The sequence below is a fragment of the Drosophila persimilis genome, unplaced genomic scaffold (genome assembly GCF_003286085.1).
Source record: "Drosophila persimilis strain 14011-0111.01,24,50 unplaced genomic scaffold, DperRS2 tig00000000-arrow-pilon, whole genome shotgun sequence".
Lineage (NCBI taxonomy): Eukaryota > Metazoa > Arthropoda > Insecta > Diptera > Drosophilidae > Drosophila > Drosophila persimilis.
The window spans coordinates 25,552,819-25,796,077 of NW_020825288.1; the positions used below are offsets into that span (position 1 = coordinate 25,552,819).

General features: G+C 46.9%; 15 protein-coding genes across 22 annotated transcripts; 6 read left to right on the plus strand and 9 right to left on the minus strand.

The window, feature by feature from the left end:
- Positions 1-7,082: 7,082 nt before the first annotated feature.
- On the minus strand, positions 7,083-8,523 carry LOC6592076. Its single transcript, XM_002017489.2, has 2 exons — positions 8,402-8,523; positions 7,083-8,343 (listed from the first exon to the last, which is right to left on the minus strand). The coding sequence occupies exons 1-2, from the start codon at positions 8,521-8,523 to the stop codon at positions 7,083-7,085; spliced, it is 1,383 nt and encodes a 460-aa protein (XP_002017525.2).
- A 31,537-nt stretch (positions 8,524-40,060) lies between these two features.
- On the plus strand, positions 40,061-137,488 carry LOC6592084 (maternal protein pumilio). 2 transcript variants are annotated; one of them, XM_026984559.1, is made up of 7 exons: positions 40,061-41,053; positions 105,782-105,823; positions 126,981-127,418; positions 127,750-127,966; positions 133,865-135,112; positions 135,204-135,372; positions 135,448-137,488. In XM_026984559.1, the coding sequence occupies exons 1-7, from the start codon at positions 40,910-40,912 to the stop codon at positions 135,959-135,961; spliced, it is 2,772 nt and encodes a 923-aa protein (XP_026840360.1). In that variant the 5' UTR covers positions 40,061-40,909; the 3' UTR covers positions 135,962-137,488. The 2 variants fall into 2 exon arrangements, with proteins under 2 accessions (XP_026840360.1, XP_026840361.1); XM_026984560.1 differs by lacking the exon at positions 105,782-105,823 and having other exon boundaries at positions 135,448-137,487.
- Positions 120,915-122,225, minus strand: LOC6592078. Its single transcript, XM_026995395.1, has one exon. It carries the CDS (start codon positions 122,223-122,225, stop codon positions 120,915-120,917), a length of 1,311 nt encoding a protein of 436 aa, XP_026851196.1.
- A 2,728-nt stretch (positions 137,489-140,216) lies between the features above and the next one.
- LOC113565637 lies at positions 140,217-146,096 on the minus strand. 2 transcript variants are annotated; one of them, XR_003408699.1, is made up of 5 exons: positions 145,944-146,096; positions 145,816-145,885; positions 145,550-145,749; positions 142,625-142,641; positions 140,217-140,231 (listed from the first exon to the last, which is right to left on the minus strand). XR_003408699.1 is itself a non-coding variant. In XM_026988185.1 (3 exons), the coding sequence occupies exon 3, from the start codon at positions 145,509-145,511 to the stop codon at positions 143,328-143,330; it is 2,184 nt and encodes a 727-aa protein (XP_026843986.1). In that variant the 5' UTR covers positions 145,512-145,749; positions 145,816-145,885; positions 145,944-146,096; the 3' UTR covers positions 142,664-143,327. The 2 variants fall into 2 exon arrangements, 1 of the variants encoding a protein (XP_026843986.1); XM_026988185.1 differs by lacking the exons at positions 140,217-140,231; positions 142,625-142,641 and having other exon boundaries at positions 142,664-145,749.
- A 2,468-nt stretch (positions 146,097-148,564) lies between these two features.
- Positions 148,565-150,567, minus strand: LOC113565638. Its single transcript, XM_026988190.1, has 3 exons — positions 150,376-150,567; positions 150,248-150,317; positions 148,565-150,181 (listed from the first exon to the last, which is right to left on the minus strand). The coding sequence occupies exon 3, from the start codon at positions 149,906-149,908 to the stop codon at positions 148,763-148,765; it is 1,146 nt and encodes a 381-aa protein (XP_026843991.1). The 5' UTR covers positions 149,909-150,181; positions 150,248-150,317; positions 150,376-150,567; the 3' UTR covers positions 148,565-148,762.
- Positions 150,568-156,966: 6,399 nt separating this feature from the next.
- LOC113565639 lies at positions 156,967-158,902 on the minus strand. The gene is made up of 3 exons (XM_026988196.1): positions 158,699-158,902; positions 158,571-158,640; positions 156,967-158,504 (listed from the first exon to the last, which is right to left on the minus strand). The coding sequence occupies exon 3, from the start codon at positions 158,229-158,231 to the stop codon at positions 157,125-157,127; it is 1,107 nt and encodes a 368-aa protein (XP_026843997.1). The 5' UTR covers positions 158,232-158,504; positions 158,571-158,640; positions 158,699-158,902; the 3' UTR covers positions 156,967-157,124.
- A 2,296-nt stretch (positions 158,903-161,198) lies between these two features.
- On the minus strand, positions 161,199-163,161 carry LOC113566294. The gene is made up of 3 exons (XM_026991279.1): positions 162,986-163,161; positions 162,858-162,927; positions 161,199-162,791 (listed from the first exon to the last, which is right to left on the minus strand). The coding sequence occupies exon 3, from the start codon at positions 162,516-162,518 to the stop codon at positions 161,373-161,375; it is 1,146 nt and encodes a 381-aa protein (XP_026847080.1). The 5' UTR covers positions 162,519-162,791; positions 162,858-162,927; positions 162,986-163,161; the 3' UTR covers positions 161,199-161,372.
- Positions 163,162-171,554: 8,393 nt separating this feature from the next.
- On the plus strand, positions 171,555-176,851 carry LOC6592086 (elongation of very long chain fatty acids protein AAEL008004). Its single transcript, XM_026995366.1, has 8 exons — positions 171,555-171,716; positions 174,786-174,905; positions 174,978-175,168; positions 175,228-175,308; positions 175,374-175,536; positions 175,601-175,737; positions 175,790-176,074; positions 176,678-176,851. The coding sequence occupies exons 2-8, from the start codon at positions 174,845-174,847 to the stop codon at positions 176,849-176,851; spliced, it is 1,092 nt and encodes a 363-aa protein (XP_026851167.1). The 5' UTR covers positions 171,555-171,716; positions 174,786-174,844.
- Positions 176,852-181,743: 4,892 nt separating this feature from the next.
- Positions 181,744-206,128, plus strand: LOC6592087 (elongation of very long chain fatty acids protein AAEL008004). 5 transcript variants are annotated; one of them, XM_002017495.2, is made up of 11 exons: positions 181,744-181,988; positions 198,129-198,373; positions 199,646-199,728; positions 200,029-200,136; positions 200,434-200,514; positions 201,586-201,669; positions 202,871-202,927; positions 203,038-203,143; positions 203,211-203,347; positions 203,430-203,585; positions 204,523-206,128. In XM_002017495.2, exons 2-11 carry the CDS (start codon positions 198,316-198,318, stop codon positions 204,865-204,867), a joined length of 1,215 nt encoding a protein of 404 aa, XP_002017531.1. In that variant the 5' UTR covers positions 181,744-181,988; positions 198,129-198,315; the 3' UTR covers positions 204,868-206,128. The 5 variants fall into 5 exon arrangements, with proteins under 5 accessions (XP_002017531.1, XP_026850729.1, XP_026850730.1 ...); XM_026994928.1 differs by lacking the exon at positions 200,434-200,514 and having other exon boundaries at positions 181,745-181,988; XM_026994929.1 differs by lacking the exon at positions 201,586-201,669 and having other exon boundaries at positions 181,745-181,988; positions 204,523-204,867.
- A 178-nt stretch (positions 206,129-206,306) lies between these two features.
- Positions 206,307-210,638, minus strand: LOC6592088 (putative mediator of RNA polymerase II transcription subunit 26). Of its 2 annotated transcripts, XM_026994924.1 has the most exons (7): positions 210,578-210,638; positions 208,055-210,506; positions 207,838-207,991; positions 207,630-207,754; positions 207,469-207,571; positions 207,110-207,405; positions 206,307-207,037 (listed from the first exon to the last, which is right to left on the minus strand). In XM_026994924.1, the coding sequence occupies exons 2-7, from the start codon at positions 210,352-210,354 to the stop codon at positions 206,932-206,934; spliced, it is 3,084 nt and encodes a 1,027-aa protein (XP_026850725.1). In that variant the 5' UTR covers positions 210,355-210,506; positions 210,578-210,638; the 3' UTR covers positions 206,307-206,931. The 2 variants fall into 2 exon arrangements, with proteins under 2 accessions (XP_026850725.1, XP_026850726.1); XM_026994925.1 differs by lacking the exon at positions 210,578-210,638 and having other exon boundaries at positions 208,055-210,549.
- Positions 210,639-210,974: 336 nt separating this feature from the next.
- Positions 210,975-211,779, plus strand: LOC6592089 (putative lipoyltransferase 2, mitochondrial). The gene has a single exon (XM_002017497.2). It carries the CDS (start codon positions 211,005-211,007, stop codon positions 211,701-211,703), a length of 699 nt encoding a protein of 232 aa, XP_002017533.1. The 5' UTR covers positions 210,975-211,004; the 3' UTR covers positions 211,704-211,779.
- On the minus strand, positions 211,729-213,493 carry LOC6592090 (tRNA (guanine(10)-N2)-methyltransferase homolog). Its single transcript, XM_002017498.2, has 4 exons — positions 213,309-213,493; positions 212,464-213,259; positions 212,197-212,395; positions 211,729-212,137 (listed from the first exon to the last, which is right to left on the minus strand). The coding sequence occupies exons 1-4, from the start codon at positions 213,426-213,428 to the stop codon at positions 211,792-211,794; spliced, it is 1,461 nt and encodes a 486-aa protein (XP_002017534.1). The 5' UTR covers positions 213,429-213,493; the 3' UTR covers positions 211,729-211,791.
- Positions 213,494-214,169: 676 nt separating this feature from the next.
- Positions 214,170-218,350, plus strand: LOC6592091 (eukaryotic translation initiation factor 3 subunit A). Its single transcript, XM_026984646.1, has 4 exons — positions 214,170-214,341; positions 214,467-215,551; positions 215,620-217,975; positions 218,036-218,350. The coding sequence occupies exons 1-4, from the start codon at positions 214,293-214,295 to the stop codon at positions 218,083-218,085; spliced, it is 3,540 nt and encodes a 1,179-aa protein (XP_026840447.1). The 5' UTR covers positions 214,170-214,292; the 3' UTR covers positions 218,086-218,350.
- Positions 218,351-219,383: 1,033 nt separating this feature from the next.
- On the plus strand, positions 219,384-227,304 carry LOC6591591. The gene is made up of 8 exons (XM_026994438.1): positions 219,384-219,739; positions 222,387-222,502; positions 222,571-222,685; positions 222,761-223,657; positions 223,725-224,060; positions 224,142-225,733; positions 225,806-225,951; positions 226,028-227,304. The coding sequence occupies exons 2-8, from the start codon at positions 222,405-222,407 to the stop codon at positions 226,222-226,224; spliced, it is 3,381 nt and encodes a 1,126-aa protein (XP_026850239.1). The 5' UTR covers positions 219,384-219,739; positions 222,387-222,404; the 3' UTR covers positions 226,225-227,304.
- LOC6591590 lies at positions 220,577-222,089 on the minus strand. The gene is made up of 2 exons (XM_002017500.2): positions 221,863-222,089; positions 220,577-221,804 (listed from the first exon to the last, which is right to left on the minus strand). Exon 2 carries the CDS (start codon positions 221,792-221,794, stop codon positions 220,577-220,579), a length of 1,218 nt encoding a protein of 405 aa, XP_002017536.2. The 5' UTR covers positions 221,795-221,804; positions 221,863-222,089.
- Positions 227,305-243,259: the final 15,955 nt, after the last annotated feature.

The window sequence follows — 243,259 nt, forward strand, 5'->3', positions numbered from 1 at the left end:
GGCTGCTGGGAAAATATATTTCCTTTCCCGTTGCAATTATTAACAATCTTCAGCTCGTTCTCCATTTTAATAAGTGTTTTCAAATATTTGTTTAGCGTTGCTCAAATATTTTTCAGTTTTAGTTGTTCGCAGCTTCGCTGCTCTGCACTTGACACAGTTCTTGTGAAATTGTTTTTGTGGTGTTCTCTGAATTTAACCACCAACAAAATCCCCACCCCACCAGACACACACACACACACACACACACACGCACCCGCATACTAGTGTGGGTAGTGAGTGTGTGATGATGGAAAACTTTTTCCGCCCGTGCATATTTTTCAATTTTCGCTTTTCCCCGCTCTCAATGACAAAAGTTTTCCTTTTCCTTTCCCTTTTCTCGCTTTTCGCTTGTGGTGTGTCCATGTCCGAGAGAGCCAAGGACAAGTGGTGTGCTGCCCGAGTCCGAGAAAAATACATATAATAATAAAAATACAGTTTTTTCCCCATATTCTGAATGATATATGGACAGAGGGCACTTGAACGCAGGCAGCAGGCCTCTTCGGAGGGTCCTCCTCGGCATTGTTGGGGCGTGTATTCCACCTTTCAGGAGGCGGAGGAGGGGGGAGGGAGGAAGGTCAGTGTGTGGCAAGATACGAGTAGGAAGTAAAATGTATTCTCAGTTTTATTTTCCTTCGACTCGTATTTGTTTTCAGTTGATTTTACACTATTTTTCTTGTATGAAAACTTTAACGCCGCCGCACCCCCCCTGCCCCCCTGCCGCCGTCCCTCTGTTGTTGCCTCGTATTTTGCGTAAACAATACTTCAAGGTTCTTCGAATGGGTGGGTTGAGTGGGTTTTGCTGGGCTCGGCCTTGGTCGGGAATAATGCCAGGGGTCAAGCCCTGTCAACGTTTATGATATGTGTTGCAAATGGAGTGACAATTTCCTGCGAAAACTGTATCGAATGCTGGACACAAAGGCAGACCTTTGGCTTAAGTTAATGGAATCTATCTGGATCTGGAGAGGAGGAGGAGCTCAAGGATAATTTTCAACGTTTAGCGGGTGTTCTCTCTGAATGGATCGATTTCTGCTGGTGATATTAGCCATTCATTTTGTGTGTGTGTGTCGTCTGTTGGGCTTTTGCCTGACTGCATTTCAATTTTCGAGATTGCAACTCTGTTGCCCCTGTGTGCGTGCCACATTTAAAGTGCCTTGCCCTTTGGCATGTGCCACATCGGACACACACATGGCGCACACGCACACAATATTCTTCATCATAACTGTCCAAAATCCCGACAAAAACCCATTTGAAACAGACCCAACCGCACAAACAGAAAAGTTGTAATCACAGCTGTCCCGCTGACCAAAAGCGACACCCAGAGTCCCCCCAGATATGATGGACTCCCCCTCTCTGTACTCTCTGGACTCCCCCTCCCCCTTCTCCTCCTCCCCTGATGATAATCATATTCTGAAAACTGTTGTTGTGCACTGCATCGTCATCATCGTCGTCATAATCAAAGAATGTGGCACACACACACAGCACGCGCATATTGTGCATTTTGCTTATATTTATTTATTTTTCCGGCCTAGCAGGCCTTGCATCCGTTGCATCTGTTGTTGTTGCTGTTGTTTTGTTGCAGTTGCAAATCTGCGTTTGCTGTGCGGTTTCTGTTGATGGTGATACTGCGGCACTCATTCGTTTTAATTGTTATCAAGAAAATGCCTCTAAATATGTATCTCATCTAGCAGATAGGCCCCAAGGAAAAACAGAAGCCAAAAGTAGGTTAAATTCGGAGAATTTCCATTGAAATCGGAAAGAAAGAAGAAAATAGGACTACAATTAAGAAAGCCAGTATTGGGACAGTCAAAAGTCATAGATATACATATGTATGTATAATAATTCAAGGGAAAATACCAGCTATCATTCATTTTTGGTATGATTAGAACATTAAACAAAGGCAGAAAATTCCATTGACGAAAGCCTATTCTAAGTGGAAAATTTCATACTTAATCCTTTGCTGGAAAACAGACAGAACAATGAACATTATATCTATATAGTATGTAAGAAGGAGTGGGCAAGATGGCTGTTGAAGGAGCAGTGGTTAGCAGCAGAGTAACAGCAGACAAGAGCAGATCCACATCAGAGCAACGGAAGTATCAGAAGGTCCACAGCAGATCAACAGTAGAGTAACAGCAGATCAACAGCGGAGTAACAGCAATAACAGCAGATCATCAGCATAGCAAGAGCAGATCAACTGCAGACTAACAGCAATAACAGCAGACTAACAGCAGAGTAACAGCATAGTAAGAGCAGATCAACTGCAGACAAACAGCAATAACAGCAGACTAACAGCAGAGTAACAGCAGACCAACAGCGGAGCAACAACAGAAGCAGCAACGGCAGATGGAGAGCGGAGTAACAGCAGGTCCAGAGCAGATCAACAGTAGAGTAACTGCAGACTAACAGCATACAGATAGCAATAACAGCAGACTAACAGTAGAGTAACAGCAGACCAACAGCGAAGCAACAACAGAAGCAGCAACGGCAGAAGGAGAGCGGAGAGCACAGCAGAAAAAAGAGGAACAGCAATAGAAGTCGTAGCGAGAGAATCGCAGCAGCCAGCCGTAAGCAGAAGCAGCAGCAGCAGCAGAAAAAAACCCTTTTTGTTCTCACACATACCAGACTATCGCGATTAACAATGTCAATAGACTATTGCTAAATAATATCCTACGTACATATATATAATTCTGTTTATTACAAGACCACAATGGATAAACTTATACATCCCCGGTTCGTTTCGGGATGTAGGATCTAAGAAGGGATTTTGATTAAATTTCATTAACGGATATGGGGCAACGGAATTGATCCAAATTGATTATTACAAAATGGAGGCCTTCGCTTTGACTTGTATTTGTGTCGAAAGTGGAACTAATTTGCAAAACAACATTTCAATTATATTTTCGATAATTAATTGAATGCAATGCAATGTTCTGCCTGCTAAATTCGTCCTTCTGTTGTCACATTTCCCGAGGAATTTTTGTAGGCTAATGGAGAGTGACTGAATAATATATACTACATACATATCTAATATCTATACATAACAACCATTGTAAGTGTGTAATTTTCACTTAATTATCACAAAATATACGCAAGGATTGGGTTATGTTCTTGTTTTTTTTCCTGTGTGGACAATGCACTTGAGAGAGCATGAAACAATCCTCAATGGACTCAACCCCAACCCCCAGCCCCCAGCCCCTTGAGCCCCTTTGGGTGTGATTAGGTTTGTTTCCATTTCGGAGGCTTGGCCCAATTTTCCATGGCATTTAATTAGCATTTTGTAACACATTTGTCGTAATGCCCGCGAGTATTTTATTTGCGGGCTCTTCTGTCCAACGACGACGACAACGACGACAACGATGTTGTTGTTGTTGTTGGACTTTTCATTTTAATTAAATTGCTTGATTGTCCAGCGGTTTGTCCGATGATTACATGATTGTTTCTGGGGTCAAGGGAGGAGGGTAGAGAGGGGCTGTAATGCAAATGAAGTCCGTTTGATGATGATGAGCCATGGGGAAGAAGGCACGGCGTCCCCTCACACACCCAGAATGATGGGAATGATGTCATACGAATGCACTCAAATGAATATATCGGATAGATGGATAGCTGTTGGGAATTTACAAGATTTTTCACGTATTTTTAAAGGATATGTATTCCTAATGTATTCCTTTTACTCTAATGTTCGCCCTGCTCTCTGTCATTGGATATGGGCGACTTATGGGCGTGGCATGACAAGTAATTGTATTGTAGACCATATCCCCGGCTCGCTTTAGTGGGTGTTGACTGCCACAGGCGTCCTTTTCGCCTCGAATGCGTTTAACGCCACCAGCACTTAACCCATTTAAGCCCGCTCTTGTGGCGGCTCTTCTCACCCTTGAAGTGGAGAAATGGGCCAGAGTTCTCCTGGGAATTGATGAACATGCGAGTGAAGGTGGAGGAGGAGCAGTAGGGGGAGTACTCTTGTGTATTAATGTTGTGTGCATAGGGTGGGTGGGTGGGAGGGTGGCTTGGCGATGGTGTATACCTAACAAATGACTGTCCCATTGAATCGTAGATGATGACTGGGCTGAAATTCGTCTGCTATGCTGTCTGCCATTGTGCAACCATATTTAATTGCCCCCAAATTAATTAAATTAATGAATTGTTTGGCAGTGGCAGTGGCAGTGGCAGAGCATCCTCCTCCGAGAGCTTCTATTTCTAGTCTCATTTGTCTAAAAATTAGCCAAGCCAAAAGAGTTTTTCGTTTCGTCCTTTCTTTGGGATTGGGCTTGGGGGTGGCTCCATGACAAATGATTTTCCGGTGGCTCTAACGATGTACGAGAATGTTTTTGTTTCTCAGCCGAGAATTGGAAAATTTATTTCTCGTTCAATGAAATTATTACGAGGCACATATCAGGGAGAACGGAGCCTAAAGCGTTTATTAGACTTATAAACTGGATGGAAAATATATTTTTTTTGGGGGAGAAGAGAGAAGAGCCCCCTCTCAATGGTTCTGGAAGCGTTTAATGTCACTTTCATTAAAACAAAAACGGAAATGGGTAAGGGAAATTGGCTCTTAGTCTCCCTTTTTCTCATACGACTACTCCTACTCGTATGTATTCTGTGTGCGCTCTTGTGGGCAGAGAAATTTGTCATGTGGGGTTCAGAGGCGACGGGGATCATCGGATATTATAGAGTATTGTTCGCTGTTGGCCATTATATCGGGAAAATCAATTACGTTGGCGCTGGCACACAAAAAGTATAAATGTTTGCAGGAAAATCATCGTTAAGAGTGGATCTGGAGAGCTGGCAATTTGTTTCGGGGGAAACCCAGTGCTGGAGTCATATTTTCGATTGGTTTTGCCAACATGGATCCATGGATCCCTCCTGGATGGATAGCCCGTGTACTTCAAATACAGATAAAATCTGTTTCCCTGTGACCAGGCCCTGCACCAGGACTCCTTCGTGACCTTTGGCAACAATTAATTCATGGCCATAGAGCGAAGCCATTGATCATTGCGCAGGCTCAGGCTCGAACGACTTTAATCGTAAATACATTTATTTATTATGACATCATCCTGTTCCGCCTCTCCCCAGCCATAAATCATCTAAAAATGGGCCAAGGCCTGGCTCCCACGCATCTCTGGGGGTCTCTCCCTCTCTCCACCCTCTCTGGGCATCTCTCCCTCTCTCCTCCCTCTCTGGGCATCTCTCCACCCTCTCTGGGCATCTCTGCACTTGTTGCCTCTGCCTCTGCCTTTGTCCAATGCCGCAATAATGCCATCTGGTGGGCATAATAAACATGGCTGCTCTTCCTCTTCCGCTCTCCTTTTCCGGCTTCCTCTTCCCCCGCCCCCAGAGCAACAGCAGCCCCTGGACCAAAACCAGAAACAGAGTCAGACATCGCTGTCGTCGTCTAAACAATAAATGTCATATGGCTGACACATCAACACTTTATGTGTTTCGCTTGCCACACGCCTCACGCCCCACGCCCCACCCCCTGCGCATTCCGCATCCCCCTTCAAGCGTTCCGCTTTGCCCAAGAAAATGAAAATCTTTACACGCTTTTAATTTCGCTGGCCCCCAAAGTATGCAACGAATGTTTTCACACAACCCCAGGACCTGCACTCCCCTCTCCCCTCTCCGCGGATGTCCTTCATGTTTATAACCCAAAATGAAATAAAAAAAAGAAGGGTAGTCTTTCGGACTAAAGGATATCCGCTAGTCTGGGAATTTCCTAGGGTTTTGGTTGCTTTATTATTTATTAGATCTTTACGGATCAGAGTTCAAAGTCCGATCGCGGCCCCGCTGCCTACTCGGCTTCGTCTGAGTCGGTCCCAAGAAACCAACAACAATGCACTCCTTCAGTTTCCACAGCAAACTGATTGATATACCCATATGCTCTAGGAATACTGGGTGTAAGGATCCTGCGCCTAACTCATCCTTCCCCAAACCCCCCTCTCTCTCTCTCTCTCTGTCTCTTCCAGTGAGAGCTGGAGACGTCCTGTCACTCTCTTGCATATATTTCGGAAAATATATACGTATTCCTTTTGGTTCAAATGTCGCGAAGGAAGAGATGCCCCTGCCTCTCCATCTCCATCTCTCTTTCCCTTTCCCCAGGCCTTTGTAGTTTATGGCTTCAATTTGCCCAAATGAGTCGTTAATTTTGACTTTTCATGTGGCACCCCTGCGCCCAGTCCCAGTCCCCCCCCTCCAGCATTGCTGGGGCTTTCGCTCCCGGAACTTTGTCCGGGCGGACATTTGGCCAGAGCTAGTTCCCTTTTCGGGCCACTTTTATTGTAATTTTGTGGCCTTTAATTGAATTTTATTAGCATTTGTACTTATTATTTGCTCGCAGTCCAGTCCCCCCCACTCCCCCCTTGGCTCGATCTACACATTTAATTGTGCACTTTATTTGCTTGGTCCACAACGACCGAAGGGTGGGTGGCGCTGGGGAGGACTACGAATCGGTTTCTGGTTTCTGGTTACTGTTTATGGGCTTCGTCTCCCATTCATCCTCTGCTTCTAGTTTCGACCCTTAATTGGGTTTCTATGCTGGTTTGTGTGCTCATCTAATGAGAGTTTGCTTTGGCCGCGAGAAGCGCCAGAAAAGGAGAAGCCTGCCAAGGACCCCCGTCCTCTATCGATGGGAATTCATACATTACTTATTTATAATTAACACTTGGAGTCAGTTTAATGGGAGTAATCGAATACCCCGGCACATTCCTCGAATAGCGATGGTTTTTTTACTGCACGAATTTCCCCTAAGCGAAAGGACACATTCCTTTCGTTGCAATTTGCCTATATTTTTGTCTAATTGAAATCTCTCTTTCTCGTTTTAGGTAAGGGCTCAAACCTTTTCGATGTACTTTTAAATAATTCACATATTTGGGTAAGACTTGCATGAGTTTCCGATCTAATTTCAGTCTTGCGGCCTTGAATTTTTCGATATTTGAATAGTGAAAATGTCCTGAAATTTCTTCTAAAAATAATTAACATTTTATTAAACGTATGCTTGAATTAACAGTAACTCGAAAACCATAATTCCTAAGAGCTAAAAAGGATCGTCAAGGACGATACCTTTTCGTTCTGATTCTCTCGCGATTTCTGCGCTTCTTGCGCGTCACCAGCTTCACGTAGCGGACTTTGTTGGCCCGTCCGCCCGGACTTCTGGGCCGCAATCGGATGCCCTTCGAGGGCTGGGAGCTGGCTGGGGCGGTGGGTCTGGCTGTCCAGCTGTTGGCCATCCCAGCGGAGGTGCTGGCCGTCGTGGGGGAAGGCTGCCAGGGCGAGGGCTGAGAGGCCATTTCATGGGAGGAGTACGGATCGTAGAAGTTGCCATAGCCAGACGATGGATGATTGTTCGCATCGTCCAGGAAGTCGTCGACTGTGGGCACGGCCGAGATGCTGTTGTCCTGGCCACTGAATGCCACAGCACTGTCGTAGCCCTGGGCATCGTCCAGGTCCGTCTCGGGCGGATAGTAGCTGGAGCTCTCCATGTAGGAAGTGGGATTCGAATGCCTGCCCCTGGACCTGCCCCTGCCGCTGCCCTCGTGCGACACCATCATCACCTCCTCGTAGTCGTCCTGCGGCTCGTCGCTGTAGTCCTCGAAGTGCTCGGCTGGATCGTCCTCCTCCTGATTGCCCTGGTAGTAGTACGGTCGGGGTTTCAGCGGAGCAACAGGATAGTAGTCCTTTGGTCGTGTGCCGAATCTTGTGGCCGATTTCTTGCGCTTGCGCCGTCCCCCGAACTTGCTGAGGTATTCCCGCTGGAGGGCCTCGAGGAAGTTGAGGTTCAGCAGGGAGTTCTTCTCGAAGCGATCCTCCTCCAGGGAGCTGTCTGTCTCCTCCCCCGCCTCCTGCTGCAGGGCGGACATCACGTTCGGGGTGAAGATTTGTTGCAGCAACTGTTGCTTCTTGGCGATCGGCCGCGCTGTCGTTGTGGCGCTCAGGGGTGCCTCCTGCTTCTGCAGCTCCTCGTTGAAGCTATCGAACAAAGCGGGCCCATAGTTGGGCGCCAGGCTGGTGTGGACGGGGGCGGGGGCGGGCGCTGGTGGCATGTTTGTGGGCGCCACCGCTGTGGCCATCAACTGCATCAGACTCGGCGACATCGGGCCTGTGCCACCGGCCGCCGTGGTGTATCCCAAGAGCTGGACATGCGGCTTTCCCACCAGCTTCGGGTGGGTCAGCGTTGGGGCAGGGGCAGGGGCAGGCGCTGGGGCAGGCGCTGGACCTGTGTGCTGTGGATACTTCTTGGGGTACTTGTAGACGTTGTGGAAGTGCGTGTGCTGGCGCACCACCTCCGGCATGTGGAGGCGGATGTGGACCCTGCAAAATGGCCAGAGTTGAGTGGCTGAAAGGACGACTCCCTTGACGGAATCCTTACCGCTCCCCGCTGCTTCCGCCTGGCACTGCCTGGCAGCTCCTGAAGCTCAACCCCAGGAGGCTCCATGTGAGGATGCTGGCCCAGGCAAGGCTGGACGAATACTTCAGGACATCCAGGTCCATGTCGCCATAATTTTTGTCCGGTTTGCGGTATCTGCTGGTGGTGGGTGCTGCCGCTGCTGCTGTCGACCGCCTTGTGACGAATCTTTCTGGCCACACGCGTACTTTTATTGGCTTTCAGCCGGAATTTCAGCCGGAGCGGATTCGATTTCAGCCTCCAGCCCCGACAGCCAGCGATGCTCACTGAACAGTAGAGATTCGAGTAGAGGGATGGGTGGAGGGAGGGTTGGGTGGCTGGTGGGGTGCGGTGTGTGGTGCGCCTCAACCTCACGTTTCCAATTGCAAAAAATTTCCATTTGCAGCTTCCAATTTGTACTGCCATCTCTCTCGCTCTCGCTGTCGCTGTGTCTCTGTCCATCTTCCTCTTTCACTTTGATATGGGATATGTTTGAAAGTCCAGCGACAGATGCACAGCAGACCCCTCCGCCCGCCCCCCCTTCTTTGGGGGGGAAAGAAAAGCCTCGCATACGCATGCGTAACGTTTTCAATTTCAATTTTCATTTCCATTTTGTTGTTTTTGTTCACGCACTTTGCTCGCTTATATCCCTATATCTCTGTCTCTCTCTCTCTTTCCTGCGCTGTCTTTCAATGTCTCGTCGAACGAGTGAAGCCAGAAAAGTGCTTCAAGAGACCGCTGGGATGCAAACCCAAATGAAGACCTTGAAAAGCTAATAAAAATCGGAAGAAATATCGTATAGTTGGTGTTCGGGCGAAGCCCGAGTGTAAATTTTATACCATTGTTTTATTGCCTATCAATTCACTTTCTTTTCTATTTTGGTCATTATACTAAACTAACGTAACGTAAGCGTAGCTTTATCTATGCTCGCTCAGCAACATGCTCTCATTTAATCATCTATTCTTATCTATGCTCGCTCTTGTTATCTTTTCTTTCCTATGCCGTCGCTAAGCCGTCAGCAGCTGCGCCTGCTCAAACAGTTACCGCTTGATATAGTTGGAGAACAGACCCCTTTTGTCCCCAATCTATTACTTTGGCTCGAGATCGGCTCGCTTGCCTCATCCAAGTGTTTCACTCTAATACTATTGTAAAAGGCTCTGGCATCTTTGGCCACCCTCAACACACAAATACCTATAATAAAATTTATAACGTTTTCGGAAATTAATAATTTGTGAAATTATTGAACAATCATAGTCAGCGAAAAAGCTCGTTGTCTCAACATTTGGTGACCCCGACGTGATCGTCAGTAACAATTTGGAAATAAACAATTATAAACAGTGAAAATTATCCGCTAAACATAACTGTTCGAACGCGAAGCGGTTAGTTCCCATTTCGTCGCGCGCTTGCTTACAAGCACTAATACAGCTACGTGCATTAGCGGCTTCGGGTTCGCTGCACTTGCGCTTGCATACCAAAAAAAAATCAAACGGTTGGTTCTTCGATTCTTCTTTGTGCTTTGCTCGCTGCTGCCTGTCGAAAATGGATGAGTCTAATGACGTGCCGGAAAACAGGGTGTCTTTTTACAAACTAAAGGCACTCTCAATATACAAAAAAGCCGTTTCACTTCGAGAGACGATATTGAATGATGAAAACAACCCAATCAGTGAAGATGCGCTAAGTGTTCATTTAAAATTCTTGGAAAAAATGTCCGACTCATTTAATGTTACTCATTCTAATTTAGAAGAGCTTGATGTAAGCGAAATTGGCAGCGACTTAAGCAACAACTTTGACGATTTGGCGATGGAAATCGAAGTTCGTATTCGCTCAGCACTCCGCAGGACTACCCAGAACATGCCGCATCACTCAACGATACGACCCGAGCTCAACGTTACTGCCTCCGGAAATGTACGGTCACGATATCATATTCCTGACATTAAACTTCCCACTTTCCGTGGAGGTTATACTGAGTGGGCAGACTTTTACTCGATGTTTAGCACAGTAATAGATCAGGAGCCCTTTCTATCAAAGATTGAGAAGTTCCAGCACCTGCGCTCATGTTTGGATGGACCTGCCCTGGAGGCTGTTCGCTCTTTGGAAGTATCGGAGAGCAATTATGATATTGCATTGGACATTTTAAACAATCGTTTCAATAATAAACGTTTAATCTTTCAGGCACACGTCGCTGAGATTCTGAGGCATGAGAAGGTTGAAGATGGGTCAACTACAAAGCTACGTACTTTATCGGACAAGCTTCATTCTCACATGAGAGCGCTTAGATCGATGGGTACCATGGAGGAAATAGCTGGATGCATCATCGTTAACTCCACATACAAGTATCTCGACTCTGATACCAGGACCAAATGGGAGGAGCTGTCGCCCCCTAACGTCATACCAACATGGGACCATTTTTCGGCTTTTTTGGAGAGGAGATGTCAAGCCATGGAGACCATGGATCAAGCTATGTCGATTCAAATCCATAGCAGTCAGGTTGGAAAACATAAACGAATCACTCATTCAAAACACAGTCTTGTTGCTACAAATACAATCGTATTGGAATGCGTGTTCTGTGATAATAAAGGGCATAACATTTACAGCTGCACTCGCTTTGGAAACCTTTCGCCATCTTTGCGGGTTAGAGAGGCAAGGAAGCTTAGAGTTTGCTTCAACTGTTTGAAGAAGGGACATCGGAATACCTCCTGCAGTTCAGGCTCTTGTCGCACATGCGGTGAAAAGCATCATACCCTTTTACATATCAACAATCCGCTGCCTACGTCAGTTAACACGGAACCTGCAAACGCTACTACGTCTCCTATTCAGACAGACTTATGCCCAGGCCCCAATCTTTCAAGTTCTCTTGTTGCCGCTTCATCACCATGCTCGCCTCCTGCTCAGAATCTTAGCTCAGACGTAGTGCTTCTAGCCACGACAGTCATTATGATAAAGAGTCGAGTTGGTGATCTTCTTCCTTGCCGGGCTCTTCTGGATTCAGGCTCTCAGATTAATTTAATAACCTCTCGCTTTGCTCAGAGGCTTCAGCTGAAACGAGCCAAAGGGTCGGTATCAGTATCGGGTATCGGCGCTGATTCTGCATTTCACACGGAAGGTTCAGTTAATTTGGTCATTCAATCCAGGACTTCCGATTACTTCACGAGTCTCACAGCTCTCGTTGCTCCACGTATTACAGGAAACCAGCCTGCTTCTTCATTTGATGTATCCAAATGGGAAATGCCATCCAATATCAGCCTTGCTGACCCACACTTTAACAAATCTCAGCGCATCGATGTACTTATTGGAGCCAGCTTATTTTACGACATTTTATGCGTTGGACAGATCAAATTGGAGAGGGGACTTCCTATAATACAAAAAACCCGTCTCGGCTGGGTTGTCACAGGTGGAGGTCAGTACTCCCGCAGCTCAGTGCTCCTAGCTGCCTCTAGTTCGACGGAATTGAGTCAAACGCCTACCGTTGGTTTGGATGAGCTAGTGCGAAGGTTCTGGGAAGTGGAAAACTGCCACGGTCCCGCTACAGAAGCAACAAAGGAGGAAATTGCTTGCGAGGAACATTTCAAAAAACATTGCGGTCGGCTTCCAAGTGGCGAATATTGCGTTCAATTGCCTTTAAAGCTGAGTGACAGTCTTCTTGGAGATTCTTATCAACAAGCCTATCGCAGATTTCTCAATCTAGAGCGCAAGTTGGTTCGCAAACCGCTTCTCAAGGCCCAATACGCCGCATTTATAAAGGAATACGTCGATTTGAATCACATGTCCCCTGTCAAAAGTGACGCACTTAAACAATGCAAATTTTTTCTTCCTCATCACTGCGTCTTAAGAGAAGACAAAACCACCACAAAACTCCGAGTAGTTTTCGACGGATCCGCTTGTACATCTACAGGATATTCCCTCAACGATATATTGATGTCAGGCCCAACAATTCAGCCAAAGTTAGTTACGACTCTTCTTCGATTTCGTACCTTTCGTATAGCATTGACTGGTGACATTTGTAAAATGTATAGATGCGTCCGTGTCTCGCCCCAAGATAGTTTTCTGCAGTGCATACTGTGGCGTGACTCACCCCTCGAGGAGCTAAGGACATTCAAGCTGGATACCGTGACCTATGGAACGAAACCAGCAGCATTTCTGGCCGTCCGTTCTATGCACCAACTAGCGGCAGACGAGAGTTCGTCATATCCAATTGGCTCTGAAGTTGTGCTGCGGGACTTTTACGTGGATGATTTGCTAACGGGGGGAGATACTACAAATGAGGTGCTGGAAATAATTCGCCAGGTGTCAGGACTATTAGCCAAAGGAAATTTCAAGATCAGAAAATGGTGTTCCAACGATACATATGTACTCGATCAAACACCCCATGAAGATAGGGAAACATTTGTTAAATTTACTGATGGCAGCGATGTAACCAAGACGCTAGGTTTAGCATGGAATCCCACTTCGGATGAGCTATTATTTTCATTCTGTCCCAATCAAGTCCCTTCGAAACCAACTAAGCGAGTTGTATTGTCAACTATTGCACGATTTTATGATCCACTCGGACTTATAGGGCCAGTTATTACTAAAGCAAAAATATTTCTACAGCAGCTGTGGAAAGAAAAGCTTCATTGGGATGAAAGTCTGCCAGTCTCCTTACGCACAACTTGGATCAACTTTATTCAGCAGTTTGACTCTATGCAACAAATTTCTTTCCCGCGCCTATCTTTCCTTCGAAGCAGCAACCTTGAAATGCATGGATTTTGTGATGCCAGCATGAGTGCTTATGGAGCTTGCATCTACGCTGTTTCGCAAGGCGACAATGGAGTCAAGGCAAATCTTCTATCTTCCAGATCTCGTGTAGCGCCACTGAAGACTATCACAATACCCAAGTTGGAATTATGTGGTGCAGCGCTACTCGCTCAGCTTATGCATGAAGTGTCTTTGATGAACTTCAAGTGCTCTTATTATTGCTGGTGTGACTCCACAGTCGTTTTGGCTTGGATCAAAAATCAACCATCCAACTTCAATGTATTTGTCGCTAATAGACTTTCTGTTATTCAGGAACTCACATCTGGAATGTCTTGGCTGCACGTGCCAACTGATCTAAACCCTGCCGATATGCTTTCTCGAGGATCATTACCAGCTGAGCTCATCAATTCTCAACTTTGGAAGTATGGACCTACATACTTGACAGCCAGTAAGGATCAATGGCCAAGTACACCTGCTCTTCCAGAGCCGGTTTTGGAGGCACGAAAAACCATACTAATTACAAACTGCGCGTCAAGATATTTGGTGGAAGAATCAAAGTTTGTAAATTCCTTCCCCAAAATGCAACGAATTTTTGCGTATGTATGCAAATTCATTCATCGACGAAAGTCTGGAATAACTGTGGAGGACTTGCGTTTGGGAACCGAACTGCTTATTCGTCTTACTCAACAATCTCGTCTATCCACTGAAATAAGAGCCCTGGAAACGCGAAAGGACATCAAGGCTTCAAGCTCGATCGCCTCTCTTTCGCCATTTTTAGATGATTGCGGTTTGCTTCGAGTTGGAGGGCGTCTTAAAAACTCTACCTTGGACTTTGAAGCACGGCATCCCATAATATTGCCCAAGAATCATTCCATCACTTCTGCTCTGATACGGCACTTACACGAAAAGCACCTTCACGCTGGACCCCAGTCGCTATTAGCCATCATTCGTCAAACGTACTGGCCAATCGGTGGCCGAAAGACCGTAGCACACGTAATCCAAAAGTGTGTCAGATGCTTTAGAGTGAAGCCTCGAACTCTCGAGCAAATAATGGCAGATCTTCCGGTGGACAGAGTCAGCGAATCTCGTGCATTTTTAGTTACCGGCGTGGACTATTGCGGTCCGTTCCTGTATAAATCAGAAGTTCGAAACCGGCCCCCACTAAAGTGCTACATGAGCATTTTTATATGCTTCTCCACCAAGGCGGTTCACATCGAGCTTGTGAAGGATCTTACAACAGCTGCGTTCCTCTCTGCTCTTCGCCGTTTCATTTGCACCCGTGGAAGACCGATTCGTATTTGGTCAGATAATGCCACAAATTTTGTTGGAGCGCGGAACGAACTGGCGGAACTTAAGTCGCTATTCCTAAGCGACAGTCATCAAGAAGCCGTGCATCAAGCTTGTCTCAACGATTGCATCGATTGGCGTTTCATTCCTCCTAGATCGCCACATTTTGGAGGATTGTGGGAGGCGTCAGTCAAGCTTGCTAAGCATCATCTTCGACGTGCCCTCGGATCCTCGCTTCTTGGATTTGATGAGCTGCGCACTCTCGCGTGCAATATCTGTGCAATCATTAATTCAAGGCCATTGTTTCCTCTTTCAGAGAACCCTGCAGATCTCGATGTACTCACGCCCAGCCATTTTCTAGTTGGCGCCCCTATCACAACCTTCTTGGAGCCTGACTTGGTTCATTTAAACGTCGATCGCTTGGACCGTTGGCAGAAGGTCACACAGCTTCAGCAAATCTTTTGGTCTCGCTGGCGCCAATCGTATTTAACCAGTCTTCAAGAAAGAACGAAGTGGCGCACCCGGAATCCTGAGCTTCACGTCAATGATGTCGTTCTTGTTAAGGACGAGAACTTCCCTCCTCTGAAGTGGCCTCTAGCGAGAATCCTCGAGCTCATCCCAGGAGCTGACGGCGTATCTCGAGTCGCCTTGATCAGGATGGCTACAGGTGTTAGCCGAAGAGCACTTGCAAAACTATGTCTATTGCCTCTACGAGATGAGGTGAAAGGCATGGATCCTTCCACGGGGGGAGTATGTTCGGGCGAAGCCCGAGTGTAAATTTTATACCATTGTTTTATTGCCTATCAATTCACTTTCTTTTCTATTTTGGTCATTATACTAAACTAACGTAACGTAAGCGTAGCTTTATCTATGCTCGCTCAGCAACATGCTCTCATTTAATCATCTATTCTTATCTATGCTCGCTCTTGTTATCTTTTCTTTCCTATGCCGTCGCTAAGCCGTCAGCAGCTGCGCCTGCTCAAACAGTTACCGCTTGATATAGTTGGAGAACAGACCCCTTTTGTCCCCAATCTATTACTTTGGCTCGAGATCGGCTCGCTTGCCTCATCCAAGTGTTTCACTCTAATACTATTGTAAAAGGCTCTGGCATCTTTGGCCACCCTCAACACACAAATACCTATAATAAAATTTATAACGTTTTCGGAAATTAATAATTTGTGAAATTATTGAACAATCATAGTCAGCGAAAAAGCTCGTTGTCTCAACAGTTGGGTTGCAAACGATAGTTTAAAGAGAAGGATCTTGAGAATTGGAAGATGGAATACATCTGTCCTGAGATGAGTATTGAGCCCCACTCCACAGATTTGTTGGGCACCCAAAATATCGAATCAAGGGGCCATCTGCCTGGCAGACATGTCCTCACATCTAAAGGGATCCTTTTTTTCCAGATATCAGCAGAAAATTGAGTGCTAAACGATGAGTGAAGTCCTGTTTCAGAGACATTTCCCTAGTAGCCCCAAACCTCCTGTGGAAATAGGTGCAAATGTTTAAAAATCTGTTAAAAAGCCACCAAAGATTGTTGTTAGGACACGTATAGCGTGAAGGAGAGGGGGCCATAGATATCACAACCTTATAGAGCATTCGAATGGCGCAAAACAGAGAACCAATATCTATTCCCGAAAAATATATCGATGTGTTTGCATCACAAATTTAAGCTATAAGAATTCTTTTTGGGCTTCTTGTGGAAGGGAAATCCATAATATCGAATATCCCGCAGTTTAACCTATTTTTAGTAGTCCTTGAATGACAATTTTTAAGCTCTATTTTTTATTCACTCTCCATTTCTCCTCTTTATGGTCTTGTTTTTGTGTGCTCTGCTTGGGGGTGGGAAAGGGAAAGTCAGAGACTTACTTAACCTTGGTTAAGTGCCAAAAATACTTGGTAAGCTAAACGCAGCTAAACAGAAAATGCAGTCAAGTAGCTTCCAAGCCACTGACTGCAGATGATGGTCTCGTTTTTGCCTGTTTGGCTGCTGGTCCCACCCACGACTGCCTTTTGGCAACGACGACGCCGGCGAGAAGTCAATGAGAGAGTGCTTTCCTTCAAGGATAAGCGCAAAGTTTTCCCCGAACTTTGCCACCAGAACGGTCCTAAGCTGCTTAGTGGAATTTAGCATTTAAGATCGAAGTGAAAGGTTCCGCTGTGTTGTGCTCTGAGCCCTGGGCTGTGCCGTCTGGCCGGGGTCTGGGCCAAGTTTGTTGCTCCTGAAGTGTTGGCATTAGTTAACAAAAGTGCTCGCCACAGAAAAGATGAAAGAAGAAAAGCAAAATGAGAAGACAAAAAAAAACAACACAAGCAAACACAAATAGTAACGTTCAATGCCTCTTTGCACTTACATCATCTATAATAGTCGGTGGCATTCCAGTAATCATCTCTCGGCGTCGGAGTCGGAGTCCCTCAATGATGATGATAATGCGTGAAAAGACATCAGCAAAGAAAAAAAAACCCCAACAGCCCATTTCACACCCCAACCCACAGCTTGGGATATGTCGAAAAATACTTTAAAATAGAAATAAAGAATATTTGAGGAGGAATGTATGAGAATATGGAACATGGGAGTACCCTAGACTGAGAGGCGAAATGGAATAGTAAAGAGAAAGTTTAAATTAAATAGAAAATATAAATAAATAGAATTTGCTCAAAATATCAAACATTTTACAATTTAAATATTATATTGAATTTGTAGGAAATTTATTTAATGTAATTTATCTTTTTTCTCTGGGTGAAGAACAAGGTTATGTGCTGTAAAAGTTTCCCATAAGCGAACGGCTTGAACAGAGGGAATGTCACAAGCCTGCTAGACAAGTCTGATATGCCCAACCAGTGAAAAGAGTAGCAATGATGCGAGTACAAGTAGAAAAGGTCAGGGAAAAAGAAGCGAAAAAGCAGGCAGGCAAGCGGGGGTGAGAAGAAACCGAACGGAACGGAACGGAACAGCGTAAAGATTAACAAGTCATGATTATTAGTTTGGGGAGGGGGAAGCAATCAGGGGGAGTGGGGTGGGGTGGGGTGTTGGATAGCATTAGGGGGAGTGCGCGTTGCCTGGCAGAATGGTGCAAAGTTCTTTTGATGTTGCAAAGTCTTGGCATTCACTGAAAATGCTTGGGGGGAAATGGATTTGCCGCTGCTTCTCCTTCTCCTGTATTTTGCAAGTGTTTTGTATGGGTGTGTGTGTGTGTGTGTGTATGTACGCGTGACACTTGGCTGACCTTTTTTAAGTGGTTTTTGGTCTTGGCCAAAGTTTTCCGGCCGTCGTTGCCGGCTCTGGTGTTGGTGTTGCTTCTCTCCTTATCGTGCATATGTATGTGGTGTTGCCAGCAACATCACGCGGTGCATCTGTGTTGACCCCGCTGCAGATCGTCTCGCGCTCATGCAATATGTTGTGTTGCCGTGGAAGTCGATCGGAGAAACTTGTTTCCATTGCCAAGGCTCGTCTGCAACATGTTGCCAGCCTGACCTTGGCCTTCACAGAGACTGAGACTGAGACTAAGCTTGGCAACATGCTTCGGGCCCCCAAGTTTGTTGTGCGAATATGGTAATGAGAGACTCTTCTTCACCCCCACCACTCTACCCCCTGCCATACGCTGGTCATTTGGTTTGTGTCTCGACTTAAAGCCTGGGTCTGAAAACCTAGAGATGGACATGTCGCGTGAGTGTTTTATGTGGTTCCCCATGGAAATCATAAACATCGTATAAAGAGTGAGGGATACAAAGGGGTACAAGAAGGGGTTATAAATAATATTCAATCTTCCGACGCCAATTCATTGAGATCAACGATACTATCGATTTCTCCTTCTATGATTCGCTGAACTATTAAATGGAGTGGACTTTATATAAATGAAATTGATATTTTGTCCACATTTCATGCAAAACTTTCCTTATAAAATGTTAAAATATCCCCTTAACCCATTACCTGCGCGATTACTTGAGATATATCATGGATATATACTTATCCACCGATTGTTTAGCATACAAAAAACGATGTTTTGCCCTATAGAAACCAAATTTCACCTTTTTGAGATCTAGTTTACGGCCAGATGTGGCTACAATATCGCTGTTAATTGCATAAAGGACACCTGGATCAACAGATTGGTTTTCATCTATTTTAAGGGATGAAAAACTTGAGAGATCAAACGTCGAAAAACACTATTTCGAAATTCTTCACAGTTACCACCATATCTCAGACCTGGTCAGCGCTTCAATGCCTCAAATTTGATCGTTTTTGTGGGCATTAATATACCCATTTGTCCTTAAAGAGTTATGTCTTTTTTATACCGTTTCATAGGGGTTTAAAAATGAATTCCTTGTGTGTTTTGGTGTCGTGCAGAGCCGCGTGCCTCCCATCTCTAATGCCAGCCATTGTTGTGCTTCCTCCTTTCTTTCTCTCTCTCTCTCTTTCTATCCGCTCTTTCTCGGCTGTTACGCATTTTGCGCTTAAGTTTAATTGTTGTTTACTCGAGCATTGGCTTTACTATTATTTTAAATACCATCATCAGCGTCAGCTTCAGCGCCGTCATCAAAGTTTGTCTCAGTTTGCAGCACTTGGGTCATTGTCCACCTGCGATCGTCCGTCCACCTTTTCGTACTGTCTTTGGGCAGTCTCTTTCTCTTTCTGTTTCTGTTTCCCTTTTCCCTTTCCCTTTTGTGTTTTGTGTTTGCGTTTACCTTTTCATTCACATTTAATTGCAATTTGTAGGCCCCGGACTTATGATTGGCGGCGCGGCGTTGACTATTCCTAGAAATCATTATATGATGATGTCACGTTTTGGGTGTTAGTTCTTCCCCCTCCCTCTCCTCCTTCCCCTTCCCCTTCCCCATCCCCTTTCTCTACTTTTGGCCTGTTGCTGTGGCTTTGTGTCATATCCGGCGGTAGATTGCGGCTTTCGGCTTTGTTTGTTTAGCAAGTTCCCTCCATTCCATCCCATTCCATTCCATTCCATTCCATTCCAGTCCGTTCGATTCGAGTATTTCTGTCCATTACCCCCGTCGATGGGCCAATTACTTATGCAACTCTGCGAAAGAACGAGCGAAGAACAGTTATTGCATCCCAATTAAAGTGCCAGTGCAGCTGCAACTGTGCAGTGCTCCTCGAACTGCAGTCAAGGCAAGTAATTTGCCATCCATCTCATTTAGTTGGAGTTCCGCAAACAATTTGCATAGCGGCGTTCCTCCAAGGCCCAGTCAACTGGAAAAACTCGATACAGCTGTGGCACTTGTGGCACAAAAAAACGAAGGAAGGAAAACCGCGAGTCACAAGAACCAGAGAAATAGGCAAAAGAAAAGTGGAAATGGTGCAAAAAAATAGAACAAAAACCATTTGAATAATTACAATCGAAGGCAATAAATTGAAGCGAATCGCTGGGATTTCCACGATGATGCACTCCTTGCGGAGTTGATTCGATATGTGAGCCATCGAATCATTCATTATCCCTCTCTTTTCGTTGGGCATCCACTGGATAGTACTTATTCCCGAGCCCCGTTGCCGCTTCGATTTCTCAAAAGTTTTGCCATGTAAACTGTCCTAGAACATCGATCCGAACACACACTCAAGTGGCCAGAAGAGACCCCCCTACTGGCTGAGTGGAGGAGCCCTCCTCCTCCTCTCCTCCGTCCAGCATCTGTGGCTCCCTGCGTGGCTTCCTGGTTGGGTTTTGTGCTCTGCTTTTTTTGTTTTCTGTTGTTTTTTTGGGTTCCCAGTGCGGTCCACTGAGATTTGCAATGGGACATGGAACATGCAAAGACATTATCTCCATGTCTGTCCGCACTTTTTCTCCTTCCCCCCCCCCCCCCCCCCCCCTCTCTGGGTGCCCTCGTGCTGGCGGGCCAAGGCATTTTTGTCCAAGCTGTAAATGTCAGTAACAAGATTTGCCTCTCCCTGGCCCTCCTGGCTGCTCTTTTTCCTCCTTGGAAGATCTGGTTTTTCCTAAGCTGCACTCCTCGTACGTGTGGCATGAGTTTTCCATTGCTCCACCGCTCCATCGTTGGGGCAAACATCTTTTCTTGGCTTCTTTTTGGGTCAATGGCCAATGCTGGACTGTGTTCTGTTTTGCTGTACGGCTCGCCACTTTCTAAGCAAACTTTCCACGCTCTAAAAAACAGTCGAGAGAATGCAACAAGTCGAACATTAAGCCGTACGATAATTAGCATTATAATTTGCTTTTTCCTACTTTTTTTCGTACCAGGTTCATCGAACGGATTCACTTGGTTTTCCTCCGGCTTCCTCCTCCTCTCTTTTTCTTTTTTCTTTTTTCTTTGAACCTTTTTAATGATTGCCCAAGCGCTGATTCGATTCGATTCGATCCGGCCGATCCGGGATGGTTCGTGCCGCTAATGTCTATTTGATTAATTAAATTAATCATCAATGCTATGTATGAAAATCAATAAAGAAAGAAATCAACGCATAAATGAAACTATAAATAAAGTTGATGAGGGCCCCCCACCCCCCTCACCGCTCCTTGGGGGGGCCACTTGGGGTCTCTGCCAAACTGTTGACACCAACGATTTGTGTTTTTTTCCCTCTACAATATTTTGATGGGTTTCTCGACAGGATTACGTCAGCATGAGGGGGGTAAATCATCAATGAAACGATGGCATTAAGGGGGAGAACCTAATGCGATTGGAGATATGTTTTTAATGATGGAGTAATCAGAGGAAAAGAGTGATTTCATCACAGAACTCTATATACTCTGGAATACTCTATATATGTATTTCCAGCACCCAACTGCAATGGCAACTCCTTTCTTCTTTCTTCTTGTTCGTTTTTCGTTTTCAACATTAATTAGAAATGTTTACTAATCTAAACTAAAACTATCACAGAGCCACACAGCCACAGAGCCGGATATGTAACCTGAAAAGAGAACAATTTGAAAGAAAAACTAAGGTCAACACCAAAGCGCACAACCGAAACCCCAAACTCCGGACTGCAGTGACTGCAAAACTGTCTGCACAAACAATCACCGACACACACACACATACACAGTGGATAACAATTTGTAAAAACAACACTCGAGTTGAACTTTAAGTAAACACGAAACGAAAACTACATAAATGAGTTTGCTAAAAACTCGGCACGAAAAAGTTGTCGTCTCTCTCCCTCATTCACTTCCAAAAAAGGAGATGGAAGCCAGGCCGAAACGAGTAGTCGACGCTGTAGGTACCCTTTAAAGGATTATCGTAAATGAAAGCAGAGATTTTTACCAATGAAGATGGATAAATATGGAATCTAAACGAACTTTCTTTGAGCCTTAATTCTTTTCTAAATTCTTTCCTTTTATCTACTGTATCGCTCTTTGGCTCAGATCGAACCACCTTCTAGTCGATACTGGGTATCAAAAGTAGAGTGAAAGGGGAATAGCAGTAGAGAGAGATGGACCGAAAAAAGTTCGTCTCGGTGGGAATGACACAGCAACGAGAACGCTCATGTGTCTGTCTGTCTCTCTCTGTCTCTGTGTGTGTCTGTGTGTGTCGGGTGTTTGGGTGTTCCTTTTCCACCGTGTCCACATGTTCTCACACTCAAGTGCTGTTGGACACACGGGTGAGAGGAGCACCGCAGAGCAGGGCAGAGCATGGAAGAGGGGGACGGGTTGGACCGCGAGGAGAGTTGTCGCTGGATTGTGCTTTTATGCTGTGACACTTTTGTAGACTCACTCTCAGACCCTAGACCATAGACCCCAGTAACCAGTGCCCGGTGCCCCGCTCCCCTCTGCCTCACCTAACCACACTCATGATATCAAAAAACTTTGCCGACATGTAGAAGAAGAACAGGGCGAAAAAGATGGAGAAAAAGAGCCCTGATGATAGCAGCACTGATGTGTGAAGTGGGGAGTGGGGAAAGGGGGGTTGGGGGGAAGTGCGACAGAATGATGCGAAGAGTTGACAACTCTGGTTTGTTTACCCTGCCGCCCTGCCGCCTCAGGGAGATTCCAATTAATGTCTAAGCATTTTCACGCCATCCATTTGATTGATGCGCCCAGCAATAATTATAAATATTTAAATATAATACTAAATTTTTCCTTTTTTTTTCTTTCCTATAACCTTTATCTTTATCCGTCACCCTGGTTGTCTGTCTCTTTCTAAACATCATTAGGCGGTTGAAATACCCAGGGTTTCGCTCCATTCCGCTCCTCTCCGATCCGCTCATTATGGTATCGTTGGGAAGTCATCTAATGTGACTTTTGTGTCTTTCGCTGGCTTCTTGCTCGCCATGTCGGGGCGAAACCAACTGGAAAATCTGCAATGACGACGACGACGACGACGACGGCGATGGCGACAATTTGATTTGAGGGCAACGACGACAGCTTTTCACGGCTTTAATGGGTTAACATTAAGCGACTTGTCGGAGCAAATTTACATGCAAATTGTTAACTCATTTTGCACGTGTCTAGCCCCTCCCCCCTCGCGGTCTATTAGGGCAACACCGGGGGAATGCGACTTGGAATTCGGCGATAAGCCGGAGATGGAATTCTGTGGCAAGAGTTTGACTCCAGAAGAAGCAAATGGAAATTCCTTTCGTAATTACACGAGATCCTAACGATGTATCCCAGTGTATTCGAATGGGATATAAAAAATCGTAATTGGGAATGATCTGAAGTCCCAAATATGGAAGGAATGCGGTATCGAAGATCTTTATAGAGAAATGATTACTTTTCATTCGAGTTTAAAAACTACAAGACGTCTGGCAGTGGAACATAAATCATTTCCGAGTTCCCAAAATCCCGAATAAGTATATTTCCCTTCAATCTTCGTTCAGATTTAATGCATCGGGCATTCGCCTAAGCCGATTGGCGATTCTGATGCGGGAAGGAGAAATATCCGGCTCAAATCGATAGACCAATGCTCTCGATAATGATTCAGGGACTTTTAATCTCCCATTCACCCCATACATTTCATACAATTTCAATCAAGTCCCCGCCCATCCCCAATGCACTGCGAGGCGGGGCTTTATATTTATTTTTGCTAAATCATATCTGAATCAATTACAAAGCTATTACGAGCTGTGCCCCAACCCGCGAGCACGCACCCCTCATGGACTCGGTGGACCCCACTCTGGGCCCACTCCGACCCCAACCCGGGGCCTCGGTGCGTCTCATTCCACCTCAATCCCAGCAGGACTGTGCTGGCCATTAAGCTTGTCATCAAACGTTACAAATTAATTACATTCGCAGCGAGAGAGAGAGAGAGAGAGAGAGAGAGAGAGAGAGCTTCCAGCCAAAGGGACGCGCTGCCGTTGCCCGGTTCCAATCCCATTCGCAATCCCATTCCCGCTGACATTCGCATCATCCCACTCGTTGTTGTTCCTATTCCTCGTTCCGTACGCTCCATTAAAACTAAAAAATGCAATTACATATAACGCCTGCGGGGTCGTGCAATGAGGAGGCAACAGAAACAGCAGCCACCAGCCACCAGTACAGGACCAAGGAGCGGAGCAGCCGGAGGATGATGCTGATGAGTTGATGAAACAACGTTAGCCCGTGTCCTGGCCCTGGTCCTGGCCCTGGTCCTGGTCTGATGCTCTTAATTTCTAGCCTGTTATTGGCATTGGGACGACGCGCGTCCCTGCCGGCAATGAGATGTCTCTGCACATTTTTAATTGCATTTGTCAGTTGTTAGTTGGTTAGTTAGTTGCAAGTACAAAATATTAATGCACTTTGCGGCCAGGAAATGGAAAATTTCATCAACTTTATCAACTAAAAGCTTTCGCAATTCACGTACTGTACTGTACCACAAAATATGTTGCCAGTTTTTTGGCCTCTTGTATTTCAAGGGGGTTTTTAGGGACTGTAGTTTTTTTATCCTTTCAGGTTTTCAAGGTTTTTTTCAGAGTTAATGAAACGATTTAAACATTGGTCGCTTCCACCAGCACAATGTTTCATGCATCTTGCATCAGGTGTCATCTATCATCTACCTGTCATCCCCTATGATACTTTTTCCTTGCTATCGCGCTATCGTAAATATAATCGTCTCAGAACCTATCGATATTGGCTTTGAAGCTCCGCGACTCGCACCAGAAAGAAGTCACGTTAAATTTGTATAATTCCTGGAACAATTTGTTACTTTTTCTTCGCAATTTAGGGCATATTGCAATCGATATTTCAGCTATCGATATACATAGGCCCACAGCAATGCATTACGGATCAAGAGAATGGATTGTACTGTTCTTATGCTCCATTTCTGATAATCAGTGATCCCTGATCAAGTTGTGCTGGCGACTCTGGCCCCAAAGTGGGTTCAACTTTTAATTGGATTCAAAACAATTTTCCCTAATTTCCAACCCGTTCTGCCACCACAAACATTGCTCAACTTTCGGATGGAATACGAATTTAACCTTTTCATTATATTTCATTCCCCGCTCTGATTCAGTGTTGCTTGAATTTTCTCGCAACCTTCTCTGACGGATGGAAATCGTACAAAATGCACATTTTTCAGCGGTTGGCCAGCAGCAGCGTCAGTGGCAGCCGGCCTTCGTTGGGGGCTGGGGGCTTGGGGGCTGGGGTCGGGGCTGGCTTAAAATTGAATGAAAATAACTGGCACTATCTGCTGGGGCGTTAGTCCGAACCGTTGCAGCTGCAAAGTTGCTGCTGCTGTTGCCACTGTTGCCGTTGCATCTGTGGGGACGAGGGAAGCCTCCTGCTCGGTTCAGTTCGTTCTCCAGATAAGATGCGAGTGACATCCTGGAAGGCGATGAACGCTCGGTTGCCGACAGAATGACGACACTTTTGCCTGTGTGGCTGTGCCTCCTGTTGCTCCTGCCCGACCGCCTCCTCCCATCCCCCTGTGTGCGTGTGTCTGTGTTTTTAGGAGTTTATTATCATTACTCTGCCATATGGCGAAAATATCCCCCGAATGGGGGGGTGGAGGGACATTGGCTGACGTCAGCTAGAGACGCCCCCATCGTCATCATCATCGCCATCCCTCCTCCTCGTAGACGTCGCCATGATTGTTGCTCTGTTTACTCTGAATGTCCTCGCAGCTATATTACGCTCTCCGCCCACCCGACCTCACCTCCCTCCCTCCCGCCCTGCCAGTGTTGTGGTCTGTGTCTGGCTCTCGTCATCATCATCATCATCATCATGAGCGCTATCTGCATAACTCGATGGTGGAGAAGGGTTTGGAATGGGTGGGGCGGGGCGGGGGGAACGGTTTTCGGGGTTAACTGCCAGCTTGCGTTTTCCATGTTTTTAATAGTTTTAAGTGTGTGCGAAAGAGAGAGAAAGAAAGAGACAGGGTAGGGTTGTCATGTTGCGCACATTTTCTAAAACGTTTTTGTGTAAATGTAGCGCAAATTTCTCCATCTCCATCTCGCTTTCCCCCAAGCCCAAGCCCATGCCCATGCCCATACCCTTTCCCCTATCCCTATTCCTGCCCATCCCCCTCCCCCCGTGCAAGTCCCGAGCGCGTGTGTTTTCATAATGCGCCATAAAGTATGCAATGTTATTTTGCGCTTGATGAATTTTTCCACGTTGCGCAGTTTTGCAATAACCCAACCGCTAACACACCCAGCCCCCGTGCCGCCGTGCCCCCTTGCTCCCACCCAGTCCCCATTCCCCCCTCCCACCTGGTGGGGGGGTAATAGTGTAAAGTGGCTTTCATGCAAAAGTGAATTAATGTGTATATAACGGACGCCCAGGAGTACTATGCTAGACCTTCCACAACATCACAAAACGGAAATGGAAAATGGCAAGAAGCTCTGAATAGAAAAGTTGATCAAGAGCGCAGGAAAATGCTTCAAACTTTTCAGTTAACTTGAAAGCAAGGAATGTCCTTAAGAGGTGTGTGAGAGCATCGAAATGTGTGCTCTGGATCGGTTTTAAACGAGAGGCAATAAGAGTGCTGTGAAGGAAGGGAAGGAAGGGAATACCTGTAATTTAGTTATTATCCTTTGGTATTCGATTCCTCTTCAGAGGCCTTTCCTCTTTGTTGTCTCCAGAATTGGTCCCAGATGGAATGGACAAGACTGGATTATACTGTCATAGGAAGCTATAATGGGAACCATTGATGTTCCCATATGCCATTGGTTTCTCCAATAAAACTGCCCTGTGGTTCTGAAAATTAGTCCAGGCCTAGCCACCGACTAGCCCATGAGCTCCCATCTCAATGTAATTTCCCTATTCCCTATAACTAGGGCATGTCTCTGCATCCACTTCGTCCTAGTCCTTACGGACTGGTCCATGACTTTGCCAACTGGCGCAGACTGTTCCTAGTCCATAAATAAAAGCTATACAATTTTTGAATAAGTTCTTTTATCGGCAATCGGTTGTTCGGACTAGTCCGAGGCTGTTTTCGAGCAAGTGGGCAAAAGAGTGTTTAAGCAGAGCCTCCCAGATTAGCCCACGACTAGTTCAGGTGGGTCATGGCCCAACCCAGAGTGCCCCGAGGGCTTGTACTAGCCATAGACTAGTCTGCTTTGCACTAGGCAATGGTAAGTTAGGCAAATTAAGGTAAGTAAGTAGCTCCAGCCAGAACCACAGGGTGCGTATAGTGTATATAAATATAGTATAGTCGCGCGTCATGCGGCAGCGCCCCTCGGTCGGTTGGTCGGGAGGAGGGCTGCGTTTTACCCGGGATCCGCGCGTAACGGCCTTCTGCTGATGTCACTCTTGAAAAATGCACTCATTGCATGTCAACGTCCAAGAATATCGATGTATATCGTAAGTATCGTATGCTATCAAGTATCGATAATGAGACAAATACCTAATAACTATCTTATCTGCTATCGAATAATCTTTCCTATCGCCTACGGAGGCAAAGGTTGAATAATTTCCTCCTTCGAGTGCTGTGGGGCAATTATTCGGATTCTGACTGGCACGTTCCAATTAATCAATCACCTCAACCAGAAACTATCAGTCTGGCGCTGTTCTCTTTGCTCTAATTCACTTCAGTGCCACTTAAGCCTTTCACACTTACCCACTCGCCTTTGCCCCCGTAGCTCCGCCTCCTCACCCTTGCTTATCATCGCATTCCCCGGGACAGAGCTCCGGCTAGAGCTAGAGCATCATCTAGCACTCAACTCAATTCCGGAAAGCAGCAAAAGCTGCTCTAATTAATTTCAACTCCTGATACTCCTAACCCCTTTGTGGGGTTCGGATGGCGGGTTCGAGCTCTTCCCCTCTGAGAGATGAAATAATAGAAAAATTCATCGCGTTTCGACCTCTCTCTCTCTCCTGTTTCTGTGCTCCTGTGTGTTCATTCCAGTGGTTTTTGTTGTGGAAGCTTTTAGCATACATATTAGATAGAGTTTACACGTAAACGTACTTCATTATTATCCAGACGAGTGTGTCGCATGCACAAACATGCCCGAAAAAAAAACCACCAGAGAACGGTTCTGCTTCCTATCTCTCTCCTGCTGCTCCTCCTTTGTTGGCTCCCAAAGAGCGGTCTAGCGGGAAGGCGAGAAAGGGTGGTTGAGTGGGGGGTTGTGCGGAGAAAAAATAAATACATTAAAATGCCAGCGGGTAAAATGAAGATACAAACAAACGCATTAATACGTGACGCTGAAACATTATTAGAAAATGTGTCTCGATGCTGGTTACTTCTCCTTCCGTCCGCTCTGCTCCCTGCAGGACCCAAAGGGCGCGCGGAGGGGTGGCGCGGTGGGCGAGTGGCAAAGGAGTGTACGTGCGTCTATGCTGTCGAGTCTTTGGCAATATATTTTAGAATTTGTCTCTCCCCCTTCACACCCCTTTCACCCCTCTACCATTTTTGCAGCAGCTGAATGTGCGGTTCGAGTCGAAAGCAGAGATGGGCGCGGGTCTAGGGTGATCGTGCTAGAGATGTGCCCCGGCCAACTATCGGTGGAAGGTGCATCTCCTCGAGAGCGGTCCTTTGGTTGAGTTCTGGCAGCATCAGCTGTTGCTGGTGATGGGAGATGGAGATGTTTATACGATGTATTTACGAAGAAGATACGAGTATCGCTTGATTTTGCTCTCTTCTCTCGTGAGTCACGCACCCATCTCTCAGCTTCGATGACTGTACTCCGCTCTCGACGAGTGTCTCTCCCTGTCTTTGTCGCCTTGCCGCTTACTGGCTGTCATGTCTGCTGCGCGTACTTTTAATATGAATTTAGTCCTTTAAGCCCGGGCTGTGTCCTTGTCTACCGCCTCCCCTCCCCCTCCTCCTGTCTGCGATAGTAGCTGCTGCGTTGCACTTGCGTTTTCGATGTGTTTTTCTTTTCTTTTCGCCAATTTTACTTTTGGGCTTGCCGCACGTTTGTTCAATATGTCAATATTACATGCAGAGCCGAGAATGCTGCTGTCACCCCAACCCCAACCCCAGTCCCTCCTCCGCCCCTGCACCGCAGCCTGTCTGAGTGGCATTACTCTGTGGTGTGGTGTCTTGGCTATGGGCTAGTCCTTGCCAAAGGATACCCATCGCCATCGCCATCCCCATCCCGGGTCCTGCTCCTCTTCTAAGTGACTTAATCAAATAACTTTGCATTCACTTCTTTTGCCCGTTGTGCCTCCTCCTCCTCCGCCTCCTTCGTGTCTCTCGACACGAGCTTCTTCAGTGCATCCTCCTTCTCCTCCTCCTGCTCCTCCTCTTTTTTGTCGCCTTTTTACGGTGTGTTTTGTGCGCCATTAAACATGACTTTATTTTTGGCTTCGACATCTTCCTCTTCATCTCTCTCTCGGCTCTCGTTCTCTGCTTCATTTTCTCCTTTTTGTGCTTCTTATTTTGGCAAATTGTCGCTATTGTACGGGTATATGGCGGGATAGTTGTGGCTGCTTCCAGAGCCAGTGACACGTAGCTTCAGAGACGACATGGCATTAACTAGACTTCCAGCGAAGTTCGACAGAGACAGAGAAAGAGAGAGGGAGAGAGCGAGAGAAGTAGTAAGTTGTTTTGGATAATTGCTCGAAGTGAAAGAAGAAAATGGAGTTCTAGCTAGGAAAAAGGGACGTCTAAGGGACCTAACCCTAACCTATCCGATGGTACCCTTAACCCTTAATCTCCAGCGATACCTTATCTCCTTAGCGATACTCTAGCGATCGATATTTGTACCGCTCCTTAATAGATATACACAAGAGAAAGTGCAGCGCCAGCTGGGCAGCACGATGACTTAGGAGCCTCGATAAATGTCCATCCTAAGCAATCCAATTACTTATTCCTCCCCCCATCACCCCAACCCCCTACTGGCTCTGCCCTACAGTGTGTGACATCATAAAAAACTCTTTCGATTCGACTTGTTGACTCTACTTTCTGCTGTTTCGGCACACCCACAGCCCCCTTGGATCCCCATTTAACCGTTTGAGTGTGACCTAGTGGAGGGGTGGGGGTGTGGGGCAGAGCATATTTTCCAAATTTCATTGCCTACTTTTTGGGCATCTAATCAGGTTCGGGAGAGAGAGAGAGACGGAGGGAGCGTATACCCATCTCAGCTTACCAATTCTATTAAAATTCTTTCTCAAAAAAGGGACACACACAGAGAGAGAGAGGGAGAGACAGAGACAACTGCATATTAGAAAAGTATTAAATTACAGAAGAATCTCTCGTATCCCCATCGCCTTGCTCTCTCTCTCTTCCTCTCTACCATGCAGTACACGCCTCTGTTTGCACAATGTCCTTGTCCAGGCCAAAAGAAAATTATATGTCCTACCCCACTCTCCACCCCCAGCCCACCTCCGGCATCCGTAGTCCGTTTTCCGTAGTCCGGCAAAGTGTGAAGTCATCGCTTTATAATCAAGTTTTCCTTTCAAGTTTTTCCTCTCTGCCCCTCTCCGCTCCTCTCCGTTTCGGTTTGTGTGCTCCTTTTTTGTTTCCTCCATATGTTCGTTCGAATTGTCGCCTGGCCAGTGCGGGGATGCAGGATACACACACACCACTACATCCCTCTTCCCTGTGTGTGCTTAGTCCTTTGCCGTTTACTTACTTCTGGTCGGACGACTGTCTCCTGCCGGCTGCCATGAAAATTAAATTGACCGTAGCTGCTTAAAGCCATTAAAGTCGAAGGCCAAGCCGCTTCTTTGAGACAGAATACGGGATGCTCTTTTTTTAGGTGCCGATTAATCATCGAATTATGAAGGAGTGGATGGGATGGAGAGTCAAACGAAACAGATACTCAAAGGAAACAAGGATCGAGTCTCGAAGATCTTCCCTATTCCTCGGATAAATCGAATGATCTTCCCTCCCGAAAAGTGCACGTCCATCGAAAGCCATCAGTTAGGCAAAATAAATACATCGGAAGGCTTAAAAAGGGCTGACAAGTTTGTTCCCAGGACTCGCTTGGCTCGCTCGAGTCAGCACTAAAGCGAGAAGACAGGACAAATTTAGTTTGTCTGCTCCTCCTTGGGGTGCCAGCCTGGATTGCCGGGCTGATGGAGTGGTGTGGGGGTTCGAGGAACTGTTTGGTTGCGGTCTATTTGAGGCGACTCCGATGACATCAGCAGAGACAAAGGCCAAGGCGGAGGCAGAGCGAGAGAGAGAATGAAATGCTGCTGCATATTTGAGTGGCGCTGCTTCTGCTCTGAAATTTCCATTGATTTCCCCGAGATATCCTCCGTCTACTCCCCAAACAGATTCCAAATGAGTTGGCTCTCCCATCTGTTCGAATAGAGGGCCTGGATGGATGCCTTTAAGTATCCTTCAATATTTGTGGATGAGGCTCATTTTTGGGCCGTGTCACTGGCGTGTCACTTTCACTTTACTTTTCCTGTGTTTACCTACTTTCATCCTCGCCCCCTCTCTCTCTCTCTCTTTCTGTGACTCCCGGCTTTCATAATTTTCCGCTGCATACTTTTCGCGGTTGGGTAGCTTCTCGCCGCTGATTAAATCTGCCACAGAGCCGCAGAGCCACAGAGAATTTCCTTTTAATTTTCCTGCTTTTTTGCACTTGGCTCGTGTTTACTTTTAATTTGGTTAAATGAGGCATAAGTGAACACCGTGCGCCGAACACCGAGCACAGAGCAGCAACGGCAACGAAAAAAACTCGGAAACACATATTTTTAAGTGCGTTATAATTTTTAATCAAGTTGAGAGCGACCATGAAAGTGGATAATGAAAGAGAGATGGAATTCCAGGAGAATTTCGGACTCCCGGTTTGCACTTGGGGATAATCCTGGCGCATTTTTGTGGGCCTTGCATTGCATCTCTTTTTCAAAATAATCTTTGATCTTATCTGCTCAATTTTAAAACTAATTTTTTGTATCATTTTATTTACTTCCAGGTATGTGGAAGCTACAAAATCAAAGCTGTAAAGATATATGGCTCCCCAATAAGTCGATAAGTTTCAAAAGTCATTACTCTGTAAGTACTGTATTGGAATCTCATTGGAATCTCTGACCTTATCAGGGTGATTAGATAATGAAGAAAAAGGGAGTCTAATCGGGGCAGTCTTTCGTCCGGCAAAGCCGCTTGTATGGAATTTGGGAGATACATGGGATACTACGGCCTATTTTGGTCTGTGGCGTATTTTCAAACTATAAAATATCTTAGATGTACGGTATTTACGTATAGGTGTGTATCTAATGCCCCCATCGTTCTCACAAGGGAGCAAAAAAGTTGTGAAAAACGAACGGGAACGCTGTAAGGCGCGTCAAGGTCCGCGGCTCTACATTTATACTCGATAATCAGTCAGAGGGCCAGAGGGCGCACATTGCACAAGGAAGAGTGTGTGCGATAGAGAGGAGAGGCAGATTTGGACATCTGGAAGATATGGCTTTCGGTTTTCTCGTATTTCCGAGTTCTTTTGGAATTCAATCCCCTGATACGAAACACCGGCAAATGACAATTGGTGTCGGAAATGGGGTTGAGAATGGTACAACTTTGAGATCTCGAAATTAGGAATTCAAGGAACGAATCGGGCGACCAACTGATGCTTGGGCAGGTCATTTGATTTGGGGTCCAAATGATGCTTGATGTTTGTGTTTGTGAGTGAAATATTCACGACTGTATGATCACGACTGCCCCCACAATAACGTGACTGTACTCGGGCCTAATCAATGTTCTACTTTCACCAGTCAACCAGGTGGGCGTGACTCCAACCGTACAATGAGTCAGTCGTCTTAGCTTATCTTCTCGTATGCTCGATTCTGGCTGAAAGCAGCAAAGAACTCTGATTGTAACCGTCCCAAAAATAGCACAAGTGACACAAATCGCATGCGTGACTGTACTTTGTCGATGAATCTCTTGCCTTATACGAGCCCCAACAGCTTTTCCCGTTGCCATTTGTTCAATCAGTCAACAACAGCAGCTGCTGCATAGGAAGAAAGCTTTGGGCTGAATCTAGTTTTCTTTAATTGGGTCTGACAATGCCCGGCGATAAGTGCGTGACTGACTGTACACCGATCGATGCACAGATGGGGAATGGGGAAACTATTGGAATGTTCCATTGAAGCCAAACGGAACCCCAAGGAATGCTGCAACTCCTTAAAGCCGCTGCCAAGAGAAACTCGAAAGATGAATACAATCTCAAGGTGCGACAGCATTATCTTTTATTGTAATGTTCACCGAAGGTTTCGTTTCTTATTTATTATTTATTTTTTATCATTCTGCCACTTTTGTGATTCTCGGTGCATTCGATTAAATTCGCTTTATTTAAATACTTTTGCCGGCAGCTTTTTGCTTTGTTTTTATTTACTTAATTTCTTTTTTGTCTTTTTGATAATGATTTTTTTACTGCTTTTGTGCCAGTTTAAAGCTTAATTGAAGCAAAAAGGTGTTTCATTGTCATATGCTTTTGCTTTTGCTGTATTTTGTGTCTTCTGTACCCTGGCTGGAGGGGGTATCATTGCTTTCGCCTGAAGTATGTCGATTCTATAAAAAATGCTAAACTTAGAGATCAGTCTCTGACAGCAGACTTCTTGGCCGATCTATGTGGATTGGAAATATTAAGCTGTAAATATTTTGGGGTTTTTAAAATGGAGTTTAATGCTTAAGAGATCGTCGTCATTCTTCGTAGAAAAGTTCGTTGCTCTCTGTACCATGATGAAATTAATTGTGAGGCGATGTCGTCCGCTGTAGTGAGGACCATCCTCTTTATCGACTCTCTCAATCGGCTCTCAGAGAGACGAACTTTTCTGCACTCTTCGCTTGTTATTGCTTCAACTGACAGGAAAGAAAATAGATTTCGTTAGTAAATAATAATTCTGTGTAAGAGTCTATTCGTAAGCAATGAAAAAGTAGTGCCCTTTCGATGACGTTTGGCAAATGACTGACAAACGGATGGTCCTCGAAAGAGAGCAGGTGTGGGGAAGACACTACCTTATAAGCAATTTCACCAGCTTGTGGTCGTCGTTCTTTAGGTATAGGATCTGATCATCGTTATTCGTCTTTTTGGGTACAAGCTAAACACCAAACCACTTATAAGTATTTCTCAAGACGACAATAAGTTATAATAAATCAGAGTATTAGGCAAATAAGTAGACATTTTTTAGAGTATTAGAGGTTCTTTCATTCTCTTTGTACTCGTCTCTCGGTTCCACTTCGCTTTGACATTCATTTTATTCATTTGCATTGTCTGACACTCGTCGCTATTTTGGCTGGCTTCCAGTTCGAGCAAAATATCCATGAAATGTTGCTGCTGTTTGGCCCCCCCAGTTTTGTGTGTCCTACGTGTTTGGGGCCATCAAAATTGCATTTGCTGCCTGCCTGCCATTGAAAATTTCTGTTAGATGGGAAGGTTCTCCTCTGCCTCCAATGCAAAAGGCCGCTGAAAAAAATATGTGTGCATTTTAATTAATTTAAACTAATTTCCTTTTCGTTGGCAGGATACATTTCACATCGTGCTGTTATATTTTATATAGAAAGTAGGTTTTTGTACGAGCCTGATCAATTGAATCGAATTTAATTATCGATAAATAAATACGCGAATTTAAATGGAGCTTCTCCGTTGCCTCTTCCTCTCTTTCTCTGCTGCTCGTTGTCTCCACTTATTTATTTATTTTCCTTGCGCAATAATTCAATTAAAAGTGTTCTTTTATTTTGATTTGTTTTCTGTTTGTGGGTGTACACCCTACAAAAACAACAACAACAACATGGCTCCGATCCTGGGGCCCAAAAAAATTGACAACAAAATGCATAATTGAAAAATCATAAAAAAGATTGAAAACGAAACGAGTGGGAGAACAGAACAGAAACAGAAACAGGCACAAAAAAACGTCAGTTCGTGGAGCAAAAATGTCAAACATTGTACCAAACGTCAATTAAACATTCGAGACGAGACAGGGAGAGAGAGGGAGCGGGAAAGGCAGTGAGAGGGAGAGAGAACAAATAGATGGGTTACCAATGGATGGAGAGAGATAGATGTCGGTGGTAGGAGAGCGGGCGAGTGGCTGTGGGGTTGAAAGCCGGTCAACAATCAAAATCAAATTGATTTTTAATTAATTTTCGCCACATTTTTCCCCCCGCTCGCCCACAGTCCTCGCTCGGAGTCCGTCTCCCTCTTTGGGGCAAAAAAATGTGAGAAGTGATTGAAGTAAATGAATGAGAATTGCTCTGAATTGAATGACCATCCGACTGAGGTGGGTGGCGGTGGCGGTGACGGTGGCTGGGTTCAGTGGCGAGGTCTTGTCTTGTCAACTATTATAAATTCAATTTAGATATGCCATCCACCGATGAATGGAGTGGAGGGGCCGGGCCAGGCGGCACAGATGAGCAGTGGTTCCGATTCTCTGATGAATGAAAGAAATGGAGATGGACGAGATATGTATGTCCTCGTAGTGGCGAAGGAGGAGGAGAGTATGTGCTGAGCAGAGCTATGGTAACCGAGGACTACGCCATGTTCTCATTAAGTCTCTTCTGAGTGAAGCAGAATGCAGGCAAAACAAGGATAAACGAGCGATTGTTCAGATATTGAAAAGTAATTAAGGTTCATTCCTGTATCAGGCAAACAATTTATATTCCAACCAAAATCGATTTAATAAAATCCCAACTGCATCTCGATCTAAATTGTGGGCAAATATTCCGCGCCTCTTTTTGTTTTTTACGTTTCCAACTGAACAGAAAAACGTTGTGTGCAAAACACTGCACTTTTTTCATATACATATACTACGTTTCGAGGACGTTATTCAATTACCTGACAACCCTGCCGGCCGGAGTCACGACACCCACTCAACGCAACCGACTGACACACTTGAAACCCCTCTGCGTCCCACCCACCGTTCCCCGTTCAGCGTCCTCCAGGTCTCTGTGTGCGCCGTCGTATCTGGTTGGGCACTTAACTTTAGTGTGAATTGCAAATGAAATGAAATGAAATGCATTGTCAGAGGAATGTGCATGGGCACACACACACACACGCACGGCTGAGCGCGTTAAGTTATCGTTATCGATAGACCCTTGACAGACTAAACGAATTTATTTGGCAAAACAAAAGCCGCAGCGAACAGCGAATGCGATAGCGACAGCCACAGCTCAGGGGTAAATTTATAGGCCCACATAATTAAAATTAAATGCGACAAGTAAACGAGAGAAGTGAGCAGTAAATAAAGGCTGTGCCGAAGGTGTTAATACCCTTTCCGATTCATGGGAAACGTAGGTGATTTAAGGAAAGAAAAGGGAATGAAAAGGAAATAATCGTACTCCGATACTTTGATCCAAACATGATGCAATGGATCGATAGGCACAATAGTTTTGGAATTGTGCGATAGATCGATGTTGCTTTCGCCAATCGATACGTACAATATCGCTGGGGACAAGGCTTTTGAAGTGTAGAAAATAAAGTACCTTGAAAAGATGTGGAAAATCTGCTAAAAAAGTGCCGTGTTAGTCAATAATTATGATCAGGAAATTCTTTGAGCAGCAGCTCCAATATCCAATATCCAATATTAAAATGTGACTTTGTTCCCCTGACTTTTTTATAGTTAGTGTTTATTATTATACAAATTACAATATTTAATCAATGAATGAACAAACCATTTGGGTCCGCGAATGTGGTTCATAATCAATCGAATGGAACCAGGCGGCGGCTGTGCCACTTGTTTAGAGGAGAGTCGTGCAGAGTGGGCTGGGAAGAGAGGCGTCTGGAAACAGTTACAGATAGGAGTCTGGCTGTAGCTGGACTGCTAATTAGCTAAGAAAGATTAACGGTAACGGAGAAGCTGTCAAAGAGACTGACAGATACGTTTACGAATTTTTATAAAGATTTGCATGATTCAGGCAGAAAGAGAGGCAAGACTGTCAATCATTTTTCAAAGACAAAGTCGCAAAGCAAAGGAAAGCAAAGCAAAGCAAAGCAGAGACTAAAATAATAGCACCCTCTCGCTAAAGAGCAAGAGACAAACTGTGCAAAAAAACCTTTGTAAATTTATGCAGTGCTTTTAATTAATTACTGTCGGATAGAACACACAATCCTCTGAGCGCGACCGCAGTCGGGTCGGCTAATTGCTGTAACAAGAGAGATAGGAGATCCCAGATCCAAGGAATGGCTTATCGCGATGCGGATTATCCTTCCATCTCCCCACTCTTCGCTTTCCTCTGCTTCCCACTGTGCTGCAGAGGAAAAAGAAACAAAGGAGAGCCCAAGCCAAGAGCTCTGCTTGGCCCGAATGCAGTTAGGCAGGTCGCGGTTCGCGTGGAGGCTGGCTTGAAAATATTTTTAGGCCAAGGCGTCCCGTCCTCCATTTGGCGAGAACCCAATAATGATGATCATTATTGTATTGTGCTGATGCCATACGAATGTATTTCGTGCGGTGAACGAACTCGAATCAAAGCTGTTTGACTGGAATACACAAATACTGCGAGAGCAGAGCAGGGCACAAGAGAGCACAAGCAGCTGTGTGCGGGAGCGGGAGCGAGAGCGCGACAAACTTCCTCCTCCCATCTCAAGCCTGACTGGCAGCTTTTTTGAATGTCATTGCCTAGGCCAGAGAGGGAGAGAGCGACGGAGAGATCAACACAGCAACGCTCTATTCTCTCGCAGTTTGCATAATTCTCTTGTGCTGCCGCTGCTGCTGCTGCTGCTGCTGCTGTGCTAATTTCTCATGGGTTCCGTACGTTGAACTTGTGGGCTACAAAAACAAAGACCCGCATCACGCATCACGTGAGAGCGGGGCAGGGGGGAAACAGATCGGTGGCCGCAACAAGAAACTACCGCTTAATTACCGATGCGCCCATACCATGTTGCTGCAACACGGCTACGGTTTGCAACAAGTTGCTGTTGCCCGTCTCCCCGTGTGGACGGGCCATCTCTGCATTCTCCTCTCGAATGATGTCGAATGCCGTTAGATTCTTCCTGCTGCTGCAGAAAATGTTGTTTTCTCGTCTTGTTCCCATTTGGGAGAGCGCTGATAATGATGACCATAATAATGATGATGATGGATATTCCATTTATTGCCAGCGATTTTCCAGTTTTCATAAATGGAGACGAGCTTGCCTTTGCCTCGATTGAACGTCGTGCATGAAATCCGCTTATGTATGTAGCCTCTCCTACCCTGTAGTACAACGTGGAGTACGAGGATATATGTATTGTGTTCGTGTAGGAAAATGTAATCTGCAGAGGTGACGAGAGGTTACCTCTCGTGCGTTACGTAGGCCCTTCAAAAATGTCCAAAGTATGCACAAGATTAAGTGCAATCCCTACAGGAGCTCAGTTCATCCTTTCAAGGAAGGGACACAAGTACGAGTACTGCTCAGCGTTCAGTCGCAACACTCGCTGAAAGCGTTCTTGCTTCTTTTTCACACTCAAAAAGCTGTGGCTCTCGCTTTGATGTGTTGCCAGGTACTGCGAACGAACCTTACTTAATTCGTAATTTAGTGCGCTTCGAGTTCGTTGCTGATCTGCTTCGTGCTTTATGCCCCCTGCCCCCTGCCCCCTGCTCCTGCCTCTCGTCCGTCGTCTCTCTCTCTGCGGTTCTCGGCTTAATTTGTTTAGTCACACTTTGTTGGAGAAGTCAACAAACTCCGCATGGGCTTGCTCAACTCCAGGCTCTTTTCGTTGGTTTATGATCATTAAAATGCTTACAAGGCGTCTGAAACTTGTCATCCAGTTGTGTATAATTAATGAAGCTCGTTTTGGTTAGAATCGGTTTATTTTTTACTCCCATGTTTGCTTTGTTGCTGGTGAAATTCAGGTAATGGCCGAGCGCCTCCCTTGGCAGGGGGCTCACATTTTTGACGTGTCTTTGGAGTTTTGACTTTCTTTTGAACGCCAAACTTGTATGCAAAATATTAGATAATAATCGTTTGAATATTTTAGTTTATTTAAACATCTTTATAACTGGATATTTCTCTAGAATATTTGATTTTGCAAAGAACCATTCTTTTGTCATAAAGTGGTTGTGGTATAAACTTTTTATTTGGATTATTAATATATATTATATAGAAGTCCCTTGACCCTGGAAAGGAATAAATTTCCACAATACTTTCTGAAATATTTCAAAATTGTTCTTATACAATTTTCTCCACAGTAGCCATAGGGCTAGAACAGGCCAAAAAGGTCAAAGTTTGGTTAAAGTCGTTAAAGGTGTTTACATGGCTAAAGAAAACCTGAAGAAGCTTCTTTGATGGAATATGGACAAGGTATTCTTATCCATCGACACTTAAAGAGAACCTCTTTCAGACTTTCTTTAAAAACCAAGGATAAAAGATGGCTTTTGATTTTACCAGGAGAAAGATCTTAGGAATAATTCGTTGGCTTAATCTCCTTACTTGAAATATGTATCGTTGTAAATTTGTTGTTCAAATTGGATCAAATGCTTAGAAACTGCAAAAAGGAATGATGAAACCACACGAAAATAGGTCCAGTCGATGCAAATATTATGAACCAAATTTTATTTTTTGGCTTAAAAGTATAACCAGAAAAGGTGTTTGAGAAATATATTTTTAAAATCTTTAAAAATACTATGAATTAAGTTTTGTTAAAGATTAAATATTGGAGCTGTGGGCGAATGCAACCCCGAATGATTCATAGGTCTAGCAGGAAAGTCGAAACTTCTCCAGCCCCCATCTCCCATCGCAGTGGCAACCTGTTAACTTTTGTTTTTAACCAAATTGTGCGCTTCTTTTCCCGCGACTGAGCCAAAACCAAACAATGCACAAAATTTATCTATGCAAAGCATACACCCGAGCCCTCCCCTCCCCACCCCACCCCACCGCACCGCACCGCAGGCGCTTGGGCCTCGGCAACTTTCGGCTGGCGATGATATTCTACAAAAGATAACTGCGCTTTTCTTTCTTTCGAACAACTGGCAATGCTGTTGCTTGCTGCGGCGTATAAGAGTTCGCCGCAGGGCAGAGTCTCCAATACAAAAAGCAACAGTTCGCTCTCTCTCACTGCGAGCGTTCTCCCTGCCGAAGTGTCTGTCTCTCGCTCTCACTTATGGTTTGGGGTGTGCCGCGGTGGAAAAACGTCAACAACAAGTGTTTTTCGCAAAGTGAAAAAGTCTCCAAGCGCTCTCCCGCTCTCCGGCTCTCTTGCCGTGCCGCGCTCTTCTACTGAACGAATGCATTCGCTAGGGGAATTGCTTCGGCGGCGCTGTGGTGGTGTTGGTGGTGCTCTGCTTCGTTTATGGGGCTCGTTCGTTTCGTTTCGTTTCGTTTCGCTTCGTTTCTTTCCTCTTCGTTTGTGTTTTCGTTCGTTCCTCTTCGCTCGGCTCGTTCGTCAACTTCAGAATCAGTTCGCTAGTTCGCCAGTTCGCGACGAACTTTTGAACATAACGGTTGTCCGGTTTCCGTATCACATACTTCGCCGTAACGCCGTAACGTCGTGGTCTCGTCGTTTGTGTCCGCGTTCTCGTGGCCTGCCCAAGTGCTTTCCCAAGTGCAATCGTACAAATAGCCCCCAACATTGTACAATTGTAAGGAAATTCTAAATTTTCTGATCAGTGCCTGTTAAAAAGTAAAGAAAATACAAAATAAAAGTGTCAAATCTCACTCCAGTTGAGGGAAATGAATGCAAAGTGAAGAAGAATACATCGTAAAACGTGAAAAAGAAAAGAGAAGAGAAGAAAAAGAGATTTTTATTGTGGATGGATTGTGCGTGTCATTTAATTGATTTCAAGGATTGCCAAATGGCAAAAGTAAATTGAAACTGTCGTCGCCGGCGTTGTCTGAGGATTAAAAGTGCAGATTATAACACCCGAAACCCGACTCCCGCCACCCGAGACCCGAAGCCCGATAAGAGTTCCTTCCATTCAGTTGCTGGGCTCCTCTTGGGTCCACCTCCTCCTCTCGTCACTCATCGCTTTTGCGGCCGGAGCGGCACGTCTGTCTGACGGCGCAGAGGTGGCTTAAATTTAATTGAAATACGCTGACCAAAAAATTAACAACCAACAACAAATTGAACAAACCGAACACTGAGTCAACAGTTTGTCAATCACTTGCATCAATCCCGACCTTCGCACACTCTGAAATGTTTTGTGCACCAAAGAAAGTACTCCAATAAGAAGCAACAAAAACAAAAGCAAAGCAAAAACAGGCAACAAATCTGTTTCGCATTTATCGTTTGTGTTTGTCCCCGGTATTATCAGCCGGAAAGTGCAACAACACACAACAGCTATCACAAGCCCAAGCGATAGCCACAAAATGGTGGTTCTAGAGACTGCCAGCGCCCTGCTGGGCGGCCCATATGCCCAGGGCGCGCCCGCCTTGAAAATGGTACAAAAACGCTACATTGGATTACATCAGTGGCTGGGACCAATCCGGAGCAAAGAGCTAAAGGAGCATATTGTAAGTCTAAAGAGATTCTGAATTGGTGAAATCCAGTACAGAAAATATATCCGAAATTGTCTTGAAGAATTGGCCCCCTAATTAATCGCCCCTGTAATTGTTTCCGTTGATTGTTTTCTTTGTTTTGCTTACAATTATAGCATCTTCCGTTGCCAGGATTGACTGACACTTTGATTATTATTTTAGTTGAATTTTTGCATCGATTTTCTTGGGTATCCCCCCGGTTTGGGGCGCGAATCTTTGTTCTTTTTGCGGTTGCGGTTGTGGCCGAGAGGTTCGCTTTGAGCTCTAATTAATGTGTGCCTCTGCTTTGGTCGGTAAATTTATGGCCCAGGCTTAAGCAGCATATGAATTATGCTTTGGGCCAGAGCCGAGCGAGTGGATGCGGCGGTCTGGGTGAGAGCGATGGGGTTAGAGATAGACAGAGACCAGTGTGGAGCGAGAGTGCATTTTCCAATTGAGTGATTTATGCGCTTCGAAAAAGCCCTGTAAAGTGGTTAAAACAGAGCAGACAGGGATTATGGTTGAGCTAGAATATCATCATCATCATCATCAATACGTAATCACAGTACACCCCCGCTATAAGCCATAAGCTACAATCGTTTCCATTTCAATTTACACCGCCAGCTGGGAGGTGGAAAGTACCCCGAAAAGTAAGCTAAATAATAAATGTTTATTATTTGTTAAACATGTAAAGCAATCTGCTAACCTCAATCCCAACCCCCAACCCCCATGCACCACCCACAGATTACGTATTCGACGTGTGCCGTGCACTCGGGTTTCCATTTCTCTCTAGACTGACTGACTGACTGTCGCATATCAAAGTGCATAACCAAGTACTTGAATGGAAGGTAGATCCTCCCCATCCGCCAGGGTACTTGCCTCTCGACTTGCTTCTGGATGGGACTCAGCTAGGGAGATGTCATTGTCAAATGCCTCTGTGTGTGACACTCTGATGGTAATTAGATGGTAATTCTGGGCCAGAGGGCGGGTGAAAGGCTTTCGTTATGCAAGTGGATGGATACAGATTCGATGGATCTTGTTTGGCCAGTAATTGGGGAAATTTCCCTCAAAATAATACCTACTAAAAAGAGTCGGGGATGTATTCTACTAGGAGTATTTATAGAATACCCATAAACGGTTCTCTCTCTCTCTCTTTTCAACCCATATGTTGTGCTCTTCAACTTTTCAAATAGATTAACTTCAGGCGAAACTTCTCGACAACTGCAATCTGCTGCTCATGTCTAGCGTTGACCTGCTTAAAAGGCCCACAGAGCCACAGAGCCACAGAGCCGCAGAGCCGCAGTGGCAGCCAGCCACAACCACAGGCTGCCTCTGGCAACAGCTGTCGTGAGGCGCACCGCTCAGTGGGTTAGCCTCCACAAGTGGCCATGTCTAACCCATCTTCCATCCCAACTATCTATCCATCTATCCGTCTTGTCCGACTCCAACTCCAACTCCGACTCCGACTTGGAAACTTCACACAAGTTAAACACTGAAAAGTGCTCGAGGCCGACAAGCGGCAGCAGAGGCTTTTCTCAAAAGGAAAAACTTATTTTCTTGTTGTTGCCTTTTCCAAATGTCATTACAACAGTTGCTCTCTCTCTCTCTCTCTGGGCCTCTCCCTCTCTGCCTCTGTTTCTTGGATTGGCCTGGCCCTTAACTAAGTTTTCAAATGCGCTTTTTTCTTCCTCCCAACTTTATTGTGCCTCTCTCTCTCGACCCCTTTTCGCTCCCTCGTCTTGTCGGTTCTGCTCAAGTGCGTTTTGGGGGGGAGTTGCAGGAAGCGAAAAGGAGCCACCGCGAGGGAGTCGCGGGTTCGACGTCCCATCATCAATTAAATCACGCAACTTTCTATGAAATTAACTCACGAAAATCAAACATGAATGATCACGAGCCCTCCGCACTGCTTGCCCATGCTTTCCCCTGCTTTCCACTGCTTGCCACTCCACTCACTGCTTGGGTGCTTCCCCTTCAAATCCAATCATTTCCTACTCCACGATCTCTGCAGTGTCTTTGCAATATTAAACCTTTATTTTTCGCTCTTCTTTTCCCCCGGTTCTGATTTATCTTTGAATACCCTTTCGCGGTACTGTACCCTTTCTCCAGGCCAATCATTGCAGGGCATACAAAATTCGTATCTTTCGCCCTTTCCGGGAATGGGCCCGTTCTCATTTCTGCTCATTTTTCTTGCTTACCTTGCAAATAGCAATTTCCAAACATAATTTCAATTATGTGGCAGTGCAACAGCAGTGTGTGAGTGTGAGTGTGTGCCACACGTGTCTCGGTCCTGTCCCTGCCCACTGCTGCTCCTCCTCCCCCCCCCTCCGTGCTCCCCCTTAGGCTCCCCCTATTCCCCATCGGCTTTGTTGTGTGTGAACTTTTGTTGGTGTTTATTTCATTTATTTCTTTTCGCTTAAAGTGCAATCTCTTCTTCCTCTTCTTCTCTTTCGCCTTCGGTTGCACCTGCAGTTCTCCCTCTCTCTCTTTCTCCCTCTCTCTAAAAGTTAATACAGAAGAAAAAAAACCCACAGGTAGCTCTAATTTATTTTTGATATTTATTTTTATGCACGCTGCGTGTAAAATTGCAACAAAAAGTACGAGAAAATAAAAAGCGTTGGAAAATGTATCTGTGGCAATCCCACCTCCCCCTTCCTTTTGCGGCTGCGGGTCTGTGCAGATTTTATGCATTTTTAATAACGAAGCAGCAGAAGAATTTTCCGCTGGCTGCGGTGGAAATTGCAGCAAATTAGGTGCCGTGGCTACGCGCTCAGAGGAAAGCTGAGCAGACCCTGATTTTCCCCCTTCCCCTGGCACTGCCACTGCCCCTCCCCCTGCCACTGCCCCTCCCCCTGCCCCTGCCCCACTACTGACCGAAGATGTGTTGCGATGTGTGGATGGAAAACTGCGGCATTAACGACTCTATGTTCGGCTTTGTGGAGGAGAAAAGCGGTGAAAATGCAGGGAGCAGAGAGAAAAAGATTGTGGATAAGTTTTTGGCTTGTCTTGGATTTGACTCAGTTTTTTCTTGTTTTCGGAACGTGTTTGGTTTTCTTTTTTTGGGCTGCAGGTGAAAACTGGAGCAAATCGGAGGTGTATTGTGCGGATTCGTTTGGGATTCCAAAAATCATAGAGCATCGGGCATGGCAGCCCCTTGTTATCCGTAGAGAATGTCTCTCGCTCTGGCCCCAAACTATCTCCAACTAATCCAATCAAGTGCAGCCATCAACCCATAGCCAGTGCCACCTGTGACCATCGAGACGTGCCCCGTGCCCCGTAATGAACTTAACTCAATCGCAGAAGGTCCAGCCAGCCATTCGAGAACTGACCCGAACTGCAATCGATGGCAGGCACTCATTATATAGTTTTTTTTTGCCACCAACAGTGGGAATTTTTTAATTAATTTTCTGTCAACGTTCGCAGAAAAACAGTTGGAGGAAAGGCCAGAGCCAGAGCCAGAGAAAGGAAATCAAACTCTCGTCTCATTTTATAATTGTGTCCAAGGTCCAGTCCAGTCCAGTCCGGTCACGTGTTTCAATTTCGAGAGGAGGAGGCGAAGGAATGGGTGGGGAATGGGGGGAACGGGGAGGGATTAAATGGTGTGAAGAGGAGCAAACAATAAAGTTATTAACAACATGTGTTGTCTGCCTGCCTGTCCACCAATTTATACTCCCTTGGAGCCATTCGAGAGCCGGCAACCACCACCTCCTCCACCGACCTTCTCCAACGTTGGACAACATCTTGTGTTTATGGCTTGAAGTTCCCAGAGAGAGAGAGAGAGAGATGCGATGCTTAAAGCTGGACTCCAGGACTGTCCTTCCAGCATAACTTGATTATCTTTTGGAGCACGACAGGCAGCACTCGCTGTGGATCATGTGGGTGCTCGGCGGAGCGGAAGCGAAGAAAGTCAACGGAAGTCGACATGAGCCCAAGATTACATCTCTGTTCGTTCCGGCATTGATATCTAGTGACATCGAAACAGAAGTCGAACTTGAAGTTTTGCCAACCTGGAGACCCCCTTCCCTCCTTCTCAGAGAATTTGAATTTGAAGTGACAGCATCATGAAAGATGGAAAGGAAGATACAGAGACAGAGAGAGAGAGAGAGAGAGAGAGAGGGGGTAGTGTGTGTGTGTCTGTGAAGAGCTTGTAGAACGTGAGCCAAAGAGCAATCTTCAGTGAAAAGTTTTTCTTTGGCTCAAACTGCAAATTGGGTTAATTAAAAACCGCTCGAGGTCATACGTAAGTCATCGCATAAAAAGAGGAAAAGAGAAACCAAAAAACCCAGAGCAAGAGCAAGAACGAGAGCGAGAGGGACAGCGAGAGCGAGACCAAAAGCGAGAACGAGAGGGAGAACGAGAACAAGAACGAGAACGAGAAAAAAATGAGCTAAAAAGATGTGACAAACTTTTTCAATTAAACTTAATTTTCATTCTTTTTCCACCCGCAACCCCCCCCCCGCTCACCCCTCAGCCATCACCCATCTGGACATCCTGGGCTTCCATCTGGGCTTTAAACCTTGACAAAAAAAAAAGCGTCACAAATTGAATTTTGATCGATATATAATGCATGGGAGAGGTGGAGGGGGACGCAGGGAAGGCAGAGGAAAAGCTCCTCTAGGCATGGAAAGCAAAATGACAGCAAATTAGCAGAGGCATAAAAAAAGGTCTCGCACCCAACCAGAAAGAGTGCTCCCCCAGTGGGCAGAGGGGGGAGGGGGGAGGGTGGGAAAAACCCGATGAAAAGATGAAAAGTTTTCTCTTTTTCGTGCGATGGAAGGAGTGCAAAAAATATACACATTAATGGGGTGGCAAAAGGGGGGCGTGGGGGGATGTGTATTGATAGCTTCAAGGCTCTCTCGAGGGGGTAGGGGGGGAAATTCTAGGGGAAATCTAATGAGGTTTCGATTAAAAGATGCCCGAGAACTAGTCCGAATCAATCTGGTACTCCCATAGATTATGTGTATCTTTAAGCCTCAGAAATGTGTATCTATGTATCTGTGTATCTGTAGAGATACAGGATCCCGGGGTTATTACATTCGACCATCAACCGAAATATAAAATTCTCTCTGGTGTCTCTTCTTTTTGTATCTTTCCCGCCCATGAAATGGGATTACGGGTACTCGGATGTCCGATGTCCGATGGGAACCGAGACAGGCTGCACATTCGGTTTGTATCTTTCTCTGCAGGTACAGGTGCCTCTCTCTCTGGCCGTCTTTGGCCCACAAAACGCAGCCGGCAGCTCCTCTTCCTCTTGCTATTCCCGATTAAATCGCAGTGCACTGCACTTCTTCCTTCTCTTCAGTGGGTTCCCCCCGCCCCTTTCATTATATTGGGCGCCATATTTTGTTGGGGAGACATGTTCAACATTTAGCAGAGATACAAAATCCAACAAAATAGAATTCATTTGAGGAAAATAGAAAATTCACGCGCCAGTTTATTGAACCACAGATGCACGGGTGCGGGGTGCGGGGTGCGGGGCGTGAGGGAAAATTCCATTCGCAAGCGGAAAATATTTGAATGAAAAGTAAGCAAAAGCAAAAGTAGCCTTCGCCTGCGTCTCCCCCCGAAGTGTGTTCTTCTCATCCCAAAAGAGTTTTCCCATTTCCCTGCTCGTTCAGAGAGTGTCATCCACGCTCCGCCGTAGCTGTATCTGTAGCTGTATCTGTAGCTGTATCTGTGTCTGTGTGTGGGAATGTTGCAAATGCAACACAAGTATTGGTGCGTCTGTGTGCTGCCTCTTTCATCAAATGCTGGGCATCATTTTCCCTGTGTCCCTGTCGCTGTCCGTGGCTCTATTTGCCAGCCGCTGTTTGTTGCATTCTGGTTGCCGTGCCGCTGCCTCCCCCTCCCCCGCCTCTCACATATAAATCGATAATTTTCCGCTCAAATGTGCGGAAAATTTCGTAGTCGTAGTCGTAGTCTGGGTCCTCCCCCCTCCTGGCTGGCATTATCCGGCCCACTGCCACACAGCCACACAGCATGGTGGATTTATTTATTTAAAGTCGTTAAAGTGCATTAAATAGTCGTCAAAATATTGGGCTAATATTTGGATTTGTTTGCGGCTTTGTCCAAAAATAATTCCCCGTACTCAATCGATTCGGATTCACTTGGCCAACGATGCACGGAAAATTGGCGCAAATATCAAAAGAAAATACGTTTTCAATGGGCCAAAAAGTGCTTAACAATTTGCCGATTCGATGCTTAATATTTGACTAGGGACAGGGAATATTCCACACCGATTTCCTCGAATTAATCAATCGAAATGTGTAAACTTTCCTGAACTTTAATTTCCCCTCTTCAAACACTCTTTAAATCCCCAATTTGTGTGTATTTATTCCGGTTGCTTTGTTTGGTTATTCACAGAAATTATTTCATCGTTTTATAGGCATTCTTGGCCATTTAAATAATTCAAATATTTCATCAGTCATCTGTTGGCAGAATTTCTTTTTGTGCTCGTAATTTTATTTGCTCGATTTTCGGGGCTCACACTCGAATGTCAATGTCAATGACCCCACCACGACACACTCGGAGACCTGAAGAGTAGTTTGCTGTGTGTCCATGTGTGTGTGTGTGTGTTGGCCCAGCTTAAAAACGTGTCCAAAAGTCAGCTGCTTTTGAAGTTGAATGCCTGCCGGAGCCAGTGGCTAGAAGAGCGTGTTGGACTTGATTCTTGGGCTCTTTTTCGGTGTATTGCTTATGGCCAAGAGCTACGAGTCAGTAAGTCAATTGTCAACACTTGAAGTACATTTCTCCCGCCTCTCTCCCGCCGCTCTCCCTCCATCTTTTGTGGGTTTCTTTCTCTCTTTTTTGTGACATTAAATTCTGTAACTGGTTTGGGAATTCTGGAAGATCTTACTTTGTTTTATATGGGATTATTTTGCCTTTAAAAAGTTGACTAAACCCCGAGTTGCTGTTTGATTTCATTGTAATGGCCATGGCTGGTAGGAATTTTCTGATTTATACGACAATTAAATCCAACAATTGTTTTGAGCACTTTAAAAATATAAACAATATTTGTTTTAATTTATGTAAATATTCTCGGGGATTAGAATCCCCCCCGCCCCTCGAAACACTCGACCCAGTTGTGGACACCATTCATTGGGGACTGTCGCAAACACAATTATCCCTCCATGGAGCAAGGGGGAGGGGCAGGGGGACGGGGAGGGGCAATGGAATGATGAACTGCTGGTTTGTTGTTAATAAATTGCAAATATTTCCTTTGCCCTTTCCATTACTTTAATTAGTGAAATGTTTAATGCACTGCGGAACCCTCCCCCCCCTCCTGGCCGTCCTCCCCCTCCCTGCGGAGCGGAATGGAACCCTTTTTAGAGAGGGAATCCGAATAGAAGAAGCAAAGGATTACAACAGAAAAAAAGGGGGAATGGAAGTGGAAGTGGAAACATTTCCGGCTTCCGCAAAACTGTTTCCTGGCCAACGATAAAATACTTCTCTTCTTTTTTTCCAAAGCTAATGTGTGTGTGTGTGTGTGTCTCCAGGGGAGGGGGGTGAGGGTGGTACCCCTCGAAAATGGAGCCTTTAATTTGCGCTTTGCCTTTTGTAAAAATGTATTTTTTTTCGCTCTTTTTTTTCGATTCTCTTTCACTTTTTTGTGTTTGGATTCTTTTCTTTTTTATAAATGTATTTTTTTTATTTTTTGTGGAAAATTGTCTGCACTTAAATTGAAATTAACGAGGCGTACATTTTGTTTTTGGTATATGATCAGAGGGGAGTACCGCCTCCAGCCAAAAAAAAGGGAAGGAGGGAAGGAAGGGAAAGGAAAAGCAAGGATACACTTTCTTTCTTTTTTTGTATTTTTTTGGTATTTTTTGGCTGCTTCTTTCGGTTTGATTCTTGGGCTTTAATTGGGCGCTAAGTGTGGATATTTAATGCGTTTCATGTGGCTGCAAAGGGAAAAGCGAAAGCAGGGGAAAGCAAGGAACCCAAAAAGGAACCCAAAAAGGAACCCAAAGAGAACCCAAGACCAAGAGCTGCTGTCAGTAAGAATTATTGTGCCTGTAATGCAATGCGCGCCAAGGAGGCGTCTGGGAGGGGGGCGTGGCATGTCACACCCACACACACACACAGACACACAAAGAGAGAGCGAGCGAGCGAGCGAGCGACGCTTCAGTGGAAATAAAAAGCCGCAAGGATTTATCACTCTGCCAGCATCGGTCTCTCAACCTCCACCTCCTCCGTCTCTGAGTTGTGGTCCAAGGGGGAGGGGGGAGGGAGCCTCCTCCAAGAGCCAAGACCCCAGACCCCAGACACATTTCATGCTAACAAGCTGGTGCCTGGTTCCCTGCCTTGGCTTGGCTGCTGCCCTCCGACTGAGACAGAGGCAGAGACAGTCCTTCGCCCCCAGGACTCCCTTCTGCTGACTCTTGCGGTTGGCTTGCATGAGCATTGCATGCAAGTTACTTACCTTTTGGCTTCAAGAGTAGCGACGAGGGGGCGGGCAGAGAGTGGGTGCTGTCTGGGGGGGTGGAGAGATGGCAGCTTAAAATGCTCTTCTGCCATCTGTCGTAGCATATGTAAAAGGTATTATGGCTAAAAGCAAAAATATTGCATTCGACAGTGCAATTTGTTAGCTGCGAGAGACTATATTTGAATGATGTCGATGCGGAGCGGCTCTGGGGGTGGGTGGCACAGGCGATACACGATACGGCTAGCAGGACGGCAGGAGGGGTGGCGGAAGGGAGGGGAGGGGAGGCTCGGGGCCAGAGGAGAACAAAACGTTGGCTATATTGAGTTAAGTGCGTTTTGGATTTGATTTTGGTTTTGGTTTCCACTGGGTTTATTGGTCGATCATTTCTGGCCTTCTGGCCCCCTCTCTGGGTGTGTGTCTGTGTGTGTGTGTGTGTGTGTGTGTGTGTGTGTGTGTACCTGTCTCTATATTTGTGCTGTCTGCTGTCTAGGCTGGGCATTGATTGGTAGTTAACCCAGTCAAGAAGTCAAGAAATAGCTACAGACGGCATCATTTGTATCCGTATCTGAGGGATACTATGCGGCGGCAGGCAGGCATCAATTATTTGCGAGCAGGCATCCCTATGTGTGCGGGATAGGCGACCAGTAATTGGTAGAGTTTTGGGCAGTGTGTACATAACCCAGAAACACGAATGTATCTCACAGATACTCACAGACTGTCGCATATACATCTACTTGTAGCGATTGTGGCGTTATTTCCCAAACAAAGTATCTTGTAGATACATTATATTAGTAGCAAAAGTATCTGACAGATGCGGATACTAAATATTAAATATATCGGCAGATGGGATCTTCATGTTTTGTCGAGATACATTCTTAAAGATACTAGATTCTTTTTTAAACAGTATCTGGCAGATACTAATATTATCTCATAGATGTAGTCGCTATTTACATTTTTTAAAGTATCTTAAAGATACAATCTTATTTAAACAGTATCTGGCAGATGTAAATATTATTTCATAGATGGAGACGCTATTTATATTTTGTAAAGTATCTTAAAGATACTATCTTTTTTAAGCTAATGTAGTCGCTATTTATATTTTGTAAAGTATCTTAAAGATAGAATCTTTTTCAACAGTATCTCATAGATGCAGTCGCTATTCCTCTGTATCTTTTACTACCTTCAGATAGTATTATTTTCGAATGTATCTGACGGATGCATCTGTCCCGTCCCATGAAACGTGTCCCGAACATTGAAAATCTCTGTACCGACTTCTGGGAAGTATCTGACAGATACATTTGCTAGCGATGCCTACAAACTGACAAAAAGTCAACTCCAGCCTAGGCCCGGACGTGCCACAGTGCCGCCGCGTGGCGCATTTGAAAAGAGACACACGAAACTGTCAAAGTATCTGAGAGATACCTTTCCATTCCCCTCTCTCTCTCCCCCTCGCTCTCTTCTGCGGAGTAAATGTGTCACGTAAGAACAATTACGGCGACTCACAGACAAACTGTGCCACACGTCGGTGAGGGGCGGCGAGGCGAGGGGAGGGGAGGGAGAGCCTCGGAGAAATTGTCATAATTCTCATAAATGGCGGCGGGTATGTCAGGTCTCAGGTCTCCTCAGACAAAAGTTACCCACTGTTTGAGCATTCGTAATGAAAATCAGAATTTCATTGCATTTAGCCACTGAAAAGCCAAGAGAAACTTTCACCCAGCAAGTATCTGCGCATCCGTGTAGCCATCCATCCATGGCGTATCCATCCGTGGCAGTGGCGGGCGGTTGTGAATTTTTATTGTTGAGTAGAAACGGAGCCACAGCCAGAGCCACAGCCAGAGCCAGAGCCACAGCCAGAGCCAGAGCCACAGCCACAGCCAGAGCCACAGCCAGAGCCAGAGCCAAACATGGAAGAGAAAAGTATTCGAGTTCTACTCGGATATGCAGTCGCGATTTTCCAGTTGCATTTCCAGTTGCAATCTCATTCCCATTCCCCCATTCGCATTCGCATTCCCAACGTTTTCCATCCTCATCATGATCGTGATGATCATGAGATCATTAAGCATTTAACCCACTTTTCCCGCCGTTTCAGTCGCTTCTGTTGTTGCTGTTGTTGCCCATTTTGTGCCCATTCTGTAGATTCTAAGCTCCGTTTCCTCATTGTACAAAAGTATGCCTCGTCGCTGGAGTGGGGTGCTGGGAGGGCGGTGGGAGGGTCTGTCAAATGGGGGAAAACAAACAATTAACATTTTATGTTCGGGCGAGCAAATTTTTGTGCGATTCGAGGGGAAACAATTTGCTGGAAAATGCATTTCCCTCGGAAATGGCAAACCCCATCCCCAAGGGGGGCAGGGGGGAGGGGCGGGAATGGAGAGTGGATCCTGCTGCTGCTGCTCATCCAAGCAATTCATAACTTTGCACTTGCAAATTATTTAAGCAAATTATGCGCCTTGATGCCTTGATGCCTGCCGCTGCCGCTGGAGATGGTGCCAGTGCCAGTGCCACTTCATCAGCCGCTTAGTAGCCGGAAGGCTACTCTTTTGTAAGGGGGGTCACCACCCCACCCACCCCCCAGCGGCCTGCTTTCGCATTCATAATCGTTTAGAGGCAAGAGAGAGAGAGAGACAGAGAGAGGGCGAACTTTTGCCCGAAATGAGGATTAGAGCAGGAAGGATGTTGGAAATTTGTTTGGGCACCAAAAAATTCAAAGAAAACGAAAAAAAAGTAGGAAAATGTAATCCAAAAGTGGAGTTCATCTAAGTTTCACTCGAACACTTTTCAAGACGGCCAAAGTTGAATGTGCCACGGGGGCTGGAGGTTCCGAGGAGCCCTCCTAATAAGCAGGATAGAAACTACTACACAGAGAGGGTGGATACCAAGGGGGACGGGTGGGGGTAACGTATGCAAGCCCTCGTGTGAATGGAGTCCTTAGGTCCTCCTCCACTGAGCTCTCAACAGGAGCAGGAGCAGAAGCATATTGCTCATTTGACAGCCAGAACCGAACCCTTTTCCGATACGGGTGTCTGTAGCGGAGACGACTCCGCTGACAAGCGTGTAATCTCGCCGCAAGTGGCACAGCCGTGGAGGCAGTCGTCACCGCCACAAGAAAAAAGTAAATTAAATGAGGAAGGCAGGCAGTTTGTAACCCTTTCCGCAGAGACGACAAGGACACACGTGGACCAGACACGTGTCGGGAAAATGTTATCGGAAGGCCTGCAGGCCGGGGCGGGGCGTGCCTCGGCGCGGCCTTCTGTTGATGTCCCATAAAAATTCACTCGCTCGAAGATTGCAATCCCAACAGTTTTTACTTATTCCGGAAACCGCACTCCGCCTCCTTCCCTCCTGGAGAAAATATATAACAGGGATAAGCCTAGATCAAGGACGAGATACTACCATTCAGGGATCCCCCTTTGAGGGGGCTTCAGGGGCCAATAAGGGAATTCCGTATTAAAAGATTGTTGAAGTTCAAGAGAAACTTGTTCTTTCGATGATCGCATAAATATTCCATTTGTGGGGGGGCAACGGATAAATATGATTTCCGTGTCACGTGCAAGAATTTTTGTTTGTTTTTCCTTCACTCGCACTTCCACTCTGCCCCCAACAAACGCCCCGCCCCCGCCTCGATTGCCATCTCCATCAATGACAAATAACCAAAGCAAACTCTGCTCCTCCTTCGATATTCCCGCCCTGCCCCCGTGCCCCGTTCTCGCACAGCTGTGCAACATTCTGTGGTCATGTTGACAGAGGAGCAAAGAAGAAGAAGGGGAAAGGAGACGGAGAAAGCAACGAGAGATGCTTTGGGGAAAACATGTGTGTGAAATCACTTCAAACTTACAAGAAAGCCACCCTTCCAGCCACCCAGCCACCCTTCCTGCCTGCCTGCCTGCATTCCCCTAGTATCCGAGTATCCGAGTTTCTGAGTATCTGATGGATACAGATAGGAAACATATGATGCTCACTTTGGCCACCGCACAATTTATATAATGATGTCGCACTTTTGCTTTACCCCCACTCTCCCCTCTCCCCCTCTCTGTCTCTCGCAACTCGAGGGAATATCAATTTTGTTATTTTTGGCAATAACTATTTATTAGATACATAGATACATTGTATCCGCTGCCGCTGCCGCTGCGTTCCTTTGCTTTCTTTCGGTTTCAGTTTCGGTTTGACTTCACTTCTCTCTCTCTCTCTCTCTCCCTCTCTCTCTCCCTCTCTCCCTCTCCCCCTCTCTCTGTTCTCTCTCTCTACTCTAAAATGCAATTTTATAGCTGTCAGGGGAATTTAACGCCAAGCGCGAAAATGCCAAAACCTTATACCATCCACCCATCCCCCTCGTCCCCCATCCCATGCCATCCCCTTGGCCATAGCCGTTCCCCCACGTGTCATGTTGTGCCTGCCTCCGCCCCGCTCTGCCCGACTCTGCCCCGCTTGCCCCATGCCCATCTCCTGGCTTTTGTTTGCGCTGCGCTAGTTTTTGACTAACGATAAAGTGTCAAGATATTCCTTTTTTTCACTCCATTGTTTTTTTTGGGCAGAAGGGTGTCGGCAGGGGGGCGATGGGTGGTGGGAGGTGCCCGGGCATGCCGCGACACTTGCAACAAACAAAATTTTTTTGCTCTTTCGCTGTTATGCATTGCGTGCAAAGCGTAAACAAAGGGAATACCAAGAGAGAAACAGAGATAGACAGCGAGAAAGAGGGAGAGAGAGAGAGAGAGCTCTGAGCCAATATAGAAAGAACTTCCGCTGCTCGAACCCCAGACCCCAAAAACTCGAAAACTCGAATACCCGATTCCCATTTGCCCATTTTCCCATTTTCCCCATCCCATCTGCAAGTATGAACTCTCCGCACTGCGTGTGCAGATAATAAAACTAAATAAATTGATGGTCTTTGTGCAGAAACTGACAAGTTGCAGGCAGCACCGAAAAATGTTCAATGGCCACACACACATATCCGTACATATACTGTGTACAGTGATGTACATAAGTATAAATGGATATAGGGAAAATATTCAAACGTAGCACCCAGCATCTCCTTCCACGTGCCTGCCTTCTGCATCCTTCATCAAGCGAGTGGCCAGCAACAATACACACAATAGATAGCCTCCGCCCCAGATAGATACACAGATATTTAGTTAGTTGGGTGCATGCAACCAAGGATAGATACGGATAGATATAGACGGATGGATGGATGGATTGCCGGATAGACGGAGAACCGGGCTTAGTCATTTATCATCTCAAACAAATAGAAAGCGCATTGCAGGCGACACACAACCCACGACCCACTAAAGGGGGAATCACAGATAAGAAAGGTCAGCCAGGCCGAGATTGCGGCTAAACAAATGACAAATGGGTGGCATATATCTCTTCGAACAACATCTAGAGGATCAAAACTGGGACTAAAACTAACCAACATACTCCCTGTGGAGGGAACTTCTTTTTATTACCGATACTCAAAGATTAAGCCAAGAAAGAGCCGAGTCGATACAGCCATGCACCTCTCGATGAGCGCCTAGATCTCAGAGAGCTCAGAGAGTCTCTGAAGCACACTCTTCGTCGTGCAATGTGCGCCGTCTGGCGCACATCTAGAGGATCAAAACTGGGACTAAAACTAACCAACATACTCCCTGTGAAGGGAACTCCTTTTTATTACCGATACTTAAAGATTAAGCCAAGGAAGACAAGATCTCAGAGAGCTCAGAGAGTCTCTGAAGCACACTCTTCGTCGTGCAATGTGCGCCGTCTGGCGGAGGAGAGCGAGATGGCGCAGCAAGGGCCGCGGCTCCCCCTCGTTTTTTTTAATGGGATACGGGTAGTGCCTTGTGCCATTTGCAAAGACCCAATAATTACCTCTATTCCCATCTGCCACACCCGAGAGGAATGACTGCCATTTAAAGGCTGTGTTGGCTGCCAAAATCAAGTGCTGCCAACATTTAATGCAAAGTTCTAATCAACAGAGTTATGGGTGGATAAGGCCAGCAGCCAGGGCACTGTTAACCCACTTTCCATTTGCTCCACTCAAGGCCCTCCACCTCGGTGCGGCCTACGCCATTTCATGGGCATAAATCAACCACAAAAACGTAATTAAAACATAAACAAAAAGCAGAACCAGAGACTTCCAGGGATCCCAGAGAGCAAAACAAACCAAAGGCAAAAACCGCACAGATGTGCCGCCACGCCGCGCCCCACAAAACAAACAAAAACAAACAACAGCCACAGAAAAATACATATTTTCCGCTAACGAAATATCTTTCTAGCCGAGGGCCAAGTAAATACCAAAAACAAAGCAAAAACAAAAAATATATAAATCCAAATTAAGGGAAAAACGCAAATGGGGGAATGGGGTGGGGAGCTCTAAAGAGATGCACTTTTCAAACAACAAAATGTTTAATTGAAATGAATTAAAATTGTCTATTAAAAAGGCAAGGAGACAGGTGAAAGAGAGGGGGAGAGAGGGAGAGAGAGTCGGTAGAGATTCAACTTTTGGTTAAAATGTAAAAGGCAAAGGGCTTAAGTAAATGAAATATAAATATGATCAGGATCAGGCAATGGGATCCCCCAAGGGGGTGGGGGGGAAGGCGAGCGCAGGCAACGGGAAAATTAAATTTAATTTACAAAAAAATAAAATCCCGCAAGGCAAAACCAGAGAAGGGGGGGAACCCCAGCCAGAGCCCGCACCAAAACTGATGGCAGAAATCAAAGGATATCCGGATAGGGAAAACTCCACATGGGAAATGGAGATGGGTTGGGTCGGGTACGGGGGGAGGGGTACGGGGAGGGGGCCAGGATGGGGCTATCAAAAATTTAAAAGCTTTTCGTGTATTTCTCGCCAGGCGGCGGGCACGGCTCCGCGGATGCGGATGCGGATACACGGATATGTAAATGATATTTTTCGAGTGTGCGCCAACGTCAAACGCAGCCATGCCACATGCCCCGTGCCCCGTGCCCCTTGCCACACCCCACTCTGCCTCCTTCCTGCAGCTCCACCACCAACATTGCGGTCAGAAAGGCCACAGGGCAAGCGGCATTGGTTTCTGTTCTGTTTTATAAGCCGCTTTGCCGGCCAATTCGCTGACTGCTCCCCCGCCCCCCAGCTTCTCCCCTGCCACGCCCCTTTATAGGCATTTTAAATTTTCCATTGCCTGGATTTTCAGCATTTTACAAGCCATGAATTTTTTAATAACCCTGTGCCCCCCCCCCCATCACCCCCCCTCCTGCTGCGCACCAGCCAAACGCCAGCGACAATTTTCGCGTCAATATTTATGAGAAGAAACCAAATTGGAGTTGACAACCGCCTGCTCTGCTCCTCCGGTCAGCAGAGGGCCAGAGGCGGCTCCGTGGAGGTCCCTCCTTGGTCTGCTGACCCGCCGACCCGTCGCGGGGCTCTTGTTTCGCCTGATTTATGGCAGGTTCTTCAACGAATGAAGTCCAGCTCTTGGAAGGAAAGGATTCGGATAAGGATACAAGGACTGCAGAGTGCAGTACGCTTCTGTTTCGCTTTAAATGCAAATATTTAAGCCCGTCTTTGAGATGCTGAAGGAGGACTGAAGGAGAGACCTCTATGAATATTCCGCGAGTATTTCTGTGAGAGAGTCACTTGAGACTTGTTTAGATGTAGCTCCTATTTGGGTGGTAATTTATTGCCGTTTTAAACATTTAAGAATCCGTTGAAACATACGGGAAAGCAATCTGTTTTCCATCAAAGCCAGATGGAAATTTAAAGATCGAAATGGGTTTCCGTGTGGTCTCGCTTCCTAAGCCGGAAAGAGATTTACATTTAGCCACGGAAATATCCCACCGAATGGCGTTGTAAATCTTTTGCCCGTAACTGTATTTATTTGTCAACATATCTGAAATTGCTTTTTCCAAAAACCATTTCTCACTCTCTCTCTCTCTCTCTCTCTCTCTCTCTCTTCTCGTTGCAGGTAGGTGACAATGTACGTAACTTGTTGAAGGGGGGAAAATGGCAATGGAAATGCCTTGGAGCTCCCTCACAGACGGCTCGCCCTGCAGACAGTGTTGTATAATTTGTGCTAAACAAAATCTGTGCGCCACGTGCGTCACTGGGGATCAGTAGTGGGAGGGAGGGGGGGGCATGCAATGCCAATTAGTTTTTATTTACTAAACTCTGCGGCTAAGCATTTTGTTTGGGCAATTAGTGGGGCACCACGGCGCAGCAGATGGACAGAGAACAGACCCCCTCGGATGCTCGTGTGTTCCGGACTCTCTGCGGCGGGAATTTTGGCCAAGAAATCATTCAGCAGATATACTATATATTTGCACATACTCTTATGCTTATAATCCTTATATATTCAAGATATATTGAGGTATTTATGAGGTGGCGGAGGGTTAGTCATCAACAGACATCATCATCGCCATCGTTTCGACAGGGAATACCCTGTGTTTAGAGGGGGATACTTGGCAGAGGATATATAGAGCACAATAGCAACACAGTATCTTGGGTTTGTATCCATTTTTCATAGAGATATATTCAGTTTATTTATAGTCTTCGGACTATTTTTATTCCAAATACTCAAACCTATTAAAACGTTTAATTTATTTGATTAGAAATATTCAGATTATTCAGAGGGCAGCGACTAAATTTAAACTTGGATAAGCACAGCTGATTTCGAATCGAATTCAAATGCAGAAACCCCGAGTCGTTGCTCGGAGAATTCGTAAACGAGAGTTCAGTAAACGCATTGGTAGGCCTCAAAGACGATACTCGTTTTCGTATTCGTTTCGAAATTTGCATAACAAATGTCGCAGTTCAACGAAATGTGGACTGAAGGCAAATCTGATGGATGGATGGACAGAGTATTTTATAGAAATTTGCCTACTCGTGAAGTGAAGGATTGTTGTCGTCCGAAGCACAAAGCAAATGGGAATCAAATCCAATACAACGCATTAATGAAACAAGTTGATAATTTATCGGCTAACTTTGGAAACAAGTCGAACGGCTTTGGCTGGCCAAAGAATTTGTGGCATGACTGAAGAAATCCACATATTTCTTCGTCAAATCATCTCCCGAATGACGTGTACTGCTCTTCGGAGATTAATAAGACTAGCAGGAACACCTTTCCCGTGATTAGTACACATCTATCTTTCCTGCTTGTACGCCTCACGCGTCATGCGGCAGCGCCCCTCCATCGGCTTCGGCTTCGTCTTTGGTTCGCCTGGGCCACTCGATTGCAAGTTAATCCATAAAAACTGATGAGCTTGGAGTGCCAAAAGCTAGACACAAACACGACGTCAATCGAGTCACTAATTAACTATAGTCCGAGGCGGCAGAGCCACATTTCTGGCCCGGGCTGGAAGGCAATAAAAGAAATCTTAATCTACAGCAAGTTCTACCAGAAAGGAAAATGTCAAGATCATAAACAAGCCGAAAACTTAGCGGAGAAGAAACGTGTTCAGCGAATAGATGGGCAATGGGGGATAAGAATCGCCACAACAATGTAGTCGAAACCGAAGTAAAATTGATTGAAAGTACGAACAGTGTGTACACACTTTATTGCATTAAAATGTCTACAAAGATTGAGTGAAACATTGTAATTGGATTACACGACATTAATTGCATTAGTGTTGCACACGAGTAGGGAGTACGGACTGTGGAGAGTTTTGGTTAATTCAATTACATTGCACTTTCCGATTGCACAGAGACACCAACGGAGTGGGGAGGGGGGGAAACCGCACATATTCCTCCGACTGGTGTGGCAACCCTCGCTGAAAGTTTGCCTCACAAATTGCACAATATTTGTATTTTTTTTTTGTATTTTTTTTTTAATTAGAATCAATTTTTTGTTTCGGTGGTTTCGGGCTTCATGTTTTTTCCTAGTTTCTTTTGTTAATTTGTTGCGAATTTCATTGCGTTTTTGTTGTATTTTTTGTTGGGTATAGATTTCGACTGTTTTTTCAAGAGTTGTTTTTGCTGGTCAGCCAGAAAGAGTTAAATAAAGAAGCATAGGCAGAGAGAGGGAGAGAGAGAGGGCTAATAACAAACGGTAATCAAACGGAAGCGGTCGCTCGCCGTCGAGTGTTTATTCCGCGCGTGGGTTGGCCAATTTCCGGCTGGTTGGGCCGCCACCAAGCGCTTATGTAAATGTGCTTAGAACGCCCCACTCAATGCAAAACTCCATCACAATAATCGGACCTCATTCAATTAGGAACTGTTGTTGCGGCGTCAAAATAAAAGATAATCGACTCTAATGATGATTTCGATAGTTATCAAATCGATGCAGAATCTGAATGGAGATAATCTGTCGGTGATTCAGCAGCCAGGCTTGTCTCAGTTGAAAGTTGAAGGAAATACAATGTTGAAATATGTGCAGGATGAACAGCTCCTTGGGGTTTGATATAGGGTCGAATGGGTTGTAGCTGTATCATTCCAAAGTACAGTCACCAAGACATTGCAAAAGGAACAAATGGCATTTCAATCTTCGTTCGACGTTTCAAGATAAGGGCACTGCCATTTCAATTCTCTCTTAGGCTCGTCTGTTCTTCAGAATCCTACAGCCAATAAACGGTCTATGGCGAGGCGTAGTCGGTCCCTGGCTAGGAGAAAATATGACTCGTCTTGCCCAAGACTATCAATCTTGTAGACATTCCCTTTTCAACCATTTGCTTGGGCGAAGCGTACGACCGAAAGATCCTACGTTGCTGGATTCTGGGACCGACTCAGCTGCCCCGACCAGGAGGCAGCGGGCCGCTGTCAGAGATGGTAGGTGAAAAGCCCTACCATAGAACAGCTCTTTGGTTCCGTTCCTCATGCGATGTCTTGGTATTGTATAGACAATGTTTTCCGCATAATCTTTCCTTAGCTTGGGATCCCCTTCTTTCATGAATCTCGTGTGATCTTCTCGTACGAGTGCCATCTAAGATGCTCCAATTCGATCAAAGTCCCACCTGCTGGCTTCTCCTCATTAACGTTTGTCCAAAGTTTAATTTACCTGTGGAGGCATGAGAGATGAGAGATGAGACATACGTGGTGTCATTCATTTAGAAAGCTTCCCACTCGGGTGGAATTCGCAGAGCAAAAAGAACGATAGACGATGGGGGGGGAAGAGCCGAACCGGTTGAGAATGGCACGAACGAGCCGCCCGACGACGCGACGCGCGACTCTTCCGAATGGGTGTCAATGCTGAAGAAGCGACGGCGACGGCGGCGACGGCGGCGACGGCGGCGACGACGGCGACGGCGACGACCGTCAAACGAAATGAAACCGGTTCTCCAGAACCGTCGTGCCTGTGCCTGTCTCTGTCTGTCTCTGTGTGTTTGTGCGTGGTGTTCGATGGTACCGTTAAGTAAAGCGGTCAACATAACGGTGAAGCAAAGAACAGAACCCAAGAACCAAAGAAGAATCAACTTCCATTCTTTGGCTTTGGCTTTGGCTTGGGTTCGGGTTCGGGTTCTTTCGCTTTTTTGCCATTTGCCGTTTGCTTTTTGCATTTACGGATTCTTGGGTTCTTGGCTCTGGATCCGTATCTGTATCATTTGATCTCTTTCCCTGTCCGTCTGTCGCTTTTCATCTCTATCTCTCTCTCTCTCTCTGTGTGTGTGTGTGTGCTCAGCTTTCTTTTCATTCAAGCCAGAACTGCATGAAGCCAAATCTTGTTTGTTTTTTGGCCAATTATTTTCGCTTGGCCTTTACAGCACTGCACATTGCTGTTCGGTTCCGGCCTGACCTGATTCTTGGACTCTCTCATCACGGCTTACCCCTGCCCCCTGCCCCCTCCCCATTCCGTCCGTGCCCCATCCGACTCCTTGTTCATGCCTTTGTGCTTTTTGCGGTTGTTGCAGCAAATCTGTTGGACTTTTGTTCTGCCTCTCCTTGCACTCTTACCTGTTTCGTTGTTGCTGTTGTTGCTGTTATTTTGGCTTAACGCTTTTTGACCTTAATGCCCGAAGAAAGGCTTCACCCTTGGTGGCTTTTCGGGCGGGAAGTTGGCTTTAAGGGGCGCCTGTTCTGCCCAGGCTTGTCCTGTCCCGTCCTGTCCTGTCCTGACCCGACCTGAAGTTAGTGCAAATTGAAACTGTCAGTCAAAGCTGGCAAAGAACGCACCCAACCTCCGTCTCCGGCTCCGATTCCGTCTTCGTCCCTGTCAGCTCTCACTTCACTCTGACCCCGGCAGCAGCACTCGGGTTGACAATGTCAGTCCAGATTATATATCCAAGGCGGCCCGAGCCAATGAATACTGGTGCACCTAATCCGAAGTTGGCCAACAGCAAATCCTACATGGAGGAATGCTAAAGTGAAGTATCTTTGGCTTACACGAAATGGATCTTAAAAGTTGTATCTTTAGCACCTTTCATTCTTGAGTCTGTATTTATCTCCTCATGATCTCCCGCCATTAATCTAAGAGTGATGCCGCAGATACATCTTCTAGATCTACAGATCTGACAGGCCCCAAAGCCATATGTATCAACACTTTATGTCGTCGTCTAAAGTGTGAAAAATCTCAAAGAAAAATACTAGAAGGAAGACCAAAATAAATGATGCACTGTCTTGCTAGCCGAATATTCTATTTTCCTGATGTGTATTTTCGTTTTGGAATTTTTCACCAGGTACAAAAACAAAGGCGGTCACCACGTGGGCGTGGCCAGCAGCCAGCAGCATAATTATGCTTGTTGTCTGTCTGATTTGACACTTTTTCCATCCCTCTCTAGAGAGAGGGAGAGGTAGAGAGGCGGCTGGTGATGAAGATCCGAAATAAGAAATGGACGGAGACAGGCAATACTTAGTCATAGTTTTTGTTGCTTGTGGTGTGTAGCGCTTAGACATTGTGGCTAAGGAAAAAGTGGGTTACGATTGTGCTTTGTGCCGCTTTCCGGGCTGTGGGGCCTGTGGGGGGTCGTGTGCGTCATGTGAGGTTTTCTTTACCGATTTTGGCATTGAAAGAGCCACGTTTGCTGTGAAAACGAGCAGAGAAGAAAGAGAAAAGTATTCCTGGTGCTTGCCAGATTTTTAAGTAAACTCTTAAGGGGTTAAAAGGGATTAAGGATTAAGGATTAAGGGATTCAAAACTTGATGAAGTGTGGCGCAGTTTAATTTTTATTAACTTATTTATTTCACGTCTTTTCTCTTCTCTTGTCGATCGTCCCGACTTATCGCAGTATAATATCGGGATCGGTTAGGGTTAGTATCGGTAAAGGCTAGAATGGGGTTGGTTAGGGTTAATATCGGTAAGGGCTGGAATGGGGTTGGTTAGGGATAATATCGGTAAGGGCTAGAATGGGGTTGGTTAGGGTTAATATCGGTAAGGGCTAGAATGGGGTTGGTTAGGATTAATATCGGTTAGGGCTAGAATGGGGTTGGTTAGGGTTAATTTGTGTTGCCTTACAGAAGAGAGCTTCTTTTTTCCACAAATTAATTTTGTTTATGTTTTGATCTCAGAAACTCGATCGAGTCACGCTTCTTGTGTGTCTTCCACTGAACTTGACCCCAAAAATGTGATTTAATTATTCGATAACCGATCCATTCGGCCATTAGCTCGAATGTATCTCAGACGGCACTTAAAACCTGCAGATAGTTTCGTTCGTTCGGAATCTTTGGTCTCAGATACTTCCGAATTCCGACTGTATACAGGTGAATGCATAAATTTGCGTAATTTAGTTGGTTTTTTTTGGTTCGCTGGAAGCCCAATCGCTTTTTGGATTGCATTCGACTTCGGCGTGGATTCGCCTTCAATTTTCCACTTACTAGTTGGAAGTTCTTCTTTACTATCTGGTATTCCTCCCCCCCCCCCCCCCCCCTATCAACCCCCTCCCTTTGAAGGAGGGAACTAGTCGGGGAAAAAAAGGTCGCAGCTTAAAAGTTTAATAAAGTTTCGTTCCTTCCCAAAACAGAACCCAAAAAAAAGTGCAGTAACGGTAAATTGTGTCGTATACGAAACAATGGCGCAATGAAAAACGAACGGTAAAGAAACTAGAAAGAGAGAGAGAGAGGGGCAGAGATGGTGAGAGAGAGAGAGAGGGGTGTACAGGTAAAAGGTAGCTAGCTTCATGGCATGACACTCAAAAGTATTTTGTATGTCAATTGCTATTCAAGCTACTCACGAGAACGATGGGCAAGGGGGGAGGGGGAGTGGAAGAGGGACGGAGGGAAGGAGGAGGAAGGAGGAGAAGTGCCGGCAAAGTGCCGCAAAAGTTTATGAGCAGACTTTTTAGAGCCAAGAAGTTGGCTACCGACTCGGGAGTGGAGATGGGCGAGGGGTGAACAGAGGGAGAGGGGAGATGGTGCTGGGTGTCGTCGTTGAGGGTCACCCTTCAGTTTGTTAATTAAATTCACGGCAAGTGTGAAAGAGAGCCAGAGAGCGGCAAGGGAGATGGAGATACACGCTCGCCCTCAGAGAAGAAGTTCCAAAAAAAAAGAAACAACAAAATACAACGGTTGATAAATTTAAATTAGCGCCCAATGTGTAGACCAAAACAAAGACAAAGACAATGACACGAAGAAAGAGAAGAAGAGGCAAAGAAAAGAAGTAGTCAATGAAGAAGACACTCTTAAAATTATTGAGAGTAACGAATTTCATATACCCTACCACCTACAACCACAATCAGTTGGGAATTCATGGGATGATCATGGGTTACCTATCGTGAGAAGCATTGGGCACAAACTCATCATTGATCATTGATGGATTTCATACGATAGTGCTGGTAAACGCCCATGATTATAGGTTTAGAAGCATATATTCATCCATCTGATTTTCAAAAATGGAGCATGAAAATAGAACAATCCATTTGCTTGATGCTTTTGTATATCGATAGCTGACTTATCGACTGGAATACGCAAAGAAAAATAAACAAAATCATGAATAAATCTCATAACTTTGATTATATGAAGAATAAAGCCAATTTGAAGCTATTGTTTTTTGTAAAAAGTCGCGAAGCTTCGAAGAGAATTTCGACACGAAGGCGCGATAGTAAGAAAACACGATAGATGACACCTGAAACATGATAAATGATGCATTTGTTGCGAAATTAATGTAGGAGTGATACATGGCACAGTAGCAATACGTTTTAGGGAGCATAGAAAAGGAGAAAACCCTCCTTAAAGTGCATCGTATCCATCCTCGGGAAGGGTATGGCAAAAGGGTGTCAGTGATGTAATCTCAGGCGCAGAGCAGATCGCAGCGGAGCAGAGCAGAGCAGATCGCAGCGGCGCAGAGCAGAGCAAAGCAAAGCAGAGCAGAGCAGAGCAAAGCAAAGCAGAGCAGAGCAGAGCAAAACAAAGCAGAGCAGAGCAGAGCAGAGCAAAACAAAGCAGAGCAGAGCAGAGCAGACGTGTGCCAGAGAGCAGAAGCTTGGACGATGGTTCGATGCCACCCTAGAAGAGAGCGAGCGAGAGAGGGATAGCGCCATGCTGATTACCACACAGCAAAGACAAAGGGAGCAAAAACAAAGGCAAACACAAAAGCAAAACAAGAAATTATGCTGCTCTCAACCGCAAAAGTGGCTCCGAATCGAGTTCTCTTTTCTGTGTCTTTTCTTTCCCTACATCTGTTGCTGCTTATTCATATGATATCATTATCATTATCATGCCCCTGCCCCCCTTCCTCTACGTTTTTGTACAGTGACGGCTTAGAGTGCCTTTCTTTTGGTCATTGACTTGGCCAAAAGTTCACTGAACCTTCCGCCAAATTGGAAGGAAGGAAGGAAGGAAGGGACGGAGTGACGACCCCGACTTTCGTGCAATTTTGAAGGGAACTTTTCTTTCGAATGCCTCCAACTAGTGATATTACAATATGGGTCAAGTCAAGTCAAGTCGAGTCGAGTCAAATCAACCTTTCTAAAGTCAGTTTCGGGGGGAAATGCTGGTTTGCTGTCTGTGGCATTTGATGGAGCATTTGTAAATGTCTGTGACACAAGGGAGCTCCCTTCACAGGTGCTGTAGGAATCCTTAAGAATAATATTCAATATTCAAAATATCACTCAACGTCCATTCCCAGCACAAAACATGCTGACAAAAGGCTGAAAAAAGGCCATCTAATTTCACTAAAAGCCACCTTCTCCTATCAAACGACAGCTTTAAGCCCAGCTTTAAGTATTAAAATGGCTGTTAGCAAACTATAGAGGACTTCCCCCCTGCTCCCAGCACCGCTCCTGCCTCCGCTCCTGCCCCGCTCCCACCCCCGCACCTGCCCCCTCTGTCCTTCGGTCCTGTCTGGACGTGTGTCTGTTGTCTGGTGTTTTAGGTAAAAAGGCGTTGATGATGATAATGGACAGCAGCACAGAGAGTACACAGTGGAGAGTGGGGGAAAGAGATGGAGAGTGGAGAATGGAGAACAATGGGAAAGGGAAGAGGTGAGCGGTGAGAGGGGAGAGGGGAGTGGTGGACCACAAGGAGCACAAGAGCGAACGCATTTTGATGGATGACATTGATTGATGATGATTAATAATGTGCATTTTTATTGCTTTTCATCAAGCCACCATCGGGGGGGGAGCCCCTCCTCCCCCACCCGCTGACTGTTTAAATACATTAGCGTGGGGCCACTTGTCCAGGGCGGATAACACCTGAAGTTAGCATATAACCATCTTCAATCTCGTTCCCTCTCTCTCTCATTCACCCACTCCTCCATCCATTCATCCTTCCATTCATCCTGCTCCGTCTCAGGTCTATTCTCGCACTTTGTTACGTTAATTATTTCGCTTGGATGCGGCGCAAACTCATCAAGGCACAAACCCCAGGCCGGGGTCCACGTCCAGGTCCACTTCAGCCGCCCTGCCCTCCGCATCCTGCCACATGCTGCCACGCATATTCGCTCAATTAAAAAGCATAAAATTACATTTTCGCTTAAATAAACTTTGGTCCCAGACTACCCCCCTCCACCCTTATCTGTCTGGCAGCAGAGTCTCCCCTTCCCGCATTCGCTTTAATCCGACCTGGCCACGCAGTTCATCATATTTTGGGCCCTCGTTTGGGTACCCCTTTTGGGGCTTGCTGGGTGGCAACTCTTCTCCTCTCTGGGTGCATCTTTAGCAGGGAAAACCCAGCTTGAAACTGGGGCTACACCCTTGAAAGGGTGTCGGGGATATGCTTCTACGAATATTCTTCACCCTGGCTTCGAAAGGTGGTGCATAAACGGCGGCTGATCTTGCAGAAAACGGTGTCTGGTGGCAACCCTTTTTAAGCCCCGTCATTAGCCGCAATAAGCTTTCGTACGAACATCATCTGTGCCCTTCCCTCTTTGATGGCTCTAATGAAATGTTTTGCGGTTTTTGTTGCTCGACAGTTTTCCCTCTTAGCGTTTTGTTCTGTTGTTTTGGGGTGGCTTGGGCAAGGCTTGGGCAAACCGCAAAAACATTTCAACAGAATACCCCCTCGCGCTCCCCCACCGCCCCTCCGCTCACCTGCGCTAGGGACGCATCAAATATTACCCAACTTGACCCCGTTCAAGCTGCTAATTTAATATTTATAAAATTGTACAAAACGAAGGAAAAGTGGAAGCACTCGTTTCGGTATTCCGTGTTGCCACACGGCGGATACTTAATTGCATTCTGTGTGTTTTACAAGTTGTTAATTTTGTCCGGGGCTCTGCCAATAAATTAATATGCAAACACACACCCAAATAAAAATGAAAATAAAAAGGAAACGAAACCGGGCTAAGGGTGTTCGGGGGTGCGGGGGGAACGTGCCCTTTTCATGGCTGGTCTCAGCTGAAAATTTCAAATCCTTGGCTCAGTTTAATGAAGCATCGCTCGGTCGGTCGGTACGAGTAGTCCTGCTTAAGTATGCCAATAAGTGGCAGGGCCTGCAGGAGGGGGCAAGGGAGAGGCTTTAAAGGACACAACCAATTTGTTGCCGCCTCTCTTGGGTCGAGGTAGGGTTGCCATAGTCACATATGAATTTTTAAGTGCAAACATAATAAGCAGCTTAATGAACACACACACACACACACACAGGCCGCACACAGACACATACACGTGCCACTCGCACTTGGTGGTCTCCCCCCCCACACCCATCTTCCACTTCAGGAAGGACAACCCTTTTTCGTATGCATGCCGGGGTTCCATGAATTTAACACGTGTGCGAGTGCGTGATATGGCAGCGGAGAGAGAGACAGGGAGAGCGTGCTCTCTCTTTTCTCTCGCCAAACTTTATCATCGTTAACACTTTAAGGGCGGCCCTTCTATCCCCCCGCAGCACCGCCCTGGCCACCAGCCATCTCTGTCGTTGTCAGTCAGCGTTGAAAATACCACAAAGAACTGTCAAAGTCGTCGTCAACCCACCCTCCTGCACAGCTTCCCCTACCCCTAGCCTACCCCTCCCCCCTCGAGCATCATCATCAGCAGGAGGATTGTCATCATATCATTTCATTCCCTTGTCGTGGGTGGATTTTTTTCCCTTCTGGTGTTTCTGGCGCTTCTGCTGTTGTTTGTTGTCCCTTTGGTTTCTTTGTCCTTTCGTCCTTGCGTCTCTCGGCCTGTTTCCATTTGTTGTTTCTGTTATTTTATGCTCGCACAATTTGCATTTTAATTATTTAAGAGAATTTTGATTAAAAAATATATACATATATATACACAAAATGTGTACAGTGTACACTGCACTACACGGCTGACTATTTGAGGAGCCATAACTTGTGCATTTTGAAATATTACCACACATTCTGTGCACTTGATTGTTTATTGAAATCGAGCCCAGAGAAAGCCCACCTCAATGGAAAGGAAACTCTTCTCTGGTGGAAAAGGACATTCATGATTCGTTCTGCACTATTTGCAAGGCTCGGCTGTGCCCGCCTATCATCCATCCTAGTGTCGGAGAGACAGAGGCATCATCTCTCATCCAGAGCAGCAACGGTTGAAGGATTAAGCCGATGCTAAGAGCTGCCACTGCCTCTGCCTCTACCTCTGCCACTGCCTCTGCGTCTGCCTGCCCCATCCACCTCCTCCTTCGTTATGATGTTTTATGCATGTGACGTGGCCGCGTTAATTTTGACACTTTCATCAAATGCTCTTTCATCAGCAGAAAATGTACATTCATTTGAATTTCCTAGACTTTTTTCTGGCTTTCATTTAAAAGGGGGGTTCGCTGCTTATTAGAGGCGGAGGCGAATGGGAATCGAAGGCTTCTTTCTGGTGGCTGCTTGGACATGGACATTTCACACCCGGGTCCCAATTTATGAGGCCCCGAAAGCGCCCCCCCTCTCTGGGGAGACTACCTGTCAAGTGGCCCGCTCTGGCTGCCAGTGCAACAATTTAGACACAGATACATCCCCACCTAGCCCCGCTCCCCGCTCTCCCCGCTCCCCCACTCCTCCTGCAGAGAAAAACAAGCGAGGAAGGAGAATACAGAAGCAATAAACATTTTTACAGCCATAAATTCTTTGAGGCAGGCACTTTCCCCTCCCCTCTCCACTCTCCCCTCCCCTCTGCTCGTCTATGGTTTTCCTCACTTACTAAATTCTTCATAAATTTCTTATTTTTATTACATTTTTGAACTTACGAAATTTTCGAAATGCTCTTCCCTCCACCGACGTTGTTATTGCCTCCTGCCTCTTGCCGCCTGCCCCTTGTTGCATCTGAAATAAATTTTTAATATCTAATTTTTTTTATTGTTTTTCTTTTTTCTTTGCAGGTGAGTTTCAACCATCAACGGGTATCGGAAAGGGTGCCCCCCTTTTGGGGATGCATTGCGGGGTCCATTGGACCTTAATTCGAGGATTTGTAACGGGAAACTCCTTGTGTTTGTGGCAGAGAAAGCACTTCTTCATTGATGAGTCATTTCTTTACTTTATTTATAGATCCATTGACAGCTAATTTAAAGAAAATTCCATTTTCCACTTAAATTTCTGCCTTGGGCTTCTGTTCTTCTCGACTGTTGGTCTCTGCTGTGGCATACCATCTACATTTCATAGCTTTCAAGTGTTTTTTCGTAGCCAATTTACTCAAAGTACTGCCTTCAAAACGAAAAAAACCTCTCGAAAAGCGAAACACACCTTGGTCTATATTTGGGATACCTCATTGCAGCATTAACGAGCTGTATATACTATGTACATATGTACGTGCCAGAGCTGGTTCATAATTATATTCATTATTGTATTTACTGCCAACCGAACGGGGGCCAATCTTTCAGTTTTCATATTTATAGCAGCCTTGGCCAAAGGGGGGAGGTACTAAGTATTTTATTATAGTTTGCCACACACCTCTATCTCTACCGAAGGATGACAAATCGGCATAAAATGTAATGCCTTTGCACTGCCTAAAATTCGATCTTTTAGGGTACTCCACGTCTCGGTCTTCGCGCTTTTTGGCTTTTCCTTCTTCGATTTTTATTTGATTTTGTTGGGATTTGTCTTAGTTTTTGAATTCATGGCGTATAATTAATGTCTACTTAAGTGAAAGGACAGTCCCCCCTTTTAGACCCCCTCCATCCCGCCCATCCCTCTGCTTCCCCCGTTATCCATTTTCTGCTTTAATTACTCACTAAGCAGAGGCGGACAGAATATGAGAGGGTGGCAGGGGGGCGGAGGGGCAGAATCGGGCAAGCAGTGCGCAGTCAACAGTGCCTGCTAAAAATATCCCATCACCGCACACACCTGCACGTCGGACCCTCGCCCCCTCGCCCCCCCGCTCCCCCCGCTCGGTGGGTCTCGGCGCTGAGGTAAAAATTTATTTTTAATTTGGAAACAAAATTTCACAGCTTTTTTTCACTCTATAAGTATTCATACGTGTGTGTGTATTCATTTTCCTTTTCTTGTGTTTAGTTTTTGATGATGGAAAAATATTCGTTGTTTGGCCAGAAGCGCGGCATGGCAGGCGATTTGCACATTGTTTTTAAATTACGAGACGAGACGTATTATATGTATATTTATTTGTGCACCTATTCCACTCTCTAGCGAGAGAGAGAGAGAGAAACTGGAGAATTTTTAGATTTTTTATGGGTATGGACGTCGGGGGAAATTCTTTCGAAATGGATCTTTTGGATTATGTATGACAGGGTACCGGCATGACAGGCTAATTTGGGGCTGTTTTGTACACACTCCGAGTATTTAATGTGATTTCTCACACACAGATTGACCTTTTGACCCTCGCTCTCCTCCACTCCTCATATTCATCATTTTGTGGGGTTCCGTTGATAAATTGAATTAGCCCAACAAAACAGATACATCCAACGTTTTGAATTTGAAATTGGTTGTCGCCCATGCACCCACTTAAGGGTTAAATGGGGATGGAGGAGGGACAGGAGGGTGAGGGTGCGAGATCATCATTACGACTCCCATTGATTCACACTGCGATGGGAACGCCGCTTCCCCCGCTGCTGCACTCGAAGTTAATCAGCTTTTGTCTGGCTGCACTGCACAGCGACAGGTACAGTTGTGCCCAATGATATTTCAATTAAAATGTTTCTTTGAGTGTGATGGATCCTCCACCCGCATGCAACGACGGTGACATCATTTCCGTTTAGCTGCAGCTGCAGAGTCCAGTGGCAGTGGCAGTGGCATGGCCGGTGGCAGCATAAAAAATTCAATTAGTGTGGCCAGGCATATGCAAAATAGAATGCAACCCTGGGGGCGAAGGGGCACAGACAGACAAACAGACAGGCAGGCCCTCGCTTTCAGTGGCTGGCATTCGTTTATTATTTTTTGTCTTCTGCTTTTTACCGCCTTAAATGGATTTTGATTGAGTTTAATTAAATTTTATTAGGTTTTGTCACCCTCCCCTACATGGGGATGAACGGATGGACGGGCGGGCGATGGATGATGTGCGTCCGGCCCAGACTTTTGTTGTTGTTGTACCATAAACAGGGGATTCTTCGGGAGGAATCACAGCATTTGCCTCTGGCTTATTGTGCGGGGAAGGGAAGGGGAGGGGGGGGGGGGGGGGGGGGGGGAGGACTCTGGGGTACGAGTACGTACGGTATAAAGTTTCACTCATTCAATTCAGATTCGTTTGTCCACTCACTCGCCTCCCCTCCTCCTCCTCCTCCTCCACTCTCGCACACTGCATTCACGTCCATTTACGATGTGTTTATTGAGTCTTTGATGGCCTTTGAATTTCAGATCCCCTCTCCCCACCCCCGCCCTCTGCCCTGTCTACTCGTACAGCCAGTCCCTCCCCCTCCCTCCCTTCTCCTCTCTGTACAGCCAATGGAGCTGTCGCTGGTTTTTTTCTTCTCGTTTTTCACTGCCTCCGATATGGAATTGAATTGATGCATTGAGCTGTCTTTTTATAGCTCCTAAAACGCTTTCTTTCGCCTGCAACCTGCTACTTGCAACGTGCAACGCAAAGCAAAAAGCTGATTGAGACCAGCTTCGCTGGCAACGGTATTGATTGGTCTCTGGCCAGGCCTTAAACAACTGTCTCTCTAATGGCTAGATGGCCATTCGGTCCAGAATACAATGTGCGATCCCAAAGGTATTGTCTGAGGGAAATATACTTAAATCTAGTCATACTTTCATCTTTCTTTTATCGCTCTCCCCAACCCCAAACGATACCCAAACGATAACCAAACTCAATTCAAAATCGGTTGACTCCTCGAAAAGCATTCAGTTTTTTTTATGAGTGATTTTCGAGACACTATTCAAGAGCCGTCGACGACTAAGTCTGGTAAACACTTTGATACTCGTATTATAAGCACTGAAAAGAGATGCAGATAGTCATAGAAAAGGGACAGATATAGATGGGGGCGGGAGGGGCTATGGGCGGGGTTTACGAGCCGCAATTTTATACAAATTTAAGCTCTTAAAGATGACATTTTGATCTGTTTTGATTTCCCCAGAGAAGGAGAGACACCAGGAGTGGTGGGAGGGTCTGTGTCCTGCGTCCTTGCTGCAAGTCCTGTAACGTGATTTCTTGTTCGTCTTTTTTTTCCCTCTGCTTTCGCACTGCTTTCACCCTGCTTTCGCCATGCTTTCACCCTTGTGGACTTATTTTGGTTAACGTGTTTTTTATACCTCCCCACCACCCCCCGCCCCCCACACACACACACACACTCATGTATTGGTGGAGTTTATTGCTTGTCTGTCTGGGTGGTTGGAAAGGACATGTGAGGACGGCTCGCATATCCTTAATACATAAAATATGTTTGATGGTTTCGCCATGCTCATATGTCAAAGGTTAGCGCACGTGCTCGGGGTCTCATCGCTCTGGCTGTTGTTGTTGTTTTTGGGTTGCAAAATCGAAATTTAATATTATATATATATGCGATATCTGGGCGCAGAGAGCGAGGGTTGTCGAACGAGTATCTGCAGATGCATAGCCTGCAAATATTGATCTGCTTCGAGGCAGAACACTTCTGGGTCCCACCTCGTGGCTGCCCCAAAAAAAGAATATTGTTGCATGTTGAATTATTTATGGCGGACACAGACCCACTGCCTTGGGGCGCTCTCGATTCCCTGAATTTAGATGGCCCTCCGGCTCTATCTCTTCCACCTCCATTACCGACACTTTTCAATTAGCCGCTGCTTGAGAAAGAAAACATAATGACAATTGATTGTCATTGTCAGCCGATAGATAGATGGGTATCGGCCTGCTACAGAGATAGGCAACAAATCAATTAGAGACTCGAATAGACTCTTCGTTTCTTTATCACCCGCAATTGTCGTGTTCACCTTTTTGTGGGACAGTTCGATAATTGGAGAGCCCCCCCCAGGCCCCAGCCCCCAATAGAAAGTAGGAAATCTTCAAGTGAAAATCTTTCAACAGCAAAAGTTAATTTCTGTCTATTGTAAAATGTGTGACACGACGAGAGGAGGGGGTGGCGGGGGAGAGGGGCCCAGAGAGAGTGGAACACATTCGAGTGTTATTTCTGTGTGTAGCCGCAAATTAGAAACATTGTTATCTGCCCCACCTCCTCCTCCGCCTCCACCTCCAACTCCTCCTCCACCTCCAACTCCTCTTCAGATTCTGCTCCGATGCGCTATTGTGCGAGTAGTTTTCTTTATCTTTGCCGCAATGTCACCGCCAATCGGTGGGTAAACAACGATGTTTACCCAAACCCCAAACCCAGCCCCAAAAGGCAATTACCAGCTTTTATTTCTGCCCCAAAGAAGCCCTAGATGGCAGGCCATGAATCAGAAACATAAATATACGATAGATGGTCCTACCATGTATATGGAATGATCTGCCAAGAACCGATTGGTTGCCTCAAGGTCGGATTAGATCGGTTCCCCCAAGGTCCAGGCGTCTTGGCAGATATGGAGAGATCTAGCTGCTGGCCAAACAATGCGACACTCTCGGGGTCGGGTCTTATCTGCCCGCAGAAACAGAAGCAGAAGCTATTCGCTCTATTTGCCTAGATAAATCTGTCTGGCTTAGAGCCGTCTATCCCGGCCACGGGTCTAGGGCCAGGGCCAGGGGGACGGGGATGCTCTGTTTGCACAGATTTACCGTCCTTGCCGTTTTCCTGTGGTTGTTGCCACAGACACAAACTGCTGCAACTTCCCCCCCTCTACTCGGGCGATCCGCAGCCCCAAACCCCAGAACCCTCGTCACATTAATGTCTCTATAGCTGTCATGTTGGGCCCTGCCTGGCAGGTGCTCCAATGCGGCGGGGGCTGGGGGGCGCTTATCAGTGGAAACATTCTCTAGCGGTGGCTGTTTAACGGCTTGCCACGTAGGTCGGTACAGAGGGTTCCTCCCCCCCCTCCCCCCCTTCTCTCCCTTTTATTATTCGCTATTTTTCCTCCTGCTGGGTAGTTGCAAGGCAGGTGTTAATGTGCGTAACTTGCCACACTTTCAACACGTCGAGAAGCTTTAAAGAAAAAAAAGTAAACGCCCGCAAAAGTTTCAATCTGTTTGGGGCTCTTTTTGGGTGTGTAACCGCGTCCCACGGGGCGTATGTGTAATTTTTGCCCTGCACAACTTTTTTGGCATTAAATTGCCAGCGATTTTCTTTGTTCCCCCGCTCCCCGCTCCCTGCTCCCTGCTCTGCCCTGCTGCTGGCACTGCACTTTCCCTGGCACAACAACAATTAATCATGTAGTCGGCGCCCGGGTATCTCTGGTGCTCCCCGGTCCTCCTGCTCCCGCCCCTCCCCGGCTGTGTCAAACATGTGTCGTCGTCGTCGTCTTCTTCGGCTGTGGGGCGGCTCCTCTGACGCCTGACTAATCGCTAAACAATTGTTTAACATTAAAATGGCCACATAATCACATTAATTTTCGTTGCAGCATTTTCGTTGCGCCTTGCCGTTGGGCCTTCCCTTCCTTTGCCCCCCCCCCCCCTCGCTCTTCCCCCGCCATTGTTGTTAGTTTTTGTGGCAAGTGCTGCCAAAAATTTGCCCCACAAGACAGGCACACGGACACGGTTGTTTGAAGCGTTTGATGGGTGTGCCTGCTGCTGCCCTGCTGGCTGGTACGCCGAGTATTTACTTGCCTCGATTAACGGGTATGTGTGAGGCGTGAACTTGAATGGAGAGAAGAGCTTGCATTTCGGATACATTTTGGCTTAAGAAAGCCTTGTTTATCCTTGTTGAGTTGCCCATAGTTGGATTCGAACCATAGCACTGCGTATTTCCCGCCGAGAACTAGTTCTAGGCTAATCAACCTCCTCAGGAACTAGTTCGTCGGAGGAAAAGAGAGGAGGAGTAACGTTTATTCCCGGTACTTAGTCAGTGTATACTCGTATGTTGGCATCGCTGTTCACAAAAAAGACGAATGGCCCATACAAAAATTTCATACGAATTTTGGGAGATTTTTATATATTTAATTTTACTTGTTTCCATTTCTCTGACACTTATTATTTACATCGTTCTCTGTTATTTCGATTCTCCCACCAACATCAGCCGTTTTCTCACGCACACATTGCACGACGAAGAGTTTGCGAGAGAGAGAGAGAGACAGAGAATGAGTAGGCGCGTGGCTGGCCCCAGATTTTCGTCTTTTCTGGGGATGGATGGGGCGGTTCGAAATATACTTTTAACAGTGTGATGTCACAGAAGTCTGTATACAAAATTTGATTGCTCTTAAAGTTTAATTATTGTTTTACTTGCTCGTTCTCTTCACCGTAAAGTCAAATAGAGAGTGAGCGAGAAAAAAAAACAGAAATTTTCGGCTCTGACACATGAAAGACGACGATGCCATGACGATTCTAAGTGGCCGAACGATTGATGCAGGACTCTAATGGGTCTCCTAATTATTCCATTCTTAGCATTCGATTCATTCCCGACTAATGTGCCCACATTTTGATTCAGCGAACTAGTTCCAGTTGTTTTGTTTGCACTGTACCCACGGATTGCCATACCCTCTCGCCTCTCTCTCGCCTCTCTCTATCTCTGTGTATCTAACCCGCTCTGCGCAAACATTAATTCCTGTTTACCAACGTGCAATTATTGTTGCTTATTTGTTTACTACTTTCATATGCATAATTACTGATATAATTTCAATTTAATTGCAATTAAATTTGTTGCGTAATTTGCGTTGTTCAACAACAGCCACGAAATCTGTACAAACTTTTGAACACCGAATACTGAATATTGCGTTGGAATCGGTGTTGGGGGTTGGGGGCTGGGGGGTTGGGGGTTGGGGCTTGGGGTTGGCGGCACAAATCAACAACATTTTGGAATCATTACCTTTGGATCTTCTGCTAATGTTTTGTGAATAGTTGCTAAATAATTGTTTTTGTTTTGAGGAGGAAGGCTCTTCAAAGATAAATTAGACAGAATTTATTTATGGGGCCAAAAGCAAGAGCAAGACCAAGAGCAAATGGATTGATTCGAGGGGGAGGGGGAGGAGCAGACCGACGGGGCACTTAATAAATTGTCCATCATTAAAAGTTTTAGGCACTTTAATTGTTTCCACCCGAAATGCTAATGGAGTTGCCCTTATAGACACGATGTGTGTTTCGGAGAGAGGGTACATCTCTGGTAGATCTCTGGTAGATCTCTTTGCTTAATTAACATGATTTATGCCACAAATAAAAGTCAGTTTTGTTTTACACGAAGCATTTTGCCAGCAACTTTCATACGAAAATTGAGCATAATTAACGCGAAATACAGGGGGGGCAAGAGGCAGATGGACAGACCATTGGCCATGCAAATACACGGCTTTCTAACGTCTCCGTAGAAGCATTATAAATAATTGAATCATTTATTGCAGTCGTGTGCAATTTTGTATCTAATTATAATTAAGCCGAGTCACCGCCCCACCGCCCCATCGCTCTCCGCATCTCCTGGTCCCCTATCCATCTCTCTCGCAGAGGCATATCTCGTATATACATCGTGTATCCTAGGCGATGCAATCATAATTGTCATAAATTATAAGAGGCAAGTGGCAACTGTTTGGGTTTGTTGTCTTCTGTGGCCCAAGCCCGCAAATGGCAAATGGGAAATGGCAAAAATTCTGCGCATTCCTTTGCCTAATTTTCAGCTTATTCTGCAGCTGCCTGTACTCATTTCCACCTTTCTTTCTCTCTCTCTCGTGAATTGTTTATTTGTTGCACTGAATGGATTTGCAATTTGCCCCTTCCCGAGTTCAACTTTGGGGCATCATCATCGTCTCTTGCGGCACCCTATTAATGGCCAGCATAATGATAATCTCAAAGTTAATAACATTTTTTATTTATTTTCCCGCACGCCCCCGCCTTCTCAGTTTCCCCATCGGTCTCATTCAATTTCATCTGTCATGTTTATTTATTCTTACCAGATTTTGTGTGTTTTTTGTTTCTGCGCAATTTCTCAATTTTTTCATTAGTTTTTGATGTTCTTCCACTGCTCTTCTGACCCTATTAATATGCCCCGAATGTGGCGGCGGCGGCGGTGTACATTCCACTGTGTAATTTATTATTGTCTTGCCATTTGTTCAGTTAATCAAGCTTATTAAAGAAGGCGAACATTAACAGCCTTGGAGCACAGCTTCAGCGGACAAACTGGCCAATGGCCACGGGGCTGGGGGCTACCTGAGTTGCCTCTGGGATTGTGGAGGAGCAGAGCAGCTGCCAGATATACTTAGATTCAGATACATGGATGTGTATAGAGGGTATCTGTACCTGCCTCTCTTCTGCCTTCCCTCCGATTGCTTTGCAATTTGTTTCGGTTCTTTTTCGTGGCAGCAAATTGCTGGGGCCTTGTCGCATGCCATGCCATGCCTCCTCCTCCTCCGCCCTCTCTCCCCCTCTGTATCTGTATCTGCCTCTGATGTTGTGTACGTGTCCCTGCCGCTGTTGCAGCTTCATGTTCGACTGCAATTAATGTGGACACTTAATTAATCATAAAAATTGGCGAAAAGTGTTTACGACTCATTTAAATTGACAAATGTTGTGTGGGCTGTTGTGGCCATGTTCGTCTCCTTCTTGTTGCATCACCATCATCATCTTCATCACGAACAAGAAGAAATACCGATCTGACCTGATTAACATATTCTTCTACGGAGGGCCGGGCCCTCGCCCTTTCCCTTTCCGCCCCCACCGATTCTTGTAAAACTTATTCATAAGAAGTGCTAATAATTTTGTGATTATGATAACAAAACTCATTTATTTTCCATCTCGACATCGTCAGACATCGTCGGGTCGTCTCATCATCATCATCCAACAGCCAGCAGCCCAGCAGCCCATCATCCTCATAAGTTTACAAGAAAAGCGCCGACCGACCATCTGGCGTCTTGTCTTTTGCATACTAATTCGATGATTTTCGACAAACGACTGACTGATGCCTGCCTGCCTTCCAGATAGATGCTTATCACTGGATTAGATGCTCTACGCTTTGGTCCTTTGGTGGCCTTTGGAACATCCATGTTATTGGTATTCCCATCAGCCCCTGTGACAAGGGTTGTGCCGTGGTGGTATTCAAATGTTTGTCACTCGAACGAATCCTGAGATATTTGATGCCAATTAAAAAATATTACGAGCACTGAGACTCGCAGAGTTGTCAGGGTAGCTTCTGTTTCTTTGCTTTAGGATAATTAAGCATGGGATAAGCTGTGGAAACTTGCCAAAAGCCAGGGGAGACATTCGTTTCGAATGAACCGAAGAGATACGATACGGATTTTTTGGAAATTTTTCGAGTTTATTTCATCATTTATTTAACATATTTCGTCTCACGTGTCCTGAACTCCTCCCACACGGCTCTACAGATTTGTATACAATTTTTGTTGTATGTTCATTAGATAATGGGTAGAGAAAAGGGCAGACAACCCCAACAAGCACATCCAGAACTTACATCCACTTCGTTTCTTCGTCTCGCATTCGAAAACGGGCAAAGTTTTGAATATTCCGCTCATCCGAAAGTGATGATTGGTGCCATGGACAAGGAATTTCCCTATTATTATGGGCTCAAATTCAAACATGAGTCAAATGGTATGTGTTGAGCATCAGGAAAAGTGCAATCAATAGAAATCATCGGCATGGATCCATTTGCAAAGGAAATGATTCACAATATAGCGGAAAATGGTTTGCCGGGGCAGCTATTATTATTAAATAAATATGGGTAGGATATGGTATATGGGTTCAAAAATAACGGGAAAAACATAAAATAGATTTTCGTGGGGTTTTGTTGTCCATTCGCCCGGGAATGTGGGCTGTAATCCTCCCCGAGTGTCTGTGGAACTGTCGTATTATCGTATGACCTACTATTAGCTCTATATTTATGTATATTTATACACACAATCCGAATGATGATTAAAGATATACGAGCTGTGAGCGTCCCCCTTAGTCAGCCCGTCATAACTGGCCCTCTTATTCAATCTGAATGGATTATTATTTCCGCTTGATCTTTAATCTCATATCTCATTGAGGCGACCGACCACTCGTTGGCTCTTTTGTGAGTTGAGTGTGCCACTCCCACAATACCAGTGGAGGGGGAAGGCAGAGCGGCAGAGTGCCAGCCGCCCTCTAATTATGCGATACATCACAAATAAACAAATTTCAACTGGAACCACCAGTCCCCCTCCTCTCCCTCCTCCTCCACTCGGCTGGCCTCTAATGCCGGGCACGTACTGAGGCCCATGCCTGCCCATCCGCCGCCCTGACAACCCATGGAGGAATACGCACTAATTTTATGGCTTAATATACTCTCTCAATGGGGGGGCAGGGATGGCAGGGACGTAGATGGGGATGGGGAGATTGTGTAACTATGGGTGGGGGGGGGTTGGGGTGGTGTGGGGGGTATCGGGGGGTGTAGGACGGATTCTGGTGCTCCAGTGCGAAATTGGCACTCAACGTCATTGTCGTTGACGTCGTCGCCATCTCCCCAATCTCCCCCATCCCCTTCATCCCACTCCTCGGGAGCTGTCACTCATTTGCTCTTTCCCCAGTCTCCTCTCCCCGCTCCCCGCTCTCTACCCTGTCCGTTCGTCCATTTACCATTCATTGCGTACGAGAGGAAAAAAAAGGAAATGTAAAGAAGAAAAATATTTGTCACGGCAGCTTGGAATTCTTAATTTTATTACACTTTTTTTTTTTTTTTTTGGCGTGCGTAACGCGCCAAGAGACAGGGTCTTGGCAGGACTCGGCGTCGGGGGGCACAGAGGGGGGGACGACGCCAGTGAAAGGCGTGTCTAAGATGAGAGGATGGCCTCTTTTTTCCTCCGGCCTCGGCCGCCCCTCGCCGGATTCCTGCATGCAAATTTGGTCTTGTCGGAAATGACATTTTCATGCGTAAATTGAAATGTGAGCGACGTGTTTTGGGGATTTGCCGCCTATGTGTCTTTCCCCCCACCCCCCCCCCTCTCTCCGCCCACTGTTGATGGAAAGCCAGCCCCAGCCCCCACCGGCGGCGGAGAGGAAAACCAAATTGTCATTGCTTTTAATTATGTTTTTTTTTGCTCCCATTTGGTAGGGCACTTAGGCCCATCTCCCTGGGCTTTGTTCGGGTTTCTTCTTCATAAGCAGATCTTAACTTTCCATTTCACTTGCAACAAAACTAAATTTCTCCTCTCTCTTTCGTTTTCGTTTCAGGTAAGTTTTCGAGACCCGCATTTCCATCGAATCTAAGATGAACGACAGCCAGTCGAGGGCAAATAATCTGTCAGCTGAGTTATAGACCATGTACTCTAGGGTCTCGCTTTTTCAATTATAACTAAACACAAAACTCGTCAACAGCCAGGCTGGAAATTGTGTCGGGCCCAGGGTCGAGGGAACAAGAACCACGCCGCCTGATAAGGGCAACAATTCCCATAACATTTCCTGTGTTGCCCGATAAAAACAATGAACAAAATTCACTGACGATAAGGCCACAGAAAGGGGCAGGGCGAGTCCCGTCCCTCATCCGGTGGCATGGAACCAGAAGCAGAAGCAGAACCACAGCCCAGAGCTGGCATATTCGAATTTTTCGAACCAAAAGATTCTTCGCCCACATATAAAATATGCAGGCCAGAGTGTGGGCAGCGGAGGGAGGGAAGGGGGCTGAAAACAAGGAGCCGGAGCCGGCGAAGGGTGAGGGGGAGGGGGTGTGTAAACTTTTGTAGACTTTAGTTTTTCCCGGGGAAAATTGAATTTCCTGCTATTGACTTTGGGGGAAAGCCCCGAAAGCGGCCAGCAAAACTTTCATATGGGCATAGCATAGGAAACAGAAGGCACAAAAAATGTCAAAGCAGCAAAAGAAAACAAAAAGATGGAATGCCGAAACGAACCGAAAGCCGAGAGCCGAGAACCCGATAACCGATAACCGAGAACAAGCCGCGAAGCGATGTCTGGAACCGAATCTGATTTTTATTTGGAAAGTTCTCTCTCTCTCTCTCACTCTCACACTCTCTCTCTCTCCTTCGTGTCTTGTCTTTTTTGTAAGCGACGCCGGCAACATTCAATAAAAATTCAATTTGCAATTGAATTTGTTTTCACTCGATATCCTTCCCACACCAGCCATCCAGCCATCCATCTATCCATCTCCATCTCCGTCCTGACAGACATTGCAACTTTGTAAACACTGCAAAAATTGCCAATAATATTATACATACACACAGTCCTCCTCCTCCATATACAGTCCGTATATGTACTCGGCTCCACGTGTCCATGTGTGCACAGAGTTAGCTATAGACAGAGCCATTCAGTGACGAATTAACCGCAGTCCGTTCTGGGAGTACTCGTACTCCTACTCCTACTCCTACGAATGCACGAATGCACGAAATGTATGTAAATTCATGGATGCTTAATTTCTGTGCAGGGGAAATATGTAGTTTGTAATTTCAAGTTTAAATAGAACGAGTAATCGACACAATTTCCAATTCCCATTTGTCGGGGGACGGCATTCAATCCTCTTCTTCGCGCAGGAAGGCGCGCTGTGTTGTGATATCGTCACAGCGTCTGCTCTCTTTCGAGGACCATCCGTTTGTCAGTGGCGGAATGTGAAACGTTTGCTATCTCTTTCTGGCGCTTGTCTCTCTCTGAACCTAGCGAGAGAGTTTGAAAAGAGGATGGTCCTCAGCAGAGCGGACGATGTCGTAATGCACACTTCTATTGGTCTCTCTGCTTAGCAATTTCTTTCTGATCTTGCTTCTATTTCTGTCTCACGAAGACTCCTTCTTCTCCTTCAGAAGAGTAACGGATTACTCCACTGCGTAGTTTCCGTTGCGGCATATTGATCCTCCTTCCTGCTTCTGTACTTCTTCTTAGCAGATTCGATTGATTTTCCATCTCGCAGAGATCCCGATTTGTTCGAGTTTGCTGCTGAAAAATGCACAACCGAAAAAGTGTTCTATCAGCATAATATTTATTTGATAAGGTTGCCGCTGGGAAATCGCGAATGCCAGCCAATGCCAGCGAATGCCAGTGCGGAATTGGATTTTAACACGATACGAATCGGCGAGAAATATTTGCTGTTTGCTTAAATTATGTATTGTTATTGCCGCATTTGAGTGTGTTGCCCATAAAAATCCACATGAAATCCGGGGCGGGGCGGTGGGGCGGGGGAGGAGTTGCGCTTATCGCTGCCAGCCGCCTGCTCTGCTCTTTTCTGCTCTGCTCTGTGGTTTTTTTTTCACAGTTTCCGTTCAGCGCGGGGTTTATCGATTAAATTCATATCATTGACACGTCATAAGCCGCAAAAAAAAGAGGAATAAATACACAATGGAGAGCAGAGTAGAGGGAGGAGGGGGTCGGAAAGGGGGCGATGAAAGCGAGACTAAAAATATTTCAATAAAAAATGGCACGCTGGAGTATGGGAGGCGGGGGGGGGGGGGACTCTGAAGATATTTACGACCCTTTTAGAACCTGCGCCAGAGACTAAGTGAATTAGCCAAAAGCTACGGAGAACCGAAGGTGGTAGGGGGGTAGGGGGGAGGTGGGAGCCATGGAAGGAAAAGTACATTAATAAAATAGAATTTGTGGTTGTAGCAAAACAAGAGAAGGTCCTGCCCGCAAACCCTTTTCATTATCCATATGCAAATGGGGATATGCCATAAAAAAAGGCAAGGACACCGAACAGCCAAAAAGTGAGCAAAAGTCGCGCGAATTAAAGCCGAAAATGATGATAATGGAAGCAGCAGCAGGAGCAGAAGGAGCACCACTCGCAGAGTCGTCTTCCTCTGCCGTCACTTCCTATTCCTCTCTGGCAACAGTCACGTTAAACGGAAATGGCAATGTCTAGACTGTAGACTACGGACTACGGACTATGGACTACGGACTTTTGGACTCCCGAGCTAGTCGCGGGCTGGGCGGAGGCGGGCAAACAACCGCAAAACATTTGCCACGGCACAAAAGGTTTCAGTTTCGGGTTTTTTCGCCTCCCTTCCGCACACAAATTTCTGTGGGGAAAACATAAAGTGCAAAAGAATGAAAACCCCTGCTCGGATCCGAAAGAGCCTTCCCTGCGGAAGAGTTTTCTGTGCTGTCCAGAGCCCGGCTCCGACCTGAGGCCCATCGTATTACAAGCCCGGAACGTGCCTGGGCCTAATAGAAGGTCCGCTCTGTCCGGCGGAATGTTTGCAGATGCTGCCTGCTGTCGTTGCAGTTTTTCGTTTGCCACAAAGATGGGAGGGAAATGGTTTCAGAGCTGCCAAGGGAATCTGTTATCTGGTATCTTTTGGGGCTACCTTGATAGCTGATATCTGCAGGGACTGTGCGAGTATCTGTTGATATCTGTATCTGCATCTGTGAAGGGAATACTCCGTGCGCCTCCTACCGGTTGAAATAAATAAATTGATTTCCGGATCGGTTTTGATTTTCCCCATATTCTAGATTTTCTCTAGAAATTGTCAACCGATAAATGCTTCATTTTGCATTTTGATTTCATTTCCGTTTGCCTTCGTTTGGCAATTTCCGTTTCATCAAGAAAGAATGAAAGGAGAGACAAAGGAGGGCGGGTGACGACGGGGGAGGAGGTTATGCTAAACATTTCTCAAGGCAGGTGGAAGGAATCGGAATCCTTCCACCATTATTTCTGTATATTTCGCATATGTGTGTTTCGTGCATTTTATAAGCTGCACATTTCTCTTCGTTTCTCCGGGTTTTCTCCGCCGGCAACATTTGTTACGACGTTGCGTTGCTCCTTCCCGGCCCTGTCTGCTCGTTATATTTTCTCATTTCTTTGCCACGTTTACCTGCTGGCAATTGCAGTTGTCAGTCTCGTGATGTGCTGTTCTTTCTGGGGCGTGGGGGATCCCTCTCTATGTATAAGGAACGTGTACATGGGTATGCATATGACAGATTACAGCTAACAGAGCCCCCGACTGTAAGCTCGGAGCGCAGCGCCGCTGCCACTGTGGACATCCCCGTGCCTCGGCCACTCGGGGGGCACTCTCGCGCTCTCGCTTTTCCCTCCGGATTGGCTCCTGCTGCTCCATCATCGTCTCGGCCACGTTGCTTGTCGTTGTCCGTTGTCCCTGTCCGCTGTCCGTTGTCAGGGTTGTCTACTCAACGACTCATAATTTCACTTGAGCATCATAAATGCCAACAGTCGGCAGTTTTCATCCTTCATCGTCCATCCTCCAGCCATTCCGTCCTTGTTGGATCCCAACAAACATTTGCCTAAACACCAGAGCCAAAACAAACGGCGGTCTGCAGCCGGCAGCTGTATTTCCATCTGTGTATCCCTAAGATACGGCAAACATTGAGGCGATCCAATTGCAATTGCATTGGCTCTACCCTGTTTTCTTTTATTTTCCTTAGGATTGGGGATTGGACCCGAACCTGGGTCCAAGTTTCCTAATGCAGGATATCGTTTGGACCGACTGAAACGATTACGATGGCAAACAGGGAGCTTGATCTGCATCTCTGAAGTGTTTACAGGGTATCCAAACAGTCAGTCCCATGTCTGGGCTGCTCCTGGCTGTTTGGCGGCAATCTCAGCCATTGCCCTCGGGGCGAGAGCCGTAGGGAGGCGGCGTCGGCCGGGTCCGGTGGTGTGGAGCTAGAACTCTTGGTTACCTGGTTCCCCGGCACCCTGTTGCCGGCGTATGTGTGTATGTGGGTGGTTGGGTGGGTTCTGGCGCTGAAAAAATAGATACACATACACACACACACACACGCACATGCAGGACAAATGTGAACCATTTTGTTGGTCGTACTTCATGCTCCATCTCTCCCTCCCACTTCTTGTGTCTTCCCGTTACTTGTCTGGGCTTTCGTCCGTTCTTTCCTTTCTCCTGCTTCTGCTTCTGCTCCTGCAGCCTTCTGCCCGCTGTTATTACTTACTCGCGCATCGTTAAAGTGACTTCCGGCCATGTTTCCCCCCTCCCCTCTCTCTCTACCGTATGTGCGCCTCTACATATGTATGCGTGTGTGTGCTGTGTGTGTGTGTGTGTGTGGGTTATGGTAATGGCACTTGCTGTTTTTTCTTGCCCTCTTCTGGGGCATAGCATACATTACGGGGCTTGCTTTACTGTCTGCCGCTGCTGGATGGCTGGATGGCTGCCTGCCTGGCTGACTGCTCGCTAAATTATGCAGAGCCTTTGCCTTTTGGCCCGGACTCTTGCAAAAGGTGACGAAATATTACAATTTAACCTTCCCTACCTTCCAGTTTTTCTCCTTTTTTTCCGTTCTTTTTGGGTTGTGTGTGTGTGCTCGGCAAATTTCCGCTAACAAAATGATAGACAAAGTTGGAAAGTGAAATATGAGATTTCATGTTCATGATTTAAATGTTTAAATTCTCTTCTGAACGGAACGGGGAAGCAGGGGGGGGGGGGGGGGGGGGGCACGCGCACAATATGAAATAATAAATAACACAAATTAATTGCCGGCCAGGAATTAATAGTCAATAGGACATACATATCGTGTGTATGTTTTATTTTTGTATAAATATTTGCTTTGAGGCGACTCGAATTTTTCGCGATTTATGTCCGGTTGCAAGTGGAACTCTCTGTCAAGAGAGCAAAGAGAGTGCCGTGCCCGAAGTGAGATAAAAATGGCTGGCCAAACAGCACAGAAGCCGGCCAGAAGGCCTCGAATGCTGTGCGGTTTATTTATGTCATCTGTATGTGTGTGAGTGTGTGGGAGAGTCCTTCCCCTGTCCCCTGGCCAGCAATTTGCACCGCAACCTGCAACTCATTCCAGCACTTGGTTTGAGGTGCAGCCCGTTTATTGGCGTGAATTATGTGCTGCGATAGTTGCCGCCCATCGGGGGCATTGTGGTATAGGGAAGGATCACAAAGAGGGGGGAGATATGAGCAGATACTCGTATGCAAGTAGATTGAACAGTAGCTTATCGTTATCTATCAATGCGCTTATCTTTCAAATAAAATCTTCTCTAAATATGAGCACGTCCATGGGCATTTTCGGGGAAATTTGAGCCGATTGAACCCATTTCCATATACTTTTGTACCGTTTTTATTATCTAAATCGATTGAAATTTGACTTTTTTAACCAATTGGCATACAATTTCATCAATTTTGATCTGAAAACCTATTAAAATAAGCAAAAGTCCGCTTTTTCGGTATTTTTTGGTATTTTTATAGTTTTGCACATTTTCTCCTTTAAGAAAGGTGATTATTGGCAAAAAGATTTCCTCAAAGTCGCTCCTAAAAGCCTACCTAGTGGTTTGTTGAGGAAATTTGAAGTGATTTGTGGCAGAATGTGAGATGATAGGGTAAACGGTACTTAATTCACTTTAAAAAACACCAATAGAGATAATTTATTCAGTAAAAATACTCATAAGAAACCTACATTAATCCTCTTAAATAGTTTAAAATAAATTAATCGCCTTAGAATATTCTGTTTCGCTGATTTTTTCACTTAACAAGATTAAGCCAAAGTCGGATTCTATTCCGCGTTCAGTTGTTTGAAAACTAAAACTCGATGAATCCCATATTTCGTACTAAACATAAAGCTAACAAAATGCTATTGAATCGCAAGAAAAAATTGTACGCAAATTATTTGTTTACTGTCCATATGTCAGGATCCTAAAAGAATTCAAGTCTGCTTCCATTTCGACTCTTGAAACAGCGAAAACGCCGCGTAATAGTGGCGTGGGCCAGCTCTCTGGCTCTCTTGCTCTCCCAGCATTGCAAAAGCATCACTCTCAGAGAATTATTGTCTGCGACGCAATTAACATGTGTCTCTTGCTCTTTCTAACGCTCATAATTGCGCTCCCTTTTGATCCTCTCTCTGAGCGAGTCGTCGCTCTTTACGCACTCTCTCTCGCTCTGGCACATGTACAGCAATGGGTAAGGCAGTAGACGAGAACCAGCGGTAAATCGACAACCGAAAAGGCAACTGGCGATGACACGCTGCCAGCAATCCCACAGTGGAGAATATCATTAAGATCCGTTGGATCTAAAGACTCGTGTAAATTCTGTTTAACAGACAGCCGATCCTCGGAGAAGGGCCCTGGACAAAGAGCGAACCAGAACTGGCTCGAAAAAACCCATCGCACACTTCAGGGATCCACTTCAAACGGGATGCAAAAAAAAAAGGGAAATGTTGGCAACAATTAATACTGCGAGAAGAGGCAGGGCAGAGGCAGGGCAGAGCCAGGGCAGAGGCAGGGCAGAGCCAGGGCAGAGGCAGGGCAGGCGGCAGGGCAGGCGGCAGACCAGTGCATAGACAAACGCCAAGGCGTAGCAGCGCAAAAGTTTGCCAAACACCCAGAGAGAGAGGGAGAGTCAGAGAGAAGAGAGGGAGAGAGTCAGAGAGTGGGTGGTAGAGTCGCGGTAACAACTGCAAGTGACTTCCTTGCTGCTGCTGAGGCTCCGGCTGCTGCGGCGCACAAAAAGTTGAAAAAAAATTCGTGTGACAAATAAGCAAAAGTTGCGAAACGGCGGCAGGAAGCAAAGGACACGGGGAGGAGAGCGGCGGGCGTGGCTGGCGGACACTTTGCACTGCAATTTGCACTTCATTGCCAGCAGCGGCAGCGCATCAGCGGCACGGGCAGGGGCCAGCGGCAGCCGCGGGAGCGTTGAAGCGTTTTGGTCTCCTTCACAAAGCACTTTGTAAATTTTTTAAGTGCCAGGAAAAAAAGAAGCGAACGAAAGGCAGGAGCCGGGCTGCCTCTCTTTTTTTTTTTTGAGCTCTCTTTCGAGAGCGAAAAGTGTCGTGTCGTGTCGTCTGCGGAAATTGCTTTGTTGTAAACTGTACCGGGTGGGGGCAGGGGCGGGGGGCAGGACCATGAAAAACGCTAGAAAAGGCGGCCATAAAGTGGGGAGGCGAGGTGGGCTGCAGTGGAAATGGAATGGCAGCGAGGAGATGTACGACAAAACTGTCAAAGGGAAGTAGATGGAACTCCGAGGCAGCCGCTCCCACTCCCGCTCCCGCTCTTCCTTTTCTCATCTTTTTCGCCATTTTAATTAGGTATCCCGTGCCGCCATCTACTGGCTGGCAGAGGACTGTCTCTCGGGGCGGCAGGGCTTTGCTTTCATCGCTGAATTTACCAATTAAAATGTAATCGTTTTTTGTTAGTAGCATTTTTGCATTTGCATTATAAAACTTTCATGTTCTGCAGCCTCTCGTGCCATGGCTGTATCTGTGTGTGTGTGGTGTGTGCGTGTGTGTGTGCGTGCATAAACCGCATAATTTAATTTCAACAAACAACAAAACCGCAACATGTCCACTTGCAGCATCAGCAGCATCAGCAGCAGCGGCAGCAACATAACACTGCGCCCCGATTTTCTGTCCCAATGACAGAACCAGAAAATATTCCGTATCCCCAGAAAAAAAAAAACACGCCATACTTTTTGTTGTTGTAGTTTTTTCGCTAAAAAAAAACCTCTCGCAAACCGCAGGAAAACATGTCACCGAAGGGCACAAGCGGAAAAATTCGTTGTCCAATCCCCCTCACCCTCAACGTTACCCTCCCCCCCCCCCCCCCGCCTGGAATGCGCCATGAATTTATTGTTGTGCTCGTCGTGGCATTTATGACCAAATCGCATCCACCAAATTGATATTCTAAACGCGTAAAAATTTATATAAATTTGTGTACATATGTACAATGTATCTGGTATATAGTACATGCATGTATCTTTTATGTGGTGGTCGACTGATGCTGAAAGTGGGTTCTGTTTAGCAACTGCGGCCCGGGCTGGGGCAGGGCCAGGGGCAGGGGGCAAGATATGTTTGGCGCGCATTAAAAATAAATGTTGCATACTTTGCGGTGCTCGCCGCAAACTCTCGTGTATCGCATAAAATCAAAAATGTTGGCGTTTCTCTCGCGTTTTTATGGCCCCCAAAAATGTGTAAGAGTGTGTGTGTGCGGGAGGGAAGGGGCTAAATGGATTGTCTGGCACCAAGATTGCAATTGCCAAACGGATATTACCTACACGCTCGTCCAGGAGGGGAGGACCTTTGAAGATTTTCCACATTCGAAGTCGATGGCAATTGACAAAGATACCCCCTACCCCACTACCCCTCTTCCCCCACTATAACAGCAGTTAAATGCGTGTGGATGTATCTTCATTGCCATCTCGAACGTAACCAGAAAGGGGGAAGGCATTAAGATACGAAAGCCATTGGGAAATACCTATAAAAGTAACTTTAAACAATAAAATATTCGCAAGATATTCCCCTTGAATCAATGCAGATGTAAATACATTTCCAATCCCATTTTTTGTAGCAGGATTTATTCAGATTCTTATTATTCGGAAGGCACTTTGTAGATGCCCAAGCAAATCTGTTCTCGCATATCAACCGAAGGCTGAATGCGTTTTAATTGGACAGAAATGGGCTCAACTATGCAACAGCCAGCAGTGGCAGTGGCAGAGACAGCGGCAGCCGGCAGCCGACTGACAGACACAGACCCACAACTGACCAAAAAGTTTTCAATAAATCCGCAACAAAAACGGTTTATAAATAGGGCCAGCAGAGAAGGCAGCTGCTGGTCTCTGCCTCCTGCCTCCTGCCGTCTATATTTGCAGAATTATGACATTCTTGTTCGTAGAAATTGCATTTTTATTTCGCCATGCTCAGCTCTGCTCTGCTCTGCTCTAGTAAAAGTGTTGACAGACTTTCAATTATCCTAGCCATGGGTGTCTCGGCCGCCGCCGCCGCCCCCGACGATGAATCATCAGAATCGGAATCGGCATCGGCATTGGCATCACCGTCACACTCAATTAGATTCGAATTCTTTGGGATGGGTTGGGTCGCTTCTAAGCTCACAAATGTCGGGCCCCAGAAACACTTTTAATTCCACAACAATAAACACTCAAAATCACATTAGGAACGAAACTTTTCCCAGGCTTTTGGGGGCTGTTTGTGGGGGTGTTGCAGCTTTGGGCAGGGTATTTAATGCCTCGTCCTGTGGCCCTCGTCCTCCAGACATGTGAGACGAGAGAGAGCGCCCAAAAGTCGTCTCTGGAATGCAACATCAATCAAATTTTGCTTTCAAGTCGCGTACGCGGCAATTTGTTTGTATAGAAAATGTTGAGACTTTTCCACCCCCATCCCCCATCCCCCAGCCTGGTGCTGGGCTACCCACTGCTTATTTTCCCATTTGTTGTATAACTTTTAATGTATTTTGGGCACGTCTAACCGCACTCGCAGGAGGGGCGGCAGGCGGGAAGGAGGAGGCCCTGCCATGGATATGCCTATTGGTATCGGCAGAGGCGTCGACATCCTCATCGTGTCATCATCGGCTTCATCACACAGCTTCGATATCAACACCCTTTTGGCCGGGTCCTGGCTGAGTCCGGGGTCCGGTGGTTGTGTTTCGGCTGCTTGCTCCCATTACTTGTAATAATATTTTAGCAATTTTATTTGTTGTCATGTCACATATGCCAGTGTCATGTCAGGGTGGGTCCTCGTCTTCTCCTGGGGCACGTCTTCCTGCTGGAGCCAGGCCCCCTTTAAAGCCGAAACAAATTTGCATTTTTATGCCAGGACAGGGCCTCTCCTTCGCCCCCGTCCCTCGGCTGGCAGCTGTCGAAGAGAAATTGATTTGATGCAAATTAATGACAGCTCCTTGTCAATTTCATCAAGCCGGGTTCGGGCCGGGTCGAAACGAATTTCCCATGCTCTTCGAAGCGAATGGCAAAAGAAAAAAGGATTAATATTCCACTAGGCGTATGTTTCCAAGGAGTATTAATGGACCTACAAGGAATATTCCTTCCCTCCAAGAAAAACATTGTAGTGTCTCGTATATCCTTCATAATTTCGCCTCGGCAGTGCCCCAGACCCTGCCCCACCTGCCAGCCAGCCTCTCCTTCGTCTTCCTGCGTCTTTTTTCTATTCTTTCTCCTTTTCTTTATAGATTTATGCAAATTTCGTAATGGATTTTTAAGTAGGCCTTCAAATTGGGCAGAAGAAAGGCAATTTATTTAAATGATTTCGACAGGGCGACCTGTCAGTCCGCCAGCCAGTCGTGTCCTCGTGGCTGTTGTTCTTTTTGGCGCTTTTATTGCTAGAAAATTAATCAAAATTTAATTTGTCTTCTCATTCTAGGTAAGTCCTCTCTCTCTCTCTCTCTACCTCTCTCCGTGTCCGTCTCCATCGATCTTTAACAACAAACCGACGTGCTTTGAGGCGGGAAAAAGGACATGCAGCCGCAGACGAGACGGCATAATTATTTTCCAATTCAATCAGAGGGCCTTAAGCTCTTTTCCCCCTCTTTCCCCCTCTTCCCCCCCTCTATGCGTAAGCCTAAGCCCAAGCGTAAGCCACATTGAGCGGGATTAGGCGCTAACTGCCAAAATGTGATTACATTGAAGGGCCACAGAATGTCCGCCACTCTGGCCCCGGCTCTTGCGACTGTCCCCCATCTGGGGGCCATAAATTAATCAAAAGATGGAGAAAAGAAGAGACGGCCCGCTGGCTGTTCCGGCCTGCACTTTCACCGGGAAATCACAACCGTCTGATGGACAGCTTCTATTAATTATGACCTAATGGAACGCATGCCGAAGGATCCCGTGGAAAACGAAAAAGGGAACCGCCAGGAAAAGCCGCAGAATCCCATCAAGGAAGCGCGTAAAATTCTCTCGCTTTCTGGGGCCCAGCTATTTAAGCCACAAATGGCATTTAATTCACTTTCAACGCTTTTGGAAGCCAGGGCGCCAGGGCGCCACCTGACGAGCAGGACCAGCAGGACCAACATCCTGGGTGTCCTGTGGCGGGGGCGCGGGCGCTCCTTCGTCCTCTGCGTAATTCCTATTATTTACTTTATTAATTTAAGTGTTTTGGCCCCAAGGCCCCGGCCCTCCCCTCCCTGGTGACTCGTCCCTGGATCGCTCTTCCCTGTTATGAGGGCCGTAAATAATTTTTCTGGGACACTGCTCCGCATCATTTTATTCTATTAAAGCCAAATATTTACACAGAAACAACTCCTGTTCGCAGGCAAATGACCAACAGGCAAAAAGCAGAGCCAACAGAGCAGGAACTGGACGCAGTGGAGGCCGTGGAGGAGGTGGAGGCGGTGGAGGAGGTGGAGGTGGTTGAGTGCTTTTGCGTGGGGAGTGGGGCCAATGACGGTTTTAGGCCCAGTCGATTCGGGTGTTCTAGACGGGTGCGTATGCCCCCCCCACCCCCCACATGGACACTCGGCGAGGGCGGGACTCGATGTCTGTGTGCTCTCTGCCGGACCGGACCGGACCCTCCCCGGGGTTTATTAGAAGTAATGACATGCAGCTTGTTAGTAAAAGAGAAAGCCAAGTGGGGAGTGGGGGGAGTGGGGGAGTGCAAGCAGAATGTTGGACATAGTTATTAACAGGAATATTGTTACCTGAGGGCGCCACATGCCAAACGTTCCACCAAACGTTGCAGGTGGAAATGGCTCTGCTCCAGCCGGGAGCGGGGGACGGGGGGATGTCCTGTAAATGAATGTTAACTGCCGGACATAAACCAACCTGGGGAAATGTTCATAAGCCCGCCTACATACCCAGACACCTGCCGCCTGCCGCCCGCCGCCCGCCCCACTAGCTGGAGGGGAGGGAGGAGCTGGTGTCTGCTTTCGGGGAGTTTAGGCTGGAGTTGGCATCAATAAAACATTCTTTCCCTTTATCCCTATATCTAGGTATGCCATTTCATAGAATAATTAAGGATATAAATAGTTATATTTCTTCCATTCATAATTACCAACAAAAATACCAGCATGACAAACGTGCCAGACCAATTTTCTACGAGTCCCAGTATCTCTGAGATGGAAACGAGGCATTGTACTTTGAGATTGATCGGCATTTAGATTGATCAATCGACCGTCGGTCTGCGCGCTGCTTAAGTGGAGGTATACTCGGTAGTATTCCAGTGTGGCCAAACGTTTTGGGACAGTAGGAATCAGTAGGGAACAGTGTGGAACAGTACGGAACAGTACGGAACAGTAGGGAACGGTAGGGAACAGTAGGGAACGGTAGGGAACAGTAGGGAATTAGGGAACAGCATGGAACAGAAGGGAACAGTCGGGTACAGCAGGGTACAGTAGGGAACAGTTGGGAGCAGTTGGGAACAGTGTGGAACAGTACGGAACAGTAGGGAACGGTATGGTACGGTAGGGAACGGTATGGAACGGTAGGGAACGGTAGGGAACAGTAGGGAACAGTACGGAACAGTACGGAACAGTTGGGAACAGTAGGGAACAGTACGGAACGGTAGGGTACGGTAGGGAACAGTAGGGAACAGTACGGAACAGTACGGAACAGTTGGGAACAGTAGGGAACAGTAGGGAACGGTAGGGAACAGCATGGAACAGTAGGGTACAGTCGGGTACAGCAGAGTACAGTAGGGAACAGTACGGAACAGTTGGGAGCAGTTGGGAACAGCAGGGTAACGTAGGGAACAGTAGGGATCTTCCAAGATCTATATTTCAAACTCCCTTTCGATCCTCTGGGTTTTTCCACTGAACAATTTTAAAATATTCATTAAAATTGTCATATTCTGCCCATTCCATTCCATTCCATTCCATTCCCCATCCCCCATCCATCCTGTTCTTTTTAATTGCCCTGCGTAGTTCTATTTACATTTGTCTCCTTCCCCACCTGGGAACTGCTCTCTCTCTCCATCCCTCTCTCTCTCTCTCCCTCCCCGTCTCTCTCTCTCTCTCTGTTCATTTGATTATTTGTCTCTTTTGTTGTTTACGGCGCTGTTGCGCTGCTCTTCCGGTGGCGCAATGAACCAAAAAACTGAAAAAAGGTAAGTGAAGAAATTGCTGCGGGTCCTTAGCAAATACATGTCCTGGCGCAGCCTCCACACCCTCCCACCCACATTCTTTTTTGGGGAAAGCCCACATTAAACGCTTTTGACACAGAGAGAGTGAGAGAGACAGCTGGATGGACGGAGGCAAACAACGAAAAAAGCATTTTGTTTGTCAAATGTTTGTCATTTGTAAATGTCAAACGGCGGTCGAGCATATTTTGCATACATGAACGACAGACAGAGACCAAAATAGCTCCCTCTCTCTCTCCCTCTGATAGTCTATCACCATCCCCCTCTCCTTCTCTGTCTCCGGTCCATCCATGCAAAGTCAGTTGTGAAATGTTCTTTCAAGTCTTTGGCCCGCATTACTTTGTTGAGGGCTGCCGCCGGAACAAAACAAAGAAGGAGGATTCTCCGCACGGAGGGGACTACGGGATTGCCTGGGAATGCCGTCAGCCTCTCAGTCAGTCATCCAGTCATAGTCCTCCCCTGCCCTACCCTCCCCTTCCCCTAGGACTCGAATTATGAGACATATTTTGTCCTTCCGACTGACAGTCAGCCAGTCGGCGGTATGTTCGGTCTTCGGTCTTCGGTCTCTTGTCTGCGGATCTCGGGCCATATAGAAATCTGACATTTAAATATTTACTTGCGTCAACTTGTGACATTTTACTCATTACACCGGGCGACTCCTGCCCAACCCCCCTGCCCCACCCCACCCCTCCTATGGGGTTGTTTCGGGTTTCTCCATGTCTCTGGGTCTGTCTCTGGCTCTGGCTCTGTCTCTGGTCTTGCAAGTGAAACGAAACTTTTGTCATGCGCTTCGCAGGCATTTTCATATTTATAAGCTTTGGCATAATTTTGACAGTTTTCCTTCGTTGGGAGGACACCCATCCCCATACCCATCCCCATACCCATCTCCTTCTCCATCCGGTCTGAATGTTTAGATTTATTTCCTCACTCAACTACGTAGAAGATGTTCAAGTTGATTGGAGTTTCCGCAACGATGGGACGGTGATGGGGATGGGGATGGGGGGTGGTCCGTTCGTTCATTTATCAATGCTTCCGGTGGATCATTGTTCTCTCTCGTCTGCCTCTTCGCTCATCGCCCTGACTGACTGCTGTCTGTCTTTTATGTCTCCCGTCTTCAGTCTCTGCCTCAGCCTCCGCCTCCGCCTCATTCTTATCCTGTTCTGCCTGCTCTTTCTCCGCCTCCGCCTCATCCTTATCCTCTCCTGCCTGCTCTTTCTCGGCTGTGCTGTCACTGGCCTTGGGGCCAGGTATAAATGCTGTTGTAAATGTATTTTTAAATGTAATAAGATTATTACGCAATTAGTACAACTTTTCGGATGCCTCCGGGGGTGGGGGCGGTGGCGGGGGGAGGGAGTAAAAGCTGGAACTGAAACTGCCCGAGGGTAGGCTTTTAACTGCCGGGATTTAATAGCTAATTTATTTCTGGCTGCTTCTGTAATTATGTGTGTGTTTTGTGGGTGGAATTCGAGTATCCTTTCTGAAGGGAGCGGATAAGAGTGGAGAGCGGAGGGAGTGCCGTGGAGGCACCTCGAGTCCATTCAACGATTAAGTGGAAATGTTTCCACGGCGATAAGTGGTGATCAGGAATTAAATTTACAATTATAGAACGAATAGAATGGAATATATTTGGATAAGTTTGAATGATCCAAATCTAGGGAATGTTCCGCTCTCTTATTTCCCCTCGATAGCCTGTGCCTGAGTTCAACTTTAACCCTTTTGAGGCAGTGCTGGACTCTAATTGAAGTGAACACGAGGCCAAGCCAACAAAAGTCTTAATTAATTAAAAATCGAGAGACAGAGAGAGCGGAAGAGAGCCGAATCCCAGACGAAAATATCCCCAAAACGCATGCACACAATTCTCTGTGTATGTGTGTGGGGGTGTGTGTGTGTGGGTGTGTATGTGTGTCAGTGTTTAGGGTCAAAAATATTATTTTGCAGGACGAGGACTAGACCCAGAAAGGAATTCGATGGGCGAGCAGCGTTTTCATTAGGCGCCCAGGCACGAACTTGACTTGACCTCTCTCTCCCTCTCTCTCTGTCTCTCTCCCCCTTTATCCCTATCTCTCTATGGGGCTCCTTCACTCTATATTTTCATCTTTTGTTACCATTTTTGCCTACGTGCCTCGCACAGAGTGGTGCTTGGTGCTTAAGGGCTCAACAAACACAAAAAGTCAAGACATTTACACTGCACTTCAGAGACGAAGGAGCCGCCTCTCCGCTCTCTGTCTCTCCGTCTCTCTATCTCCCTCTCTGGCGAGGCAAATGAACCTTAAAACAAATCATTATTAAAGGCCCCATATCCTCTGTAGCCCCTGTAGCCCCTCTAGCCCCTGCAGCCCCTGCAGCCCCTGTATCCTCTGTAGCCCCTGCAGCCCCTGCAGCCCCTGCAGCCCCTGTAGCCCCTGTAGCCCCTGCAGCAGCCCCTGTAGCCCCTGCAGCAGCCCCTGGTGCCCCTGTAGCCCCTGTAGCCCCTGCATGCCTGCTCCTGCTAACTGCTTCATATTTCTAATTATGTAAAAAACTTTACCATGTTGCACTCCCTAAGAAAAGGGACCCTCACTCCCTCCTTCGGCACCCCTGCTCCCCCCGCTTGGCCCCAGGAAAATTGTAGTTAAACATAACGATTCCAGGAGAGGCCCTTGCACTCTCTCTCCCCCCCTCCCCCCCTCTCTTGTCGGTGGAAAGTGAAATGCACAGGATGCCAGGACTCGGGCAGGAGGCGGCGCCGTGTCTGCGGCTCTGTTGATTTTCCAACGGCAATTTTGTGCATTTTACAGTGCGTCTGCACTTGGAGGCGCCTCCGTCTGTGTGTGTGTGTGTGTGTGTGGCTCTAACTTGTTGCAGGCGAGAGGCAGTGCAGGCAACAAAGCGTCGAAAGAAAAAAAAGGAACGGAAAACAAAGGCCAAAACTTTGCCAATGTGCGAATAGCTTCGAAGGCAGAAGAGCACTGCAGGCACTCTGCCGGCATACCTCCGCTGCTGCCGCCGCCGCAGCCTCTGGGACCTACTTCTATCCCCCCAGTGCCACGAGTACTAGCACAGTTCTCGACTCTTAGGCAGCTCTCGTTGGGCTTTCAAATTGTTTTTGATTGAAATTTAAACAAAAATGTGTTGGCTGCACTTGAGGACAACAGCAGCAGAGGAGCGGCAGAGCAGCGGCAGAGCAGCAGCGCCTTAAACATTAGAAGAGGAAAAGGAGGCAGCACTGATCGAGCAAGTTCTGATGAAAACCGATTTACGGGCATCGAAACACCAGCTTTATCTCTTTCCCTCCTTAAGCGGAGGCCATTCACAGGCGAACCTGTTCGTCGATTTTGTTGCGTTCGACGACGAACGACGTGTTCGAAGCGGCAGAACTGGTTCGATCATCGTTCGGTGATGCCTGTGTTCGATCGAACATCAGTTGGGATGCTTCTGCTTGCATTTTTCAAAGCTTACTCTCTGCTCAGTGCTTTAGTAGTAGGGGAATAGATCCACGCCCCCAGCTTTCTAGGGGTACCCTCTGTGGCTCCTTTTTACAGGGTATTCATTCCGTGTAGGTACCTACTTCGGCCACCACCAGGTGGGTGGGTGGAGGACCCCGTAGAAGCCAACGCACCTTTTCTTGTGTAAGGTTTACATTGCGTGCAACAATGGTGTGCGTGTGTGTGTGTGTGTGTGTGCATGTAAATGCCAAGGAAAAAGCTTATAAAGTGCCAGGAAAAGTTTTGGCCCTGCCGTGAAGGCAAAAGAAATGAAAATAAAGAAAAGGCGAGCAACGCATCCCTTCAGCACTTCCCCCCCTGGGCCCATCCCCCCACCCCTCCCCATCCCCCTTGTGGCGGTTGAACATGAAAGCGAAATTCCTTTTATTACTCTTTATTGTTGTTGTTGTTGTTGTTGCTAAGCATCTGCTGTTCTGTTTCAATGAAATTGTTTATCAAGTTGAAAACTCTGGGAAATTATGTAAAATATGTTTTTGCGGTTCGTCTTTTGTTCGAAACGAAAATTGTTCTGCATATCAAACGGAAAAGCAACAACAAAAAACACCCCAACAACAAATTTTAATTTTCTACTTGAGTTATTAAACATTTAGCAGGCCCCACGTTTGCTCCACCTCCATCCCTCCCCCTCCTGTGACCTCTCGCGGCACGACAATGCATTTACTGTCCGTAATCCCCAGAAACTATTACCAAATCCCTGCACAGGAATCACTTGGCTGGTCGTGGGCTTCCGGTTTCCACCCAGATCCGGTCTACCCGCTGAAAAGCTCATCATCATCTGAAACGGAATCGGAATCAGCGTCATTGTGGTAGGGCAGAGCCCTGTCCTCCGACAACTCTGGCCATGCTCCCGATGGGCGGTGGACGCCGGATTTGGCCTGACCCCATGGTCTGCTTCTGTTATGATTAGATCGGGCTTTGGACCCACAACCAGGGGCAGCACAGTGGCCACAGTGGGAGCAGTAGGGACATTTTTGGGGATATGTTCCCTTTCCTCGCCCGCTATGGATCCCAGACAAACACTTGATTCAATTTGGATTTTTCCACAGCGATATGCTGCTCATTCCATCCAATTTCCCCGCCCATTGTTAAATACTTTCGCTGCCAAATGAACAAGTTTTGCCATTGAAATCAAATGAGTCATGAGAGTTTTCAGCCACGCGGAGAGCCAAGCCATTTTCTTGGTCTGCTCGGTCTTTTTTCCATCGGTCGACGTCCAGTTGAAACAATAAATAAATGTGAAATCGACCCTGACAGAGGCGGCATGAGGCAGGAGGAGGCAGGACCCGCGCCACAGAGCTACTGAATTTCTGGTTTCAGCCGGACAGCCCTCAGAACTCGGATCCCTCCTGCGGCGGGCGGACCATTCATAACAGAGGCCAGCAGAGTCGAAGGTCGCCATGAGAATCCTCATCATCATCATCCCCAGCCCCAGCCCCGGCCCCGTACTCTGCGGTGACTCCCTGCCTCTCTGCCTCTCGCTCTTCCTTTCTCTGTCTCTCTGTCTGTCTCTCTCGCTGCCCTGCCGGACATTGGCAGCCGTTTTGCATTGTTTTTGGTCATTCGTTTGGCGTCACTCGCATTTGCCTTTGTTACTTCTCTCCACCCTGTCTGTCTCTCCCTCCCTCCCTTCCTCTCTCCCTCTCTCCCTCCCTCCCTCCCTCTCTCTCTCTCTCTTTCGGTTGGTGTGTTTGTTCAGCCATTGAGTTGATGATTTCCGTATGCATAGCCCATTTTATGCACAACTTCCGGAAATTTTCATTGTGGCTTTGCAAGCGGATGTTCCACGGGGCGCAAGGAGGGGGGATAGGGGGGCGGCAGCTTTAACAGTTTCACTTTCGGGAACAGAATAATTGAAAAAGTGATTATTTTTCTGGCTTTTTTCACTGGCTAAAATTTAGCGAAAGCAAATCCAATTTGTTGCTGATAAAATAAATATTCATCAAATATGCAGCCAACAGACAGAAACAGGAGCAAAACGAACGGCAACGAAACGGGAATTTACGGTTGGGGAAAGCGAAAAAAAAAGCGCATGCAAACAAGATCCTGGCAATCCTCTGGATGCCGCCGCAGCAAAAACTAAAAATTAATAATGTGCCAAAAAGTATGCTGCAGTTTTTGACATGTTCTCCCTGGGTCCTGCATCCTGCATCCTCTCTGGTTGGGTCGGGTCTGCCATCTGGCCTGGGCAACCGGATATGGAGATTATGTAACCGCATTTCCGGCTGCCGCTTGTGCAAAATGGCGGCTCTCGGCAGCAGCAGCAACAGCAGGGCCACACCTGACACTGACGTTTATGCTCAGTCAGGCGCCTAACTGCACTGCCGGATGGCCAGCTCCAGTTGCAGCTCCAACAGCGACTCCTCCTTCCCCCTCTCAGGACTCAGGAGCCCCTCTGTGCATTCGCATTTGTGCAATTGCTTTGCGGTCGACTCGGTTTACACTAAATGCGCTTTTGTGGTTTTCGGCATCGATGCTAGCAGAGCAGAAGCTGCTAGCCGATAGAGTGGCAGTGGGGCGGCAGTGGAGCGGCAGTGGAGCGGCAGTGGGGCGGCAGTGGAGCGGCAGTGGGGCGGCAGTGGAGCGGCAGTGGAGCGGCAGTGGAGCGGCAGTGGGGCGGCAGTGGAGCGGCAGTGGGGCGGCAGTGGAGCGGCAGTGGGGCGGCAGTGGAGCGGCAGTGGGGCGGCAGTGGAGCGGCAGTGGGGCGGCAGTGGAGCGGCAGTGGGGCGGCAGTGGAGCGGCAGTGGGGCGGCAGTGGGGCGGCAGTGGGGCGGCAGTGGAGCGGCAGTGGGGCGGCCCTGTGGAAAGACCACTTCGATGGCCACAAACAGGTAGCGCAGAAAGGCCTTTCCCGAATGTGATTCATTGCCCGATGGGGGCATATGTAAGGGGTCCATATCGGGAACTGTTTCGAAGTGGAGTGGGTGGGGCTGCCCCCGAAGTGTGTGTAGCCATAATTTTGGTGATTTCTGCCTCTCCATTCTCCCCGTTTTTTCTAGGCGTTCATCTCTTTCTCTGCCCGACAAAAGCGTCTCCATTTGGCTGGTTAAGATTCCGTCTCTCAGCCAGCTGCCCCATCTTTGGGGCTCTCCTGCTCTCCCGCTGCGTTTCTCATTGTCCTGTGGGGGGCCGGGGGGTTCCATTGTTGCTGTTGCTGGCTCCTGTTGTTGCTATTATCATCAAGCTGTCATGTTAAATGACATTTGCCATATTTCATATACAAACACACACGCATACATGCACGGGCGGGTGTGTGTGGGTGTGCGTATGAATATATATCGTATTCTATTGTATTGTGTACAAAAAAAAGAAGAAGAAATAAGCATCTGTGTGTGTGCTTCCTTTGACCATAGAAAATGAGCCATGTGAACTGTTGCGGCTGTTGCATAGCCGCACAACAAAAGCGGGCCAGCAGCAGAGCCGAACCGAACCGAACCGAAAGGAAAAACTCCTTTTCTCTGTCTCTCTCTATCTCGTCGTGCCGCTTCCATTGTGCCTGGGTGAATCCTGCTGTCCCGTTGTCCTGTCCCGTCTCCGTTTGTGGCATGTGTCAGGCGACTCCCTTTTTTTATTGTGCTGCTTTTGATATTTATTTTCCATTTACATGCATTTCATCATTTGTCGTTTCCCTTTTCCCGTTTGTCGTCTCCCTCGTTGGGTCGTTGCCTGCTTAAAAGTTTAATTGTCCTGCGATTTAGTCTAGGACTTGGGCTTATCTTGAATCCGTACGCCCCGCCCTGCCATTCAGCTGCTGTCAGGGGCAGAGCACTACATATTTAAATTCCTGCTGCCTGCCAGAGACGCCTCAATGTGTGGCAGGCAGGCAGGCACACTCGTACATTGTACTCGTAGAATGCATGTTTCCTTTCCTCCTTTGTGATGGCATATTTCTGGGCAAAAAGCAATTAACTCTCGACTCTGCCAGCCCCCCACTGGGGGGGGGGGGGCGTCTATTCAGTCCGATCCGCCTTCAATCAATTTGTGCGAAACTATATTAAAAATGCTCAAGCCGGATATTACGAAAAATGCCCACAACCCAAGAGCCAAGACCCACGACCGATTGATGGCCGCATACTTTGCGGCATCCCCGGAATCCCCGGAACCAACCGGCAAACAAAAAAACATCAAAAGTTCTGCCATACCCCTGCCCCCATGCCCCCCCTCCGCGGTCCGTTGCCAGTAAACGTTTCCACTTTGCATACTTGGGGTCCCCAGGATGCGGACCCGTATACGGGTCCGGGACAGACACTTAAAAGGCACAAAAACCGCCAACGACAAGCGCCGCAGACGCCACCGCAGCAGCGGCAACGGCAGCCTCGTGGCAAATTAGTTTAAGAAATTGCCCGAAGGTGGCGCCCCTCTGAAATCTACCCTCGAAATGTTTTATGCACAAAGAGCAGGAAGACGGAAGATTCGCGGGCATAAAATGGAATGAAAATGAAATGAATTCCAGCATTCCTATTTCTAGATGAAATTGCAGGTCTGCTAGAAATCAAAAGGAAGGTACGGCTACCCATTACCCATTATTAGGGGATCCCCTTTGATCGTTTGCCCAGGAAGGAAGGAAGGGATCATCCTTCTAAAACATCAGTTTTAGTCGTAATTCCTCCGGCAAAGAGCAGCCCGCGGGCTGTGGCTTCCAACGAGAACAATCCGTGGCCTATCCATCGCATATTTGTAGTTTTCAGCCGGTGTTCCTTAACCATTTTATCCCCAGCTGTTTGGCTTTCCTTACCTTGGCTTCCTCTGTGGATTTGCCCCTGCCTCTGGCTTTGCTCTCCTCCTTGGCTCCTGGCTCTTGGCTCTTGGCTCAGCTGCCAAAGCAACAGCAACAGCCGCCAAATGTAATTATCAAAAGTTTCCACTATTTTCCGAGCAGCCGCGAGGGGGGAAACCGAAAGAAAAAACCAAAGAAAGGGATGGAGGGAGGGATGGAAAAGCGGCAAGGTAAGGTGGCTTAAGGAGAGTTGTCAGCCCCAGGCTTGCGGCTTGTTATTCTGTTTGTGTCTGCCAGACGCCAAAGTACGAAAAAAGGAGCAAGGAGCAAAAAATAAATACAAATACAAATAAAAATAAAAAAGTAGAAAATTAAATTCGTGTTTCAACTGCAGACGTTGCTCAGTTTCGCAGTTTCCCAGCCCCAGATTCCTCCTCCTCTGCCCTCCTCTGCTGCCATGGCGATTCGAGGCCTGCTCTCTGCCCCTTCTGCCACTTGGCTTCTTGGAGATTTGCCATATGAATTGGGACAGAAGATGCTTGCTGCTTGCCTATTTATTACAATTTAATGCCAATTCTTTGCTGCTGGCTGGTGGCTGGAAGCCGGCAGGGGCTTATTAATCTGTCATGCAAAATTACTGCGACATGGCGGAATGCCTCGCCTCGGCTTGATTTGATTGTATTGCTGTATTGCGTCAGAAAATGCTGAAAGCTGACACATTCGGATGAATAAATCAGGGCTTCTCTGACAGCAGGGGACCGTTCGAGCAGCGACACAAAAATATTACTTGTTTTCTCGCTGTTTGTCCTTTTAGAATTATTATCATCCGAAAATTTGATACAAGTTAGGGGAAAAATAGTGCAGAACCACCAAAATAGGAACACTGGTTGTGGAACAAGCTTGAACTGTTACTGATATGGAATGGTGGAAGTGGAACGCGTTCGAAGAAACAATACGTTTCCGATGCAACCAAATGCAGGACAAATGGCATCCAGGAATAACAAAATAATTGCCTGTACAGGGGGCTGGCCCCCCAAGGAAACCCCAAAACGGGGGAAAGGAAGCGGAAAACCAATTTCTCAACGATAATAAAAATACTCGTACGCACAACAGACACATGATGGAAAAATAAATGAAACTAAAATGCAAAGTAAATGGAAATCGAAGCAAAGCAAAAAATCAACACAGAAAACGATGAAAACAGAAAACGGGGCTCGGAGAAGGGAGAAGGGAAAATGAAACTGAAATGAATATTTTGTGATATTTTACCAATGCAGTGGGGCCGACAGGCGGCCGTCTCGTTGTTTGTTGCATTGTTAAATATTCATGTCAGGGAATATGGCATTTTATTTATATCGGAACCACATATGTATATCCATACATAAATGTATGTGTCTACTTTCGATTCTCTGGGGCCAAAAGCTGGGCCGTCTCTGTGCCCTCCCCTTGAATATTTGAGCCGGAATCCTTCCACTCTCTTTTCTCCCGATTTCCACTGCCGGCGGATGCCTTGAGGTGTATTTTAAGGCTCGTTTGCTCCGGGCATGATTTTTAAATATTTTAACAGAAAATCACTCGCTCTTCCCCCTCCTTCTTAGCGTGCCCCTACAGAGAGACGCTCCTTAGATGGTTCTAAGGGCTTGAACCGGTTGGGGCCAGAGTTAAATGATGTGTGGCGAAGAGGCTGCTTTGCGCGTGGCTCGGAGCTTAAGGGATAATTATCCGCCACTCTCCGACTGGCACCTTTAAAGCGGACTCAGAAATCACTTACCGATTGGCAATTTGCGTGCGCCATGCCAGGCATCGACACTTGGCCCCAATGCCAGTCCCAGTCCTAGTCTTTGCCATGGTAACGGGGACTGGGAGGAGTGGCAGGTGGCAGGAGGCAGGATTGCGGGTGTGGCAAATCCTGTTAGCAACCGCTGTGAACACAACTCGAGGCAACATCCTGGCCGGGTCCGGGCCTGAGTCCAGGTCTGCGTCTGCGTCTGCGTCTGGTTGTTGTGTTATCGCTTATGTTGTCTCTTACGGTCTGTTGCATTCTGTACAAATTTGCGCCGCAGGTCCACAAAATTGTGCAACGAAGCGTTGTCCCCATCCCCCTCTCCACCACCAGCGTCTCACCAAGACAACTTTTCTAATAATTTGCTCGTTTTCTAATTTTCGAGTGTTGCCAGGCGGCCTTTGGTATTCGTTTTTGGGAAGGGGGCAGGGGAGCAGGGGGGCAGGGGGGCAGGGGGGCTGGGAATCTTCTGCAATCACTTTCGCTTAATGATATTCGAGTTTGATTCGGGTTCGGGCTTGGACTTGGACTTGGGCTCGGGTTCGAGTGGCCAAAAATAAATGTCCTTAATTTTGAGCTCGGGGCAAAGTTTGTGTCCAGCTACGGGATAAGCCATATGCTCAAAGGGAAATCAAGGAAAATCCCCTATAAAAATTACCAATATTTACTTTAGAAAATGACAGACCCTCGTGGGCTGGTCCTCCGCCCCATCGCCCAATCGCCCAGCATCCCAACCTCCTCTCCTCTGGCTCTCCTCTGGGCAAATCCCTTGTCAACTTTGCTACTTAATAAAATATGAGTGCCAAAGTGGAAGACAGGACAAACACGAAATATCCAAGGACGTGCCACTAATGGCGGGCCCGAGCTCAAGTGCTGCCCCAGACCCCAGCCCCCAAGCCCCAGACGCTACCCCAGAAGTAACGGCCACGAGAAAGGAGCAGAAAAAAGAACAGAACCAGAGCCAGAACCAGAAAAGGGATAAAGAAATAAATAGAAAATGCAAATAGAAGGCAATACATTTGCCAGACGGCTGTCGGTCGTCTGTCCTCTGTCGGTGGGTGGGAGGATGCCACGTTTGGCATGTTCGGCATGTCCTTTCGATGAGCTCGCCCCCTTGTAAAAATGACATTTCCATCGCTTCCCGCCCGTCGTCCCACTCTCAAGGACATCATGCGTCTCGCATAAACTGTTGATTTTTATTGAGGTTCGTGTCGGATCTCTCTCTAAGGTCGCAGGTGTTACTGCAGGGCACACTCTATCTCCATCTCTCTCTCTCTCTCCATCTATCAGGAGGGTTTCCTTTGACACATGTCAAAGTCTGACCACTTCCAGCCCCCGCAAGGTCGCCAAGGAGGCAATTTTTTTGTGGCTTAGCATTAGTGTCGAAATTATGGCCCTTATATGGCCTCGGCCGTCCCGCAGTCCCCGATAGTTTTATGTTATCCGTGTGGTGTGTCCTCACAGGATTCCCCCCCCCCCCCCCCCTTCCTCCTCTTTTTCCGTGTGTGCGTGTGTGCAGTTTACGACTAAATACAATTTGAGCGCCTCCTGCTCACCCGCACCCTCCGCACATGCCCCATTGCGGCGACTTTGTTGCTGTGTTATTATATGCTTTGGCTAATGTTTATGTATGTCATCCCAGGAGAGGGAAGGACCCAGCGAAGAGAGTGGTGCTCGTGCCAGAGGGGTGGAGCGACCAACTACCCACGGAATCGGTCCAGAATGGTGCGAGTCCAGGCCAGACCTGTACCACCTGAGTGGAGGGCTTTATTTATGGGCATTGGTGGGCTCCTCTGTTGAACCAACTCCGAAAAAGCCGCATCCTTCATATTGTTCGACATTTAAAGAGTATCTAACGTTTATTGTTTCATTCCGCTGTTCCAAATAACTACATTCTGCGTTCCATGCCACTTTGTTCCTTTATTTATGTTCTCTTTCTCTTCTCTATTTCCAGGTAAGTGACGATGTGCTTTCGCTGGCATTTAATCAAAATCAAGTAAGACTTTTTGTTTTCCTTTTCCTTTGTTTTAATTTTCGTTCATGTGGGGGGGAGGGGGGCCCTCAATAACGATGGGCATCAAATGTCACACCTCGCAGGCAGCAAGCGTGTCTGTGTACATCTTTGTCTTTGCCCGTCTGTCTGTCTGGGAGTCGTCTGAGAGTGTGTGTGTGTGAGGGGGGGAGGGGGGAGGCAAGCATCATAAATCAATCAAATCGGAACGCGCCAGAGCCGAGGCTCTACTGGAGTCCGGCGATTTGGAGGGGCGCCTTGTGGCGCATCGATTGACGGCACGAGATTTGCAACATTTCCGGCGCATGACGCAAAGCAATTAATTTGTCAAATGTCTGCACTTTATCACCCATATCTGTGGGGCCTCCCTCTGCGCCCCAGCACCCCCAGCAACACAGCAACACAGCACCACAGAAACTGCCCCAAGCCTCATCTCGCCCCGCACCGCCCCGCACCGCCCCGCACCCCCCCATTCCACCATGAAAACGCATTACGCACTCAGACATTTTGGGAGCTTCGCACTGGCCCTGCCACTGCCACTGGCACTGGCACCGGCACCGGCACTGGCACACATCTCTAGTCTGTGAAATTTTGAGGCAAAGTGCAATCAGTGCAGTGGCGCATTCCCCACAGGAGTGCAGCAGACAGACATTCGAGTAGACGATGAAAATGTCAGACAAGACCAGCATCAGGGCCAGAGCCAGTCCAGGGCGGACCCAGAGCCAGCTAGTAGCAATCCTTTGCATTGTCGGCTCGCCTCGGGGGAGAACTGTTAGAAAAACTCACTGGCAAAGCAATTTAAAGTTGCATCCATAACAGCAGCAACAACAACATCGCCAGAAACAACAACGAACTGGGCAGAACATTGGCCTGGGGAAATTTCAGTGGCTAATGTTGTCCCTGTGTCTGTCGCTGGGCCTGCCTCAGGTCCTGTCCCCAAATGTCCTTTCGCAGTCAACAGGCCGTCAGAGTCAGATTCGGTCTCGGATTCGTAGTCGTAGTCGTCGACGGAGAATCGTTGCCCAAAATCGTAATTAGAAAAGTGCTTGCATGATAACTCACTTTTTGGTTTCTGCTCGCATGAGTGGGTGCGTAATGCATCCTGGCAGGACTCTCTCTGCTGCTGTAGGAAACAGCTGTTTGGCCAGTGGCCATTTAATAGCCCTGCCGAGCAGTCATTAAGCAGCAATGAGGTGGGGGAGGGAGGGAGGGGCTGGAAACGGAATTAACGCAAGAAATCTATTATCCTGGTCGCACCTGTTTGTCCTGGGAGCACTGGGGTGGCTGCTGGTGTCTCTATAAGATACATTTTTTTGTATTTTTAGCCAGTGCAATCTTTCGCCATTTCCATATCAACTTTTGGCCCGCTACCAACAAAAAATGTGTCATCAAAATGTCATTACGTGGGTGGGGCAACGACATATGCCTGGAATAGGATGCCGTATTTGGAGCAGCACTGGGGGCAGGGGGGGCAGGGACAGGGACAGTGGATTGGGATTGGAATTGGCTATTTGTTGTGACAGCCAAAGGGGGAAACGGGCTGGAAATTTAAACAAAAATTCCCATTCGAATTGTTGGCAAACAATAATTGAGGGCAGCCAGGGGGCGGGCAGGCTGCCCCCAGGGCTCCCCCGAGTTATTATGCAAATGAATGTGGGGGAGGAGCGTCTAAAAAATTAGCATTTTATGCAACAGCCTGCACATAATTCGAAAAACTGCAACCTTAAATTAAAGCTAAAGCCCAGCCAGTGACGGGGGGGGGAAAGGGAGGGGACTCCCGCTCCCGCCAAGACCACAGCCCCAGCCAGGGTCCTTGCCCCTTTGTGCCATGTTGTATGCATTTTTGGTCAGTGTGTGGTGGGCATTTTGTCGGCAGCGACAGCCACAGCGACAGCGATGGTGACAGTGGCAGTGACAGTGATACCGATGCAAAACAGGACGAGGAACTAGGATACCCAACAGTTGGGCAGTCGGGCGGGTGGGGCGGTTGGGGCGGGTTGGAGGCGGTTGGGCGATTGTTGTGGGGTGGTCCTCTAATGACAACCACACGTCATCAACGGTCTCCCAGGCCGTCCTGTCGCCGACAACCTCATCGTTGTCGTTGCTGTAAACGCCCGTTTCTGACACGCCCACAAGTGAATATACGGATGCATAGATGCAGGGCAAGAGAGCCATGTATCATTGGCATGCAAATTTTTTGGTGATGCAACGTCATCATCAGAGGAGAGAAGGAGCAGGAGCTGGGAGCTGGGAGCTGGGAGCAGGAGCCAAGGACTCATCGTTGTTGACTCATTTGCATTATCGCATCTAATCATTGTCATCATCAACAACAATGTTGCTCGTTAGTCCTGTGCCGATGGAATGGCAAGCAGGGGGGCGGCAGCCTCCCCCTTCCCGCCCCCTTGATGGCTTCTATTTAGTTGTGTTTTAGTTTCCAGTTTGCCAGCAAAAAAAATGCCATCCGACGCTGCGAGCAGCAATTAAAATGCATTTGCAATTTGTTGCAATTGCCGCATTTGGCAGTTTAAAATTTAGAGTGCAATTCCCAGTGGCAGTGGCAGCGGCTGCACAGGATTTGCACTCGTAATTTGTGCAATTTGTCACTGCATTTAATTTCCTACTCGATTGCACTGCTCTGCCCTAGAGTGGAGTGGAGTGGAGTCGAGGGGAAGTAAAGGCCGAGAGTATCATTTTCGATTATCGTTCAACGCATTACTTTCCCCCACATGCCGCGGCTCTCTTCCCTTTTCCCGGCTGAAAGCTGAATGGATCCATCCTCTTAATTGGATTGTTTTATAGCACTAATTGCACTCGGAGTTTGTACTTTTCTAAAGTAAAAATACATGGTCGGATCCACCGATCGTTGCTTTGATATACCAAGGGGGTTCCGCCTTCTAAGGGGCATCGTTATCCTAGCCAAATAGTCTGCTGTTTCTATTCTATTCATTCAGAAGGAACAAACCCCATTCCTCCTGTTGGCTGCCTTGAGCAGCTGAGGCCGTCCCAGAATCCCACAACAAATACCTAGTCTTTGGCGAGGCGCAGTCGGTCCCAGACTCGGGGAAAATATGCCTCATCTTGGCGCATTGGCATGGACGGATCTTCAAAGGCTGTCTATTTGTAGCTGTAAAAGTACCAGATCGAATAGTACGTCTTTTCTGCACCTTTTTGAATTCTGGGACCGACTCAGGCGGAGCCGCGAAAGCAACGGTTCGCGGTCAGGGAGGAAGCCCTCCCTCTGTCTGTCCTCGAATCTCCTATCTTGGCAGGAATTCTGCTCTCTGCCGCTTCTTCGAATACGAGAGTATCCCAGCCATGTTTCAATGGCAAAGCTCAGATGCTAGTTGTCCCATAGGACGTTTGAAATTTAAGAACTGGATTTTAATGACCAAAAGTTGTGTAAAAAGAACTGACTCATGAAAATGTAATGGCTGATGGTTTATAGACTCGTAAATTCGTTCCTCCTGGTGGTGAAATGTGCGAGTGTGCTGTATCCTGGTGGCTCTACGAGTAGCTCCGCTGACGTGCCATTAGCACAGGCCAAAGCCCCGTCCTGAACTCGGCTTATCCCTCTAAGACTGCAAATCTCGACTAAAAATACAATTGTGATTGTCTTTGACATTACCAAGCCACACACACACGCACACACACACACACACTAATGCGACTCCTGCATGACATTAAAGTCAGTTGTAGTTTTTCTGTGCTCTTGCTCTGCTCTGCTCTCTGCCTAATTTGCATGCAGAAGCTATGGCAATGGGAAAATATTTATGCACAATTAAATCAAGTAAAAGGAAAGAATAAATTCTGCACTCACACACACACACACACACACTCGTAGAGTACACCTATACAGTGCACACACACACTTGGCTGCAGACAAAAGCAGCTGCCCATTTTGTTGGGCTATAGAAAAAATGCAAATGACATTAAAGCCGAGCTTTGCTTGTGTGTGTGTGTGTGCCTGTGTGTGTATGTGTGTGTGTGTATGAACAATGGGTAACGCAGTAGTTGACCCACATTTGCCATCTCCTTCCGCTTCCGCTGCCGCTGCCCCTCTTCTCCCTCTTTGTCTCCCTCTCTCTCTGGAATGTGTGCCAGTTTTTAATTTTTCTTGACTTTTTCGTTGCTCTTGATTTGCGGCAAATTTCGTTGGCCCCAGCTCCCTCTCCCTCTCTCTCCATCTCTCTCTCTCTCTCTCTCTCTCTCTTAATGTGCATTAAGCATGTGTTTGCCTTTGTGGTAGTCCGTATTTCTGTGTCCGTGTTCGCTAATTAAGTGGCATTATGTGGCTCTTCTTCTGTCTCTGATGCTTTTACCACTCTGCCTGCCACTGGTCCCAGGTCCCAGGTCCCGGTCCCCGTCCTCTGCCACATCCTGCCTCTTAGTATTTAAGGATGCTAGCTCTAACAGATTTTTTGGTCTTTAGGTTCCTGTGAAAGCCTTAACGCTAATTGCATTGATTCACTTGAAGGACCCTTTAATAATACAGAATATTTATTGCATATAAATTATTATATTTATATTTATATTTATTATATATAAATTAGTAAATATTCTTTAAAAAAAACACAAAATATGGGAAACTAAGAAGAAAGTCTTTGAATGGAAAATAAATGCATACCAAGGCTAATAAATTCTCATCAAGTTGCTGAAAGATTTTCCTCCAATACAGTCGGCTGCTCTTGAACTTTCTCAGTCTCAAAATGTCTCTAGAGAAATATAGAGATGCCGATTCCAGCACTTGCATATGAAAGGAAATTTATGGCCAATCCGCTCACGCATACAAAAGTGTCCACCGCAGAATAAATTCGAGAATATTTTTGCATCATCTGGCATTTGCCACACCCACGCGTGCCCACGTGCCCCACGTGCCCCTCTGCCCACGTGAACTATGCCCCAGAGTTTATGCGACTAAAAAGTTTACAAAGTTCATTAACGACAAAACCAATTTATGCCGCATCGAACAGCGAAGCCTCGCGGACGACTAATGCAATCAATTTGCAGGGCAACTAATTAAATATTTAATATGCATTTCGCACACAAAAACACACGCTTCCCCAAAAAGAACGCCCTAATGTAAATGTAAACGTAATTCGATTGTATTTACAAACAAAACCGCAACAACAATCTGTTTGAAATTAAATGTGGCATGCACTCGCTTGCCCCTCGCCACAGGGGCATGCAGCGTGGGTTTAGGTTTAGGGCGTGGCCGTCGCCGCCATCTGTTAATAAACTCGACAAAACCAGGCCCGGCAAGTCTCCATTTCAAAACTACACCCACATCCGTGATAAGCGACAAAATTATCGACCTCACAGATACGGCATCTTATCGGTCCGCAAACGTGTCGTGTGAATATATTTTTGTTCTGAATCGTCGCATAAATAATGTACCGCTTAAGTGCATCCAATTGGCCGAATATTAAATGGCAAAAACATGAATTTTGTGCATATATTTTGTTGCATTTATGACCCCAAAATGGAGATACATGAGCGATGGCTGACACAAAGTTCAATTTTCCCCGCCTCGAATGGTGTTAGTGGCTTTATTGCTTGTTGATTGCGTTTCCAAAGCCTCCACAATTTCCTCCTTTCCTTCTTTAATCTTTGGCCATTGTTATGCCGCATTCAACGTTGCGCCAATCGGTAGCAGACCATGGCAAACTGTGGCAGCAACGATGACGATTTGCAGTCCCATTTGTTCGGTTTCCTACTAACTATTTAATAATTTAACTATTTAACAATTTTACAATTGGCTGGCTTTTGTTTTTCGCGTTTGTACGCACTATTTTCGTGGCTATGAAGCGTGAAACATGAGAAATCGAAGCACGCCAACACGGCACCACGGCACCAAGAAATAATAAGTTTAATTAACTTTTGGCAGCTGTAACTTTCTGAGCTGTTTTTTAACACGTTTTAAGAGCAGTGCCTGCTCGTGTGTGGCGGCAACTTTCATTCGAAAGCAGGAAGCGGACTGCTGATGGTCGACCAATAAACGCTGGTTCTGCACACTTTGGCCAAGGATTAGACAGGCCGATGTGCAATCAGAAAATATGGTTCCTGGGCTGTGGAACAGCGGAGAGGGGGGTGGTGGGTGGGTGGAGGGGGTAATCAAAACTTATGTTTGTCTACGCTGGTCAGCAGCTTGTCCACGGCTCCAGAGCTGTGGCAATAGTTTAATGGCCGGCAAAATATATTTTGGCAACAACAATCTGTGGAAATTCCAGAACCTGCAAAGCTCCCCGCCCCGGCCCTCTCCCTTTCGCCTATCTATAGGCATACGCTGATAATAGTGTTAATTATGCGCCTGTCAATATGCCAAACGTTTTCGGCCTGAAATATGCTCGACTCTGACTCTCGTGGCTTTGGTTGTAAGCTCCATGAGGGCCAGAGGGTAGAGAGGAGTGGCAGGGCAGGGCAGGGCAGGGCTGGGCACGGGCAAACTAATTGAAGTTTGCATTTAGCACAGTGACAAAACATTTGTACAAATCCAAAAACAATTCCGGGGGATGGCTCGACAAAGCCATTCCACAAGTTATCGCAGCTGTTTTGCCTCCAGGCCAGGGCCAGACCAGACCCGGACCCGGACCCGGACCCGGACCTGCCCCCACAACACAGAGAGATATTCAGATACGGCAACACAATTTTCAATTTTAATTAAAGTTTAAACTTTGGCAATTATCTAGGGAGCTGTGATCCCAAATTAAGCGCATCATAATTTGCATATGATTATCGGGAGAGCGAAAAGCGAGTGGGCGAGGGGCGACGGGCGATGGAAGGGTGCGATGACATGAACGATGAATCAATTGGACCGAGTTCAAGTATTATTTGTAATTAAGTGATTTTAACTGGAACGGGAACTATCATGCGATGGTAAAGGGCAAAGGCCCCCGCCTACCTCCCTCTCGCTCTCTAAATTCTATTGGTTTTGGGATGGAAATAATTTAAGAGCACCTATCGAGTATATACTCGAATTTAATGGTTGAAGATTTTACACACATTTTCGTATTTGTTTTGTTCTTTGTTTCATTCGATATTTAGTCGATAAAATATGCATTCATAGCTTCTATCAATCCCCATTTAATCCTTCGTTTCGCTCTCTTTTTAGGTAAGTTCCGGCCATCCAATCCCCCTTGACACTATGCCACAAAATGTTGTAAGTACTGAGTTGCACTCACCATTCAACAGAGGCAACAAAAAAGGAATCGAAAATCATTTTACAGCTTTCGTATGGGTGCGGGTGCGGATCCGCGTACGGGTACGGGTACGGGTCCGGGTCCGGGTTGATAAATGAAAAATGTAACAAGCTTTGCAGCAGCTTCTGCTGGACTCACAGACAGACGAAAAAAAAACGGCGAAACAAAATTCCGCAGATCCATAAAAATCCAGTTACAATCTGTTAGGCCTTGTGGCAGGGCTGCCAGGGTTGCCAGGGCTGCCAGCGATGCCATCGATGCCAGGGTTTCCCCAGTTAGGGCCGTCGGCAGTGCGGGTAGGCCAGTCCCAGTCCCAGTGCCAGTGCATGGCATTTAATGTGAAAGTAAAAATAAACACTAAAAAATAGTTGTGCTCGACACGACATGCAACATTTTGAAACATTTTTCAAGTTCCCAACGAGACGAGCCATAACAGAAATGGATTGTGTGCTGTACCACTCGCATGTGGCACAATACTCGTCCATGTGCGAGTATGTATATTTTTTATATGCACTGTGTGTGCACAGTGAGCGTACAAAGTGTGTGCACACAGTATTTGTATAGATTTTTTACAAATTAAATTGTAGTCGTGGTCCGATTTAGGTTCTGTTTTTAGTGTGTTTTGTTTTCTATTTCGTGTTCCCGTTAGTTTCGTGCGTGTTGCGGTCTCATAAAAATTTCATCCAAAAACTCCCGTTTCTGGGGGGGCAGCCATTTTGGATTAGTCGTGGCCGTAAAAGGAAATCAAAGTTTATGACATTCACTGGGCATTTACAGCGTGGTTATGTGGTGCTGCACGTGGAAGGGGCAGTGGCGGGAAGGGTCTGGTCGAGTCCAGTGCTGAACTTGGAAGTGGTTAAGGCAGGAAAGTCCCTCAAGTTTATTGGTGTCTGGCCTGGCCGCATATAATCGTTTTGTAAAGAACCCAACTCCACAGAATGGAAACAGCAGATCGAAGCGAAGCGTGTTCTACCCTTGAATTGGGTCTAAAGATCCATAATCTCTGTTCAGAGATCGCATAGGTATTCTCATCTGTTGTATTTTCTGTGTGTTTTCCCCTCTGCTTGGCTCGTTTTCTCCGCCTCATTGCCCAAGCAATCAAATCAAACAAATTGTTGACTAAATTCCAACAAAATAAATAAATAATAAAACTGCTGGGGTCATTAAATCAAGTCCACGCAAACACCCACCCCAACCGCTCTGCACCACCCCGTCGGCACCCCCCTGGGCACCCCCCTGGACACCCACAAAATCAACGCAAATCACAATAACTAAATGCAGGAAACCCCAAGCTGAAATTCGGGGGAGAATCGTTATAGGTACTCGCACAGACAGTAGTTGTAGTCCTGCCGCTAAATAAATATATTCTTAAAATATTCACGCAAATACAGTGAGGGAGGGAGGGAGGTAGAGGGAGGGAGAAGGGACATAAGTGTGAAGGAAATTTCCATAAATCACATTTCAGCGGGGGAAACTTTTCGCGTGACAAAAATCAACTAATGTGGTTAATAAAAATACAAAAACCAGGAAAAAGCTGAAATTCCCCCGTACTCGTACAAAAAAAAGAGAAGAAAAAGCAACCCCCCGGACCCGCTAACGGAGGCGCTAAGAACTCCCCGTGGCGTGGCAGGGGCTGGGGGCAGGGGCAGGCCCTGATGTGGAGGCGTGACAAAAGTTTATAGCAAAAGTTAAACTGAACTTAAGGAAGCATAGAGTACGGGGGGGTGGCCCCATCCCCAACCCCTCTAGCTCTCCCTCCCCCTCTGCCACTGCCTCCGCCACTGCCTCTGCTCATGTAAATCACTTTCGGGGCAAACTTTTGCCGCCAAACGTTGCTTGAAATTTATGCAAATGTTGTTGCTGTTTCGCCTGTTCGGCCTGTTGTTGTTGTTATTGTTGCCTTCTCACCCGCACCAGTGCCACCTGGCGGCGATGGCAATTGTCGTTGACATTTTCACCTGCTTTTCTCGATAAAAAAGGGAAAACTTTCTACCCCCGAAAAAAGAAGAGAAAAGCAAATTAACTGCTTAAATTGTTTTTAAATATTTCCTCGCACTTGGAAGATTGTTGGGTGGTGCGGAGGGAGGGATGGGGCTTAGCGAAAGAGTACGGGCTGGGCAGGCCTGGCCGTATTTCCCATTTGATTGACACTATCCGTGTGTGGGGGTTTTATGAGAACTTTTGTGTTGATTTATGTTTGAAGCATTTTGATACGTTCGCGGCATTAATAGTTCCGCCCCCTCCCCGCCCCCAGAAGCGGCAGAAGGTAGTTTTTGTCGGTACTCCTCGCGTTGAGGGTTTGTTTGGTTAGTAAAGCCCCAAAATGTTGGCCAGATAACGTGACAGCAAATCGATAAATATCGAAATGCGTTCAATTTTTGGTTTTTACGAGTGCAGTAAAGAGAAACGTACGGGAGAGGGGCGAGAAGTGGTGGACTGTGGGGCGAATTGGGGCGCGGTAAATATCCCATGATTCATTAGGCGCTCGTTCATGTATAAGCAGACACCTGGAGCAGACGGGGAGGCATCAATAGATAATATAGGAAGCCCCTGCACACTCGCCTTGATGGTGCGACAACCCCTGATCACTCGCTCGACCCGAAATCAGTAGTAGAGATTAGTGGGCAAGACTTTGATGTGTAGTAGGCATTCCCCTCTCATAGGAATGCCATTTCAACTTTTACCTAATGGCATTTTACGCCTAAGCTTAGAATGCTTCCCCATAGAGACAGAGACAGAGAGAGAGAGAGAGAGGCAGGTGGGGAGGAACAGTGTGCTCGTAGGGGGGGTGGAGGCTTAATTTCATTTAGCTCTGCTCTCCTTCTCATGCATTTATCTCATGGTCGTCGTATGCCTCTCTGAATGTGCCCACAAAATGGCATTCAAGAGGCGTGTGGCTGCAGGTGGGCGAGACGAGGGGGAGCTGCCAGGCAGTGCGGCGCCTACTCATTATGTCCTAGACGCAGAAGGAATCCTAGAGAGCAGCAGGGCACCCATTAAAAATGTATTGTGTGGCGCAGGAGGCATGTGGCGATGCGAGTGCAGGCAGAGGCGGGGACAGGGAGGGACGAAGCTGCTCCACCTTCGCCTTCGCCTCGGCCTCCTTCCGTGCCTTCCGTGGCTCTATGTGTGTTTGTCTTTTGTTTGCTTTCACCGTGGAAAATCAGGCTATCGATTTTCTCCCAGGAGCAGCCACGGAAGGAGGCGGCAAGGGGGGGCGTGTCTGGTTACTTGCGCTTTTTTCCGTCCGCTTTTTGTTGACTCTGCACAGCACACGCGGCCCCCACCTTCTACACCCCCACCCCACCCCGGCCGGCGACCGACGAATGCTCTACACGCGCCAGCGTCCTCGTCCTCGTCCAGGACCTTAAGCAGATTTCCATCAGGAGGGAGAAAACTTTACACTGAAATGGAAATTGAATTTGAAAACGCTGCAGTTCGCTGGCCGTGTCGAACCGTCCCTCAGTCCCGTAGTCGCCCAGTCCGTCCGTCCGTCTGTCCGTCCGTCAGGCTGTCCGTCAGTCTGTCAGTCAAAGAGCTTGACAGCTTGGACACTTGGTTCGGTTCGGTTTGGTTTGGGTTATTTAATTTGCAAATAGAAACTAATTTACTGGCAATTAGCAGCCTGCGGAGGAGCCGAGGAGAACGGACGGGTATCCCGGGAACTGGCGGAGGGGAGGGGGTCGGGGTCCGGGTCGAGACTGGACTGGGTATCCCCGAGTATCCGTCCACTCTCTGGGTTTGCTTAGCAATTAATGATTTTCAGTTAATTTGAAAAGCAAGTCGAGCATGAAATCGAATTCGAGACGCTGGGCACGTAGCACTCATAACCGAAAAATGTGGCAAAACTGTGGCAGAAGCACACTGGAGTTCCTGGAGCCACTGGAGGAGGGCTATTGTGGCTGCTATGGGGGCGTCGGCAGTGACGTCGATATTCCTGTCAATTAATGGCCAAGGAAACACACGCTCACGTACTCGGGAAGTGAGCAAATGAATCATTCATTGAATGAAGCGAATGCCAGATCCAAGCAGCGCAAAAAACAGGGTAACAGCTGTAACAGGACAACCGCGCTGTTAGCAGCCCAAGCTAACAGCCTGTTATCGCTGCTGGGTACCGCGCTCTGTTAACATCCGCCTCGCACTGTTAACATTTGCCTCGCTCTGTTAACATTTGCCTCGCTCTGTTAACATCCGCCTCGCTCTCGCTCTCTCGCTTCTGTGCGCTCTTAGGATCCACATGGCGCTCACCGTTGCGTGGATCGTAAGCTAGTTTTAGCTGGGATTCCACATACAACACGAATAACCTAGTCATATTGGAATCCACCTGCATTTCTTATCACGACGTAATAATACGTTGGATTATTACGACCAGATCCGCCCCATGCAAACAAAATGCACTCCACAAAAGCCACAAAAGTCTGCCAGGGAAAATGCTAGGGAATAAACATTGCTTTTGCTTCATTCTGCTTCAGTTTTATGCCAGGCTGTGTCTGTATTTCCAGTAACACTCGTATGACTAGATAATGGAGAACAAAATCGATTTCTCGTCCGCCGAAATACGCATCTATAGCCATAATTAATTGAAACTCAATTATTAAACTCAAACTCGAATAATATTTATCCACGTATCTCTGTCCCAATCTGTGTCTGTCATTTCCCGGCACATGCCATCCCCCCCTTCCCCCATCGCAAGTCCTTCCAATGCCAGACACGGACACGTGGCGGGGCGGGGCGGGGCGGGGCTGGTGAATGGTCGGAACGATCTCTATTTTTCGGTTGAAATGCTGTCAGCGCAATTTGCCGGGACATCAGAAAGCAATTGTCAAACGGGGACAATCGGCCCTGAAAAACCAGTGAAAAGTGTGCGAGCTGTTGTCTCCGCAGGTGTCCTGCGATTCCAGCAGATACAGAAACAGATTTTAATTGAAATTACGTGCATCCTGTCCGAAGCACAGACTTAATTCAATCAACTCTTGCAGCTTGAAGCTGGAAAACCCTTTAAAACGGCCCACAGCCGCAATCAGCTCTGGAAAGTGTGAAAAAAGGGAACAAAAAATAAAAGAAAAGTGCCAGAAAAAAGCCCTAATTGACTTTCTAATAGTTCGGCAAATAGTTTCGTTCGCCCCGAAAGTATGCAACAAAGCTTGTCAGACAATCAAAGTTTGGTGTTGCACAGCCCCACACTTGCCACCCGGGCCACTGGGCCCCGCAAGAATCTTTGCCACACACAAAAATGTTCTTCGCCCTCCACGTTCTTCCCTTTTTTCCAGAGCCTGAGCTGCCGGACGACTTGTTTGTTACGGCAAATAGTTTTAATGGGCGGCGGTTTTCCGGCGATGCGAGCCGAGCAGTCAAACTTTTCCCGGCCAAGACAATGCCTAGACTCGGGGCTGGGGCTGGGGCTGGGGCTGGGGCTGGGGCAGGGGCTGGAGCTGGGGCAGGGCTGGGCGAGGAGCGAGGGGGTGGCTCACTTCAATTTACAGCAATTTGTTATGAAATTCAAAGGGATCTGCGTGGTTTTACTTCCTTTGCAATTTGCAAGGCAATTAAACCTGACGGGCAGGCAAGGCAGCGAAGGCAGGGCGGCTGCTGCTGAAGTTTGTTCTACCTTCGTGGGGCACACAACGTTGCGTATGCGCAATGTTCGGCTAGAACGAACTTCGCTCTGAAATAAAAACTGCATAAATAAACACTTTGGCTGGGAAACCCACCCCTGCCCGTGCCCGTGCCCCCACGTCCCTTTTGCCGTACTTTTTGTGTAATTCCGTGATTGCGCATTTATGGCTTCATTTTCCTCAAACATTTTTATGTTCAATTTGTTGGAACAGGAAACGGGGGAAACAGGGAAACGGGGAAACGGGGAAACGGGAAAACAGCCTTTGTGGAGAGGCTTCCTTTTGCGGTAATTTGCAGCGTCCTTTGAACCCAAGCGCCCGCTTATCGAACATTTGTCCTGCGGCATTTGGCCATATTTTACTTTAAATGTCCTCTCCATGCAAATGTTGTGTGTGGCAGCCCCCCTCCCCCCTACCCCCCGCCCGTTGCAGCCTCCCAGCCCCATATATCAACATAGCATTTACCGCTCCGCGAATTAAGGTCACATTTACTTAACACTCGCACAGAGTTCTCCATTCTCTCCACTCCCTGCACTCTCCCCATTCGCAGGGAGCTGCGTCATTCGTTAAATAAAGCAAACAAAAACCAGACCAGACCAAACGTAACGCAACGCAACGCAACACAACGTAACGTAAAAGGGAAATTGCGTAATTTCATTAATAAAATAAAATAACACTGCAAAGGAAATGGAGCGCATTTTGGAGCTGGCTGGTCGGTCGTTTCTGGCCCTCTTAAAGGCCCTCCCGTACATTGTAAATCCGAGCAGAAGAGAGGAGAGAAAGAGCTTCCATTTGGTTTATTGCCGCTGGTAATGAGCGCAAATGAACTATTATTCCGCGGAGGAGAGAGTACCCTGCCAGACACAATTACACATTTACTACTTAGTTCTCCGATTAACTGAGCGACTAACTAGTCCGCCGCTTGTTTGTCATCGATTGCCGAACTCTTCACATCCCGATGTGGGCTCTGATATCCTTGAGTGCATTTCATTTATTGGAGGAATCGAGCAAAGGCACGAAGCGGAAAGGGAAACAACTATCGAATTCCTGGCAAGAATTCTGGGGGGGGACTGAAGTTTCACCAACTTATGAAATATGTGATGGCAAAGTTGGGGCCCCAAAATGGAAACAACAATATAAGTCCGGGGCCCAACCTTAAGGCGGGTTTTAGTAGGCCACCTCTATTCTTATCCTTCTTCCTTTCTCTCTCTCTCTCTTTGGTTGGGCGCCTTTTGAGGCTCACGTTTCAGCTGGAAATTGCGAGTAACGAGGAAAATTAAAAAGCAATATACAAACAGCAATCACGCAGCAGCGAAGGAGGAAAAGAAAGCCGAAACTCGAATTCAAGAAAGTCTTGCCTGTCCACTATGTGTGTGTGGGTGTGTCCTGGGCCTAAAAGCAGGCCCACACGCGTGCGGCCATTAAGTAATTCGGTTTAATGGTCAGCGAGCACTGGCCCCAACCTGCGACTGCGACTGCGACTCTTCGGTGGTCTTCGGACTACTTGTTGGCTTTTCCACAACGGAATGAATGTGTGTGGTGTTGACCACACCCACCCGCCCAGAGGCCACTGGCAGGGGTAACCGAACACCCTGCCTAATGAGCCACACAGCGAGAACGTTCCAAAAGTGCTCTAATGTTTGTTTGTGGCATTAATTTTGTTTACAAGTCGTTTGTGCACCCCACCCCAGGAGCGGATGGAGGAGGGGCAGGAGGAGGATGAGCAGGGGGGGGAGGCACAACGAACTGCTTATTTGCCATGTGCCAGGGGCAACTGTCACTGGCTGTCCGTCCATTCGAAAGGGGAGCGCCGGCTCCGCTCCATCATTCATAGTCGATTGGCGTTCTGTTTTTATTGCGCCTCGGAATAGACTACAAATATTTGCAGTGCACTCCTCCCGCCCACCCTTTCTCTGGAATCGGGAATATGGAAATGGACACTTCCTTGGGAAGAACACTTAATTGATTGCTTTTCAGCTGAGCTCGGGGGCGGACTGGGGAGGGTCCGACTGCGTAATTGATATTTAATTAAAGCGCAGCTCACGAGGAGTGGCCTCCTGCCAGCGAGAGAGGGGTGGGGTGGGCGGTGCACCTAGAAGAAGTGCGGATGGCTACTTGAGAGTGGCTAAGTGGTCGTCGCCATTCCAGAGACACTAATGGCTACTGCGGATCTCTAGTCGATTACTCGAACTTCTTGTATTTCCGAAATCTCAGACAAAAGGAAGAAACACAGAGTGGAGTGGAGTGGGTGGATTGCATCGATCCTCAACCCCTGCAGCGCTTGCAGGGTTCTCTTGGCTCGGGAACGGTCCTGGCCACATACGTCTGCGGGTTCTTCTTCTCGGCCACCTCTTCGGCCCACAGTTTGTTGAGATAATCCTCCAGCTTGTCCACCATACTGTCGCCGGGATCCGTGCAGCTTTCGCTGGTGGAACCCTCACTCGAGGCCCCGCCATCGCAGACGTTCGAGGATCCAACGTCGCCGGGGCACACATCCGAGGAGCCACTGCAGCTGTTGTGCCTGCAGTCCACGGGGCAGTGATGGTTCTCCCAATCCTCGGTGGACGCTGCTGCCGTGCTGCTGTCCTCGTCTCCGTCCTCGTCCTCTGGAAGCGTGTCTCCTGCACACGGCGGTCGCTGGGACTTGGGCTTGGGCTTCGGCTGCGGCTGCTCATCCTCCAGGCGGTACCACTTCACCTTGTACGAGTCCTGGCCGCATTCCCCGTACTCCTCGCCCGTCAGCTGGTCGATGTTGCACTCACAGATCAAGAACGGGCTGTTGCACTTGTCGCAGCGCGGCAGATTCACCTCTGCGTTGCGCACGGGACGTGGCAGCTGCACCGTTCGGCTGGGCAGCTGCAGGCCGCACAGAATACAGGCCTTGGGCAGATCGCAATCGTCCTTGAGGGCGAGCTTCCTGAGCACCCGTCTGTCGGGGGGCCTTGGGTCGCCGGGCACCACCTGCTTGGAGCAGCCACGACAGGTGCACAGCGGCACCTGCATCGGGTTGCAGCGGGCACTCATGCGGCTGTAGAGCGCCTCGTAGACCGCGCCGATCTCCCGCTCGTAGAACTTGTGCGCCCAGAAGAAGGCCGGCTGGTAGATTTCGAAGATCTTGGAGGTCTTGTAGGCGGCATGCATCCATGCCCGCTGCTGGTTGTGAATGGCCATGGCATCCCCGAAGGGATTGCTGATCGACGCCGGCGGCTTCCCGTGGAAGAACGCCTTGAACGCCCGCTTGACGATCGAGTACGACAGCATGGCCTCCACGCGCTCCATCTGGCACTTGATGCGCAGCGCCTGCAGCATGTCGCTCCGATTGAGACGCGACCCCGGCGCCGCACTCGGGCTGCACTGGGTCCTCATCTTCTCGTAGTACACGAAGGCCCGCTTGATGATGGACCTCGCCTGGCCGCACTTCGTGGCGTGGATGCCGCAGATCAGCATTATCTGCGCCAGGCTCTTGGCGATGTCCTCCAGGTTGTCCTCGAACAGCTGGCGGGGATTCAGCTTCTGCCTGCAGTTGCAGCAGCAGACGCCTGCGGCGTCCTTCACCTTCTTGGCTTCCTCCTCCATTTCTGGCCAATACGATTTTGATTCACACTCGACGAATTTTGTCACTACTACTATTCCCGAATAAAAATTAACTTTCCCTGAATGCCCAAAGGGTGTTCTATGCCATTGCTATGGCTATTGGCATCCAAGGAAAAGCCTGTGTCGATTTTTTTCGATTTCGAAATTCTATAAGCATTTTAACACGTATTTCCCCCCAAAAAGTAGATATTTTTGCATGTTTTCCAAACACATATAGTAGATTGCTTGCAAATGTTTATTTCTACCAAAATCCACATCAATTGAAGCACCTTAGAAGATCATGGCTCCCCTTGTACACCTTTATGCTGAGTTTTAGGGGGCATCGGGCTCGACCAAAAACGCTTGCAGTGATTTTTCTAATGAATTTCAATCATTTTTATAAATTTAATAAATCGTATACGTGGAATATGCATAAGTAGGCGCGTAACCCACCTCGGAATCGTCTGTGTGTATTGTAGGTGACCGCCGTGTGGATCGTGAGAGGATGGAAGGTGTGGATCGTGAGAAGGTGGCTTGTGTAGGTCGTGGGAGGAAGGCATGTGTGGATCGAGAGGGAGTGTCTTGTGTGGATCGTGAGACGGTGGCTTGTGTGGGTCGAGAGAGCAAGGCATGGGTGGATCGTAAGGGGATGGTTTGTGTGGGTCGTGAGAGTAAGGCGTGTGTGGATCGTCCGAGCGCCCCCGAGCGTGCGCGATCGAGTTGGAACCGAAGCGCACTCTGTGACGCAATGACGACAATGCTATCGCCCTGAACAGTCTGAATAGGATAACATTAAACAACAAAATTAATTCTACAAATACGAGTCACGCCCAAGAAACTGTTCAAACCACACAATTTCCGACATCTGCGTAGGGGCCTGTCTTTTATAGCCATAGCCTTGGGTGTTTGTAGTATGACCTGGTCAAAATCGACACTTCCTTGCAAAAGTCTTGCATATTTTGGTCAAATCATGCTTCCAGCTTTTTCTTGTGCGGTCGCGTTTTCTATCATTTAACGATAAACGAAAAATATAAACCGTGTCATGATTTGCAACGATTTTCGATATGGATTTTCAAGATTCCAAGGAACGCTTCGATGAACTTAGTTCAACTTTTGGCAATGCCACAAAAGCTCCTAAAATAGGTTAAGCCCGTTCAACCTCCTGCAGAATAGTTTTTGGAACAACAAATCCATTTTCAATGTTATCTTCAATACAAATGGAATATTTAAGGGAATGAAAGCTCCGAATGTATCTGGAAAAGTATCAAATATTTGTAATTAAGTGGAGCACTTCTATGGAACCAAAGGAAGAGCAAACAAAGGCCTGGCCTGCACTAGCAACAAGAGCAAATATTGGGGGAAAATGGGAAAACTAATTCGAATCACTTGAAGCATTCATTCTCCGACCTGAACAATATCCACACTTGACGAAAGAACAGAAAAGTCCTCCAGTAACCGAAACAGAAACGGAAACAGAAACTATGTCAATCGGCAGCCTCGAAGGCGGTGGAAATGGTGGAAAGCAGAAAACAGAAAACATAAAGAGGAAAAGAAGGAGACCCAAAAAAGGCAAACACACACCAATTGCAGCAAATCAAGCCGAGCAACTTTGTGTATGTGCCACTTGAAACTTCGAGACAAGGTGGGCGGGGAGGTCCTACTGCCACAGCCAGTGGCACTGCTCGTGATGGTGCTGCTGCCGGCCATAATTATAAATCAACTAGCGAGTGTGCCCCACCTGCTGCTGCCTGCCTCCAACTAACTAATCCACTCAGGCAAAAAGGCACAAAGCAACATTAAAAGCGGCAACTTTGCCCCTTCTCCTCCCCCCTGCTACCCTTGCGACCCACTTGCAACAAGTTGGGGGGTTGGGCTGGAGATGGTTTGGGGAAGTATTCCTATAGTTGGCTGGCTCACTTTCACTCCAAGGGCGTCACAGAACAGAACAGAAACAGGAGAGCCCACTGGAGTGGAGTGGAGTGCAGGACTGGCAAAGAGTCCTGAGTCAGAGAAAAGGCCGGGGCAGAGTCCCCTGTGTATGACATCAGCTATAATTTCCATTACGAGTCGAGCGCTGAAAATTGTACACCAGGGAGCTTATTAAGCACGCGCCCCCACCCCGTGCACCCGTGCCCCCGTGCCCCCTGCCCTTCGCTGGCCAACTCGCAGTGGAGTTCTGTAATGTGCAAATGAAATGAAATAAAAATGCCAGGGCGGAGGGGTCGAAACGCCACCGAAAATTATAAAAGGAAAGCAAAGAAAGAAAACGGGAAAAATGTGCCAGAAATGTGCCCTACGAGACGGGAACTTGGCCAGCATTTTCCAATGTGTTCCGGGAACACGAGTTATCCTGTTATCCTTTCACTTGTTGCCCCTGAACTTCGAGTATCCGCTATTTGCGGTCTCCATTCATTTCAGGGTCTTGATAATTCCTGTCTTTCCTGCCATTTGCATAGATCACAGACAGCTCAAAAGGAACGAGTGCTAACTAGCGAGTGCGAACTAGCGATTGCGAACTAGCGAGTGCGAGCTAGCGAGTGCGATCTAGCGAGTGCGAGCTAGCGAGTGCGAACTAGCGAGTGCGGGGGCCATCACTCAACAACAGCTGTTTTCCCAGCTGCCAGAAGTCGGGAACTTGGGGATTGGGGAATGGCTGGATCTGTTCTCTCAAAGGGGATGCTGGCGCGATGTTGTGCGGCAGACAGCACTTTCGGCACTCGTCAAAAATAAATCAAAGCATTGCATACTTTACGGCGTGAAATTACATAATGTTCTCGCTCTCTCTTTAGCCCCCTCACACACACACACACACACACACACACACACACACACACATAGACATACCATTTCCCTTTGTTTTCAATTTCGTTTATAATCAAAAAGGGGAGTGGCGGGGGTGGGGAGGGGGGGGAGAAGTGGTACACCATGGCAACCGGGGGCTCGAGCTCTGCCCGGCTCTGATTTCAACGCTTATTCGGCTTCTGATTATTATTTCATGGCGGCGCAGGCAGGACGACACGAGGCAGCGCGCCTCAGCCCGAGTAGCGAGTCCCGAGTAGCGAGTCCTGAGTGCTGCTCTCACGCATCACGCGCCCGAAAGTATGCAGGCCATGATGTTTGGCTTTTATCGCCTTCGCCACATACCCATTACAGCCCTTCGGCACAGCAGAAATCCCAACCAACCCCCAACCCCCTGCCCCCTACCACCATCTGCACTTCGGGGTTCGGTGTCGAGTTCCTATTCCTTTGTTTTCCAGAAGTTTTGCGTGTTATTATTATTTTACTTTGTAATCTTTTTCTGGCACGTTTCGTTTTTATTTGGCTTTCGCTCTGCCTTTTGGCTTCTGGCTTCTGGCTTCTCTGCTCTCTGCACCATTCATCAATAATTCACATTGATTTCCTTGCCACTGTGTTTGGCTCCTACCCGGCTACCCCTTAATGTTGGCCAAGTTGCCGTTTCAATTTCCATTCGCCCCGTGAACACGAGGCCCCATCGAGGGAGTACGTTCCCCGCAGGAGCCTGTTCGAGCAGTGGAAGCTGCCAGGCACCAGGACTGGCTAAGCGGGCCTCTAAAAGTAGTACTCCACTCCACAGATCGTCCTTCAACCGTACCCTTTGCTGCGATTCCTATAGTTCCTATAACCTTAAAGACTGTGCGAGTCCGAGTCTACAATTTTGCCAGTTTTTCCATTCCGTTTGTTGCCTTTTTCCTTATTTTTGCGTCTTTTTTGCATCGCCTGAGTAGCTGTCGCCCCTGGCAATGATATGGCAACACTGCAGCAGACAGGGCACAAACAGAGGCCGATGGGGGGGGGAGGGGAAACATGGGGCAGCATCGGATCGGATGGAGCCAGAACACTCAGTCATGCGTTCGTCCTTTCTCCTTGTTGTTTTCTTTCCTTTTGGATACCGCTCCTGCCCGTGCCCCCATGTGTGAGGGAGTATCGCATGTTGATTTGATTGGATTTGATTTAATTTTCCAATTGAAAACACTTTATCATGTTTCCACGTGTGTGCTAGAACAACACAAGATATTACAAATGCGTATGCTACTCGTAGAATCCCTGCGGATGCGGATGCGGATACTTGATACTCGCATGATGTATAGCACGGGCTCGGGCACGGGCACTGTTGCGCCCTATTACGCGACAGATTCACGTAAGCCAAGACGAATGTGCCGGAGCCCTCTGAAAAACGATGCCAGATGCTTTACATGCATCAGAGGGCACACCGGATTAAAACTGAGACGATGAGATGGGCAGGGACGGGCTCTCCATCGGCTCTTGGAGATGGGCAAAAGTTATACGTGCGACAAGTGTGTGGCATAGCGATGGGAACCAATCGATAATTTGCTCAAATATCGATTGTTATCGCAGCGCGATAGATGTGTGTTTCTGTGGGGTATTGGCTTCGTTCGGTCACTTAGGCTTTTAGGAATATGTCCCCCGATTTAGAACTGTCAAGACTCGCCTCGTCTTGACAGTCCTTGACAGTCCTTGACAGTTGAAAATACGTTTGCGAAATTTGCTAAACTGAACAGCTGTTCAATAAGTAATCAAAGCCGAAAACTAGGTAGTTCCAGAATGATTATGTTCGTTAATCAGAAGGAAATGCAATTTGGCTGCGAGGACTCTTTCTATTTGGTGCCGTTCAGTGCAGATGTGAGCTTGGAAACTAACAGCCTACAGCCGCCTCTCGACTACTCGATTGCCCGATAACTAATCCGCAACTCTGCCTTTCCGCTTTTCTTCCAACAGCAATTGTTCCGGTCGCAGAATCCAGGCCTTGCGGCAGTTGCCTCCAATGCAGCCGCCGCCGCAGCCGCGGCCGCAGCCGCCACATCCGCCGCCAGTGCAGTCGGTGCCCCGCCCGGCGCCCCCAACGGGACGCTGCAGCAGTCGCAGCAGCAGCAGCAGCAGCAGATGCAGATGGCCGCGGCCTCCCAACAGTTTCTGGCCGCCCAGCAGGCGCAACAGAACGCGGCCTATGCCGCGCAACAGGCGGCCCCGTACGTCATCAATCCGGGCCAGGAGGCCGCCCCCTACATGGGCATGATAGCCGCCGCCCAGATGCCGCAGTACTACGGCGTGGCGCCGTGGGGCATGTACCCCGGGAATCTGATACCACAGCAGGGCACCCAGCCGCGCCGCCCCCTGACGCCCTCGCAGCAGGGAGCCGATAACCAGCCGTATCAGGTGAGTCACTCCCCTCAGCGCCTTGTATATACACCCCACACACACCCCACACACGTACATACAAACACACATCAGCACATTGTACAATCAATACCGATTGGGGCGCTGTACAAGGCCCAGGGCTTAAGTCGTGTAAATTTGAAGTCATGTAAATTGCGTGCACCTGCCGCCTGCCACAGATGGTGGGTCTCTTGTACAGTGGGCCCGTTATGTTCTCCTTCTTTTCGAATACTCATCTGCAAACCAAAGAACCAATCGCATTGCATAAACGATTCTAACCCTGTACAAAATGAAACCAACCACAACGAAATCTCTGTAAAATATCGTCCAGGTCATACCGGCCTTCCTCGATCACACCGGCTCGCTTTTGATGGGAGGACCCCGCACCGGCACGCCCATGCGACTGGTTAGCCCCGCCCCCGTGCTGGTGCCGCCGGGCGCCGCCCGAGCCGGACCCCCGCCGCCGCAGGGCCCACAACTGTACCAGCCGCAGCCGCAGACAGCCCAACAGAATCTCTACTCGCAGCAGAATGGTTCCAGTGTCGGAGGTAAGTCGTCAATCCCACCATTGCCCACCACCCCAACCCCCTCCCATCCCCAAGTAATACCCCCATTGTAATTAGTGTAAAGTGTTGCATATCATCAACATCCTACTCCCCCTCCCCCTCCTCCACCACCCTGTATAGCCTGTATATCTGTATAGTCATTAATCTGGGTTTATCCACCAATCCCCATTCGGCAATGGGCGTCGCTTGTAATTATAATGCCAAGGGATTTCAGAGATCCCCTCGGATCAGCAGGGGGTGTCTGTTACTGCTAGTATTCCAATTCCAAAAGATAAATGCTGGAGAATCGGCTACAAAATATATCTAATCAAAAACAGAAGCGCCATTGGGGCACAACTAGGGGAAAATCGCATGCAGGTACGCAAAATGCGAAATGCAAAATGCAAAATGCAAAATATTATTATTGCTGCAACAAATTCAGCTGCAACTTCAACGTTTGCTACAGACACGACACACTCCCTAGGTGGCGTGGCATGGCGTGGTGTGGTGTGGCACGAGTCTCGACGAGTGCCACTGCCAGGTTTCCGGCTTTTGGCAGGTTCTATTCTGGGTTATTCCAGGCTTATGGCACTCAAAATATTATGGAAAGCAAGCGGAGGGACCCGACGCTGATTGATAGATAATATTCAAACAAAATACGGCAATAGTCCTTATACATTCTGTATACATTCTTTTGCCGTCAATTGAATGGCAGCGCCGACTCGGAGCTTATTTCAAGCAAGTTGGCAGCCCAGGCTGTGGGTCCTGCCCTCTGCACTCGATGTACAGTGGGTGCCTATTGTTTTCCCAGTGTGTCTGCTGTCGCTTCTGCTGCTCCTTGTGCGGCGTGGCCAAAAATAACATTTTGCCATTGAAGTCGAGCTCCAAAAGCCCTTCGGGGGAAGGCGGAGAGGGTGGGCCAGCTGGCTGAAAGGAAAATGTCGACGTTGGCTTATCATTGTTGTTGTAAATTTATAGAATTTCAAATTATAATTAATAACAGCAGTCAGGCAATGAAAGTTTACACTTTGTGCTCAAACTGTCTGCCCCCCCTGCCCATGCCCCATGCCACATGCCTCTCTCCTTTCCTCGTGGGTTTTTGTCAGAAGTTACATATCCTTAAATCGACGGCCAGGAGTCGGGCAGCTTTAAAGCGCACCGATCGGACGTGGACAGCTCCATTAACTCCATTAACGGTCGGGCGAAATCAATTATTGCGCTTTCCGCCGACAGTTTTCGAAGCTGTCCGACTGACGGACGTCCCCCCCGTCCCCCCCACCACTATCCTGTGCTTACCGCATGCAAAAATTCCCGCAACGGGCCATTAATGGACAGTGGAACAGCGGCGCGTGCATTATTATATCGTTAATTCATTTTGGCTTCTCATATGGCAGTTTAATGAAGTTTCCCCCCCAAGCACCGTCTGTCGAATGTTCCACATGACGTATGAGTGATTACGCATTTCAATTGTGTGTGTTTCAGTCCAACGGACTGTCGTAATTGCTTCTCTGCTTGCCTGACAGACCCGACAGCGCGGCTTAAAGCTGTGCCTGGCCCTCGAATGCAAATGGGAATCAATCGAATCTATTCCTAGATGCAAGCCAAGCTCCTCCGACGTGCCTCAGTGGAAAACTGCGATGCAGGTGATTAGGCCAAGGGTCTCTCGAGAAGTGTACCCGATGCACTGATCCACATATCCACGTATCCGCCTCTGCAGCCACATCCACATTCACTGACAATTCCACTTGCACATTCGCATCTCAATTACAATTAGCACATTGGGCCCCCCCACAGTTTGGCCTCCACTCGCACTACCAGGAGGCTGTGGAGGCAACCCCCCACTCATTATGTTGTGCAATCGATGCCCTCTCCCCTGCTCTCTCCTCTGGCTCTCGCTCTCGCTGTGTGCAATGTCAAAAAGGCTTTTTAATGGAGATTATATTGTTTTAAGTGGCTGACTGAAGGAGAACAGCAGCAGCAGCTGTGCACCAGAGTGGGAGGCGGCATCCATTGCTGCCTCAGAGACAAGCTGCAATTACAAACGTTAATGCACCTTGGCCTGGGTCTGAAGGGTTGCGTTACCCGTTGGATTGGCAGAGACTCAGGGGCTGAGGAGGGAGACGGCTGCTTGGCTTGGCTTTGCAACCGCCAAACCCATTTTGGGGCATTGCCTTGAAAACAATGGGAGTACGAGTGGCAGCAGGCAACATCCTCCTCCTCTGCCGGCTAAATTATTATGTACACCTTTCGCATGTTGGCAACATGTGATTGGATCGAAGGACTCCTCCTTCGAGGCGCACACCCGCACAGGCAGAGGGAAAGGGAAAGTGAAGGCACAACCACCGTGCCACCCAGTAAACCGACCACTTTGCATACAATGCAGCACATTGTTCATCCTGCCACTGCCACATTGAGCCGCTCTCTGTATCCGCATCTGGCTTTGCCTCCGCTCCTCTGTGCTGCAGCCTTTTGTGCAAATGAATTCGTTTATTTTGTAAAATGTCAATTGCTATGTTGGCTTACAGAGGCACCAAAGGACGGGGCATCGGAGGAAGTCGAGCACACGCTCGACACTTGCTGTGGTGTCGGTAGGTGTTGCACGCTGCTGGCTCCCTGCCACCCCCCTGCCACCCTGCCACCCTGGCTCTTACGCTTAATGAAAGTCTCACTGCCGTGTGCACCGAAACACGGAAAATGCGTAACGTGGCGAAACGTGGTGCAAACGGCGAAGGGATTGACATGGGTTTGGGCTTGGGTTTGGGCTCGGGCTTAGGCTTGGATCTTGGATCTTGATCGCCCTAACTTTATTTCTCTTACAAAACTGATAAATCCATTAAAATTTGCTTACTTTTATCGGGCTGCAGCAGCTGCAGGCCTTCGGGGGGAGGCCATCCTTCTTTAATTGCAGGCAGAGGAAAGTTTTCCGAAATTCTCTGGGAAAAAACGTGAAATGCGACTGCGAATGCGATGCTTAATAAATGACAGCAAACACTCTGCCTGCCAGAGGGGGCAGGAGGCCGGAGTGGCGCTGGCGGTGGCGGCAAAAGTTTTTAATTCGTGCATTTAAATTGCAACTAATTTGGCGCCACTTCAGAGGGAGCGAGACAGCAGGATGGAGCCTAGAGTCTCTAGAGCGACTAAATTCCATTTCAAATGCAGACGATGCCGGGGGCCGGAGCCGGAGCCGGGGACTGGCGTTGCGATTGTGGGAGGGCTAAAATACACAAACAATTTGCATCAATGAAATGTCGCGGCTGAGGAGGAGGAGGAGGAGGATGAGGAGTAGGAGGAGGAGCAGGAGGGGGAGGAGGAGGAGGAGGAGGAGCAGCAGGAGGAGAAGGAGGAGTAGGAGGAGGAGGAGGATGAGGAGGAGGAGGAGGAGGAGGAGGAGGAGGAGGAGGAGGAGGAGGAGGAGGAGGAGGAGGAGGAGGAGGAGGAGGAGGAGGAGGAGGAGGAGGAGCAGGAGCAGGAGGAGAAGGAGGAGTAGGAGGAGGAGGCTCTTGGAATAGTATGTTCCGCATCTGTTCAGCTTATGTATTTGCTCTATTCCACTCATTGGTGTAGGGGTCCACCCCCAGTCTAGCGGGGAGGGGGGTTGGATCTGTCTTTTGGTCTGTGCCTGGGTTTGGGTCTGGGTCTGGTGCGTGTAGTTGCACAATTTAAAAGGGAATTATTCATGCAATTTGTGTGGGGGGCGGCAGGACATTCCCCTCTTCCATGCCACCCACACACAGATACACACACAGACACTCGCTGTCCCTCCTTTGCTCAAGTGAGAGCGAGAGTGTGATGGAGATGGGTAGATAGGGGGGGGCAGACGGGGTAGTGAGAGCAGGCCCCGCGTTGGGGACACACTTTGCCAAATGAAACTGCAACCATTATACGAGCATGTACATATGTTTGTATGTAGGCATTGGATACACGAGTGTGTGGCAGGAGTGGCACGGGGGTGCCATGAGGGTGGCATTAAAAAGACGCCAAGTTTATTGCAGGCGACATTTTGTGGCTTATGCACACGTTCCACAAACACCCGCCCGCAGCAGACGGGGCACTCTGCCCGCCCTTGGCTTAATGTAATGATTTTATGAATTATAAATGCACACACGTGCCCATTATGCACATGCACACACGTTTCACGTTCCACGTTTCACTCGCACTCTCACTCTCACTCGCCCTCTCCCTCTCTCTCCCTCTCTCTCTCTCGCGTTTTGCCTTTGTCTTTGGCGCTAAGAAAATCGCGGGGCATTATAATTTCAAGTCACTGAAGGAGGAGAGGGCGAGGAACTATTATGAGCCCGGGCAACTTTGTGTCAACTTTGGCGCCGCTAAGTAGGCTATGAAAAAGAGCAGTTTAGAGGCCACCATCCACGAGGACATTCCATGAAATGTAATTAGTGTTTAAGCGTCTGAAAGTAACCGAAACCGATCTTTATACACCCTATATGCTCGTATATCTGCCTATTTATAGAAATACCCGATGTGGAAAGTGTCGTTGAACTCCTTGTGGCATATTATTAGGGGGAATGCGGATAATTTGTATTCAATGTGCACCCCAGTCGCGGCCAGAGGTGCCCCACTGCATGTTGCACTTACTCGGCCACTCTCGCCAGAAGAGTGCTCTCCTTCGAACCAACTCCGCTCTGAACCGAACCAACCAGCCGGGATTCCAACCCATTCAACCGCCCACCTGGGAGCCACTTACTTCCGGGCTTTGGCAGCCCCTTTTCCGCTTTGCCGCAGCTGTTGGCCCTGCATTAGTTGCTGGATAAGTTTCTGTGTCAACGGAGTGCCCACGTGGCCCTGCCACGCCCTCTATTTGTGGCTGCGAACCTCCTCCCGCCTTGCCCCTTCGCCAAATATAAATTTGTGCAATTAATATTGTGCTGCCTTCTGAAACGTTGCGCCTCGTTGCAAGTTGCAGCTTCCGATGTATGCGGCAAACCCACTCTGAGGGGTCCTGGAATCGGCTGGAAAGTGGAGTTGTTATTCCAAGTTCTGCCCTGCCTCATGTCTCGCACTGAGAACTTTCGCTTTTCGAAGAGTTTCGCAATTCCAACTCATCGCTCGAGGGGCTCTGGGGGCTCAAGGGGGACTCAGACGGCTCGGTGGCTCAGGGGGGGTCAATAGGAGATTCTTTTGCTGTAAATCTCTCGCTGTCACTTCCCCGGCGCCCCCGGCTTGATGGCAAATCAAATGCTAGTGACAGATTACAGCATCAATCAAGTTGCCACCGTCTTCCCCGCTGCCACATCCACTTATTGTTTCCCAGTCCCAGCCCCAGTCCTGTCCAGCATCCTTTTACATATCCCCTGGGGCTGGAACACGAGGCATGTGTGTGCGCCACATTAATGCTGTACATAAAGACTCGGAGAGGAGATAGATAGAGGCAGAGGCAGCGCCAGAGGGCGCAGATGTTCCTGCATTTGAAATGCCAACTGGCCAACGAAAGCTAAGCCAAGCCGCCAAGGCAGATGCGCCTCGAAGCAGGCAATTAAGTTTTACAGGCGCCGTAAAGACACTCCTCCAAATCCCTCCTGCCTCCTCCCGTTTCCGGTCCGCTCGATTAATTACAAGGAAGGCGGCACATTTCCGCCAGAGGTTTATGCCCAACATCAAACTGGTTAAGGCCGTAAACTGAACGGAAAGGCGATTCGCCTTTGAGTAGAACATTCATTGGCAAAGACTGGCAAAAGGCTGCCCAGCAAAGGCATTGATCCTTCGTCAAACAACACCCACCATGCTCATTCTTCCCCTCTCCTTCCCACATGCAAATAATCATATTTCATAGTCGTAGTACTCTTAAAATAGATGTGTGCAGCTCTGTTTTACCTTTCTTTTGAGACACAATGAATATTGCAAGCAGACAATAACCAAACGCCACTCTCTGTGTCACTTTTGCAGGCCTCGCCTTGAACACAAACTCGTTGACGGGTCGACGGGACTCCTTCGATCGCTCCACATCCGCCTTTAGTCCCTCGGCCATGGACTACACCAGCAGCGGAGTGGCGGCCGCCAACGCGGTCAACAGCACGGTGGCCCAGGCAGCGGCCGTGGCGGCTGCCGCCGCCGCTGCCCGCGCCAAGTGGCCGGGAGCGATGTCGGGCGCCGGGGCCTACGGGGCCTTGGGAGCAGCAGCCGCTGCTGCGGCGGCCAACGCCTCGGCCAGTCCGATCGGGGCCCCGCTGACGCCGCCCCCGTCGGCCCAGTCCTGTCTGCTGGGCAACCGGGCTCCGGGCGCCGAGTCGCGGCAACGACAGATGGCCGTGGGCCTGCCGGCCACCGCTGCGGCTGCCCAGGCGGCCGTCAACAACATGTTCGGCTCAAACAGCTCGCTGTTCTCGAGCCATTTGGCCATTCCGGGAACTGCGGCGGCGGCAGCTGCGGCAGCGGCAGCCAACTCGCGCCAGGTGGTCGCCGCTGCTGCGGTGGCGGCGGCTGCGGCCGGAGCCGCTGGAGCTGCTGGGGGGGCCCCGCAGCCAGGTAGGTCCCGGCTCCTGGAGGACTTCCGGAACCAGCGCTACCCGAATCTGCAGCTGCGCGACCTGTTGAACCACATTGTCGAGTTCTCGCAGGACCAGCACGGATCGCGGTTCATCCAGCAGAAGCTGGAGCGGGCCACGGCCGCCGAGAAACAGATGGTGTTCAGCGAGATTCTTGGCGCCGCCTACAGCCTGATGACGGACGTGTTCGGCAACTATGTCATCCAGAAGTTCTTCGAGTTCGGCACGCCCGAGCAGAAGAACACCCTGGGCATGCAGGTCAAGGGCCACGTGCTGCAGCTGGCATTGCAGATGTACGGCTGCCGCGTGATCCAGAAGGCCCTGGAAAGCATCTCGCCCGAGCAGCAGCAGGAGATCGTGCACGAGCTGGACGGCCACGTGCTGAAGTGCGTGAAGGACCAAAACGGCAACCACGTGGTGCAGAAATGCATCGAGTGCGTCGACCCCGTGGCCCTGCAGTTCATCATCAACGCTTTCAAGGGGCAGGTCTACTCGCTGAGCACACATCCCTACGGCTGTCGCGTCATCCAGCGCATCCTCGAGCACTGCACAGCCGAGCAGACCACGCCCATTCTGGACGAGCTGCACGAGAACACCGAGCAGTTGATCCAGGACCAGTACGGCAACTACGTCATACAGCACGTGCTAGGTGAGTCATCCTTCCGCGGTGGAATCCCAGCGTCCGCCTGGGAGCCTGGCAGCCCACTAACCTTGACTCTCCCATTCACCCGTCCATACAGAGCACGGCAAGCAGGAGGACAAGTCCATACTCATCAACAGCGTGCGCGGCAAGGTTCTGGTGCTCTCGCAGCACAAATTCGCCTCGAACGTCGTAGAGAAGTGCGTCACCCACGCCACACGCGGCGAGCGCACGGGCCTCATCGACGAGGTGTGCACCTTCAATGACAAGTAAGTCGCTAACAGCCGATCGCTAATCTCAGTGAAGTCAGACTCACTCCATTCCCTACTTTCCGCCCTACTTAGCGCCTTGCACGTGATGATGAAGGACCAGTATGCCAACTACGTGGTCCAGAAGATGATCGATGTGTCCGAGCCGACGCAGCTGAAGAAGCTGATGACCAAGATACGGCCCCACATGACGGCCTTGCGCAAGTACACCTACGGGAAGCACATCAACGCCAAGCTGGAGAAATACTACATGAAAATAACGCCCATATCCGTTGCGGGGGCAGTCAGCGGTGCCGGAAGCGCAGCTGCGACCACATCCACATGCTCGATTGCAGCGAGCAGTGCTTCCCTAGCGACCGCATCCTCAGCCGTCTCGCTGGACAACAGCAACAGCAGCAGCACCAACTCTTGTTCGACCACCACCAGCATCGCCTCGCCAACGATTTGCTCCGTGCAGGAGAATGGCAGCGCCATGATTGTCGAACCAACATCGCCAGCTGTGTCCGAGTCGTCATCGCCGGTGGTGGCTGCCGTCAACAGTGGCCTTGGTCCCATTGGACCACCCACAGCCGCCAACGGCGTCCTATAAAGACAAGTAGAGAAGAAATCATACGGTCGATGTAGTCAACAGAAACAACATCCTCCTTCTCGAATCGAGGTTTAGTTTTTAGTCTGGCATCTGCCAGAGCGTGGAGAGCGAGAGGAGAGCAAAGGAGAGCAAAGGAGACGAGCCAAAAGCTAAAGCATACTATAAATAAATACATATAAATGTAATCTAATTTATTGAACAAGCAGCCGAATCGTGCTGCAATCAGAAGAGAGAGAGCCCCATCTCCAGGCCCCGCCTGGGCCGTCGGAGAATTGTAAAGAGAGCACTAGCTCACTCACACGCACGCACGCATGCACGCTTCTCAAATACGAGTGAAAGCAAACACCCGAGCGGAACACCCAATATTGAATGCCATGCCTCCATGGCGTGCATTCTCGTGGCAGCCGCAACGATCACTGTGCGCACTGTCACTACTGTCAAGCACTGTGCTCGTGCACTCGAAAGAAGAAAACAAAAAAAAAAAGAAAACTCAAAACTAATTTGTATTTTTACGAACAAAAAATAGCACTTAGATGAACGGAAGATTTCAAACGAAATATTTGTACAATGCGATCGCATGTTTAAGTTAAAAACAAAGAAAGAAGAAAGAAAAACAAAGAAATTATTATGAATGTAATTGTCAAAGAAACAAATTGTCTGCGTACACTTTCGTTGTAACTTTGTAAATTAATGATTATATAGCAAGCCTATCTGTAAATGATTAATGTTTCGACTGTAAATTGATAAGAGGACAAACCGAAGAGCCGGAAATTGGAGGAGATTGCGATATAGAGCGTAGAGAGTAGAGAGTATAGAGTAAAGAGTAACGAGTAACGAGTAAAGAGTAAAGAGTATAGAGAGCGGCAGCACGAATATGCGTAGAATTTATAAGTTCGGACAGAGGAACCATTTCAAATATGCATACGTTTATATAACGAATAGCAAACATAAACCACACATAGTGTAGAACGTAGAGTAAATATATGTTAATGGAGCCAGCAGCTACCAAAACAATATGAAACCGGAAACACACACACACACACACACACACACGCAACACACACGATCACCGAAACACTCAAACACTCTCACAATTAACGACTCTTCGACTCATTCGCGCTGCTTTTGCACTGTGTAAAATTTTGTACAAAAAACCCCAAACTACAAACCATGTATCAATGAAACCATGTAATTTTTCAATTTGTTCACATGTAAAATTTAACGGTTATGTAAAATTCTCATTAATTTTAATTGAACTATTTTTTGTAAATTATGTACTTGCTGTGTATAGAGGGAAACGAAACGAAACGAAGCAAAACAAAACAAAACAAAACGAAACCGATTACCATAACGATAGCGAACCAAGAAGACTCACACGCACAGCACATCATACATACACACCTGTACACACCAACATTCACACGTACACAACACCCATACACGCATGCATCGGAAGCAAGTTAATATTATTATTATTATTATCCATTTTGTATACATATGTATGTAATTTGTAAATTTGTTTGATTTTAAGTCGCAGTAACCCATACTACTATACATATTCTATTCGATCCTACACGCATGTATTTATAATTTTATACATCCTCATGGCCTGGCCCCACGCACCGATGATATCATGATATGATCGGGATGAAGAAGATAAGCGAAAGGTGGGCGCCAGTTGAGAGAACCCAACCCCTGTTTAGCCAAGTAAGCCCAACTGATTACCGAATTATGATTTTTTTAATTGAAGATGATGATTTCTCAGCGATTTTTACTACTTGTATCAGCAAAACGAAACAGCAAATAAGAGAGATGAGAGGGCAGAACAAATGTACGCAAATCATATTAAATAAACCATAAACGAAGCGAATGCAAAATTTTACGTGTCCCCTTTTTTGGTTTCCCAAATTTATTGCAAAAGCCTTTCGTTTGTCAGTCATTGCCAGCCCACCTTACTGTACGATATAGAATGTATTTATACGGATATGCTTAAAAACAGCTCCAGACTACAGAAAGTGCTTACTGCCCCTGCGCGGCTTGAATTGCAATCGCTGTGCAACAGACATCTATGAATCATCTATGAGCCTCATTTCCCATCCCATCCCATCCGAACCGATCCGATAGCATCCCTTTCCCTCCCCCTAACCTATCCCTCACGTAAGTGTATAGAATTGTTTTAGCATGTTATCGAACACTTGTAAATTGCAAACAAAAATTTTATATGTATACATACATTGTAAAAAGTAACCAACAATACGAGTACCAAGAATTTTGTACATTTTGTTATATAAATTTAGACTATTTCGGGACGCCTTATTCCAATACTAAAATACTGAATACTGATTACTGAAACGAAAGACGGTAAAAACGAACGAATTTAGACCTTTTGTCGGTTTCGTCGAAGCACAGATGTATCCATGTAAAACAATTTTTGGAGATGAATGTAAAGTGTATTAATGCATATTTTTGTACACACAATTTCGTTGTCGTGTTTTTGTCGTTGTTGTTGTCGTTGTCGTTGTCGTCGCCATCGTCATCGTCATCATCGTCGTTGTCGTGTTTTGTATATAACAAAAGTAATATGTATGTACCATTCATCGACCATTTGTAACTATATCTTTCTGTACCCCTACCAACAACAAACATGATACATAGAAGTGCGGCCCCGCAATAAACCCGCAATCGCCAGCGCTAAGATCATTTGAGCATTTCAAGCGACGGCGCGAACAGTAGTTTGGTATTATTCGTTTGGTATTTTTAGTTATTAACTAATCAACTGCCTGTCTCTAGAGCGCAATGCACTGATAATTTTAATTCATATAATCCATAGAGGAATCCATTGTATGTAGGAATCTCGACATGCTTCTGTAGGCGATACATACATATGTACATGCTGGACGTTAGACGCTCTTTGCATTTAACGTTTAGTATACACACATGACACAAAACACCCGCACACCCGCACACCCGAACGCCCGAACACCCACATTTGCCCTCACAATCACAGAAACAGAAACACATACATACAGCAAGCTGCTTAGTCGTAATAGTAAGTGTAAGCCTGCAACTCTATATACATGCATCATACATACATATATACATATATATATAATAAATATATATATACTATACCTATATACACAAACAGATATAAAACATATGTCTTACACTTAGTTTTGAGCTCGACGTGTAGCAACGTTTTTAAATATGTATGTATATGTATATGTATACTGTATACTGAATAAGTATATGCAAATGCAGAGCAGAGCAGAGACACAGTGAAATTTACACGTAAGCTGGCGTATTCTACACGCGCCCAGTTTTTACAGTAACAATTTTTTGCACGCATGTAGATCACTTGAACAAGCAAGTCGAAGCCCGAGTCGGAGATATGTAGTGTAACTTTTACGAGATCCATGTAAACTTGTGACGTGAAGTGAAATGGTTTTTGTGTGCCACACGGCATGGATAACGATATTGAAAAGGCATACAAATTACCGATTTGTAAAGTATACCATATAGACACAGCAGCAGCAGAAATTTGTAAAATTTTTCGACAGAAGAACCTTGTAAACTAAGCTAAGGACATAGCTAAAATCCATACACTGAATAAACCATTTGTAATTTGTTGTAAAAAGAAAGTACGAACCGAGCGAGGAAGGAAATTTGACGGCCAGGCATTTCCTGAAGCAGACGTGAAGAATAAAAACTATAAATTATATATAAAAATATACTAATATATACATACATATAAATATAAATATAAATTATATTGGATAATTACGAGATGTATTTTGTAGTTACACACTCGAACACGGACACTTGGATCAACCAATCCAAGTATACAAGCAGAGCAAACCCTTAGTTTTGTAAACGGCGAGCAATTGGCACAAGTTACGAGTACGAGTATATATATACAAAATTTTGGAACGCATTCGAGCATTTGATTTAACTATGCATTAGACTCTTATGTTTATTATGATTATACTGAATATGATTAACGCTAATTTCTTTGTGAAAAAAATAAAACAAGTTTATTATGTAGCAAAAAGCAAACGTTTTATTTCTCAATTTGATCGAGTCAATTGGCCCTTCTTCACACAATACACCACACATGGATTTAGAATAAAAACTTGGGCTTATTTTTCTGTTTCTGTTTCTATTTCTATTTCTATTTCTGTTAGAGTTTCAGTTTCAGTTCTACAAATTTCAAGTTCAGCTTCAAGATTCAACAAATTGGCTTCAATGGAAGGCTGCGATGACAACAAAACTAAAATCAAAATTGATATTAATACGACATGAAGTTAGAGAATAGCATAGCATTACTAAATATACATGAAAGTAAATACATACATATATATAAATAGTACACACTAACCAAACCCTTCAGCCCTTCCCGACACCAACAAAACGGCACAACAAACATGAGCGCAAAGCTTGAGGCATTTTATACGGCGCATTTTTTATATATGAACAGAATAGCTGTCTATATTATATGTATACCCAAGAAATGATCAACTTTTATAATGAGCCAGTAAGTAAACAAGAAATATTTTTTTATCAGCCGTGGCAAGCAAATCTTTTACCAGGCCATAAATTTTAACAAGATTATACATACTAAAAGGAAGGATACCTAGCCTAAAACCAAAAATCAAGTCGAAAAAAACCAACAATAAAATTCATACCATACCATTTATCATCTAGTAGAATTTTTCCAAATTGTAGAAATGTATACATAAAAATATTTAGATTTGTACTTGCACTCCCGAAGTTCGGGTAGGGTAGGCATACATATTTCCACAGCATTAAACCATAAGTTGGTCATTCCTTGAACTACAATAAGCCAAGCGAAAATCAGTTTAAAAAGCAGCAGAGCAAGTGACAGCCTACAGTATAAATATACAGCCGAACAGTATATGAATAAAACCTGTATTCAACAGCAAGCTGTACGATCTAGAAAGTGGAAGGTCGAAAGGTCTATTAAGAAAAGCAATCAATTACCTCGAACCAGTTCTATTCCCTGTATTTACTTTTCTAACCCTTCAATGACCACATTTATCGATCTTCCACTTTAGTTTGGGGTGCTTAAAGAAGCCGCTCTTGACCAATGCTTGAACTCCTTTATATTTTAAAACCCTATAGCCCCAACAATACCCACTCAGAGAAGATACGGAGAAACTTGGTTTAAATTAAACAAAGATATTAACGAGAAGAACATGAAACCTTATTAGCCACGCATGTACGTACGAATGATGAACATAACTAATGAAAAAACTTGTAACTAAATACTTCTACATATTGAATAAAAGAATGATATTAAAAATGAAAATCGGTCAAGAGTCCTTTTTTGTTAAATTTATTAAATATGCGAGGTTTGTGTTAAGGCGTGCTGGTCCATTCAAATGAAATGAGATACATATACGATTGATATTTAATCAGTAATGGCTTGCATGGAAGGAGTCCAATCAATACTACAAATTGAAACTATTGAAATCTTAAGTTGCAGGCCTGGATCATTCTTGAATTATAATTCAATTATCGATAATTATCGATATCGATTGTATTTGATGGAACAAGATTGAAATTCAGTTGCAACTGTTTGAATTCGATTGAAATAGATTGTAAAGGAGTTGATTGAACTAGGTTGAAAACGGTAAAATGGGATTGAAATTGTTTGAAATAGGTTTAAGTAAGTTTAAGGCGATTGAAGCGATAGCTTGCAGGCGGTAGAAATTGATGGAATTGCATTGAAATCGGCTGAAATAGATTGAAGATACGATAAATTATAAATTCATAGAAAATATTCGTTCTGACAACAGCGATTTGGAACTCCCCTTCTCGTGAATGAAACTATTGAAGTTTCTTTTTATACCCGATACTCAAAAAGAGTATAGGTGGCGATAGTGGATGTGTGTTACACAGAAGGAAGCGAGGCTTTTGGAAGGGCGTGCTCATCCCTTCAAGACAAGTACAAACATTAATAAGTTAATAAATACGAATTCGTAGGAGGGTGTGTACATACGGTCGACACTTCTCCAAAAAGAGAAAATTCTGGACTATGTATTTGGTAAAATAGTACTTACCAGCTCAATATCGTTTGTTATAACTGGCAGTTATACATACATATGTAAGTTGGCTAATCTGACCGCCTTGACGGCATGAAAGTGTTTTTCCACAAATAGTGTGTCGACTGTCGACTGATATTCCTAGTCAACCAAATTGGACTTTTTATGCTCGGTACTCGAAGAGTTTAGGACTATATTAGTTTTGAGGTGGTAGGAATCGCTTCCGACCACACAATGTATATATGTTCTTTATCAGCATCCATAACTGAGTCGATATTGCCATATCTGTTTGCCCGTCTTGTTTTACATCTAGTTCTCAAAGACTATTAGAACTAGAGCAACAAAATTTTGTGTGGAGACTACAAAGGTCGAAAATCAAAGGCAATTTTTAAGAGGGAAAACCGAAAACGCGGAATCATAGAATATTACCATATTTACCAGATTTCAAAATTTTGATTAGATCGGATCATTATTTTAACCCCAACTCTCTGCCCACTAAGCACCCTTCCACCTTCAGTGTGCGCCTTCTGGTAGAGGGAAGCTACATACATACATAATATATATCCAAAAACAAATAAAAAATAAACTTATAACTTACATACTAATTTTTGGGACCTTAAAAGAAAAGAGTAGATAATTGTGAGTTGAGTAGTAAATTCGAACTCAATTTTATTCTTAAAATCCAAGCCTTATACATATATAATCTAACAATAAGGTATGAGGTGCAAGACCCACGGAATGGATACAAAGTTAATGCGGCTTGCAATTCGAGTGCATGCATCCATAAGTGTTATTTTGGGACTATATTGGATAAGTGTTTCTCCACTTTTGTTTTGTTGTCGTGCTTGTTAATGGATTAATAGACCTCCGCTCACACCCCGCTAATTTATGTAAACGATAGAGTTCGGTTTACATAATTGAACGTGTTTAATAATGAGTTCTTGTTTGAACAGTGGCCTTTGGTTTAATATGGGTTTCGAAAGAAAATAACTCACTCCTAGTAAGTAATAAGTAATTAATAATAAGTTTAGGCTTGTAGCGCTGGAAAATAGCATGAAATAAATATAAATTTAAATTGCAAATAGCTGTTATTACATTAAGCCCCGAGGCAATTACTTTTGTTTGTGTTCTGTACCATTTGCTTACAATATAATTCCAGATTTCTAATCATGAAAACACAGACTTGTCTCCCCAACGGCTTTTTGAATTTTGGCCATACTTTTCGTTGCCTTGAGTATCATGTGCATATATAGTTGAAACGAAGACCTCGCCACAATTACTGCTTATTTTACCTTTAGCAATTACTCGGACTGCTCGCCTACTAAATCGGGACTAAATCCTGGTCCGAAACGCACAGCCCATCGATCTAAAGAGCGATTTGTTGGCAAATTTAAATGTAAAACATCTCGGAGATATTCATAAGTCCTTTTCGAGTAAAAGTGTATATTTTGCGCAATAACTTTTTCTGCGGAGCTAAATATCTTTGTCTTTTTCAAAAGCATGATACATATAGCTTTTGCTTCTGCAGAAACATGAGACATGTTGGCTATTATGGGAAGAACACAATAATTTGTGTTAGCTCTAATTCTCCGACGCCTTTTGTCCCGAGATATACATTTTTTTAGGGCCACATATCGTTTCTTTAATTTGTTAAAGTCTTCTTCTTTTTTTCTTTTTTCTGCCAATATCTCAAAGTATTTTTTTGTGAAATATGCCTCGTTTTTCTCCTTTTCTATGCAGTTTTCACAACGTTTGACATCAATCGATTCATTATTTTCTAGGGGATCTTCATCAGGCGTTTCTGTTTCGGACTCTTGATTTAGATCCTTTGAAATTGTATTATGTCTTTCAGCCAGTTTGATTCTCTTTGATTTCATTGGTTTTTCAATTGGTTCGTTATCTTCTGCATTGCCTAAAAATGAATTCTCACCATAACTTTCTTCATGCAGTGGTTTCAATGCAGGATTATCAGACAATTTTAACGTTGGTATTGCTTCGGGCTTCAATCGAAGATTTCCTATATACTTGGCATCAAAATGCCGTTCGCAAATTCGGGCTGTTTTTGTCACCAAATTTCTATCCAAACGACAAATCTCAACCCATTTACTGAAGAATAATGGATCCGATGGAAATTTGTATAACTTTACAGAAAAATTGGTAATTTTTGTTCTATGTCCGTAAAGGCAAGAAGAAATAATGCATTTGCCAGCGCATTTTTGGTTGTCTTTTTGATTAGCGAACGATTCTCCTTTTGGTCCCTTTTTGGACAATTCTATTTCAATCGATTCATTATCTTCAAATGGATCGTCATTAGGCGTTTCAGTTTCGGACTCCGGCTCAAGGTCGTTTGAAATTGTATTATACACTTCGCCCAGTTTGAGTCTCTTTGATTTTATAGGTTTTTCAATTGGTGTTTTGTATACCTTAATGCCTGAAAATGTATTCTCGTCACAAATACCTGTATTCAATGGAGACAATAGAGTATTATCAGACAAGTTCAGTGTTGGTATTGCTTCGGGCTTCAATCGAAGCTTTCCTATATACTTGGACTGGAAATGGCGTTCGCAAATTCGTGCAGTTTTTTTGATACAATTGCTGTCTAAATTACAAGCCTTAACCCATTTATTAAACCAGGCTAGATTCGACGGAAATTGGAATAATCTAACGCGGGAATCTTTCGTATTATTTCTATATCCCCAACGACAGGAAGAAATAATGCACCTGCAACCGTTTGGGCGGTAGTGTTTTTTTTTAACGGACGAATCTTTTTTTGTCATCTTTTTGCACAATTCCATATCTATCGATTCATTGTCTTCAAATGAATCTTCCGATTCATTATCTTTAACTGAATATTCCTCAGACGTTTCTGTTTCGGACTCTTGCTCTAGTTTGTTCGAAACTTTATTATGCATTTCGGTCAGTTTGATTTTCTTTGATTTCATACGTTTTTCGATTGGTTGGTTGTCTACTGAAATGTCTGAAAATGAATTCTCGTCACAAATACTTGCATTTAAGTCATAATCTGCCAAAGAATCATCCTCAGACGTTTCTGTTTCAGACTCTTGCTCTAGGTTGTTTGAAATCTTATCATGCACTTCGTCCAGTTTGATTCTCTTTGATTTCATTGGCTTTTCAATTGGTTTGTTGCCTACTGAATGGCCAGAAAATGTATTCTCATTACAAATACTTGCATTTAATGGAGTCAGCGGAGAAAGGTTTAATGTTGGAACCGCATTGGACTTTAATCGACGCTTTCCTATATACTCAGGCTTAAAATGCCGTTCACAAATTCGTGCAGTTCTCTTCACCAAATTTTTGTCTAAACGACAAACTTCAACCCATTTATTGAAGAATAATGGATCTGATGGAAAAGTGAACAACTTCACAGGAAAATTGGTGGAACTGTCTCTATATCCACAAAGGCAGGAAGAAATAATGCATTTGTAGCCGCATTTTCGGTTGTCATTTTGATGAGTAGACGGCATAGTTAATTAATAATCTAATTATGTGGGTTAATGCTTACAGCAACAAGTGGCAGGATATAAATGCGCACAGAGGACCCCTACTAGTCCAAGAAGCATATGCAGTTTGGACACTGGTTGACTGGAAGGAGTGGCCGGAGACAGTTGTGCGGAGGAGAAGTGCCTGATATGCGATCACGGGATCCCTATTGGCAGCCCTATTACGGTGCGTGCGAGCTGCCGCCAGAGTATTGCAAAGTCGCTGCAGGGAGAGGTATTGAGTATTAAATTAGTTAGAACTACCCAAGAAATGAGCGGACTTACTTACCTGCGTCTATACTATGGGTTGAGAGAAGAGAGTCTGTGGTGTTGGCCGAATCCTATCTTAGCGAAAAGGCCTGAAAAGCGGGACAAATTAAGAAAAAATACAATACCATTTAGTAAAAAAAAACTTACCCATCAAGCAACGCGATTATATGGATGAACACTGCTTTTCTTCTGTTTCTCGTCGTTGTGTTGTTTCACGATGCACAGGGTCTTTTATTCTGTTGCATGTGTTTTTTGTCAGCACAATCCGGGTTGCAATGCCATTCCTCTGTTGGTTTGTTGTTTATTTCAAGATATTTCCATGCTACGTGATGCTAGGGATGAATATCGTTAGGCTGCAAGAATTATCGATGTCTCTATCGGTATGTTTTTTCAAATATCAATATATCGCTTGAGAAAAAGTAGGGCCTCGAAGTCTAGAATGTGAATTTAAAAGATGCCTCCAAGCCCAACATCAGTAAATAATTATAGTTTGTACAACTTCCTGGAAGAAAAGATGATAGTTGAACAAAAATATGCCAAGCCGATGCGATGTTTATTGCAATTTTCTTGGAAATGCATCGCAGGATACAGATTGGCTCCAATACTGGAAACAAAAAAGCATCAAGTTTATTTAATTCTTTAGCACTTTTCTTAATTATCTTAAAACTTGTCAATGTAATAATGCAGCCCTAATTGAAATATCAATATATCGATATATATTTTTGGACTGGCCAAGATAATAATATGGTCTTTTAGGTGAGATATATCTGCAACGAAACTACTTTGCTGAGTTCGGACACTGGCCTTCGGAGAAACGATTTTTTTTTTGCTTTGTTGCTTACTTCGCTATCTTTATACCCGCGTCTTTTGAATCTACTTATCGGTGCACGGCACAGAAATATATCGGATATTTCGTGCGAGACTTATCGGCGTTTTATTTTGAAATCCAAAATATTATAGTCGAGTTTGTGACAACATTTTTGCGGCATAAATTCCCAAAGTGGTCGTAGAGGTTTGAACACTTATACATTACCGGCATGGATGCCAGTTTCGAATTGACCCAATATTGTCTCTATACTCAATGTAGTTTCTGAAATGGTATGTTTAAATAACATATTAACCTATGATTATGATTAACACCAGATTAAACATACTTATCGTTGAAGGATATACACTTACATGAGCACTAACGACTAACCCCACTAGCGACTAGCCCCTTCCCGTGTCGTGGGACCAACTATGCCCAACTTAAATATATGTACATACAAAAAACACTGCAAAGGAGCTCGGCACTCCTCCTAAAGTGCCGGAGGGAAAAGACCATCCCTCTACTAACGCATCTGGGAAGCCAGTGCCCAAAACGACGGGGAAGGAGACTAAGTCGGTCCACCGTTTTCAGGCAGCAGGCGCTGCGAGGCTAGGACCGAAAAGCCAAGCGGGCCAATCCACGTCGGGGGCCCCAAGGGCGTCCTGGTTACCCGTGTGGCAGCCATGCAGAGCTATATCGGGGCTGGCGCCTCTGCCTCGAAAGATGGCCCAAGTTTCAAGACAAGAGGCGTGCGGCCTTCATCCTGGGCAACGACGACCCGGTGTTCCTGGCGTCTGCCCAGGGAATCGAATCGCGGCGATGGGCCAAGACGGTCCTGCCCGACTACCAGCCAGCCAAAGCTGGCAAGGCCGCAGCCAAGGCCCTCAGCAAGCGGCAACGCCGGAAGGTGGCCAAGGTAGAGGAGGGCAACGGGCAGGGGCGCCAAATCATCCTCGTCCTGAACGAGGAGTCCGTTAGACTTCTCCACGACACGGAGGGAACTGTGGACTACGGCTACAAGAAGGTAGTCATAGTGGAGCCCCCGGAGATCCCTAGAATGGAGATCAAGCCTGTGTCGGTGTCGGACGAGGCATCAGTAGTGTCGGATGACATCTTAGATGGGTACGTTTCAGACGTGAGCGAATTGATAGCTGCATCAATAGTAGCTTTTGGCCTTTACAGAGCGTGGAGACAATTATTTTTTTACTATATTGCTTAAATTACAGAAATTTTCTCGTAAGGTATCTTTGCTAAATTGACCAATTTTATTGCTGTCAAAAATCATTTTAGATGGATTACCACCAAATTCAGGAATTGCCTGCAAAATTTCCTTGGCATATACCCGATCGGCAGCTGAAGACTCTATGTTGGAATTTTCTTGTTCGTTTAAACTATTTTGAGACTATTGCTCAGCATCTGAACAATCTGCATCTGTAATCCATCCAATCTTCCTGTAATTCAATTTCTTCTTTTTCTGATTTACTGTCTATTGTTCCTTCTTCTTTTGTTATGTTGGAAAGAGTCAGAGCGAGAAAAAATTAAATTGTTTGCTTCAGTCTGGCTATAGTAATACTTTACATATACGATCTGGTTCAAATTCTAGAAGATTTAGTCATTCTCCTGACTTGAGAAATGTGAATGCAACAGATTTTCATACTTTGTGGAAGCGGAACGGAGAGGAGCGAAGTTTTAAAATACTCTTGTAACAGTGACATATCACAGAAGTCTGGATACAAAATTTCGTTGCTCTAGCTCTTATAGTCTCTGAGCACTAGGCACTCATCGGGACAGGCAGACGGACATACAGACATAACTCAATCGACTCGGCTATTGATGATTATCAAGAATATACACTTCCTTCTGGGTGTTACACACATCCACTTTTACTGCAAAGCTAAAATCTGTTTATGAGTTTTACATTTTGGAAAGCTTTGGAAAATTTTCTATCAGATCCGTTTAGTTAACTTTTGCCCTCTGATTTCAGCTGAGACACCACTGTGCGACCGATTTTATTTATTAGCATGATTTACAAAATCCGACAGAGTAAAATAAATTAAACAATACAAATATTAGTATATATATAATATATCGTGAAAACACAGACCTCTCTCACCAACAGCTTTTATGTATTTGGCTATAATTTCCCTTCCTTGGCAATTTACACAACTTTTTTTGGGGACTGGGGCCCGAGTAATTTAGGAGTAAATCCTGATCCGAAACGCTCACTCCATCGATCTAAAGTGATATTTGCTGGCAAATGTAAGTTTAAAACATCTCGGAGGTATTCATAGGTCCTTTTCGAGTAAAAGTTTAAGTTTTGCGCAATAACTCTTTCAGCGGGGCTAAAGATCTGTGACTTTTTCAAAAGCATGATACATATAGTTTTTGCCTCCGCAGAAACATGAGACATGTTGGCTATTATGGGTAGAACAGACAAATTTGAGTTAGTTTTAGTTTTCCGGCGCCTATGGGCATTGGCCCGAGATATAGATTGTTTCAGGGACGCATATCGTCTCTTCCATTTGTTAATGTCTTCCTCTTTTTTCTCTTTTTCTGCCAATAACTCAAAGTATTTTCTCGTGAAATATGCCTCGTTTTTATCTTTTGCTACGCAGTTTTTACAACATTTGACATCAATCGATTCATTATTTTCTAGTGGATCTACATCAGGCGTGTCTTTTTCGGACCGTTGCTCTAGTTTGTTCGAAATTGTATTATGCACTTCTTTCGGATTGATTCTCTTTGATTTCATATGTTTTTCAATTGGTTCGTTGTATAATGCATTGCCCGAACAGGAATTCTCACCATAAATATTTGAATTCAATTCATTATTTTCTAGTGGATCTTTATCAGGTGTTTCTGTTTCGGACTCTTGCTCTAGTTCGATTGAAATGTTATTATGAACTTCGGCCAGTTTGATTCCCTCTGATTTCATTGGATTTTCAATTGGTTCGTTATCTTCTGGCATGCCCGAAAATGAATTCCCATCATAAAAACCTTCATGCAACTGATTCAATGGAGTATTATCAGACAATTTCAATGCTGGTATTGATTTGGACTTCAATTTACGCATTCCTATATCCTCGGCTTTGAAATGCCGTACACAAATATGTGCGCTTTTTTTCACCAAATTTTTATCTAAGCCACAAACCTCAACCCATTTATTAAAGTACAATGGATCCGATGGAAATTTGAATAACTTTACAGGTAAATTGGCCGAACTTTTTCTATATCCAGAAAGACAGGTAGGAATAATGCATTTGTAACCGGATTTTCGCGTATCTTTTTGATTAGCATACGACATAATTAATTAATAATAAAATTAACCTGCTTATAAAGTAATATTTGGATATACTCTAGATTACCATGAATTAAGCAGCAACAAGTGGCAGGATTTAAATGCGCACAGAGGACCCCTACTAGTCCAAGAAGCATATGCAGTTTGGACACTGGTTGACTGGAAGGAGTGGCCGGAGACAGTTGTGCGGAGGAGAAGTGCCTGATATGCGATCACGGGATCCCTATTGGCAGCCCTATTACGGTGCGTGCGGGCTGCCGCCCGAGTATTGCAAAATCACTGCAGGGAGAGGTATTGAGTATTAAATTAGTTAGAACTACCCAAGAAATGAGCGGACTTACTTACCTGCGTCTATACTATGGGTTGAGAGAAGAGAGTCTGTGGTGTTGGCCGAATCCTATCTTAGCGAAAAGGCCTGAAAAGCGGGACAAATTAAGAAAAAATTCAATACCATTTAGTAAACAAAAACTTACCCATCAAGCAACGCGATTATTTGGATGAACACTGCTTTTCTTCTGTTTCTCGTCGTTGTGTTGTTTCACGATGCACAGGGTCTTTTATTCTGTTGCATGTGTTTTTTGTCAGCACAATCCGGGTTGCAATGCCATTCCTCTGTTGGTTTGTTGTTTATCTCAAGATATTTCCATGCGAAACGCGATATGACAGACGTGATGCTAGGGATGAATATCGTTAGGCTGCAAGAATTATCGAAGTTTCTTTCGGTATGTTTTTTCAAATATCAATATATCGCTTGAGAAAAAGTAGGGCCTCGAAGTCTAGAATGTGAATTTAAAAGATGCCTCCAAGCCCAACATCAGTAAATAATTATAGTTTGTACAACTTCCTGGAGGAAAAGATGATAGTTGAACAAAAATATGCCAAGCCGATGCGATGTTTATTGCAATTTTCTTGGAAATGCATCGCAGGATACAGATTGGCTCCAATACTGGATACAAAAAAGTATCGAGTTTATTTAATTCTTTAGCACTTTTCTTAATTATCTTAAAACTTGTCAATGTAATAATGCAGCCCTAATTGAAATATCAATATATCGATATATATTTTTGGACTGGCCAAGATAATAATATGGTCTTTTAGGTGAGATATATCTGCAACGAAACTACTTTGCTGAGTTCGGACACTGGCCTTCGGAGAAACGATTTTTTTTTTGCTTTGTTGCTTACTTCGCTATCTTTATACCCGCGTCTTTTGAATCTACTTATCGGTGCACGGCACAGAAATATATCGGATATTTCGTGCGAGACTTATCGGCGTTTTATTTTGAAATCCAAAATGTTATAGTTGAGTTTGTAATAACATTTTTGCGGCATAAATTCCCAAAGTGGTCGTAGAGGTTTGAACACTTATACATTACCGGCATGGATGCCAGTTTCGAATTGACCCAATATTGTCTCTATACTCAATGTAGTTTCTGAAATGGTATGTTTAAATAACATATTAACCTATGATTATGATTAACACCAGATTAAACATACTTAGCGTTGAAGGATATACACTTACATGAGCACTAACGACTAACCCCACTAGCGACTAGCCCCTTCCCGTGTCGTGGGACCAACTATGCCCAACTTAAATATACATACAAAAAACACTGCAAAGGAGCTCGGCACTCCTCCTAAAGTGCCGGAGGGAAAAGACCATCCCTCTACTAACGCATCTGGGAAACCAGTGCCCAAAACGACGGGGAAGGAGACTAAGTCGGTCCACCGTTTTCAGGCAGCAGGCGTTGCGAGGAGAGGACCGAAAAGCCAAGCGGGCCAATCCACGTGGGGGGCCCCAAGGGCGTCCTGTTTACCCGTGTGGCAGCCATGCAGAGCTATATCGGGGCTGGCGCCTCTGCCTCGAAAGATGGCCCAAGTTTCAAGACAAGAGACGTGCGGCCTTCATCCTGGGCAACGACGACCCGGTGTTCCTGGCGTCTGCCCAGGGAATCGAATCGCGGCGATGGGCCAAGACGGTCCTGCCCGACTACCAGCCAGCCAAAGCTGGCAAGGCCGCAGCCAAGGCCCTCAGCAAGCGGCAACGCCGGAAGGTGGCCAAGGTAGAGAAGGGCAACGGACAGGGGCGCCAAATCATACTCGTCCTGAACGAGGAGTCCGTTAGACTTCTCCACGACACGGAGGGAACTGTAGACTACGGCTACAAGAATGTAGTCATAGTGGAGCCCCCGGAGATCCCTAGCATGGAGATCAAGCCTGTGTCGGTGTCGGACGAGGCATCAGTAGTGTCGGATGACATCTTAGATGGGTACGTGTCAGACGTGAGCGATCTTACTAGGGATCTAAAGCACATCGGGGTCGGGGAGGAGCTGGACTCTTCGGATAGCGACCACGACAAGACAAAGGTGGAGCTAAACATCAGGAATGTCACTGATACTACTGCAGATAAACCTCCACCATTGTAAGGCAGCATGCGCTACTCTCTTGCTCTACCTAGCCAGGGGTGGAGCCGACATAGTCCTCATTCAGGAGCCCTGGATCCTCGGAAACAGGATCTCTGGTCTCAGGACTCCTGACTATAAGCTATACGTAGCTGACACCGCAGTTAACAAGAGATTTGCACTTATTTTTGCTCCCAAATTTCAGCAATGAAGATCAAACAGCAGTGAGCCTCGAAGGCCAGGGGTGCTCACTGAGAATCTGCTCCACGTACATGGGTCACGACTCACCAGACCCCCCTCCACAGGCGCTCAGGGCGCTAATCACAGACTGCGAGGCCAAGGACACCGGCCTAATCGTAGGGTGCGACGCCAATGCACACCACTGCCAGTGGGGAAGCACTGACACTAACGAAAGGGGTGAGTACCTTTTCAACTATTTACTGACCACCCAGATGGTCCTATTCAATAGGGGGAGTGATCCCACCTCACACTTGCTTCTCATGAGATACATGGGAACATCGTATTCTGGAGGGTCCTGGAAGAGCACTCCTTCTCGGACCACAGGTACGTGGAAACCGTACTCTCTTTTTCACTACCGAGACCAGCTCAATTTCGGAACCTCAGGCGGACAAACTGGACTCGGAACTCAGACCACCTCTGTCGTGTTCTCCCTGAGACCCCACCTGATTTCCAGGGAGGCCACGACTCATCTTGTTAAACTATTTACCGACGCCTGCAATGAGGCGCTCGATAAATCCTGCACCTCTGGCAAGAGCAGAGGCCGGAAGAAACCTGAATGGTGGACTCCTAAACTGGGTGAACTCCGGAAAGCCTCCCGGAGACTCTTTAACACAGCTAAGGCTGAGAACGTTGAGCGGAACTGGGCCGAATACAAGGGCTGTCTGTCAATTTTTAATAAAGAACTGAGGAAAGCCAAACGTCTGCAGCGACATTGAGCGACTATACCCACTCTGAGCTACCTGAAGAATGCCGACCAATCGTGGAGAACGTCCAGCAATGAGTCGCTAAAACTTCTCCTTAACACCCACTTTCCCGGCTGCGATGAAAACAGACCACTCTACATCGCGGCTCTTTCCGTTGCCTCAAGTGATATCATAAACCAGGAGAGATTTCCTGGGCAATTAAAAGCTTTAAACCATACAAGTCTGCGGGGCCAGATGGCATCAACCCTGCCCAACTGATTCACGCTAGACAAAAATACACTAATTGGCTCAAAAGAATTCACAGGGGGTCTTCTCCCACGGGTACATCTCTGACACCTGGCTTTAGACCAAAGTCGTTTTTATTCCCAAGGCAGGCAAAGGTTTCAGAACCATAAGGCTATTGTCCTTCCTTCTGAAGACGATGGAACGGCTCCTGGGGCTACATCACACGGCGAGTATTCCGCCCAGTCTAATCTCAGACTCCCAGCTTGCCTATAGGAAGGGAAGATCCACAGAAACGGTCCTACACACGATCACATCGATCATCGAAGCGTCCAATCATGCTCTAAGGAGTATAACTTGTCTCAACAAACTCAGTAGAGGTCAACTACTGGCAGAGCTATGCTAAACTGGCGGGCTTTAGGGTGGACTAAAGGTGGAGATAGGCGAACCAGGACCTGCACATGCGATCCACTTCTATACTGATGGCTCAAAGCTAGACGGCCGCGTGGGAGGTGGAGTCTACTGTCACAGTACAGAGCTAAACATCAGTTACCTCTATAGTTATTGCCACGGCACGCATGTCCTCTTTGGGAGTATAGAATGGAACTTGCACTACCAGTCATTTCTGTACTGCAGTGTCATTCTGTATTTGCTTCCTTCATTGTTTTAAATGTGCATCCTCAAGAATAGTTTTTAGTTTACCATGCTCACAATTTTTTACCATAGCTACGGCTTCTTCAGTCCTTCATCATATGGACGTTGACATGCAATGACTGCATCTATCAAGAGGCGATGCAATTACTGCACCGTCAAGTGGCCCGTGTGACACAAGCAGAAGGCTGTTACGCGCGGATCCCAGGCAAAACGCAGCCCTCCTCCCGCCCAACCGACCGAGGGGCGCTGCCGCATGACGCGCGGTGCGTAGCCGAACCAAACGCGAGCATGCAGAAAGATAGATATTAGACTAACATTCGAGGAAAATTAGCACTAAACTTATTAAGAAATTAAGCATGCAATAAAATACAAAATACAAATACCACTACAATTACTAATTACTAGAAAGGTGTGTAAGGATTAGTAATTTAATAAGAGGAAGAGAATTAGTGGAGGATATAATATGGTAGAGGGAATTATAATCCGAGCATAAGACCCTAAACGGTTCATGCAAGGAATAATTCGATCTACAAAGTGGAAGGAACAACGGTATAAAGTTTCTAGTCAGTCTAATAGGAATCGTGAAGTTTATGCGGCTCAACAGATCAGGGCTGTCTATGTCACCCCTGATCAAGTTGTGCATAAATATCACACCAAGCATTTTTCTACGGTTAACTAAGGATGGGAGGTTTACTAATAATAGTCTACTAGAGTAAGATGGGAGTCTTACACCCGCATCCCAGTTAAGGCCCCGCAGAGCAAAGAGTAAAAAGTTTTTCTGTACTGATTCTATACGGAGGGCACCATACACAGGAGCAGTATTCTAAGATCGGACGAACAAGCGAGGTATAGAGAGTCTTTGTTATATAGGGGCCGTCAAATTCCTTTGACCACCTCTTTATAAACCCAAGCAGGCCCATGGCCTTATTTACTATGGTAGAAATGTGTTCGGAAAACTTTAACTTGGGATCTAACATAACACCCAGATCATCCACCAGGGTAATTCTCTCAAGAGAACCCCCAAATAGGGTGTAGGGAGCCAACAAAGGGTTAGAACGATGAAATGTCATAACTTTGCATTTCGAGGCATTAAGGTGTAACAAGTTTGCACATCAGCTATTGAAAGCTATTGAGATCGGATTGCAAGCGAGAATGAAATGAAATTTCCTTGTACTGGACACAGAGTTTAACATCATCCGCATACATAAGTACTCGAGAGTATGTTAATACTGAAGGCAAGTCATTAATAAAGAGTGTGAAGAGTAAGGGGCCTAGATGGCTGCCCTGTGGTACTCCCGAAGAAACCTTTACTGGTAAAGAGAGGGAGTTTTTGAAGAGGACTCTTTGAGACCTAGAACAAAGATAGCTAGAAATCCATCTCAGGAGGTTGGGCGGAAACCCTAAAAGGTCAAGTTTATGTGCTAAAAGGGAATGGTTTACAGAGTCGAATGCTTTACTAAAGTCGGTGTAAATAACATCCGTCTGTAAGTTACCTTGAAAGCCATTAATAATGAAAGAGGTAAACTCTAACAAGTTCGTGGTGGTTGATCGCCGCCTTATAAATCCATGCTGAGTTGGAGATATAAGTGACTTGCAGAGATGTTGCAAGTGCGGAGTTAAAACCTTCTCAAACAATTTGGGAATAGCGGATAACTTTGCTATATACGAAGATTCGAGCAATTTCTGTAAATTGTCTATCTCATTACCAAATGGGATTGTTTGTACGACGATAGTTGCCTGCAATTTATTGATAGCTGCATCAATAGTAGTTTTTGGCCTTTACAGAGCGTTGAGACAATTATTTTTTTTTTTACTATATTGCTTAAATTACAGAAATTTTCTCGTAAGGTACCTTTGCTAAATTGACCAATTTTATTGCTGTCAAAAATCATTTTAGATGGATTACCACCAAATTCAGGAATTGCCTGCAAAATTTCCTTGGCATATACCCGATCGGCAGCTGAAGACTCTATGTTGGAATTTTCTTGTTCGTTTAAACTATTTTTAGAATATTACTCAGCATCTGATAATTCAGGTAACGTTATTATTGCTGGAATTTCGAGATTATTTATAGCCTCTTCCTGTAATTCAATTTCTTCTTCTTCTGATTTACTGTCTATTGTTCCTTCTTCTTTTGTTGTGTTGGAAAGAGTCAGAGCGAAAAAAAAATTTAATTGTTTGCTTCAGTCTGGCTATAGTAATACTATACATATACGATCTGGTTCAAATTCTAGAAGATTTAGTCATTCTCCTGACTTGAGAAATGTGAATGCAACCGATTTTCATCCTTTGTGGAAGCGGAACGGAGAGGGGCGAAGTTTTAAAATACTCTTGTAACAGTGACATATCACAGAAGTCTGGATACAAAATTTCGTTGCTCTAGCTCTTATAGTCTCTGAGCACTAGGCACTCATCGGGACAGGCAGACGGACATACAAACATAACTCAATCGACTCGGCTATTGATGATGATCAAGAATATATGTTTATCATATGTTTATGAGTTTGCATTTTGGAAAGCTCTGGAGAATTTTCTATCAGATCCGTTTAGTTAACTTTCGCCCTCTGATTTCAGCTGAGACCCCACTGTGCGACGCTAAGAGATTCTCAGATCGTCGTTTTTTATTGACCGATCTTTAAAGATTGCTACTTAGCATATACTATATGTACTATAGGATATAAATTCCCCAGTTCAAAGTCCGACAGAGCAAATTGAATTCAACAATAAAAATATATATAAAAAGAAAAAATTAAATGTGAAAAAATAGAGAAATATGTACATATAGATTTCGTAATATGACAATACATTTTTTATTTATTTTTTACATTTTTTAATAACTGTCATCTTCTGTTAGGTCATCTAAAAATCATCGAATAAGAGATTTCTGGTGTGGTAATTTAATTTTGATTTCACAAAAAAAATGATAACTACTCTTACATTAAGCCCTGAGGCAATAACTTTTGTTTGTGTTTTGTACCGTTTGCAGAAACAATCCGATAGCTTACAACATATTTCCAGTTTTAGGTGTAAATCCTGACCCGAAACGCTCACTCCATCGATCTAAAGTGATATTTGCTGGCAACTGTAAGTTTAAAACATCTCGGAGGTATTCATAAGTCCTTTTCGAGTAAAAGCGTACATTCTGCGCAATAACTTTTTCTGCGGGGCTAAAGATCTTCGACTTTTTCAAAAGCATGATACATATAGTTTTTGCCTCCGCAGAAACATGAGACATGTTGGCTATTATGGGAAGAACAGACAAATTTGATTTAGTTTTAGTTTTCCGGCGCCTATGGGCATTGGCCCGAGATATAGATTGTTTCAGGGACGCATATCGTCTCTTCCATTTGTTAACATCTTCCTCTTTTTTTGCCAATAACTCAAAGTATTTTCTTGTGATATATGCTTCGTTTTTATCTTTTGCTACGCAGTTTTTACAACATTTGACATCATTCGATTCATTATTTTTTAGTGGATCTACATCAGGCGTGTCTTTTTCGGACCGTTGCTCTAGTTTGTTCGAAATTGTATTATGCACTTCGGTTGGATTGATTCTCTTTGATTTCATATGTGTTTCAATTGGTTCGTTGTATAATGCATTGCCCGAACAGGAATTCTCACCATAAATATTTGAATTCAATTCATTATTTTCTAGTGGATCTTTATCAGGTGTTTCTGTTTCGGACTCTTGCTCTAGTTTGATTGAAATGTTATTATGAACTTCGGCCAGTTTGATTCCCTCTGATTTCATTGGATTTTCAATTGGTTCGTTATCTTCTGCGTTGCCCGAAAATGAATTCTCATCATGCAACTGATTCAATGGAGTATTATCAGACAAGTTTAGTGTTGGTATTGCTCCTAACTTCAATTTAACCCGTCCTATTTCCTCGGCTTTGAAATGGCGTTCACAAATTCGTGGAGTTCTCTTCATCAAATTTGTATCTAGGCCCAATACCTCAACCCATTTATTGAAGTACAATCGATTTGATGGGAATCTGAATAACTTCACAGAAAAATTGGCCGAATTTGTTCTATATCCAGAAATACAGGAAGGAATAATGCATTTGATACCGGATTTTCGCGTATCTTTTTGATTAGCATACGACATAATTAATTAATAATAAAATTAACCTGCTTATAAAGTAATATTTGGATATACTCTAGATTACCATGAATTAAGCAGCAACAAGTGGCAGGATTTAAATGCGCACAGAGGACCCCTACTAGTCCAAGAAGCATATGCAGTTTGGACACTGGTTGACCGGAAGGAGTGGCCGGAGACAGTTGTGCGGAGGAGAAGTGCCTGATATGCGATCACGGGATCCCTATTGGCAGCCCTATTACGGTGCGTGCGGGCTGCCGCCCGAGTATTGCAAAATCACTGCAGGGAGAGGTATTGAGTATTAAATTAGTTAGAACTACCCAAGAAATGAGCGGACTTACTTACCTGCGTCTATACTATGGGTTGAGAGAAGAGAGTCTGTGGTGTTGGCCGAATCCTATCTTAGCGAAAAGGCCTGAAAAGCGGGACAAATTAAGAAAAAATTCAATACCATTTAGTAAACAAAAACTTACCCATCAAGCAACGCGATTATTTGGATGAACACTGCTTTTCTTCTGTTTCTCGTCGTTGTGTTGTTTCACGATGCACAGGGTCTTTTATTCTGTTGCATGTGTTTTTTGTCAGCACAATCCGGGTTGCAATGCCATTCCTCTGTTGGTTTGTTGTTTATCTCAAGATATTTCCATGCGAAACGCGATATGACAGACGTGATGCTAGGGATGAATATCGTTAGGCTGCAAGAATTATCGAAGTTTCTTTCGGTATGTTTTTTCAAATATCAATATATCGCTTGAGAAAAAGTAGGGCCTCGAAGTCTAGAATGTGAATTTAAAAGATGCCTCCAAGCCCAACATCAGTAAATAATTATAGTTTGTACAACTTCCTGGAGGAAAAGATGATAGTTGAACAAAAATATGCCAAGCCGATGCGATGTTTATTGCAATTTTCTTGGAAATGCATCGCAGGATACAGATTGGCTCCAATACTGGATACAAAAAAGTATCGAGTTTATTTAATTCTTTAGCACTTTTCTTAATTATCTTAAAACTTGTCAATGTAATAATGCAGCCCTAATTGAAATATCAATATATCGATATATATTTTTGGACTGGCCAAGATAATAATATGGTCTTTTAGGTGAGATATATCTGCAACGAAACTACTTTGCTGAGTTCGGACACTGGCCTTCGGAGAAACGATTTTTTTTTTGCTTTGTTGCTTACTTCGCTATCTTTATACCCGCGTCTTTTGAATCTACTTATCGGTGCACGGCACAGAAATATATCGGATATTTCGTGCGAGACTTATCGGCGTTTTATTTTGAAATCCAAAATGTTATAGTTGAGTTTGTAATAACATTTTTGCGGCATAAATTCCCAAAGTGGTCGTAGAGGTTTGAACACTTATACATTACCGGCATGGATGCCAGTTTCGAATTGACCCAATATTGTCTCTATACTCAATGTAGTCTCTGAAATGGTATGTTTAAATAACATATTAACCTATGATTATGATTAACACCAGATTAAACATACTTAGCGTTGAAGGATATACACTTACATGTCCCTTTTTTAAGGAAGCAGGCGCTGCGAGGAGAGGACCGAAAAGCCAAGCGGGCCAATCCACGTGGGGGGCCCCAAGGGCGTCCTGGTTACCTGTGGCAGCCATCGGGGCCGGCAGACCCCTTGGGACCGGGGACCCCTTGACAACCCCGGCAGGCGGCGCCTCTGCCAGAAAGATAGGCCCAAGTTTTAAGACAAGAGACGTGCGGCCTTCATCCTGGTCAACGACGACCCGGTGTTCCTGGCGTCTGCCCAGGGAATCGAATCGCGGCGATGGGCCAAGACGGTCCTGCCCGACTACCAGCCAGCCAAAGCTGGCAAGGCCGCAGCCAAGGCCCTCAGCAAGCGGCAACGCCGGAAGGTGGCCAAGGTAGAGGAGGGCAACGGGCAGGGGCGCCAAATCATCCTCGTCCTGAACGAGGAGTCCGTTAGACTTCTCCACGACACGGAGGGAACTGTGGACTACGGCTACAAGAAGGTAGTCATAGTGGAGCCCCCGGAGATCCCTAGCATGGAGATCAAGCCTGTGTCGGTGTCGGACGAGGCATCAGTAGTGTCGGATGACATCTTAGATGGGTACGTTTCAGACGTGAGCGAATTGATAGCTGCATCAATAGTAGCTTTTGGCCTTTACAGAGCGTGGAGACAATTATTTTTTTACTATATTGCTTAAATTACAGAAATTTTCTCGTAAGGTATCTTTGCTAAATTGACCAATTTTATTGCTGTCAAAAATCATTTTAGATGGATTACCACCAAATTCAGGAATTGCCTGCAAAATTTCCTTGGCATATACCCGATCGGCAGCTGAAGACTCTATGTTGGAATTTTCTTGTTCGTTTAAACTATTTTGAGACTATTGCTCAGCATCTGAACAATCTGCATCTGAAAATTCAGGTAACGTTATTATTGCTGGAATTGTGAGATTATTTATAGCCTCTTCCTGTAATTCAATTTCTTCTTCTTCTGATTTACTGTCTATTGTTCCTTCTTCTTTTGTTGTGTTGGAAAGAGTCAGAGCGAGAAAAAATTAAATTGTTTGCTTCAGTCTGGCTATAGTAATACTTTACATATACGATCTGGTTCAAATTCTAGAAGATTTAGTCATTCTCCTGACTTGAGAAATGTGAATGCAACAGATTTTCATACTTTGTGGAAGCGGAACGGAGAGGAGCGAAGTTTTAAAATACTCTTATAACAGTGACATATCACAGAAGTCTGGATACAAAATTTCGTTGCTCTAGCTCTTATAGTCTCTGAGCACTAGGCACTCATCGGGACAGGCAGACGGACATACAGACATAACTCAATCGACTCGGCTATTGATGATTATCAAGAATATACACTTCCTTCTGGGTGTTACACACATCCACTTTTACTGCAAAGCTAAAATCTGTTTATGAGTTTTACATTTTGGAAAGCTTTGGAAAATTTTCTATCTTGATTTCAGCTGAGACACCACTGTGCGACCGATTTTATTTATTAGCATGATTTACAAAATCCGACAGAGTAAAATAAATTAAACAATACAAATATTAGTATATATATAATATATCGTGAAAACACAGACCTCTCTCACCAACAGCTTTTATGTATTTGGCTATAATTTCCCTTCCTTGGCAATTTACACAACTTTTTTTGGGGACTGGGGCCCGAGTAATTTAGGAGTAAATCCTGATCCGAAACGCTCACTCCATCGATCTAAAGTGATATTTGCTGGCAAATGTAAGTTTAAAACATCTCGGAGGTATTCATAGGTCCTTTTCGAGTAAAAGTTTAAGTTTTGCGCAATAACTCTTTCAGCGGGGCTAAAGATCTGTGACTTTTTCAAAAGCATGATACATATAGTTTTTGCCTCCGCAGAAACATGAGACATGTTGGCTATTATGGGTAGAACAGACAAATTTGAGTTAGTTTTAGTTTTCCGGCGCCTATGGGCATTGGCCCGAGATATAGATTGTTTCAGGGACGCATATCGTCTCTTCCATTTGTTAATGTCTTCCTCTTTTTTCTCTTTTTCTGCCAATAACTCAAAGTATTTTCTCGTGAAATATGCCTCGTTTTTATCTTTTGCTACGCAGTTTTTACAACATTTGACATCAATCGATTCATTATTTTCTAGTGGATCTACATCAGGCGTGTCTTTTTCGGACCGTTGCTCTAGTTTGTTCGAAATTGTATTATGCACTTCTTTCGGATTGATTCTCTTTGATTTCATATGTTTTTCAATTGGTTCGTTGTATAATGCATTTCCCGAACAGGAATTCTCACCATAAATATTTGAATTCAATTCATTATTTTCTAGTGGATCTTTATCAGGTGTTTCTGTTTCGGACTCTTGCTCTAGTTCGATTGAAATGTTATTATGAACTTCGGCCAGTTTGATTCCCTCTGATTTCATTGGATTTTCAATTGGTTCGTTATCTTCTGGCATGCCCGAAAATGAATTCCCATCATAAAAACCTTCATGCAACTGATTCAATGGAGTATTATCAGACAATTTCAATGCTGGTATTGATTTGGACTTCAATTTACGCATTCCTATATCCTCGGCTTTGAAATGCCGTACACAAATATGTGCGCTTTTTTTCACCAAATTTTTATCTAAGCCACAAACCTCAACCCATTTATTAAAGTACAATGGATCCGATGGAAATTTGAATAACTTTACAGGTAAATTGGCCGAACTTTTTCTATATCCAGAAAGACAGGTAGGAATAATGCATTTGTAACCGGATTTTCGCGTATCTTTTTGATTAGCATACGACATAATTAATTAATAATAAAATTAACCTGCTTATAAAGTAATATTTGGATATACTCTAGATTACCATGAATTAAGCAGCAACAAGTGGCAGGATTTAAATGCGCACAGAGGACCCCTACTAGTCCAAGAAGCATATGCAGTTTGGACACTGGTTGACCGGAAGGAGTGGCCGGAGACAGTTGTGCGGAGGAGAAGTGCCTGATATGCGATCACGGGATCCCTATTGGCAGCCCTATTACGGTGCGTGCGAGCTGCCGCCCGAGTATTGCAAAATCACTGCAGGGAGAGGTATTGAGTATTAAATTAGTTAGAACTACCCAAGAAATGAGCGGACTTACTTACCTGCGTCTATACTATGGGTTGAGAGAAGAGAGTCTGTGGTGTTGGCCGAATCCTATCTTAGCGAAAAGGCCTGAAAAGCGGGACAAATTAAGAAAAAATACAATACCATTTAGTAAACAAAAACTTACCCATCAAGCAACGCGATTATATGGATGAACACTGCTTTTCTTCTGTTTCTCGTCGTTGTGTTGTTTCACGATGCACAGGGTCTTTTATTCTGTTGCATGTGTTTTTTGTCAGCACAATCCGGGTTGCAATGCCATTCCTCTGTTGGTTTGTTGTTTATTATTTCAAGATATTTCCATGCGACACGCGATATGACATACGTGATGCTAGGGATGAATATCGTTAGGCTGCAAGAATTATCGATGTATCTATCGATATGTTTTTTCAAATATCAATATATCGCTTGAGAGAAAAAGTAGGGCCTCGAAGTCTAGAAAGTGAATTTAAAAGATGCCTCCAAGCCCAACATCAGTAAATAATAATAGTTTGCACTGCGCTGACAGGCAACACATTCCATTTGACACATTTGAACATCGCGCCCAGCTCTCTACTTGATTTTTACACGTACACCCAAAAGTATGCTACGAAGTATCTTAACACTTAATATAGTCTGTAGATACTCTGGATTCACTTAACATGCGACTGGACGCACCTATTACGCATACAATGTTTGAGTAGTAACAGCGTTATAGGTATTTTATTTATTTAGATATATTTAAATAAATTTGTTTGATCCAATAATCAATCAATCCAATCAAGGTGGCGATTCGCTCAAAGCTCTCTCTCCCGATTTGATGCCTCTGTATGTATCTGGCTTAACAGTGTCTTGTTGATTGAATCAGTCGTTCCATTACATGAACCAAAATCTGCCGGATACGTGCTCTGCGTGCTCTTTCGCTCTCTCTTAAGATGATTCAGTTATGTTAAGAGTTAAGAGTTGAAGATATGATTTCTACCATGGTTTTTTCGACTTTTCTTGCGCATGGTTGCTGTTGCTGCTGCGTTTTTTGTTTTCGGATATAATTTTTGTTCGATTCGATTCGTGTGGTGTGTGCTAATTTAGAGTGAAAAAACTGCCTTTTGTTGTTTGTTGGTTTCGTTCTCATCATCTCAGGTCGGCGTAGCGGAAAAAGCCGATCGTCGCTTTTTCAATTTCCAAAAGCGCGCGTCCATCCGTATATCTGTGTTCTCTCTTGCCGTATTTGTGCCGTATTTGTGCCGTGTGTGTGTTCGTGTGTGTTGTGTTTAAAATTCTTTCGTTTTAAGCAAAATTCCCCGCCGAAATATTACATTATTCGACTCGACTGCCGGTTTCCTTGCAAACTCTGACGGTAAGAATTGTATGCCTTCCCTCGCACTCCCCTCGCAGTTCCACCCCACTCCAACACCTTGAAAAATTAGTCATCGCTGTGGTTTATATGCCGCAATGGTTTAATTAAAAAAGTGGCGCGGCTGCTAGCGCTGGCGGCTCCTGGTTCCCACCGCACCCAGTCCAGAGACGCCTCACGAAGAGAGTCACGACGCGAAGCAACAGACAGCCTAAGAGAGTGCCTTAAGAGCGGAAGAGTGCACACGTGCTAGGTGATTTGTTGAAGGGGGAGGGGGAGAGGGCCTTAGTGTCATACTGCTGGGGATAAACAACGGTAAATTGGGAATGCAGGCGGCGCCGATATGCCTCTTGGCGCACATGCATATGTATGTACTCGTATGTATTCCCCGTTACATCAACTCCAGCCCTAAACGGCGGCACTGCTTGCTGTTGCTGTCCGCTGTCCGCTGTTCACTGTCCGCTGTCCGTCAATCAAGAAAGTTTCACCTGTCCCCTGTCCGGCAATGCGGAAGCACTTCTTTCTGCAGCTTTCTGCGGGTTCAGCACGTTGCGTTGATGCGCCAAATACTTGGCTCGCACTGCTGGCCGTTACGATCTTCGAATTGTGCCCTGACATCAATTAGCGCTGTCCGGAGTCCGGAATCTATGCAAACTGAACCGAAAGTGCTAAATGAACACTTTGCACCTTGCCCCCACCGTGCCGCAGTACGGATAATTGCATTGCGAGTCGACAGTTATTGGGGTTTCGGAGGGTGGGGGCAAATTACACTGTTTACGATAATTCCACTTTGCTCATTATAAATCAGTTTAAGAAAAGCCATAGCCATAATGGCTGGTTGCTTGGGTGTGGTGTTGCCTCGTCGGATCCTCGACCCACCTCACACCTCCCACCTCCCACTCCTCTCTCTCTCTCTCTGAAGTTCTCCCGGGAGCAGAGCAGACGACGTGTGCGAGAGAGATCTGCTCAGTGCACGCACACATACGCAGATTAAACATATCGTGGCGAATAGAAATTTCATTACGATAGCGTGTCCAAAGTCCAACCGATTTTGGCTCTTCGGACCCGACGTAGTACCTACATACTATGTATACCGTACACATATGCACAAATATTTTCGCCTGTTTGCGTGTGTGCTAATATATGTTTTAGCAGCGCATGCTTAATAAGCACTTTTCGGCACCACTGTCATTATGCTCAAAGTTCTTTGTTCCAACCAGTTTCTGCCGGGATTCCTAATGCTCTCCATGCCATCGGAGCCCCTCGGTCATTGTACCACATCTGATTTTGTTCCCAGAGCCATGTCAGAAGCTGCCAGTCATTTGTTTGACCACAAACATTTGAATGGAATGGCACCGCACCGCACCACAGCAGCAGCAGCAGCATCATCAGAACTGCCTCGGCCACCTGTTGCCGTGCTCTGCTCTGCGCTGTGAAGCCAAGAGATGCCGTTAGGCGCGGCGTGGTGTGGCAGTGCTGGCGGCAGTTGAAAGTCTTCTTTCATCGGGTTTCAGCATATTACAGCTCTATAAATATTTACCGCCTAGCCCAGAGGCTGTATCAGAATCAGGCCTAGATTTTATGGCCATGCCTCGAGAGTCTCGCTCCGTTCAAAAGGGCCAACTGCTTGCTGATTTGCATAAGTTATAGTCGAAGCTATAGAAAGGGTTATTTTTGAAGCGAGATGCCAGATGCCAGATAATTCTAATTAGAGACGGGCCCCAGCCCCGCTGCAACGATTCGTTTGGCATCAATTAAGGAAATTTGCATAAAGGTCTGGGACTTTGCCCACAGGATTCCCATACCCTCGCGACGTGTGGATGATCGCCAAAAGACGGGGCTCACAGTGTGCGTGTTTCATGGGGTTTTCCAAAAAATCTTTTAAGGCCATTCCCCGAAAACTAAACTGAAACACACACTCAAACACAACTTGTAATTTGGCATCTCTATGGACTTGTGATGGCCAAGATTGCATATTAAATTAGTCATCGCCAACACGTTTTCAAATTTCCCGAACTACGTATGTACACATTGGTGTTTTTTTGGAAGCATTTATTTGTCGTGCTCCGAGTCCGGGTAGTCGCTACAGCGTTGAATTGATCCACAGATGATCCGTTTGTTTTATTGTATCCCTACGAACAATCTCGAAGCTCTTGCATATCGCGGCCCTTTTGACTTTGACTTCGTATTTTACATACATATGTATGTATGTATTTCGCACATTGTGCTCGTGCTCGTGCTGGTCCCGCACCAGGTTCGTCATCTGGTTTTGTTTTCTTCGGGCGTTTATCTCGCTCTGTGTTGTGTGCTGCTCTTTCGTTTTCCTTTGCCCTTACGATACCAAGCCAAGCCAAGCCAAGCCATGCCATGCCATGCCATGCCATAAATACATAATGTATGTGTGCATGTGTGAATGTGTGGCGTTTGTGGACGAGTATTTTACTTTCTGGGCCCCGTCTTACCATAATCCAGACGAGTTTTTATTTATTTTTGGCAACCTACCTGGCCGGACGTTATATAACGTCAACTCTCAATGGTTTCACCACGACTTAGAATGCCGAAACTCCGTCCGGAATCATGCATTTCAATGCATACATATTTGACTTATTATCAACAAGTGTTCGGGGGAAATGCGTGTACCAGTTCGCCAGTGATCAAAGATCTCATTAGGCTGGTCAGATGGTCAGTTGCTGTCGTTGCTTCTGCGCTTGGCCTCTCCGTCAAGCCACTAACCAAATATCAGGGGCTGCTCGGGCTGGGACTGGGACTGCGACTGGACGGGCGTGACCGGCTGTGGGCCCGATACTTGCGCTTTCATTTCAACATTACCATCAGTGCTTCGGGCGTAGATTCAAGCGGCCCAACCAACTGATCGGGGCCGCCTTTATTTGACTTTTGAGACGCGTGGAATGCCAAGTATTTCACTGCAGTAAGCCTCCAAGTAGAGATGGACGTCAGCTCTGTATTTCCCCGTGGCCCGTGCTGCACTCATTCGTGCTCGACAGTTCACACCAAGAACTAAAAATGAACTACTAAAATGCTGATAATATTTTATGGAGCTCTCCGATACACCTGCAATCAACTTGGGGTATTGGCGTAACTATAAACTATATAATTCCCAATGAATTGTATAATCTGTATAATCAATTTTCATGGGAAACTAAAATTCATTTCCAGCAATATAGTTCCTATGTTTAGTTTATACTTTATATAGTTTCATGGAAACCCGACTGCGCCCATCTCTACATGCCATGCCGCGTCATGGCCTTCTCTGATCTGGCCTGTAAGGGGACGCGACGCACTTGAAAATACATACATACATAATATGTACATATATACTCTTTGTTTTTATACTCTTTCAAGGTGTATTACAATTTTGCCCAAAAGCTAAGGGCGCAAAAAGAAGATAATAATAATAATCCCCAAATCACACGGATCCCATTGAAAAGATCGATCCAAACACTCGTATTTCCATCATAAAATTGAATATATCGAGTAGCGATATCTGAGAGGGTATCTAAAACTTGACCTTCAGGATCCAGAGTTTTCTTCTTGTTTATTTATTTTCTTGGCGTTGGGATCTGCGGGGGTACGTACTCTGGTCGCTGCTCCAAATCAGCTCCCTCTCAGGGGATTTTGGCCTTATGGGAATTAGAAACACCTACCACTGTGCCATGCTCTAAAATTATTTTTATTTTTAAACAATGGATGCTTCCCACGAACAGCAATTTGCTACCCCAAGAGAAATGTTAGTTTTTTTAGTACATACATATGTATGTACAAATTATAATTCAGCTTTGATTTAAACACAAATGTGTTAAATACAAATTAAAAATAAATTAAATATACATATATCGTTTGTAGGAAATATACTTGCATACGATTCTCAGTGTATACATACATATGTATGTATGGGTGTATATGTATCAGGCACAAAAATGTCACAGGTATCGTGGAATACTCGGTTGAGAGTGGGAGATAGCCTCCATTGGCAAGTGTAGATTTTGTGGTCGAAGTATCGAGTACCGTGCTCGATTTTCAGCAGCCCGAATAAACGATTGACTGAAAGTGCAGTGACACTTGAAAGCAAACATTTAACACAGTGATAATACCAGGGTGGCGCAGTTATTCATAAGTCAGTGCTCCCGAAAGCCCTTCCCCCTTCCATCTCCGATTCCCTTCAATGTGCTCATCTCTAGCGAAATCGTCGCTTGCGCCAATTCCGGGCGTATCCAAAAATTAATTGGCCCTTGTGTTGCTGCTCGCATTTTGGCCTGGCTTGTACGTGCTGACGCTGCTTCTGCTCGGCCAGTTGGACAGGTGTTTTCATCGACCTCCATTGGCTCTTTACATACAGGCACATATGCATGGACACATATGTATACGCGACGAGTGTGCGTGAACATAGTTATGGATGCGCTCGACTCATTCATAAATAAAATAATAAAAAAAAACCCCGAGCAAATTTACTCGATCTACGAGTGTGTTCCATATCCACGGGTCATGTGGCGGCCGGGCGGGTAGAAGGGTGTGGAATCATCATGTGTTTGCCCATGCAATCAGCGCCATCTAGCGTTAATGAGATGCGCCCACAAAGGATATACATATGTACATATATATGTACCTATGTACTCGCCTATGTATGTACCTACAGTGCAAGCTCGAAAGAGTGAAAACATCTCTTGGTGGAGAATACCCTGGAATGAATATCTGCAATGAATTTCGCCTAGATCCATATATTCGCACATAAATAACCCCCGCAAGACCCCCGTATGACGAAATGTAAATAGTTTGCATATAAATGCGATTAATGTATTTATTTGTCAAGAGAGAGAGATGTAGTCCGGTGCGATCTGTGTCAACGTGGATTTGCATAAACTCTGTTTCATTTTTTGCCTTTCGACCTCTGCTGCGTGCGCTTCGGTTTGACTTTGACCGTGAATGTCCGCCCAAGGGGGATTTCACTGTACTGTGTGGTATCAAAAGATGTCTTTAGCTGCTGGCTGCGCAACTTGACCATGAAATTCATTTGGGGCTACGTGCTACTATTTCCGTTTTGTAAGAAAGTTAATTTGCGTTGCGTCTTGAACGTTGAGTGTTGAGTGTTGAGTATTTAGTATTGAGCGTTGATCGTTGAGTATTCAGCGTCGAGCGTTGATTTGAGCAATTTCCCCGCACTTGTCTGACTTTGACCCGTTTCGCGTATTATTTTCAAATTTCGAGCCATTTTACATTCATATTCACACATTCACATTCACACTTGCACTCACAGTCGCAGTCGCCGTCGCACTCGCACACACCCACGGTAGTTACGGCAGTGACTGATGGCTGGGGTCAAGGTAAGGCTAACGATTCTGAACGGCACTATTCAGGGGAATTTTTAGGTGTTATTTGTTCGATTTACTGATTTGATTGCTACCCAGCGCTTCTCGGCCCTCGGTTGTAGCTTCTAGCTTCTCGGTTCACCGTTCTCCGTTCTCGGTCCCCGGCTATGTTTACTTTGAAAATGGATCTGGCGTCCAAAGGTGCGACGAGTATATTTGTCCCCGAATGGAGTTAATTGATGGATTGTTGGCTTAAGTTATCGCACGACTCTAAGATTTCCTCCCCACCTTTGGGGAACGAACGCATCCATATCAGTGGAGTATGCGAGTATCTTCCCTCTCGTGCCAAAGATACTGTGGGGTTGTGCGCCTCTGGGGGGTGTGGGGTTGGTTGGATCTCCGATCCAAAGGTTTCCCCTGCAGTCGACCTTTAGTTTGTTTACCAATTTGTCCACAGACATTGTCTCAGCGACACATGCCGAAAAGATGATGGAAAAAGGCGGAAAACGGCACTCTCAGCCGTTCGGCAAGGCAAATAGAACAATAGGTAAACGGGCAAATGCCAGACAGCAGGTACAGTCACGCCGCCAACCGTCGCCCCCTGCCCCCTGCCCCTACCCAGTATGGTATGCCATGGGCTGGAGTTGGAGACGAACTTGGGTTCGTGCCACCAAGGGTCACATTTGCATTCCGTTATGAGAGAACAGAAACGAATCGAACGAAAAGAAAGTGGAGGCAGACGCAGAGGCAGAGGCCCAGGCGATACCAAAGCGTATCTTCAGCTGGCCAAGTTCTGTCGTTGGCCAGAACGGCGGGCCGGTTGACTGGCCGACCGACCACTCAAGTCAACGAATTAGGCCTCAAGTATGGAAGCATGCAGGTAACGGTTCCTCGACTTTGAGCTGCAACCAAAAACATCAGCTGTCTCTCTCTATCTCTATCTATCTCTCTGTCTCGCTCAGCATGAGCGCACGCGGCACAGACTGGTCTCTGGTCTCCGGTCTCGTCTGGCCGGGAATTTCCGCACACTTGTTGCATGTGGCACAGTTTTGCAAGCAGCGGCGCTGCTTCCGAGTGGCGTCTGAGTCTGACACCCCACTACCCTACTACCCCACTCTCTGGACAGCGGGCAGCACACACACACACAAACGGACACAGAAACGGCCCGGAAAGCGAAAGTGGTTTTGGCAGCAGCTCTAATAGCCGACAGCCAGCTATCTAGCCAGCAGAGCAGGCCACAGCCAGAGCCGTTGGCCAAACCAAACGAATGCATAGAAATGGCCAGCCAGCCAGCCACCCAGCCAGCCAGCGCTGTTACATCAGCCAACTGTTGCCGCCACAGAAGATGGCGACTTGCGGCAGCAACAGAAACAGAAACAGAAAAAGCACCGCTTCAACATCTCTCTCTCTCTCTCTCTTTCTCTCTGTTTGTCTCTGCATGCTTTTCTCTCTCAGTGTATCCGTATCTGCAGCTGTGCCTGCGTGTATCTCTCTACGATGCGTATCTCTGCGGCCACACACCATGCCACCATGTACATAATTTGCAATGCAAGCTCGAGTTGGACGCGGAGCACGGGCCGACCAGCAGCAGGCCGTCTTGGACCGGCCGGAGCGCGGCTTCAGTTGGATTTCTGGCACGCTGGCCAACGGTTCAAGTAGCGGGTTGACGTTGACGTGTCGTGTCGTGCCGCTGGCTCTCGTCCACTCCACTCACGCGACTCACGCCGCTCGATGCACGGCGCATGCACGACCGGACGACGACTTTGATAAGCCTGGCCGGGCCGAACGATGTAAATTGTTAAACGATATTCGGATTCGCTTCTCTCCCGATACTCTCTCTCTCTGGCTCTCCCTACAGGGCGCGCGCTCTCGCGTTGGTACTTGGCATGATTCACCGTTAAGCCGTATAATCGCTTTACTCGTGCGCGCACTGATCGATTCAGCTTCGTCGTATGGTTGTCGTTGTCGTTGTCGTTGTCGTTGCTATTGTCGTTTGTCGCCGCTGCCCGCCCGCCTGATAAGGTTCAGACGCACATCCAACCAGCCGTCAGTTGGCTTAAAAGCGTCCAACGCAGAGCATCGGGCCACAACCGGAACAACCGATCAGCGACAAACTGTTGCCAAATAATACCCAAATACCCAAATACCCAAACAACGCGGGCCAAGAAGACCCGCCACAACTCCGTGTTGATTTCATTTCTGTGAGTGTCGTCCAGAGCGAGTGCGAGTGCCGAGTGTTGAGTGTCGAGTGCGTGTGATTAGATAATCTGTGTAAGCCCGCCCATAAATATTTGTATGTACATGTGTGCATAATTAAAGGGCCCAAACCCCAAACTGAAAAACCAAAAACCCAGCCAGTGCCAAAAAACATAAAGCATTACATTCCCGCAAGAAAGCGAAACTTTCAGGGGGGAGGCAGCAGGTGCGTGGCGTGGCCGAAACCAATGGCCACTTCGCTCGAGCCGCCCGTGTTTCGGTCTTGCAATCCCCCATTGTATAATCGCCCCAAGTGCGACCCAAACGTGACGCGACTCTCGAGTGCACACACACACCCATCCAGTGGAAGGCAAAGATAACAGAAGCACGGCCAGAAGCTAATTTGTATGATCTCCGTGCGGCGATCGGTGCTCGGATATGCTGCACACAGAAGAGTGGTCGAGCGGTCAGGTCTAGTGGATAGTGGCTAGTGGATAGTGGCTTTTGGTGGCTTATCGGCCAAATCCAATTAGCCGATCAGCCATCTGCCGAGGAGCGGACAGCGCCAAAAATATACATACATACTCCTTGAGATTGATAAGCGCAGGTGTGGAACGAGGGCCGCCGATTGGGGCCAGTGCCGGGAGTACTTTGAGGAAATTGCTTCCCTATCTCTGGAGATTAAAAGTCTGCCATGTGACTCATTATTGATAGGCGGTTTGGGGGGCCACAGTGCGTGTGTGTGTGTGTGTGCGAACGTGTTCAAGAAGTCCCTGGCTTATCGCCCGGGAATGCGTCATTGGCCCAGCCCCATGCCCATGCCCATGCCCCACTTCGGTATACACATACACACATATTTGCATACATGGCCTGTAGTGGGGCTCTTCTGCATCGATTTTCCACTTAATTAGGTTTTCTAAACGAACGATTACAATGGAAAACATGGCCAGAGCCATATAATCTCCGTACGGCATACGCCCCGAGGATGGATGGCGATAAAATCAACAAACTCATCAAACTATTTGCGCTGTGTGTCTGTTGCCCCTGCCCCTGCATCTGCCTCTGCCCCTGCCTCTGTCCTTATCCGCTGTTGCTGCTGCTGGGGGTAGGGCGGAGCTGCTCTAATTGATTTATAAAATGCAACCACTCCACCACGGTTACTGCAACATCGTGTAAACACACCACAAACAGTGGCGTGCAGGCCTCAGTCCATCCCCCATCCCCCAACTGCCACTCGGCCACTCGGCCACTCTGCCACTCTCTCGACTATTACGTAGCGCATCTCTAGGCTGGACTGGGGATGGGGGTTGGGGACTGGGATTGGGGATGGATTGTCGAGCTGCCACAGCCGGAAGAGCAACAGGCGGCTGGGGCTTGATGGCTCATTGATTGTTTACCTGGGCGCAAACGGTGACGATGCCGCAGCACATGTTGCACAGCGCACCGGGCACCGGGCACCCGCGACCCCCGACTTGTTTGCGGATTTTGTTTGCTTCACTTTGCGTTCCGTATCTTGTATCTTCTTGGCCCCCTTGGCCCATTGGCAGCGAGTCAATTACATAAGCGGGAGCGTTCCTCCCTTTTTCTGCCTCTGTGTTTGTTTGCCATGACAATTCGAACGAACCCGCAACACCTTCGACAGGCAGGCAGGCAGGCAGGCAGCGGGGGGTGGGTGGGGTCTCTAGCTGGGGCCATTGCCATTGCCCATCCCATTCCATCCCGTTCCTCAAAAGAAATGTCATCGTGAATGCTACGAGTATTTCGTAATTCATTCGAAACAAAACACGAAAAATATGCGACCAAAAACAGCGGCTGTATGTCGTCGCACCTCGGATGCTGCACGCCTTCGGCTTGACGCTAGCGTAGGCCAGGCGGCGGCAGAGGCAGCGGCAGCGGCAGCCGCCCCCAAAGCGTGCCACTGACCCACACAGCCACGCCAATTGCGACAGCCGCGAAATTGGCGCTGGCTGAGGAAACGACAGCCGTAATAAAAGCGGCACATTTTTGTCAACGGTTATTGAGCCAGTTGCTCAACTCTTACGTCTCCATCGCCATCGCCATCGACACAGCCATCTCCATGGCCAATTTATTGTTCATGACATTCAAAAAACACAACCTGAAGTGGCCGCGCAACCGCGACCAGGTCGTTCAAATGCCTTTGGCTCGTCGCGGGCGATGGCAACGGAGCCCGTGGGCGGGAAGGCCGTTCACGCCGGTGAGGGAAAAGCGAAACCTTGGCGGAGACAGAACCCTCTGGTGGGACTGCAATGGCGATCGCGATGCGATCAGGAATTTGCTTTCACTGGACTCAATGCCACACAAATCAATTGATATTCATACGACGGTTGGCGAGAACCTGAATCGGAGCTTGAACTCGCTGAACCTGAGCAGATCGTGCGATCTGAGCGATCAGTGTGGTGGTGCGAGGGGGGGGGGTGCGGTACCCCGTAAGCTGGAATCCGGCTGGCACAAGGTACAGACTCTGTCCAGCCAGCGGCTGCATTTCAGGAATAATTGCTGTCTGCCAGCAAATGGCAAATAGCAAATAGCAAACGACAAATAGCCGTGATCATTGTGCAATTTCTTCTCGGTGCAGGGGCGAGCAGCTGGCCAAGTCACGCCCCTGATTACCGCCGCCGTCACCGCCGTCGCCGCCCTCTTCGCACACGACGCTAATGTAATTTCCCGATCCCAAGTGTTGATTAACGGGCAGATTGTTAATTGCATGCATTTTGCATTTTATTGTGTGTACTAGCCTCTAAAGCACCGGCAATTAACTTGTCGTGTGCTCCGCTGTCGAGAGCGAGCCGGGACCACTGCCCAGAGATGGACAGAGGGAGATGAAGGGATGCAGAGAGACAGGGACAGAGAGATCAGATGCCACTCTGTGAGGTTCGCGGTGAGGTTCAATGTCACCGTACAGCGTGTCCGGCATGCCGATCGGTCGGGTATCGCTTCCTGTTCCTGCTGAAAGCGATCTTGCTGTTGCTCTTCGAATGCAGTTGGGGAGGGAGGGGAATCCTACTCAGCAGACTACTCAGACTAGTTGACACTAATGGTATTTCCCCTTTCAGCTTTTTACACCGAAATCAGGAACTGCAGACCACCTTGTTAGCAGCAGACGAGCAGAAGAATGGCGATCATACTGCAAGAGGCCCAGGAGTGGTACAGGGAGCTCTTGGACAACAAGAGCGGTAAGCATGATGGAGGATGGAGGATGAATGATGGATAATGGATCTTGATGCTGACGCACATTTTTATTTCAGATCCCCGTGTGAAAGACTTCTTTCTGCTCTCCTCGCCACTGCCGACCCTCGGAATGTGCATATTCTATGCGTATTTCAGCAAATCCCTGGGACCAAGGCTGATGGCCAAGCGGAAGCCAATGGAACTGCGGTCGGTGCTAGTCATTTACAACGCGATACAGACGATATTCAGCGCGTGGATCTTCTACGAGGTTAGAATCGCCAGCACCTGCCCCTCAGAACAAACACTCTCAATCTCTTGTCGTTGTAGTACTTAATGAGCGGCTGGTGGGGCCACTACAGCTTTAAGTGCCAGCCAGTTGACTACGGCCACAGTCCCCTGGCCCTGCGGGTAAGTGCTCCACAGAACCACAGAACCGGACTCCCACAGGTAGAACTTCATTCTTTGACTTACAGATGGTCAACATTTGCTGGTGGTACTACATATCGAAGTTCACCGAGTTCTTTGACACGCTCTTCTTCATCCTGCGGAAGAAGAATGAGCACGTATCCACACTGCACGTAATCCATCATGGCTGCATGCCGTTCTCGGTCTGGATGGGTCTTAAGTTTGCCCCAGGTGCGTATCCTTCACACATGACATATCCCCCATACGAGTATCACATATCATATCCTCATCTTAGGTGGCCACAGCACTTTCTTCGCCCTGCTGAACGCCTTTGTGCACATTGTGATGTACTTCTACTACATGATCGCAGCAATGGGCCCCAAGTACCAGAAGTTCATCTGGTGGAAGAAGTACCTGACCACCTTCCAAATGGTAAGATCTACCCGTGCACTCGTGCCACACGCTCTAACGGCCCCCCTTTCAGGTTCAGTTCGTGGCCATCTTCACGCACCAGTTCCAGCTGCTGTTCCGCGACTGCGACTATCCCAAGGGCTTCATGGTCTGGATTGGCCTGCATGGCGTGATGTTCCTGTTCCTGTTCTCCGACTTCTACAAAGCCAAATACCTGACTGTGACCCGTCGTCGCCGGCAGGCCGTCAAGGCCAACGGTCATGCCAATGGCCATGGCCTGCACACAAACGGGCACAGCAAGCACTTGGGCAACGGCGATGCACTGGTCGCCAACGGCAGCAATAAGGGGGCCTGCATGGTAGGTGTCACATTGTTACATCGGCTCCCGCTCTCCAGGGCGGGCTTAATGCGCAGTTTAATGCGCAACCTTAGATCGAGTAGCCCTTGAGTCTTATTAGCCTTGGCTGAGCAAACACATTTACCTGGCCTACCCTGTCCAGGGGTCTATCGTTTGTTGTGTTGCGTTGTGTTACCAGCCTGGGCCATCAGAGTTGGAGGAGAGTCGAGTCGCTGTGGGCAGTTGTTGTATCATCAATGTTGTTGATCAACTTAAAAATTCTAACTAGCTAAGTTAAGCAAACGCGAACGCAAACAGCACACAGCTCAGCACAGCACAGCACTTGCAAACTTTCAGCGCTGGCGGGGGACGTTTCAATTAGCGCTCACATGTGAAGCCGGATGCGAAGGCCTAGACCCAAGCCCAAGCCCAAGCCCAAGCACAAGCCCAAGCATAGGCACAATCCCAATTCTGCGGCTGTCCATTAGAATGGCACACACACGCAGCTTCGCAGCTTGGCGCAGATGAATCTCGGCTCGCGGCATACACGTGTGCCGCCGTCCGCTGGACACAGTCCTCAGTCTGAACTTGAACTCATTTGGCAATCGTTTGTTCTCTTTGCAGCCCGTGCTGGAGGACGAGTACGTGACGAGGAACGGGAACGGGAACGGGAACGGGCATGCCGGTGGCGGCGGCTTCGAGGACGGCTTCTTCAAGGAGGGCGCGTTGTCCAGCAACGAGTCCATCCTGAATCCGGACGGCAGTAGCTCTAGTCTGCACCAGCGCAAAGTCAAATAACTACTACTAAGATTTACTACGATGATATTCATTATGTTTACCGTTAAGTGCTAGCATGTAACCGAACCAGATTGAAGAACAAGACGGCCACGAAGCAGCTGCAGTATGACCATTGGAACCTGGCAAGGAACCTGGACCCGGGAGAACCAATCGCTTTATGATCTGTTCTTTTATTAACTTATAAACAATTACGTCTAATACACAAAACAATTCACCTCGGAATCCCTTCGGATCGACCGCATTGTACCAAATTGAACCGACACGAACCGAGTCAACCTGTCCTGCCGCCACCCCACCCTACCCCTACCCTAAAGCTAAGGAGAAGGATAAGGAGGAGAGCACACCGAACCGAGCTTTTTATAAACGTTTTCTATTGTGGCACAAGTTTACAAGCCCAGCCCCCACACGATCCCTCCCATCACAGACGCAGACACTCACTCGAAAGTCGACGGTCGACAGAGAAACATATATTTTCGAATGATATTTGTAGATCCCCAATGAATCGCGAAACGTGTTCGAATCCAGCGACAGAACAGATCCATTTATATTGTATTAGATCCCCCTACCCAAGCAAATACCCATTACTATACACCACTATACACACACACACACACACTAAAGATATGTATGCAGATATACTCGAACGGGCGACACACTCACTCTAGTTGTAGACTTTTTTACGGCAATTTTTGATAACAGTCGAGACGTAATCCTAACGATAAACGATAACTAAACTGCTCTTAGGTCTGCTTTAAACTTAAAGAACACGTTAAACTATTTGTAGCTTGTTTTTGTATATTGAGGAGCGAGGAATGTAGAGAAGGGAAGGAAGAGCAGTTTGTTTGTTGCAATACTTTGTAAAGGTCTTATAGTAAAACTTATGTATGTATACTGATAAGTATAGTGCTTGAGAAGTAGTTAGCTAGCCAATTGCGAAACGAGACACACGATCCCCAGCCTATATGTGTAGCACAAGCACAAGAGCTAACTGAGCAATCAAACAGATAGTTAGATAGATAGACAGACGGACGGACGGACAGACAGACCATGGAGATAAAGCTTTTAGACTGTAAGTGCAAAACGGCTTAAGGAGCAGACAATCAGTGGTGCAGACGAATTGGTTTGCGAACCAAGAACAAAACTTGTCGACTATTCGTTTTTATTGGACCTCATTTGGTGTGGCTTATGTATGTATACTCGTATGTTTTGTAAGTGTAGGCCTTACGACTACTTATTGTATTAAATTCCCCATCCCCACTTTGGTTTGAAGTTGTTAGCTAAGCAGTTTCACTTCGGAGAAGAGGAGCGAGGAGGTTAGTGTTCGAGAAGATCTATTCGTATGTGTAACTGTCTGTTAATCTGTGCGTAACGTAACGTAACGTATCGTAACGTAACCTAGCGAAACGTAACGTATCGTACTGTATTGTATTTGATTGGTTTCTTTATTAAGTTATGTGGTTTAAGCTGACAAGTTCAAAAACTATGGAAAACCTGAATAAAGCTTATTAATTTATATTGAAATGGTAAAGCCAACAAACTATTTTTGCTCTGCTATCGTCAGAGCTGCAAAACACCGAGCCCGATTGCACTGTTCCCCCTTCGACACGCTGAAGGCCCTGTCCTCAGACGATTGCCCAGAATATTGATATTATTGAACGAGGGGAAGACCACACTTGAACAGTCACACTTGAGCTTTGCCAATGGGCAAATAAAATGTTAATGACGTTGTTGTAAGTGAAACGTTCGTACAGCTCGATTAAATCAAAACGCTAAAAAATAATAAATAAATAAAATATACAATTTGCAGTATTTACAGCGGCAGAACAGAACCAAGCACCTGTAAAAGTGCCACAATGTGAATTTAATTGAAGGTTGGAATAATTGGTTGGAAAATATTCTTTCAAGAGTTGTTTGAAGATCGAGGCATTGATGACGCTTTGATTGATTGAGATTGCAGCAGCTCTGAAGAAACCGAACCCATAAATGGTTTAGAGATGGAAAAACTTCAAGAAGGATTCGCATATGTTAGCTACTTGGAGTTACCTTATAGGGGGCCACAAAGAAGCGTTTAAAGCCACTGAAGAATCGAAAATAATGCTTGAAAAAAAAGAAAACAAGTTGAATTCTGAATTTGATATTAATAACTATTGTAACGAATGGAAGATTGAGTAGGACGACTATTAATTGCAGTGCCTTTTACTATAAATAGTCAGTTGGAGCCCACAGCTCCTTTGGAACGGAACCTAAATTCTTTCGGAAATAAAGCCTTTCTAAATAATAGAAGGAAAGAACTCTCTGTCTCTGTTTCCTAATCGAATACGAACCTTAAAAACGTAACAATATGTTATGTTATGACCTTTCTTGCTTTTGAAAATGTCTCAAGATTTAATCTGTTAATGATAAATATAAAACAGGAAGTACATTTTAGCTTTCTTTATATTGAATCCATGTCTCGCTACGGACATTTCTAGGAACGTGTCCTCCGTGCTAGGCGAGGGCCAGGATTGCTGCAAGAAAAGTGTACTTTTGTAGTGTTGCCTACTTTTAGGGCGGACACAACAGCCAAAATTTAAATGAAATGTATGTTTTGTGTATCTTTAAATTCATTATCTTTAAGATAGGGCCATCCCCCGTCTAGTCTCCGCATCTCATCTCTTTTTCCGCCAGAAGGGACACTCCCTCCTGGCATTGTGTCCGTGTGGTGTCATTGCCATGTTCAATGACTATCACTTTGTGACCCGCTGGGTCTCTGCGCTGCAACCCACTCGTGGGGCTCTTACGTATGCAAGCCAACTGGAGATGGGATTATAAATAGAAACACCACCTGACCGTTAGGGGAAAACGGCAAGATGATGTAAGTTGGCGAATAGGCAAATCCACTTGGCCACGACGATCGAGGCAAAGTTTAAGCTGTAGCTGGGAATCAATCATGCACAGCTGTACGTACTTATTAGCACTCATAATGGCGAATGGGTCTGTAATGAGTCCATAAAACATCCGAATCGGAACCGGCAAACAGACAAACCGCAGGCGGACAAGCCGCAGCTGGAGAGCTTTGCATGCCATGCCCCACTTGGCGCCCGAAATGGATCAGTTGCAAGTCGCAGCCAATGCCGGCGAACAACGCTTGGCTGGGCGAGCAGTGGGGCAGTAGGGGTATGCGGGGAAAAGTTAATAACAATGAAATGTTTGCCATTGGCTAAACATCGAAATTAGCAATTACTTAATTGACTAATTATTGGCAAATAAAAACCGTCCGACGGGCTGCTGGGCAGTGCCCTGTGTGTGTCCGGTCGTTGGGTGGCGACCGCTGGACGGTAAATATTTGGCACCCACTTGACCTTGTCAAAGTGCAGGCGCAAGCCGCAGCCGTCCGCCGAGATTTGAGATCCGAGATCCGGCGGCCTAGTGTTTTAGCCAAGTTTACACAACTAAATGCATCAAGATGAGCTGAGCTGAGATGAGGGTGAGGATGAGGAGCCGCTCTTGGCGGCGATGTTGTGTGGAGTTGTCTGGAGCCGGGGCTTGCCTCGAGGGCACCACTTGCTTCAAGTCTATTGTTGTGTAATTCCCAGTGCGAGTCAGTGGCGCGCGCGCGTGCTCAATTGAGCTAATCAAACACTTGTAAGACTCGTCAGTGGTCTTTAAAGGCGGCCACCCAATGCAGTAAAGTGAATTCATTTCGATCCAGTTCTAGGCTCTAGTCTTGCACCAACCAGCGAATGTACAGCGGTGGTTCTTCATTGCCAAGTCGATTATTATCGATCGGAGCTATTGCCAAATCATGTTTACATACTTTAGTACTTGCAGTCGACCTTCTTCCACTCGAAGCACCTTCCGAGGCAGCTACTAAATTTCCCTTTTATTTCTAATCAACTATACCTAGAAATGATGATTTGCAGTTTTCGATTTGCAACAAAGTAGGAACGACATTGTCGCCACTCCATCTCGCTGCTCAGATGCATTTTGGTCCAAGCAAAGTACGTATTTTCCATATAGTAGATCTGATCTACACAGAATTTTTGGTAAATCGAACAGAACGTAAACATATACACACACGAGTAAGTGTTTGCAAAGATACGAGTCCAGAATCCTTGCACGAGTACGTTGTGTAGCTATACCTCTTCCTGTGTGCCTTCCGATCCAGCTGATCGGGAATACTCTACCTAGAGAAAAACCCTTCCTTCTGCTTCAACGGGCCACTATTGTTGATCGATTTATCGAGTGTGGGGCATAGTTTGTTAATTGGAACCAGTGTTGGGTCCTGCAGCGGCATCTGTAACGTGTTGCTGTTTGTTCCGAGGCCCTTGGACATTGCACAGCTGGAAAGCTGTGATCTGAGCATTCCACAGCATTCCACAGTGGGAGAAACCAGTAAATGGACAACAATGATGTGATGCGATGTGATGCGATGTGATGTATCCCCTTGAACCTTGGATGCGACGCTGACATCAACAACAGGAGCACGTCGTGCAGGGGTTCAGGTTCGGGTTCGGGTTCGGGTTCGGGTTCAAATTCAGGCTCGGGTTCGAGTCGGGTCCAGGCCAGGCCAGGCCAGGCCAGGGCAGGGCAATTAGACTGTTTGCTCTGCTCCATGCACTCGACGCTGGGGCCGCGGAAAGTTTTCTGACTGCATTTGTCACCGACCCGACCGATCCGACCGTAAAGTTTCCATAGCCAGAAGCTTTGCAAGTTCTGCGCCTGCGCCTGTGCTCTGCCGCTACTGGCTAAGCTGACGTCGGTTGACGCTGACTGCGGCGGCGTCGCCGACGACGACTGAGACGGAGACGCCGATGGCAGACGGCAGACGGCCGCGTCCCCACTTTTCGCGTTTAATCAGCCCCACATCGCGAGCGAAACTCAGTTTTCATTCAGAAGTCAAGCGCGCTATTCGTCGTCGGCTCCCCGTCTCGATCGTGTGGGCCACTGCAAGCAGTTGCGAAAATAATCAGTTTTACAAAGTTCTTTGGCAACAATTTGGGAAATAGTTCGCGCCGCGTGCAATTTTAGTGTTGTGGTTTTTGCAGTTTTCAGTTTTTGGTTTTCGGTTTTCGGTTGCTAGCGATTTACCAAGAGTCGTCGTCGTTCCTCGCCGTGGCTCGCCTTGCCCCGCTGTTGCCGATCTACAGAGTTGTTGGTAAGTTAAGTTGGTAAGCCAGGCCTGGCCGCCTGGCCGCCTGCCTCCACATGTGTTTTGCCTGTTCTTTTGCAACTGTTCGTGGGTCCGTTCACAATAACCATTTTGGACACCACCTCTCTCCACCTCTCGCCTCCCCGCCGCGCCGTGCCACTCTGTCTAGCAAATCGATTAAACTGGCCAATCGACTATCATTACCCGCGCTGTGTGGCAACCCTGACGCTTTGACACTTGCACCCGAGCGACCACAACCGAATTAGCATATCAAAGAGAAGAGCATAGAAGAGATCTTTCGTGGTCGCTCTCCGTAAGTGTTCCAATCAGCCGATCAGCTGACTTTTGTGTTTACTGCTTGCCCTTCGGAAACGATATTAACTCCACTTCCATTCCACTTGTTCGTTGTTGTGCCCGAATGCAGGTGCAGAGCTTTGATCAAGCTTGAAAGCTCCCGTTCATCATCCACGTTCCATGCAATCGATCGTCTGTTTTGTTTCTTAGCCCTCGTCGTACCTTTGGGCTCTGCTCTGCTATGCTCTTTGCTCTGCTCTCTGCTCCCCACAATTAGCACGCCCTTGGAGCAGCCGCAGCCCTCCTCTTGCTGGATGGAGCATCGTAATATTGTAAATATTAATGCGGAGTAAAAACAAAGATAAACTGCGCAAAAACTTCCCCATAAAACCTGTGTGTCTTGGACCGCCTTGGACCGGGCCTGACCTTGGACTTGACTCTCTGCCGGATCGGTGCCCGTCTCCACTTGACGTGGCAGGCCAGAGTCTGGTTTGTTGCGGAGTGCATCAGCATCCTGCCCTCATCCAATTCCCCCTGTCAATCGTTCGCATCAGAATCGGAATCAGAATCAGAATCAAGTTGTAAACGGCTTTTGGGAACAACTTTCGAGGAATTATGATGGAAGCGGCGCATATTTAATGGCCTCCTCATGCTCAGATGGGCCCACCAGTTCGATGCTCGCTTCCGTGTTGCCAATTAATTGAACAGGTTAATGGATGGGCTGGAAACTCCCGGGATTTTCCTGCAGTTCCAGTTGCTGTTACCTGCTACCTGCTACCTGCTGCCAATTCCTTTGTTCTGACTCAGAGCGGGACGACTTCTGGCTTCCTCTCCAGATTCCAGATTCCATATACCCGATTCCAGATTCCAGACTTCAGATTCCACATTACAGATAATTGCCGCTGTCCACGCCCAAGAATCATTTCAAGCAAATCATTTCAAATTGTAAGCCGCGGCTGTGTTTTCGGCATTTACATATGCAAACGATTCGCGCTCCTCCGCCGATCTTCGAATGCCACGCACGTAGAACCATTTCAAGCGAATTCGCAGGCCCCACTCCCCCCTCTACGGTCAATGTGCCTCGTTCCCAGAGACCGGCTTAGAGCAAGTACTCATCCAGACCTCAGTACATCACGACTAAAGCGCTGATCACTCGACGGCACTATGCGGCACTATGCTCACCTCTCTATAAATAATTCAAACATACATTCTGTCCGTTCCGTTCCGTTCCGTCTGGAACAGGATCTCCGCTTCCTCACCGCTCGGCGGCCCAGCTACCCAGCCGCGATGGGGGGATGCGGGACCAACCTGCTAATTGACAAACAACCAGCGCACACGCCCATCGAACTGTGCTTTTGGGAGAGAGCAGCAGAGTGGCTATCAAAATAGAAGGAACAAAGCGCGTAGATACATATTTGCTCCCCAGATTGAGGGAGCCCAGAGAAAGGGAAGTTAAGGCTGCCGAATGTACAGTGGAACCACGCTATGTCTGCTGGAACTGGTGGAACTTGAATGCCCTGGCAGCAACTGGTAGGACTGTATCGACGTGCATCGATGTGGTGGGATGCAGACCGAGTTTCGAGTGGGTTTGCCACAGTGTTGGGGCAGATATAAAGAGAGCAGCAGTAGTAGAGATCATTATATTTATGGTTTCTGATGTGTTGTCCAATAATTACATACGAGTATTCCACAGCCATTCACTTAGGTTCAGTCGCCGTAACCGACCAAAACTGAATGGTCATTCATTTTAGAATCATATAATAGACGTCTCTGCTCGTACTGCCTGGCATTTGTGAGCGTCATCGTTTCGGGATTGAACTTTGATCGGAGATTCTTGCGAAATTGGCGGGGGCTTTGGAGAGGCCTCTCGATCGGGCAACATGCCACATGAGTACGAATATAAATAAAAATACCTATATGCAAATACAATACATTATCACATTTCGTACAGATACAGATACAGATAGAAATACAGATACAGATACAGATACCTGTAAAAGCTTCAGTTGGCTCTTGGGGTTCTGTGGTGACTAATAAAGACAATTAACAGAGTTTCGTCTGCCGCTGTCTGCTACGTGTGGGGCATGTCCAAGCAACCAGAAACAGAAGCGAGATCTCACCGATCTGGACAGATATTGACAGGGGCTCCGAAGGTGCATGTGTGGGGAGACGTGTGCGTGTGAGGAGGAAATTGTGACTCTGACTACGAGATTAGATGAAATTCCCTCCGGATCAGCTGATAGCTCTCCCCCCTCTGACCCTTCCTGAACTTCACTTTCCTCTCGGGATGGTCCGATCCGATCCAATCGGCTTCAATCCGTCATCATCTGCAGACTACGAGTATTTCACAAATCACAACAAACCGAAACTGCCGAAAGACACTAAAAGGCGCAGATACAATCAATGGGGATGGGGGATGGGGATGGAGATACAAAAGCCAATCCACATCAGTGTGTGTATGCGTGAAGTTGTCTACAAATCTTGCCTGTTAATTGCCGTAATTAGTGCGACGAACAACAGAAACAAAAACAACAGCAACAACGAACGAAGAGAGTAGCGGAAAATGCAACAAATTGATCATTACAAAATCTTCCATAAACGATTCGGGCTGGGGCTCGCTGGGGCTTGCTCCATGGGACTCTCCCTCTCCCTCCCTCCCCTCCAGTAAGCTACTCCGTTGGTCAGTTGATCAGTTGGCCAGTTGGCCAGTTGGCCAGGCTTATAATTAGCCGGACTCCGAGGTGATTGGCGCTTTTTGGCCAAATTGTGTCGACCATTAGGGTCCGCTGAGGGCAGCGGAAACACAGGGCCGTAATGCAGTAATGAACAATTTTCCCATCTGCATCGCAATTTGGAAATGCTGTGGGGCACGCTCTCAGAGAACCAGAACTAACCCCCGAATGGGCTGTCAACAGCTTTTCACGGCCCGATTATTTCCGCATCTGCGATTTGCGATTTGCGATTTACGATTTACGATTGACGATTTTCACCTGGACCGAGCAGAGTCAAGGCCCGAAACGGATTCAGTTTGCTACTCCGGAAGCAGTCTGAGGGGGTGAGACACAAGCCGTAACGCAACCCCGAAGGCCGCGACTTGGGGCACTCATAAAACCGATCAGACCAGCCTCAAATTAGTGACTAATGTGGCCAAAACAAAAGACAATTGTCTGTACAATTGTACAGCGCATTTGAGCTGCTTCTTTTTAATGAGAGTTTTTTGGTCGTTTGCGCCGACGCTTTGCTCGCTATAAAGCTGTCAACAAAGCTGCCCCGACTTCTCGCCTGCGGATTTTGACATTGAAATGCGGCAGAAGATGGACTGGAATGGAAGTAAGAAGTGGGGGCACAAGCGGAGGTGGAGATGTTCATGATGCTGGCAGCGGCGATGAACCACCTTGCGACGTTGATTGAGTTGTCAAAAGCCAGCAACAATGCCAGCCCCATTTCCCCCATTCCATCACCACTCTTGCCCAGTCTTGCCCAGTCTTCCTCCATCTCCGCCTCCGCCTCCGACTCGACATTGTCTTGGCCTAGCCAGGTCTATGGGCCGCGAGAGCGAGGAGCACACGCACATGTGGCTATATAGGTCGGCGGTGGCTGGGATGGTGGTGTTTTGTTGCGGGTTTGCACAGAGATTAGTGGCTATTAGCGGGGCAGCCTTGGGACGGATGTGAGGTGAGAAATGTGCCCAAGAGCCGGCCTCGGCTCGCCAGCGTTTAACCATTTTAATTGGCATGAAACACTTGTCGCAGCGGCGGCACGTTCCCTTCCGACGGCCGGCCCTGCCCCCAAAGTTGCAAGATCAAGCCGACCTTAGAGAGACCTGAGTGGCTGTGGGCGGTGCGCGGTGGCTTCCTGGAGGAGGTAGCATTAATGAAGTTAATTCCAGCCCGGCATTCGTTAATCGATGCTTAATGCCTGCTTCTGGCTCTAGTATAAGCCCCTTCGATTGCATCGCTGTGCAATTACCCAAGGAATTCCATCGTGAAATGGCACTGTTTTGCCGCAGCTGTAGAGAGCTGCGATTACTGGAATACTCGTACTCGTACTCGTACTCGAATAGCTGTTGATTAACAACAACATTGAGCCGCCTGTTGTTTTTAATTACTGGTTCTATCTTAATTAACGTGTCCGTCCATTGGTTTCGTTTCCCTTCCGTAATCGCTTCGGTGCCAAAGTGCATCGAGCATCGTACATTCCCTTCCCTTCGCTTTCCTTCCGTGCCCTTCCCTTCCCTTCCGTTCCCTTCCCTTTCCCTTTCCTTTCCCTCGCATTAGACAAGCTTTCCAATATTTGAATTTTTGTTAGTTAGTTGGGATCGGAGTCGAATGTTCGCTGGGCTGGCCAAATATTTGCCTCGGAAAAACTCGAGTGCTGCGGCTCAACGGACCCCAAGATGAACTTTGTTTATCCATTGTCCGCTGTTTGAGGCAAATAAGCTACAAATTGCGCCATGTGTGGCCCACGACGATATCAACTTTCGATCGTATTCCCACACTCCACTCCAAGAGACCAATACTCCGATCGGATCGGGCCGGGCCGGGCCGGGCCCCTCCGTAGCACTCTCGAAATATCCATCCGATTGTGTGGAGCAAATAAAGCGGCTGGTAATGGGAATGGGAATGGAGATGGAGAGTGTGTGGTTTGTGTGCTCCCATCCCCCGTTCTAGCCAAATACGAGCAAACGCAGATCGTGGCTCTGACGTGTTTCCCATGACATCGCAAATGCGTCGCACTATTCCCATGCAAATTTCCTCCTCGGTGGGCGTTGCACGTGCACCGCTGTACTGCTGCAACGGATCTGTGAAAGGTTAAGTAGCCCAACCTAACCCGGCTGCTGGGGGTACGGGTACGGGCACGGGTATTATTTTGATTATTTTCCGTAAACCTTTTGTGTTTGCTTGGCAATTGCGAAATTGTAACGCTCGACTGAGCTTTATTTCCAGCCTGTAGGTGTTTGCGATCGTCTCACCATCTCCATCCTCATCCTCATCCCTATACCGTCATACCCGACCCGTCCGTTAGTCAAACAGCTGGTCCGACCCCCATCTGGCTGGGCGTGGCCGCGGATACGGACGTGGACTCAAGCCATATGCCATATGATCTTCTCATTATCATTGAGCGTAATTTTTAGCCAAATTTCACGCGTTTCTCGGGGTCTAGAACCCGTTCCGAGTCACATTTGATGGTTCAACTTTTTATTGCGGCCAATTGCGAGGGCCGACAGCTTTAGCTTCAGCTTCGGCTTTATGGCCCGTAGAATTGTCAATTGTTGGCCACGAGAAAGTCATAGTCAGGGCCGCAATCGCAATGGAGCTTCCATTGGGCCATGCCATCCATCGGTGGGCTGTCACTTTCGGTTGAGTTGGCCCAGACCGAGGCCCATGCCCATGCCCAGCCGCAGTCCCAGCCCCTGTCCCACTCCCACTCCCAGTCCCAGTCCCAGTCCCAGCCCCAGACGACGCATATTTGGCATTTGGGGTATTTGCCAAGCTTAATCATTATCATTACCACACATTAGCTAACTAAGCCTTCAATTTGAAAGGTGGCTCTGGGCTCTGGGCTCTGTGCTCTGTGCTTTGTCTATTGCGATGAGGTGGCCATTGTGCAATGGCTCAAGTGCCTCAGCCCCAGCCCCAGCGTCAGCGTCAGCGCCAGCCCAAACCCGAGTCCAATTTAAATAGATTTCTTTTTGTCGCTGCCATTGTCTTTGGCTGTTGGCTGTTGGCTGTTTGGTTTTGGTCTCTTTGCTGCATATTTAATTATTTTTATAGACGGTCGAGTGTCAGTGCGATCAGCCAGCGAGCCAATACTCGTGGAGAACCTCGTTACGCGGCCCTGCTATCGTAATGAGCCACCGCCCCCCGCCGCCCCCTAATGAGCACCCGTCATCGCGTAGCTTTGTCTTTGGAATGCTGCGGAATACAGTGGAATACAGTGGAATGCTGTATGCGAGAGCCCCACAGATTATTCATCAGAGCAACCTGTTGCATGTGCTAACAAGAGTGATTTCCTAGAGTGAAAGGTGATTTAAGCTTTATTTAAGGTCAGAAAGTGCTTTAATGATACGACATTTGCGAGAGGCCAGTTCTAATAGAACCTCCTGCTGATCTGGTCAACATCCAATCTGTTTAGACGGTTTCCAGCCCCTCGAGTTCGTCTGCCCCGGCCAAGGTCTGGTGCACGCGTTGGCTTTACCAAAATCGAATTCCCTACGTGTCTGGGCTGCTTAAAACGCTCGCGCCCTTGACTCAATTACTTTGGCCTGACCTGGTCCGTTCCGTGGTGCACCGTGCCGGCCCGAGGTGGCCGTGGCGCATGCGCGGAATGCATATGATCCATGATCCAAGCCACACTTTGGCCAGGCCCAGGTCGAATCAATCTGAAGAAGGAAACCGAGTACGCGCCGGGCTCCAGTCTGGACTAGGATTATGACTGTGATTATGGGGCTGATTAGTTAATTGCGCAGCCGCCCACCATTGTGCAAGGCGGCTCTCATTGCGGCTCTCATTGGGGACTTCCACTCAGTGTGAGTGCATTCGTTAATTAAATTCAGCAACAGCTGAGCCATAAGCTAATTTTAATTGCCGCTGCGGATGATGATGCTGAGCCTGGGGCAACCAACAGCTGAAGCTGAAGCGGAGGCTGGAGTCGAAGTCGGAGCTGGAGCAGGCGGCAACGCAACCTCCGGCTTTGCCGTTACTTGTACTGTTGCTTGACTGTGGCAACGCAGTGCTGCCGCTGCTGCTGCCGCTGTTGATAATGGCATTTCATTTACGAAACTTATTAATCGATTTATATGCGCCGGCACACTGCCCCACTGCCACACGGGCACACAGACAGAGCCCCCCACAAACACACGGCCCGAGGCAGCGCTGCGGAGAGCGGCGGAGAGGGCTCCGGCGATGCAGGCGGCCCCAAGGTGAGATGTAAATTGGTGTCTTTCTTTGTGGATGATAAACCGTTAGCGTTTCGCGATGACACAAGGGCCCGGAGCTAGGGAGCGGGGAACGTGGATCGTGGATCGTGGATCGTGGCTTGACACGTTTCATTTTGACATTGTCATGCCAAAGCCCCAAGAATTTTGGCCACGGGCCAGAAACAGAGTCGAAGCCCACCGACTTGGCCGTGCCACGCCCACCCCTACGCATTTTGTTCGTGTTACGAAATCGTCGAGTTGTCGGGCCGTGCCGTGTCGCCGTCGAAGCTTTTGCGCATGCGTATCGGAATCGATTCGATTCGATTCGATTTGTTGTCTCCTTCTGGCGCTGCCGCCTCTTCTTCCTCCTCTGACTCCATTTTGTTTGCCTTCAAAAGTGCGTTATGGTCGGTCGCTGCCGCCGACTTTTTATTTATTTATTGCTCACTTCTGTTGCGCAATAATGCAATATTAATTGCTTATTTGAAACGGCTTTGTTAGGAGCAGGTCTCCCCCCCTCTTTCCCACTGAATGGGCCCTCCGAAGAGATCAAAGTATCTCCAACAGTTTTCACAAATTTGGTGCGCAATCAGCTGGATGGTTTATTTGTTAATTGAAGATGGCATATGGCATAGGCAGAACCACAGAGGTGAGAGCAGTTGATCTGCCTGTGGCTGATGGACACTCCAGAAACATTATCATAGCCATTAATAATATTATTATTCTGGTTCAAGAGGAGCAAAGCACAAGACATGTTCGAAAATAAGAAATACAAGAGATACATTTGCATCTGGAAGATGCTAGTAAATGTATCTGAAATATCAATGACAATTATATATTCCAATTATACCAGTTTTATTACGTATATGGACATAATCTGGCAATTTCCATAAAGACGGCAATGCTTGCACTAGATTAACAATTTCGAGCTGTCCTTTCAGTCGAGAGGGGGCTGCTCGGTATCTGTAAAGGGGGTAACGTCATTTCCGGCTCATTTCCGCAGAAAAGAGCAGCAACAAGAGGAGCAGAAAAGCCGAACAACCGAACGTTGTTGGTGTTGGTGCTACGACCGGAAGATACCCTCTATTAGGCACCATTTGGCAGATAAATATAAATAAATACCCATAGGAGTACCAATAACAAATACCCCGCTCTGCTCTTCCTTGCTTACTGGATACATGCGAGTACATACCCCGCGATTACAGGGTACTATGACACCCAGAAGGACCAACTGAAGCAACTACTGACCCGTGTCCTGTCCGTGTACGTACCGTTGTGCATGTGTGCGTGCCTGTGCCACCAAGGGGTGGCTTTGGGACAGATTGAGAGCAGAATACGACAGTAAAATGCAAACAAACAACAATCGACTCGAAAGAGAAACAGAGCGACGGAGAAACAGAGAGGGAGAGACAGAGAGAGAGAGAGCGATTCGGTCGGGCCACGCTTCTCTTCGCCCAGCGACCGACTCCCCCGATGACATAATGCCCGCCGTCGGCTCGGGTCGGGTCGGTCGGGCCTCCACATGTTTCGATGTTCTTTTCGGGCTCCACTCCACTCCACTCGGGCCTGCCACTTATTTGGCGGCATGTGCGTTGGCCCGAAACGTAGCGACAACCCTCGTATCCAACGGATACACGCTGCCTGCCGCAGCCAAAGAGAACGCACAGAGGGAGACAAAGAGCGCGAGAGCCAGAGCGAGAGCGAGCAGACGTTATCAGCGGCATTGAAGAGCAGCCGGCCTTTTGGCGCTACAACGCAGCGAATGTATCTGGCAGATTGTATCTCTGTGTCTTCTGTGCGCTGCTGTTGGTGTTGGTGCTGGTGCTGGTGCTGGTGGCTATGTGGCTATGTGGTGTGCGCGTGACGCAACGTTCAACGTGTAGCATACTGCCCCCCAGTGCTTCTTCTTGCAGCTCTTGCCATTTGCCATGCGGTGGCGGTGTCTGCTTCTTGCCGCCTGCTGCCATCCACCAGATACAGATACACAGCCCACAGCACACAGAGCAGCGCTCTTCCGCGGCGGCTCTCTCTCTGGTCTGGCCCTCTGCGCTCACCGCTCTCCTCTCACCGCTCTCTGCTCTCTTGCAGCGGCACTTGGACGGCCTTTGGGGGTTCGGTCGCTCTTCGCCCGATTCTCCGGCCTCAGTTTGAATTTCGCTTTTCGCTTTGAGTTGTGTCTCGTCCGGTTCGCTTTTTGGGTCAGGCCACAGCGATTTCCACACACAAAAATTCCTTGGTCGCTGCCCGAGATACAGCCACAAATCCACGAAAAGACCAAAGTAAAGTGTTTATTCCAATTCCAATTCCAATTCCAGTTGCAGTTGCAGTTGAAGTCTCGATTCTTGATGTTGATTTTGATTTCAACTTTCAAGTGGCCCGAGCAGAACAGCTTGAGGAGTGTCGTCGCGTCGGTCGCGCTAGCACGGTATCACGGTAGTACGGTAGTACGGTAGTACGAGTATGTTGGTACGTTAGATACGGTACGCGTAGTATCTGACGGATACCCACGTAACAGACGGCAGTTCAAGTGTCGGCTTCCGCCTCTCGGAAAGTGCCCCCCGCGCCACGGAAAACACATTATCGAATGCTAAACGTTGTTTATCTATTCCACTCGATAAATCAAGCGATGTCAGTTAATGCTGCCTCCCTGCCCCCACTGGCCGTGTGTGGATCGGGTGGGGATCGGTTGTGGGTCCGGGTCCGGGTGTTGTTCAATTAGCCTGTCCCACAGCCCGGTCGGTGCCCGGTGCCCGGTGGCCCCCGCCCTTGCACTGCTTTTCAACATTAATTGGCCCACTATTTCTCACCCTCTCTTGGACTTTCTCTCTCTCGCTCTCTGGGTGTCTCCACAAACACTTCCTCTCTTCTGTGGGCACCTGCAGTTATCTGTTTCATTAGTTTCGCCCCTTCCCCCGGCGACAGATGGGGTCAGCCGATTAATCAAGAGTGATACGAAATGATTAAAAGGGACGCGGGCCGGGGCATGTGTGGCGACACACCTCACCTCGTGTGTGTGTGTGTGTGTGTGTGTGTGTGTGTGTGTGTGACTGTGCGTCGCGTGTAAGTGTAAAGATATGTATGACATAATTCCAAGATATTCCACTCGCCTATCACCCAAAGGGAAAGAAAGAACTCTCTCTCTTTATCTTTATCTTTCACTGCCTCCACCTCTGCCTCTGCTGGCGTCTCTGATGCAGAGAAGGCGCTCTTAGATAGCGCGCAAAGAGCGAGCGCCAAAGAGAGGGCCGCCGTCGCCTTCCATCAGGTGCTGGCGGTCGACCGGACCCCTCAACAAGTCATCGCTTGGCCCTCAGCCTTGATTCAATTTGTTTGTCGGAAATGTGGGTGGGCACCACCCCCACCCCCACAACCCGCCCCCACCCCCGCCAGCTGCATCTCCAGCTCCAGAGCGTGAACGTTTGAATATTTGCCCGGATTTGATCTGAAAACAACATCGAAATTTTCGGCATTATGAAATGGCATTCTGCTGCGCGGCTGTGAGTGGGAGGGAGAGGGAGCGGGGGAGGGGGAGCGACCCAATAACCAATAAACAACCAACAATCAACCATCAACAAACAAACAAAAAACCAACAAAAGCCGCATTAGATGGTTGCGTCAAGAGCCAAAACGCGTTTCCAGCTCCATTTCGTCAGGTCAACCTGTTGGCTGTTGCCTGTTTTGTTGTTGCTCTTGGAGGGGGGGGATTCCTTTTGGCGACACACATTCGGAAACGGCTTGACCATGAATTCGATATTGAATGCAAAAGTCCAAAAACCAAAAGCAAAACCATCAACGGTCAAAGAGAAACGTGAAAAGAAAACCTGAAAGACGTGAAAAAAACCCAAGAGCTGTGCGTGCATGGGGTGTGTGTGTGTGTGTGTGTGAAATGCCGTAATAATTAATTGATCGACAAGTGCGGGGATTCGATGATTTGGTATGCGGGCCATCACCTGCCTCCGAAATCGATCATGATCATGACGCGGAGCTGGCCCTTACACCACTCAAAGTCGCTGCAGCGGCAGCGGCAGAGGCAGCGACAGCGACTGGGCCTGCGACAGCGAGGCAGCGCAGTTGCGACAGCGCCGACAGCATATTCACCTGTTGTTTTTATTATGTATACCCTCTCCGAGAGGAGAGTACAATGGCTTTGGGCCGAAGTTTGCAGCGCAGAGAAGAGAGCATTCCGACCCTGTTCCATGGGCATCCAAATTGCAGTATCGTATGTTTCCACATGGCAGAGCCACGAATGATAGAAATCTGTCGGCCATTAGGCCATAGGAAAGATGGGTCTGCGGGGATTTCTCTTTATGTTCGGACCTTAAACTGACCTGGCCTTTCTTTCTGGTTTTCGGATGGTCCACTCGGAGATTTCCCAACGCAAGGGAGTGGTGCCGAGCTGGTGGGCGGGGAACGGTTCATCTTGAGTCGTGAATAGGCCAAATCAAGTCCCACGAAATACCCAAATCGGGCAGCCACACAGTCAAAGGCCTTTCGACCGCCAATCACAATAGAAATGTATGCAAAGAAATTTGTATTAATTCGTAATCGGGCGAAGACTGCGATAGCGACAGCGCCGCGAGGGCTGACGATAAAGTACCTGCCAAAGCCAAAGCCGAAGCCGAAGCCAACGCCAACGCCAGCGCTGGCGTCGAAAGCCCGACTTTGCCGTCGGCGACTTCGAGTGCGACATCGTGTTTTGCTCTCTCTCTCTCGCTGGGCTTCGTTTTCACTGGGCCCAACGCATTGCTCTCGCGTTGAGTGGGTGATTCTTAAATGGAAATCACATTCAGAACCCAATTAAAGCCCTCTAGAAAACAACTCGATTTATTTCTATTTCGGATTATTCGCATCAAAGCAAGAATCCGACTTCATTTCAAGCGAGAGAACGGGCGGAGAGCAAAATAGAGCGCAATGCTCGATTTTGCGGAACAGGCAGCGACGCCAGCGATGACAGCGACGCCAGCAACGCCAGCGATGACAGCGACGCCAGCATGCTACTGGGGTATGGGACTGGGTATTTGGCTTTAATATTTCAATACTTTCTCGGCCGCGGACAGCGAAACAACAGAAGTTTTGTCTTGTTTTGAGTCGGTTGCCTTGGCGATATATCAATATATCTCCCACATTCCTACCAAGTTAGTCGTGCTCCGCTAGTCGTTGTTGACGGTTTTGTGTCTCCCTCGGTCCCGGTCCCGGTCCCGAATACGCTACTCCTCCGCTGCGCGGCCCAAAAAGGCCCCAAGTCCGAATAGGGCAGTGTTTGACAGGACTCGGATGCAGCCTGCAACAAAGTGATAAGAGCCCATCCCATGAGTGGAGTGTGTGTCGACTTTCCCCACAACAATCGCCCACATAATTGTTACAACGTTCTCGACGCGCGGTTCCCCAGTGCACCCACGGGCCCCAGAGGAGCGCCAGACGGATAATTTCGGCCAATTTTGGCCATCCGCTGTCCGCCATCCGCTGACCGCTGATCGCTGTCCTGTGCTCCGCATCAAGGTAAATCCTCGGCACCTCCTACGTCACACCAAGAAAACAACAACAGGCGATGTGGAATGGGCGGAATGGATCACAGAATGGATTAAGATCAAAAAGTGTTTATGGTGGTCCCCGGGATAGCTGCCCGGAGGCGCCGCCAGTCGGAGTTGTTCCCTTTTTCGGGCTCCATCGGTTTATTCCACTCCATAATCGTATGCGCAACAAATTGACTCAACTTTCGCAATTTACATCGAATTAATTATGAATTAATTATCGCCAAATACGAGCATTCACGGTTTCTCTCCGTGGAAGTGATTGAACCTTTTGCTGGAATGCTAATTCACGATGCCGGGGATGGGGAAGGGGAGGGGTTAGGGGAAGGGGCATACAAATTAATATGTGGCTGCTGCTGGGACTAAAAGCCCAATAACTCAGGTATAATTTCATCTGGCATTTGGCGATGACCCGTCGTTACACGGTGCATGCTCCCGCGGACACAGCTGCTTGGCAAAATGTCAGAGTGTGTGTTGCTGTTTTGGTATTGCCAAACAACTGCAGTCGGCAGCCACAAACGGTTTCCCCATCCCGCCCCGCCCCGCCCCAAGCGAAGGGTTGCCGTTGCCTCACCCGCCCATCCCATCGACTTGTGGCCTCCACGAAATTGAAGACGCAAGAATTGACCAAAAAATAAAAATCAATAGCAAATAGCAAATAGAAGGGGGAAATGGGAAATGGGAGAGGCCAGCCTCAAACTCCTCCACGCACGTGACACCTTCTGCCTGGCGCGAATTGATGAGGTGGATCATCACCCCACCTGGGGTATACCCTCTCCCGACGGTGACTGACATAATAGCTGATACAAAAGCAACAAAAAAGCCGAGACACAAGAAACAAGAACCGTGCCACACGCCACGCGCCTTTTCGGCGTCATTCATGGCGTGGTGGGCGCGTATTCCCTCCCCCCACCGGCATTGCCTCACTTTTTTGCATGGCCTCTTGGTCTTTGGTTTTGTTTTTGTTTTTCTGTTTTTTACTTTACTTTTTGGACTGGTGGCACTGCGACCCTTTGGGGGTGCGTCGAGTGAGTCACGCGAGTCGGGGCCCCGCAGGGTTTTCCTCTCATAGTCGCGTTTTTCATTCAAGAATCCGCCTCGAGTCTCTGCGCAAGAGCAGGCCGAGGCACTCGGACGCCGAAGAGAAACCGTAGCAATAGAGCAACGGGTCGGAATGGAATGGAATGGAATGGCATGGCATGGCATGGAGAGTCCAAAGAGTCGGCATCACGTGATGGTGTACGGGGGTGAAAGGGTGCACGGGGTTGCACGGGGCTGTACGGGTGTACGGGTGTACGAGTGTACGGGTTCGAGTGTGACAACGTGGCGCCGGCTAAGCGGCGTGTTGCTGTCTGTGCCGCGAATGGGTATGGGCACTGTTTTGGGGCTGGAACTGGGACTGGTGCTGGGACTGGTGCTGGTGTCGTTTTGGGGTGTCGCCTTACATGCTCATGTGTGCATTGTTGCTTCATGGGTTTGGCTTTTGTGTGGGCTTACATGGGGCTAACGACAGCGGCAGCAACAACGAAATCAGGTCAATGAAATAGCAATATTTGGCACGGCTTAAAGTCGCTGGCTGGCATCGTTTTCAGCGCTCAGAGCCCTCTTCTAAATGAAGGTGAGCTTACGATTACCTGGCTGCAATGGGTGGGCTATAACCGAGCCCATACCCCATACCCCATGCCCCATGCCCCTCGACGCTGTTAAATCAGGCGAAGGCGAAACAAAGCCATTGCCAGACCTCCTCCTCCTCCTCCACCGCCCACTCGGTGGTTCGTGCCAGTTTTCTGCCCCGTCTTCTTCCATTTGTTGTATTGTTGTATCTCTGTTGACAGCATTTTCCGTTGGCTGTTGGCCGATGTCTGTGTGGATGTCTTCTTCTTTTTGTTGCCTTGTTTTGACTTTGGGTTAGTTTAAATTTGGCTTTTCGGTGGCAGTGGCTTAATTTGCTTTCTTGTTGTCGTCGTCGTCGTCGTCGTTGTTGTTGTTGTTTGGCAAAGGTGTTTGCACTTCTGTTTGCTTTTCCCGCTGCTGCCTTGGGCCGCCAGCCGCCAGCCGCCAAGCCCATCAAATGGGCAAACATTTGTAGTTTCTGTTTGCTCTCTGGCCATTGAGTAGTTTCAGGCCCGAGTGGACGGGGGGCAGGATGATCAGCGTTAGAATCGATTCCCACTGGAGTCCGTCTCCTCAACGGATAGCACTTCCCGGCTTCCATAAGGAAGGACGCACTGTCCTGGCCTGCTCTGTGGAACGGAGCTGCTGCTGTCTCTGATCTGGGACCCACGGCCCGTGGCCTGTCGCTTTCATTAATTATACATTTATGCGGCCTATCCGGCCTCCGAGGAGGCCCCGAGAATGACCCTTGTAGTGCCATTAGCCGATGCCCTTTCACAGTGCTCTCCGCTCACTCAATTATCGCCTCCCCCTTGCCCCGTTCAGCTCAAAGATGCCATTGAGCTCTATTATTAAACATTTACGGTACGCCACTTGTCTGACGTTTCACGCGGCGTATGAGTAATGCCCCATGGGACGGAATGGGAGACGGGCAGAGAGCGGGAGAGAGAACAATGGATTGAAAATAAATACTCGTACACCCAAGAGCATCTCTATACTCCCAATAGATGCCATTCCCCTTCGGCTGGCAGCCAAATAAGCCAAAGGCAGGGTCTCTATAAGGAGCTGTCCCCTTTCTGGAGACTGCGAGAGAAGGGGCAGAGAGAGGAGACATTCGGGAGTGCTGCACTTTGGACCGTGGAGCGTATTAGCCGAGCGCTAAGTGCCCGCTTAGCTGTCCTTGAACTTTCTGGCTGGCACATTTCGCCACTCCGCCCACTGCGCCCACAGTGCTGCGTCCCAGTATACAGTCGCCCTATTTGGGCAATTATCGATCTGCGATACGAGTATCGGCGATAAGGGGCTCAAAGTCTGCGGTGAGACGGTGAGTCGGTGTATCGCAAAAACAAATGGCAAGACAAAAGACAAAAGACGAGCCGAATCGAGAACGACCGACTGCAAACAAGATGTAAATGTGCCGATCAAATGCTGACGGAGCAGCTTTTGCTGTTGGTTTATTAACCTCATTCCCAATCCCATTTCCATTCTCACTCCCATTCCCAATCCGCTGCCGTCTCTCGGCCCAGAGCCCAGCTCTACGGCTCGCACGAATGATATTCATGAATATTGAAATACAGATATTTGTGCCAAATACTCTGTGTGCCGAAAGTGGGCTGATATGAAGTTCGAATTGGTATCGATGTTGGTATTGTGTGCTATTGAAACTAAAAATAAACAGTCCGACTGTCAGACAGACGGCCAGACCGAGGGGCAGTGCCACATCACGTGACGGCAACGGGGAATGTTTTTATTTATAACAAATTGTTAATCTTTCGCCCCTCGTTGCAGCTCGACACCCCGAATGCTCTGAATCCACGAACCAGACCAGACCGGACCAGCCCTGATCACACATCCTCGCAGACCAGGAGACTCCGAACCACCAAGAAAAGGATACAATCAGCCACAAGCACCAGCAAAATTGCAGTAGAATAGGCAGAAGCAGAAGCAGAAGCGGCAACCACTACACAGTAACACAATGGCCTTAATTATGAAATACATCGACACCGTAACCAGGTACCTGGACTCACATGGTGGTAAGTGGGGGGACGGAAGACGGGGGCCTTTGCTAATTTGCCTAACCTTGATTTTGGGGGAGCTTTGACCAACAATCAACAGCAGCAACAACAGCAACAACAACAGCAACAACAGCAACTGGTACTCTCGCACAGTTCTCTGCAAAACCGGCAAAAGGTTTGGCAAAAGATTAAATAATTTTTGACACCTGCTCTCTAATTAACCAGAGACCGGGGGCCAGTACAAACTTACAAATGTACATACAATACATATGTATATATATTTGAAGAGAGGCAGATAGAGGCAATGTGGACATACTCGTAATATATCTGTAGTCCGGAGAACAGGGAAGGGGAAGTTCCATGTCCCAATGCCTGCTCCAATGTAGTATTTCTACTTGATAACATGCTATGTATTCCCATTGGCCCACTGTACATAGACAAAGCCATGTACACATACATATACAGTGTATCTATGCCTATGCCCATGCAGTTCCTATCGCGATATTCGATATCTCGCGCCGAAATAGAGGAGGGCCATTAAACGGCCAAGTGAAATCGATTTATGGGCCACGAAATTTCACAGAGAGTCGGTGGGCTCCAATTCCCTTTGGACTAAATATAATATTACGCCTTGGCGGATGGATCAATCGATAAGCAAGAATCCAAAAACAGAACCTACTTTCGCTTCCCTGTGGGGAAATATTTCTGAAGTGAGATGAAATCAGAAGAAACATTTCAATATCGCTCTGTGGGCGATTACAATGATTATTAATTGATGATAATTTCCGGAGAAATATTTGCATAAACAAATTGCCCAACTAATTTCCTACGAACTAAATCGAAAATTATGGCATTTAGCGGCGATTCGAATGTGAAATTCGGCCATAGACCCTGCAGATACTCGGACCCAGGCACAGATACAGATACGCCAATGGTCTGAGTTGGACCGCAATTAAAAGTGTTAAGAGCGTGCACGTGTGTGTCCAGCTCTTCATTATCGCCCTGCCTCCCCTCCGATGTACGCACGAAGATCGCCGTGCCGTCTGGGCATGGCCAATGCCAATGGCCAGGCGGCGACACGAAACGGCCCGGAGTGGATCAGGGCCAATGCCGGCGATGTGGCTGCGAATGATAAGAGCACGGCGAGGGCTTATCTAACAGATGCCTGTAACTGCTGTTTTTCTGCTCTGCTGCTTTGCTGCTCTGCTGCTTTGGTGTTGTGCAAGAGGCAGGGGCCCATGCCAGAGGACTACTAATTCGATTTGCTTCCCTCTTCGTCTCCGCGCGCAGACTCAAGGACAAAGGACTGGCCCATGATGTCATCCCCGTTTCCCACACTGGCTGTGTGCCTCACATACGTCTACCTGGTCAAGGTGAGTTCCGGAGTCTATTGGCGGTGCGATTCCCGACTGCCACCTCAACAGGTGTCCACTCGAGGCCACTCGAGTCCGTCCGCCAATCGAGCTAATCGCTAATCGCGGACTAAGCTAATCGGCGGCGGTAGTCTCAAGTGCTAGTTCCACCTGGCCGCGTGGGAGTGTCAGCGATAAGCGAGCAAGTGGGATCAGAGCACGGCTGGGACTGCCATGAGTCAGGGCGAATCGAATCCCGAGCCAGCCATACCCGGCGATTGTATTAATCGATGTTTCCATACGGAACTCTCTCGTTCGCAGGTGCTGGGACCGCGGTTAATGGAAAATCGAAAGCCCCTGCATCTCCAGAACACACTAGTCCTCTACAATGCCATACAGGTTGTTTTCAGCGCGTGGCTGTTCTACGAGGTAGGTACTCGACCACCCATCACCCACACCCCATAACATTCCCAATAGCCTCATGCCACATTCTCATCGTCATCGTCGTCGTCGTTGTCGTCGCTGTCGCACCGTAAACTGGAGCCTGGAGCCCGGAGCCTGGAGCCTGGAACTGGAGGAAAACCTATGAAGCGGATAAATGGAGAAACGGAAAAATGCTTGGCGCTTGACTTGATTTGATTTGATCCTGATTTGGCTTACTTTATGACATTTTCTGTTCTGTTCTGTTTCCTTTCCTTTCTTTTGCAAATGATTTCTTTGTTCTAGTGCTTAATGGGCGGCTGGTGGGGCGCGTACAGCTTCCGCTGCCAGCCGGTGGACTACACAGATAGTGCCACATCCCGGAGAGTAAGTGTCCCGAAAGCCAATCCCCCTTCTAGCGTATAAGTGTGTGCAGTCTCCCACGATCCAGTATCTCAGAAACTGGGCGTAGGCGTAGGCGTAGGCATAGGCCCCCATTCAGAGCCATCTCTAGTCCGAGGAGGGCCAAGCCCTGCCCCCATCCCCCCACCGATTCGATTCGTGCAGTTATCCGCATACAGTGCAATAGATCTGCGCATTAAAAGACATTCCAGCGTATGCATTGCTTTGATTAAACCACATTTTGGTGGCCGGTGGCCGGTGAGCGGCGAGCGATTGAGCCAACGCTTCTTGGAGTTTTAACCAGCAATGCAAAGCCGTGCAATGCAACGCAATGCTTCGCCTCGTTGTTTTTACACCCCTTTACCCCCAATCATTATTGCTACTAAGTATGTATATCCATTATCCATGGCACAATTAACTCTCGGCCGCACACGGCTGCTCCTGCGACTCCTGCCACTCCGCGCTGCGGCAGGTGTGTGTGCGCGCCGGCTTTGACTAATCCCAAACGAGTGTTCGTTCTAACGTACGGGTATCGATCCAGCAGATCCAGCAGGTCCTGCAGATCCTGCCGATGGGACACCCGGCTGGCTGTCCAGCAACAAAATGAAAAATGCTTTGTTTTGTATATAAACGCTAGCCACATACCGAAATACTCTACCAATGGTGATTAATTTCGCTTCGATTAATCATAGTTGCGCTTTTCTTTTGCTTAAGTAGATATACTATCTAAGTCTTTACTTTTTACTCATACTAACACCCGCACCCGCCTTCGAACATGCACAAGTGTAAATACCAGAGTGAGTAATCAACAACAAACAACAACCAACGAAATCAACAACAAAAGCCAGAAGGCCAAGATACCAGAAGGCCAGAAAGCCAGAAGGCCAAAGAGCCAAAGGAAGGAAGCCAGCGACACGACCAAAACAACGACTGCGACTGCGTCCACGATCCACAATCCACGATCCTCGATCCTCGATCCACGCATCGCATCCCCTCTTCTTCCAACGAAAACCCAGAACGGATATAAACGTGTCATTTTGTGCTCTACATTTGCAGATAGGCATTTCCGGTTGGCTAACTGGACATTATAGCTTCCGATGTCAGCCAGTCGACTATAGTAATAATCCTAGAACGTTAAGGGTATGTGTTAACCTCACCACGAGCCGTAAGATAACGATTACGATAACAGTAGCGATTGCGACTGCGATTGCGATGCACCCAACACCCATAGACCGATAAGCATTCTAATTATTTTAATTTTCGCCTTGGTTTGTGTGCGTGAATACGTGGGAATACTCCTAGCATTACACATATGTAGATACACACCTAGCTATAGATATAGATATATATAGATGTAGATGTAGATACATGCGCGGACAAACACTGATAATACGGGACTTAATTTATGGAATAGCTGGTTGGGTTAATGGTTGGTTAACTCTATACTAAGTAAAAAAAAACTAATGCTAACATCGACCACACCACACTCAGATCCTAACCCCCTCCCCAGATTGTAGCATGTGTATGCCGTACATAACTGATAACTGTCAACGTGTTTCCACTGTCACTAAACCCAAGAGATCCAAGGCCCCCTTCAAGACTTCTGATCTGTCTGATCTACTCCGATCCAATAAAACTAACTCAAATTAATGAAACGAAACGATTGATTGAATGTATCCACCCGTAAACGGTTCGTTAGATACTTTCGAGCGGAAATACTTAATTTGTTTATGGAATCTCTTTCTCTCTCTCTCTCTCTCTCTCTCTCTCTCTCTCTCTCTCTCTCCCTATACTATTTTTCCGCCCTGAAGAGTCTGCATGAATGTTTGATTTGATTTGATTTGACATTGATCTTGATTTGAATATGATTTACGAGTAACGAGTAACAGTAACGAGTATTACCTAATGGAACGAGCTGTGAATGTGCTGCGAGTGAGATCCGTTGTCGGCTGGACCGACACGAGTGTACAGCTTATCCCTATCCCAAAGAACATTACTTTCCCTATCCTTGGCAACATATACGAGTAAAAGCCCGAGCCCGAAGTGAAACTGTAAGGTAATAAACATCCCATCCGTAATTCCATAATCCGTAAATTCCATTTCCTTTATGGAATGTTATTGGCGTTCAAGCTCCTCTTAAACCCCCCAATGGATGGGGATATGATTGATAGGGATAGGGATAGGAGATACTCAATCTCAGATAAATGAATGCCAGAAATAAACCACACAAATATACCTCATGGAAAGAGAAACATCGCTAATCGATATGTAACTTTCTTCCCCGCTGCCTGCTGCCTGCTGCCTCCTGTTCCCGTCTCATTTTGAATGATGGAATCATCAGATGGTCCATGCCTGCTGGTGGTACTACTTCTCGAAGTTCACAGAGTTCATGGATACGGTGAGTGACAGATCAAAGCTCGGGCGCCGCCTCGCGACGCTCCAAGAGCGATAATTGCATTCATGAATCAACGCATCGCGCTCTCGCTGTTTTGTTTTGTGTCGCCACAGATTTTCTTCGTGTTGCGCAAGAAGACCAGCCAGGTAACGACGCTGCACGTCATCCATCACGGCTGCATGCCCATGTCGGTCTGGTTCGGCGTGAAATTCACTCCAGGTGAGTGTTTGCGCTGCTCCAAAGGCTGGCCCACTGACTGATCCAATCCCATCCACCGTCCCACCAGGCGGCCACAGCACCTTCTTCGGACTGCTCAACACATTCGTGCACATCGTGATGTACACCTACTACATGTTCTCGGCCATGGGACCCCAGTACCAGAAGTACCTCTGGTGGAAGAAGTACCTGACCACCCTTCAGATGGTAAGATTGCCATCGGCCAGATTACCCTTAGGGAAATGCCTAACTCGCTGTCCCTCCATCTCTCTGCCACCCTCTTGCGCAGGTCCAGTTCATCCTGATCATGGTGCACGCCTTCCAGCTCCTGTTCATCGACTGCAACTACCCGAAGGCGTTCGTCTGGTGGATCGGCATGCACGCCGTCATGTTCTTCTTCCTGTTCAACGAGTTCTACAAGGCAGCCTACAGGAACCGTCTGATGGTGAGTCCGTCAGCCTCCGAGCAGACCCGGAAATGCTCCTTCCCCCCGACGACGCGCGCCGACACTTTCTCACATTAATGGCCCTAACGGGCCAGCGTTTATCATTGGCCAAGATCAGCCGAAGACAGCCACAAAACGGTGGTCCCACGCCGGGGTGGGGGCCTCGGCCTGGCCCCATTATTATCTATCGGAGATTTTTGGGCTCGTACTTCCCACGTTGCCCGAGGCGTCTTTCAAGACCGCAATTAAGGCAGCGTGTCGCAAGGGGACTCGGGGGCTCTCTGTGGCTCTGTGACGCCACCAGAAACACAGTGTTCCAGATTCCGGTCTGTGTTAATGAAAATGAAAACGAATACGAATACGAAAACGATCCCAAGAGTGGGGGCAAGAGCGCCGCTTATATCATCGCCAGCGCTGCACCTTGCGGACGTCTCTGTCCAGCGTCCGTCGTCCGCCGTCCGCTGTCCGCCGTCCGCCGTCCACCGTCCGCCTATTGCATATGCGCGAGATGCTGTGGTCCAAATTCATTAACGAGATTTCGTCAAGTGGGTCTTTGGGGCCTGGGATTCATTCGGGTGCCGCGTTGGGTTCACAGCTACAGCACAAGGCGAAGATAAGGTACAAAAGCGCCGAAACGAAGCCGTTTAACGATCGTTATAACGCCATCGTCAGCGGCGGCATCCGCTGTGCGTGGCACAAGTGAAAGTTGAACGGAGGAGCCACAGCAACGGGAAAGACACAAAACAACACAAAACAAACACAGACTCCGACTCCGACTCCGACTTCGACTCGGATGGGGCAGATCATTGCATAACGATGGCTGTGGTGTTGTGGGTCACGTCACTGGGTGGCCGGGGGCAGGGCGAGGGGACTGGGGGCATTCGCAGTCGGCATCGCATCGTTCCTTATACCTCTACCGTTTTTGACCATTTTGCAGAGAAAGAACGCGTTGCTGGCCAACGGACACGCCAAGCCGAACGGCTACTGCAAGAGCATCAATGCCCACGACGACCTGGCCATGCCCCAGCCGACGGCCGCGTCGGTGACACCGGTGTCGAAGGCCAACGGCAGCACGGCGCCCCTCACCAACGGGCATGCGAATGGCCTCAGCAACGGCTACAAGCAGCTGGCCAACGGCAATGCGCCGGCGTCGACGACGACGCATAACGGCAGCGCCCACAAGGGAGGGGCAGGGCCCAACGGCCTGCTGACGAACGGATACGCCACCAAGCTGCTGGACGACGCCTCCCAGGACTTGAAGCAGCGGAAGACGCAGAAATAATATCGGGGCAAAGCGGGGCGGCGCCAGCACAGAGCCTAGGACAGGATCAGCGCCGGGAGTGCCCCCCCGGAACGGGGGGAGCTCCACAAGTCATTACCACGTCACACGTCTCGTCACGTCACTTTCTCCCATTCTCATCCACACACTCAAACAGACACAGCACAGAGAAATACAAATACAAATACAAATACAAGTAATAAACACACCGAACACATTCTGGAGAAATGGCGAGAGAAACTCCCAAGAGTCTAACCGAAAGCTTAGACTATGGGCATGTTTTACTTCGTATCTCCGCTACAATACATACAATACATCCACCCCACCCCACCTCCCAAACACGGACATACAGTCATGCTGAGAGTATGCGCGCAGGCATACCTATTTATGCATCCCCATATCCAAATGTATAGGCTTTGCATAGGCGAATCATCTGAACAGAATCTGAAACAGAATCAGAACCAGAATCAGAATCAGATCGGAGTTCCACACATACAAACATCCAAGCATTCATACATACTTACATACATACGAGTATATATATTACACATACAATATTTTGTTGCTTCTTTTCTTTTAAAAAACTACTTTAGTTGTACAAAGCTTACAAATTAGAAGTACAGTACCATGAGAATTGTATAAAATGCGAAAATTCAAGAAACAAAAGAAAAAGGAAAATGAAAATGAAAACCAAACGGATGGCCAGCATAAACAATTTATAAACTAAATTAAAAGCTAACTCAAGTTTATTCAATTGAGCTTGTGTGTGAGCATGGAATTCAACTATTTAAGAATCTAGAATTTAACTTATATTATACAAACACACGTAAACACACACACACACACACACACTGATACACGGACACGTACACGTATAAATAATAATAATAATAATAATTAAAAAGAGAGTTTGCTGGCGTGGCAGTCAACGACGAGAAGTTTTGTAAATGTATAGATCAGAAAACAAGTGTAATTTAAAATTAGGCACAATAATTGTTACAAATAAAAGTCAAGCAAAATAGTCAACCACTATTTAAGTCAGGCAGAACCAGAACCAGAAACGGAAACGGAAATGGAAACCCCCCCACAATAACATACCGAGTATCGGGATCGGATTGGGCCAATTTGTAAAACGTTTCAAACTAAATTAAAAAATAAACGGAGTAATAACAAATTAAAAGTAAAAGAATGAACACAGGCTACCGGCTAACGACTACCCACATAATGTTCGATTAATTTATTATAAATAAATGGTGAAGCTGAACGAAAAGAGGAATCCAGATCGGAACATTCGAATTGGCATAGGTGTGGGATATATTGGATCGATTCCAACGGCAAAACAACAACACACCATCTAGGGTCTTTCGTGGAGACCTACCCTGCCCTACCCTCTCTCTCTCTGTCTGTCTGTCTGTTGTCATTTGCTGGAATCGAGACTTGGATTTAAGGGTTTAGGCGTTCAATACAGTTTTATTAACATTTATGTTTAATTTGGATGCGTTAGATTTTACATGTGTGCCTCCTCCCCGCTGTACGCTGCAGAAACGTATGCGAGGCCGAGGGCGGGGCGGGGTCTAATGTATTTAGAACTTAGAGCTAAACTTGCTGGCTACGAGCTAGGCGTGTGTTAAGCTGTCCATAAGTGATAGGCAGAAGTAGAAGTACAATTAGAATAGAGGCTAAAACATAGACAGTATCTAAGTGGTAGGCAATTGTACGATCGTACGATTCTACGTGACAAGTACAACATTTTCACGATCATCTTAATCTTTCAAATTGAAAGCAATATGTAAACTATACAGAGAAGTGCTAAATATGGCTGTTCAACGTTGATGGGCTGGGCGGGCCACTGTGTTGCAGGCCAGCGCGGGACGAGAAAGGAAGATGAGTACTTGCTCTGCAGCTGCTTCTGGGCTTCTGGTGGTGCCTCTGCTGCTTCTGCTGCTGGCGCATGGGTGTGTACAAGTGAGTAAAAACCACGCAGCCGACGATGGACACGCATGGGCACGGATTATAATTGTAGATTAGAGATTTTAAAAACACTTAGGGCTATGCGGCGACAGGGACTCAGTTGCGGCGCGCGCGACGTCGTGCGTTGCCCGCAAAGGCATTGGGCGCACCCGGATGCTGGCCGCTGTACAAATTGTCCAAGAACTCGTGCAGCGTGGCCTCGCTGGAAAAGAAGAGACCAGTTGCCAGTTAAATGCCTTGGATACGGATACGGCTATCGCCGCATTCTCCTTACCTAACGCCGCTGACTCCACCGCCTGGATGGTGCGCACCGCGGTCGTGGTGCGGGTGCGGGTGCTGTTGCTGCTGCTGCTGCTGTGGGTGGTGGTGTGGTTGCGGCTGCTGCGATGGCGGCTGCTGCTGGGCACCGCGAACTATGCGATACTGCACCATATGCGAATTGGGCTCCAAATGAGACAGGGCGCCCTTCTGGCAGTTGGCCCACTCGGTTATGTCGTACACCTTGCCATCCATCAGAGCCAAATATTTCCATCGCAGACCCATCATACTTGTCTCGGCCCAGATATCCCCCTGCCACGAAAAAAGACACACAATAACTACAAATACTTCCTACTCAGAATGAGGGATACTTACGTCCTTGGCAGAGTGACGTATCTTACAGGAGGCACATTCGCGCGCCGCGTAGTGAGGACGTTCGGTTAGTTTGCGAGGGTGGCGTTGGGCACAGGTGCTGCATCTGCAATTCATCGCAAGTGTTAGCTTTCGCTGCCTTTCGGCACATTGCGGTCACATACCTTATAGTGTTGGCTGCCTCAGCCATTTTGGATTGCAGCTGCGACAGCAGATCATGCAGCTCCGTCCAGGCCTTCTCGGCGTGCAGAGTCTCGGCGATGCTTTGGTCATAGAGGAGACGGTTCTCCTGCAAATAAGAAGTAAACGGATCAGCTTGCACTGCCATCGAGGTGGAATTTTGCGGATTAATGGGTCCACAGCAAACCGTACCGGTTCCCCGATCAACTCGAAGGCCCGCTGGAGCACCTTGAAAGCCTCCTCCGCGCCAGCCTGTTTGTTTTTGTCCGGGTGCACCAGCACCGCAATTTTCTTGTAATGCTTGCGGATCTGCTCCTGCGAGCTGTCTGGCGGCACTCCCAGTATGCTGCAACCAAGGAAAATGTGTTTTAAAGGCAAAGCTTGGGCATCGTTGATCATGGCGGCTCACCTGTATGCATCTTTTCCTTTACAATTAAGCAGCGAGTACATTGCTTCCTCGCCTGTCTGCGGCAGGCGTCCCGTCTTGAACGATTCTGAGGTGGGTTCCGGTGGTTTCCGCTTGTAGAATCGCCGCCAGAAGGCCCAGCGCGAGTTCTTGGCGAAACGGGCATCGAAGCGTCGCCAGTAGTTGCGCCACCAAATGCTCGGCTTGCCGGAGTTCTGCTTCAGTTCCTTGTGCAGCTGCCGCGCATATGCCAGCCCGGCCACATAGGCCAAAGCCAGCCTATCATAGGCCATGCTGAAGCCCAGCACGACAATGTCGTAGACCAGGTAGAACAGCCAGGTGAGCAATTTCAGAGTGTAAATCCACCAGGTGTGCAGAATCCGCTTCGCCAGCTCGTAGTTCCTGTTGCTGGACAAGCTGCTGGCGTGGGAGGGCGAGTTGGATGAGGAGGAGTAGGCGTTGTTGCTTCGATTGCGCTTCGAGGAGTACGAATAGCCAGAGCTGTTATTCGAGTTTACGTTCATGTTCGAGGAGGAATATCGCTTGGACGAAGAGGAACTAACATTGTTGTTGTTTGTGTTGTTGCTGTTGCCCGAATTTGGAATCGATGAGGCAGTGGAGTTCGACTGATTTGCATTTGCATTGGCGCTGGATTTGCCGCTGCTGCTGCTCGGCTTGCGGGACGAAAGGCCTGGATTGATGGCAGGATTCGTTGTCGAATTGCCGTTGCTTGTGTGGTTCTCTCTCTGGGCGCTGCCGTTGCCATTGCTGTTGCTGGCGGGAGTCGATGAGGTGCTTGTCTTTTGCTCGCTAGCCCTAACGTTGATCCTTGTCTGTAAGGGCCGCTTCTTCTCCTGGTTGGTGGCTTTATTCGTTTTGATCTGTGCGGCCTGCTGCGTTGCAGATTGCTGGGGCTGGGTCTGTGGCTGTGGCTGCGTCTGCTGTTGTTGTTGCTGTTGCTTTAGCTGTGCCGCGTGATTGGATTGTCCACGCTTCTTTCCACGACTGCCATGGGCATGACCAGCATTCGAGGCCAGAAGAAGCGGCGTGTCCTTTGCATCATGCAATGGAGAACGTTTCGCAGTCCGCATCTCCCGACCAGCGACGCCTTCCTCTTTACCCTGCCGTCGCTGCTGCTGCTGCGGACTTGCATAGTCCAATCCGTTGGCCGTGCGCGTCTCGCCTCCTGAGCCGCTCGACTGCGTGCCCTTGCTCAGGACATCCGAGTAGGACATGGGCATGGGCTTTACCTCGGCCACAATGCGCTTCTTGCCATCGGGCTGACCTGTCACCACAATAGTGGACTTACTGACGGTGGCAGTTGGCAAAGACTTGGCGGCCTTTGCGGCCACAGGCATTGGGCTTGCAGGCTTGCTCAATTGCTCCGGCACCTGCAGCGGGGGCTGCTGCGTCGCCTGCGATGGCTGCTCATGGTGTGCAGGCGGCGGTGACTCCTTCTGGTTGGTGGCGTTTTCATTGATCTCGTCCCCGAATTGTATGTAGCTGCCTCCAGTCAGATTTGGCGACCAGTTGTTCACCAGATTGTTGATGAGCAGATTTGCGCTACTTGGAGGGTGGAGGACTTGCGGAGGAGGGGGCGGAGGTGGTTGTGGATTGGGATGTGGATGTGGATGGGGCTTGGCCTGCTGAAGGTGGGCTTGGGGCTGAGGCTGTTGCTGGGGTTGTTGCTGTTGCTGGGGCTGTGACGGTTGAGGCTGTGATGCCCCAACCATATTCATCTCCGGCTTCGGCAGCAACGGACTTGCGGCGAAAAGTTCATAAAGAGGCGTCGGCTGGGGGGGTGTCGGTGGCGGGGCTTGGTGATGTGGATGCTGGTGGTTCAGTGATGCCATGTTGATATGCGTGAAGTGGGGAGCAGTGCCGTCGTTGACCGGGCTCTCGGGACAGTGATACACTTTGAGAAAATTCCCATGCCCCACGGGCAGCACCGAGTAGGTCTCGGGCTGTCCAGGCTGGCCCGAATAGGCCAGGTTGTACAGATATTCATTATACACATGGGGCTGCGGTGGCGGCTGCGGCTGTTGCTGCTGAAGATGCGGCGGAAACGGGCCACCCAAGTGCGGAGGCGGCGATGTCCACATCATGGGTCCGGGCGGAGCCTGACCATGTTGCTGATGAAGCATAAAGTTTTGATGATGCTGCTGGTGCTGCTGATGTTGCTGCTGCTGCTGTTGATGGGCCAAAAAATTCGCCATCTCTTCCGTGTGGGGCAGAACATGATAGGATGCAGGCTCCCCGCCCCCACCAATCTCATCGCCGCGGTCATCCTGACGTGTCGCCATATCCCGCGACGTAAACGCAGAAGCGTGCTCTCGAGCCTGTGTCTTTTTCACACACTGAGCTCTGCGCTCTCCTATTGGAATTTCATTCGTCTACGCGTGTCCTTCGCCTGACGAAACATTTACGGTCTACAGCATTTCCAGCGAGGGCCGAGCTGTGAGGCATTAAAACAATCAATAAGTATGCTGATCTGCTTTTTGCAACGTCTTTTTACGCGAAACTCACAAATAATGTCCAACGCGTGCGAGTGTGAGTGTATTTTTTATCGTCTTATTGCAAACGTCAAATATAAGAAGAAGAAGCTCATTGCGACCAAACTACTCCAAAACATCGAAAACAACGAGCATCGAGGTTTTTCCACCGCTAGCAGCCAGTCACAGGGTGCGTGCACCCGCAACAAAATTATTACCCATGAAATTATTCATGATTCATTTCGAATCGAATATTAAAAATGAGTTGATTCACTATTTTCAATTGAAATATATATTTTTTAAATGTAATCTAGCAGTTCCCGGCACGTTGTCAATTTCCAAAGTATCGATAAAATACATCGATGAGTTTTCATCGGCTGGAAACTGTAAATGCAACCCTAATTTGGTCAATTTAAAATATGAAAATAAATAATGTTTTTTGTTAAACAAATGAAATTAACATGTGTGTGAGACGACCGCTCGTGACTGTGGTGCGCGCTGGACGACATAGCTATGCCAGCGGACTGAAGTTGCAACAGCTGCTGGCGAAGTCCACACAAAACTTGGGCGAGTTCGCTGAATTTCGCAATTACATCGTTCTCCAGGAACACGATCCTGTATACACCATAGGAATTCGGAGCAAGAGTTATACGAAAGACGATGAGGATCGGCTCCGAAAATTGGGAGCAGAATTCCATCGCACGGATCGTGGTGGTTTGATTACGTTTCATGGGCCTGGTCAGCTGGTTGCCTACCCCATTCTCCACTTGCGGCAATTCAAGCCGAGTATCCGCTGGTATGTGGCCGCCCTGGAGCGCACGGTAATAGAGACATGCCGACAGCTGGGTATTCCAGATGCTACGACCACACAGGACACAGGCATTTGGGTGGGTGACCACAAGATCTGTGCCATTGGCGTGCACGGCTCTCGTTATGTCACCACACACGGAATTGGCTTGAATTGCTGCACTGATCTGAAGTGGTTTGAGCACATCATCCCATGTGGAATCGAGGGCAAAGGTGTAACCTCCCTCACCAAAGAGCTGGGCAGGCACATTGGCATCCCGGAGGCCAGTACTGCCTTTCTCAGCAGTTTTGCCAGCATTTTCGACTGTCGTGTAGCAGAGCAGGCCGATGCGGTGGCACGAGACACAAATTAGCTTATCGTTTTTTCGTTTTGATTGTGATTTCTCTAGGATACAAATGTTAAAGAATACAAATCCTATACAAGATTTATTGCTATTGTGTCTAGACGAAACGGGCTTTGTTCAAGTCACATTTCTTCGCGCGCCCGTCAGTGGGAATCTTCCCCCGACTTTCCATTTCCAGGCGACCGAGCTCACGTAGTTCTGCCTTGCGCATTCGCCGATCCTTGCGAGACTCCAGCGCATTGTTGAAGTAGCGATCTCTAAAGTCCTCCGAGGGCGTAGGTACATGTGTTATTCTGGGCTCTGAAGCTTCTGCGTGGCTGTACTCCGAACTCTTCTCATAGGTGAGCAGGCGGCGGGACGTGTTGCCAGTCAAGGGCTGTTCGGAGTTGGCCACCAGCCGCAAATGCTTGTGATGTGGCAGCATTGCCTCATCGTAGTCCTCTCTGAGTGGGGTGGGTGAATTTTTTAATTTGTCGAATCTATTAAATGGATGGGTTCTCACCGATGGAAGGGTAGCCAGCAAACGAGGCGTCCTCCTAGTTTCAAGTGCTTCGCAGAAAACTCGAGCAGATCGCAGTACAAGCTCTGCAGGGAATAGTGCGAAGTGGACGGATAGTGCACCATGTCCTCACTTCGTGTGTCCTCTTTGGCACTCTTTTTGGTCTCCACCTTTTCTGTGGCCTCGCGTATTCCGTATGGAGCTAAAAATTCAAATTTCGGTTTAGAATCCACTGGAGCACACTTTGCGCCGCAATACTGCTCCACCTACGATCGGTTATGATGCTATCGAATAAAAGGCGAGGGTGCCAGAGAGGATTCGAGAAGTCGGCTACCAACACATCCATGTAGCGATCCGCACACCCATACTGCTTCAGATTCGCCCTGATGCTCTCATCCCTTTCCCGAACCCTTTGGGATATACGGCTGGGCCGGCATTGCGCATGCACCATCATATAATCAATGTCGGCTCCCAAGACATACCCACCGAACTTGGCTGCGCTTACCAGCAATGAGCCCGTCCCGACGAATGGATCAAACACCAAGTCGCCCTCACGCACCATCGCTTGGTTGGCCATGAGCAAACTCAGCTGAGCATCCATACTGGTGTTTCCGATGAATTTTCGCTTCTTCAAAGAGAGATCTTTGATCAAATGCCGCTGACCCTGAGCCAGAAGCCGTCCGAAAAGAATGTCGTCGGGCACAGGAGGCACTTCTTTTGGATCCAAGCCCCAGAATTCTATGTACCACCACTCCACCTGAGGGTTCTTCAGATCGACAGTGCCTTCAATGGGTAAGTAGTCCATCGTCTCAATCTTCTCAACTTTTTCCCGCTGACTAAAATGCTTGTTGTAGGTCTCGACAGTGATTTTAAAGCTAACATCGGAGCTGAAGAGGCGCGCGATCTCTTTGTGGTGCGTATCCACGTGAGAGCGAAGTCTATTGTGAAACTCTGGCAGGGTATTGGAGTGGGAATAGAGCTCGAATATGGCACGCAAGGCAATGGAGCGGGATGCATACTGCAAAGCAGTCTTTTCATTGGGAAACTCCACCAGCCAGAAGGGTTTCTGCAAAATACAAGTTAATCAAAGTTAAATTAACTGACAAGTGACTTACCAACAGCTGTTCGGACACTCGTCGAAACTGAAAGCCAAACATCTTAGCAAGTGATTCGAACTCTGATATTCTGAAGTCGACATGCTCCTGTGCGAACCATAGTATATATTTCTTCCACATTTTGATTGTTTAACTCGTAGTTTTCGTGCATTTGCGAATTGTTCCCGCGTGTTGTTGTTTACATCTGGCAGGCCGTGTTCAAATCGCCAATAGCTATCGGCAGCTATTGATAACATCAATGTAGTCCAGCCCTGGCTAGTGTTGCCATTTTAGCTTATTTTAAGTAGATTTACTTGAAATCTAGCTTATTTCCAATTTCATTCACTTTTTTGGCTTAAAAAAAATTGTATTGTAATATTTGTCAATTTTTATCGAGAAATCGGACAAAAATCAAACCATATCATCCAATTTTGTGTGTAAATGTATAGTAATTTTTCGTTGATAAATTTTAGTCACACTACAGTATTGCACATGTTTGCAAAATTCATACAAAGTCCGAAAGTGTTTTATACAAAAAATTTCCACAATTTGTGGTTGAATTTCGATGAATTTAAGGGGGGTCTACGCAATGTGCCAACTGACCCCACAAAAGTTTACTTCTGCTTTTGAACGGCAACAATTGGGGCCAAGTCATGCGAATTACGCCAGCAAAAGGCTGCAGTTTGTTTGTACACGGCCATAGCATGATGAAGTGGAAAAAGCATGCCATTAATTTAATTAAACATTCAAAAATATATATCAATAAACTTCAATAATCCATTACTTATTTTTAAGCTTTTTTTCAATTGTAGCTTATTCTAGCCTATTTTTTCTTCAATCTGGCAGCACTGGAACTGACAGCCGTAAACTCGGCCATTTTGTGTTAACCTCGAAGGCCACACGTAGGCGCGCCGAAAATTTGTACAATTTTCAGCTCTTCGGGCCCGGTAAACATTAACAAAAGCAACTGCCAGTGTCGGTGCGTAAACATTTAATTGAGCAAACATGGCGCGTTATACCCAACGTCCGGAAAATGCTCTTAAAAGAGCTAATGGTAAGTGCAGAAAATTTTCCATGCGGTGGCCGACGACAAATGTCAGACGGCTACTCTCTCTCTCTCTATTACTTGCCATTCACATTTTAACGTTTCTCGTTCTCTCTCTCTGTGTGTCTCCTCAGAATTTATTGAGGTGGGCAAGCCTTTAAGGGCCCTGGATACCCTTCAGGAAGTGTTCCGCAACAAGAGGTGGAACTATGCCTACTCGGAGACGGTCATTGAGCCGCTCATGTTCAAGTACCTGTACTTGTGCGTGGAGCTCAAGAAGTCGCACATTGCCAAGGAGGGTCTCTTCCAGTACCGCAACATGTTTCAGCTGGTCAACGTAAACTCGCTGGAGAATGTTATCCGCGGCTACTTGAAAATGGCCGAGGAGCACACTGAGGCCGCCCAGGCGCAGTCCTCCGCGGCTGTGGCTGTGCTGGAGCTGGACGACTTGGACAACATCGCCACTCCCGAGAGCATCCTGATGAGCGCAGTGTGTGGTGAAGATGCCCAGGACCGGTCCGACCGCACCATTCTCTTGCCCTGGGTGAAGTTCCTCTGGGAGTCGTATTGCCAGTGCCTGGAGTTGCTTCGTGTGAACACCCACTGCGAGGCGCTGTACCATGACATCGCTCGCATGGCCTTCCAGTTCTGTTTGAAATACAATCGCAAGAGCGAGTTCCGTCGTCTGTGCGACAAGCTGCGCAAGCATCTTGAGGACATCTGCAAGAGCAGCAATCAGACCACTGGCGTCTCGATCAACAAGGTGGAGACGCAGCAGCTGTGCCTGGACACCAGGCTGTATCTGCTCGACTCGGCCATCCAGATGGAGCTGTGGCAGGAGGCCTACAAGGCCATCGAGGACATCCACGGCCTGATGGCCCTCTCCAAGAAGACGCCCGTGCCCAAAACGATGGCGAACTATTACCAGAAGCTTGCCATGGTCTTCAGCAAGGCAGGCAATCAGCTTTTCCATGCCGCCGCCCTGCTCAAGCTCTTCCAGCTGACGCGCGAGCTGAAGAAGAATCTGACCAAGGACGACCTGCAGCGCATGGCTGCACATGTTCTCCTGGCCACCCTTTCGATTCCTCTGCCGTCGGCCCATCCGGAATTCGACAGGTTCATTGAGGCGGACAAGAGCCCTCTCGAGAAGGCCCAGAAGCTGGCCGTCCTTCTTGGCCTGCCCCAGCCGCCCACTCGTGTTTCTCTCATCCGGGAGGTGGTGAGTAGCAATCGTAGAAGCTCCGCTGAAGGATTTTCGAGTGTTAATCGAGTATTAATCCCCTCTAGGTGCGGTTGAATGTGCCGCAACTCGTCTCCGAGGATTTCCGGAACTTGTACAACTGGTTGGAGGTGGACTTCAACCCCCTGAATCTCTGCAAGAGGATTCAGTCCATTGTGGACATCATCGAGACGGGCCCCACGGAGACCAACCTGCTCAGCCCCTACATTCAGTCGCTGAAGGACGTCACCATCATGCGCCTGATTCGACAGATCTCGCAGGTGTACGAGAGCATCGAGTTCAAGCGCCTGCTGGAGCTGGCTACCTTCTGCAACATCTTCGAGCTGGAAAAGCTGCTGGTCGAGTCGGTGCGCCACAACGACATGCAGATACGCATCGATCATCAAAAGAACAGCATCTACTTTGGCACCGACCTCACCGAGAGTCAGCGCGAGTACCGCCCGGATGGACCGGCCCTGCAGTCGATGCCGTCCGAGCAGATTCGCTCCCAGCTGGTGAACATGTCCACCGTGCTGACCCGAGCCGTGTCCATTGTCTATCCGAATAGGGAGCGCGATCAGCGGGCCAAGCTGCGCACCCAAATGGTGCACCACTACCATGAGATCAAGGATCGCGAACACCAGCGCATTCTGCAGAGACAGAAGATCATCGAGGATCGCAAAGAGTACATCGAGAAGCAGAACAACGCGCGCGAGGAGGAGGAGGCTCGCCGCCAGGAAGAGGAGTCTCGCAAGGCCAAGCTGGCCGAGCAGAAACGCCTGGAGCTGGAGCAGGAGGAGCGCGAGCGCAAGCGCCACCAGAATGAAATTCAGGCCATCAAAGAGAAGAGCCTCAAGGAAAAGGTGCAGCAGATATCGCAGACCGCCCACGGCAAGAAAATGCTCTCCAAGCTGGACGAGGAGGGCATCAAGAAGCTCGACGCCGAGCAGATCGCCAAGCGCGAGAGCGAGGAGCTTCAGCGCGAGGCCAAGGAGCTGCAGTCGAAGCTCAAGTCGCAGGAGAAGAAGATCGACTACTATGAGCGCGCCAAGCGCCTGGAGGAGATCCCTCTGTTCGAGAAGTATCTGGCCGAGAAGCAGGTCAAGGACAAGGAGTTCTGGGAAGCCACCGAGAAGACGCGCATCGAGAATGCCATTGCTGAGCGCAAGGATGCTGTCAGCCAGCAGGAGCGCCTCAAGCGCATGTATCCCGACCGAGATGAATTCCTTGAGGCTCTCAAGAAGGAGCGCGCCTCCCTCTACGTGGAGAAGCTCAAGAAGTTCGAGATCGCCTTGGAGGCGGAGCGGAAGAAGCGCCTGGCCGACCGCGTTATTCGTCGTCGGGAGGAGCGTCGTCAGGCCTTCCTGCGCGAAAAGGAAGAGGAACGCCTTCGCAAGGAGGAAGAGATCCGCCTGGCGCAGGCCGCAGAAGAACGTGCCGCTGCCGAGGCCCGTCGCCTCGAGCGCGAGGCTGAGGACGAGAAGCGTCGTGCCCAGTACGAGAAACAGCGCGCCAAGGAGGAGGAGGCCGAGCGTAAAATTAAGGAAGACCGCGACCGATTGGCTCGCGAGGTGGCCGTCGAGCGCGAGCGTAGTGATAAAGAGCGCGACACCTGGCGTCCACGTGGAGGCGACAGGCCCAGCGCAGCGGCAGCTGGAGGTGGCGGCGGAGCCGGAGAGTGGCGTCGTGCTGCGGCGCCAATTGGCGACCGGAACGAACGTGCCGGGGACCGCATCGAGCGTGGTGGAGAGCGCATGGAGCGTGGCGGGGATCGGATGGAACGTGGAGGAGATCGCATGGAGCGCGGCGGAGAGCGCACAGAGCGTGGAGGAGATCGCATGGATCGCGGTGGCGAACGCATGGACCGCGGTGGAGAACGCGGCGAGAGAGGTGCAGATCGCGATCGTGAGCGCAGGGACAACGAGGGCGCCGATTCCTCCTGGCGTGTGCGTCGCGAGCCAGATTCTCAGCGTGGTGCGGGAGTCAAGGATGCCAGCGGTAGTGCTGCCCCGCCATCTCGAGATGATAAGTGGCGACGAGGCGGAGACCGCGACCGCGATCGTGATCGCGACTTCCGCAACGATGGACCGCGCCGGGACAGAGACGACAGAGATGATCGCGACCGTGGTGGTTTCCGTCGCAACGATGGGCCACGCCGCAATGATGATGCTGCACCGCGCGAAACCGGTGGCAACTGGCGCGACGCTCCACGTCAGAGTGATCGTGACAATCGTCGCCCTGCTGGCGATAGACGCGACCGCGAGGTGCGTGGCGGCGATTTGCGCGGCCCAGAATCCCGCGCACCCAAGGAAGGTGGACCCAGCGGTGGTACTGGTACTGCTGCTGGTGGTGGTGGCAACTGGCGCACTGCACCCGGCCCACGTGATGAGCCCGCTCCCAAACGCGATCAGCCCCAGGACAAGGGTAAGTTTTCCCTCACCCCCGTCCAGCTTTGAATAGTTAATAATAATTTAATTCCCACAGAAAACAAGGCCGTAGACGATGGCGAATGGACTAGTGTGAAGCGTCGTTAAATTATCCTCGAGTTGAATCGGCTTATATATATATATATGTGTAGTTATCCCCCGCATTTTCGTCTATACAAACCATACTAACCCGAACATGTTTTTCTGATTTTATACTACTTGTACGTTGTCGGGTCGGAAGAAGCGCTATACAGCTCAATAATTAAACAAATGCTTGTGCCAGATGTTCGGATCGGAAATCTGCATCCTTAAAGTAAATTGAAAATAAAATAAATATGTTCCAACCTAACCAAGTGGAATTCCTCTCCTCATACGTCATCATGACCATTTTGCATTCACTGTAGGGTATTAAAAAACAAATTTGTGTTTAAATTCAATAAATAATTTTGGTATTATGAAACACCAAAATAGAATATGCCCATATGCGAACAAGTTAGGGTATAGAAACCTCCATACCCATGGATTAGTGTAACCAAAACATGACGGCTCTGACGTAGCGCTGGCCGTTGTATGTAGCCTTGGCAGGGTGAACGTTTACGGAATTTTTAATACTTTTCGGTATTTTTGAGGTCAAAATTTAACCGACGGTATATTTAAGGTATATCGGCATATAGTGGTATATTTTGTGAATTTCATCAATCTATTAAATTTAATTTTCAACGTTATATAGAAATCCAATAAAAGCAATTATTTAAAGCAAGCCAGTCAAGTAGAAAATAAATTCTCTAATCGGATAAAATTATGTGGGCATGGCTAAATTTTCTTAATAGCTGGTAATATTCCACGGAATATCAAAAACGAGGAATATGTAAAAAGAACTTCAATTCGTCTGTATATTTACGATATATTTTTAAAATGAGACGGTATATTTTGAAATATTTCTGTGGGACGGTATATTTTAACGATAAGTCCGCGGTCACACTGCTGTCGATAGTAGACGATAGGTTTTCGAAAAACATCGACAGTGCAATCGATAGTTCTCCACCTCTAGTTCAAATCGAGACATTGTTGTTGGTTAATTCGCCGTTCTTGTGACCTTTTTTGCTAAAACCCTTTTTTAAACAAAATCCAATAAATGCAATTATTCTAATTATGCAAATCAAGTAGGAAATTGATTCACCTATCGTATAAAATTAAGTGGGCATGGCTAAATATTCTATATAGCTGGTAATATTCCACGGAATATCAAAAACGAAGAATATGTAACATAGAACTTGAATTCGTCAGTATATTTACGGTATATTTTTGAAATGACACGGTATGTTTCGGTATATTTCATAAGGTCAGTCACTCAGTCACACTGAGGGGCCCGCGAACTAACAGAATAACATTGCCGCGCAGCCAGGTTCAGGTCCACGTGAACATATTTTGAGCAATGTGATTCATAAACTTATCAGATAAACCGAGCGTGAATTGAATTATAGTGGCGTTCGAATACTATAATCTGTGAATTTGAATGAAAGTGACAGTGAGACATAGCTGGAAATCGTTGCCGACGCTTTTTAAACCAATAACGTAGATTAAGGGACCTGTGCTTGTGTTGGTGCTGCGGACGCAGCGCTCAACATGTGAGGTTAAAGCAGACAGACAAACAGACGGCGGCAACAAGCTATAAAAAACAACAATTTATACAGGAGACATAGGATTAGGATTCAAGATCAACAGTGAATAGGTGCCGTGCGCAGGCTGAAATATCCCAAAGGTAATATATGGCAACTGAAAACCACCTGAAAGCTGATCAGGCGCTCCAGCCGCGGAGTGGGTGCTCTGGCGGGCCATAAAATTCGCAAGAATACTAATACGTACATATGTCGGTGAATCCATTTCGCGTACATTTATTTATTTCGAATGAAAACAGCTTTTTAAACAAAATGCGGCTGGTGTCTATGAAGGAAGGGGTGTGAGTGTGGTGTGCGGGTGTTCGGGAAATGTGATAGCAAATTGTAGCAAAAGTGTAGTCTTGAATTTGATTGTTGTGTTGAGGAGCATAAAAAGCACATGGCGTGGCGGCGGCGTTTACCCATACAAGCGTATGCGCGCGCACACACACCCACACGTGGTTCGTGGTCCCGCGACACATGTGCGGCGGCTTATCTTCTTCTTCCATCTGTCTCTCGTCTGTGTGTGTGCGTGCGCATGTGTTTTGTTTTTGTTGTTAGACCGTGATTTAAATTTAAGCCACAGTACGGGAACTCCTCTAGTAGCGCCGGCTCAGACGCTGTGAATCCTGTGGCCTCTCCATCAGATGCAACGTGCATCCACCCCATACCCCGGGATGCACGTGAGAGGGTGGGTAAAACTGCATGTTGCTTTCTCCTGTCAACGTGCCACGCTGCTTTTTGCTGTTCCGTTTTGGGCCGCGGTGCATTGCTGGCGTTGCCAACTTGTTGAGTCTTGCGCGCGCGAAATTTGAATTTGGAATAATCTAATGTCTTTGTACGTGTGTGTGTGTGCTCCTTGTCCAGTGTCGATCAGTTCATATGTTTTTTGGGATTATTGTCTATTATATGTTAGTGTGTAATGCTTAGCAATGAGATTCTTATGCTTTCTTGTTCAGCTTCTTTTTCTCACGCGGCTCGCGTCTCATCGACAGCGTGTCATGCTTTGAGTGCATTTTCTGGATAATCTGCTCACGGTTCAGGAGCAGCTCCTCCAGCTGCTGCAGCACTATCCCCTCAGTGCCCTCCGGGAGCTGTATGGACTGCTCGACAGTAACGCCTTGGTCTTTCAGATCGATGAGCTTTTGGGCCAACTGTTCGTCTGTGCCGGTGATGACGAAGTAGCCGGTTTGGCCAATGATCTCAATGGAGTCGTCTGGACGGATGGTAACAGATTTCTGGGCTTTCTCGGGCTTTTTCACACTATTTTCGGGGAGCTCGGGCTGCAACTGAGGCGAAATCTGTGCGGCATCAGCCTGCTGTACTGACTTCTCGAAGTCGAACTCGTTTTCAGTCCCGACGCTCGCCAAATAGTTTTCGACTGCTTCCAATGTCTGGGGAATCAGCTCCATTTCACTGGGTGTGAAGCTCAGCGAGGACAAGCTCGGCGACACTTCTCTCTGGCGCCTCCCATAGATCTCCGGCTGGGTCTCTTCGCCCTCAGCCGGCAAGATTCCCTGCCAACGACTCTTGATTTCCTCGCAGATCTTATTCAGCAATGGGATATTCACCGTCTTGTGCGAGTTTTTAGAGTTCATGGTGCTGACGCCCATATGTTTCTGTATTTTGTTCCATATCGAAAGCAGATGCTCCTTGGCACGCTTCTGATGCCCGGGGTGAATCTCGCGCCACATTTCACTTTCCGTGCTAGTGCCAGGGCCAACGGCAGCGGCAGGGGCAGAGGCTGAGGCTGAGCCAGCAGTCCGAGGCTTAGCCCCAGAAAGGGGCTTGGGCTCAAGGTTTAGTGCCTCGGGCATCTTCTTCGGAAGCCTTCCACTGGGCACTGGGTTCTTGCTGTAGATTATCGACTCCACCAGTTTGCTCGATTGTGTCCGCTTCTGTGTCAGTTTTGCTGTCTTGTTGATTGGAGCAGTCCCTGTTCTGCCACTTGTCGGTGGCTTTGGCGGTGATAGGGGCGTGGGTGCGGGGGGCTTACCTCCTGGTGTTATCTGCTGCTGCTTCTCCGGCGGCTTTGCCTGAACCCTTTTCACACCCTTCACAGCGGTCACTGGTTGTGGATTCTTGAGCGCCTCTTCTTCTGCTTGACGTGTGGCATCGGCTGCCTTCCGCTGGCGACGTGTTAACACCTTTTGTGGCATGTTTTCCCCTCTACGAATATATTTATTCAGAAAATGGCAATTTTTTCAATAATATTTTATGATTTTACTACTTGATTTCTTGTAATTCTGTTTCACTTCAAAAGCACATGCCAAATGAACAATTTCTCGTCGGTCGACAACCGGAAATGAAATAGGTCCCTGCCTCCTTCAAGTCATCTTGACATCTTGACTTAAAGTGTCAAAAGGCACTTTCGATTACTCGCTATCGATACTCGATACATATCTTTTCAAAGGCTACTTGAAGAAGCAGACGATGTTTCCCCGGAAGAGGTATTGTTTTTTCATTAAACAGAAGGAGGCATCTCCGAATCTCCATTTGGTAATTGTTAATAAGTACTCAGGTCCGTGAGTGTGTGGCCTTTGCCTGGCTCAATGGCAAATGCTGATTGGTGGAAAGAAAGTCCCTGCGGTGTGAGAGATTGATTCCCCCACCATGGTTAGCTTCTGCGGATGCTTGATATTCCACTGTTTATCCCTCGCAGACGGATGTGGTATTTTCCTTTTGGCTATGTCTCGAATGCTACGATTATATCTAACAGAACCGAGTTTCTGCATCTCATCCGCTCTGCAGCAATCCCCTTGACACGAAATGGACTCCCGATTGCTGAATGTTTTCCATGAGGATCCCTTCGACGGAAACTTTGCAAAATATGAGACCGAGCCGAGCTTCTGGTCTCCCAACGACGAGTAAGTACTGAATACTGGAGCTGACAATATGTATGCTTATGCATCATTTGTTTTATTCTCGGTTTCAGCCTGCAGTTGACGGATACACTGAACGGAATACTGCCCATTGCACCCACAGACGCCCATTCCCTGCTGGGCCACGACGGCGACGAGGATGTGGAGTTGCAGAGCAGCAAGAACCTGGTAGGTGGTGGCCCGAGAACTTGAAACACTGAACTGCTCAGGAGGCTAAATGTGTGTATCCATCTGTTTGAATAGCTGATCTACAGCGATTTCGTGGAGCAGCAGCTGAACGACCAAGAGGCTAACGCACTCAATGCCCAGGTCTATCAGGCCTTCGCCGACAGCGAGGTGGAAGTGGCCTACGAGCAGCACGAGCGTCATTTGAGCGCCGCAGGCCAATATGGTGATCTAGCCGTTGCAGGTCTTGGAGGAAGTCACATAGAGGAGGATGAGGAGGAAGGGGAGGATGTGCAGAGTCAATGCAGCAACTCTACGTTCCGCACGCGCACAGATAGCTCCTCAATTGGCGACTACGAGTCGCACTCGAGCGACTACGACGACGATGACGAGGAACCAGTACCGGAACCGGAACTGGAACAAGAACGGAAACACAATACGAGTCTGCTCAGAGGCAATGTCGATGCATTGGATGAGTGCAGCGATCGCAAGAGTCGAACGCTGAGCACCAACACCATTGTCTCGGAGGCGGATGCCTTGGGGCTGAACATTGACGTTAATAACTTTGATCTGGCTGATTTTATCACTAAAGATGACTTTTCGGAGAACATAAGCGCGTGCCGCTTGGCAGAGTCGAAGCGGATCCAAGAAACAGCTTCACTTACTCACTCCAAAGTGTCATTAGAGCCACCATCTACTCCATCAGGTAGTGCTGGTGCTGCCACTGCTTCTGTTGTGCGAAAGCCTACAGCTGTACCCACGAAGCTGCGCGACTCTGACGACGACTCAGACTCGATCATCGATGTGGAAACTGTCGATGTGGTGGACGTGGATGAGACCTTGTGGGTCAAGGGCCAGCTGGCGCAAGCGGAGGCAGCTTCTCCCGAGGATCTGTGCTATGTGGACAATGTGAAGGCCGATCCATCCTGGTCTCCGAAAGGGTCTGCGAAGAAACCACTGTCTCTTGCTAAAGAGGTGAGTGCCAAGAGTTTTGACTCTCAGTTGAAATACCTAAATGCTCTCTCGCCCATTCCACATTTAGCCCAAGCTGGCGCCGATGGAAAACCAGGAAATCCAGGCTCGAGGAGCCACCGGCTCAGCCAAGCCGAAGGCCACAAACAACATTTGCCTGGTGCCCAACAAGAAGCAGTGCGACTTCCTCAAGCGTAAGGTGGCGGCAGGTGCCGCGTCCAAGTCGAATAAAGCGGCCTCGAAGAAAACTCAAGAGGGTAAGAAATCTGCAATCGGCAGCAAGCAGCAGCGGCCTGCCGCTAGCACTGGCTTGGGCCTGGGAGGGAAGAATCTGGCTCTTCTCAAGCATAATCGGGAAGCGGCAGCAGCAAGCGTGCCGCCAGTACCAGCAACGGCAACAGCAACACAAACAGCAACACCAACAGCAACACCAACAGCAACAGCAACAACAACACCAACAGCAACAGGTAATGTGGCATCGACACAGGCGCCCAAACGAAAACTTAATCTGGAGGAGTACAAGCAGCGTCGCGGTGCCGGCGGCACTGCCGTCGCCAAGACCGGCACGAAGGTCAAGCCCACGCCTCCCAAACAGCCCAAGTTGGAGCAACAAAGGCCGCCCCCAACTGGCGCAATGGGTGCTCTGGGCGCGCTGAAACCAATGCCAGTTACAACGCCTTCGAACCAGCAACAACAGAAGACCGTGGCTATAGCCCAGATCGTCAACAGTCTCAAGTGCCCACCCATTAAAGGGGGGCCAACAGCAGCAGCCCTGCCTATGGATCCCATTACTGTGGCCAAGAACAAGGTGCTGCGCATGCTGGAGATGAAGCGGGCCCAGCAACTGAAGATCATCGATTCGCGCGTGTCGGCAAAGGTTCCGCGCGTAACGAAGCTGCCGCCGCTCAAAGACATTGTGAAAGATACGTACCGCGTCGAATTGGAGGAGGACAACAACAGCGAGGCTCCAACAGCAACAACGACGACGCCCAGAATGAACACACTCCGCCCCGACTTGGACGCACTGATTATTGTTTCGGCCAGCTGTAACACGGACATAACGATACCACCGAACCAGCTGAGCAAGGCCTCGCCTCGCTCGCTGCTTAAGTCCTCGGTCCTCCTGTACAACATGTCCAACGGCAAGGACGCGAAAAAGAACATGAGCAACTCCCTCATAGCCAGCATACAGAGCGAGGTGGTGCGACAGACCAGCAGCACGGCCATGGCCACGTTGCTGCCGAAGAGCAATGCTGGCGGGGGCAAAGGAGCCAAGCCCCCGAGTGGGACTGAGACGAACGTGCCGCATGGCGAGGATATGGTGATCATGCACTTGCCGAAGAACCGCGAGCGCAAAACTCTTGTCAACATGTCTACCCAAACGGATCTGCAACCCGAATTTCCCCTCCTGGTGCTGCCCGCCACCACGCGGCAGTCACGCGAGCGCTCTAGGCGCAAATACCGCAAACGGCGAGTCCCAGGCTCGGATGAATCTAGTTCCTCGAGAGGTTCCTCTTCGGATAGCAGCAGCCTGGCTTCGTACAGATCCCGGTCACGTTCCCGTTCCCGCTCCCACTCAATAGAGCGGCTGCGCAGCTTGGATGCAACGGCCACATGCGGAGGCAGCAGTATTGGCAACGGGGGCTATTCCTCGCGCAGCACGCACCGTCACCGCAGCTCGGTTAGTTCGTCATCGTACTCGGAGGCGGGCAAATATGAGCGCCGACAGCGTCGCACCAGCTACAACAAGCGACGCTCGAAAAACCAGCAGCCAAACCGGGCCGGCTACTCCAGTTCGGGCTCCGAAATCAGCGATCGGGAGCGTAGTCGTAGTCGCAGTCCGCATCGCCCCTTGCGGCGTTCTCGTTCGCGCTCACAATCTGAGGCGCGCTTCGAAAACAACAACAACAACAATAGACGGGGATTTGTGGATCGGAACGTATCACAGCCGGCGGTGGAGGAGCGCCGCATTGTGTATGTGGGTCGCATTGAGCAGGAGACCACCAAAGAGCTGCTGCGCCGAAAGTTTCTGGCCTATGGCAACATTAAGCAGATAACAATACACTACAAGGAGAACGGGTAAGCAGTGGAGAGCAGAATACTCCAGCAAACAGAAGTGCAATTCTAATCGCATGTTTGTTACTGTTGCAGCATGAAGTACGGCTTTGTGACGTATGAGCGAGCGCAGGACGCATTCACGGCCATCGACACAAGCCCAAAGGATCCACAGATCAATATGTATGATATTAGCTTCGGCGGAAGACGCGCCTTCTGCCGTGCCTCGTATGCCGATTTAGGTGAGTGTCTCAAACGAGTCGCAGGCTAAGGTTAAAGGGCCTTTGAATAACATAACTCACCCTTCGCCTTTCGCAGACAATGCTGGCATCAACAACTACCACTCATATGTGTTTCCCAAGGAAGCACCGGCCCCAAAGCCGCAGGAGGACTCCTTTGAAGCTTTGTTGCTGAAAGTAAAGGCAAAGCTGAATGCTGGCAAGCCAGAAACACCAGCAACTGGACCATCAACTGCACCAGCAGCTGCACCGGCGCCAGATCACAGTCAGATTTGACATCTTTGCTCCAACAGACAGTTTTTCGTATTTTTACTTTACTTTTTACGTTTGTTTAGCCTGGAAGGTGAGCAGCCCTTCCTATCCTTACTATCTATATGCCACACGGCATGGCATGTGTCCGTAGACCAATTCCCAAAGTTTCCAACTCTGACCTGAACGCCTGATTATAATTTCTAATCATTTCAATATCGTACACTAGTTGACAGCAGAGCTATGCGTTGCAAGCAACGAGACTATTACACTATACATATATGCTAGGATAATTCTGGAGGGCGAGAGTGGAAACTACTACAACTACAAATGAGACAAGAAATTTGAACGAAAATGGAATTGTGATAGCCGCACGTAAGGTGCACACAAAGTCATTTATTGCGGATAAGTTAGCAAGAAATCCAGAGAAGAAACAGACTCCACAGACTCAGAACAGCCTTGTAACAATCCATCATCTATCCACCCCCATACAACCATACACCCCTGAAACTGAACTAAAGTATAAACGTCTGAACGAGCGAGAGGTGACACCAGGTCGCAGAAATAGCGAGAGGAACACGCTACACAGCCGTTCGCTGAATAGAATATAATATATGTACAGCGATCATGCATATATCTATAGTTGAGAGAGCAAGGAGCGCGCATGCTACATGCGTCGGCCACGAATTAAACTGTTGATAACTAAACTTTGATATTAGTTTGTAAAGAGAATATTTTGTATGTACGTTTAATTTACTCGATGTCCTTTGAATAACCACAAACAACCACACAATACAGAACACACAAACACCGCCAAACGTAAACTCTGCAAGCACACAATCCACAGAAGCAAGACCGAAATTAAAACGTAATTCGTTTAAACAAACAAATCTAATCCAAGGAAGGAAATTATTTCATTTTTCATATCGAAATTACAAAACCATGAAACCCAAACTGTGGCACACATACAGTGTAGCCCAAGACACAAAAATCGTAATGGTACGAGTAACTAAGTAGACACCACAAATTTTTCTTTAAGTTCTTTTGTACAATTATCCTTTTTATAGATTAATAAATGCTTGTTAGATCCAGCAAAATGAATTGAAACCTAGCTCTTTTTCTGGTTTTTTGAGGAGGCACACAAGGCACGGCCATTAGTTCAGATTAGTTCATTTACACCATTTGGATGTCGAAGTTCTCTCCCCCCACTCCTCTATGAAGGAAGTCCACATCATCTGTGACGAATGCCCAGTTCAAAAGCAAATTCCTAGTTCAGGTTACTAAATGATTCATGGGGTTCGGGGCACGTTTCTTTGAAGAGAGAACGTACTTGGCAAGCCTTTGGAAAAACGTGCAGATTATTGGAAACTTTTGGCATCGCCTGTAATGAAATTAATTAAAATCCTCTCGTCGCCTTTGGCTCCGGTCAAAAGTTGCGATAACTTTCTCTGCCCACCAGGGGGTGGGAGCGGATTGAAGCTCTCTGTAATTACACCTAATTGCAATTGCTTCAACTGGCAACGAGCTGGGGACTGCGCCCACTCTCGCAGCCTCGTTCCAACCATCAGTGACTGCAAGGTGCTGCAATCCATGTCAAGGCTGTCAGGAATATCCGTCCTGATTTCCAGCATTATTTCTCCCATTAATGTCGAATTGTTCCGCCTGCACGCCTGTGGGACGTTTATAATAAAGCAGCACGCTCCAAACAGGACCCAGTAGAGGAGTTTCCCACGGTAGGAGGGAACTATGTAAGAGATTTTCCAGCCCTGTACAGGGGCCCTGTCAACCATTCGCCTGTGCCAGCTGTGGAGGGCAGGAGCAAAACCATATAATACTGAGAGCTGGATACGCAACTGAGGGAAGACCGCAACAAAGGTTTCAAATTGTATTTCCCTTGGCTCCGATTCCCTGCACGGGCAGCTGGCACAGTTGATGTCTGTTGGGTTCATGTTGGTGTCGTTCAGGGGCTTCCTTTGTCCTGACTCTTCGTCCTGGTTATGCGAGTGTGCGTTGGCCAGCATTTGTACGAGTATTTGGCTTTTCGTTATGGCTCCGGAAAGCTGTTGGACCTGGTCAGTGGACAAATGACAAGCAACTAAAACGATGATGATGAGCTAACAGATTGCACAACCAAAGCCAGTACCGCTTTGGACAACACTAAATGCTGTGTCTTGAAAAGGATGGGGCAAGTATACCTTTGGGCTATGTTTTTGGGCCCACTTTGAACCCACGAATTCAATATTATGGCCTATGATACAGTATTCGATTGGATCGTATGCGAAAATACCTAATAGTAAGTTCCCCACTGCCGAGCAGCTATACAAATAATTCACTGTCCCTCTTTTTCTTCATGGCCTCCATGAGCCAACAGATTTACTTTACCAAGAAGTCCATCCTACGTCCTACGAAGCCTACGTCTATAAGTTCGAACAACCGCTTTATCGCTGTAAAAGTGGTGGAGTGAGTAATTCGTGGGTGAAATGACTGAGAGAGAGAGATGAAATGGCAGGGATGTCAAAGTGTTTGCAGAAATAATTTGTATAAGTTACTCAATGTTTGACGGGCTTACTCTTTTTTTTCTATTTCTATTCGATTTAAAAACAAATCGTTCAACCTGTACTGAAGTGTGCCATACAGATGTATACCTAATTTTTTTTTTACACGGTAGATTGGTTCTTGAATAAACCGTGTAAAACACCATGTAAAAAATACATTGATCGTATGCAACAATAGGGGATTGGTTCCTTATCTCTAAAACCTACTAAAATTAGGGAAAAAATTAGAAAACGTTGAAAATCAAATTTGCGTATAAAAAATAAATTTTTTATCTATGTATTTGTGTTGATTTATTTTGAACCGTGCTAAATGGAATAAAACCGTGTAAAAAATTCAAAACTTATGATTTTCAAACCGTGTTAAAAAAGTCCGTGTAAACACAGAATTAGGTGTAGTATGACACACGCCTTAACAAATTATTTCATGTGATATTGATCGCCCACACGTGCAAACCTAACTCGTCGCAGCCCTGCCTTGTAATTGTTAGCGCAAATCTCCATCCAGATGCCATAACTCAGCAGTGAGCTACGCCGAATGTCATATCATTGTAATTTACGGCATTCCCATGGCAGGAATCATCTGCGTTATCCTGTGTCTCTCAATCTTTGTGGCCACTTTAGAAGGCACAATAACTTCTACAATATAACCTTCCATGTAGTAAACAAATTTCACAAATGTTGTTTTTCAATATACACTTCTATAAAGATACAGATAAGCATAGAAAGATCCGCTTGGGCCAACGGATTGCTTCTGTGTTGTTCCTAGTCATACACATAACTAGTTGTATGGGCATTTCCGCGGGTGGACCTATTTTAATATTGTACAAATACATATTAATGTATCATTCGAGTACTTTTTCTGTCGAACAGTTCCTATCTGGCCTGCCGAAAATAGTAAATAATTTACATGGCCATTAATTAAAATGCCTTTATTCCACCGCACCATCAAACTGTTCGACTGGAAAATCAACTCAAATAGCAACGAGTATTCGCCGTGTGGCACTGTGGTGCTGTGAGGCAGTGGGAAGGACACGAGATGATGCCAAACCTGACAGGACAGACCCTGGGACTCTGCCAGGACAATGCAATGGTGACACCCATTGTGTGGGCGGTGGAAGTGGGAAAGCAGTAGAACTGAATGTGACATGTTTTTCTGCTCTATCTCTGTGTCGGTCTGTCAGTCTGTCGGTCTGTCCCTCTGTTGGCCTGTCCATCAATGTTGTCCCATGGATGAAAAGTGTCACCTGCAAGCTCTTTTAGATTGAACAAACAACAAAATCAGAAAAACCTGTCGAGACTTTGGTATTTCTGTCTGGTATCTCTGATAGTTTCATCTGAACTTGTTCTCAGTAGCAGTAGCTGTCCAGCTTTAGATATTCATAAATACTACATTCCGTTGCAGGCCATTAACTGAGTGCCAAAACCAAAACGAACTAACTATTGTCTCGAAACGCACTTCGAATAAAAGTCAATTGTCAGTCGCTGGTTTTTGGTTTCTATACCCTGTATAGGCAGAGCACAAGGGTGTATTGTATACGGAACATTATACATAGGTATAGTAAATCATATATCAACTACGAGTATCGCATACTTATCGGAGTACTGTACTGTAAGGATGCAACTATTCCGTTCTGAAGTTTTGAAGCCAAATTTGTCGCCCGATTAGGCAGACGAAAGAGCATAATATACTAGTAAATTGAACATGAACGAGGGGGAACGTTGAGAGTTGCTGCTGCGACCGCAACTCCACATTTATACCCGATACTTAGTCAGTATGGCTTTCCTCCGGCAGACGCCGCTAATATTAAGAAAGAGTTCGTGCGAGAGAGACAGAAAATCAGTCTGAGCGTGACGTCGGGCGCTGCGTAGCCACTGCAAATTGATTTGTTCCTTTTGGCTATAAAAATGATCCGATCAGAACCAGATTCAGCAATCTGATAGATATGGTCATTCTCTATGATTGCGCGTTTTTAGTTTTCTCGAATCTTCAATATTGTGGATGCCACAGATTTTCGTCCTTTGTGGAGGTCCCTTCCGCCTCCAGTGGGCCGGAATTTTGAAATGTACGTGTAATAGTGACATATTACAGAAGTCTGGATACAAAATGTCGTTGCTCTAGCTCTTATAATCTTTGAGCCCTAGGCGCTTATAGGGACGGACAGACAGACGGGGCTCAATCGACTCGGCTATTGATGCTGATCAAGAATATATATACTTTATGGGGTCGGAAACAATCCCCCTGGACGTTATACACATCCATTTTCACCACAAATCTAATAAATGTATGTACGCCTACACTCATTTTAAGTATCTTGATTTTTATTGAATAATTGTTATTATAATTGTTATTTTTGATTTTTTTGAATAATTGTTATTATAATTGTTATTTTTGATTTTTTTGAATAATTGTTATTATAATGGTTATTCTTGATTTTTATTGAATAATTGTTATTCTTGATTTTTATTGAATAATTGTTATTATAATTGTTATTCTTGATTTTTATTGAATAATTGTTATTTTTGATTTTTATTGAATAATTGTTATTATAATTGTTATTCTTGATTTTTATTGAATAATTGTTATTCTTGATTTTTATTGAATAATTGTTATTATAATTGTTATTTTTGATTTTTTTGAATAATTGTTATTATAATTGTTATTCTTGATTTTTATTGAATAATTGTTATTATAATTGTTATTCTTGATTTTTATTGAATAATTGTTATTTTTGATTTTTATTGAATAATTGTTATTATAATTGTTATTCTTGATTTTTATTGAATAATTGTTATTCTTGATTTTTATTGAATAATTGTTATTTTTGATTTTTATTGAATAATTGTTATTATAATTGTTATTTTTGATTTTTTTGAATAATTGTTATTATAATGGTTATTCTTGATTTTTATTGAATAATTGTTATTCTTGATTTTTATTGAATAATTGTTATTATAATTGTTATTCTTGATTTTTATTGAATAATTGTTATTTTTGATTTTTATTGAATAATTGTTATTATAATTGTTATTCTTGATTTTTATTGAATAATTGTTATTCTTGATTTTTATTGAATAATTGTTATTATAATTGTTATTTTTGATTTTTTTGAATAATTGTTATTATAATTGTTATTTTTGATTTTTTTGAATAATTGTTATTATAATTGTTATTCTTGATTTTTATTGAATAATTGTTATTTTTGATTTTTATTGAATAATTGTTATTATAATTGTTATTCTTGATTTTTATTGAATAATTGTTATTCTTGATTTTTATTGAATAATTGTTATTTTTGATTTTTTAGAATAATTGTTATTTTTGATTTTTTTTTAATAATTGTTATTATAATTGTTATTCTTGATTTTTATTGAATAATTGTTATTCTTGATTTTTATTGAATAATTGTTATTTTTGATTTTTATTGAATAATTGTTATTATAATTGTTATTTTTGATTTTTTTGAATAATTGTTATTATAATGGTTATTCTTGATTTTTATTGAATAATTGTTATTCTTGATTTTTATTGAATAATTGTTATTATAATTGTTATTCTTGATTTTTATTGAATAATTGTTATTTTTGATTTTTATTGAATAATTGTTATTATAATTGTTATTCTTGATTTTTATTGAATAATTGTTATTATAATTGTTATTTTTGATTTTTTTGAATAATTGTTATTATAATTGTTATTTTTGATTTTTTTGAATAATTGTTATTATAATTGTTATTCTTGATTTTTATTGAATAATTGTTATTCTTGATTTTTATTGAATAATTGTTATTTTTGATTTTTATTGAATAATTGTTATTATAATTGTTATTTTTGATTTTTTTGAATAATTGTTATTATAACTGTTATTCTTGATTTTTATTGAATAATTGTTATTCTTGATTTTTATTGAATAATTGTTATTATAATTGTTATTCTTGATTTTTATTGAATAATTGTTATTTTTATTTTTATTGAATAATTGTTATTATAATTATTATTCTTGATTTCTATTGAATAATTGTTATTTTTGATTTTTATTGAATAATTGTTATTCTTGATTTTTTTGAATAATTGTTATTATAATTGTTATTCTTGATTTTTATTGAATAATTGTTATTTTTTATTTTTATTGAATAATTGTTATTATAATTGTTATTTTTGATTTTTTTGAATAATTGTTATTATAATTGTTATTCTTGATTTTTATTGAATAATTGTTATTCTTGATTTTTATTGAATAATTGTTATTATAATTGTTATTCTTGATTTTTATTGAATAATTGTTATTTTTGATTTTTATTGAATAATTGTTATTATAATTGTTATTCTTGATTTTTATTGAATAATTGTTATTATAATTGTTATTTTTGATTTTTTTGAATAATTGTTATTCTTGATTTTTATTGAATAATTGTTATTCTTGATTTTTATTGAATAATTGTTATTATAATTGTTATTCTTGATTTTTATTGAATAATTGTTATTTTTGATTTTTATGGAATAATTGTTATTATAATTGTTATTCTTGATTTTTTTTTTAATAATTGTTATTATAATTGTTATTTTTGATTTTTTTGATTAATTGTTATTATAATTGTTATTCTTGATTTTTATTGAATAATTTTTACTTTTTGTTTTTATTGAATAATTGTTATTATAATTGTTATTCTTGATTTTTATTGAATAATTATTTTTATAATTATTATTCTTGATTTTTATTTAATAATTATAATTTTTGATTTTTATCGAATAATTATTATTTTTGATTTTTATTGTTTTTGCTTAAAATAAAACTCAAAAACGGGATCGAAATTTTGAGATATACGTTTTATAGTGAGATCTAACAGGATACCAAATTTGGTTAATCTAGCCTTAATAGTCTCTGAGATTTGTGGATGTCTCAGATTGTGGATTGTGGATGCCACAGGTTTTCGCCCTTTGTGGAGGCGGAAGTGAGCAGGGCGAAGTTTTGAAATATACTTGTAGCAGTGGCATATCACAGAAGGCCGGATATAAAATGTCGTTGCTCTAGCTCTTATAGTTTTTGAGCTCATAGGGACGGACGGACAGACAGACAGGGCTCGATCGACTTGGATATTGATGCTGATCATGAATATATATACTTTATGAGGTCGGAAAAATTTCTTCTGGACGTTACACACATTCATTTTCATCACAAATCTAATATACCCCTATACTCATTTTGAGTATCGGGTATAAAAACACTCTGAATAATTTGTGACGTGTCCGATGAGGCGTGACTAACAAACTCAATTGAACTAGCATATGAAATCGGGAATAAATATTTCAGGATTAACAAATCGTCGATTGATCCAATCGAATTTAAAGTTTGCGCCCACAATTTTGTGACAAATGCCATCCGGAAAGCCTTGAATATGTACCAGCCAACTTTCGGAATTGAATTGCCGACGAATCCAAATCGTTTTTCCGGCCAATGGCAAATGGCAAATGGCAGCTTCAACAAGTAAGCAGGCGGAAAAGTGCACGCTGGCTGGCTCCTCGGGCCAGGAGAAGCGGAATCGCTGGGAAGTGCACAAATATTGCCATCGTACACACATACGTTGAGCGGCAGCCAATATTCCGGCGAGTGTTTAACTGGACCCCCATTGAAGCCGCTCTTTGACGTCTACCGAACTCCGGACTACGGACTCCGGACTCCGGACTGCTACTTCGACTGCGACTGCGCCTGGCACCATCGACAAGACGACTCTGTGCCAAATAATATTATGGCTTCAGTTTGGTTTTAGCCGTTCACGGTGCGGGTGCTACACGCGACGACGATTCGGACGGAGTAAGCGACTACCAAAGGCGTAATATCCGGAGGCAGAGCAGTGTGGCTGTCCGTCGGTGCTTTTGTCGGTTCGGTGTCTGCGCCGGCAGGAGTCTGTTCGCATGTGTCAAAGCCTGGCGCCAGTCGGCAATGTGCAAATAAATATCACTTATACGCATAAACATCCTCGAGAGTGGAGTGAAGGGAGGGAGCCCTGGATGTGGAAGTGGATGTGGTGTGGTGTGGGCCGGAGATGCTCGAATCGCATGCTAAATTCACTTAACTAACATAACCAAATAACGGAGGCTCCTTCAAAAAGTAAGAACCAGGCTGTAGGCAGGGCAGGCGGGCAGGGTAGATGGATGCAAGAGTTAAAAGGGACTTTAACCAGCACTAATTAAATCCACTTGTTCGGGGCTTTGGAATCCTATAATGGTATATGAACCTAGTATATGTGTAAACAAACTCTGGCACAGGTCTAGGAGTAGGCGGTGCACCTCTGCGGTGGTTCAGCATATCTACGTCCAGGGCAGGGCATGGCATTAATCAAGCCGGTCGGACCAGAATTCCCGATATTCTGCCCCACAAACAGAAAGGGCTTTCCGAACCTGTGGACGGAATGGCACCCGTGTGTGGGGCCTGATGGATGCGTGCCATTAGTTAAAAGTTGGCAAAAAACGTGGCAGCGTGGACGCAATCGCCTTGGGCAGGAGAGGGGGTGGCTATGCATGGCTTGGCTTGGCGGCTTGGGGCTCAGGCTAAGCGGCTATTTGCGGGTCCGCAGGAACAACAAGAAATAAAATGGAAAACTCATTTCCCGTCGCCAGGCAACGCAAATTGAATATGGCCTGTCTGGGCTGCGATTTTGCTTTAGCTGAGCCCTAAACAGGATATTGTTTTCAGGACGTCTCCCGCCTGCCGGCTGCCGCCCGCCGCCTCCCGGGAAATGAGCACTTCGGCCGGATTTGTTCGGCGGTTAAAAGAGGTCCCGATGAGCCAGGCCTTTTGATGTTCAGACATCCATGCATGCAAAGCGCTCCACTTTGTACCGCTTGCTTCTGACAGCTTAATTAGGCCCCTAAATAGTTGTGGAATTCTCGTAGCTTCAACTCAAGTTGTACAGACAGTGGTAGACGGGGTAGAGGGCGGGGAAGCTATTACCCAAAACAGGACTCTTGAACATAGCTCCGCACGTGACCAACTGCCAAGAACGTGTCCCAGGGCCTTGCTGGGCAATCGGACGCGTTCGCCAGTCGGTCTCGGAGGCTCCATGGCAGTATACGAGTGGCAGCACGGAGCGACGCCATGTTGCGATGCTTTATGACAAATATTTATATTGTATTTGATTGGTTTTTATTACGGTTCGATTTGCTGATAGCCCACGTCGCAGAGTCCTGGCCGCCCCCAGCCCAAAAATTTGACACGCACAAAGCCAGAGTCCTGGCCCCAAAATTGCTTTAGCTGAAGCACCGTCAATAAAGGTACTGGGATTTCTCTGATACCAGCCAGGTCAGTGTTTCCATTCCTCCAGTGGCTAAACAAAACAATTAAGCAATGAATTGCTTTACTAATACAAACTTGTGGGTGCTCTACCACAGGCCAGAGTGGATGCTCTCAAGGCAGTCCATCTTCTGCCAGGAGATGGTGTCCTGCCGCAGCTCCCTGCAGATGCCCACCGGGGATAGAATCCTGTGGCACTGTTTGTTGCAAGGAAAGGGATACCATAGTTTGAGTCATTGGCTAAATAATAAGAGTGTAAGAGTGCAGAGGTCTAAGTTCAACCCTAAAAACCCCCTGGGATGTCGATGACATAACAAAAGTATATCCTATTCATTCTATTACCTATTTTATTGGCTTTCCTAGTGGTACAAGCAAGGGTCTCACAACTAGAGCACTAGTTAAACAGAGAATACTTTTACTACACAGAGAGACTTTATTGGAGTGTCTAATGTAGTCCGGCATGACAGCATTAGTCAGCCAAGAAGGCAATCACCGACCGATCGTTTCCATGCCGTCTACACATATAGTGATCTATTTTCATTTTCATAAGGCCCTCCTTAAAAGTAAGCCATTGATTTGTGCATAGGCGATCCACCAGGATCGAATACATTGGATTGAATTGACCACAACAAATGCTCAGACCTTTGTACTACGTATTGCATTTTAATTTGGTTTGGTTTTTTTATGAATTCACCTAGGAAAAGTTCCCGGACCGCATCAAAGTGTCGACAAGTTAATTGCCAGAATTTTAAATTCAACGGATACATGCGAAGGTGACCGTAGCCATGGAAGGCAACGTTAATTTGGGCTTTTTGGGTAAATATTTGCCGGCACTTGGCCTGAACCAATACTGACTGTCCCGAGCAGCATCGTTCTTCCGAATGAAGAAACACTAAAAGGTTTGTCCGTTCTGCTTCAAGTGACAATAAAATAAATTTGAAAGTCCAGAGCAGCGCCAGAGCAGTGCCTGGAATGGTTTTCTTTTGCCAGAAACAAAGCAAAGTGCGATGTCAGCCGCGGGATTGACAGTCGCCCTAGGTCCTCGGGCGTCCCCGGGCGTCACCGTGCGTCCCCGTGCGTGCCCGGGCGTCACCGTGCGTCACCGTGTGTCCCCGTCTGCAGCTCAACTGTTGCACATACCTCCGAACATCCCATCTACCCACTAATTGCCTGACAGTCGGCTCCAACCACGAATTGCGCAAGAGTTGACTCAATAATTAGTCCCATCCATCACACGCTCCGATGAACCCGCTCTAAATATAGCCGGCTGCCTATCAGGGAGGTGCCATCAGGTCCCATCAGGGCCAGTAATTAATGCAAAGCTCCTGCATTAGCCCCATATCCAAAGCAGCCCAAAGTCCCAGCCCTGCACGTGGATGAGTGAAGATTAGCCGGAAGGCAACAGATGGCCAACTAATGCGAAGTCGGATGCAAAGCATTCCACTGAATTTTCTAGGAGAGCATCGAATGGCCACTTCACTCCCAGATTGTCTCTCCAATACCCTCTACTGTGCGCAATATGGTTTCGATATTTGGGAGTAAGAGTAATCCACATTAGGATTAAAATTGAGAAATTTATAGGGCTAGCCCCTTAATGATTTAGGTGTTCAAGTTCGGGTTTGAGTTTGCTTTAAAGCGATTCTGCTGTGACACATCTACACACTCAAGCCCGAGTCGAAGCACTTTGATATCTGTTGCCGTTTGTGTATCCTTGACAACACATTCAAGTTTTCCCTGATTATTGACTTTTGCGACTAGGACACATTCCGGGACTCCGCCCGTGGGCATATGTGAGGAGGTGCGGCGTTGGGATGCGGACCCAAGACCCGCGCCGCCGTCCCCTTCCACGTTGTTCAACTAAACGAAACGTAAATCTCATTTTCAGTTTGTTTGCCTTTCGCCATCGACTTAAGCCGGGGCTCTGAGCTCTTGACTGCTGGCTTCCAAACACTTGTTTGCCTAGGCCAAAAGGCAAAAGGGATGGGTCTGTTTACACTATTCGATTGCCATCTCATGCTCAGCCTCAGTCTCATCCTCATCCTCATCCTCAGCTCCGGCTTAGGGCAGAGCCAAGGCCAAGGCCACATATGCGCTAAGCGCCCGGCCTGCCGTGCCCGCCCAGTGCCCAATCTGTGCCAGCTCGCTTCAGTGCGTGGCTTAGAGGCAGCTCCAGCCCGAACGGAACAGCGCCCTTTATTACAGCTGACCCACTCTGCGGACCCTCTCTGGAAGGGAGATCCCCCAGTTGCTGTTGCTGTTGTTTTTGCCTATCCTTGGGCGTTCAACTAAAATATGTTGAAGTTAAATTGTTCACTTTGCCCCCACGACTGTGCATTACACAGTGCTGTGGTACGAGTATTTGGCTGAGTACCGAGTGGGAGCTCCGACTCGACTGGGTGACGTGGCCATCAGCAGCTCGAGCTTGCCCACTCGAAAAGTGCAAGTTCGTAAGCCAGTTGGCAGCATAAATAATCAAAACTTTAAGCCCGCAAAGTCTGCCACTTGGCATTGCCCAGAACTTAACAAAGTTTTCTGTGTTAGACTCTGCTCTGCTCTTCTCTCCTCGTCCCCTTCTCCGAACCACTCGGAATTGCACTTTTTCGCCGCTTTTGTTGACTCTGGGGAAAATTGCTTTCGAGTGCACCTCTTTGTCCTCCTCTCCTCTCTGCCCCTCGCCTCTTCTGTCCACTGTGCTGCTCCTGTTGGTGCTCCATCCTCTCGTTCTGGCCCACTTTTGTGCTCTTTAATTGCGTTCTGTTCTGTTTTGTTCTGCTCTGTTGCGAGACGCACGGAAGCGCCACAATGGAAGGCATGCAACAGTTTACCATCAGCTCTAACAACATTATTGGCTCTGCAATGAATGTGCTGTGTGTGGCGTAGCACTCCCGGTCTTTCCTCCTCCCTGTCGCACCTTAATACCCTGCAGGTGACGCAAGGAGAGGTGAGAGGACACAAGGGTCAGGGTGGAGCTGGGAGAGAAAGGGAATGCAGAATGCATGCAGAACAGACCTCGGATTAAGTCTTTGTGGGCACAGGGCACAGAAAAGCTCTATTGGTCGGCTCAGACCAGACCAAACCAGACCAGACCAGACCAGACCAGGCCGAGGGGTGTTCTCGCCGTCGGGCTGGAACATTCGCAGACAGTGGAGCTATGAAAATATTCCCTTATTTGTCTTTTTATTTTATTTTCCCAAGGAATGTGATACAGAAAAAGGCAAAGGAGTCTCTGCATCGTATTCAGCTCGGTTTAAATTCTTCAATGGGAAAGGATACATTTTACCGACTTAAGGCACTCGAAATGTGACGGGAACTGCCTGCAAGATGGTACATAATTGTAAATGAAACCAGGCCATGTTCGAGCTCGCAGAATACTTGTATGGCAGTATCTAACCTGTATTCTCATGGGACTCTGATAGTCAAAATAATGAGAGCAGAAACTAGATTTCACTTATCAAACAACTCTTTTTGGGTGTGTAGGACTATGTATGGTTACTTTGCAATTACCCCGCACGTCAGCCATGAATGTGCCTGCCATTGGCTCTTTGACTGGACCGAGCCCAGTTGCAGCTTTGATAAACAAAAAAAGGAACATTGGCGGTCCCTTGCGTCAAAAAAACTGTATGGTCCGGGGCTGGTAGGAGGGTGGCTCCCCTTCGGCCACGTACCCAGTGGATGGTCTGCTCCTCATGGTCGGTGGACGATAAATAGCTTGTGCTGTTGGCCAGAAGCAAACAGACCTCTTTTATGGCCATGTTGCTATTATGTTATCACCCGGAGGCCACATTCGCCTGGGGCTGGACACTGTCGAGGGGTTGTTGTTGGAGGTGCTCTGGCCGGAGCTGGTGCTGGTGCTTGGAGCGAGGTGCCAACGCTTATCATAACATATGCAATAATAATCCACAGCCGGCCGGCCTCTGGTGCTGGGGGGCGACATCAAGTTTGATAATAAAGGCGGAATGTGACCACGGAATGGCCCGGCGGGTCAGTGCCATCTGCCTCTGGCTGGCTGCTCCCGCCTTCCCTGCTGAGCCACCAGCCCTGTCCGGGAACACCCAGTGATTGGCATTTATGACTCATGCTTGTCTAGCAGTCCCATTAGGGGCAATTATTGATGGGGGGCCCTGAATTTCCCACTGGAACTGAGACTGGACACCTTTTTGACACGACACTGGACAGGGGCGGGACGGGACGGGACGGGAGTGGCGGCTGTTGTCCTTAACTGGTTACTTGTTTAACTTAATTGCAGGATTAAAGTTTGATTTAACGGCTGACAGAAGGACTAAGCGGGTAACAGAATCGAAATGGTTACACATACTCGCATGTTTCACTCGAGAATGTATTTTTCTCTTTGTACAAATGATATTCATAATTTTAAGCATACAATAGCGATAAAGAATGATAATTGCCGCAGCGAAATGCTATGTGACTTTGTGACTGTCGACAGTCGGGGAAAAGTCATTAATCGGATCCGCATCGAAATCCCATTAAATATATATAATCCCATACGGATGGCGGATGTGTGCACGAAGCTTTCAATTTTTCATCAAGTCTCTGACATTTCATATTCCGCGGAAACCCTCGCTCGCCCATGCATCGAAATTGAGTTTGACAGTGAAAAAACAGTGTATCTGCTCGTGTTTTAATGCAATAATAGAGTCCGGAGCCAAATAGAACCAACAAGTACATATAATTAATGGCTTGTGCTAATTAAGCGATGCGCAGCTCTCAGTGACCGCAGTGGGGCAAATTGGGAGGAGTTTACGCCACCGAACAAAAGCAGCCACAAAAGCAGTGGAAAGGCCATGATTGCATATTGCGACTAAAAGATACCCGCTGAAAAATATTCGTAATTCCTTTTTTCCGTACAAAATCTGCACTCGCATCCGTATATTATTAGTGATTCCAATCTGAATGAATAAAGTTTAAAATTATACCGTTAGCCGAGATTGGGCCAATTTTCTGGGATTTTTTTTAAGAAGATTCAATATTTCAGACTTTGAGGAAAAACTTGAATCAAGAATCATCTTTCATAAAGCAGATAATAGTAAAGGAAATCAGGACTATAAAAATATGAAAAAAACCCGAACTTTTGCCTATTCAAGCAGGTTTTCTAAAAGTATATCGAAATCTTGATCTATTGGCTCACAGTGAGAGGAAAGAAGATGGCAGCCCTTCTAATCCTGCACAAAAACTATGGGTGTAAAGTTTATTAAATCTGATTCATTTCATATCTCAATGTGGATTGACGAAGATTTCCAGGTATCTGAGAAAGTTAGCCAGTTCTTCGATGCAATACTCGTAGGCCCTCCGCGCGCAAAGAGTCAGCGGCGACTGGGGGCCACGCACTTTTGCAAATTAGTTGGCCAAGAAAACTTTGCTAGCCAACTGAGCCCCAGAAAGGCCTTCTGTTTGGGCTTGTATCTGTCTGTGTGCCTGCCACATCTCTGCGACAGCCAGTGTATGGGTGGGTAAGCACCGAAAAGAAAAAATTTGTATCTAACTTGTGGTTTTAGATCTTCCGACAACCTCTCGCCGCGCCGCTCCGGAATGGGTGCTGGCTCATGCATGCATAGCTAATCCTAATCCCGGCATGTCCTTGTCCTGCGGCAATAGTGAAACGCTTTACATGCTCTTGCAGCTCCATGTAGGCCACTCGACTTGGTAGCTTATGAAGCGTTAACAAAACCATCGCCACGGCCCGTCCCCTCCGACTGCTCTGGCATATAGACCACGCCCCAACGCGCCCCCAGTGACATTTGGCTGGACTATCAGGCAGTGCCAAAGGACGCCAAGCAGTCAGGCCCCTCGTCAGAGCTGATTATTAATGCAAAACAATTAGCGCAACGCCCAGTCCGGCGCATTTAACACGCTGAAGCATTGCACGGCCAGTGGAAGGGGGCGGGTGACACGGGACACTAGGGGCGACGGCGGCGCCTTAAAGTATGCATCAAAATATTGAAACTTTTAATTGTACGACTGGCAGACCCTGCCAGTATCCGTATCCGTATCCGTATCGGTGTGAGCGTAAGTATGCGCGTGTATGCGTGCGCTGCTCTGTCGCTTGGGGAGCTGAGTTCCTTGCAATGGCAGAAACCAGCCACCTTGAGCAATAAACATACATATGTACTTTCCTGTTCGCGGCGCAAATATTTGGTCTCCTCTTTCTCTGTCCCCAGCGCGCCGCGCCTGTGGCATGTTGTGTGGCATGGGTTTGTGTCCATACATGCAGGGAGTGTGTCGAGCCCTCATGACCAGCAGAAGGGGCAGGTGGGAAGACATTCGAGGCCTCTCCTGGTATTCATCTCCGGGCAATTCTGCTTGAGCGAAGCAACTGAAAACAGCACGACACAACGAAAAAATTAAGAAACACTTGCAGAAATATGCACAACTCTTTACTTTATCTGCAAAAAGTTTCAGAATCGTACGCCCATTATCTAATGAAATGTTCAGACCGAGAAACCCAGCCACAGAATATTTTCAGCCACCTCCCCGTTTATGCACTCGAATAATATTGATTGCCAGCAGAGAACTGGCTCCAGCATTTAATTGGATACTCGACTCGACTCGACTCGCACCGAAAATGTGCTGAGCACTTCCCCCCCACACCCCTCTCGCTTCTAATCAAACATTTGCATGACTTTTCCGCTGAGCCGTTCCGACCGCCACAGAGGCACATAGGAAAAGACGACAAGTAAACCGCTCGAACGCTCTTGTTCCACGTTGGATGATTCCCTTTGTTGCACGATTTTCCGCCTGGCACACAAACACAACCCCCACAACACCACCCCCTCCCACAAGCGCATGGAAGCGTTGCAGCTGTAAACTTTTTGTGGCAATTTTGAAAACTACCCCAAACCTAATTGCGTTTTTGTTCCGCTCCCGCTACCGCACTTTAGTTGGTATCGTTACCGAAGTTTTAGTTCCAATTACGATAGAAACTAGCGGCTCATTTTGGCTCCGCTACATTAGTGTTGATTAAAAGTTTACAATACCTCAAGCCCACAAGCTCCATAACCCAAGCTCAAACAGTGCATAGGAGGAAATTTCTGAGAGCCAAATAGAAAAGCGACGATAAAAGTATTGTAGATTTGCATTAAATATTGCCAAGATGGCAGCTTCTGACAGGAGTATCTACGAGTGGACGGGTAGAAGGAAAGTAGAACCAAACAGCACTGGAGTTCAAGGGTCCGCCTGGGCTCTTGTTAACTTCTGACGGGA

Excerpts from the sequence above, each read along its gene's own strand:
- LOC6592076 (XM_002017489.2), bottom strand. The coding sequence starts at position 8,523 with ATGGACCTGGATGTCCTGAAGTATTCGTCCAGCCTTGCCTGGGCCAGC. Across the intron at positions 8,344-8,401 it reads GGCGGAAGCAGCGGGGAGCG|GGTCCACATCCGCCTCCACA; the intron begins GTAAGGATTCCG and ends GCCATTTTGCAG.
- LOC6592084 (XM_026984559.1), top strand. The coding sequence starts at position 40,910 with ATGGTGGTTCTAGAGACTGCCAGCGCCCTGCTGGGCGGCCCATATGCC. Across the intron at positions 105,824-126,980 it reads TGGCATTTAATCAAAATCAA|CAATTGTTCCGGTCGCAGAA; the intron begins GTAAGACTTTTT and ends TTCTTCCAACAG. Across the intron at positions 127,967-133,864 it reads GAATGGTTCCAGTGTCGGAG|GCCTCGCCTTGAACACAAAC; the intron begins GTAAGTCGTCAA and ends TCACTTTTGCAG.
- LOC6592078 (XM_026995395.1), bottom strand. The coding sequence starts at position 122,225 with ATGGAGGAGGAAGCCAAGAAGGTGAAGGACGCCGCAGGCGTCTGCTGC.
- LOC113565637 (XM_026988185.1), bottom strand. The coding sequence starts at position 145,511 with ATGCCGTCTACTCATCAAAATGACAACCGAAAATGCGGCTACAAATGC.
- LOC113565638 (XM_026988190.1), bottom strand. The coding sequence starts at position 149,908 with ATGTCGTATGCTAATCAAAAAGATACGCGAAAATCCGGTTACAAATGC.
- LOC113565639 (XM_026988196.1), bottom strand. The coding sequence starts at position 158,231 with ATGTCGTATGCTAATCAAAAAGATACGCGAAAATCCGGTATCAAATGC.
- LOC113566294 (XM_026991279.1), bottom strand. The coding sequence starts at position 162,518 with ATGTCGTATGCTAATCAAAAAGATACGCGAAAATCCGGTTACAAATGC.
- LOC6592086 (XM_026995366.1), top strand. The coding sequence starts at position 174,845 with ATGGCGATCATACTGCAAGAGGCCCAGGAGTGGTACAGGGAGCTCTTG. Across the intron at positions 175,309-175,373 it reads ACAGTCCCCTGGCCCTGCGG|ATGGTCAACATTTGCTGGTG; the intron begins GTAAGTGCTCCA and ends TTTGACTTACAG. Across the intron at positions 175,537-175,600 it reads GGGTCTTAAGTTTGCCCCAG|GTGGCCACAGCACTTTCTTC; the intron begins GTGCGTATCCTT and ends TCCTCATCTTAG.
- LOC6592087 (XM_002017495.2), top strand. The coding sequence starts at position 198,316 with ATGGCCTTAATTATGAAATACATCGACACCGTAACCAGGTACCTGGAC. Across the intron at positions 202,928-203,037 it reads TCACAGAGTTCATGGATACG|ATTTTCTTCGTGTTGCGCAA; the intron begins GTGAGTGACAGA and ends GTGTCGCCACAG. Across the intron at positions 203,586-204,522 it reads CCTACAGGAACCGTCTGATG|AGAAAGAACGCGTTGCTGGC; the intron begins GTGAGTCCGTCA and ends ACCATTTTGCAG.
- LOC6592088 (XM_026994924.1), bottom strand. The coding sequence starts at position 210,354 with ATGGCGACACGTCAGGATGACCGCGGCGATGAGATTGGTGGGGGCGGG. Across the intron at positions 207,992-208,054 it reads AAAGGAAAAGATGCATACAG|CATACTGGGAGTGCCGCCAG; the intron begins GTGAGCCGCCAT and ends CCTTGGTTGCAG. Across the intron at positions 207,038-207,109 it reads GGTGGAGTCAGCGGCGTTAG|CGAGGCCACGCTGCACGAGT; the intron begins GTAAGGAGAATG and ends CTTCTTTTCCAG.
- LOC6592089 (XM_002017497.2), top strand. The coding sequence starts at position 211,005 with ATGTGTGTGAGACGACCGCTCGTGACTGTGGTGCGCGCTGGACGACAT.
- LOC6592090 (XM_002017498.2), bottom strand. The coding sequence starts at position 213,428 with ATGTGGAAGAAATATATACTATGGTTCGCACAGGAGCATGTCGACTTC. Across the intron at positions 213,260-213,308 it reads GAGTGTCCGAACAGCTGTTG|AAACCCTTCTGGCTGGTGGA; the intron begins GTAAGTCACTTG and ends TGTATTTTGCAG. Across the intron at positions 212,396-212,463 it reads CGATAGCATCATAACCGATC|CTCCATACGGAATACGCGAG; the intron begins GTAGGTGGAGCA and ends TTGAATTTTTAG.
- LOC6592091 (XM_026984646.1), top strand. The coding sequence starts at position 214,293 with ATGGCGCGTTATACCCAACGTCCGGAAAATGCTCTTAAAAGAGCTAAT. Across the intron at positions 215,552-215,619 it reads TTTCTCTCATCCGGGAGGTG|GTGCGGTTGAATGTGCCGCA; the intron begins GTGAGTAGCAAT and ends AATCCCCTCTAG. Across the intron at positions 217,976-218,035 it reads CGATCAGCCCCAGGACAAGG|AAAACAAGGCCGTAGACGAT; the intron begins GTAAGTTTTCCC and ends TAATTCCCACAG.
- LOC6591590 (XM_002017500.2), bottom strand. The coding sequence starts at position 221,794 with ATGCCACAAAAGGTGTTAACACGTCGCCAGCGGAAGGCAGCCGATGCC.
- LOC6591591 (XM_026994438.1), top strand. The coding sequence starts at position 222,405 with ATGGACTCCCGATTGCTGAATGTTTTCCATGAGGATCCCTTCGACGGA. Across the intron at positions 222,503-222,570 it reads TTCTGGTCTCCCAACGACGA|CCTGCAGTTGACGGATACAC; the intron begins GTAAGTACTGAA and ends TCTCGGTTTCAG. Across the intron at positions 223,658-223,724 it reads CACTGTCTCTTGCTAAAGAG|CCCAAGCTGGCGCCGATGGA; the intron begins GTGAGTGCCAAG and ends TTCCACATTTAG.